General features: G+C 53.8%; 9 protein-coding genes and 2 long non-coding RNA genes across 26 annotated transcripts in view; 3 read left to right on the forward strand and 8 right to left on the reverse strand.

Annotated features, from left to right (window-relative positions):
* LOC140896705 (uncharacterized) overlaps positions 1–9,971 on the forward strand; it is a 15,488-nt gene extending 5,517 nt beyond the window's left edge. The window contains exons 6-8 of the mRNA XM_073308709.2: positions 369–764; positions 1,775–1,893; positions 7,975–9,971. Coding sequence (XP_073164810.2) covers positions 369–764; positions 1,775–1,893; positions 7,975–9,627 — 2,168 coding nt within the window. The 3' untranslated portion in view covers positions 9,628–9,971. The remainder of the gene's footprint in view (positions 1–368; positions 765–1,774; positions 1,894–7,974) is intronic.
* Positions 9,972–24,962: 14,991 nt separating this feature from the next.
* MYLK2 (myosin light chain kinase 2) lies at positions 24,963–40,735 on the reverse strand. Of its 2 annotated transcripts, XM_073308686.2 has the most exons (13): positions 40,055–40,734; positions 39,575–39,661; positions 38,182–38,560; positions 36,885–37,606; positions 35,721–35,826; positions 33,678–33,771; positions 33,252–33,361; positions 32,367–32,508; positions 31,190–31,260; positions 30,612–30,740; positions 29,749–29,901; positions 28,861–28,993; positions 24,963–27,552 (listed from the first exon to the last, which is right to left on the reverse strand). In XM_073308686.2, exons 2-13 carry the CDS (start codon positions 39,624–39,626, stop codon positions 27,472–27,474), a joined length of 2,172 nt encoding a protein of 723 aa, XP_073164787.1. In that variant the 5' UTR covers positions 39,627–39,661; positions 40,055–40,734; the 3' UTR covers positions 24,963–27,471. The 2 variants fall into 2 exon arrangements, with proteins under 2 accessions (XP_073164787.1, XP_073164788.1); XM_073308687.2 differs by lacking the exon at positions 39,575–39,661 and having other exon boundaries at positions 40,055–40,735.
* An 8,487-nt stretch (positions 40,736–49,222) lies between these two features.
* Positions 49,223–83,744, reverse strand: TPX2 (TPX2 microtubule nucleation factor). Of its 7 annotated transcripts, none has more exons than XM_073308762.2 (17): positions 83,722–83,744; positions 69,079–69,215; positions 68,652–68,774; positions 66,997–67,132; positions 66,214–66,348; positions 65,280–65,402; positions 64,230–64,363; positions 57,798–57,955; positions 56,697–56,868; positions 56,372–56,510; positions 55,465–55,681; positions 54,840–54,938; positions 53,537–53,713; positions 52,484–52,630; positions 51,856–51,967; positions 50,466–50,653; positions 49,223–49,635 (listed from the first exon to the last, which is right to left on the reverse strand). In XM_073308762.2, exons 2-17 carry the CDS (start codon positions 69,179–69,181, stop codon positions 49,525–49,527), a joined length of 2,274 nt encoding a protein of 757 aa, XP_073164863.1. In that variant the 5' UTR covers positions 69,182–69,215; positions 83,722–83,744; the 3' UTR covers positions 49,223–49,524. The 7 variants fall into 7 exon arrangements, with proteins under 7 accessions (XP_073164863.1, XP_073164866.1, XP_073164865.1 ...); XM_073308765.2 differs by lacking the exon at positions 83,722–83,744 and adding an exon at positions 83,614–83,714 and having other exon boundaries at positions 66,997–67,057; XM_073308764.2 differs by lacking the exon at positions 83,722–83,744 and adding an exon at positions 83,614–83,714 and having other exon boundaries at positions 50,466–50,632.
* A 3,006-nt stretch (positions 83,745–86,750) lies between these two features.
* On the forward strand, positions 86,751–118,565 carry BCL2L1 (BCL2 like 1). Of its 6 annotated transcripts, none has more exons than XM_073308692.2 (4): positions 86,751–86,895; positions 89,143–89,211; positions 90,876–91,552; positions 115,670–118,565. In XM_073308692.2, the coding sequence occupies exons 3-4, from the start codon at positions 91,001–91,003 to the stop codon at positions 115,805–115,807; spliced, it is 690 nt and encodes a 229-aa protein (XP_073164793.1). In that variant the 5' UTR covers positions 86,751–86,895; positions 89,143–89,211; positions 90,876–91,000; the 3' UTR covers positions 115,808–118,565. The 6 variants fall into 6 exon arrangements, with proteins under 6 accessions (XP_073164793.1, XP_073164798.1, XP_073164794.1 ...); XM_073308693.2 differs by lacking the exon at positions 86,751–86,895 and adding an exon at positions 87,556–87,570; XM_073308695.2 differs by lacking the exon at positions 86,751–86,895 and adding an exon at positions 87,859–87,874.
* Positions 118,566–119,570: 1,005 nt separating this feature from the next.
* Positions 119,571–131,336, reverse strand: COX4I2 (cytochrome c oxidase subunit 4I2). 2 transcript variants are annotated; one of them, XM_073308698.2, is made up of 5 exons: positions 131,159–131,336; positions 128,973–129,069; positions 124,158–124,319; positions 121,343–121,474; positions 119,571–120,016 (listed from the first exon to the last, which is right to left on the reverse strand). In XM_073308698.2, exons 2-5 carry the CDS (start codon positions 129,067–129,069, stop codon positions 119,880–119,882), a joined length of 528 nt encoding a protein of 175 aa, XP_073164799.1. In that variant the 5' UTR covers positions 131,159–131,336; the 3' UTR covers positions 119,571–119,879. The 2 variants fall into 2 exon arrangements, with proteins under 2 accessions (XP_073164799.1, XP_073164801.1); XM_073308700.2 differs by lacking the exon at positions 131,159–131,336 and adding an exon at positions 130,031–130,124.
* On the forward strand, positions 130,438–142,292 carry LOC140896701 (uncharacterized). Its single transcript, XR_012154605.1, has 3 exons — positions 130,438–130,592; positions 139,333–139,526; positions 141,981–142,292. It is a non-coding gene; the product is annotated as an uncharacterized LOC140896701 (long non-coding RNA).
* On the reverse strand, positions 132,365–150,698 carry LOC140896697 (bactericidal permeability-increasing protein). The gene is made up of 16 exons (XM_073308689.2): positions 150,337–150,698; positions 149,923–150,059; positions 149,342–149,456; positions 141,957–142,085; positions 140,396–140,551; positions 140,180–140,243; positions 139,357–139,417; positions 138,910–139,001; positions 137,994–138,170; positions 137,270–137,329; positions 136,718–136,885; positions 136,375–136,442; positions 135,942–135,984; positions 134,356–134,419; positions 134,161–134,237; positions 132,365–132,578 (listed from the first exon to the last, which is right to left on the reverse strand). Exons 2-16 carry the CDS (start codon positions 150,023–150,025, stop codon positions 132,537–132,539), a joined length of 1,419 nt encoding a protein of 472 aa, XP_073164790.1. The 5' UTR covers positions 150,026–150,059; positions 150,337–150,698; the 3' UTR covers positions 132,365–132,536.
* An 18,641-nt stretch (positions 150,699–169,339) lies between these two features.
* Positions 169,340–171,783, reverse strand: ID1 (inhibitor of DNA binding 1). Of its 2 annotated transcripts, none has more exons than XM_073308708.2 (2): positions 170,514–171,783; positions 169,340–169,848 (listed from the first exon to the last, which is right to left on the reverse strand). In XM_073308708.2, exons 1-2 carry the CDS (start codon positions 171,207–171,209, stop codon positions 169,807–169,809), a joined length of 738 nt encoding a protein of 245 aa, XP_073164809.1. In that variant the 5' UTR covers positions 171,210–171,783; the 3' UTR covers positions 169,340–169,806. The 2 variants fall into 2 exon arrangements, with proteins under 2 accessions (XP_073164809.1, XP_073164808.1); XM_073308707.2 differs by having other exon boundaries at positions 169,340–169,851; positions 170,514–171,779.
* An 8,915-nt stretch (positions 171,784–180,698) lies between these two features.
* On the reverse strand, positions 180,699–196,108 carry LOC140896906 (uncharacterized). The gene is made up of 3 exons (XR_012154634.2): positions 195,883–196,108; positions 185,370–185,540; positions 180,699–184,579 (listed from the first exon to the last, which is right to left on the reverse strand). It is a non-coding gene; the product is annotated as an uncharacterized LOC140896906 (long non-coding RNA).
* A 4,993-nt stretch (positions 196,109–201,101) lies between these two features.
* Positions 201,102–234,981, reverse strand: HM13 (histocompatibility minor 13). 2 transcript variants are annotated; one of them, XM_073308729.2, is made up of 13 exons: positions 234,706–234,981; positions 232,093–232,191; positions 226,041–226,123; positions 224,028–224,116; positions 223,159–223,244; positions 222,866–222,991; positions 213,606–213,663; positions 210,229–210,312; positions 208,589–208,625; positions 207,104–207,206; positions 205,667–205,752; positions 202,794–202,989; positions 201,434–201,572 (listed from the first exon to the last, which is right to left on the reverse strand). In XM_073308729.2, the coding sequence occupies exons 1-12, from the start codon at positions 234,898–234,900 to the stop codon at positions 202,839–202,841; spliced, it is 1,197 nt and encodes a 398-aa protein (XP_073164830.1). In that variant the 5' UTR covers positions 234,901–234,981; the 3' UTR covers positions 201,434–201,572; positions 202,794–202,838. The 2 variants fall into 2 exon arrangements, with proteins under 2 accessions (XP_073164831.1, XP_073164830.1); XM_073308730.2 differs by lacking the exon at positions 202,794–202,989 and having other exon boundaries at positions 201,102–201,572; positions 234,706–234,976.
* An 18,578-nt stretch (positions 234,982–253,559) lies between these two features.
* Positions 253,560–264,459, reverse strand: REM1 (RRAD and GEM like GTPase 1). Its single transcript, XM_073309118.2, has 5 exons — positions 264,267–264,459; positions 262,752–263,094; positions 261,780–261,862; positions 254,439–254,649; positions 253,560–253,921 (listed from the first exon to the last, which is right to left on the reverse strand). Exons 2-5 carry the CDS (start codon positions 263,089–263,091, stop codon positions 253,644–253,646), a joined length of 912 nt encoding a protein of 303 aa, XP_073165219.1. The 5' UTR covers positions 263,092–263,094; positions 264,267–264,459; the 3' UTR covers positions 253,560–253,643.
* Positions 264,460–265,341: the final 882 nt, after the last annotated feature.

Raw genomic sequence — 265,341 nt, forward strand, 5'->3', positions numbered from 1 at the left:
TCCTCGCAGCACAGCATACTGACCGCTCCCCTCCAGCGGGCTGGGGCGGTTTGCTGCTGAGGCGGCATGGAGCAGGGGATGTTAACCGGCGCTCTAGAGCCCTGCAGCACTGGGCTGCCTTCCAGCCCCGTCCATGCCTCCAGGTGGTTCCCTGGGATTGCTGCCGGGAGGTCGCTCGGCTCTGTCTGAGCCGGGGAGCTGGGCCCAGGGCCATCAGTGGCCGAGGGGCCTGTTCAGTGCCCTGGCTATGACTGAGTGTCAGTGACCCAGATACTGGGTTCCTGCGACCCACTGGCCCCCAACTTTCATCCATTGTCCCTGGGAGCTTCCCTACTTCCTGACCCCTCTTCCCTCCCCCACTCCCCCAGATTGCTGGCTGCATGTCCGCCTCTACTACCGCGACGTGCTGGTGAAGGAGTTCACCACCCGCACTGCTGAGGGCTGCCGCATCACCTACCGCCTGGTGCCGGCTGACAACGAGCGGCTCTACGGCCCATCCTCCATGGAGCAGATCCAGTTCCCCTCTCCCCGCCCACTGACCGGCGACAGCAGGATGGCGGGCGTGACGGGCGTCTTGGAACGGCTTCTCCCCCACCTGGACCGGGGCGTCCTCTTGTGGGTGGCCCCCGAAGGCGTCTTCATGAAGCGGCAGTGCCAGGGCAGGGTATACTGGAACGGGCCCATGGCGCCTCACAGCAACCGACCCAACAAGCTGGAGCGGGAGAAAACCTACAAGCTCCTGGACACCCAGCAGTTCCTGCAGCGTACGTGCCCGTTCAGCGTGCCCGGGGGCAGCTCAAGGGCATGGCAGTGACGTGCTCGGGGAGGCTGGGAGACCTGGGCAAAGGGCATGGGGAAGAGAGGAGCATACAGCCCACCTCGTCCTGCCCTAGTCACTGGGCACTTGCTCTTTGCCTCAGTGACCAGGGCCTGGGAGGCGCTTGTTCGCTAGTACGTTACAGAACAGGGAATATGGGACTGAACTGGCTGGAATGTCTGTGCCTGGCGAGCCTGTGCTGGGTTGAATCAGAGCCACTCAGCTGTGTCTTATGTGCCCTGCTCTGCCAGCAGCATTTCTCCTTGGGCTCCAGTGCTAAGAGCCCGTGTTTGAGGAGCAGGAGTTCTCGCTCTGTGCTGGGCCGGGGAGATCTGAGTTGCCTTGCGATGCACTGGAGTGACCTAAAAAGGAGGACTTGTGGCACCTTAGAGACGAACCCATTTATTTAAGCATAAGCTTTCGTGAGCTACAGCTCACTTCATCGGATGCATCCGTGAGCTGTAGCTCACGAAAGCTTATGCTTAAATAAGTTGGTTAGTGTCTAAGGTGCCCCAAGTCCTTTTGTTCTTTTTGCGGATACAGACTAACACGGCTGCTACTCTGAAACCTGTAGTGACCTGGGAGGTCAAAGCTTTCGGACAGGATGAACCAGTATGACCCACGGGTTTCTTCCCGCTGAGACCCCCATTTGGGAGTTGTAAGGAGCCCGCTGGCTCTACGGCCCAGGGAGAGGACTAGCATGAGTCCCACCCCTGCTGCTGTCTCCCTCCCTCCCTCGAAGAGATCCATGCCTTCCCCCTGAGGACTGTGCATGACCCAGTGAAATCTCTCTGTGCCCCAAGATCCAGTGACCTTGCAGGGTCCTCCCCCGGTGCAGACCTTTGGACTGTCGTGTCTCCATCAGCCCCCTGGGCAGGGTCTGCCCAGCCCCCGGCTGCGTGTGCCAGGCTATTGAGAGCGCGCCAAGTCATGGCTGGAAATGCTTGTGGGTTTCAGAACTACGGAGCTACCTGAGTCGTGGGGAGCCCATGCCCCAGTATCAGATCCGCCTGTGCTTCGGAGAGGAGTATCCCCCCACCCCGAGCCAGAACTTTCAGAAGCTCATCATGGCCCATGTGAGTATCTGGGGCAGCCGTGGGGGTTCTGCTGGACTTGGCTGGCTGTTTGTCCGGGGTCTGTCACATGGCCCCTGTGACCTCCAGGGTGGGGCACAAGCCCATACTTTCATTTTCTCCTGCTCTGCCCTGAGGCCCCGCCCTTGCTCCGCCTCTTCCTGCCTTGGCTCCACCTCCCAGGTCTCCACCCCGCCCGCCCACCTCTAGCTCCTCTCCACCCCTCTCCCGGGCACCGCCTGCCAGCCGCTCACTGATCAGTGACCAGCCCTGGGGCCACAGAGCCACTGTGGCTGGTGGGTGCTGAGCACCCCCTATGTTTTCCCATGGTGCTTGAGCTCCGGAGTCGGCGCCTCTGTGGGGGAGGAACATGGGCTGCCAGTTCTCTCCTTCGGGCTCCCTCTCGTCAGCTCTTTACTAACCAAGTCTCCACGGCTGTCCCCCATTGCCCTGAGCGGCGGGTTGTAAATCGAAAAGGAGGACTTGTGGCACCTTAGAGACTAACCAATGTAATTGAGCATAAGCTTTCATGAGCTACAGCTCACTTCATCGGATGCATGCCGTGGAAAATACAGTGGGGAGATTTATATACACAGAGAACATGAAACAATGGGTGTTACCGTACACACTGTAAGTGATCAGGTAAGGTGAGCTATTACCAGCAGGAGAGAAAAAAAACCTTTTGTAGTGATAATCAAGGTGGGCCATTTCCAGCTGTTGACAAGAACTGTGAGGAACAGTGGGGGGTGGGAAATAAACATGAGGAAATAGTTTTACTTTGTAAATCATGCTCCTGAGCCCTGGAACAAAGCAGGGTAGAGCGGCACCCGGCAGCTCCGACACAGGCTGCTGCAGGGCATGCTGGCTGGCTGGAGAGGAAGCCTGAGTTCCGGCCGCCCAGAGGTTTCGTAGACCCCAGCACACCGTGCGCTGGGCATGCAGGAGTGCACAGTCAGCTCGCCAGGTCGGTGCGTGCTAGAAGGAGGCAGCCACTGAGTGCCGGGGAGTGAGGGAGGTGACCGGGGTGTGCTGCAGGGCCTGTCTGCCTGCAATGACCCAACTGCGCCCTTGCATTGCAGGTTGAGCCCGTGTTTGCACGGGAGCTCTTCCTTCATGCCCAGCGCATGGGGCCACTGTCACAGCGCGACTCCTCACAGCTGCATGCCACTGATGCTTCCAGCCACATCACCCAGATCCTGAAACAGCTGTGCCAGCCCTGAGCCCCTGGTAGAGGAAGACGTGCCTCGACCCCACTCACACTCGAGCTCGTGTAGCGTGGAAAAGATCGTGCCCACCTCACACCCCCCCCACTAGCCCTGTCTCTAATGGAGGCCCTCTAACCCGGGAGTAGCCTTGCATAACACAGCATGGAGCGACCCAGCCAGCCTCTGCACATAAGGACTAGAGCCTGGGATAGATCGACAGCGGTAACCCTGGAATCGGCCCTGTAGAGCTATTGGCATTAGCCCCTCTCTGGGGGGAGCATGATCTTTATCCGGAGCTCAGGCATGGGGACGTCAGCCCAGACTAATGTGTGGCAGGATAGCTGTGACATTGCTCTGCTGGAATACGACACGGGATTTGGGACATGGCGGGTTACGCTGATACAGAAGAAGTGTTGATTTTTGTACCCTGGCAACTGTGATTTTATGTCTCTGGTTGAAGCAGGGTGATGGTTAGTTCTGTGACCCTAGAAACCTGCCCTTCCGAAATGGCTGTGAATAAAACCGCTCTGGGTCAGTAGCACAGAGCTCAGGGCAGGACAGTGGGTTCAGAGCAGCTGATGACAATAAAGTAAAACAGAGACAGTAAAACTTACTTCTATTCCCCCACCCCGGGCTGGGGAGCAATAGCTCCAAACTGAATCTAGGGCCCAGTAGCCCCTGCTGGTGCCACAGGGAAGGTGCGTTCAGCCCCGAGCAGCTGCACTGAAATTCCCTGCTGAAGGCACTGGCTGATCAGGAGAGGGAGTTCCCCGCAGTGGCTTTGCGGCTGGTAGGTGCCATCTAGCGGAGAGCAGGCAGGAGCAGCTGGGCCACAGCAGCCATTAGCTCAGGGTCTGAGGAGAGGTTAAAGTGAGGGCTCATTCCCCAGGGGATCACAGGCCTGGCTCTCCCAGCTGGGAGATGAGTGCGCTCTCTTGGCCTGCCTCTGCCAGGTTCCTGGGATCAATGCCGGGGTGGCCTAGGGCTCCTCTTCGCCACCTGGGGACATGGCCTGAAGAAACTTTCTGAGGTGCCCTGTGCCCAGTTGGGTGGTTCAGTGCCCAGCTCCTGGGATGGCTCCATCCTCTGTGGTGAGAGGCTGGCGTCGGCGCATGGATTGGGCCTGGAAGCTGTGAATTCCTGATGTCTAACCCCAGCCCTGGTAGTGACTGTGTGCCCTTGAGTGTGTCACATCCCTGCTCCGTGCCTCAGTTTCCCCCTCTGTAACAAGGGGACATTACTGCCTCCCCGATCACTGGGTTGATTGGACGCCCTTTGCAAAGCGCTTTGAAAACGGGCACAGGATCCTTACTGGCTGAGCCTGCTGCAGGGACTCCTCCTCCCAGGCAAGGTCACAGGCATGTCAAAGCCCCAGCTGCAAGCCCAAGGGCAGCACCAGAGGAGCCGGTTCCCCCCCCAGTGTATTTCAGCTTTGCTCTTGGGTTGGCCAAGAGGGGCACAGAGCAGGGGCTAGACAGGGGAGGGGGACGCGCCGGCTCAAGCCTGAGTGTAGCCTAGGCAGCACGCTTGGCTTCACCTCAGCAGACGCCTCTTGGCTTGCAACAGCCAGCATGTGAATTTGAGAGTGGAGGTTTGCAGAGAAGGGTCCTCCCCCTTCCCCCACATGGCCTTGGGGAGACTTTCTGGGGAGGGGGCGGGCAGCGGGGGTGACGAGCAGCTCACAAGGGAGCACCCCTTCCTCCTCCTGCCTTGGGTAAGCAGCACTCACCCCCTCTGCAGTGAGAGCGCCCCCTCCTGTTTTCATCAACTTCAACCCTGAGGGAGCTCTGCGAGCTCCTGGCTCTGCCCTGGATTGCTCGTGTCCTTTCCCAGGGGAGCGAAGGCGCCTTGGCCCCTGGCCCTGCTGTACAACCCGGAGGCAGAGCAGCGGCTTGCTGGGCTCGTTGCATTCCAGGCCAAGTCTTAACACGCTGCCTGTGGGGCAGCCCTCGTCCCTGTCCTGCACGCCTGGCCTCCCTCTCTATCCGGGCTCCCGCTCACCTTCGCTTCAGCTCCCCCGGCCACGCTGTCACGGAGTCCCCGGGCGATGCTCTGGAACTGCTCCCCATGAAGCCAGGCAGGACTCTGGGGAAGTCTCCTCTCTGGGAGCAGCCTGTCTTCAGGACACACAGCTCACCCAGCTTCCACCTTCCTGGGTCTGACCTCGGAGCCTTCAGCCTCCTCTGCCCCTCCGTGTGCTTCCCACAGCAAGTCCGCTCAGGCGGGGTCCTGGGGAAGCCAGAGGGTCCTGCCCCCCAACTCCGCAGTCAGACGTGACTCTCAGCCAGCCAGTAAAACAGAGGTTTATTAGACGACAGGAACATGGTCTAAAACAGAGCTTGTAGGTGCAGAGAACAGGACCCCTCAGCTGGGTCCATTTTGGGGGGCAGTGAGCCAGACAACCACGTCTGCCCTTCACTCCATGTCCCAGCCAACCCCAAACTGAAACTCCCTCCAGCCCCTCCTCCTCTGGGCTTTGTCCCTTTCCCAGGCCAGGAGGTCACTGGATTCCTTTGTTCTCCAACCCTTCAGCTCTCACCTTGCAGCGGGGAAGGGCCCAGGCCATCAGTGGCCAGGAAACAGGGTGTCGGCCATTCTCTGTGTCCAGACCCCTGCACACACCTGCCCTCTAGGGCTCTGCAGTGATCATACACCCTTACCCCACCACCTAGATACTTAAGAACTGCCTAGGGGAAACTGAGGCACCCCACACTATTCAGAGGAAACATTAAGAACAGTCCCACTTCGTCACACACGCGTCACCTGCTGTCCTACTCACATGCCTCCCCTCCAACCTCTCCGTCCTACCACTCGCTCATTCTCCAGCCTACCCACAAGGCACTGCACTCGTTCCCCCGTCCCTTCTCCTTTGACTGCCAGGCACCAGCCGCACAGCGGTGGGGTTAGCTGGGCCCTGGACAGGACCTGGCCCAACACCAGGGAAATGCTAGAAAAGTCAGGAATGTGTGACCGCAAGAGCTTGCCCTGAGATTCACTCCCTGGGAGAGGCTGTCACTGACTCCTTCCACAAGAGTGCCCAGAGATGGGCACAGCTGTGCTTGCAGGGCTGAGCCTGTCAGAGGGTGGGAGGCCCCCAGATGCTACCCCACGGGTAGAGTCTCGTGGTGAGCACAGCGAGGAGACCCTGTGGAGAGTAAATCAGGGAAAACGAGAAGCATAAACCTCAGGAAACAGCTGGGTGAGCAACAGAGAGAGAAAACCCCACTGCACCAGGGTGCCCAGTGCCAGCCGGGCGCATCCCCGGTGCTGACTCCCTGCTGTTAAATCACCAGCGCTCCTTGCAAAGGGGTCTCTGGGCAGTGGGCATGCTCCCCCGAAGGGCTCCAAAGCCAGGGCCTGGGCTACCGGACACGAGAACCAGACTGCCCTGGGGACAGCACCTGGCCCAGAGCGAGGCCGGGACTGGCTGCAGAGAGCAGCCACTTGGGTTAGTGAGGTGGGAGGGAGCCAGGCCTCAGAAACAGGGATTGGGAGGCAGCATGGCCTAGTGGATTGAGCACAACTGAGTCCCAGTCTAGGGTCAAGTCCTGGCTCTGCCACTGGCCTGCTGGGTTCCCTTGGGCAAATCACTGCACTGCCCACTGCGTCATTTCCCCACTCCATCTGTAAAATGGGGATAATGATACTTCAGTAGTTATCCTTTGTAAAGTCTACCCAGGGAAGGGCTCAATGCTACTGTTATTAATATCCCAAGTCTCCGCCAGAGGGAGCCAGGAGCCTAGAGGAGTTTATTCTGCCAGGACAAACTAGCTCCTTCTTACCAAGGGCGCCAGTGACCTCAGCAGCCCGGTGCATGGTGACACTCTGCCTACCCCACACCTGCAGCCTCCCCCTACCCTGCCTTACCTTGATCTCAGGTGCCACCTCCCAGGCACAGAAAAACAGGCCACTGGCCATGCCCCCTCACACCCAACCTGACCTTCCCTCCCCCCACAGCACTGCTCCAGAAGCCTGACCCCACTGTCCACAAGCCCCACCCCTGGGCAATGGGTCTACCTCACCCCAAACCGGTCCCCAGCCCCTGGACCCGGGTGTGCCCACCGCTGCAATGCACGTGGCCAGCTGCCAAGTTACCTCTGTGTGTAACAAAAAACCTGGCACGCCACGTCCCCCGACTGGCAAGCGGCTTGGGCACAGAAAAACCAGCCAGGCTGGTCAAAAACCAGCCAGGTGACTGCCAGCTCTGCACCCCCTTCCTCCTCCCCTTGGGGATCCCCTAAAAAACCCAAAGTCTCCCCACACCATTCTCTTCCCTCCCCAAGTCTCCCTTGCCGGGGGGGGGGGAGCAGGCAGGGGGCACTGGACATTAAACATTCGCTAACAAAGCCAGTTTACGTAGCTGGGGAGAGCAAATGGGTGAGCAGATCCCCAGGAGATCTGAGACCCCCAGAAAAGATGGGGTGAAGGGAGATAAAGAGCCCTAAGATCCCTCGAAAGAGGGAGTGTGAGTGAGGGTCAGAGACTGGGATGAACAGAGAGAACACGGGCACAAAACCCAGGCTGCCTTGCCCCAGGGCTCCCCCGAGAACAGAAAGCCTGGTACTGAGCTACCACCTCCCTCCCTCCCTGTCCCTTCCACACCCCTTGCTTCCCACCCACTCTGTCTGGGAACAGCAGTACTGAGTGCGCCAGATCGGCCAGCAGCCTGGTTGTGTTTCCTCCCAGCCGCCTGGCTCAGGAACCTCGGAGAACGAACAGGAGATGGATTATCAGCTCTCACTGCCCCTCGCTCCGCCCTAGGTGGCCCCCATGCCGCTCTGGGCAAGAGGAGGGACTTTCCGCCCCCTTTCGCCTTTTTCAGAGGCGGGAGGCTGGGCTGCAGTGGAGTTTTAACTGAGTTGGAACCGGGTTTCCACAGGAGTCGGAGCTGGGAGTTCGCAGCGGCCAGCTGCTCTGGACGGGACGGGACGGGAGGGATCCCTGCCCGGGAAGGATGCAATTGGAGTATCCCATCCCTGCCTCCTCTCTGCGCATCCTGCCTTCTGTCTGTGACCAAGGAGGCTGCGGCAACCTGGGGATGGTGCTAGCTCCATGCCCCAGCTCTGAGCCACCCCAGAGCAGTGGGCCGAGTGCGGGCAGCGGGGCCCCCACCCAGATGGGCGAGGCGACCAAGCCCCCCTACAGCTACATTGCACTCATCACCATGGCCATCCAGAGCACCCCGGAGAAGAGGATCACCCTGAACGGCATCTACCGGTACATCATGGGCCGCTTCACCTTCTACCGGGACAACAAGCAGGGCTGGCAGAATAGCATCCGCCACAACCTGTCGCTCAACGAGTGTTTCGTCAAGGTGCCCCGGGACGACAAGAAACCCGGCAAGGGCAACTACTGGACCCTGGACCCCGACTGCTACAACATGTTCGAGAACGGCAGCTTCCTGCGCCGCCGGCGCCGGTTCACCAGGAAGCGCGGCCTGCGGGAGGCGCCGGAGGGCGAGGCGGAGGGGGCGCGGAAGAAACCTCCCAAGTACCGGGCCCGGCAGCACCCCCAGCCCTTGGCCCTCTTGGCCGAGGAGATCAAGACAGAGAGCAACTACTCCTCCCTTGCTCCCGCCAGCCAGGTGCTCAGCTCGTGCGGGGGGCAGACGGGCGTGAGACAGGCGCTGACCTTGGAGGTCCACGTGGGTACCAAGGAGTGTGGCCAGGGCAGCAAGGAGCCCAGCATCCATTGCCCAGAGCAGCCAGGCCAGGCCAGCCTGCTGACCCCTAGGAAATACCTGCAGAAACCCAGGCAGGCGTGTCTGTACCCGCTGGAGGGGCCGGAGCCCAAACCCCAGCTCTTTGAGAAGCAGCCCTGCTACCCAGGCCTCGAGGGGCGCCTGCTGGAGACCCAGGGGCAAGAGAGCCCCCGGCTGAAGGAGACTGTCTTTGGGGGGCTTCAGCCCCCCATCCAGCTAGCTCAGCCCCCATACACTGCCCCGGGGGAGCGAGTGACCCAACAGCTCCCCCAGCTGACCAGGGACATCAAGGAACCGCCTCAAGCCACACCAGCCCTGACTGTGTCTCCCGACAGTGAACAGGAGGGTAAGGAGTCTGGGGCGTGCACCATTGGGCTGTCCCAGCCATTCAGCCAGGTGGCCCCCGTGTTCCCAGCCCTGCTGGGGCCCAGCAAGCCCTCGCTGCCCTGCAGCCGGCAGCCTTCGCCAACCTGCTTCCCCTCCTTCGAAGGCGACAGCTATATCAAGCCGACACTGCCCGTCTTCAGCTCCTTCGGCTGCTCGGGCTCTGACACATTGGGCGGGAACTACCAGTGCCGGGTGCAGGCGCTGAGCTTCTGCATGAACGAGAGGGCGTGCAACTCGGCCCTGGAGCACCTCTTGACATCGTCACCGAGCACAGCTCCCGTGACCCCCATCCAGCCGCCCCCCTTCAGACCCGCCGTCCAGCTGCAGGGGGAGCAGAAGGAGTCGTGGGGTGGGAGCCCGTTCTCCCTGCCAGGAGGGAATGGTTACCAGCTGGGACTCCCCCACTGTCTTTACAGGACACCTGGCATGTTCTTCTTTGAGTGACAGGCCCTGCCCAGGACAGACTGTGCCCTCACAGCCTCTCTTGCCACCCACGGCTGTGCCCAGGACTCCCCTGGCCACTCCACCTGCCCTTTGGAGAGCTGACGCCAAGGAAGGGCCTCTCCATGTAAGTTATTCTCTCCTACTGCTTCCTGCCCAGTGGTGACTGCCTGATGGAGCTAAGAGGGACCCTGGCTCCCAGGAGAAATCACTTTGGGTACCATACCACCTGCTGCCAGTATCCTTTTGCCATGGCTGTTATCCCACGAAACTAGAACCCTGCATGGGAGACAGGGGCTGAATGGAACTGTGTCCTGGCTTGTGGAATAAAACACATCCCCCAACTGCGTCTCGCCTCGGTGTCTCTGCCTCGGCGGCCCGGGAGCATCATGCGAAGGACAGGTGGGACTGAAGAGGTGGAGGTGGGGGGAGAAGGTGCTGCTTGGGGTCAGCTGGTTCTCCCATGCCCTGCACCCTGACTTGTCATTTACACCTCTTGGCACCAGCAGTGTTCTCCACTCACCCCTGCAGGAGCATGGCACGGGGACCCAGCCCCAGGGGCTTTACTGGCCTCTCTAAAGCAGAGTGTTAAAGGGACGCACGTGGTTTGTACTGTAAGAAGGTTTCTGCCGTCGGCTCTCTGTGCTGCAGTGGGGCTTACACACCAGGGTAGACACCTCAGAGTCACATGGGGCCTCGGGCGGTTGTTCCTTAGAGGGAGGAGTGCAGGCTGCTGGGTGAAACCTAGGTCATGAGCTGCTGAATTCAAATCCCCGCTCGCCACTGAGGAGTCTAGGCCCAGCGCTAAGGCCGGTGGCCCAGATTTTCCAGCATGACTAGTGCTGTTGGCCTAAATGGAGACACTGTAAAGATGCCGATGTTGGGAGGGTGGCGGGTGCTCTGCAGCTCCAGGAAACCAGGCACCTGCGAGGTGGCTCAAGCTGGGCACCCAGCGATGATGGGATGTAAAATCAATGGGCACCTTTGGAAAAGTGCCTGCCCATCTCAGCATGGCTGAGACCACCTCTGTAAAACAGGGACACGGACACGTGCGTCTCGGGGACTTGCAAGGCCCAGCGCTGTGGCCGTGCCCACCCCAGACACAGGCAGAGTAGGCTGGTGTTTGTGTTGCACTCGCCGAGGGGCAGAAAGGGCGTCCTAACAATGATTTTGAATCAAATAATGAACTAAGCCATGAAGGGCAAAGCTCGCTGCAGCCACCCACCTGGAAGTGCCCCTTATGGCAATAGCGCTTTCTGGGGCAGCACATGGCTTCCTCTGCACCCGGGGGATAGCGGGGAGGAATCCTACTTCCTTTAGCTGGTTCCACTTTCAGCTGGCAGAAGCCATGTTGCCCCTTCCTCCCGGGCAGGGCTGCTGGGAGGGGCCACAACCACCCCATCCCCTGGGTGGGGCTCGCTCACCTGCCCCCAGAACTGCCCCTAGTGAACGTAGGTCCTGATCTCCATTTGTCAGGACACAGGGATGGGGTGGAGGGAGAGAGATCGCGCCCATCTGCAGTTCCAGCAGGCCAGTGCCCTGAGCCAGCTTGGGGAAGGCTGGCGCAGAGAGGATAGGCTGCAAGTCTGGGCCTTGGGAGACCCTGGTGCAGCTGGCTGCTCTGCTTCAGATTCCCTGTGCTTTAGGCTCATCTGTCCCCCTGCTATACGCTGGCGATAAGAGCCATGCCCCTCCCCACGGGGGGAGATTGTGCGGTGATGGCGGCCAGGTGAGTGCCTGAGGCAGAACGCAACTGAGCCCCATCTCCTGCTTCCGGATCAGTGTGTGTTACCTGCACCCTGCCGCAGGCCTGAGCACAGGTCAGCCCCCTCAATGCCAGCGGGCTCGATGTGTGATGGAGCTGGGTCCGCACACTGGGAATGGGGCGTTTCTGTACCGCAGCCTGAGCCCCAGAGCAACAGCCAGCTGTGGGCGTAAGGGGTCACCCAGCAGGCAGGGTTAATAGCACTCCAAACCCTCCAGGTAGCAGGAAGAGTAGTTCCCTGGGCAGGGGCTGGGGTGGGGTGGGGGTTGTATCATGTTTGTAGCCCCCCCCGGGCAGTGAGAGTGTGCAGAAACCACATCCGAGATCTAGTCTACCTTGCTAAGCTCTTTGCAAACCCTCTCGGAAAGGCCCAGACCTAACCCAGAGAGCTTCCAGGCTAGGCATTCGACAGGATGCAGCGCGGGACAGCCCCGGAGCAGCCCCTGGCACGGCTCAGAGCGGAGAGGAAAGCAGCAGCAGGAGAGGGGAAAGTGAATGTGGGTTTGCAGCATTCTTCCAGCTTTACTCGTGACACACAGGTCTGACTCACTGCGCGCTGTGGGACTCCACAGGAGAGGTGCTGGGTGGACGTGTGGGCAGCAGGACTATATTTGTGCCGGGCTGAAGATTGCAAGTAGCAGGGCAGGAGCTGGGCTGGGATACAACGTCTGAGCGTTTCTGTGGGGAGGCTGAGGCCTAAATCACGAGTTGCCAGCTGAGTCAGAGGAAAAGGAAGATGTTCTGGCTGCAGCTGTAGCTAAACTCTGGGGGGCAAGGGAGCCCCCAGTCCCTTGAGAAGTGTTTGCCAGGCTAATCCCCTCCCTCTCCCCCCACTGAGGGTGTGCAGCACCCCACCCCTCCCCAGATGGTGCCCCCCGGAGCAGCAGGCTGTTCTTAGACATGGTTCCCTGTTGGGGGTGTGAGCAGGTCCCAGCCGAGCTCACTGCCCGGTCACCAATATCTGGGCTGATGTCTCAGCAGCAATGCACACCCTGGGCTGCAGCCTGGCCCCTCGCACCGGCCTCTTCCGAGAGTCTGCCTGGCTTTTCTTCACAGCACTGTCCGGACGCCCCATGTCAGATGGACCCAGAGCAGCTCCCAGCCACACATGGAGGGTAGGAGTCCGGGGGGACAGGCCTGTACTGAGGAAGAGTCCGTGCCAAGTCTGAGCCCGCATCCTCCTCCCCCCCCCCCGCCGCCAATGCCAGGGAGCAGAGATGAGATGCATTCGTGGAGAAGTTTCCAGACTTTCAGGGTGGGATGGGGGTGAACAAGAGAGTGGTTGAACAAGTCACCCCCTCAGCTCAGGGCCCTAGGGAATGGCACACAGGGCGTGAGGTTAGCCAGGGTGCCCCCCTCGTGAGCAGCAGGCAGGAATGGACCTCTCTGTTGCTCGGGCTGAGATGCTGGTCCCTCTCCTCATCTGCCAAACAGGGAAATGCTGAAACTGCCGAGTTCCTGGCCACGAACCAGGAAAGGGAGCTGGAATTACCCAGTGGACAGAGGGGATCATGTTGCCAGAGCCACCACCACCCCACAGGCGTTGGCTGAGAAAGAACAGCCCCAGGGCCTTTCTGGGGCATCCAGGGATGATCTTCTAACACTCCTGGGCCTGAAGGAAAACAGGGGACTAGTTGTTCTGGCCTCTCCCCGGCAGGGCCACATGGCAAAGCCAAGTGCTGGCTGAGCCCCCTTCTGCGCCTCCGAGGCAGATGGCAGGACAATTCCTTCCTCCTTCACCACGGTGTGGAAAGGAAGGCTCCAGAAACCCAGCCTGTTGCTGCGAGAAACACCGTGCCAGGGCCACCCCAGCCTGGTGCCGCCGCCCCCAGGAAATGCCAGGCGAACGCAGCAACACCTGCCAGGCTGCTCGGAGCAGGTGGTCTCACGTTTGCCCCAACCCCTGGCATTCATAACCCAAGAGCCAGGCCCAACAAAATCAGAGATCAGGAGATTTTATACAACAGCACATTGTGGGTCTTTGCCTTCTGGGGTTTGAGACTTGAGGGGCTACATTTTAAAGCTTTTCTCCGCAAGCGTGAGGGCTAGAAATTTACTCTTTTAAAACGAAAGCGGAGAGTCTCTTCTAATAACCTGACCCCAAGAGCTGGGGATTTAAGAAAAACACAAAATATTGCAAGACTGTTAATAAAATGAGCATTGCCACCACCGGCGAGTGTCTCCTGTCCTCCTCAATAGTCACCATATATGTGTTTGAATCAGCGTCTAACCAGACACAAGGCTTGTCCACATGGTGGGTCACTGAGTGGCACACAAGGGCATGACTACAGCGAACAAGCTTGCCGCACAGCTCCGCCATGTGTGGACAGTGCTACAATGCAGTGAAAAGCCCAGCGTGTGTTTTTTTCAGCAGGGGCCACACAGGATGTTACTGTGTGGCATGTTGGTGTGATGCACATTCACACCCTGCCGTGCTGCACAGTAACTTGCCACGTAGACAAGCCCACAGACTCTGCTCAGCACCTGAGAAATTAGCATCTCTGTCCCAGGCCACACCCAGAGCCCATCCAGAGCCTTCCTCAGAGGCCAGCGAACCCCCAGAATCTCCCCTAATAATGCCAGGATGCGAAATGTCAGGCAGTGCCCCCCGATGTCCCAAAGCAAGCTAGCTAAGCCGCCTGTCAGCCTCGTTAGTGTGTCTGCACAGGCCCGCCCCTCAAACTAGCTGGCTGCGCACTTACAAGGAGTAACAAGAACAGGAGGACTTGTGGCACCTTAGAGACGAACAAATTTATTAGACCATGAGCTTTCCTGAGCTACAGCTCTTTTTGCGAACACAGACTAACATGGCTGCTACTCTGAAACTTACAAGGAGTGTGTATCAGCAGCTTTGAAAAACAATCAAAATGTACCTGCCGAGGCAAAGACAGTTCTTCACTGACCTTTCCCATGATCACCGATGATAATTGAACCAGTCAATGTTGTTTCCTCACCCATAAAGTGCGTGAATAGAACCGTGACCAGCTGCTTTATAATCCTGTCTGAACGACATAGCAATGGCCTAAGATAGACATGCAATCTTGGGATTTTTCCCCACACCAAGCATTTGCCTTGACAATATCTTCTAGCAGTGAGTTCCACAGGTTAGATGCTGAGCACAGCATCAGTGCCTCTTCCCCAGTCTATGTTTGGTGCCTTTGGAGAAAGGCAGGACAGGCAGACACAGAGGGCTGGCAAGCCCAAGAAGCCTTATTTTCCAAGCCACAGATTGAGGAGAGAAATGTTTGCTCCCCTTTTTTCCTAAATCCAGAAACGTCAGAGCCTGTGACCTCTCTAAATGCCCCCTAGGCCATACATGGGGCAGGGCAGAGGTTTATGGCACCTGAGACAAGGAACGAGCAGAGAGCAGCACTGGAAAGGACGGAACGGAAAAGTAATCGGAAGAGAAGGGCAAAGAGACAGCGTGGTGAACAGAGGGGTGACAGACGAGGGGGGAGGTCTGAGGAGAGCAAGCGAAGGAGCGTGAGGGTGGGGGAGGAGACCCAACGCTGAACGAACCCAGTGGCAGCTCCAGGCCCAGAGGGCTGGCAGTGTCGGGGCTAGACAGGGAGCTGGGCAGAAAAGGGGAGACAGCCACATATGGGGCTCAATCCTGCAGGCCTGGAGTGCCTGGCACACCTGTTCAGCAGCCAGCCCCACAGACTGCGTGAATAGGGTGAGCAGTCACCTTTCTCTCAGAGGGTTTTCCCACATGGGGTGCCGAACGTCCCATGTCTGTACAGGATGTGCTGGGTCCTATGTCCCAGCGATGCCCGTGGCCGGCACTGCCAGGCTGGGACTCTGTGCGGAGTGGGACTTTGTCCCACAGGTCCAACACTGGGGAAGAGTGTGTGTGTTTGGAGGGAGGTGTGGGGCTCCCTACAAACCGGCTTCACCCTCCATTTGTCCCCATACACCTGCCCTGCCACTCCTCGCCCATTCTGCAAACGAAACGGAACCAGAGGAAACAAACCAAGCTCCAAGGGCCTGCTGGGCCGACTCGAATCATAAATAGTGAGGAGCCTATCGTGGCGTGTCTGCGTTTCACCCTGGCTCCTCCGGAAAGCCACGAGGCAGGGCCCGGCTGGGTGAGGGGCCCAGCCAGGTGATGGGCCCCGGCTGTTCCTCAGTTTCTCACCAAGAAGAGCCGAAGCCAGAGAGAACATGCACTCGGCTTAGTGGGGGAGGGGAGGGGCTGGCGTCACTCAGAGACCAAATGCATTTCCAGCTGCGTCACCCTCTGTGAATAAGCCCAAACACCCCCCAGATCCTGGCTGCGCCCAGGGGGAGAGGCAGCGACGGGGTGCAATTCGTCATCCAAGGAGCAGGATGGGACTTGGGTCCAGGTTTTATTTTCTCCCTTTCATTTTTTTTTCCCAGTGAAAAACAATATTTTGGGCCATAGATCATGTTGGCGTCTGAAAAGCTGTCTGTGAAGGGAACGTCTGACCTCAGCTCCCTCCTTCTCACATTCCCCGGGGGCACTGGAGGAAGCGAGCCCTGCTGAGCCGTGCCCAGGGGCCGTCTGGTTCCCACAGATCCAGGCCAGGCCTTTCACCCGAGCTGAGGGGTTCCAGCATCCTCGCTGGGAATGTGCTTTCCACCCAGCAGCGGCCTCTCTCTCTCCCACCCTCCTCCCCCACAGTTTCCACCAAAGGCTGAAATCTCGAGCAGCACAAGATAAGCGAGAAGCGGGAGCTCCCGGCACTGCAGGCCACAGGCTTGTGGGGGTGGATGAGTGAGTTTTCGGCGGGACCCCAAAAACTGAACCATGGGCTTTGTCTGCATGTGTGTGGTACGGGCTGTGAGTGCTGCTTATCTGATTGGTACGGCGTCCATGGCGGGCTGGGACTTTGCACATCAGCTTGGAGCTGTTCCCGTGTGTGTCTCATTCCTGCTGGGGAACGTCTGACCTCCAGTCCCTGTGAGATCACACAGCAGAGGCAAATGGCTGTGAAACCCAATCAGCACTGTGAGTGGGGCTGGGGCAGACACAGGGCAGGGCCAGGGCGCTCCCGGCCTCCTGCAGTGAATGGGGCAGAGATGATGCCCACCCACCGGCGGGCGAGCCGGGCTGGGGCAGAGATTCAGATCTAGTGTTGCCATGGGCATTGGAATGCATTTTACTGAGAACAGGAACCGAGAGTGAGATACCAGGGTTCACCCCTCGGCCAGACCCTCCTTTCCCCAGCCTGAGAGGACGCTGATAGGTGCTCGGCCTGAAAGACCACACCTCAGAGGAACTATTAATCCTCTGTAGCCAAGGCCTTCACCAGCCCTCACCCCCTTTCTCCGATGGCTGGCCACCTCCTCCTTCTTTGGTCATCAGTTTCCTCTCAGTCCCCTTTCCACGCACGCCATAGTCTCGAATAATGGTGAACACCCACCCTCTCTGCTGAGCCCCAAGATCCAGCTGCCTCCTGGCTCCTTTTCTCTGCTGAGTGACTAAATTCACAAGAGCTGCCCAATAAGTCCGTGCCTGGGAAAGCCAAGGGCTGCTCCGGTCTTGGGGGTTCTTTGCAGTTGGAGCAGCCCTGGGCTTGGAGGAGGCAGAGATCGCGAGGTAGGGGCTGGCCACTATATTCATCTCTAAGGCGGGGCAGGATAGCGCTAGGAAGTGGAATCTCTAGGCGAGGGAGGGTGGCTAGGAGGGAGCAGAAGTTTTCAGGACCAGGCCTGATACCTGGGTCAGTACTTGGAAGCTACTGGCACAGTCCACCCCTCTGCCAAGCTTGTTCCCTCCTGTGTTAGTCTCTGGTGCTTTGGCTAGTCCAGTCTGAGCGAGCATGAATGCGTGCTGCATTCGGCTCCTCAGAGCCTTGCTACTTGCTCAAGTCACCATAAAACCCACAAACGATTCAAACCCTTGAAAGCCCCATCAAGGCCGCGAAGCAAGGAAAACATCCTGCCAGAGCTCCCAGAGCCTCCGTGTCCAGGGGCCAGGGCTGCTCTCCATTCAGCCAGTCCCCTGGGGAGACGGTTCGTCATTACCTCACACAGACAGAATGTCCTCACTTGGGGCTGGGCATAGGTCTTATGCTCATGGTATTACAGCAAAACTCAGGGAATCCTGCACTATTGGCCCGAGCTGCATTCTTGTGACTGCCTCAGTCACCCTCTACAGCATAGGACACGGCAACCTGCCGTGGGCAACCACGCCTATGTCACCTCTGTCTGATTCCACCCCAGCACCAACACCCCCCCGGGCACTGAGTCTGTGCTGCATTGCAGCGTGGCGTCCAGCAACCTCCACCCTGAGTCCCGCCCGCACTACGGCTGCCTTACAGCCAGTCGTGCATCAGGCAAGGTCCTCACTAGAACGTCATGACAGTTGTTCTTAAACCTCCCTAGGGAGACCTTAATTCAAGGGGAATAATGATGGTTTGTTTCGCAGCAGCCTTGGGAGTAGACCCAGACCTTGTCTCGTAACAAAGCCATGCTAGTGGGAAGTGACTTCTGGTGCTACCCTGCCAATGCAGTCCCCTGAAGCTCATGCCTGGGGTGGGGTGGGGTGGGGTGGGAAGTCATTCTCTGTTTAGTTCAGGGCTGTGTTCTCTCACCCTTAGCTTCGCCAGCAGGCCCAGCTTTGAGCAGGAGCTGGGCTGCTCTCTCCTGGGGGGAGGGGGGATTCCTTTTCCACGTTCGTTCATTAGCGAGCATGCGGGCCTCACTTCCCCTTCCCAGGAGCAGCGCTTCCAGGAGCTGAGGCTCGGGAGTTGAACACTTTGATCCTAGCTGTTGTGCTTGGAGCTCCTGGTTCAAACACCTGCCGCTCGCACCCTGCTCTCTTGTCACCCCCGACCAGCCAGCGCTCAGCACAGAGCAATTTCTCCTCCCACCCAGACAGTTCTACCTTCCGGATGAGGCGAGAATCATCCTGGGAGCTAGGGCTGCATAGGAGAATGCAGGCATCTGTCCAGCCCACCCACTGAGCGCAGAGCAGCAGCAAGGAGGAAGGAGAGAAGCGAGGGAGTGGGAGCAGGCAGTGTGTTGGAGAGATGCTGGTCACTGCTGGGGTTTGCATTGCTTGGAGCGGAGCTGGGATTTCTCTATGTGCGTGCACATGTTCCGGTGTCACCGGACAGAGCGAAGGGCAGGTCCTGGGCGCCCTGGCTGAGCCCCTCTCCAGATTGGCCCTGGCACGCGAGCCTGACTCTAGCCCCTCCTGACGTACTGGAGGGGCAAAGCTCTGGGCCAGAGCTCTGGCTGGCGTAAGGTGGCCTAGCCCCATTGGGGTCAAGGGTGGGGTAGCTGAGGAGGCCTCTCCCCCTTGTCTCAACGCTCCAGCTGGCTGAGGTGAGACAGAGGAAGGCGCTGGGCCATGGCCTGCTGGCTAGAGCATGGGCCGTCCCTCACGTTCTTGCTCAGAGCCCAGGATGGGAGGGACAGGTCCTGGCACCATCACTGCCCTCTGGTCCTGCTCTCGGCTCCCTCCCGGCATCACCAGGAGAAAGTGGCAGGGCCACCCGGTCTACAGCTTCCTCTAGGGAAATGACGCCCCTAGCCTCCCAGGCCGCTGCTGCCGAGCGGAGGCTAAGTGGGGGCATGGACCAGGCCAAACCACGGTTAAACCAAGCGTTGTGAGCAAGCCGAGGAGGGGGCTGGGTGGAGAGGTCTCCTCCTGGCTCCAAGGATGTGGAGGAGGAGGAGCCAGGGAGTAACAGGCTTGCACCATAGTGACGGGGGAAAGGTTAAAAACCAACCAAAGTAGGGGAAACAACGAAACCAGCAGCCCAGGGGCCCCTGCCGTACCCTCCCCCCCATACAGGACGGCCTGACGCCGTCACTCGGGGTCCTCAGTACCGTGGCTGGGGCGACCTGACGGGCCTAGGCCAGCCTGGAGCTGAGGCAGATGATCCGTGACGGTCCCTCCGCCACCGCCGAGGCCCTGAGAGTGAGGAGGGCAAAGCTGATGAAGAGACAATGGCACGTTTCTACCACGTGCAGGGCAGGGCAGGGCGGGGCGGGAGAAGCACTCGCACAGCAGCGTGGCCCAAAGGGGCACTAGGGCAGCTGCAGGAGCGACCTAGCCGCCAACACTGACATGGCACGTGCGGCCCGGCTTAGGAACCGGATCAGCCTCCACGGCACCAGCCCCTCCCACTGCCTGCCTTACCCATCCTCCTCCTCCTCCTCGCTGCCTCCCAGGAAGCTGCAAGTCCCCAGCCAGCCATTTCCTGCCCCGCAGGCTCCTCACTAGAGGATTCTTTGCACAAATTCCTCCCATTCCTGTAAAAAGAAAAGGAGGACTTGTGGCACCTTAGAGACTAACCAATTTATTTGAGCATGAGCTTTCGCGAGCTACAGCTCACTTCATCGGATCCGATGTAGCTCACGAAAGCTCATGCTCAAATAAATTGGTTAGTCTGTAAGGTGCCACAAGTCCTCCTGTTCTTTTTGCGAATACAGACTAACACGGCTGTTACTCGAAACCTCCCATTCCTGTGTTGCTCCCCTTGGGGCTGTCAGACCCTGCAGCCGGGCTCAGAGGCCCCACAGCCTTGGGAGCAGTGGGCAAAGGGGGAAAGCAAGCCAGTGGGGCAGAGGTGAGGAATAGGGGTGTTTTCAGCCCTCCCCCAGCTAAGATAGTTTAAGATAATTAGACTCTGATGTAGCTGGATTCCAGGGAGCATGGACTGGCCTCCTTCAAGGGTTTGGAAAGTACCACAGCATGAAACAAAGTAGGGAGGCAGGACTGAATTTCAGCTGGGAGCTGTAGTGATGGGGTCAGGGCTAACCTCACCCTCTGATGGGTTCAGTGTGGGGAGCAGGCAGCCGGCTCAGCTACACAGGGAAATAGCTGAAGTGCAAAGAGAGTGCAAAATAAGAATGCCCAGTGGGGGAGCTAGGAGGGGCTTTTAGCTCAATCCACTTCCCAGCTGGATTCAGCTAAACTGCACAAAGGCACTCTTCAGCCTTGTCTACACTTGCAAGTCAATGTGGATTAAGGTGGGCTGTGAATGTAGTGTGCAATAACTATTCCTGAGTGTCCACACATGGCCAAAGTGAGTTCAGCTAATCAGGAATCACGCTCTCTTGGTCCGGAATAAGCGTGTCCTCATAGGGAGATAACCAGGAACAGCTCCAAGTTTAGACAAGCCCTCAGTGCCCAAGTGGGGCTCTTCCAGAATGGTCCTTGTGCTTGAAGTTCACCCCCTAGCTTATCTCGCACTAGCTGCCCATGTAGACAAGCCCCGATGGGCGAGAAGGGGCCAGCACATTTGCTTGGCTCTTTTGGCCCTGCTGCTGGCGGGGCAGATTTGGCCGCCCGGTGAGACCGTAGGGGGCCCTCAACAGCCAGTTCTGCAGCTCATGCCTCAGGCTGTTCAGAGTGCATTCGAACTCTGTGGAACCACATCGAAGGAGCAGGGCCAGGTTGGCTCAGGGCAGTGGTGATGCGCTAGGGAACCTTTCGTCCAAGGTTGCTGGGTCAAATCCAGCGTCAGGCCCCCATCGCTCAACGTCTTTCCCAGCTGACAGTTTTGGTGAGCTGTAGATTTTGTGGGTCCGGGGGGAAAAGAGAAGAGACTGTTAATCTTGTATCTAGGGGTCCCTGCCACAAATTGGCTGGTGAGAGTCTCCAAGGTGGGAGCGGTGCCTTCTTGCCCCGGCACCATGCAGGCAGGGGCCGTTCTCTGGCTAGAGAAGGCTTGAGTTGCCGGCATCTTTCAGCGGGGCAAAGTCCAAACAGCCACCGCCACCACCTTGTCCCAGGGGTGGGAGAAGCATCCAAGAAACCGCGTACCACAGCATCAACGGGCTTGGAGCGCGCTGGGCCAGCTGCAGCTGGGGGGAGCAGACGCTCATTTTGGAGCCTGCTCACTGGCTCTTGCTTCAGTGCCAAGGCCCACGCTGCTGCAGCAAGCTGCTCCCCAGAGCGTCACCTGACCCTCCACCCCCATCTCTTGGCCTTTCTGGCCTAGCCTTGGGCTTGCTGCGTGAAAACCAACCCCTGCCCCAGGCCGGCAGAAGATAGGGAGTGCTGGAACCACGGCAGCACCCCAGTGATCCGAGCCCTTGGGCTACGCTGCAGGTGCGCCCGTCACGGGGAGTCAGACGTGCCGAGCCCCAGGAGCTGGTCAGGGTGGGGGGCTGCGGGAGCTCAGCTAGGAGCCCAAAGTGGTGACAGCATGAAATTCCCCCTCTGCTGTCACATCTCCTTGGGCTGGGATGGTCCCAGGGCCAGGGGCTCCTGGCAAGTAGGATGAACGCTACCAGCAGACAGCTCAGAAGCCAGAGTCCAGGTTGCTTTCTTAAGGGGCCAGTAATGTTTTGGCCCCTGTGGGGGGGACTGCACTGCACAGCAGCAGCCCCTCAACCCCCCCCCCCATGGCTTCGGGAACAAGACGTCACTGCACATGTGCTTTATACACGGGAGAAGCAGACACCCACCCCACCACCCAGTTCCAGGCACCACGGGGGCTCACCTCCAGTACGTGCTCCCCGCTCTTCCCCTCTTCTCTGGGCCCAGAGACCGCGTCACTGCAAAGGAGCGCGCTGGCTCAGCTCTTGGGGGACAGTGGCTTTGCCTCTCTGCCTGGGCAGGCCCTGGCTCAGGGCCAGGCCATTTTTAGGCTGGAGCCGAGCAGGGTTGGCAATTGGGGTTACTCCGCATCTGAGAGATGGGAATCAATAACCCAAAGCCACTTACTGGGCTGGGAAGGTCCCAGGGGAGGCTCAGGATGGAAAGGCTAACGAAAGCAGCCCCATGCCATGCTGGAAGACAAAGGACACAGGGCAGGCTGCTGGTCTGTCCATCCAGCCATCTGTCTGCATGTTCCCTGCTCTCTGGTGTTTAATGTCTATTTGTCCATCTATCCAGGTCTCTGTCTGCCAGGGTAGGAGCTTTATCACCCTCCCCCCGTCCCTCCAGCCCGGCCCCAAGGTGGCTGATAGAATCCCAAGCAGAGCTCAGCTGCCAGGGACCAGACAGGAAAGAGACGTCACCAGCCCCGAGTGTAACTCAAAGCAGATGGGGCCGTTAAGTTTGCCAGGACCGCAGGGTGGTCACAACAGGAACTGGTCAAAGGCTGTCAGCAGGAAATGGTCTGGGAGGAAACTCCCTAGGCCGGAGGGGAGATGGAATTTAGTTCACAGGCAGCTTTAACCACTTCAGTGCCACTGGTACTTACCACCACTGCTCGCCCCAGCTCTGTTCAAACCGCCCACGCAGGGGCCTCAAACGCTGCCCTCCCTTTTACCAGGCACCCGGGGCCTGGGAAGAAGGGTGTGGAAATACAGCTGGGGCCCCCACAAGGGGCAGAGCTCTGGCCCACCCACGCTGCCTGGCCAGCACTGGCCTCACGCCCTGAGTTAGGGCAGCCGGAGGTTTGGCCACCTGGTGCAGCCAGCCCTCCAGCAGGGCCGGGGTGAAGGTTTGAGACAAACCCTGGCTAAAGAGAACACAGAGACTCCCCTGCGAGAGAGAGAGAGAAGAACTGGACCCAGCCCCCCCACAGGGAAAAGCTCATGTTGGAGGCACAGCTGGGCACTGCTGCAGGGAAGCTCCCAGCGGTGGAGGCTGGAACCCAGTCCATACTGGCTAAAAGGGCAGCAGTGCCTGACCCGGTGCCGCACGGCCCCTCGTCTCCGCCTACAACCCAGGCACCTCTCACGCAGCAGGGCAGTGCAGAGCATGAGGGGGAAAGGGAGGGAGACCCGCATCTGGTCTCGCAGGGGAGCGCTGCCAGGGAGGTGATGCTTGGAAAGGCCAAGCCTCCGGCCTGACTCACTCTCCTTCCTCGGTCTGATTCCAGCTGTGGGAAACAGCCTCTCCCCCTTTCCCGCTCCATTAGCCAGAGGGAGAGATGTGGTGAAAGTGACAGGGAACGTGGCGCTGCCAAGCCCCGAGCGGCCAGCTTCCGGTGCCGTGGTGGCAAGGGGAGAGGCGCATTTTTGTCTCTCACAGAGAGGGGCCTTGCTCCCATCTCTGAGAAAGAGAGACTGCCAGCGAGCGGGGGAAGCGGGTGAGATCAGAGAGCAAAGAGCCAGCCAGGGTGGGGGCAGAGCCCAGGGCAGGCAGGGGCCCCTGACCCAACCGCCATGTTCAAGGGAAACACCTCATCCCGGGCAGCTTTCAGCAGAGTACTGTAACGGAGGCTCAGCGGCCCAGCCCCCTCCCCCCCAGCACTGTAACACCCCCCACCACCACCCCTGAGCCCCAGCCCCCAACTGCACCATCTCCTTTTGTCTCAGCCCCGTTCAAACTGCAGCATCCAACGTCCCCGTCAGACAGCGCCTCAGGGGGCATATTCCCCCGAACCGTGAGGCCAGCCTGCAGCCCCAGTCCTGGCCAGCCGGCCTTGGCACGTTACCGGCTCAGCCCCTGGCTGGAAAGGGACAGCCCACTACTCAGCCCCTGGCGGGCTCCCTGCCCTTCACAGCCTCACCGTGGCATATGGGGACAAGGGACGCTTGGGGAGGAAGCCCCATGGACGGCTAGGTTATTGGTGTGTAAATATAACGGCCGCAAGCATAGGTGAGGGTGGCAGGCCTGGACCCTCAGCCCTCTGCTCCACCACAGAATAGCTACAGCACGGACAGTGGTGCTGGAACATCCCCACCTTGCCCTGCCTCTAGCCTCTGCTCCAACCTGCAGGGAGCCCTGTCCTCGCAGCTGGGGATGCCGGGGAGGTGGTGGGGTTTGGGCTGTGGACACCACCCCACGGGTAGCTGGAGTTGGACCCAAGCTCATTTGACGCAGGCCCCCTACGGGCAGATGGTAACGAGCCTGGCCCTTGCTGTTTCTCCCAAGCCCCCACTCTCCAACTAAGCAGAGAGCAGATTCAGTGCCCGCGTAGTCCCCCATCCCAGCATACAGAGTACCCCACCCCACTCCTAGCAGCTTGGGGACCCAGTTCTATTGGATATAAATTCTTATCCCGCACTCAGCACCGGAGAGGTTGAGCGCCGGCCCCTCGTGCCCTGAGTGTCTGGAGAGGGGAGATGACAGCCAGAAGCCTGAGGGAGCAGGGCAGGGAATGATGGGGGGGAGCTGGGGCCCTGAGAAGGGGGACACAAAGCTGCAGTGGAAGGAAGATCCTGCTCTAAGGGCTAGGGCCTAAGAATAAATGCAAGAGTCACTTCAACACCTAGCTTCTTGCTCACCCAGCACAAAGGCCCAGGGCACCCTGTGGACAGGAGCCAGGGACCTGAGACACTGAATCCTGAGCATCTACAGAGAGCCGGGGTTCAATCCTCAGCTCTCCTAGCATCTGCAGGGAAGGGAAACCCAAAGGTCCAGGCCCCAGGCTGGTACCGTAGCTGGCTGGTAGCCAGGAAGCCGGGTTCAGTCTAAGGCAGTGAGTGGAAAGCGGGGGAGATAGGTCAGGTCACCCCAGAGAAGTTGGGGGAGGCACAACTAATGCAGAAGGGTTCCGTAAAGGCCCAGCATCATTTGCTCGTTTCACATGGGCAGGGAGGAAATGCTGAGGGAGGTGAGAAGATTTAACCCACTCGCTGATCTCAGGGCCTGCTCCTGGCGGGGACATGAAGACCTTAGCATGAGGCAGCCTGGGGCTCAGAGCCAGCCCCTCCCACCTCGTACAACAGAATCCACTGCAAGTGCTTGGAATCGGGCCTGTACATTTATTTACATTAAGCCGAGAGCTCCGGCGCCTCTCAAGAGAACGTACATCTTTCTGCACTACTGGGGGCTGCTGCTAGGGAGGGTACACACACAGGGGCTGGAGTCCAACATCTGGGTTTGTGCTCTGCTGGGCAGAGGAAATCCAGTGGACCCAGGGTGAAAATGGGGCAGAGGGAGAAGGGTTTTAGCGAAGAGATACAGACCTCAGCTGGGGTACACTGGTGCAGATCCTCTGAGGTCAATGGAGTCCCACCAGTGTACCCCAGCTGAGGGTGTGGCTCAGTGCCCATGTTCTGCGTGAGGCACTTTTGGGCTAGGTCAAGTGCTGTCTGGCTATTTCTGTGCCTAACAGATACAGGCTGCCCGTTAGCTAGCACCCTGCTTTTTCATAATGAATCGCCCGTGGACGACACCAAGCCCGGGGTTCACCTGGACAGAAAGGGGCGTGGCCTCAGACTTGTTCTGCAAACCCCTCCCAAGAGAGGCACAGACTCCATGGAGGATCCTCCCATCCCTACCCCTAGCTACTACATCAGTACACTGAGCCACACAGGAGCTCCCGCATCACCAGGGGAGGCAACTCCCATCATTACACCCCACCCTAGAGGGGCCTAGATCCCCTGGGCAGCCCAGACCTTGATGGCGGGTCTGCAGGGGGTTTCCCTCGGACCAAGCCCTGCCAGCTGTTGAGCACAATGGTTCAGGCTCAGGATGGAACAGGAAGGAAAGTCCAGAACCTGAGGGAGCTCCCACACTCTCCTCCCATCGGGGGGTCCCTGGGCCCAGCGAGCAAAGGGTAGTTCCTGTGTGTTGGTGGTCAGTGCTGAAGCAGTCCTTTCATATGTGCGAGGGGGAGCGGCGAGCCCAGCTGGTCTGCATTAGGATGCTCTCTTGCCTTTATCTTCTGGGGGACGTGTGAAGGGAAGGTTGTGTTCTCCCCCCCGCTAGCAGCGCAGAAGGGCAGGGAGGTTAGGAACTAGCACAAAGCCGCCTTCTTTCTTCCCTGGCCTCCATCTGGGGAACGCGCCTGAAATCTGTGCTCTGCACTTCCTCCTTTCCTGTGCGTGGAGCCTCCCGGCACTGACAGGAACTCAGCCCTGCACGCCGGCTTCCAGGACCCTGATCATGGGCAGAGGAGGGTTTCTGCTCAAGTGGCAGCCTCGCATGCTAGTCCAGCGGTGAGCAGATCCAGAGGCTGGCAGTAGGCATCCTACCTGCAGGCCGGGGAGTACACTCTGCACTCCGAGGGCTTGAGTGCAAATCCTGACAGTAGCACGCAGTTACGTTACTCCTCCTGCACTCAGGAGCTGGGAGCACAGATCCAGACAGCAGTGCACAGAGGCTGTGACCAGCAGTCCTGTGACATAGCCATGGTGTGTCTCCTATTGCACTCAGAGGCAGAGAGCAGGAATCTTGGTTCTCAGGTAGAGACTGGTGTGTGGTGCACGGACCCTGCCCCACTCATTAGGCTGGTCTGTGTGTCCCATTGCAAGTCGCAGAACGGAAGTTGAACACAAACAGCAGAACGCAGGGAATTGCAATGTGGAGTCTAAGGATGCTGCAGTCTAGGGTTTGCAAGGTGCTCTCCGCACCTCTGGTCACACCGTGCACTGGGAGTCCAGCTGGCAATTCCACAGCTCGGCGAGTTCAGCGCAGTCGTCTCACGACAGCAAAGGATCCAGGCCGATAGCAGCACAGGGAGGATGGGACTCAGAGTAACAATCCAGGCGCACTAGGGGATACAGAAGAGACCTGGGCTGGTAACTGCACAGTTGGTTAGGAGCAGGAGCCTATGGGATGCAGAGTGGTAGCTGTCACAGCTGTACAGAATCTGTAGCAGGGATACAGGGTGCTAAGATGGCAACACCACGTTTGTGTGAGCTCCAGACCAGTAATCTCAAAGGGGATCAAAGCTGTAGTATGTCCTAGTGGTACAGGATCCAGGCACCTCGTCACAGAGAATGAGAATTCCAGGGTTGTGGTATTGAACCAGAAGGAGATCCACAAAGGCAGCTTTGCAGCAGCATGGGATCCAGGGCAGGAGCCTCACACCAGGCACAGGACCGAGAGGAGTCAGCTCACAGCAGTTCAGGATCCAGAGCAGCATTATCCCAGTGGTCTGGACCCTGGAGCAGTGACAGTGCGGGATAGAATCTTGAGAAGGAATCTCATGGCAGGGACAGAATCTAGAGCAGGACTCTCAGCAGGATGGGATCCAGCAGTAATCTCACCGCAGTGGGAGCAGGAATTACACATCTGTACAGGACTGGGATATCTCAATTCATTGCCCCAGCAGTGAACTCCTTGTGTTTGGGAAGCAGATTGATTCTGAGCCCAAGTGGAGATCCTCCTGCCTCCAGAAGCAGGGACTACATGCCACTTTCCTGTGCAGGCCCCGGGGAGCAGGCCTTCAGAGCACAGCTCAGGTTTCAGGGGATTGCCCTTTGGCCTTGACTCACGCGTTGCTCAAATCCCACCCAGCTCAGCCCCACACTCAGACACCCAGCGCCGTCAGGGATCCCGAGCTGCTGATCTTCTTGAATCGGTTGGCAGCACACACACCAATGAAGTTTTTCTGTTAGGGAAACAAGAAAGAAGTTATTCCCCATTTGGAGGCTGGACAGCGCTCGTTAAAGAGACCTCTTTTGGGGATGGTGTAGGACCCCTGGCGGTGGGGACTTCAGATACTCCAGTCCCTAACTCTCCCAGCACAGGACACCGCAGGCGTGCTAGGAAGTGGTAGACGGCAATGGGTCTCAAAGCCAGAGGATCACTGGGGATCCCTTTATGAGCCACTGGGGATCCATTGATCTCTTTCCACCAGGCCACAGAGATGCTTCTCTTGACCATCTGCCAGTCTTTGAGCAGTGACTCTTCCAGCTGCCTGCCACCCATGCTCAGAAGCCTGGAAGGTTTTCAGAAATTTCTTAGCCCAAATAAGCTGGACACCCACAGACATCCCTGTGTCCCTGCATGGCTTCCCGGCACCCGCTCAGCCAGGATTGAATCAGAGACAGAAGCAAAGTGCAGAGCACCCTGGAGAGAGGAGACTGGTGGGGGCTGCTGGCAGCGAAGCCCAGCCCCCACCGAGAGGGAACCAACAGCACAGATCCAGGCTAGGGGTGCGACTGCAGGCAAAGGGAGTGGCTCCCCCCATTGGAGTCTCTCTATCCTGACATCGATTCCTCCTGTGGCCAAGCCCTGGGGCAGGCAAGGAATCAGGGACAGAGATCCTAGAGGAACCCGTACGTAAGGAGCAGTCCCTGATGTGGGGTGCACGCACAGGGTGCCCCTTACACAGGGCCTGGGGGACGGAAGTAAGGGAAGAACCACATGAGGAATAAGAGACATTTCAGAAAAACTCCACATCCCTTAGCACAGCATGATTCCTCGCTGCAGAGACCATTTCGAGTACACCACACAATTACCACACACGTCAACGTCAGGTTTAAAATGGTCCCCAGCATCCCTTTAACGTCAGGGACGGGGGGGGGGTCACCCTGAGGGACAAATCCATGAAATCAGGGATCGGGGGTGGTGAGAGTCGGGGCAGTGGCTCCCCCAGGCTGTAGGGCACACAGACGCCCTCAAGCTCTCCCTCCTCGCTGCCCCATACTGTTGACAGAGGTAGGGCACAGAGAAACCACCCTGCCCCATCCTCCTCTCCCCCATGGCTTTCTGCTTCCTCTTCTGTGCACTCAAGTGGGGGCAGAGTGCTCTCTCTGGGTGCTCCTGTCCCCCATTCCCTTCAGGGAGCCAGCGCCCCAGCCCGCCCCATGGGCTGGCCCTGCTCGGCGACCCCCTGCTCCCAGCACAGGGAGCTCACCCCCAGCACGGACTGTCCCCACTGCACACAGCGATCAAGGGGGAGCCTCCTTCATACCTTCCAGCGCCGCCGCATGACGTACTTCCGGAGCAGGACCTGGGATTTCAGGCGCCGGTTGCAGCGCTTGGCCTTCTCAGCCAGGTCGTTCAGCCAGGGGTGCTGGAGGCACCTGGCCGCACTCATCCGGCCGCTGCGGGGGAGAGGACTGCAGGTGACGCCTGGCTCCTAGTGGGGTTCAATCGCCCCGAGGAGCCCCGCATTGCTCCTGCTTTCCACCCCCCACCCGAGACCCATGGGTGCTGCCAGCTGCCCTTTGTAGCTGGGCCCGGGCCTGTGTTAATTAACCCCAAGAACACACTGGGGGGAACGAGGGTGCAGTCATATTCCTGCACAGGCCCTGAGGCTGCTGCTGGCCATGTGAGCCTAGCACCCTTGGCTGCCTCCTTGGGGCAGGGTCAGTCTCCTCTGACCCAGAGATCCCCCGTGGAGGCAAGGACCAGGCACCAGAGCCTGGTCTCTCCTCCCTTCCCTGCTTGGAAAGGCCTCCAGTCCCCTCCCTCTTTCCAAGAGCCTTGCTTATGAGAAGCCTTCCCCAGGGCCAGGATCCGGCTGAGCAGTCAATGCTGCCTGGCCCCTGCTGTGACCACGGGGTGCAGCCAGGGGAACGGGCAAGAGGAGGCTGGCCAGGTCGTCAATCAACATGGGGGCAGGGATCCATGTCGTCCTCTTGGGGCTGCCTGTCTCTGCACCCACAGCGAGCTTGGCAAGGCTCAGACAGCAGCATCCAGCCTTGCCCCAGGCCAGGTCCCGGGAGTGCTCCCACTGGCAAGGAGTGGGGGCGCTTGCCCCCAGGTGGGAGGTGATGGACTGCCAGGCCTGTGTGCCTGATGCCAGCTGAGCTGGCCGGACCCAATTGCTCTGGGCCGCCCTCGACTCGACTCAAACCTCTTCTGCTTGATAATCAGATTCGAGACAAAGTCCTTGGCTTCGTCCGAGATGCCCTCAAAGGCTTCCTCGTCAAAGTACCACGTGGCTGCCAGGACATTGTTCAGGGTTTCCGCGTCATCGTCTCCCAGGAAAGGGGAGAGGCCACTTAGCCTGGGAAGAGAGGAGGGAGGGAGCCATCACAAGTCTCAAGCTGTGCTCGGAGTGCCTCAGGAAGGGACAAGACACAGGCCCTGTTTCCTCAGCGGGGTCCCAATTCCTTCTGCACAAAACCACTCGCTCGCTCCCTCCCTCTGCCTGGGATCATGAGGAGAGAGGCAGGGAAGCCAGCGGTCAGCGCTCTTAGAAAGGAACCAGTGTGTTCCCAGCTGGCATCTTGCTGCGTTCCCATCCTGTCTCAGCTGGGAGAGGTGAGCCATTTCCTGTCCACGCGCACAGCCCGCCCCTCCCAGATGTTCCAGCCACCCAGCTCCGAGCAGCCGCTGGACGGCTTTCCACTCCCTTTGAGAAAGGGCAGTCAGTGCTGGGGAGAGGTGCCAAAGGGCACGGTCAGCCCTGAAAGCTGGTGCCCTCTATACACAATGCCTCAGGCACCCGAGGAGGTAGGGCCTGCCTTATTTTACAGATGGGGAAACTGAGGCACAGAGGTTCAGAGACTGGCCCGAGGTCACCTACCGACTCAGTGGCAGAGCTGGGAATGGAACCCAGGAGTTCTCTTGCCAGCCCTTGGCTCGACAGCTGCCTCATACTCCTCTCCCACACAGCTCTGCTGCCAGCCTGGTCCACGTCTACAGTTAAAGCCCAGAATGGTTCTCACCCTACCCCAGCCCTAGTGCCACCCAACCTGTGCCCACCACACGTACAACATGTAGGTGATCACACCCAGACTCCACATGTCTGTCGAATAGGAGACTTGGTCGTAGTTCACCACCTCCGGGGACAGGAACTCGGGGGTCCCAAAGTTCACTTTCAGCTTCTCCCGGGGGTTGTATCTATGGGCAGGAAGAGCCAGGTCAGCGAGAGCTCCTGGCACTGGTCCCGGTGCCAGCACCCCCGTTCACATTCACCACCTCCGCCCACACATCACCCTGGCTCTATGCTGCTCCAGCCCAGGGAAGAAACATCCTGGCCTGGCCCCAGCCTGAGGCAGAACCAAGCCGGTTATTATAACGGCCCCAAACCACTATCCCCTGTGGGGCATGGCTGACTCGGCAGAGCTGCTGCCAAGCCCAGACTGCAGATTCCACCCCACCCCACTGGGATTCCTTCCTGACCTTCCCTAAGGCCCACAGCAGGGTCAGGCGTAAGGCCAGTGCAGCTGGTCCCTGAGCGTGGCCTTTGCCCAGCTCCAGGGGACATGGGAAGGGAGAACAGAGGATGTCGGGCAGGGAGAAAAGCAGGAGCGAAGGAGCGAGCCCAGTCCCGGAGGGAGGGGAGTTACCTTCGTGCCAGCCCAAAGTCGATGATCTTCACCATGTGCCCCGTGGAGGTGACACACAGGATGTTCTCAGGCTGCAGGGATGAAGTTCCTGAAGTTAGAACCCAGCTCGTGGCTACGTGCCTGCCTACCCCAGCCCAGGGTACGGTTACGGGCCACTCGCAGAGGAGTTTGAGACACTTGACGGAGAAAGGCCGGCTGGAGGCTAGGAGAGTTTTCTCCCTCTGTCCCTTAGAAGCATCAGGGATGTAGTCTGCTGGGTTCCCAGACCATGTACAGCGCCAGTCCTTGCATCTCAGTGGAGGCCATTGCACCTTTAACATCCTTGCCCCCGAGCTCCTACTAGGCACTGGAGTGGCTTAGAGCCCCAGAGGAGTTAAAATCCCCGCCCTTCCCAAGCACTGAGTCCCACCAAGGCCATCGCGTCACTAGTTCTGACTGCCAGTGTCTCCCGGGCCATGCTGTGCGGGAGCAAGTCAGAGAGAATCTCCTCTCCCAGCGTGTTCCTTGGGCAGCCCCCTGACATCAGAGTATGTCGGCGGACGCACAGATTGTGGTTTGTAGGCACTGAACGAGAGACAGACGCTGCACGGTCACCCTTGCTAACCCTTCTCCTAGACCCACCCAGATCAGCCGCAGCGACGTGCACACAGACCCGCCAGGCCCCCTAGAGCCACGCTGAGATCTGCCCTTTGAATTGCTTGGGATCTGGACAGACCCCGGGTCTGAACGGAGCCCAAGGCTCTACCTGCATACAACCCACAATGACCTGGCCCAGGCTGGTCTGCAAAGCCAAGACTCCAGCCTCACCAGCCCGCGGGCCGGAGCCCAGGGTGACGGTATCGTGGGCAAGCCAAGGAATCTCCCTCGGAGGCCCAGTGTTGCCCCCGCCACTTAACAGCGGGACTCCTGATGCTCAGGAGTTGGAAGTTTCTGCTTCTGGAGGCTTCGTCCTCTCCCCAGAGATGATCCAGGCCGGGCTTGTCACGCTCTCACGTACTGAGTTCCCCCCAGGCAGCATGTGCCCTCCTCGCACCCAGGCCCCACAGCCAGGGGCTCTCTTCTCACCGAGAGCAGCCCTTCAGCCCAGCTTCAGAACCCTGCGAAGGTTTCCCCTCTAGCCCCCCAGCCCAGGAGCTGCAGCCTTGCTGTACCCCCTCTCTCCCTCCGCTCGTGGCACCTTGAGGTCCAAGTGCAGGACGTGCATCTGATGCATGAAGGTGATCCCGTCGCAGATCTGCCTCACGAACACCATGCAGTCCACTTCTGTCAGGTGGTAATCCTCGTCGATGATGCGCTCAAAGAGCTCCCCGCCCTCCACGCTGCACACAGACCAGCCACAGTGTCACCGGACTGCGCCAAGCAGACCCTAGCCACCGCGGCCCGGGCAAGTTACAGCCGAGCCGCTCTGCCCTGCATAGGAACGCTCCCCTACGTGACTCTAGGATCTCCCCCTGGCCTGGGCACAGGCAGAGCGGGGTGCTGGTTACAGAGGGTTCCCCTCTCCTGAAGCATGGGGGCAGAGGGTGGGTTACTGAGGAGACCCCTGGCCAAGGTTGCGTGGCAGAGGAACTGGGTAGCTCAGGAGGCCACTCGTTCTGGGTACAGGTGGGCAAGAGAAGGGGAATTCTGCAGGGAGACCCCAGACAGGGAATAGTCAGCTCCCCATCCTGGTTCTAGACAGGTTAGTGGAGAGACTATGCTAGCCAAGATCCTGGCAGAGCAACTGGGGGGTTAGCGAGATTGCCTTGATTTCAGGGGTATGGGCTACAGATTATTTCTTCCAGGCGGGGTACCAGGAACTGGGATGCAAGCAGAGATGAGCACTACCTGGGCAGCGAATCTCCTAGCCAGAGCACAGGGGATGCAGGAGCCCTTGCTGGAACCTGTCACTGCACTGTGACTTGCACCAGGGGACGGCAGCTGAGCAAGTCTGCCCAGGAGGAAGGAGGTTCCCCACCCTCGGCGAACAAGCGCGGCACCGTCCGGAAGCTCCTGTGTCAAGCCGCCCAGGAGGCCGGCCAGCCGCAGCCCCGCACCGGCCACGCCAATGGGTGCTACTCACAACTCCATGAAGAGGACGATTTCCCGGGGCGTCTCGAAGGCGTCGTAGAGCTGGATCAGGTTCCTGTGGTTCAGTTGGTTCATCACCTCGATTTCAACCAAGGCCATCTCCTGTGGGACACGCACTGGGTCAACGCACGGAGCGCAGGCAGGGCCAGGGGAGACGGCAGCCACCGCCGCAGCGTCAACACGCCAAGCCACCGGCTCAAGCACAGGCCAGGTGGCACCGCCCTCCGGTGGTTGGCCAACACACACAGCCGCAGGCGTACCTCGTCACATGCATGCAGACTGACGGACGTACACACCCAGTGACGCAGCCCCAGTGCAGAGATGGACGCCTGTCTCTGTCCGGGCTAATGCATGGCTACACAGACAGCCACACAGAGACACATGCACAGGCAGACTCAGGAGAACACTCAGGACACACCTTGTCCTTCGAGCCCTGTTTCCTAATGATTTTGGCCGCGAGTTTGAGCCCTGTCCCTCTCTCGGTGCATGTGCGAACTTCACCAAACTTCCCCCTAGGGCAAAGAAAAGCAGACAGTAGAGGCTGCAATCCCCCCCACCCAAGGGCATGATCTGGCAAGAGGGCAAGCTCAGAGGCTAGCTGCAAAGGGGCCAAACTCAGCGGGGACATAAGTGGTTACAATGCCCATTTGCTGGCATCCCCATAGAAAGGAGTGGGCAGGGGGATGAGTTACCAGTTCTCAGGGTAACTGACCAGTCACATGAACTAAAGCTCAGTCCCAGGGGGGTCACTGGATTCTTGGGGTTTCCAAGCCTGGAGAAGGTGCATTCCTAAGCTGAAAAGCTTGGTTTTAGCCCCAGAAGCCCGGGGCAAGGCTCCCCTCAGAGCTGTTCCATGGATTTCCTTCCTCCAAGAGGGCACTGATGACCAAGAAGCAGCACTTCCGTTCCAGGGAGGAGGACTCCACGGCATGCCCAGCCCTTGCTAACACCGGGCAGGACTCTACAGATCCAGTCCAGCTCTCCCACACAACAGGGCAGGGCACTAGACAGTGGGCTAATAGGCACATAAGAACGGCCCTACTGAGTCAGGCCAAAGGTCCATCTAGCCCAGTATCCTGTCTTCCGACAGAGGCCAGTGCCAGGTGTCCCAGAGGGAATGAACAGAACAGGGAATCATCAGGTGATTCATCCCCTGTCGCTCATTCCCTGCTTCCGGCAAACGGAGGCTAGGAACACCATCCCTGTCCATCCTGGCTAATACCCATTGATGGGCCTATCCTCCATGAACTTATCTAGTTCTTTTTTGAACCCTGTTATGGTCTTGGCCTTCACAATATCCTCTGGCAAGGAGTTCCATAGGTTGATGGTGTGTTGTGTGAAGACATACTTCCTTTAATTAATAGGCACCAGGTTTAAAACAAATAAATTTGGTGACCTCTGGTTCTCCCTCTGTGGTCGGGATGAAAGGGGCATACAAGGTCCTGGACAGGCACTAGAGGGGTTACCCACTATACTGAGCTGGGACGAAACTTCAGCTGAACACCTGGTCTCTCCAGTCTGCCAAGCGAGGGGCACCTTGTCCCTATGAGATGCCAAGTACCAAATGAAGAACATCTGCCCCATCAGCACCTTCTGCTAGCTGGGCTACCCGGCAGCCTGAGCACAAGTCTCCCTCCTGAATGGAGCCAGCAATGCTGCTGCCGAACAGGGCAGGATCATCTCCGCACTGGGACCAGGCCTGGAGGGTGCAGAGATGCTGCCCGGCTGGGAGTGACTGCACCAGCCCATGCCGAATGGAGTAGTGCCACCTGGTTCTCCTGCACCACTAGCGGGCCCCCGGGGGTACCACACACATAACATGCTTGGCACTCGCTGCTGAGCTTCCCTGACTTTATCCCCCTTGTGTTTGGCCCAGACCTTCACCCTGAGTAACATGCATTTGCCCTGTGCATGTCACCTTTCCCGGGGGGTGGGCTCAAAGTGGGCAGAGAGGGAGAGGGGGAGTGGTGGCAAGCCAGGGCCACCACCAGGAGCAGCGCTGGTGGAAAAGTTTCACTGAAATCACCAGGCAAGGTCTGAAGGTTTGGAAAGACACGGCAATGGGGATAAAGTTGGGTTATTTTCAAAAAAGACAAAGGAAACATTTTGAAAGCATCTAAATGTCCCAGAGCGCTGTTTTCTGAGCACAGCGGTTTGATTTGGTCTCTAAATGGCTTTTTGAAATGAAAAAAACCCAACCCCATTGTTTTACAAGCATTTTTTAAGGTTCAAAAAATGACATCAGAACGAACTATTTCAATGGGTCCAAGGGAGAGTTTGGGAAACTTCATTTTGCAGGAAATGTCGACGGTTGGGAGCTTCCCCTCCCTATTTCTAAATGGAACAAAATTTTCAAAATCATGGAGTTTCCCACAAAACAGAAAACACAGCTGGGGCCCGGCTGTGCACCCCGGGCCAGTCTCCCAGCCCCACAGCAGCTCCCTGGGCAGCTGGCTCTTACCCGCCCAGCATCTCCTTGGTGTTGATGTTGAACATGCTGTTCACGGTGCCGGATTTCAGGGAGACAATGCGATGGGCGAAGGGAGCGGGCGGCGGAGGAATATCGTCTGCGGAGACAAGATACATGGGACCACCCAGCTGCTTCCATCTTTCTCAGCTGAGCCTATGGGGCTGGGGAGATCCTCAGGAAGCAGCCCCCCTCTCCCTCCTGGCTGGTGGAACCAGAGCTTCATCCACGCCTGGGGCGATGCCGGCACCTAGTGGCAAAGCCTGGTACAGCCTGCAGCCAGCACCTCCTAGCCTCCCACTCCTGTCCCTTCGCGGCTAAGTCACAGCACGTGGCCCCCTCTTTATAAATAGCAAAGGGTGCCGCAGACCACCCAGGAGCCTGACAATAAATCATGAGGTTACCGAGCCCATCAGCAGCTCCAGTTTCGTTCCATAACCCCGTTAGACCCCTTTGGACCCCACCGGTCTCCTTAACAGCCCCTGAAAGATCCTCACAGCCCCATCTGCAGTCACAGACCCCTGATTCCGCGCTGACCGCCAAGCTCCCCTCAAGCCACGGTCTGCATTCCCACACCCCACATTTCCACCTTGCACTGCCCCTCCTGCTCTGCTGATCCTGGGCCCACTGCCCAGCCCCAGGGCATTGCCATGCTGTGCCATCCACACTTCAGTTCCGGAGAGCTAGCCCTTCGCTCCTGGCCTTCCGATCCCCATGGTCCAACCCTGCATTCCCCACCACACACAGCTCAGGCCCCAGCCTGCCCTCCCTCTGAACATGCCCGCACCGCCTGCACTGTCAATCTGCCCAGCTCCAGGACACGCTGTCCTAGGCGGGCAATGCCGATGGTGCAAAGATCTGAGTGACACGTCCCAGGAGCTCTTGGGACTCCTGCCCTGCTCTTAGATATCACAGGGAGAGGCTCTCTCTGGGTCTCGTGCTATGTGTCAAAGGAGAGCTGCAAGAACATGCCAGATGCAGAGCGGGCTCAAGGCTTCCCATCCCAGCAGCAGGATCCTGGCTCGGGGACAGGTCAGCTTTGTCTGAAGCGAACCCATAGCTGGAGCACCACTGGTGGGCGGTGAATCAGAGATACCGGCACCCCCGTTCTGCTGGACAGAGTCCACCCTACATGCCTAAGAGACAGCACAGCCTTACCCAGTATCTGGAAAGGGTCCTCTTTCCCGAAGTCTGGCGTTAGGTAGGGGCTGGGCGGGGGCTCCACTTCCTCCTCCTCTGGTGAAGGTGGCTGTTCCCCAGCGACAGGGCCTGTTTTCCCCACATTTCCGGCGCTGTCCAAGGCTGGAGGAGGCTGCTCCACTGAGCTGGGCTCTGCAGGGGTCTCGTCTGAAGCCAGCTGGGGTAGTCCCACCGAGCTGGGGGGCTCTGCAGGGGTCTCATCTGAAGCCGGGTGGGGTAGCCCCACCGAGCTGGGGGGCTCTGCAGGGGTCTCGTCTGAAGCCGGGTGGGGTAGCCCTACCGAGCTGGGGGGCTCTGCAGGGGTCTCGTCTGAAGCCGGGTGGGGTAGCCCCTCCGAGCTGGGGGGCTCTGCAGGGGTCTCGTCTGAAGCTGGGTGGGATAGCCCCTCCGAGCTGGGGGGCTCTGCAGGGGTCTCGTCTGAAGCCGGGTGGGATAGCCCCTCCGAGCTGGGGGGCTCTGCAGGGGTCAGGTCCCCACTGCTGCTAGCTGGGCTGGACACCTCACTTGGGGTGGGTTTCTCTGGACAAGTCTGGTCTCTGGGGGCATCCAAAGCAGGGCCAAGCACCTCCGCTAGACTGGGTTCTGCTGGCAAAGCGCTGACTCCTTTGGCAGGAGTTGCTGTACCCTGCGGGCTCTTCCCTTCGGCTCCCATCTTCACAGCCTGGGGCTCCTCCCCTGGTCTGAAAGGGAGACGTAGCAGTGTGGGCCTGGCACACCTGATCCAACCCACCATTAACGTCTCCAAAGAGGGAGCTGAGCTGCTCGCCCTGGTCTGCACCTCATTGCGTGTAAGGAAACACCCCCGTCCCGGAAAGGTCCCATGCCCTGCAGAAGGTCGAGTACGTGAGCGGAAGGGGATCCCAGAGACTGGGTCCCATCAGGGATGTTCTGCACCCAGGAGCGGGCTGACTCCAGTTGCAGGGTGGGGCCCAAGAGGAGACAGTCCCAGGGAGGCCAGGATCTCAGAAGAGCATCCAATGCGGGAGCATAGGCTCCACCTCCCCAGAGAGGAATCTCTGCCCTGCCAGGTGACTTCCCTTTGGCATGTGGTTCTCTAGGGAGCCCATCCTGGTGTGAACGCTGCAAACCAGGCACACGTGGAGGACTGGGGTGCAGAGCAGGGAGGAAGGATGAAGGGAGGGGACCCTGGCATTAGGAGACAAGCTAGGGGCTTCCCACTCCACCAAACCAGCAGGGTCAGCCTCCCAAGCTGCCTGGGGGGATCAGATTCCTAGAGAGAGAAGTGAGATATTACCTCTGGCTGCTGACTGGGCAGCTCAGGCTCCGCTGGGGAGCTGGGGGCTCATGCTTGGAGGCCGTAGGCTGGCTCTGGATTTCTGCCCCCTCCTTGGCCACTGCTTTCTTCCCACTGGCCTTTGTCCCCTTCCCAGCCATGGGGACGCTCTTCTCTCCAGGCTCTGCCTTTTCTCCTCTCTCCGCTGGCTGCGAGGTTGCTGGGGCAGACTGGCCAGCGTGGCTCTCTGCTCCTCCAGGGGCCATGCCCTCCCCCACGCTGGTGCGAGGCCTGGCGTTCTGGCCCACGGGCGCCCCCTCCGAAGGAGCTGTGGCAGCAGCTGGCTGCCCTGAGGGGCCCTCTAAAGCCTGGGGCATCTCTGCAGGCTTTGGTGAGGCTTCTGTACAAGAGAAGAAAGTCAATAGCTCCCCAGAGGGGGCTGATCCACCCCCAGGGAAGAGACCCACAAACCCAGATCCTTGGTCTCAGCTACCCTTCGTTACACAGGCAGGTCCCTCAGCTCAGACCCCATGCTAGACGGCCAGACAGGCCTGCTCTCCCTTCTCGCTCCCGACCCCCTGGCTCCAGAGGGCATCCCACAGGGCTGCCCCTGCGCCGGGCTGCCTTTGTCCTGCAACAAGGGGTCGATGGCACCTTGGCGGGGCGAGGGGGGCGCCCCCCGTCACGCACCCAGAGCGGGGCCCCTGGGGCTCACTGGGAGACAGAGCCCAAGAGGCTGAAGGCCAGAGCCGCTCCCCCCAGGCTCCTGGCCAGATCAGCACAAGAGGAAGCAGCTCTGCAGGAAGGGAGCTGAGCGTCTCCAGGCGGCTGCCTGCAGAGTGGGGATCCCCCGAAGCCCTAGGCTGCTGGGCCGTAGGCTGAGCCCTCCCGCACATGGGGCTCGGGGGGGGCTCACGCCATTGCCTTGGCCACGCTCTGCTCCCCAGGGGTTTTGCTCGCAAGCGCCGCAGCCTGGCCGCTCTCGCGCTGGCACCAGGTGGGGACTCGGCAATTGCGAGGCTGGGGGGGTCCCAGCGGGAGCGTGCAGACCGGGCGGGGCCAGGACAGCCCAAGGGCCAGTCGCGGGGCATGGCCGCCCTCCCTGCAGAGGGGAATCCAACCTCCCGGTACGGGGCAGCCGCTGCTCTGAGGTCTCCGGTGGGGCGGTTTCCCGTGCGCCCTGGGGAGCCCGCAGCGCCGCCTTTGGTGGCCGAGGCTCCCGCGTTAGCCGGGGCCACACGCAGGACTGAGCCCCGGGTGGAGGAAGCAGCAGCCAGAGCCGCACCAGGCAGCATAGCGAGACCCCCCCCCCCCGCAGCACCCTGCCCAGGAAACGCCGCGGTGTAGGCTTCGGGTTGCCCGGTGTCCTGGGGGGACCAGCCGCCCTCCCCGGCCAGCGCGCGGGGCCAGCTACCTGCTTCCACGCTCCGCAGCACGTGCTCGGCGCTTCCTTCTGCTGCGGCCATCAGGAGCGCGAGTCCTAGCACCCCCTCGCCATGCCCTGGAGAGAGGGGCAGGAATGTCAACGGCCACATGCACCGGGGCGCCCCCGGCGACACCCCCCCCCGGCGGACTGTCCGTGCCTGGCCCCGGGGCCAGGAATCCAGACACCCGCGGAGCGGAGCCTCTGGCTGGGAGAGCACGTCCCGCACGCCAGCCAGGGAGCCAGGGCTGCTTAGCGCCGAGAGCAGGGCGAGCCCCGGGGCAGCGGCTGCAGCCCGCCAGCCCTTCCTTGCCCCCGGGGCTGGGCACTGGGTTGCCACGGCGAACTCCCTGGCCAGCCAGAGAGGAGCGGAGAGCGGCGGGCACAGCAGAGCGCAGCCCCTAGCCCCCGCTGAGCCGGACCTGGGCTACCCAAACGCAGTGTCCCTTGGGGGGCGGAGGGCCCGCTTACCTGGGTCCCCGTTGCAGCAGGCAGTCAGAGCAGCATCCGAGCTATGCCAACGCTGGGACGGAGCCGGCCCCTTCTATACTCAGCGGGACGGAGCCGGATTAGTGTGGGGAGAGAAGTATCCTTTACACCAGGGGGAGACCGTTACGCGTCGCCTTTCAGGCCACCTGTCGCTGCTGGAGCGCGTTCAAAGGACACTCCATTCTTCCCCCGGCCTCTCCGGCTTGGGGGAGACGGGAATTCAAACACACAGAGAACAGATGCCAGAGCCGCCCCCTGCCTCTGCCACCCACCGGCCGCTCAGGAAACGATCCTTCCCTAGAGGGGTCGGGGGGCGTGGACAGCTAAAGTGCAGTCCCCCCGCGCCCTGTGGAGCGTGTTACGGGCACACGCAGGAAGGGGGGCTTCGATCCCACGCCTGGACTCGAACTGCCCCGGGCACGGCCGGCGAGGTGCTTCCGAGACGCCCGGGGAGCCCAGCGGGAGCCACGCTCCAGCCCCGCAGAGCCCGTCCGCTGTGCGCTCTGCGGCCGTCACTAGTCCCGGCCCAGCTTGTTCATGACCCGCTCGGCCCAGGGCAGCCCGATTACACGGCAGCCCGTTCACAGCCCAGCTCCAGCCCGAGCCAAGGCGCGGGGCTGCCCAGGGCAGGTCCGGGGAGCGCTCCAGGTACAGGGGCACCACGCTGAAGTCAGGGGCAGGCCCGTCGCAAGAGCCAGGAGAACCCTCCAGCGCTCCCAGCAAACCGGGAGTGAAACCAGCTTCACTTGGGAACCCAACGCATGTCATGTCCCAGCCTAGCGAGCCTTAAAATCTCGGAGCTAGGAGAGAATAAACCCCACTGCGGGTGTGGCCCTGCGGGAGGCAGCCCTACCCCTGCCCATCGTCCCCTTCCCGTTTTGTAAAACGCTCAAGCGCCCTTTCAACAAAGATCCAGAGACTAACCCCCCCCCCCCCCCAACACCTGGAGAGAAGGAGCATCGGGTGGGCGGGTGGAGCTAGACAATCTGCAGTTTAATTAGAGGTTTGTGTCCAGTCTTTGCGTCTAAGCCCTAGAGGGCTATTGGGTTTATTGTGCAGTATTAATAACTGGAGACATGCTGACTGCTCACCCCCTGGCCCCAGGCATGCTAGGGCAGCAAGTGCAGGGTAAAGAAAGGGGCTAAGTCACACCTGCTTCTTCCACTCCTTAAAGCAAAGGGGAGCGCAGAGGCCTGGACTTTTTACCCTTTGGATATAAAGCAAAGAAGAGCTAGTCGTCGGTGCATCAGATGGGGAGCAGGGTCTAGTGGCTGCAGCTCTGTACTGCAAGCGGGAGCCCCATCCTCTAGTGGCAGCTCCGACACACTCGCTGTGTGACCTCAGGCAAGTCACATCGTGCCTCAGTTTTCCTATCTGTAAAATGGAGGGGGCAGCATTCACTTACCTGCCTTGCCGGGGCAGGTTGCACTAGTGCATGGAGACAGTGGATGGGAAGGTGCAGCAACTGCGGTTAGGACAGTGGCTGTGGAGGGGTGGCAGCTCTTTGGGTACCTCAGAAGGCAAGAGGCTAGACTCTCCCAGGACAGAAGCCTTGTTGCTCACTTAGGCAACTAGGAAGGTGCAATTCAAGCTGTTGCAATGCTGGCGAGCTTCCCAGTGGAGGCTGGGCATCAGAGCTCTGCGATTACCTCTGGCTTCTCCACACATTGGCCTTTGCCTGCTGCGGTCTTCCTCCGATGGGGCTCCAGCCTCCTACTGCTTGGAGTTCATAAGCTTTGAGTCATCCCTGTTAACACTCCCTAGCTTCTCCCTCCCTCACCTCCTCACAAGAGCACTGGACACTCAAGACATAACCGTGCTGCCTGCTTCCGAGCCGACGTCAACAACAACTCCTGACTCAGGCTCGTCTAGCACCTCTCACCTAGTGCACTCAACTTCCCTCTTCTATCACTAAGAGGGCAGCTACTTCTGGGGTGGAACGTACCCGCTGTTAAGTAGCACACAACACCGAGGGCAGGAAGAGGTGGATTCAGTAGAAGCTGCAGTAGGCGGTGCAGGCTGGCACTACTCTCAGCTGTTATATGATTAGTTACATACCTCTCCTATCCCAAACAGCCTCCCCTCCCTTCTTAGACCACATCCTTGCCACCAACTCTTTGGTGATCCCCTCGCCAGAGCCAGCCCACAATATGCGGCACGCACCAGACTAGATTGGAGATCCAGAGGTAGGTAGGGCCTGCTGCTAGATTGGAAGCATTGAAGGAGGACCGTGCCTTTCTATTTCAAGGGTAGCAAGCACCCTATCAGCACTCCCACAATGCTCTGTACTTCCAGTGATCGCCAAAGACCGAGACCACCGGACCCCATGGGATAAGGCACAGCCTTTAGAGGTGTTTGGGTCGTGATGCCCCTCAGGAGCCTGCTGTGCCCTACTGCAACCTTCTCTAGGGCTGTTCTCAGAGGAAGAGAGAGAGGATGGTCCAGTAGTTAGGGGCTGGTCTAAAACAAGAGACCTGGATTCAATTCCCTGCTTAGCCATCTAGTCCCAGTGTGATCTAGGGCCAGTCAGTTAGGGGGAAACTGAGGCCCAGGCTACGTACCATGGGTCTTATTGCACTGCCTTACCTCCCAGGGAGTGGGATGAGGCGTATAAATAGCACCCAGGGCTGAATGAAGCGTGATAACACAGCTCAGGCAGCCTGGGCAGCTTCAGCCCCTCAGCCTCCAGCAGGGAAGCAGTTAAAGCCTGCTGAGGAAGATACTCATTTGCACAGTCACTGCTGATCCTGGCATGAAGCTCAACTGCCAGAAGGGGCCTGGAAACATCCCCAACCCTGGGAGGTGGTGACGCTGAGCAGGGTCTTTAAAAGGAACTGGTTAGGAGAGGTGTTGCCCTGGCTTGCCCTCTTCCCTGATCAGCTGCACTGGAAAACTGGAGGCAGTGAAGAATGACCTTTTCAGTTACAGCACAACTAGCCGATGCCCCACTGCCTAATATCGGAGAGGCAGGGTTTGCAGCCAGCCCTCCGCACAGCCACGAGAGCTTCTCTCGCCCCTAGGCTATAGGGTGCCCAACCCAGCAAAGAGCTTCATGGCTCCCACTCCCAAGGGACAGGGCTAGTATTCAGTGCCAGGCACCCTATGCCCTCGCATTCTTAAAGCGAACAATGCAGAGCCCTGAGGCCTGGTAGCAGAGCTCAAGTGATGCTGCTCTGCCATGCTGCAGGCTCTTAAGTAGGCAGCAGGTCCCCTAATTCTTGGGCTGAGAGTCAAGATTTAACTAACAGATGAGCCAGGATTCAGGTTGGACTGTACTGAATGACGAGAGCATTGTTTATGGGGGGCAGTTTACATTGTTCCCTCTCCACTTGTGCTCCACCCTTTCCTTTTAGGTTAGGGATCCAGCAGATCTGGGGGCCTTCACTCTGCCTCAACATTAGGATTTTGAGGGTGGGGGGGAGGGGAGAGGGAATTGCAGCAGAGTGCAAAGTCTCAGGAGGATTGTGCAAGGAAAGCCTGCATGGGTTTGGCTAAGTATCCAACAGGCTGCTGCAGTTGCCCTGCTTCTAGCCAGAGAGAGCAGAGGCAGCTTGCTGCCCGACTAGTTGGGCTACTGGGCAAGGAAAAGTCAGCTCTGCTCAATTCAGAAAGCTGGGATGGAAGGAAGCCAGTTTTGGGATTGTTGGCAAATGATTTTGCACAGCCTTCCTCTGATAAGTAAGGCTTACTCTGCTCAGGAGCGTTCCCTTCAAATGGGACCAAGCAAGTGCCTGCAGGATCAAGCCCGAAGGACTGAGCTACACCCAGACCTGCCCTAGTCAGTTAGGCCTTGGCCAAGTCTGTGCGGGGATGCATATTTCAGACCAAATGTGACTCAAGTGACTTTGCTAAAGTCAAACCATTTTGATGGGTTTTATTCTAAACTAATGGCATTTACACAGACTGGCACCAAAACAGGTAAGTCAGCTTCAGTTCACACCATGGTAGTTTGATGCAAATCTGTCTAGTGACCAGCCGTGTGCATCTACGAATCTTAAGGCAAGTGAAGAAATATGCCACAATCCCTCACTTTGTTCTCTCGACCCTCATTCCCCGTTCCTGTTGCTGTCCTATGTCTTCTGCTCCCAGCCAGCATTCAAACCTAGCATGGGACATGGCCCCATAACAACTAGGTTTCCAGTAAGGCTCATCATGAGAGCAGCTGGGACCAGAACTTCTTTGACAGCAATTTATCATCTTTGTAACCTGTCAGTGAATAAAATATTAGGTTTTAAAAGGAGTCTGCCTGAGGTGGTTTTTCCAAGAGCACATTTTGGTATCCCGGTGACAGGCAGGGCTAGTCCATATCTGAGAGATTCTGTTCCAATCACACCATACACACACACTGCACTTGACCACTAAAGCCATTTAACTCCATGGTGCTCCTTGACTGCCTCAAGGCAACAGTCTATTGTTGGTCACTTGTCACAGCCTAGCTATAGTATTTGGAACAGCTCTGGCAGGAAGGAAGCAAAAGATGTATTTTTTAAAAACTGGTGGCCAACTCACATGACAACACGGCATCATAGGGACTGAAGACCATGAACTGTTCTGTACTAGCATGTTCTTGTATTGTCCACTATTGTGATGCACTGATTCCTTTCAGTGGAAGGGGAGGTGGAAGTAATCTTATGTCCTCACAGTGATGCTGTTAGTTCCCAGCTGGACTCAGCTTCCTAACCTGATTGCTGGTTCTCTGGCCCCTCCCTTGGTAACTCACTTGCAGCCCAGCAGCACATGTAGAATGGGGTGGAAATTAAGGAATGTTTTGGCTAACAGGAGAAGATGGGAATGAGAAAACATTTGCTGGGGGGGAGGCAGGGAGGGAGAGAGAGACTCAGTTGAGATAGTGGTAGCTGTATTGGTGAGGTCATTTAAAAAAATTAATCTGGAGAACTGCCTGCAAGAACAGTCCTGCAATGGCAAGGAAGGGGTCAACGACTCAGCTTTGACATCAATGGTGGGTGGATAAGGAGACTCAGTGAACTTCTCTGCCAAAGTGATTGGAACAAGATTAGTAGTGGTTACAGTTTGATGCATCATTAGGCTTAAAAGCTAACACGACACAGTAGTTTGTGCAGTTAGTTCACATCATCATTATTATTGTTTCAGCATCCCTGGCTGCATTTCCAAGCAGGCAGAGTGCACAGGTTTCGCCTAGCATGGTTAAGGACTAAGGCACAAGTCCTTAAAAGGTATTTATGCTCTTAACTTCTACTGAAATAAGTGGAAACTAGCCACCTCTGTTTGAGGATCTGGACCTAAATCCTTTATTGCAGAAGCAAGGGTACTGCAGAAGAGAACAGAAATCATAGGAGACCTGCAGAGCAGCTTGGTTTAAAGCTCCTGAAGGGCCAGCTCTTGCCACTTGTAGGAGGTTACTCAAGGTGGTAATTCAGTTATACATGAGGCAGAAGCTTAGCTTTCATCAATGGATTCCATTGCACACATGGACTATAGAGTTAAGTTTGTATGAGACTAGGAATGATAGCTATGCTGTCAATTGACCAGAAGACCAGTTCACTCACAGCTCAGAGTACACACCAGAGGCATATTGAGAAAGGTACTACTTTATTGGCTTTGGGCAAGCAAGCAGGAAAACTTGCCAAGGGGACTGGATGGCTATAGGGGACATTTAAGCCAACTATAGCCTCTTACCAATATGCTGTTAAAAATTGTCTCCTTTCCTTAGAGCAGCAGCCAAGATACCTAGAAGCCACCTCTCAAGACTCATTCCAGCCACATACTGCTGCATCTTTTCCCAATTGTCTGCTCTGTCCCTGCACCAAACCCCCTTTGGAAGAGTGAGGTACTTTGCTTTTCATGGAATAGCACACACACCAGTCCAAGGCTATTCCATTCAACTCTTCCTCTCCATTTTGAGCTTGTCTATTTAACAGCCAGTGACAGAGTTGTGAGATTGCCTAATGAAGCTCCAGGAAAACAAACACTATGAGAGCCAGGAGTACAGACAACAGGCGATGCAGTTGTAGTTTTCATCTTTCAGTACCAGACAAAGATGTGCAGGCAGGCAGGATTCGCGTTACAGGATGGAGCCTTTAAACTGTGCTAGAAAGTACGAATGGGTAGCATGGAGTCTGCAGATCGTTTACATAGATAAGACGTGAAAGGCGCTCTCTTTAGGATAGCCCAGGTTTTTGGCACAGTTAGAGGAACATCCCCTCCCTGCTTAGACTTTTTTTTATATAATGTAGTTACTGGAGGGGGAGTAAGGCAAAGTTGAGGGCAGAGTGTTTTTATTCTCCCTACCCCAGCACTCAGGAGCGATGGTGTCAACACCTACGAACGGGAATGCTGACTGGATTCTGTTTAGACACAGATTCCTTAGGCACTTGGGCCAATTGTCACTTTGAGAGTCCAAGGTTAACAACAAAAAGTCGCACCTCAAAATGACTTTTTATAACAGTGCTCCAGGTTGCTCTTGAGAGCAGGAAACGAACAAGAAAATGCCAAGTGTTTTTCCACTTAGGAACTTGAGCCAGCATCCACATTGGCTCTTGTTGGAAAACAGAGTGTCCTGGGATACTTGGCAAGGCATCAAGCACGCCAGTTCCCTAGCTACACAAGCGTCACAGCTCTAAGCACCACACACTTTAACCTTTATGCTCTTTTCATAGGCTTGAGAAACTCCACACAGCCAGACCTTGTCTGTTCCCCAGGAAACTTTATACCTGGTCTAAATTGAGTGTCGCAGCAGGCTGCGAGGCAGTTGGTGTCGATTCAGAATGAGAACAGCGTCCCTACCTGAATCCTAGCCGCTGCATTGAAACTTAAGATAGCCTGCCTGACTTGGCTGAGAAAAAACTCAGCTATGTAGTCAACAGCTTCTTAACTGCTTCTATCAGCACTAAGGATTTCCCCAGACAAGCTATGAACATATTGTGACAGATACCGTTAAGGGAATGGGGAAAAGAAGGAAAAAATCCAGGCATTGTAGAAATGATCATCCAGAGTTGTGCAATGCTACTAGGCAATACCAAGTGTTGATCTGAAGTTATTGGGAAGATTATGAGGAAATGTATCCTAAATGCTCTGAACATTCAATAGCCAAGATTTAAATGGACTGCCAGCAAGAGAGGTACCAAGACTTCTTCCAGAGAGTGACTCATGTCTGACTTCAGCCCAAGTTAGTGCCACAGCATTAGCTAGCCAATATGCAATTCGGAAAGGCTGGGGGGAAGCAAACAGACACTAAACAGCCCAATTATCAGCCAGCTGACAGTCTAGCTCTTTTAGCAACAGAAAGGAGAGGTTCTTACCAAGTTTTAAAACTAAGTAGTTCCCAGCTACTCAGTCACAATATGGACTTGGTCTGTCACTGAAGTAAAAGTAATAGCAAGGTTAAGAGGCTGCAAACCAGAAGGAAGAGACCTACCTTATAATTCTACATCTCTGAAGATGTTGTCGTACAGGATTCACTCTTGCCTTTACTTCTGAGCATGACACCGCCACGACTCTGGTATTCCAGCCCTCTATTTATTCTCCCTTTGCACAGGGAAATGTCTGTTGGGGATTTGTCCAGAGCATCTCTTTTGCTCCTTTGAAGATCACCCAAAACTTGCTGAAATTCTAAAGGAGTTAGGCTCCTCTGAAAAGGTCCCCAGTTATTGGGTTAGTGATTTTACACGTAGACAGAGGACAAAACCTTCCCCATACACATTGTTGGCTGCTTATTGCTACTTGCTGAAGCTGTGCTCTTTTGAGCTTCTTGCTCTCCAGGAGTGAGAATTCTGTATAGCTGGTATCTCCAGAGAAGGGGGAGTTACTTACCTTGGGATTTGGCTCTGAAGTCATCCTGCAGGGCTCCCTTTTCTTCAGACACCACCTGAGATTAGCTTCTCAGAAAAATAAGTTTCAGTCTCTTGAGCCTTTTCATTTGTAATGCACATTTATTTTCTGTTGATGGAATTGGCTTCTCTGAGAACTTTGCCTTCCACTTAGTTGAAGGAACTGTGTAGTATGATTGGAGGGCAGCATTTATGCTTTGCTGGAGTAGGGAGACAGACAGTATGGGACCTGGCTCATGTTTTATCCCACTACCACGGCACTAATGGGTGAGCTGCCCTGCTCCGCCCAAGAGCTAACTCCCGCTCCCAGAACTAGGGGACTTCAGTCAGGCCTGGTCTACTGGGGGGGAGGGGCGGGGGGAATTGATCTAAGTTACGCAACTTCAGCTATGTGAATAATGTAGCTGAAGTCAACGTACTTAGATCGACTTACCATGGTGTCTTCACCGCGGTGAGTCGACTGCTGCCGCTCCCCCGTCGACTCCGGCTGCGCCTCTCATGGCGATGGAGTACAGGAGTCGATGGCAGAGCGCTCAGGGGGTCGATTTACTACATCTAGACTAGACATGATAAATCGACCCCCGCTGGATTGATCGTATAGACATACCCTCAGTCTCCTGCTAGAGAGCGAACACCCAGGATGGAAAATTCTGCACTGATGGCACCATTAGAAATAGTTGTTTCCTTCTTACCACTGCCTTAAGATAAGGTTAGAGAGTTTGCTCTTGCTGGAAAAGTTTGCATGGCTCAACCCCACATCAGTACAGCCTTATCACAGCCAACAGACCACCTAGGAGACTCAGCCCACAGAAATAAATGTATCTCCTACACATGGAGAGGGCCAGGGCCCAGTGACCTGAAGCCCTTACACCCTTGAGAAGGCAGCTGAAACAGAAGTCGAATTGGGGGAAAGGGAGGTGACCATACACACCCACCCCCCGCGGTGAAACACTCCCAAGCCCACTCACAGGGCTAGAGCAGCAAGTATCTCATAGTAGATTGTGTGGATAATCCTGTGATATTCCCACTCATTACTTTGCTAACTATTTTACTGATCATCAATGTTGACTATTAAGTGTCTTGTCCTTTAGCATCTGAATGAGCACCCACTGAAATGAATGGGGCAGTTCATACCTCAGCTATGGTTTCAGAGTCTGCAGACCAGGGCATTATTGAATTACACTATTCATATTGAGACTCACAGCTGGAGATTTGTTTTAAAAACAAACAATCAGATTCTGGAAAACAAGGTGGGAGCTTGAAGGGGTGGCCAACACCTGATTGGTGTGTACCAACTGAATCCAAGACACATCTGAACCCCTTTCACAAAAAGGGAATTGAGCCCAGCAGAACACCTTTTATTTTATTAAAGTACACAAAGTAGTTAATTCATGTACACTATTAAAACCTGGCTCAGTCTTTAAGATTAACATCTCTACATGTTGAGTGAAGCCACATGACTGGTGATCTCCATCAAGGCACAGCACATTTCAGCCACTTGCCTCTGTGAAATTGTTAAAGCTACTCAGTATAAAATAAAATAATGGAGACAGGCATTCATTAAGAGGAGTCCCAAGTTAGATGCAGGTTTTTTCTCTACACCCAAGAGACTGGGAAAGGAGGGCTCCGACACATTGGTGCGTATCAACACTGAAATCGGTCTGAAAAGTTCGGAGACTTTGGCACGGTCAGAGGCTGGTCACTTGGCTTCACCTCCAGACTGCGGTACTTGCGAACTGGGTTTGCCTTGTGTACCTATAAAAACAAAAAGGACCGCTAAGGGTCAGGTACCATGGCTTTAATTACACTCATCCCAATTCTACCACAGTACAGATCAGCAACCACCAAGAGGATGCAGTCAGGGATCTGTGTTTAGGCACTAAAGAGTAATCACTGTGCTTCCAGTGGCCTGGGTACTACAACCTAAGCAGGAGTTTTCAACCAGAGGTCCAGGGGCCCCCTAGGGGGCCTCAAGCAGGTTTCAGGGGGGCCTCCAAACAGGGCCAGCATTAGACTCGCTGGGGCCCAGGGCAGAAAGCTGAACCCCCAACGCATGGAGCTGAAGCCCAGGTCCTTGAGCCCTGCCACCTGGGATGGAGGCTGAAGCCTGAGCAATGTAGCTTTGTGGGGGCCGCAGGGGCACGGGGCCCCGGGCAGCTGCCCTGTTTGCTTCCCCGGAACACCAGCCCTGGCTTTTATATGCAGTGGCGCAGGTGGCTGTAGAGTTTTTATAGAATGTTGGGGGGGCCTCAAAGAAAAAGAGCGAGAACCCTGCCCGAAGCAACAGGACGTGCATTTGTAGGAGCCTGCTTTGGTGTTTTTACTGTTCCATTCAAGCCCTGTACATGTACCCTTAGGGGCCTGAAGTGCTGATGTGCCAGGTTAAAGAAAGCAATCTGGCACAAGTATCAATAATACCCCAGAGGAGCTGGTTTTTAGACCAATTTAGGAGACGGGGCCTTGGCAAGTCATTACAGCAGTGGACTCAGGACTGCACTTGGCTGCTGCATGTCCAAGACAGACAAGTTCATAAGCCCGGGCAGTCTGTGTTCCAGCCCCTGACCAGGAATAGCCTGCTCATTTACCAGTTCTTGTCTCAGCCTGGCGAGATCTTCTTTCTCCCGCTCGGCCTCTAGCTGTCTGGCCGCTTCGTGAAGCTTCTCTTTTTCGGTTTCCAACTCAGCCAGTCGCTTTTCGAACTCTTGACGTTCTTTTGCTCTCTTTTCTGTCGCTAGCTCAAAGCTTTCAGCAACTATGGAACCAGAAAGGTTCTCTAAGTTTAGAAAGAGGGAACAACATTGGCACAACAGTCACCCAAAGCATAGCTACATTAGGGTTAGACGGAAGTCTCCTCCTCTAGAGGACCATGCTTCAAGTGTATAAGGAAGAGCTTTATGCATCTGGGATGCTCTGATACTGTATCAGTTCTCCATAATGGGCCAATGAATGTAGACGCTGGTCAGTCTAGGGCAGAGGTTCCCAAACTTTCCTTATTGCATACCTCCTTCCAGAGCTACCAGCTGCCAGTGTACCCTTACCTTTCTCATCACTGATACGGTGTGTGTGTTCCTCTTAACACACCCGTCTTTAGCCATCTGTCCATATTTCACAGTTACATGCACACACAGTTATAGTGCAATGTATACAGCCAAAACCAAACAAAAAAACCACCACACCCCCGACTAAGTTCTGAGCTCAGCTAGACTGGACAGTTGCTGGGCAACTGAAGCACACTTGATGGTGATTGGAGGTGACAGCTGTGTGTGTCAGCGTCTGTGTTTTCATTGGCACATCTTGAAGTAAATTAATGACTGTATTTTATATAACAAATAGCCAAAGCTTTAAATCTCTATGGGAGAGTTGCCTAGTTTGAAAATGCAATAAATAAATAAATACAATCCACCATTACATAATTTCTCCCATGTACCCCCCCCCCCACCGGAAAGATCTCTCATACCCCCAGGGATATGCACGCCACAGTTTGGGAACCCTTGGTCTAGGGCACTTCTTGGAAGAGTTCTTTACAAACAGGCTTTTAAGGAGAAGGTTGTTGTAGGATAGAGAACAGACAAAAGCTCCCAGTTCCCACAAACCAAGCTTTGCCCCTCTTCATAAAGGGGAAGGGAAGGAAAGACTGGCAGCTGCTACAGAAGTGTCAGCTGTCTCTACAGGGAGCTCCTTGCATGTGCTGTACCTTATGCCAAGCTAGTAACCATTATCTGCCAACTACAAAGCTGTTAAGGCAGCTGCCATGTTAGAACAGAAGATGGGGCAATGAAGAGGAAAGCCCCCCACCCCCCTTTCCCTAGGGACTCAGGCTGTTAAGAGAATTTGTTGATTACGTATTGCACAAGTTCCACTAGCTATGTGGATACTAAAAAGGTATCAGCAGGTTTTCCCAGTGCAATTCAACAGCACTTATGTGTCAGCCCTGGACTGCCAGCAAGCCAGTGCAGTGAGTGCATGCAACTCCACCTGATATTGGCTTGCTATCCTTCTTTGGCACAAAAGGCTCCTGGTGCACAACAGTATTTGGATTAGCTTTGAAACACGCTGCCTCTTTCTGCCGTTTCAGGTCTTCTTTGATCTGCAGGGGAAGAAGGGTCCTGTCAAGAGCTGAGTAACTGAAATGCACCCCACTCACTGCTGCATGGAGAACAAAGATTAGACTTTAGACAATTCAGTAATTGAAAATGGAGCGAATTTAAACCCAGAAGAGATGTAGCCAAGCAGCTCTTGTCTGCTTGGTATTTGTACAGTGAGCTGCCTGGAGAGCAGCTTCAGAAGCTAATGGTCAGTTTTATTGTAGCACTTGGAATTCCAACATCAAACAGACTACAGGAGAGCTCCAGCTGTGCACAGCTGCCCTGGGAAATAGCAAGTGACAGCTGTTCAGGGGTGCTTTTCACAATACCAAAGGTCTGATGAGACTTGAACCCAAGGCAGGATAATTCGCTGCATGAACCACTGTGACTAATGAACTGATTTTAGATGCCAACAAGCATTAATCAGTACTTGATATAGAAGCCAGACTCTTCAGGCCCAGCTTTGAAGAGTTGCTGTGGCCCACAGTGCCACAGAATTGCTGTCCCATTAGTCCTACCTGTTGCTGCCAATTCTGCGACTTGGTAGCTCCCCGTTCATCTGTCTGCAGATGGAAGGGCTCTGGTTGTGTTGCATTCTTCACTTTTTTTTGTGGCAAGTTGATGTGGTCAAACTGAGGCAGGGGTAGTGCTTTGAACTTTGGTACCTACAAGAAACAAATTCAAACCTGAATAATGGTAAGAGATGTGCTGCTTGAATTAAGATCACCCTTACTTTTCAGGTGGCAAATCTGAAACTGATTAAGGGAAACACTATACTCCCCCATCCTCTGGAGCTTACTGGCATAAGAGATGCCAAGGGTAGGGTTTTCAAAGGAAACTAAGGAAGTTAAGTGTCCAACGCCTACTGAATTTAAAATGGGATTTGGGCTCCTAAGTCCCTTAGATACTTTTGAAAACCCTAAGAAATTTAGCTAACTCAAGAGGAATGAGCATTTACATGGATAAGGTTATTCAGCAATGCATTAGTGATTAAAAAAGATAACCAATGGTTTAAAGGAGGAATAAGGTTTTCCTGCTTCAGGAAATGTACCAGACTAATGGGGTTAGGAAGAAGCTTGCTTTGCAGGCCTGCCTTTCCATAACTGACTTTTGAAGGATCTCTTGCACCTTCCTCAGAAGCATTTGTTACTGGCCCCTAGACCACACAGCCCAATGCATCAATCCAGAATGGCAGTTCCCAAGCGTCCTCTGAATGTTGGGCCAACAAGAACAGAGGGAGAGAAAAACAGGAATTCCATTATTTTCCTCCAGGGATTTAAGGACACTAAGATGGACAGTTGGAATAGCTTCCCAGGTAAAGATATTCCCTAGAGATCCATTTACTCTTATCAGGGAAACTGAAACACCAGCCCTCCCGCCCCCAATGATTTTGTAGCACTCTCTTGAGGCCTTGCAAAATAGGTTTCCAAAAAGCTGTCCATTTTGTCAGTCTACATGAGCAGTTTTGCTTGAACATGAAACCCCACAAGCATTTCTGCCAGAAGCAAGAAACGGGATTTTTTTTTTTTTTTTTGGAAACAGAGTAATTAAAGACATTTCCCAGCACTCACCTCCTCTTTCTGCAGCTCTTCTATTTTTTTCTCCTTTTGCACCCACCTCTCTCTGTCACGAGAGTCAAAAGAGAAGGGGCACACTTCTACATGCCTCTGCTCGGGGGCTTTAGGTTTGAAGGGCACTCCATAGTGTGGCATGGGGTTAGCTTTGATCACCGGGACCACCTCCTCTCCCTAAAGAGAGATCAGCATTAGGAGACAGGCTGAGAAACACAAGAGATACACTCATCCTCTGACCAGTGTTCTTTGATGGCAGATTTAGGACTTTTGGTGATGGGAGATTCGTAGTGTTGCTACAAGTGAAGGGCTTAAGACCGGCACGTTGTCCTCTCCTACTAACAGGCACAGTACAGCGTAACAGACTGCTACAGGAATAACAACGCAGATGCGTCCGATGAAGTGAGCTGTAGTTCACAAAAGCTTATGCTCAAATAAATTGGTTAGTCTCTAAGGTGCCACAAGTACTCCTTTTCTTTTAATGCAGCTATCAGTCTTGAGGCTTCTTGGGAAACAAGCAAGATTTTGCATTGTTCATAGTATTACTAAGTTCTACTTTTACTTTTTCAATTTCCAAGTCAAATCCAATAGGCTGTGTGGGCTCTTTCACAGGGGTTTCTTGGGCAGGATTGGCCCACCCTCTATGATCCTTGGATTAAGCTCCTGAGCTTTGAATTTGTATCTGCATGAAGAATGAGGGGACAATAATCTACAGAGAACAAGGCAGAGAACAGTCACAAGGTTGGACTGTAGTTTCTCCATCCACCCTCAAGGGCCCTGGGTCTCCCCAGGTAGACCGTGGTAGCACCAAGGTGTTTCAGCCAAAAAGGCCTTCACCCTGCTTATGAAGAAGCTCCCCTTGCCCTGAGAATAACTGTAGGGAAAAATACAAATCTTGAACACCCACCTCCCTCCCCAGCAGATTAGCATCAGGGCCAGAGTCCTCACTCCTCAAGAAGGCTATAAGCCATGTAGTTTTCCCCAAGAAGACAAAGTTAGTGGCAGCAGCAAGGGGCATACCTTCAGTACCTCAGGAGCCCAAACAATGTCCCTTAAAATAAAAGGTCTACTCAGTTAAATGTATTTTCTAAAGAGGATTTGATTTCTCTGTAGGACAGATAAAAGTGATTCCCTTTGGGAGGTAATGGCCATGGGAAAGAAGGCTAATTGGGGGTCTCTCCATTTAGTCATTTAACCAGAACACCCATTACTGCTTATGAAGTCACTGCTGGTTGGCTATGGGAAGGGTAGGGTCCCAGGTGCCACATGCTATGGAGCCCAGAAACCATCCCAAATTAGTTACCTTTTCTTCCTCTCTAGTAGGCATTCGGACTCTGTTCTTCAGTGCAAAGGCTGGGGATTTAGGAACTGTAACAGGAAGGGGCTTCTTTTCTGGAACACCCTGTCAGGAGGAGATACTAAAGTGAGAATTTAGCCCTGACTAGGCAATACTTCACAGGAGCACGCTGGCATAAATTAACCCACTGTAGTTCTTAGAATCATAGAATATTAGGGTTGGAAGGGACCTCAGGAGGTCATCTAGTCCAACCCCCTGTTCAAAGCAGAACCAATCCCCAATTTTTTTTGCCTCAGATCCCTAAATGGCCCCCTCAAGGATTGAACTCACAACCCTGGGTTTAGCAGGCCAATGCTCAAACCACTGAGCTATCCCTCCCCCCAAAAAATAAGAAAGAAAAAAAAAATTAAAGGGACTGGATAGTCATAGGTAGGGCTCTGTGTCTGTGATGACGATAGTCATAAGTTGGAGCTTTGTGTCTGATGTGAAGTGATATTTGGAGCTCTTTGGTAGACACTAACTGCAGTACAGCACCATAGAGAAATATGGAACTATGCTCTGAAATGGAAGCTTACTTCTACTTCAGATGTTCTCATTTCCTGAGCGGACCTTGTGTTGCTAGAGTTCTTACCACAACATCCTCCAAGATTTTAGCTGGACATGGCCTGGAATGGAATTCAAAATGCTCTTCCTTCTGCTGCTTCTTGCTCTCTCGCTCCTGAATCCTTTTTTCAATTTCCAAGTCAAATCCAATAGGCTGTGTGGGCTCTTTCACAGGGGGTTTCTTGGGCAGGATTGGCCCACCCTCTATGATCCTTGGATTAAGCTCCTGAGCTTTGAATTTGTATCTGCATGAAGAATGAGGGGACAATAATCTACACAGAGAACAGTCACAAGTAGTTTCTCCCTTGCCATAACAGCAGAAATCAGCAACAGTGACCAACAGTTGAGCCTTGCATATTTCACCTTATGCATAGCTCCACTTCCTTACTAGGAGTCAGCAAGGATCAACTAAGCCACTCACCACATTTTGAACGTGGAGTTCCCCAGGCTCAACCTTACCCACTGTATTAAGTGACTACGTGTTTTTACTTTAGAATTCAACTACCAAAAAGAAAAAACCACCAGTCTGGTTGTAGGAGAGTTTATACTGCACGTGGTGATTGTACTTGCTTATTAGGGGAGCGTTACTAAAAGTAACTCTTGACTAAGAGTTAGAGTCCTTTCCATTTTCCATATCTACATTAAATTATCAATCCTATATCCTTTTGCTTTAAATTTAGATACATAAAGCCCATTTATACTATTGTTTATAGCTTTACACAAGACTCTTCCTCAGAAGCGGTAGTTTAGCACCTGGAGACTTTTGGGTTGGTTAAAGGTTGCTCTATGACAATGTTAAGGAAAAGTTAGCACATGTGACTCCATTTTGGTTTGGGGCCCACCATTGTCTAAAAGCAAGCACATCATGCACCAGGAGGAGTGTTCCTTAGATAACACATAGGATATTTCAGTGTCCAAACAATGCTTCTGCTTACTGTCGGAGCTTCTCTATTTCCTCTGCCTCCAACTCAGCTGCACTCTTGCAAGTTACAGGTCTGAAGCGCTGTCTTGTTTGAAGCAGTGGAGTTTTGGGCTGTGTAAGCCTGGCCTTCAGCGGCTTTACTGGAATTGGACCTACAAATCCAAACCACAGAAACTAGCAATTAATAGCTGGAACTGAAACAGACAATTTTAATTAGAGCAGACAGCCAGGCTCAGAGACACTCACACAAAGTAGGCAGATCCTTAACAAATTATTGCTTCCTGCTCCCGTTATCTTGGTACACAAGTTACCAGCTAGCCCACTTTGCTAAAGCTTACTTTCATTGGTCCTCCTGCTCCTCAAATGGTAACGAGAGGGAGTGCATTTCTGGAAGTTTTCAATCTGCTGAGCAAGGGGGACATACTCTGATGTAGTTTCATCAAATTTCCTTTTGTTGCCACAGGAGAGATTGAAAGGTTTGGGGACAGTGGGCCCCTTCACCACTCGTGCCTGGAAAGAGAAGTTGCTGGTCATTGTAACAATCTAAACAAGGCACCCCACAAAAGCTTCACTCTTACACCAGTGTAAGACATCCATCTTCCAGCTAGTAAGGGAAATTGTCAATGCTTAACATGTAACAAGACAGGAGGGAGGCTTTGTACAATTGTTCATTTAATCCTCTATGCCAACTGATTAAAGCATTCTAATCTCCTCCTTCAATATGTTCTAGTCTGCCACCTCAGATACTGTAGTAATATCTTCAGCTTATATTAAATGAACCCCCTGAAGCACTCTCCTCCCAAAACTACTTTAACAGCAAGAAGAGAGAAGAGAATCCATGCAGAGATGAGAGCACTGCTCCCACTGATTTGAACAGATGTGCACGCTCAGCACTGCTGAGGATAGACCCTACTGCATTGATAATCAGATGTAGCTAAACAAACAGACTCCAGGTTGGAAACAGAATCCTTGGTATGTTACTAGGGATGAGGACTTGTAATAGCCTTGCTGATAAGGAATCACCTGTAAGGGAAGAATACTTAGTTCCCACCTCAGAGATCTGAAGAGTAGGTGTACTGGGGAAGGCATACTACTATATTTTCAGAGGATCCTCTTTTTGGAGCCTCATGGGAACTCAACCTGTTGGAGTAATAGATGGGATTCCAGATTCCACTTACACAACTTGTGAGCTGACTGGACATACGACAAGCTCTGGGATGGGCCAGATTGGAAACTCTGCAGAGATGCTGTCAGCCAACATGGTGATGCTCAGTAAGACCACAGCACCTCTATTAGTCTGTCACATCCCACATGACCTCTTACATTCACACCCAGTTAATTACAAACAGAAAATCCCACACTAGCAAACAGTAGAACAGGAAGAGCCACCAATAGATTTAGAACAATCAGGTAGCACCCTTGCTGCCCTATCCTCTCACCGGAGATGCAGGGTGCTTTCTCAGTGCTGCTATGAAATCCAGCTTCTTGTATTCATTCCCAGGTTGGCTTTCTGTGTGCTGTTTAATCCTCTCATCTGTGCAGAAATGGAAGTCAACTGGCTTTGTTACCTGGCCCGTGGTTTTCTTCGCAGGTTGTCCTAAAAAGGAGAAAACCCCATGAGACTGATACCGAGGAGAAGCAGTTTATGTTCGTCCAAACCTGTGCTCTCTAAGCAGTTATGTGCATTATATCAGGCCTGCAAACTCCTCTTCAGCCCCTTATATTTCACAAGATAATTAAGCTTTGTTTCCAGGTAGATTTGTGGCCCAATACACTTTAGACATGCTATTTGATATGGTTCCAGAAACATGCTGTTAAGAATGTGGAAAATCTGTTTTTGTGGATGTGTCTACCTCTGTCCATTCAATTATGGTCATGCCATCTGCTACATGGTGCAGAGATCTGACAGACCCAAGCAGAGTTACATCTGCAAGAAGGCAGACGATGGTTGTAGCCAGCCCAAACCCAACACTTAAATACTAAAGAACCTGGAAATGGTTAAAAGCTTCAGTCCTGAAACTATGGGGAAGAGGAGGGTCTGGAGACTAAGGCCTACAGTGAAATTAATGCAGATTAAGGTAAGGTGTGAATTTAAAGCAGAGTAGCCATTCCTCACTAACTCCCTGTATGAGTGCTCTTATCCTAGATTAACCCAATCCACTTCCAAAGTGGATTACACTAATATGGAATAAAGCCCTTATTCCAGAAATCAGAGTATTCACACAGGGAGCCATAGTTTGGGCTGCGAAACATTCACCAAAGTCACGGTTTCCGTGACTTTCTGCAACCTCTATGAAATTTGCAGCTCTGGAGCAGCTGACCCCAGGACCACCCCAGCATCTGGGGAAGCCCCAGGGCAAAGCCGCCATGGAGGAAACCGTCCAGAGCAGCCAGAGCAGCAGCAGGGATGTGGGCGTGCATGGATTGTTGTGGGGTGGCCCCACCCCCCAACAACTGGATCCTTCCCCAACAAATCATGTTCATCTATATGTCTGATAATTATGTTCTTTACTATAGTTTCAACTAGTTTGCCTGCTACTGAAGTTAGGCTCACCAGCCTGTAATTGCCAGGATTGCATCTAGAGCCTTTTTTAAAAAATTGGTGTCACATTAGCTATCCTCCAGTCATCTCGTACATAAGCAGATTTAAATGATAGGTTACATACCACAATCGGTAGTTCTGCAATGTCACATTTGAGTTCCTTCAGAACCTACCATCTGGGCCTGGTGATTTATTACTGTTTAATTCATCAATTTGTTCCAAAACCTCCTCTAATGACACCTCAATCTGGGACAGCTCCTCAGACTTGTTACCTAAAAAGAATGGCTCAGGTTTGGGAATCTCCCTCACATCCTCAGCTCTGAAGACTGATGCAAAGAATTAATTTAGTTTCTCCACAATGGCCTTATCTTCCTTGAGTGCTCCTTTAGCATCTCGATCATTCCGTGGCCCTACTGGTTGTTTAACAGGCTTTCTGATTTACTTAATTTTTTTGTTAGTACTTTTTGAGTCTCTGACTAGCTGTTCTCCAAATTCTTTTTTGGACTAAATTATATATTGTGACAAAGTTCCTCCTCTGCCTTGGTAGGTCCTGTGCTTATTGGCAGATTTGCTCGCCTCAGAGGTTTACGGCAGCCCTCAGTTTGGCCACTTTCGTGGCTCAAATCTGCCATTCACTCAGTTAGCCTTATCCCTGGCCAGCATGGGGAAGAGGAAGAACAACAATCCCAGCAGTCTCTGTTGATCTACCTAGTGGATCGGGGAACAGGCCAGAGACCTTCCCCTCTGGTGGAACCCACAGTCCAGGTCAACTCCTCTGGTATCAAGTAGGGAGTTGGGGGGATGGGGGGAACCCGGGTCCACTCTCTACTCCGGGTTCCAGCCCAGGGCCCTGTGGATTGCAGCTGTCTACAGTGGCTCCTGTAACAGCTGCGTGACAGCTACAACTCCCTGGGCTACTTCCCCATGGCCTCCTCCAAACACCTTCTTTATTCTCACCACAGGACCTTCCTCCTGATGTCTGGTAATGCTTGTACTTCTCAGTCTTCCAGTAGTACGCCTTCTCACTCTCAGCTTCTTGCACCTCTTGCTCCCAGCTCCTTGCACGCACCACAAACTGAAGTGAGCTCCTTTTTAAACCCAGGTGCCCTAATTAGCCTGCTTGTCTTAATTGATTCTAGCAGCGTCTTGATTGGCTGCAGGTGTTCTAATCAGCGTCTCTGCCTTAATTGTTTCCAGAAAGTTCCAGATTGTTCTAGAACCTTCCCTGTTACCTTACCCAGGGAAAAGGGACCTACTTAACCTGGGGTTAATATGTCTGCCTTCTATCACTCTCCTGGAGACATCTGGCCTGACCATGTCACAATATTTATACTTCACTTTCCAGAGTTTATGCTCCTTTCTAGTTTCCTCAGTAGAATTTAACTTCCACTTTTTAATGAATGCCTTTTTGCCTCCGTTTCTTTTACTTTGTTTAGCCATGGTGGTGCTTTTTTGGTCCTCTTCCTATGTTTTTTAGTTTGCACCTGTAGGGCCCACACACAGGGACTTACAGTGCAGTACTCTGGTGCACGCTGATACACCGCTGTGATCTGAACTGTGGTATAGTGGAGATAAGACAAGAGTCCTCAGAAAGCAGGTATACCAGGGTTAAGTCAGGACTATCTAACAGTTTGTCTACAGATAGACACTCAGGAAAATTAATCCAAATTAAAGGTGTGAATTTAAAAAATGGATTTGTTAAATTGCATTGGATGGAGTATCCCCTCTCTACCATGCGGAGCACCCAGCGGTCCGAAGTGATATGGGACCATACATGGTAGAAAGGGGATAGTCAGGACAAAAAGATAAGGCGGGGTGGATCCAGTTCTTGCTCTGGTGAGCCGTCCTCAACCACCCCTTCAAAAGGCCTGTCTCTGGCCAGAAGGAGGCTTGGGTTGGCCAGAGTCGTGGCCTGAGGTCAGGTGCGGCCTTTTCCTGCTGCTCCTATTCCTCCTCCAGGAACTGTCCTGACAATTCTGTTGGTAGAACCTCAGAGGAGGTTGTGGCCTGAAGTGCTTCCGTTGAGTGGCGGGAGTGTGTGGGCCCAAGGATTTGAGGGCGGCTCTAGAAAGCTTTCAGGCTATGTAGCCTTTTATCTGTCTTCTCGGCAAAAAGTCACACCCTCAAAGGGGAGGTCCTGTATGGTCTGCTGGACCTAGCATGGGAGACCAGAGACCTGGATCCAGGAGCCCCTTCTCATGGCCACCCCTGTAGCCATGACTCTCATGGTAGCATCAGCACCGTCCACCACAGCCTGGAGGGAAACTCAGAAGATTAGCTTGCCCTCTTCAACCAAGGCCGAAGACTCGGCACGGGAGCCTAGGGGGAGTAGCTCCATAAATTATGCCATTGCCACACAGGTATAATAAGAGTACCGCCTGACAACAGCCTGTTGGTTGGAAATATGGAGCTGAAAGCCACCCATACAACAGACCTTTCTCCCGAAAAGGTAGAGTTTTTTTTAGCCTCCCTGTTTTTGGGAGAGGTGCCTTGGAAGCCTTGCCGCTTGCACTGATTGGCAGCGTCCACAACAAGGGAATCAGGCTGTGGGTGGGAATATAGGTGTTTGTAGCCCTTAGAGAGCACAAAGTATTGCCGTTTGTTGTGCTTGGCTGTGGGTGGCAATGAGGCTGGGGTCTGCCACAGGGTCTTGATAGTGCCCGCAATGGTTTTTATGAGCAGCAAGGCAATCTGAGAAGGTCCAGAGGGTGCGAGGATATCCACCATGGGATCAGAATCCTCAACTACCTCCTCTGCCTTGATGTCCAGACCCTGGGCAACCCAACACAGCAACTGCTGCAACCCCCTATTGTCTTCAAGCCCCGGCACTATAACAGTGCCTGCCAGGGCTTTGTCCAGCAACAACAATGAGGCGGCCCCCGAAAAAGGCAGCTGCTCCCTGCCGTAAGCAGCCAAGGGGGCCTGTGACTCCAGGAGGTCCCAGGTAGGTGCCGACGTGGACAGCGCCATGCCCCTCAAAGCTGGGGCTGCAGATGACAGTACTGGTGCTGCTGTCAGTGCAGGAGCCGCTGTTGGTGAAGGAGCCAAAGTCTAAGCCAGTGTCGATGGTGTTGACGCAGGTGATGGCTGCTTAGTGGCTGGTCGATTGACCGGAGGTGGAATAAAGGTGGCTGAAGCTACCAACACTGCTGCTGAGTGAGACCGCTGGCTCCTTCCCTGGCTCTGGTAGAAGGCCCAGAGAGGCCAGAAGGGCCACTGTGATAGGTTCTGCCATTGCGGTGGCCATCATGCCGGGTAAGCCCGTCTGTCCTGCCGCAACCTGGACCTCCTGCTCCTGGACTCTGACTCCAAAGTCTCCGAAAAAGAAGACCACAGAGAAGCTGTACTTTGGGGAACCCATTGTTGGCAGCTCGGGGACCAACTGGGCTCTCTCCCCGGAGGAACTGGCGCCGGAGGGTGCCATGGAGAAGGAGAACATTGGGACATCGTCAGCTTCCCTCTTGATTGCACCTGGTGCTGGGGTGGTGCCAACGATGCCGGTGACTCCTCTGTGCTAGCGGGTGCCGTGAGGCGCAGCAAGTCCTGAGCAGCCTCAAAAGCCTCCTGTGTCGAGGGGAGAGGCAGTTGCTGGCCACTAGGATCCAGCAAGTGCAGCGGGCCCCAACTCAACTGTCTTGCCTGGGCAGGAGTCGACGCGGTCCTGCCCGGGGTCTGGTGCTGTGGCCCAACTGAGGCCTCACAGTCTTCAGCTCCTTGGGTCTGGGCCAGGGAGAACGATCCCTCTCCAGCTTCTTTTTCTTCTGAGGCATCAGCAACTGAGATCGGTGCCTGCCCCAACTGGCCGCAGGAGGAGCCATACCGGTGCTGAGCGTCTCGGGAACAGTCATTTCTTGGCACAAGTTCCCAGGATGACGGTACTGAGGTGCTCTGCGTTGACAATGACATGCTGGGTGAGGGAGTCCCCTGACCCCGGGGCCAAGGTGGGGGCGGAGAGCTGCCTCTATAAGGAGAGCTTTGAGCTGCTGTTCCCTTTCTTTAATAGTTCTGGGGTGGAACTCGTGGCAAATCTTAAACCGGTCCTTTTGGTGACCTTTCCCTAGGCACCTTAAACAAGAGGCATGAGGGTCACTCTTTGGCATACTCTTAGTGCAGACCTCACAGGTTTTAAACCCTGGGGACCGTGGCATACCATGGCTCTGGGGAGTTGGGAGGGTGTGTGTAAAAAACCCCAACTACCTACTATACAAAAAAACTTACTAAAGATGAACTATGGCACTTGACAGGGAGTGATGTGTACCAGTGCTGGTGAGGACAGGCTGGAGCTATCAGCATCACCAAAGCTAGGAAATAGCCTCCTCTTCGGAAAGTCTAGGACGTGAGGCATACCGCTCTCAGTTCTCGGACATTGATGTGGAAAGCGAGTTCCACCTGAGACCAGAGGCCTTGAGTCACCTGATTGGAACTGACATGAACAAGCACTCGAAGAAGAAAGCAGGGATACCAGAGTTAAGTCAGGACTATCTAACAGTTTGTCTACAGACAGACACTCAGGAAAATTAATCCAAATTAATTAAAGGTGTGAATTTAAAAAACAGATTTGTTAAATTGCATTAAGTCTCTGTGTGGATGCTTTTCTTCAGAATTAAAGTGACCTTAATTTGGCACAAAAGTGAATTAAGCTAAACCAAATTAAAGCCACCTTAATTTTGAACAAGAGCATCCACATAGGGTTTTAATGCAATTTAAAGGTGTGAATTTAAAGTTGGTTAGTTAATTTGGATTAATTTTCTTGAGTATCCCTATGTGGACAAGCCCCAAGTCTTCAGGGAAGTGATAAGCGTAAGTAAGAAGATAGGTATGTAAACCTTTTGTTATTTTTACCCTTTTGTTTTGGAGAAGCTGTCTACATTTACTGCTTTCATATGGAGGACATGCCCAAAGGAAAGCATCTGGCAGGTGTCAAACCCTGTTGGGTCCTGCCGCCTGCCAAGGAACCAGTCTAAAACGGGGCTGAATCATGGGATTCTACTCTGAGAAGTGGAAGTGCTGCTCCTGGAACCATGACATGCAACAACCCAAACCCTCCAGACTAGAATTTATACAAGACACAAGATAACCTGTGGATGGGTTAGTGAAATCAGGATAGATCAGATTCCCATGTCAGGATCAGTGCATTTTACTTAGAGTACACCCACCAAAGAAAGGAAGGTGAGAAGCAAACAGCTCAGGGGGCTCCAACTGCATTCCTTGTTCTTAGAAATGGCCATTTGTTGACATTTCCCTGCAGAAGGTACTATCCATAGCCACACCCTCACAGGTCACTAGGAGGGCATGGGATGCTAAGCTTCCATGTTTAGCTAGAGCCTACCTGAACCAGCAATAGCAGCTTTCAGGGACTCTTCATTCTTTTTGCGCAGCTCCATCGTCTCCTGCTGCAATTGCTTCATCTTTTCCAGCTCCTGCTCCTCTGTGCTCTTTAGCTTGCCAGAAAGATACTTCCTCCTGAAAGAGTGAAGTACGTCAGAAAGGTAAAAAGAGGAGTTGTGATGCATGGCCAGAAAGGGTTAAATATCCTGCAAAATAAGTAACCCTCAAATGACATGTGGAGGGATGATGTTTGTGTGTATTTACATATATATGAGTAGGGTCAACGATGTAATCAACGGTCCCTGTCTGTGCTGTATTCTGATAGTCCAGAGATCAAAAGAACATCCTAGCATTTAAATTAATCAAACATGGAATATCCTGGTATTCATCTTTCTTTGAAATGTACTCTGAATGGTGGAGGAACAAGCAAATGGCCTTATGTTAATTTGTATAGCTAAGTACTAGTGATAGACTCCCTTCAAAGTCATCCTAATTACCTTTTGTTCCCAGAGGAAATACCAACTTGTCAAAAAAGGACATTAAATTGTATAAAAGATCTTTGGGTACTGATACTGTCATCTGAGATCTGCTCAGGCTTCACCAGGGGAAGTTTAAGTCGCAAGACTGAGGTCCCACTTATGCTGGTACACCCTGAATATGATATTTGGGCATCGGACTATAACCTATGAACTATTTCCAAAAGAACTCTTTGCAACTACAAAGCTCACCATCTCTGCAATGAATCTGAATCTTACAAATTGAACTCATGTCTATGTATATTGATCTTTTAACTATACTCTTTCTCTACAGTCTTTGATTTTGTATCTCGAGGAGTACAAATACAGCTAGTTGGGCACCTAAAGGCTACCTTCTCATTTGTACTTGAGGATTACTGCATACTTGCTCAGAACACTTGTGGGCACACTGCCTCTCCCACCCCCCAATATAATAGTAAGACTTGAGACCACAAGCTTTCCTTAAATGGTCATATTTTAAAATTACAGCTACTAGCACCAAAGAGGTTGTTTCCATTCACAGGAAAGCTACGTACTTCAGCATTGTTGGTGTGGTAGGCATGGTCAGCTTGCCCTTGGATCTGGCTGGGGAGAGTTCAGTGCTCTGGGAGTGATCTCTGTTCATTGATACTTCAGTCATTCTCTCTCTACTGCTAGAGCTACAGTAACAAAAATAGATAAAGATCAACACAAAACTGAGCAAGCCATTCCTGGATGCTGGTGTTTTCAGTGCAACACTGGTTCTAGCTGTCACTAAGATGCACTGGACATCCCGAACACCTAGTGAATTTACTAGTCATCTGAAGATAACCCAAGGAAGAGCTTACCTGGCCATATACCATGGCACAGGTGGTCTAGTTTTCCCTGGTACTCTGTTAAAGCTGCAAAAGGAAAGACTAATTACTGAAGTTTCAGAATGTAGCCTCTCCTTCTGGAATGGGCTCTGATGTAGGTACTATCCTCTGTTAGGTGGAGAGAGTAATTTCTGAGGCATACATCCCATCCTGTGACAACTGCACTAGTGTATTGTTTTCTTGATCCAAAGTTTCCTAGCATATAGTGGAGTCATATTTAAGCTGAATCTGAGAAACATTCTCTTCTCCTAGTCTAGAATTGTTCGACTCCATCCTCACTAGTAGCATGAATCAAGTTTAAAGACAGTTCACAGAAGCACTGGGCCCAGAGTGATAGGGATTAAGAAACTCAAAGTTATATCACTCACTATATCTCACCCTCCTGCCCAGCATTCCTCCTCAAATTTGTGGGGGGAAAAATAAAACACAAAAAAAATGACTGGATTCATTTGTTATGGAATTAATATCATGAACCAGGTCTCCATCACCTCTACCTAAGCCTGCAAGTCCACCTCATGTAGGCTGAAGCCTATCAGAAGCACGGTCTCTAAGTAATTGGAGAGATAAATAGCAGCACTCCCACCACCCAGCCTCAAGCAGGACTTTGGTGACGTACATTTTCTGTTTCTTGGTGGGTGGATCATCTTCCTTTTTGATGGAGATGACATTGCATCTCTCTGCTTTGACTTTGGCCTGACGTTTGCGTTGCTGGGCATTTTTCTGTTGTGCTGACAGTCTTCTGGATACCCTCCTGCAGGAAAGAACAGTGTCAAGTCTCTCATGCGGTCTTTGGGAAAGACAGTCAGTTCCACATTGTGTATTTCAATATCTGCCGGAAAGAGTCACTGAAATCCAAACAGCACTACATACAGATATGATTCAGAGGAGACTAACAGCAGCTAATTGTTACACTGCTAATTGGAAACCTAAATCACTCCTGTTATTTGTATTATGGTGCAAAGCCACCTTGTGCATCTAGGTTGCAAGTCTGAACTCAGCCTCACTCAGTAGAAACTTCTGAGTATCACCATCAGCAAAGGGACTCTTACAGCCTCAGTCCAATTCCAGATATCTACACATCCTGGAAGTCACCAGCACAGCTGGCTATCTCAACCAACAGGTATGAAACTGAACTACCTTCTTACCCCTACAGATGGGGCCTCCGGGTTAGGAAATCGTCACATTGACAGAATAGCACAGACAAGCTCACACAGTGCTGTATATGGTGGGTTAAGCTGATGTCAGTCTCCAGTTCTACCTATATGGAACCACTCATGAAGAGTTGAGACTGCTATGCCATCGTTGCCCACCTAGCCCAGGACACAGCTTGGACATGCTGCTGCTGAGGGTCATCACGAGGCCTCAAACAGAACTTGGTTAAGCTGACAAGCATTCTTACCGTTGAGAAGCTCCTGAAGGAGCAGGAGGTGAAGCGTCATTTGAGGGGACTCTCCAGGCTGCTAGAGAAACAACAATATTCTGTGGTCTCAACATTGCCTGTGCCATTTCTCCTGCCTCTGTCTCATGGTTTTCACCTAATTGGGTGAAACAGGGAAGTTAGTCTCTGCTTTTGAACAGGTTAAGGCTATGGCTACACTAGACATCTTACAGGGGCACAGCTGCACATGCGCTGTTGTAAGCTCTCTAATGTATCTGCTGTAGCTGACGGGAGAGCTCTCCTGTCGACTTAATCCACCCCCAATGAGCAGCAGTAGCTATATTAGCGGGAGGAGCTCTCCTGCTGACCTAGTGCTGCCCACACCAGCACTCAGGTCAGTGTAATTTACATCACTGGGAGGTGGCTTATTCACACCCAAGTGACAAAAGTTATACCGATATAAGTGGTAATGTAGACATAGGCTAAAAGAGAGTAGAAGAAAATACCACATGAAAGCTTGCTAAATGAGAATAGACTAAGGTGGTCCTGTACAGAACAGACTGAAGGGCCGCCCCTTCCCGCCCCCTCCCAACATTTTTAGAGACTGAGCCTCAGGAGATGTTAGTATGCAACCATAGAGATAGTTTAGAAAGCCAAGGGCTTATGTTTATAGATATTATAGCAGACCATCAGGAAACGCAGAGACACCATACACACCACCCTTGTCCTAGGAAAAAAAAGGACACAGGGATTTCAATGAAAAAAATCAGACCTATGAGTTTGGTCTCTGAAATATGTAAGTTTTTAGTTCTCTTTTCTGCAACTTAAGACAAAGATGCCTTATCTAGTTTAACTTTTGCCAACCGTTAGTTATGATAAGAACTTATTGTTTCAAATCCTTCCCGCTACATTTTAGTAAGCTTTGTTTTACAAAGAATTCTGCTGTTGAGTGGGATTTTCACATAGTTCTCTCTCTCTCTGAGAAAAGCATCCCAGTTTCCTGGGAAGAGACCTAAAGGATAAAGAGTTCTGAAACACGGATACTCCACGCCTGTCTTGGTCCAAAGAGCATGGGTGCTCCCAATAAAATGCGCTGCAAGTGGCTCCAGCAGGTAACTCTTATGGGAGAAACGTAGAGGATACAGAGATGGAGGCGAGTCTATTGGTGGCATTTCCCCATCAGGAGGGGAGTAATATTAACCCAGGAAAGTGTGTTTATAAGGTGACAAATGGGTATGGTGTCTTGTGCAGATGTAAGATCCTTTATAGAAAGTTCACCAGGTTTTGAGTTGACACCATCTCTAGCATTAGAACCCAACTGGAGACTGTGTAAACAAACAAGAGGAAAAAGTTAAACGTAGAACCCCAGAAGCAAGAGTTTTTGAGAGACCTCTCTAAATTGGACAGTAGAGAGGCATGACCGAATACAAAGTCTGGAGAGAAGACAAATCTAAGAAGGCAGGAAGAAATTTCACACATCTCCAGAGTGCACTTCTAAACTTTGCTCGTGAACTAGCAAGTCTGCAAGTGTACTAAGACATGTCTGTCATATCTTTCCAAGAAGGCCATAACAAGCTCACAGAACCATGCTGGACTAAGCCATTATGCCCCTTAGCACCAATGCCTCTCAACTTCTAGTGGATGGAGGTTATTTTTTCAGAATTGTGGCAACTTACTGGATTTCACCATTGGTGAAACAATAGCTTGAGGAAGATTAGCCTTTGAAGAGGCAGGCTTGTGCTGCAAGAAAGTTGCCACATTCTCTGCAGGAGGGACATTCTCTGAACTGGCTTTCAGATCTGTGAAAGAGTAAACACTGTCAACACACTCTATATTAAGCATTTGTAACAATACCACATGGTATACAAGTAATTATGATGTTCATTAAGCCTGTCATCAATTCACTAGTTCTGATCAGGGATAGCATTTTACTGTACTTGGGTTTTAGACATTTCATTTACTGCATAATTCAACATAACCTACTTGCTATAGAAGTCAAGCCTAACGCAAAAGAGTTTCCCAGGGCAGGGACATTTTCTTTTCCCAAAGCCTCACCTCAGCAGAAAGCAGACACCATAGTCTCCCAAACGCTAAGATACTTACCAAACCATGAATCTACACTCTGCACGTCATCATCATTCAAAGTCCTGAAGTTGATGTAGGTAGTTTCTGCATCATAGGAATAGGAAGACTGTGGATGAGACATTTTCACCGCAGTCTTGTCCCCAGCAGTCTGTCACCTGTACAACCACAAATCAGTTTTAGATTAATCACTGGAAAAAAGTTTTAAATTTAGGTTATTTACTCTAAATCACAGTAGGACTTGTTACTGCTCCACACAATGGTGGAAATGTTAAGACCCTGAAAGTCACCAGTATCAAGCATCTCTAGAGATGGAGGACAGAATGCATCAAACAAGACTCCTACTTGGGCTCAGAAGCACTAGGTACTATTGCAACTGCACAGAGCATCTGTATCTACTTTTCATGTCAAATTAGAACAGTGATTTATCTAAAGTTTGTTGCCCTCTTATTATAAAGCTCTAGATTCACATGAAAGAATCATGCCACACCCCTGAATACAGAAACTGCCTCTGAACATTGCTGAATGGCTAACACTTTGGGGACAAGCCCAGCCATGGTTCCATCCACAGAAGTTGGGAAGGAAGATGCTGAGTGTTCTACCAGTGTTGACCCTAGCTCCTGCAGACGGTCTTCCATTTGTTGGATCAATGGTAGTAAGTATCTAAAGCTTAGATTTTAAGATGATACCACACCTAGTCCTCCAACTGTCCTCTTTCATCCACATAGCCTCCTGGCTGCCGTAAAGATGAAGAGAATAGGTCTCTACTACTCTATTCCCTCTCCCAGTTTGTTCGGGAGGAATGTACAGTTTCACAGTTCCACAGAGGATTCTGAACAGCAGTGCAACACTATAGTCTTGTTAATTTAAATCTACTGCTGCTGCTGGGCAAAACCAAGAGCAGCAGCTTTAGCACTGTAGTTGTTTAGAGAGTCAAATAAAAATCATGGCATCAGGTCACATTGAAAATTTGCAGCTGTAATGGCTAGAAGCTTATTTTGAATGGAAAGTTTGAGTTCTGCAAAAAGCGATAGCTTTGCTGTGCACCCGCCTACCCCACCAACCACACTTGGTAGGGAGATCTTCCCATTCATTGCTGGCAAACACATTTTTCAAGTTGTGGTCCTTAGTCTGATCAAGAGAAACCTTCTACGCTTTAGTGTAGCCTTCATAAGCAACTTGGGAGTTCTGCTACCATCTTATTATATTAAGCACTTCCATAAAAAAGGACTCTCAGCAACATTAATCACTCAGTACAACCACGCCTTTGTACAATGAATGTTTAATTGCAATACTACAGAAACAGACAAGTGTACTAAGCAACAATGCTGCAATGTCTCTTTATTTAAGCATACATACAGGACGGCAATGTAAACCCATGGAGAATGCCACATCACTGCCCTCACAAGTTTGTCCATGTATGCAGAATGCCAACAGCAGACCTTATGATTAGTCAAAGAAACACTGACAGACAGAAAAAGTAGTCCTAACTTTAATTACAATAAGAGTTGGAGACACGATACAACACTTCAAGTTTAAGTGCCAATATTAGGACATGTCTACGCTGGCAGAGTTATAGCGCCGCTCAGAGCCCGTTGAAGGAAAACCGCTGTTGTATGTTCACACTGTCAGCTGCCTGCGCAACACTTATGGCACTTGCAGCGATATTCAGAGCGGTGCACTCTGGGGAGCTAGCCCAGAGAGCACCTCTTTCTCTTATGCCGCTAAGACTTGTGGGAAGGTGGAGGAGGGTCGAGGGGCATCCTGGCTCCTGTCCCAGTGATGCATTGCTTTGCATCCCAACAATCCCTGTGCTTCCGTCCACATTTGGTGCCATCTTTCAACGGTTTGTGTACTGGGCGCTCTGCCTCTTTCGGGCTGCAGGAATGGATCCTGAACTGTTGACCAGTACGCTGCTCACTCTGACCAACACATCATGAGTGGCAGTGGAGTTATTCCTTAAACTACAAAAGCAAGAGAATTGTGACTTATGCATAGTACCTAAGACATGAGATGGCTTGTTGCATTCATGGAGGTTCTGACCACAGTGGAACGCTGCTTTTGGGCTCGGGAAACAAGCACTGAGTGGTGGGATCACATCATGATGCACGTCTGGGACGACAAGCAGTGGCTGCAGAACTTTTGGATGAGGAAAACCACATTCATGGGACTGTGTGATGAGCTTGCCCCAGCCCTGCGGCGCAAGGACAGGAGAATGAGAGCTGCCCTGCCATCAGAGAAGTGCGTGGTGATTGCACCGTGGAAGCTGGCTACTCCAGACTACTACCGATTGGTCGCTAACCAGTTCGGAGTGGGAAAGTCTATTCGTGTTGACGGAAGTCTGCAAGGCCGTTAATTGCATCCTGCTCCGAAAGATCGTGACTCTGGGCAACATGCGTGACATTGTATATGGCTTTGCACAAATGAGCTTCCCTAACTGCAGAGGGGCAATAGATGGGACGCATATTCCAATTCTGGCACCAGACCACCTTGCCACCGAGTGCATTAATCACAAGGGGTATTTCTCAGTGGTTCTCTAGGTGCTTAAGGATCACTGTGGGCGTTTCACAGACATTACCGCAGGCTGGTCCAGAAAGGTGCATGACACACGCATCTTCCGGAACACTGGCCTGTTCAGGAAGCTGGAAGCAGGGACTCTCTCCCCAGACCAGAAGATCACTGTAGGGGAAGTCAAAATGCCCACTGTGATCCTGGGAGACCCCACCTACACCTTAATGTCATGGCTTATGAAGCCATACACAGGGCAACTTGACAGCAGCAAGGAGCAGCTCAACAACAGGCTGAGCAAGTGTAGAATGACTGCTGAGCGTGCTTTTGGCCATTTAAAAGCCTGCTGGCGCTGCCTCTATGGGAAGTTGCACCTGGCCAAAGACAATATTCCTATGCTTATAGCCACGTGCTGTACGTTCCATAATATTTGTGAAGGGAAAGGTGAAAGCTTCACTCAGGGCTGGGCTGCAGAGGCTCAGCACCTGAAGGCTGAGTTTGAACAGCCAGAGACCAGGGCTACTTGAGGGGAGCAACATAGGGCCATAAGGATCAGGGATGCCCTGAGGGAGCAATTTGAAGCTGAAAGTCACTAAATATCTGCTGCTCTGCTGGGAGAGCAGTGCTTGTAATGCTAGGAGGTGATTAGTGCAGATGATGCAGTATGTGGGTTTAACAGAGTTGTATGCTGCTTTGCAGGGCTCTTTTTACTTTCAATTAATAGAATAAAGATTGCTTTCAAACCAACACAACCCTTTTATTAAAAACAACAACCAGAGGAGATAGTCAAACAAAACAAAAACAAAACCACATCAGCAGTGAGGGGAATGGGGGAAGGGAAGGTCCCAGGAGAGGTGGGGTCCTGGGACGGCTAAAGATTTGTGTATGTCCAGGGATCACATCCAACCTTCTCCTTTGGACTACAGTGCAACAGGTACTGTACTTCAGCAGGGTCAAACTGCAGAGGGATGGGTGTTGAGTACAGTGAGTAGTGGGAGTGCGCAGTGCTGGACTGGGGGGGCGGGTGCACAGGAGAGGACTGGAATACCACAGGTATAGACCGGAGCCAGGAGGCTGATAAGAGTGTGTTCGTGGTGTCGGGGGGCGGGGAAGGGGTGGGAGCATGGGAAAGAGTTTTGTGACAGCGACTGCAGGGGAGGACAGGCATGGAGTTGCTCAGTTTGCAGAGCTAGTATCGCCTGGAGCGTGTCTGCTTGGCGCTCCATAACCTTTAAGAGCTGCTCTGTGGCTTCATTCTGGCTTGCTGCATTCTCCTTTCGGTCCCTCTTCTCACTGTCCCACCACTCCTTCAAATTCCTGTTTCTTGGCTGTTGAGTGCATCATAACATCACACAGAAAGTCCTCCTTAGTTCTTCTTGGCCGCTTTCTAATTCTGTGCAGCCGTTCAGCCGCTGATAACAAAGAGGGAGGCTGGGCTCCCAAGGTCATCTCTCTGAAGTTTAAATGCAACATTTTACAGAAGCAGTAATGTTTGCAACACACAGAACAGGGATTTAAAACACAGCCAGTACTCACACACCTGTCACTAACTGACTGACCCCAGGCAAGCACACATGAGCCTCAAGACCCCCCAAATGGTGAGTAGCCACAGGGGCAGGGGAAATCAGTCTTCCCGGACCCTGCTGTACACTGGGCACCTGGGGAGAGCCAGCACTGTACGGTGGGCCTGATAATCATTCCTGTCCCCACACTTTCCACAGTGGCGTGGGAAAGTTACCGTTAATGGGGCAAGAAACAAAGCAGCTCTGCCGGAGAACTTGCGGCAGCAGATTGCCCAGTATCGCCACAAGAGTTTCCTGGAGATCTCTGAGGTAGATTTCTGTGAAGTGAGGGAGTCAACCAGCAGCCCATTTCACTGCTCAAACTAAGCATGTGGTAGGAGACAAGCCTGCTTTCTGCAACCCTCCTTCCCCCAACAACTTGCTTCTGAGATTCCCAAAATCAAATCCACTTACCAGGGGCCTCCTCTCCTGTTTGCGCTTCACCAACATCAGACAGCTGAGACTGGCTAGCCTCCTCCAGGGTAGAAAAGAGCTCCTGGCTGCATGCATCTCTGACTTCAGTCATCCTCTGCCTTTGGGTCTCCCTCCAAGATTTCCTCCTCCTGACTCGGTTCACTCTCGACTGGCACGTGAGCCACCGAAGTATCCACAGTGGTCTTCGCAGTGGAGGTGGGGTCGCCACCGAGTATCACATCCAGCTCTTTGTAGAACCAACAGCTCGTAAGCCCAGCACTGGAGCGGCGGTTTGCCTCCCATGCCTTGTGGTAGGCGTTCCGCAGCTCCTTCCCTTTGATCCTGCACTGCAATGTGTGCCGGTCATGGCCCCTTTCTGTCATGCATCGTGAAATCTGTCTGTAGGTATCATAATTCCTACAGCTGGAGCGCAGCTGGGACTGGACAGCCTCTCCCCAAATGCTGATGAGGTCCACCAGCTCAGCATTGCTCCATGCAGGGGATCGCCTAGTGCATGGAGCAGGCATGGCCACCTGGAAAGATGTGCTGAGACCACTGCATGCATCACTGAGCGAACAGGAAGGGGACTTTCAAAATTCCAAAGGAATTTACAGGTGGGGATGACAGTTGACCACCTGAGGGCAGGGCAGTAGAGTTCAAACAGATGACCAGAGAGGCGAGAACAGGCATTGTGGGACACCTCCTGGAGGCCAACTGCAGTGCTGTAATCAACCACGGTGTCTACACTGGCACCGCAGCGCTGTAGGCCTAGCACAGAAGGCTGTACACCTCTTGTTGGGGGTGGTTTTTTGTAGCGCTGCAACTGCGCAGTTTCTGTGCAGTAAGTGGCTTGGTAGTGTGTATACCTCGCAAGTTACTGTGCAGAAACTTGCCAGTGTAGACAGGGTCTTAGAGACTCTCGGATATAAGAGTAATCCAAGAATGAAGTTACAATTACTTACATTGCAACCATTTAACATTTTGCACACAAGATATTTGGTCCTTTCATCAGAGCTCGTAATGAGTAATGCAAACGTTAAGACAGTATGTATGCTGCAAGAGAAATATTTTGGCCGGGGGGGGGGGGGGGGTTGCGCGCAGCGGCGCTGGAAACCATACTGCAAACGGCTGCATAAATGAACACAACCACTTCGGAGGCAGGCAATATTCTTGATCACCAGAAGCTGAACAGAATAGTTCACTGCTTAAACAAGCCAGGCATGTTTCAGTCCAGAGCAGTTTATATATGCCTAAAAATGGTTGGCTCCCTTCAGCAGGAAGGTTTGTCTGGGTATAAATCAGAGTACTATTAGCAGGTGCCATTGTAATTTACAACTCATGGACCCTCCCTTCCAAAATTTGCTGCATACTTGAGAAACCTCCAGTCCCCCTAACATAGAAGTGCTGTAGCTAGGGAGAAAGTTGTCATTAGAGAAGAGTCAGCTACATGATTGTGGAAATGTCAGGGCAAGAGCTTAAAAAACTGATAAGAGGCAAGCAGAGAAGAAAGCCATGGCCAAAACCAACTGTAACTGAGCTCTAGACATGGCTGGAATCGGAGGCCTTCCTGCCCCTCTTAATCAGGATTGGGTTTCTGTCAACACTACTAACTTTTTTTTTTTTTTTTTAAATCAAGTGCGTCATCTGCATTCTTCCCTCTCCAAACAAGCCAATCTGCCATACTGGAGCACCAGGCATCAAATTTCACAAATATTTGTACCCACTGCAAGATTCCAGTGCCAGACTGCTGTAAAGTTAACAGCTCACTGTGAAGACAAGTTACTTCTGTTCTTACTGTGAGAAATCTAGAGAATGTTGCCTGATAATGGGGAGGCAGTTCCCGAATTCGGAGTACGCTTATGTTCTGCAAATTTATGTTGTTGAGGATGGTCAGACAAGTATTAATAAAGTGGGAATGTTACCCCAGTTGTACACAGCACTACACGTTTCTTAGAAAGCTAGCACGGAGCTGGCAATTAGACGGAGATACGGCATTTCCTTATCCAACAGTTTGCTCAGATTGACATTTATAGGTCTCTTCTCCCATTCCTCACACTCTGCATCCATTCTCCAACCAAGTCAGATTTATAGCAGAATAGTAGTTTACTAGAATAGCATCTCAGAGTTGTGCACATCAGTTTGAGCTCTGGACTCTGCATTTGAGTCTAGGCAGATTATGGAATTTAAGATGACTTGACAACCCCTTAGAAACGGTCATTCTAGTATTTATAACCAAGATGAGTTTAGTCAGTTTGTGGCTTATATACTTGTATACTGTGCAAGGTGCTGATATGCATTTTGAAATCCCAGGTACACTGATTAACCAAAACATCTGACCAGAGGAGTAAAGGCTGGCATCCCACCTCAATTTTTCCTGTAATACATTGTTAAATAGCAGAATAGGACAATTTCTTCTCCCATATGATCTGCACTGGGAAAGTGACCTGCTGACACCATTTTCATCAAAGGACAGTTTTTCTATGGTTCCAGGCATGGGGCACATCTACTTTGCCAAGTTCTCACTCTGGCTGTGCTCAGCTAGTTGACCAACATATGCTGCATGTGTGAAGGACAAACATGGTTAGTTACAGAACTGCACTTCATAGAGTACATAAAGGACAAGAGTTTAAGTGGTCAGTTTCTGTTCAGACTAAGGGCTTTTCTATGCATGGAGTTACTCCTGAATAAGTATGTGTTGACACTCTTATTCCAGAATAAGGTTGCCTTGGAGTAAGCTAAACTGGAACAAGGCACTCTTACTCCGGAATAAGAGTGCCACAATTATTTAAGATAGGTTTCAGAGGAACAGCCGTGTTAGTCTGTATTCGCAAAAAGAAAAGGAGTACTTGTGGCACCTTAGAGACTAACCAATTTATTTGAGCATGAGCTTTCGTGAGCTACAGCTCACTTCTCTTGCGCTTTAAAATTTACAACCAAACCTAATCCAAAAGGAGGACTTGTGGCACCTTAGAGACTAACCAATTTATTAGAGCATAAGCTTTCGTGAGCTACAGCTCACTTCTTCAGATGCATATCGTGGAAACTGCAGCAGGCAGTTTCCACGATATGCATCTGAAGAAGTGAGCTGTAGCTCACGAAAGCTTATGCTCTAATAAATTGGTTAGTCTCTAAGGTGCCACAAGTCCTCCTTTTCTTTTTGCGAATACAGACTAACACGGCTGTTACTCTGAAACTAATCCAAAATAGTTTTCAAGCGCAGACGAGCCCTAAAATCAACCAGAGATGTACCCAACTTTCCAAAGAACTAATGAATTACATATAGCACGAGCATGTAGGGACAAAATTAGAAAGGCCAAGGCACAAAACAAGAACAAGAAAACATTCTACAAATACATTAGAAGCAAGAGGAAGAACAAGGACAGGGTAGGCCCATTACTCAATGAGCCGGGGGGAAGGGAGAGAACAGAAAATGGCAGAAGTGCTTGAGGACTTCTTCGTTTTGGTTTTCACCAAGCAGCTTGATGGTGATTGGATGTCTAACATAGTGAATGCCAGTGAAAATGAGGTAGGATCAGAGGCTAAAATAGGAAAAGAACAAGTTAAAAGTTACTCAGACAAGTTAGATGTCTTCAAGTCACCAGGGCCTGATAAAACGCATCCTAGAATACTCAACGAGCTGACTGAGGAGATATCTGAGCCATTAGCAAATATCTTTGAAAAGTCATGGAAGATGCGAGACATTCCAGAAGACTGGAAAAGGGCAAATATAGTGCCCATCTATAAAAAAGGAAATAAGGACAACCCGGGGAATTACAAAGCAGTCAGCTTAACTTCTGTACTGGGAAAGATAATGGAACAAATAATTAAGCAATCAATAAAACTCATGGATTTTTACAAAGTTCAGTGGCCAATGGCCTTAGATATTTTTGAGCATATTTGCCTACTTTAACCAGGGAAGCAAGATCTGGGCTTTGGTTCTCAACCTGCGGCCCAGTCAGCACATAGCTGTGGCCCATGTGACATTCTCAGGGCCATACAGGTAGTATTGGATGTAGCCCACAAAAGGTAAACAGGTTGAGAACCACTGGATTAGAGCATAAGGAACAAAGAATCACTGTGCTCAGTTTTCATAATAAGCAGGTACACAACTCTTCAGATTTTAGAATAGTCTAATATTGGATAGACTTAAGATCGTCAGTAAAGACAAGATTCTCTCTCTTATGGAGAGCCAGAACTGTTCTTTGTTCCAGACTTTGTAACCAGAGTGTTTCTAAATTTCAAGACTCATCAACATCAAACATGCATAGTCTACCGAGGACGACTGTGCCAACCAGAGAGACCACAAATGATGATACAGCAGGAGGCATCGTGCAGTAAATTTCCCAGCTGTGGCTCAATCCTGCAAATGCATGAATCTCTGGGGCTGCCCCTGGGCAATCCCAGGTAAGGTCAGGATATGCACCTCTTTGTGCATCAATGGACAGTTTGAAAGCGGTGTGATGGGGTGTTTTTGTCCATTCTGGCAACATGGCCAAAAAGCATCAAACACTGCTTATGAATGAGAGTGACTGAAGGAAGACCAGATTTTTTTTAAAACTTGTGTCTTGACACGTACCTTGTGTTAGTAACTTGTTACATTGCTGTCACATCACAGTGCCTTTCAATAAATAATGGAATAAGCCTTAAAATCCCTACAAGATCTTATTATTCAATTTTACAGATGGGAAGACCAGGGCAAGGTAAGTAACTTGCCCGACTGAGACACTTTCTCAGGGCACGTAGTATCATAGGTCATCTGGTTACCCCCTGCCTCGAGTGTGAGGGAGTCTATCTTCTGGCAGCTCTTGTACAGCACTACTCTACCACTCAAACCCTCTTCTCAGGACTCTGCCAGTCCTATTTTGCTTTGCAGGTTAACAAGAGATATACCCCTATCCCTGAAGGGCATTCTCCCTATAGCATCCAGCCCCATCACTGGACACTCAAAACTTACCAGTTAAGCTTTTGCGAAGAGACAGTATACATTACCCCTGGGGAAATTCTGCAGGACTGCACACCCGCAGAACCCCCCACCCCGAATGCCTGTGCTTCCCTGCAGAAAACGGCAGGAAAGAAAAGGGAAGACGCAAGGTGGTTGGGGGGGGGGAGAACGGGACTTGACCATGCATGCCCTTTTTGGGGGGGATTGCCTACCCCAAACAGAGGCGAGGCATGGGGGGTCCACACGGGGTTACTTGCTGCTAGCCCCCTGCCCATTTCTGCAAGCGCAGAACTGCCCAGCTGAAGGAGGCTGCGCCTGGACTCCCCTGACTCTGCAGCTGAACTCTGCCTCCTAGTGCCAGTCGTGCACCCCTTCTGCACGCTAGAAACCTTCAGGTTTTCTGTGCAACAGTGAGTGCTCGCAGTGGAGCTGGGTAAGGGGGTGTGAGGAAATGAGGGAAGGGGGATGAAATGGGAATAGGAGAATTGGGGGGGGACCCCGTGGGAGGAGCAAGAGCCCGGCACGTGGCATCCCCTCCGCAGCAGCAGCTGGGGCTTCCCTGTGAACCAGGTCAATCGAACCCTCACCCTGACAATCCCTCCCCTGCATGCATACACACACACCTGAACCCAAACTCTACTGAGCCCCAACCAGCTGCACCTGGACCCCCCCCAGACCCTCCCCACCAATCCCCACCTCCATGCACCCCCCCAAGCCCCATTTCCCCACACCCAGACCCCCCCGCTTAGCCCCAACCACCTTCACCTGGATCCCCTGCCCAGTCCCACTGCTCCTGCACCCAGAAACACCCCCCAAATGAGCCCCATGTGCATCCAGATATCCCACTGAGCTGCCTGCACACAGACTGCCCCATGCAGAAACCTCTCACCCCACATCTGGATCCCCCCCCATGCTAAGCCCCTCCAGACTTGGATCCTGCTGGGCTGAGCCTACCCACTCACACCTGGTGTACCTAGCCAGTGGTGCTGGAACAATTTTTATAGTGGGGGTGCTGAGAGTCATTGAACCAAACTGTAAACCCTGTACATAATGGAAACCCCTTCAAGCCAGGAGTGCTGCAGCACCCACCACATCCCAAGTTCCAGCACCTGTGTGCCTGGCACAGAGGGGCAGGGCCCCAGGGTGTTTATGGGACAGACCCGGCCCTTGCACTGTGTCAGGGTCGGGTGCAGCCTCACTGCCCAGTCCCTGTACCAGCGGAGGTAGGGGCTTCAGGGTGATCTCCTATCTCAGTGCGGCCAGTGACCTGTGCTCCCCAATGCCATGCTGAAGCCACATTTATTTATTGACAATTTTAAAATACTGTACACATTTTTTTTTTTTGGGGAGGAGGGGGGCGCACACAGAATTCCTTCAGGAGTAATATATAGAGCTAGACGCTTACACCTTGAATTTCACACTTTGCTTAGTACCACAGCACTGAGGTGTATTTAACATAAGACAAGAATAAGTTTAAGTGATACAGAGCAAGGATAACGGAAACTGAACTGGATACAAACAAAACAGAAGTATAACATTGTTTCTAGAGACTAAAAAGTAACTTAGGCTACCATCCTTGCCTAAAGCAGTTTCTCTCCGTCATCACCCCTCTCTGCCAGGGAAATGGCCAGTGTTCCTCAGTGAATCAGATCACGGGGTGTTGTCTTTGCACCCCATTACAGTACAGTAAGCCTCTTAAAGGCATTCCCACTGCTTGTTCTCTAGTATGTTGACACCATGTTGCTTTCTCATCCCCATGTTAATTTGTTTTTCCTGTTTACTTTACCTGCAAATGTAGCTCCCATTGTATTTGGCTCAGAATGCTTAATTTATGTATGACTAGGGCCCTACCAAATTCACAGTCCATTTTGGTCAATTTCACAGTCATAGGATTTAAAAAATCCTAAATTTCATTATTTCAGATATTTAAATCTGAATTTTCATGGTGTTGTAACTGTAGTGTTCCTGACCCCAAAAAGGGGTAATGGAGGGGGTTGCAAGGTTATTTTGGGGGTAGGGGGGTCGTACTATTGCCAGCCTTACTTTTGTGTTGCTGCTGGCGGTGGCGGCACCGCCTTAAGAGCTGGGTGGCCAGAGAGCAGCAGCTGCTGACCAAGAGCCCAGCTCTGAAGGCAACACCACCGCCAGCAGCAGTCCAGACGTAAGGGTGGCCTGGTATTTTATTGCTGCCTCTACTTTAGTGCTTCTGCCTTCAGAGCTGGGCCCTTGGCCAGCAGCCGCCACTCTCCGGCCACCCATACTTCTGCGCTGCTGCTGGCAGTGCTACCTTCAGAGCTGGGTGCCTGGCAGCAGCTGCTGCTTTTTGGCCACCCAACTCTGAAGACAGCGCAGAAGTAAGGGTGGCAAGACCACAACCCCCTACAATAACCTTGAAACCCCCACCCAGCCTCCTTTTGGGTCAGGACTCCCAGTTTGAGAAACGCTGGCCTCCCCTGTAAAATCTGTACAGTGTAGAGTAAAAGTACACAAAAGTCCAGATTTCATGGTCTGAGACATGTTTTTCATAGTCATGAATTTTGTAGGGCCCTATGTATGACAGAGAGATAACTACCCTTCCCTCTGGTCTGGAAGAAACTGGTTTCTCCCTTTGACTGGTTACAGACTTTAAAGCATAATATAGTAGGTATACATCATTCCTCATAGTGTTAATACATACACATAACAATGATACTAATGATCAGTGCATTACTAGTTTTTACTGATAAGTCACAACATTCTTTACATATAAATAATAGGACAGCAATGTGTTAGGTATAGTGAGTTTGGCAGGCACCATAGAAGTTGCTGACACTACAGTGAACCCTTTGCCAAGTGGCACTGAGGAGTTCAATGCCATCCAGGAATTCTATGGCAGAGCTGCTACTGCAGTTCCACTCGACCAGTGGTTCTCAAACTTTTTTTTTCCGCAGACCAGTTAAAAATTGCTGAGGGTCTTGGGGGACCTCTTAATGATCTTTCCAAATGTTTGTACCAGTGTAAAGCGCTTTGGATAAAAGTGCTATATAGAAAAAACTTAATACATTTTTTTTTGTTCTACAAGTAAAATCACATAACTCATTTTAATATCAGTAGTCTTACCTCTCTAATTCAATGGATGTGCCCTCTTCCCCCGCGGCAGCAGCCCCTGAGCTGGGACTGGGAATAAGAGGTTGTCTCTCCCTGTCTCCCTCACTGCAGCAGCCACAGGGCAGAGGCTGGGAAGGAGGGCCATCTTTCCCCAGCAGCCGCAGCCCTGGAGCTGGGGAAAGTCGCCTCTTTCTCTGGCCGCCGCAGCCCTGCACGTCCTAAGTTCTCCCAACCCCCTCTTCTCACCCCACTACCCCCTCCCACCTACCCCCTATTCTCCCACCATTCCCGCAAGGCCACCTCCTCACATGACATGTGCATCTTCTCCAGGGTCCAGGCACCTAATGAATGGAACCACACCTGCGTGGCTCCACTAATTAGGTGGGTGGCCCCTTATTCTCTTGTGTGGCCGCCCAGGCAAGCGCATCTTAGAGGGACTATCCGTGGACCACCGGAATGGAGAGTGGTCCACAGACCACAGTTTGAGAACCTCTGCACTAGACCTTCCTTTATGAGTTCTAGCCAAAAGACAATGGCAAGTGCTCTATAACCACCAATTAAACACTATTTTAGAGTCCTGTGGTATCCCAAGAACAATACTGTGTTGACATCAGCATTGATGTTCAGAAGAGACAAGTCTAGCCATCAAGACTAGCTAGAAAACACCAAATACTACACCTAGAAGATTTCTATTAGTGAGTTATAAATAGCTTCTGATACCACACAAGCCCCTGGGTCCCCATGCCATTCCCCCCCACCCAAAATACACATTCCTATTTTCAAAATTTTTTCCTCTCTTGTGTGAAAGCCATAATACATGTGCATGACAGCATTCTGCAAAGTAAGACTGAAAAATAAGAAATATTCCTGTAGTCTTAGGTTTTGCTTGTAAACCACATTTCTGTCTAAAATCTTTGGTTTAAGTTACCCTTCTAAGGGGTTTAAGAATACGATAATCTAACTCATGAGTAGGGCTGGTTGAAAGTTTTCCAAGAAAATATTTTTCCATTGGAAAAATGTCAATTTGTTGATATAGAAATATTCCATTCTACAGGAATGTGTTGATTTTGACAAAATTGTTTCTAAAATGACTTTTGAAATTCTCTTTTTAAATGTGCCTATGTTGTAACAACAAAAATTACACAATAGCACAACAAAAACAGAAAGCGTTTGTCCTTAATAGCTAAAGGAATCTACCTGTCTGATGCCAAATAAGTGTTTGCCTGTATATGTTTTGCTTGCAATGGCACCCGAGTGCCACAGAATATGCTCCAAGAAGAAAGTCTGGGATATACACCTTAATACACTTAAAACTGCCTTCACCAAACAAGGATATTCCACCAAAGAAGTAGATGGCATCATAAGACAGGTTACCATGAGTCCCTGAAAGAACCTGCTCCAATACAGCAAAAACCCACTGATCACAAAACCCCTGCTTGTCAGCTACCACCCCACACTAAAACCCATACAGCATATCAAATAATGACAGGACATTCAGGAAGTGCTCCCCATCAAGACAGACATCTTTCCCCAAACCCTTGTTCTGGCCTTCAAAGAACCCCACCCCCAAACCTCACCAGAAACCAGCGCCCCACGGACCAGGCCACCCCAGACCGGATGCAAAACCTGCAGCCACATCTCCACTCCTCTGACTATTAACCCCCAACCCCCCCAACACACGGCCCCCATTTTGATTTGGTCAAAACTTCAGCAAACGTGCCAGCTGAGTCAGGGCTGAGAGACGGGCCTGGACCCCCCGCCCGCCGCTCCTAGCGGCAGGCACCGAGCTCAGAGCCACGCACGAAGCCCGAGGAGCTGAGCTTCCCCCAGCTGCTCGCCCCTGCGCCCCCAAGACAGACACCCCCAGGGACCCACGAATGCCGCCCCGCCCCACAGGCGGAGACCCCCGCCGGGGAAGGAGCCCGCCGGGCGGAGGCGGCCTAGGGCCTCATCCCCCCTGCAGCCTGGGACGGCGGGAAAAACCTGAGCTCTCGAGGGGCGAAGGGGCCCCGTTGCTCAGGAGCCAACCGGGCCGAAACCCACCTACCACCGCTACCGCCAACCCCAGCCTCGTTCTGCTCGACAGTCTCCACCACACCGCCTAGCTCCGCCGTTAACGAGTTTGAACAACGGTCCCTAGTCCAAACTCACCAATCACCGCGGGCTGTCGTCCCCATCGACCGTGCAGATTGGACAAGTCGCGGGAAGGGGCGGGAAGAAGCCGAGTACCCGGATGAAAACAAGCCCGCCCTGCTCTCCCATGACACCAACTGCCATTACGGAGACTTCTGGAACATGTAGTCTCTAGACTGAGGGTGGTTTGCACGGCGTCCGAGCGGGGAAACCACACCTCCCAGAAGGCATCAGGAGCCAGAGTGCGTGGCCAATCCGAGAAGGAACTTTCAACGTTGAGGTTGAAGTGGCCAATCAGCTTTTAGTAAGTAAGGCGCTGTTTGACTACGTTCCAGGGGGCGGGGCAATTGGTGGCTGGATTATTCCATGGTGAATCCGAGAGGTAACTATGGAGGTAGGGCAGATGACACTGGCACATGGGCTATCCCTATAACCAACCCTTCCCCCAACTCAGTGGGGTGCCATGTCTCCCTTCCCCTCCAGCCCCTATTGCCTCCCACTCAGTGGGTCGAGCCACGTGGTCTCCCCCAGCCTAGGGCCTTATGAAGGCTCAGACAGGGAACAGAGAAGAAGTTCCTAAGAAAAGGGCTTCCTAGGGGAGCAGGTGGGAGAATTCACTAGGAGAGAAAACGGGGGAAGGTTTCAGAGCAGCAGCCGTGTTAGTCTGTATTCGCAAAAAGAAAAGGAGGACTTGTGGCACCTTAGAGACTAACCCATTTATCTGCGCATGCTCGGGGGTCGCATAACTAGTTAGCATGCCAGAGTCTCCTTCGTTATCGGAATTAGTTATGTGACCCCCGAGCATGCTCAAATAAACGGGGGAAGAGTACTCCTAGCAGGAAGAGGATCTGGAAGGAAAGACCTGTAAATACCAAGCCCTAACAAAACCTAGTGCCAGCAAGAGGATTTCACCAGGTAGTAGTGGGAACTCCAGCTCGCAAAGGAATTATATGCTGTTCTGGAGAAGGGTTCCCTTGGCTTGAACTCTGCAGGAACCTTGAACCCAGATGAGAAATGCTTTCGTACTTGATGACAAGAGGCACTGACTCCTGGGTCAAGAGGCCTCAGTGGTAAGGAGCCTGTATGGAGGAGGTGGATGGACTAAAACTAACTCAGTCCCCTTTGGGCGAAGGTTTACATGTGTAACACATTCTGCCATTGGATTAAATAAACTACACACCTGAAGGGGTACAGGGCAATATATATAAGCCTCTTGGGACTTTAGTGAAAGTACACTATGGGACAGTAAGGCTGAGATGCAACTGCAGTTCTGCACAGGATGGGCATGGGACACTCCTCGGGTGACTGCCTACCATTACAGGGGCCAATATGAACATATGTAAGGAACTCACCCAGGAATAAGGACTACTGCAAACCTTCCCATCTTTTGCAGCAAACTCCAAGCAGGGGTGCTGGAACAATTTGTATAGTGGGAGTGCTGAGAGCCATTGATCAAACTGTAAGCCCTGTATATGATGGAAACAAACGTGAAACCAGGGAGTGTGGCAGCACCCTAGTTCCAGCACCTGTGACCCCAGGGTGCCAGCCCCCCTCTTGGCCAATACACTGAGGATTAAACTGGAGATCTCCAGAGCTGAAAAGATCAGCTGTTACAACTTGAGCTACTGCAGCTGGGGACTTTAACAACTCATATCCGCTGTAGACAGGCACAGAGGGGAACTTGAAACACACAGTCATCACTGGATTACACCATGCACACTTTGACCTGCCTGAACTAACAGATGCAGAGTAGCATGTACACAATTAAAAAAACCCCAGCAAGACCTGAGATATAATTCTTCTACTCTATTCCATGCTGATAAGGCCTCAGCTGGAGTATCATGTTGAGTTTTGGGTACCACATTTCAGGAAAGATGTAGACAAATTGGAGAAAGTCCAGAGGAGACTAGAATAAATGATTAAAGGCCTAGAAAACATGACCTATGAGGAAAGATTGAAAACACTGGATTTGTTTAGTCTGAAGAAAAGAAGACAGAGGGGGACATCAGTTTTCAAGTACGTAAAAAGTTGTTACAAGGAAGAGAGTGAAAAATTGTTCTCCTTAACCTCTGAGATAAGAGGCAATGGTCTTAAATTGCAGCAAGGGTGGTTTAGGTTGGACATTAGGACAGATTGCCTACAGGGAGGTTGTAAAATCTCCAGCAGTGCAGGTTTTTAAGAACAGGTTAAACACCTTAGGGATGGTTTCAGAGTAACAGCCGTGTTAGTCTGTATTCGCAAAAAGAACAGGAGGACTTGTGGCACCTTAGAGACCAACCCATTTATTTGAGCATGAGCTCTCGTGAGCTACAGCTCACTTCATCGGATGGTCTCAGTCCTGCTGTGAGCCCAGGAGCTGGGACTAGATGCCCTAATGAGGTCCCTTCTGGGCCTCCCCTAGTGAGTCTATGGAAAGGCTGCACTGCACCCCCACTTCTTTCTGCCTGGGGAGGGAAAGAGCTGGGACAAACCTTACATGTGGGGTGACCAGCTCTGCTGATTTTATAGGGACGGTCCCCTTAGTTGGGGCTTTGTCCAAAATAGGAGTCTACTACACCCCACCCCCCTCCTGATGTTTCGCACTTGCTGCCTGGGGGCCCTGCAGAGCTGACTGAGGCAGCCCGGGGCTTTCCCGCTGGGGTGGAGGCGCCGCAGGCGGGGCTGGCCCACGCAGGACACCCAAGGCCCCAGGGCCCAGCCGCTCCAGCTGGGCGTGGCCCAGCCTGCCAGCCGCATAGTGACCTCACGGGGCGCTCATGGCACAGAGCGGGCCGCGCGACGCCGTCCCTTTAAAGCGCCACTTCCCCACGGCGGGCACGCGGGGTCGCCCGAGCCTGCGCTCCGTCACCGCCGCCCGCTGGGACGCGCGTGCGCACCAGTTCCTGCGTGCGCAGCCGCACGCTCAGCGCAACACATCTCGCGCATGGGTATTAACGCCCAGGCCTGGCCGGAAGTCCCCGCCCCCAGCGTGAGACCCATTCGTGCATGCGCACTCCCCTCTCCGCCCCACCCTGCCCTGCCCAGCCCAGCCCAGCCAAGCCAAGGTGGCCGTTGGGGGAGGGGCGGGGCAAGGCAAGGCAGGAGGCCGCTGAAGCGGCTCCGGCCCCGCGGGCTCCCAGCGATCGCGGCCCCGGCGTCTTCCTCCGCCGGGGGGCGGGGAGCAGGGGGTTGGGCTCTTCGCCGGCCTCCGAGGTGAGAGCGGAGGGGGGCAGGCGAGGCGTGAGTGACAGTTGGGTGCTGCCAATGGTGGGGGATGCCTGTTGGCCCCGCCTCTGAGCCCAGGGGCGGGGCCAAGGGGGGCAGAGGTGGGGGTGGGGGAGGGGAAGGAAGTGGGGGGCTCCCTGTCTCCATCTCCACAGTGTGTCTTTTTTTTTCTTGCTGTTTGTTCCCCTCCCAGTGCTGGGGGCTCTCCCCAGCAGGGCCTTGGGCTAGGGCGGGTCTCAGGTCCTGGGTTCCAGATAGTCCCTCATTCATCCCCTAAGCCTCTGCATGTCCGTGTCCTTTCCCCCCATCGCTCGGGGACAAGGGAACTGGATGGCAGAACTCTTCCGTGACTTTGCCAAAGCCAAGAGATTAGGTGTATGGAAGGCAGGAGTCCTGTGCTTAGACCATCCTGCTACTCGTGGCTCAGAAATCACACTGGCTGCTCAGCAAAGAAGCCAATTCCTCTGTGGGCAGCCAGCTAAGAGGGAGTTTCTGGTAGCATAGAGCCAGCAGCAGCAACTAATTGGTACCTCTCCCACAGCCATGAAAAAAGAGGATCCCCCAAGAGTGGTTTGCCGGGGTCCCAACAGTCAGCCATGGATGCTTGTAGGAGACGATGAATAAGTTATGATCACTAGGACAAACTTCCAGCTCTCAGCATCAGTGAGTTACATCTGTAGGGTTTTCTTCACAATGAAGGGTGCTGGAACTTTAGCCTCCCTCCCGCCTCCAAAAAGTAACAAAGGCTAAGACCAAAAATGTTGCTGATTCACATGCAAGACCTATCAGGAGTTGGTGATATAATACTGAGTGAGCGTCATTAATCTCAACAGATCCTGCAGCAATTAATCATGCTCACTCTCCTTTTCAACATATATGTGGGACCCATTGAAAAGTTTATGAAATGCCGTGTGTTCTAATTCTGCACCCTCTGCTGATGGCGTGTATCCCTCCAAACAACAAAGAAGTATGAACTCTTGGGTTCTCCTAGGTATACAGATTGCAACACTGGCAAGAAAGACCACCTTGCCAGGAGATTGCAGCTGTTTCTTTTGGATGGGTACTTAATCACTGTAATCAACTCTCTCCTAGCTTCTCAGTTAACTACTGTAACTCCACCCGGGTCTGAAAATGAAGAATACATAGAAATTCTAAATTGTGCAGCATGTAGCAGACTTTGTTTAAAGAAAGAAACCCCTAAGAGCTCACCAACTGGAGACTTAAAAGAGACCAGGGGCTCCCAGTTCATTCTAGAATATAAGAACAACCATTGTGGGCAAGACCAATAGTCCATCTAGCCCAATAGCCTGTCTTCTCACAATGGCCACTGCCGGATTCTTCAGAAGAAATTAACAGAGCAGGGCAATTAACAAGCAGTCCATTTTCTGTCATCCAGTCCCAACTTCTAGCAGTCAGAGGTTTTGTGATACCCTGACCACCTTGGTTAATAGCCATTGGTGGACTTATCCTCCAGGAATTTATCTAAATTATTTTTTGAACCCAACTAATAATTCAGACAGGTGAATAGCAATCTTTTCTTTAAAGGAACACTACAGACTAGATTTTGATTATCTTTGAGATCACCTTGACATCTGTGACCCTGTGAAACAAATGGTGCTCCAAGCCAAGGGAATGCTCTGGCTGACAGAGTCCAGATGAAACTTGCAAGAGCAAAGCCATCTCAACAGCTGGAGTTCCTCAGCAGAGGATATAAGAACTAGCCCAAGCCTGTTTGTTTTCAGAGGATGATTTTAAGAGCTTCCAGTGCTGATGAAAGCAGGAGAATGAATTTAAAACAAAACAACAATAAAAACCTAGGACCTCTATGTAAGGTGTCTGAGCAAAGTATCAGAGTAGCAGCCATGTTAGTCTGTATCTGCAAAAAGAAAAGGAGTACTTGTGACACCTTAGAGACTAACAAATAAATGTATTAGTCTCTAAGGTGCCACAAGTACTCCTTTTCTTTTTGAGCAAAGTATATTTGGCACCTAGATGCTGTGTTGAGGGGCTTACTACAAATGCCTGAGAGAGAGGGCAGCAGCAGGAGGGGACTCTTGCTATGTATAGAGTTCCAAAGATCTGGGGGCTGGAAAGGGGGTGGGGCAAGGGAAGGGTTAGAAGACTAGTGGGGGAGGGACATGAGGGATGGGGAGCAGGGCAGCTCAATGCATCTTGTGGGAGGGTCAGGGAGCTGCCTACTGCTGCTGAGTCAGTGGCTGTCTTTCTCCTCTACAGCTGGTCCGACAGGGGTAGTGAACTGAGATTTCCCAGGCCAGAGCTTTCTCCCAGCAGCTACTCTAGAGGGTGAGTAGGAACATGCATGTATGTTCTCTCTCCAACCCGTATTCTGATGGGGAGCCTATGTATCTTGTCTATTGTTACAGATCCTTGTGTAAAGGAGAGGGTTAGGTGAGGCCACTCTATGCTGCTTCCCCTTGTAGGACCTAGGGCAGGGGAGAAATGAGACAAGGAGAAGCTGCTCCTAGTAAAATCATAGAACTGAATAAAATGCTTTTAATAAAGAGTATTGAGATGAAAGTAACTTCATTCAGTGACTGGACTACCTGGTGATTTCTCTGTGAAACAATAAGATTTCTTAATACAATTGGTTACAGAAAGCGCTGAATATTTAGAATAACAGAAAACCCTGACCCCCTTTCCCCTATACATAGTGACTGTGTATTTGTGATGGTAAAACATTGAAAAAGAATGTCTCTGTAGGGTTATTTTTGTCCTTCTATTACTCTCGCGTTCTCTGGTAATATTTCAGGGTTTCCCTCAAAATTCAAGGGTGCCAAGTCTCTCTCACTTGTATATGTGATTGTATGCATTCCTTTTCCATGGAAACCTCCCTCTGCAATGATTAACTACCTCAGAAGTAATACAGCATAGATTTAATGTGCTTCTAGCCTTTACTTGCTTTTCATGGGCACTCTGAAACTATTATGTGACTTCCTCTCCTAACTTTTTCTAACAAAGTAGGGTTGAGGGTGTGACCCTATAACTGGGATCCCAGTAAAACACATAAGGGGTCTGTTATAGGATTTCCCCAAGGTTGTAGTGGCACTCAAATCCAGCAAAGAGGAACTGTGCGCCTTCAATACACCTGGAAGCTGGTGAAACTCAACCCAGGGCTAATCCTCCCTGGAATGGAAAAAGGAAAATGATGCTGTAAAGCTTTAAACAAGTCCCTGTGCAGGCTGGCAGCTGCTATTGTTCTAGACTGAGCCTGTCTAATTGTTGGAAAATGTTACTTGACAGGAGTGAGAGAGGGCTGCATTGTTCTTTTAGTGCAGAAGCAAATATTTCAAGGGACCTCACCCAGTAGTACCGGTCCCTTTAAAAAAAAAAATCAGGGAGAGCTTTGATCTTCTCTGGGAGGCGGGGAGGAAGGGGGCGTGAGGGAGGGAGGGTTCTTTGCGTTCCTGCAGCAGAGCAGAGCTGCATGCACCACTCAATCAAGGTAATGGAGGAACAGGCAGAGGGTGAGCTCTTGGGGCTCCAAAGCCTTTTTCTTTGCTTTCAAATGTCGAGCCTGCAGTGTTGCATGATCACTTCAGCAAGAGCTGCTTTTTCTTCTGAGGCTTAGATTGAGACTAATCGGCAGTGGCTGGCTGGGCACTGAGCCCTTGTTGACCTTATGCAGAGGTGTAGAAACCCCTCAACCTTCTGCACAGCTACATGACAAAAGAGCTTTCAGGCTTTCCTTGGTTCATGTAGAGGTGGCTGAACTGATTGCATTTCATGTGCATGTGACTTGTGGCTGTTTTAGAAGCAAGTCCAAGGGTTTTCAGACTAATTCTCATAGAAATTGATGGTTTTCCAACAGTTTTCTGAGGTTCTGCCTAATGTATAACTGCAAAAACACTTGAGGGTCTCAATTTAGGAAGAAGCTATGGATGTTAATGCCCCAAATGTGAGTATAATGTTGTATTAACAGTTTATTTGCCTCTCTTTTCCCTCTGAAGATTGTCTGCTCAGGGTTCAGATGTTTACCTTGACTCCAGAGGAGAGCAGAGTCTGGACCTGGTAAGCACATTGGTCAGCTTGTGTTCTGGACCATGGACTCCATGAGAATCCCCCTAATGTGAAAATGTCGAACACGAACAGAGAATTAGTGATTGACTTTCTCTCCTACAAGCTATCGCAGAGGGGATACAGCTGGAGTCGGTTTGAGGGGGAGGATGAGATCAGGACTGAGTCTGCAGAAGAGGCTGAGATGGCAAGCGTCCCTAATGGGAGTCCATCCTGGCATCCGGGTGCCAGCCACATAGTGAATGGGGCTGTCGGGCACAGTAACAGCCTTGAAGCCCACGAAAGGGTTCCAGCAACTGGAGTGAGGCAGGCGCTGAGAGAGGCAGGAGATGAGTTTGAATTGAGGTATCGGAGGGCCTTCAGTGACCTCACTTCCCAGCTCCACATCACCCCTGGCACGGCATACCAGAGCTTTGAGCAGGTGGTGAATGAACTCTTCCGGGACGGAGTGAACTGGGGGCGCATTGTGGCTTTTTTCTCCTTTGGAGGAGCCCTGTGTGTGGAGAGCGTTGACAAGGAGATGCAGGTGTTGGTTGGACGCATCGTCTCATGGATGACCACTTACCTGACTGACCACCTAGATCCCTGGATCCAAGAGAATGGCGGTTGGGTAAGAACATGTCTCACTTCCAAGGGGAGCGCGCTCCCCACTCATCTGACCTTATTGGCAGCTATAGTGCAAGTCTGATTAAAATGTAACTGGCTGAACACCTTGTGCATGCTAGTAATTGTCATAGATGTCCATAGTGAAACAAATGCAACTGGAATGGGCCTTTCCCTGCACATTCTTAGCGGTTTGCCACAAGGGGTCACTCCATTGTGGCAGAGCAAAAAGAATTGATACCGTGCCCACCAACCAGGCCTGTCTGAATCACTCTTTCTTCTCTACCTCCTTGGATGTTGGAGAAACTCTTTTGGCAGCCCCATAATCCAGGCTGGCTTTTGAGATGGAATCCCTTGTTCCTTAGCATGTCCGACAGTGGTTGGGAACCCAGCTCAGGACTGAACCTTCCTTCCACCTTTGTTAATGCAATGATCCTAAAATGCTGGGGGTGGGCTTTCCAGCCTAGTGAGATGGATTATATGCTAGCCCTCCACCTCTGGAGACAAGAATTCACCTTCTGATTTGCTCACAAATAAAGTAGGCCTTCTTTCCCTGGGTATCTGTCCTCCATGTAGTCTGAGAATTGAGGTGCATGGCTAGAACTGCGTAAAGAGAGCCAGCCAGAACTCCTACTACTGTATACCTGGCTCCAATCATGGTTGTTTCCCCCCTGCTCTCCTGAGCACCAAACTTGCGTACCCTTTTAATGGATTTGTGTTAACATGAGTAGGTGTTTCCAACTGAAGCTCTCAGTCTATTCTGCTCATCACCAGATGGCTTGCACTGTGGAACTTGGTGCGTCCAGGGGATTTTGCCAATGGGAGATATGTGGCCTGATGCTCTAGTTTATGACTTGTTTTAACTCCTGCATTCTGGTGGCTCTCTGTACTAGTACTGGCTGGACAGGGAGGACAGTTCCAACTACGAAAACAACGAGGAATCCAGTGGCACCTTAAAGACTAACAGATTTATTTGGGCAGAAGCTTTCGTGGGTAAAAAATCACTTCTTCAGCTACTGGCAGTGGAGTATTGTTTCCCTTGCCCATTGATGAGCTGTGGTTTTGAAAATTGTGTTCACCTTCATAGCCCCAAACCCACAACCAGTAGCCCACCCTGAAATCTAGAGGAGACTTGAGGAGGTGCTGGGGAGTATGGAGACAAGGTTCTTTCAGCCTGGCCTTGCTCTGCACCTGCTCCTGGCACAGGTGAATTCGATCTGCCTCTTGGAGCTCAGGGAAGCCCAGCATTGGATCCAGGATAAAGTAAAAGAGTGGAGGCAGAAGGGAGGATGTTGCGCCCAGGAATGCTTGGAATGCAGTTGTCCTGGGGCACTGCCTGGGCTGTGGCTACCCAAACAGACTGAATTTTGTTTCATGTTAATAACCAGGATTCTCACTGACCACCTCAGCAGGCTGTCCCTGGCCCATTAGCTCTCTAGCCTTGTAGATCACCCTAGCAGCAGCTAAATGCTAGGTTTCATCCCTCTCCTCTCCAGCTTTGGCTTTTAAAAACAGAGATTAGTCCTGGAATTGGGTGATCAAATGGAGGTTTCCCAGTCTCTGTGGCTGTTGCTGCTGGTGACGATCCGGTTGTATCCTGGAGACCTAGGCGATAATGCAATCTGATTTTGTAAATGAACTCCCTGGGAGATTTAGATTAAATCGCTGATGGAAAGTCACTGGTCTCTGCTTGTTGGGAATGCAGTACCCCTCCCCCACCCGGACTGAGTATCACAGTGTGCTTCCTTTTTGTCTGAGCACAAATTCATTGTTTGAAACAAATATTTGTTCAGCAGATTGCATGAGGGCAGGATTCCTCTGTGTCTGACACACCCACTGGCTCCTGCTCTTAAGATGGCTATTAGCCGTTTTTGTTTGTTTGTTTGTTTGCCAGACAGAGAAGCAGCTTTGCTCTGTCCTGGTATCCCTGATTGTGATTCTGGCTGGTTTGTATTGTTTGTTGCAAGCTGGCCGAACTATGTGACACAGCCGTTGGTGCAAGGAGGCGGTACAAATGCCCATGATGCCCAAAGAGAAGGTCTGGGCTGTTTCTGTAGGTTCTTCTACGCTGCCAGCTGTAGAAAAGATGCGGGATGCAGGTCCATTACAGGGGCTTTGAACCAGACACCAGACTGGAGCTTTGATAGGGTTAGTGGTGGTGCTTTTGGCTTTGTTAGCACTAGGCCTTCCCCCCCCCCCCCCGATTTCCCAATCTTGTTCCCTTTGTTCAGCTCTGCTGCTGCTAACGTTGGTGCTAATGTTAATATTGCATCACAACTGTTTGTAAAAGTTCAGCCATCCTAATAGGGGTGGAGGGTTATGGTTATCTTCTATTTCACCTTCCCCTGCTTCTAGGTGCAGAGAGGAACCATTGGCCTCTTCCTAGGTAGTTCTGCCATGAGCCTTTAACCAGTGAGTGCTCCTCCTGGCCCAATGATGGAGTAATCTCTCTGTCACTGTCCTGTTTGCGCAGGGTTATTGCTCACCTACAGTGTGTATGGTGCATGCTGAGCAGCTATTGCCTGGCCCATTCACAAAAAGGTGCCATAGCCAAATCTCAAACAGAGGAATGCAAGTTCTGGCTGGCCTGCTCCTGGTATGTATCAAAATAGTTTGTTTTCTAGAAAAAACAAGGAGTAGTCCTTGTGGCACCTTAGAGACTAACACATTTATTTGGGCATAAGCTTTCATGGACTAAAACCCACTTCATCAGATGCATGGAGTGGAACATACAGTACAAGGTGCCACAAGGACTCTTCGTTGTTTTTGCTGATACAGACTAACACAGCTACCTACCACTCTGAAATTTGTTTTCTAGAGAATCACAGCATTTTACTGCCTGCCAATCCCTGAGAGAGGGCAGGAGTAATACCAGACAGTCTTTTCGGGTAAGAGTTCCTGCTTTCCTGGTCCTGGTGAAAAAGAAAGAGCTGCTGTGATGCTTGGGATGGAGGGCCAGGGTGCCATGATCAGAGTGAAATCCTTGCTTTTTTAGAGTGGGCGTTAATAATGCTTTTCTGAGAGCTCCGTAAAGGCTGGGCGTGATTCATGATGAATGACTCATTTACATTTCTAATAGAGATCTGGTCAGAAAGTAAAGGCTGGAATTGAAGGTTCTGGCAACATCTGTGCACTTCCATGAATAAGTGGGAACTGGAGAATATACTTCTGTTTGCTGATGCTGACTGTCCTGTCTCTTGACTGGGGCATTGAGCTTTGTCCCATTGGAGTAACGCAGACAGTTCCCTAAAGTACTGATTTCCTGGATGCTTAACATGTAAACACCAAGGAGGCAAAGAAATTGAGGATGGCTCAGGGGAGTATAATGAGAAGTAATGGGTGAAGATTCACCAAAGGAAAGGTTAGGGTTCAGATTTCTCACTGGAAAGAACTATTAGTTGTATGCAATAGTGGAATATTTTCTCAAGAAAAATAATGCCAATAAAATTATCTGAAGTCTGAAAAACTGGACATCACTGGAAGAGGGATGGACTAGATGAAACCTCTTCCCCCTTCCTCTGACCTGCCCAACCCAGATTTTCCAGATGCTAAATGGTAGCCAGGTTGGACAAAGTCCTGCTGAGTTGCATTGCAGCAGGATGGAGTCTTGTGGTGCTTTGTGGAGAAATCCGTCTAGAAAATATGATTATGGAGAGTCTATTTTCTAATTGTCGGTTTTTTTGAATGATGGGAAATGACACGGACACTTGTCGTATGACAGCAAGTTGTGCTCTGCATACACCCTCTGCTTTCAGAGAGAAAACTTGAGACATTGCATCTCACCCTACAGTCAGACTTTTTGCTCCTCTTCATGTCTACTCCTATGATTAACCAATTTATTTGAGTATAAGCTTTCGTGAGCTACAGCTCACTTCATCGGATGCATACTGTGGAAAGTGTAGAAGATCTTTTTATACACTCAAAGCATGAAAAAATACCTCCCCCCACCCCATTCTCCTGCTGGTAATAGCTTATCTAAAGTGATTACTCTCCTTACAATGTGTATGATAATCAAGTTGGGCCATTTCCAGCACAAATCCAGGTTTTCTTCCCCCCCCCCTTTTCTTTTTGTGAATACAGACTAACACGGCTGTTACTCTGACTCCTATGATTGCTATTCCACTGTGGGGATTGGGAATAACCATGTCGAGGCATTCATCTTGTTCTCTTAGAGACTGCTCGAGTGGACTCAGTGGTAGAGTTTGTGGCTGCTGAATTGGAATTAATTTGCAAACTGGATACAAAAAGAAAAGGAGTACTTGTGGCACCTTAGAGACTAACCAATTTATTTGAGCATAAGATACTTAGGCTTGAATAGAGTCTGGGAGTGGATGGGTCATTACACAAAGTAAAACTATTTCCCTATGTTCATTCCTTCTCTCCCCCCCCCCACCCCCCCACTGTTCCTCAGAAGTGCTCGTCAACTGCTGGAAATGGCCCACCTTGATTATCACTACAAAAGGTGTCCCGTCCCGTCCCCCCCCCTTTGCTGGTAATAGTTCACCTTTAGTGATCACTCTCCTTGCAGTGTGTATGGTGACACCTATTGTTTCATGTTCTCTGTGTATATAAATCTCCCCACTGTATTTTCCACTGCATGCATCCGATGAAGTGAGCTGTAGCTCACGAAAGCTCATGCTCAAATAAATTCGTTAGTCTCTAAGGTGCCCCAGGTCCTCCTTTTCTTTTTGTGTGCAGACGCTAAATCCCTGCTTGGGTTGGATGAGCAAACCAGATGTGATCTCAAGCCCTCCTATCCTGGTATGCCGATCTCTGTTCCTAGCATGTAGGACTCCCATTGCCATCTAATGGAGTTTGTATCTTTAATTATGCCTATTTAGACCTTTCTGCTCGGGCAGTGAGAGGTTCACTGGCTGATCAAACAGCTTGGATAACCAAGATTTGGTGTGTAGTTAACACTGTGAGATTAACTCCTGTTGGAGTAAGCATTGATTCAAATAGGTATATTATATGTTTAAAAGAGCTTTATAGAATCCACTACATTTTTCAAGGAAATGCAGCTATCTCTGGGTGGAATGTAGTCTTTTAACACACAGCAACACTGTAAAACAGCTCAAAGACATGAAATGAAGACTAGGTACTTGGGTACCACAGTGATGAGCACAGTATAAATACCAAAATAGAAGAATACCATATTCTTATTAAGTTACAAGGGAAATCCATGTGGGTCAAATACAATTATGCAAACTGGACTGTGGCTAGGGTACCAGAATTAATATTCAGACTCTTATACAGAAGTGCCATGGGATCTTTAATGGCCATAAGTTGTCAGTATGACATCTTGGACAAAGGATGGTATCTCCAGGTGCACAGACCGCTTTAGGGTCTTCTCTGAGAACGCACGTTTTCCCTCTTCGTGACAGAGAAGTGCTCTCTAACTGTAAGGCTCCTGCATTATCAGGCAACTGGCTTTCCCTATTTTCTTTGCTCCTCCTGTCTTCCAAACAAATATCCCACCCATTCATCTACTCTGCATGCTATCTAGGGCTGGGGAAAGATGTCTCTCTAGGCATCACCTGCCTGGGTTAAATAAATATTTTTCTGAACACCAGATGGTTCTCTTCTCTCCCAGCTGAAGCCCTGAAGATTCTGTCTTCTCTTCCATCAGATTCAGTCACACTTGTGTGGAGCAGGGAGGGTGTATCCAGGCACTCCCTGCAATCATGATGATCAGTTCCCGCAGAAGACTAACTCAGTACCAGGTGGAAAGAGAGGGTGGCTAGTTGCAGATAGGGGCAGTCTGAACAGTGGGCTTGTTTGAGATCTCTGCTCAGTGTGCAGACCTTTGGCATCTTCTCAAACTGATTCAGAGGTGGGAGGCTTTTCTGTACAGCTCTTCAGGAAATGCCATTGGAATGACTTCCATTGCTGCTTCCTGTCCCAGCCCAGCAGCAGAATTCCTGCCTGCTAAAAAGTGAAAGATGGAAAGAAATCTTTGCAGACTTTCACTCTTCACCCCACTTCCTCAGTTTCTGCCTCTCTTCTCTCCCTATCTTTTACCTATGCAGCGTCTCTCTCTGTGTTGTATGATTTGATTACATTTTTGAAGGTCTGTGATCAAAGCAGGAATTTGCATGTCAGAACTCCTGATCTCTCACCCCCTTGTTCTGTCACTGACTTACTTGGTGAGTCAGAGCAAGTCCCTTATCTCCTTTGGACCTCAGTAAAAGGGCATAACACTTCCCTACTTTGCAGGGTGGACTGTGAAAATTCATGTTTGTAAAGTTCTCTGAGATCCTGGGATTCAAAAAACAAAGTACTTTAAAAATACCCCAAGATGCATTTCCAAACTATTTTTCACTGTTACCGATTCTCAGCTGTTTTCGTTAACTTTAGTTCCCCTGGTCTGCTGGTGCTGTTTGAAATTGGAGTTCAGGCCCCGACTGTGAGCTGCCCAGGGTCTTTGCATGTCTGTGTTATTGAGATGCCTTGTCTGACCCAGCCAGAGGGGTTGGGAATGGTGAGCCCTCACTCACACCATGGAAATTGCTGCTTTCTATGCATGTGCCTGACATGCACACACCTTGTTTCTGGATCCCTAACTGGATGTCAGAAACTACATAAGCCTCCCTTTATATAATCCAAATGGGAATGCACCCAGCAGGCCCTTGGGGGGAGTGTGGTGGAGGCTCAGTGTGGTGGTGTGGAGGCTGAGCCGTGATGTGATGTTTCAGGGCCTTTGCAGCTCTTCTTTGCTCTCTTCCCCCCCGCCCCCCAGCCATGTTGTTGAGTGAAAGTAGGAATGCTGTGGGAATAGAGTCCCCTTCTGAGAGAACCAGGGGCGCTGCTCTAGGGCAAATAACTATTTCCCTAGCATCTACTAAGCCTAACCAGTCCTGGGAGAAACTGGATTGGCAGGGTCGGGAGGGGAGGTGGGAATGAGGATGGGCTCATCCGAGAACCTTAACAAAGTCTGATGACAAAAGTGGGAGCCATCCCTGATTGATGCTGGTTGTTTCTGAGATAACAGCAGAATTGCTAGGTAGAGATGTCTCCCCACCTCTGTGATGATCTGTATACTGATGGCAGTAGGAGCTGTAACTGCTGTTGGCATCCTCCAGGGCATGCTTAAGTGGCCGCCTCTCTGCTGGGTGGTGCTTTTCTCTCCTGCTGCCCCTTCTGGCAGGGATGCTGCTCATGGAAAACCCTTTGTTCTGAAGTGGCTAAAGACTAACATTGGTAACAGGGAAGGGAAGCATTTAGTCCCTCACAGACATCGCCTTGGTTTGGATGGGACCTGGGATTGTCTGTTTAGCTTTCCTCTCCAGGGCCAGAGTTTGTCTCTGAACATTCCCAGAACTCCCCTGGTCCTATCTATGCTGTGCCAGTGACAATGACAGTCTATTGGCACAAGACCTTCTTGCCCTGTGGCGTGCACTTAAAGCTGGACCTGCGAGAGCTCTCTCCACTTCACAGCATCAGACCCATTGGTCTGTTTCTAAAGAAGGAAGTGTGGCCTCGTCTGAACGCACAGGGCAGCTTCAGTTGTGTCCTCTGGGGCAGTGTTCGTTGTTGTAGCGTTCAGGTGGGGGGATAAGGTTACAGTTTGCCACACAAGCAAAACAGCCTAAGCTGACTGGAGGGCAGAACCGTTAACAGATGGCTCCAGCTGGGGGTTACTGGGGAGCAGGTGTGGGTTTCGTGACGGGAAAATTTGAAGAGAGACATGTTGATTTTGAATTCAGGAGGCCTGTAAGGTTGTGTGCCTTCTGCCACAACTCGCATGCTGGCAAGCTGGGTGACCTAGTTATGGTGCAGAAAACTGCTTGCTTTGTTTTTTATTTTTAGGCATTTCACTTATTTTTATCCTTGTGTTTATTTTAGATAGAGCGTGAATACAGGAGCGCTCAGTGCTGGGAAGGGCAACCTCCAGGAAGAAACGCCTAGCATAGCTCCTCCATGCAGCCAGCATCTTTACATCCGCACGTGTTTTCTCCCAGGCACGTGCTCACGTGTACTGATCCACTGCTGTCTCTTAGGATCCCTTTAATGGGGACCCAAATGCCCTCAGTGCTGGCACCTGCCTCAAGGGGAGGGAGGGAGGAGTGGATGGAATTCAAAGGCCTCTTCGGAGTTTTAACCAGAGAAGTTCCTGCTGCCTCTGGGATTATTTGAATGCAGTAGTGGTGGTGGTTGTTTTTCCCCCTTTTAAAGGGAGCAGAGAATTGAATGAACCTGGAGTTGAATCTGCTCTCCTGATTGCAGTGGGCTTTATACCCTGTGGACTAACTTGCAGCCTCTTCTCTCTCCCCCGGTATGAGAGTGTCAGTGTCCTTTTTTGGGGGAAGCAGCACCTGACTGGAGAGGGAACAGAATGCACAAAGAAGGGCAGTACGCTGGGTCTAGTTCACGGGACAGCCTGATCATAGAACAAAGAGCAGCCAGTTTCTCTTTACCCCAAGTACTTGGCCTCCAGTTGCCATTCAGACTTGGGAAGCAGAGACTTGGAGGTAACATTTGCATCAGAGGAGCTGAGCTACTCTGTAACTTGGACTTCCGAGGGAGGTCAACATGCAGCCAGAGCTTCTGAAGCAGGATTCTGTCGCTGTTGTAAACTGTGCATGAAGGGATGGATATGTATAGCGTACTGTGAGGTGCCTTGCCTGTGACGAAAGCAGCAGGTGCAGGCTGGGTTGACTTGTTGGTTGGAAATAGAATTGTATGCTTGGGCTGAAGAAGGGGCAATGGACAGAACTGTCTGTTTGACAGCACAGGTGTCTGAGCACCTGGAGGCCCCTTACAGAGTGGGGACAAAGGGGGGAGAAGAATGAAAGATCTCTCCTCCCCCTCTTTCTCCCTCCTCCACTGCTGTTGATACCAGTGCAGTCCTTCACCTGAAGCAAAGAGCTCCACACTAAACAGAGCAAAGGTGAGGGAAGCACAGGGCTCTCAACACCCAGCCACACATGGGAGTGAGCTGCCAGGCTTACCATTGTGTGCACTGGAGTTAGAGGAAGGGCTTGTTTGACTGCTGCATGCTGGGACTGGTCAGTGCAGAGAGGAGGGGAGCATCAGGACAGCTTCCACTCGGATGGTTTCTGCCCCTTCTGGACCATTTCACTGGTGTTTTGGACATGATCTTGGGCCCACTCACAAGTCCATGGGAGTTTTGCCATTGGCTTCAGTGGCGGGAAAGCTGTGGTAACGCTTTTGTCTCAGGCAGTGACTAGCTGTGCTGGCTAGTGATCCCTGGCCAGGAAATGGAGGCTGTGTGCAGATGATCACAAGTGTCCCTCAAGTGAAGCCCCAGCTTTGTGTATTGAGGGCATCTGATTTGAACGCCTGTAAACCTGTGGCCATAAGTGCTTGGTTATGCTTATTCCATCCTGAAATGACGTGGCTCACCAATATCTTCTTGGATTAAACAATTATTTGCTTCCAGTGTGTGACAAGGCCCAGAGCAGAGTGCTGCAAAGGAGCCCTCCTGCTGCAGTAGTTCCTGTTGGTCAGGAGGTTTCTTGCTAAGTGACTTCATGGGCTGAATCACTTGAGACTTCACATGGATTAACAGGAACTAAATGAATGCATCTCCCTCCCCTTCTCCGGCTCCATCCCAGGGCGGTGTGGGAGGAGGAGGTCTGCTCAAAGGGTCCATGGGACTTACCCAAGAGAGAGGAGCTGAGACAGTCTATTTAAAATTGGAGTGGGTCCGTGTGTGGAAGGAGGAGCGGGTCCTGATTTCTTGTCTGTTCCCAAACCTGACCATTTTCCCAAGGCATGTTTTTTGTGGGGGAGCAAGAGGAACGGGAGCATGTTCTTGCATGTAGCCTCTCAGTCTGGGGGGAGATGCTTAAGAAATGACAAGATCGCACTCTGGTTACGGGCTTGAGAGCACTGTAGGGCGTGCCCTAGCTCTGGCTCCAGAGAATGAGGAATGTGGTCATGGTGTCAGGGTCCAGTGAAGCCCAAAGGTTGTGTCTTTGCAAAAGCTGCCTCCTTGCAGAAACTGTTGCCTCATACCCAGTTCTACCAGGACACAGGAACTTTCTTAATGCTTGGGGGCGAAGAGTGTGGCTGGGTGAAAATGCGGATCCGTTCCTCTCTCTGGGCACCACGTGCTGTAGGCATGGTCTCCCCCAAAAGGAGGTGCTTGTGTTACACAGCAGCCTCGCTAGGCACACAGCCTAATATCTTCTAGGCTTCAGATAGCTCTGACACGAGCAAGGAGTCTTCCCACTGCCCCTAACATGTGCCTCTCTCACCAAAGGCCAGCAGACTGGTCTGCCCTGTTGGGGCTCAGACACCATCTGTCCAGTGGGGAGAAGCCGCATAGAGACTGTTTTTCCAAAAGGCATTAAATGGGTTAGTCCACGGAAATGCAATCCCATTCCCAGCAGGTGCTAATCTCCTGCGTGGATCCAGCTCGACCTACATGTTCCTCACTGTGCTTTTGTATTACGGCTTCATGGTTCCCAGCTCTCCCTCGCCGGTGTGTTCCTGGTACTGGTTCTGGTCTATGGCTCAGCCCCGATGATTCTGAGAGAATAACTTTCACTGATGAAAGTTGGATGCAAGTGGATTAGTCATTCATGCCAGCTCTTGTTTTGCTATGCATTAATGTTTCATCTGATGGCTGATTGCCTCACAATAGAGAGAACACTTCTGTCCTCTCCAGTCTCTTCTGCCATGCCCAGAGCAGGCCAGGCTGACTCCTGGGATGCAGAGAGGGGCTGCAGCTCTCTGGATAGCCCCTCTGACACATTTGGGAAATGCTGGAATTGCTGGTGAGCACTTGTCGTCTCGAGTGGTGCAAGCACTGGGATTTAACTGGGGATCGGCCCTGCTTCGAGCAGGGGGTGGGGCTAGATGGCCTCCTGGGGTCCCTTCCGCCCCTGATCGTCTAGGATTCTAAGCACATTGCAGGCTCTGTGAAGCTGGTGATGAAACCAGTTTGACCAGCGTCCCTGGCAGCAGGGTTAGGAATGGAATGTGTTAGTGGCCGTCTCGGCTTTGGCCGTAGTGTGCACTGAACTCTGCAGGTTCCTCGTACTTCCCACTCCAGTACCCAGTCTGGCTGGGGCCCTTACGCAAACTGGGACAGCCTGTGTGCCTTACCTAATGCTAGCTGGTGTCCTGCTGCGTGTGGTGGGGGGGGGGAGGTTTTATCTCTACTCAGCTCTGGGTCACAACATCGCGGAGTTTGACAGTGTTTGCTGGGGACTCAGGGTTCACATCACCCAGAATTCCCTGCTATTGTAATTGAAATTAACCAGCTGCTTCCATGTAGGTCAGTCATTTGCATAACAGTTAAAACGGAGTCCCTGAAACATTTGCACCTGCAGAGTCTGCTTGTGTCTCCCCCCACTCGCCATGGAAGCTGGCAGTGAGTTACTGACAAAGCACTTGAAAGAACACTAGGGGCGGAACAGCAAAGCCTCCTGTATGGAGCAGCTCCGGAGAGGGGTTGAGGCCTGTTCTCTGATGTCAGATTCTCCTGACGGGGGAAGGTGGCATATTTTCTGAAATATTTTGATTGCAAGGGTGGTACTGTGTGCCACTGGCAGTTACAACCGCTTGGACATTGCTGCTGCCTGACACTCAGGTCCAGGCTTTGAGGGGTGTCTGAGCAGCTATACAAAGATGCCGGGGGCTTGTGAGGTTTGCAGCCTGTTGTCCGGTTCCATGGTGGAGAGAGACAGAGCAGGGGACCTCGGGGATCTCTCTTGGGCTCTAGTAGTCACGTGGGGACCCGCTGAGCTGTGTTCACAGGATTCTAGCAGCAGCCTTTGGGAATACTCCTGTTTTCAGTTTTTCTGATAGTGCTTTTCTCCATTGAGCTTCATCTGCAGGTTTGTACATGCCAATCCCACGTGGTGAGTTGGGTAAAGGGCAGCTGCTGTTCCTGGGCTTTGCTGCACCAGGGTGTTTCCTATTCCATACCTTGTCTTGCTCGTCTCTGTATGAAACCATTCCCAAATGCACATTAATCCAAATTCTAATGGCAGCTTCTGCCCGGTGGCTGGGATGCATCATAGGTATTGTAGCTGTAACAGTTACAGTTACGGGTATACTAGAAACATCGAGCGCCTCATTTGAGGGGAACAGTGTCCTGTGGCTAAACACCAGCAGTTGGGTGTCAAGAGCCCTGGATTCTGTTCCCAGCTCTGTCACAGACTGTCATGTGACTCTGGGCTGGTCACTTAAACTGCTTTGTGTGCAGTTTCCCCATCTGGGATAATAGTGATGCGCATCATAGGACGGTTTTGAGAGCTAACTTATATTTAGACAGTGCTTTGAGACTCTTGAAAGAGAAGCCTCGTGTATTTGCTGAACTGTTTGGGGTGTTTTTCTCTAATGGTACACTGCTCTTTTATGACCCTATTTCCCAAGCAGATCTTGTTGGGGTGGCAGAGAGAGCTGTGTGCATGGTGGTCACCCCGCTGTGTGTTTAGTCACTGGGTTGGAACAGTCCCTGCCTTACAGGCATGGGCTGTAAATAAGCAGGTGTGACAATGGCATTGCTAGGTGGAAGGTGTGGCCCTTGGGCTGGTCTGTTGCCTGTTTCCTCCACATGGAATGTTCTGTATGAAAGGCCATTGAGTTTTTTTCTGAACCCTGCCCAGACTAGCTCTGCAAAGATACAGCAGAGGAGTCCCTCCCTGTCATCTGTCACACTTCCTCTGCGACCGGAGGGACTCCTCTGCTGTACAGAGCCAAGTGACCCATTCGCATGCTGGCACACTTCAGCCATGCCACATCAAGGAATCTTTCTTGGTACCCAAACCCCTTTTTCCCCCTATTAACTGCCCTGCTCTCCTCTGTATCCCAGCCATGGCTCAGACAATCTGTTGCTGCCCAAAGACACTAGACAGGGTTTATCCCCCTACATCTGCTTCCCTCACCTGTCCTCATGGATCACTGCTACTCGCTGAATCCTGCTTGTACCTTGAAAAAGGAACTTGGTCCGCTTCACTTGGCCCTGTCCCCAATTTCACTATAGAGAGTGCAACTAATTTCCTTCCCACCTGTCTAGTGTTAGCGTTTCAGATAGTTACCTAGACACAAGAGAATGAAACTAACCCAGCTCACAGGGTCGGTACTACTGGTACATTTCAAGCACTAGTCCCCACCAGTCTCCAGATAGGGATGTGAATGCCAGTGTCCTGGCCGAATTTCAAATCTGATAGAATATGACAGGTTTCAGAGGAACAGCCGTGTTAGTCTGTATTCGCAAAAAGAAAAGGAGTACTTGTGGCACAAGTACTCCTTTTCTTTTTGATAGAATATGGTTATCTACTGAGATACCTCCTTCACACCCAGTTGACATTGTTGGCACTGTTTAAACAGCTGCTGCATCTCACCCCAGAGGTGGCTGCATTTTATGGTGGGTGAAGTGATCGGTAACTGCCTGCTTTACACATTTAAACAGATATGCAAAGTGTTGTGGGACCTTCAGGAGGCCAAGCTCAGTGTAGGTGTAAGATGGGTATCATGCTTTCAGCGCTGTGGAGGGGAATGAGGATCCCTTCTACTTTTGTGCTGGGTCAGGTGGTGAATGGAGCTGATGGAGTGGAGTACGGGCTGTGAATCTGATTCTGTGTATGTACAATGTCTTCTGACCAGCAGGGAGCGTGAAGGTGGCAAAAACAAATACAGAGAGATGCTGAACTGCACTGCTGAACCAGTGAATGGTTCCTGGGTGGCTTGGAGGTGAGGTGATACCTCACTACCTATTGGCATAATTGCTTCTATTATATTTCACTGTCACCTACTGCCCCATCCTTGTTAGTGTATCTGTTGCCTCTTGGGTGGGGGGGAAGAAGGGGGGGTGTGAAATGCAGAGAGATTGTAAAACAATCTACCCTTGGGAGGCTGGGGTAAGCCAGTACTGACTGACTGTGAGCCTCTTTGTAAGTGCTGTTGCTATCGGAGAGTCATCGTTTGAGCAACTCAGGAATTCTAAACATTTCCTCTCAGATAAAGGTGACTGGGGGAGGCTAGAAATATCTGGACGTGTCTGGACTAGTCTGAGATCCAGAACAGGGGACTGAAGAGGTTGAAATTGACACTTGTGGGGGCTAGACCTCAGGTATAAGGGAAGCGAGGCCCTGGGTCAGTGCATGAACTGGAAGGTAACCTGCACTTTGCTAGTCTCCAGTGTGTCCACCAAATCCTGAGCTAAAGCAGCCTTGTCCCTTCTGCCTGCCTGCCCCCGGTCTGGGCTTGCCGAGTCTGGGAACCGAGCGTGGGATGGGGGTAGAGCCCCATGCAGCGTGGCTGGAATGGAGAGCATTAGTGACTTCCATAGAATTCTCTGGCTTCTCCAGACACATCAACATGGAAAGGGACGGGGGCCACTCTGCCGGGTGGCCCTCAGTGCCCTGCCAGCTGCATGTTGTCCAGTTCTGGAGGAAGAGGAGGGGTGCTCCATGCTCCTCCAGTGTTGTCCCTCCCTGCCTGGAGTGCCTGATAGCTCCATGTATTCACCAGATGCCATTTATCTCTTGCTCAGCAAACACTTTCTTTTCTTAGAAATAAGCGTTTCAAAACAAGTCTAGTTCCAAGAAGAATTCTAAGGATTTCCACAAGCTCAGAGGCAGATACTATCAAAACTAGAAACAAAATGCCAGGCCAGCCTGCTTGCCCTGTCGGCACTCTGCCAAGCCAGTCTGCTTCATCTCTCGGGCCCTAGCGAAGGCCCTTCGTTATGCTGGGTGAGCTCTCCCTAGCTCCCTGTAGCAGTTCCGTTTGCTAGGGTGTCTGTGCTGCAGTGTTTCTTGTGGGGGAGGGGCCGTTGGTTTTATTACCAAGTGGAAAGACTTATTTCTTGGTTTCTTTGTGCCAGTTTTTGGTGCTGTGCTTGTGTCTAAATCCCGTAGTGCTGCAAATCTATGCAAATATGGCAGCTTGTCAGTTACCTAGGCATGCTACCACTCTGCCTGATGACAACGCACCCCCTGTGTAGGGGGAACAAGGATTTTTTTCCTTATTGAGCCCAATGCTAAATAAAAGGATCTCCACGGTCTTGATTTCCTCCGCCCCCCAAACATAGCAATATTGGTCACCCTAAAAACAAAGGTCTGGCGCTTTCCTGAGAGGATACGGAGACTGCAGCATCCGGGGTTGCAGCGGGAGGGAGGGAAAGGTCTCTAGTGCACCTGACCAGGGCCAGACAGTGCCTTTGTCTCTTACTTCCCCCTGTCCTCTTGTGAGGCAGCCCCAGCGGAGAACTGGCAGATCAGGGAACTGTTGGGCTGTGAGTCTAGAGAATGACTGCATGGACCCTTCTGAATAAACACTGTGTTACCAGGGACACTTTGGTGGGGAGGGGGGAGAGGCAATATATGCACTCAGAATGGAGGTTGGGGAGTGGCAAGGTCACGCATATCCACACAGAATGGCTGTTTGCGGTGGGAGGAGCTTATGCATTCCTGCCCAGCATCTTGCTGGGGAATCATTAACTAGCCATTCCTGGGGAGCAAAGTGCTTCCTCTGACCCTGTAGCCCAAAGTGCTCTGGACACATCTGTGGGAGTGTGTCCTAGCAAATGACCCCAATAGGAAGAAACTGGGTGTCCGTGGTACAGAAGGGAGCTGAACTGTCACTCGCATGGAGCAAGGCCAAAATTTTGATTGTCTGCTCCTGGGATGCATCTCCCTTTTCAAAACCTTTCTTATGTGACGGTATTTGTGTACCCCCACTGATGCCTGTGTCATGTGAACCCCCAAGCCAGCACGAAGTACACAGAAGCGTGCAGTGTTCTGTCCCACTCCTGCTGCCTTTGAATATCTATCAGTAGAAAGAGACTTTGTTCACAGGGCACTTTATACATTAAAATATCCATTCCTGGGATCTGGAGCCTGCTCCCTGTCATCCAGCTCGAGCTCTCTGCATGAGACAGATTCTTGGAGGCTGCATGCTTTCTCTTTCCCTTCTCTATGTGGAAAGGGACATTGTTAAGGCTGACATGCCCAACCATTTAAACACCAGTCCTGGAGGGGAAAATCTATCCACTTTCAGCACTATTGCTATCATCCCCATGTGTTAGCTGGGCACAACTGCCAACACATTCAGGGCTCGCTTTCTCTATTATCAAAAACACAGCACACTGACCTTCCCGCTCCCACCTGTGAATAGGTAGGACATTGGAAATATACAAGAATCCTGATCTCTTTCTCTCTGGGCAGGATTCTCATATCAGTGTCCTGTCTGCTCCTCACAGCAATGGTGCAGGGGATACAACATAACAGGACTGCAGGGCCCAAAGAAGCTGATAGGTTTCACTTTAGGTCTATCGGCCTTCTGTGTTCCTCTAAATGGATGGGAATTATAGTCACACACATCTGGTTCATCCTTCCCAATAGAACAGTGAAAAATAAGGCTGGCATGGTGGGACACGTGGTATAAGTTAGCAGGAGTCCATGCTGGCCGGGGAATGCTTTGTGCCTAAGGTCCACTAATATTTCATTTCATTAGAGCAGTGTTTTGCAATCAGTAGGTCATGGCCCCCAGGGGGACAAGAAAGGCGAACAGGAGACTCCAGTCGCAAGGTGTTGAAAACTTTATAACAATCTCAGGTTTAAAAAAAAAATCTTGTTCCTCCCCGCACACCCTGAGCCCTCAAGGTCAACTATTCTCTGTGAGCCTCTCAACATACACCATAGGGGCTTATTTTTATCACTGTTACATGTTTTTACTCTGACTTTTATAGTGAATGTAAGGGGGTTGTGAAAAGTTTGACTTGGGAAAAGAGGTCACCAACCTGATCCAGCAGAGAAACAGCAGTAGTGGGTAACTGAAGATGCAGCCACAGAGACCCTCTGACACCTGGATCTGGGCCCTTTCCAGCTGGCCGTAGCGTGAACTACTTATTAGGTGCTCTGAAGTACAATATAAACAGGAATGAATTTGTCCTCATTAACGCGCCTGAGAGGTAAAATGATCCCCATTTTACAGGGGGAAATTGAGGCAGAGAGGGTAAGCGATTTGCTCCAGGCCACAGCAAGAAATTGATGTCGCTTGGGATTTTACATGACCCCCATCTGTTCCAAACAGGCCATTGAAAAACTTGCTTTTGAAATTGCACATTTATCAATCTCTGCAGCAGCCTCGTGTGGCAGCCCACAAAAGGGTGGGTCTGTGACAAATGAGAGAGGCTTCAGGCCAAATTCAGTCCTGGGGCAAGCAGGTGCAAAGCCGCAGGGCCTCTGAAAATCCCCATATCCCTGCTTACTCCAGGCTGGAATTTGGCCATCTGTGAAAACCTTAGCATGTGCACACAGCAAGGTTGGGAAGGCTGGACACTCTGCAAGGAGCTGTGATGGAGCCACACGGTTTGAGGATGTTTCACGTCTTCTAAGTAATGGGGGGAAGTGAGCTGCATTTTCTATGACTTGTGGGGAGGAGCCAATTTAAAAGCGATTGGCTGAGCTACTTGTCGATCACAGCTGTAGCTTAGGAACTGAAACCCACGTAGCTGACCATGGCAACACTCACAGCTTGTCTCTTGCTGTCTTGTCTGGTTGGTAATGGAGACATTACCAGGTGTTCCGTGCAGTTCCTTGGCACAGCTGTGGGAGTCAGGAGAACCCTCTAGAGGCTCAGGCAGCGGGAGGGGATTCAGCAGTGAGCTGCTGCCTGTCTGATTTCTGTGCATTGCACAATAAGGCGTGACACAGACACAGGGTCACTCCAAGCTGATCTGTGCTGTTCCAGACTGGCTGACTTACTGCAGCCTTATTTATTCAAGAGAAAATCCTGCTGGGAAAATGGCAATCTGAATATAATACAAGCCCCGCTCCTGTGGGGGAAGAAAAGGGCCCTCAGCCCTGGTCAGGTTCGTCCAGGACACAGAGCTAGCTTCTCATGCAGTGTTCTGGGAGCAAAGCTGTGTCTGGGGCCCATCAGTTGCTTGTGGGGCGGGGCGGGGAGATGCTCGGCTGCAAGCTCTCATTACCGTTGTTTGTTGTCGTTTCGATTCCCATTTGCTGGCCCTCTTTGGTATTGAGTTCTGTGCAGTGCAGTTTGTGCGTAGCAGGGGAGCAGGCCTGTTTACTTACCCAGTGAGCTAGAAGAAGAACAAAGCTAGCCTCAGATTTGCCCTGCTCTCTGGAATGCTGTGTTGGGAAATGTTTGCCAGGCCGGTTCCTGCTTTAATCTGATGGACAGGTATGCTTGATAAACTTCAGGGCTGCCGGGGGTAAAGTTCTTCTGTATCTGGCTGCATACTGAACTTGGACCCCTCGTTCCAGGAGAGCCAGGACTGCTGTGGCTCTTGGATTAGAGCACCTGCCCTGGCAGATCCCAGGGTCTCTGATGGACAGCTGTGCCGTTTACCTGCAGCAGTATACCTTCCGCAGCAGGAGTTTCTCATCTCCCCGTCCCTCCCCAGGGTCAGACTTGGGCTTAATACTGAGGTATCTAAACAAAAGCCTTGTGAATGCCCATTGCTCCTGTTGACTCCAATGGGAATTCTGCACTTGGCATGGGGTGCCCAAATTTGGCCCACATTGTATTGCTGTATTGGGAAGAACCTCTTGCAGGCTGCATTGCAGCCCTGTACCTGTGGGTGGGGTTGGTGCTCTGCTTGTGGGGCTTATTTTGGAGATTTGGAGTGTCTCGGTAGGTGGGAAGGAGTTAGTGTCCTGGGCGGGTTAGCAGAGCTGCTGATGTTTCCATGTGCTCTGGACCCAGATTATCAGCAAACTCCCCAGCCCTGGAAAGGCATCTTCTCGAGGTCCTGTCCAGCTCTCTGACCCTTCCAGGGAACCAGCTCAGGGGAGGGTGTGGCCTACCTCAGTCATTCTCGGATTGCAGACCAGGCTTTGCTGCTGCAAGGCTCTGCTGGGTGGTTGGGCATGCAGTCAGGGCCTGCTCTCTAGCCAGACTGAACATCTCACTGAGGAGATGCCATGGATGTCTTCAAGCTGCCTTCCTGCAGCGACTACTGGAAATGTCCCTTCAGGCCAGGGCCCCTGCTCTATGCATTGCTCTCAACTCCGTGCAGCCCCAGGGCTAGCCTGCGTTTTCGGGGGGCTCTAAGATGGTGAGGATGTCTGTGCAACTCAGGGAATGAGCCTCCCGGCCCCACTGGGCAGACTTGTACTAGTGCAAAACCCCTTAGCCCTCCATAATCACTGCGCACAGCGCTTTGGCCTCGTGGCTTGGGTGGAGCTCAGGCTGCGTGGCCTAGCAAGGGGAGGGCTTCAGACCCCGCAGAGGGAGGGGCGGGGGCTGTGGGAAGAGGGGGGATCCTGCCATTCGTGGTGCAGGACTGATGCAGTTGGGTGGGTGGGGTTACGGTGAGAGTGCTTGTCCCTTAGGGGGCGAGGGTCTCCCCAAATCCAAGCCAGTGTGGCCTTTTGCCCTCTCCCCTGACTGCCTTCCCAGCTGCTCCCCACACGATCCCTCTGATTCCGTCCTGTCCCTTCTCTGTGTCGTGGGAGGAGAAGTTGGGCTCCAGTGGCCTCCGGTGCTGGCACGCTTTAAATCTACGTGTATTTCAACATTCAGATGGGGGGCAGGAACCTGTCATCTGTTGGCAGGAGGTGCAGGGCTGGGACGAACGGGGCGAGCCCTGAATGGCTGCATTCCTGGTAGATGCCTCAGATTGCCCTGTGCCCTGAAACTCCAAGGATCTTGTTGTCCCAGAACACCCAGCTTCCCAGAAATACTCCTGGAGCTTGATAATGCTGAATGCAGGGCACGGCTGTGGTGGAGCTTGCCGCCAGAAGGGCGGGTGTGTCCCACTGGGCTCTAGCTGTGGGTGGGAGGAGAGGAGTGGGCACAGAGCAGACAGTAACAGACATGTGGAGTTGGTTCTTAGAGTAACTGTAGGAAATGGGGCTCCAGTCATGGAATGGTTTGCCCAGTCCAGCCTCCCCAGCAGACAAAGCTCAGCTGTCTCCTTGCTGCCCACCCCCCACCTTCCTGAGTTCAGTGCGCGTGGTGCGCCTCCTGTCCTGCACTCGTGGTGTTCTCCCCTCCCTGACACACACTTCTCTCATGACTGGTCCTGTGCTTCCCCCTTTGTCCTCTTTACACACAGTTCAGGGTGGGGAGCGCAGGGCTTGTGTGTCCGTTCAGTGCCCCTGCCTGAAGAAGGCTGATGTAAGTAGGGCCTGCTGGGGGAACACAGATGCCAATCTTCCGCCTCTTCTCCTCTCCCCCACACTCGGCTGCTGAGAAACTCCTGATTTCTTTTGGGTACGGACCATGCCAGTGCTGTACCGGGCCCTGGTCAAAGGCAGCCTCTGGCAGGTCCCCAAGATATTGCTGGTGGGGGGGTGTAATGGGTAGTTCACTGATCTCGGGAGGCGCGGTGCGCCTGGTGGAAGGGGTAAATGCCTGCAGGCCTGGCAGCTGGGTGGAGTAGCTGCAATTGGTGCTTGTTCTGTGGAGGAAGCTGAAGTGCCTCGTGCCCCACTAGTGGGGCACAATCTGTGGAGGAGTCACTGAGGCCTGGGGGAGCTGACCCATCCTGCGCCTCGGAAGGGCCGGGGCTCTCTGCCATTAGGCAGCCTCCATGTGCCCACGCTGCAGTCTGGGGACCTGACCCGATGGCTGTTTAGGGCTCCGCCCTTGATCTCTCACTGGGAGTTCTGCCCCACCCTTCCCGGGGAGGGGAGCTCAAACCAGAAATGAGCCAACAGTAAGATGGCAGCTCAGCTGCTGAGCACTGTATTGGTTACACATGCACTGAAGAGAGAGCATTCACAGTGCAGTTACACAGTGCTTCCCTTTCAGAAGCTGTTCTGGCCTCTTTCACCTGGAACATTAAACCATTACATTAAACATTAAACCATTACACATGTTTTATATGGTAAAGATTAAACAGGTTTAACAATCCAGCCAGCCTTTGGCAGAAACGGCAAGTGTGAATGTAAAGTGCACAAGTCCCTCGTGGCGGCAGCCAGAGAGCTGCTGGTGCCAAGATGGGAAAGCAAAGGCTCTGCAGACAATGGGCAAAGTCTGCACCCATAGAATCATAGGACTGGAAGGGACCTCGAGAGGTCATCGAGTCCAGTCCCCTGCACTCATGGCAGGACTAGGTCTTATCTAGACCATCCCTGACAGGTGTTTGTCCGACCTGCTCTTAAAAGCTCCAGTGATGGAGATTCCACAGCCTCCCTAGGTCATGTGTTCCAGTGCTTAACTATCCTTATAGTAAGGAAGTTTTTGCTAACATCTAATGCGAACCTAAATCTCTCTTGCTGTAATTCATGCCCATTATTTCTTGTCCTGTCCCCAGTGGTTAAGGAGAACAATTTATCACCCTTCTCCTCGTAACAACCTTTTATGTACTTGAAAACTGTTATGTCCCCTCTCAGTCTTCTCTTCTCCAGACTAAACAAACCCAGTTTTTTCAATCTTCCCTCATAGGTCATATTTTCTAGACCTTGAATCATTTTTGATGCTCTTCTCTGGATTCTCTCCAATTTGACCACATCCTTCCTGAAATGTGGCACCCAGAACTGGACATGGTACTCCACTTGAGGCCTAATCAGCGCGGAGTAGAGCAGAAGAATTTCTTCTTGTGTCTTGCTTACAATACTCCTGCCAATACATCCCAGAATGATGTTTGCTTTTCTTGCAACAGCGTTATATTGTTGACTCATATTTAGCTTGCGATCCACTATGACCCCCCGATCCCTTTCTGCAGTACTCCTTCCTAGGCAGTCATTTCCCATTTTGTATGTGTGCAACTGGTTGTTCCTTCCTAAGTGGAGTACTTTGCATTTGTCCTTATTGAATTTCATCCTCTTTACTTCAGACCATTTCTCCAGTTTGTCCAGATCATTTTGAATTTTAATCCTATCCTCCAAAGCACTTGCAACCTCTCCCAGCTTGGTATCATCTGCAGACTTTATAAGTGTTCTCTCTATGCCATTATCTAAATCATTGATGAAGATATTGAACTGGACCCAGAATCGATCCCTGCGGGACCCCACTCGTTATGCCCTTCCAGCATGACTGTGAACCACTAATAACTACTCTCTGGGAATGGTTTTCCAACCAGTTATGCACCCACCTTATAGTAGCCCCATCTAGGTTGTATTTCCCTAGTTTGTTTATACAAAGGTCATGTGAGACCATATCAAAAGCCTTACTAAAGTCAAGATATACCACATCTACCACTTCCCCCCATCCACATGGCTTGTTACCCTGTCAAAGAAACCTATCAGGTTGGTATGACATGATTCGTTCTTGACAAATCCAGGCTGACTGTTACTTATCACCTTATTATCTTCTAGATGTTTGCAAATTGATAGCTTAATTATTTGCTCTATTATCATTCCGGGTTCAGAAGTTAAGCTGATTGGTCTGTAATTCCCCTTATTTCCCTTTTTATAGATGGGCACCATATTTGCCCTTTTCCACTCTTCTGGAATGTCTCCCGTCTTCCATGACTTTTCAAAGATATTTGCTAATGGCTCAGATATCTCCTCAGTCAGGTCCTTGAGTATTCTAGGATGCGTTTCATCAGGCCCTGGTGATTTGAAGACATCTAACTTGTCTAAGTAACTTTTAACTTGTTCTTTTCCTATTTTAGCCTCTTCTGATCCTACCTTATTTTCACTGGCATTCACTCTCTTAGACGTCCAATCACCACCAACCTTCTTGGTGAAAACCAAAACAAAGAAGTCATTAAGCACCTCTGCCATTTCCACATTTTCTATTATTGTCTTTCCCCCCTCATTGAGTAACGGGTCTACTCTGTCCTTGGTCTTCCTCTTACTTCTAATGTATTTGTAGCAGGCGCTTTCTTCCTTGTTACGTTGTTGGTGCAGGATCTCTGTTCGTTAGCGTGTCTCTGAAATCGTTTCCTTTTTAAACCTGGGTAGCCCAATTTGTCTAGGCATTAGGGTGATTCTCAAAGGAAACTTCCACATCCGATGCCTTTCAGTGGCTTGCGTTGCTTTGCCCAAGGCTCCTCATTCTCTTTTTCAGCGTTTGAGTTATTTTCGGTGTCTTGGGAAGTGGATGCACACATGCCCTTCCTCTGTGTTTTGCAAGACCCTTCTGCAACAGGAACACACTCATTGTTCTCTTTCCCCAGTGCTGCAAATTGGATCCAATTGTCTTGTCCTTGGTGGGTGTTCTCAGAATCTGTACATTGTCCTCCTGGATTTTCCAGCCGAATCTGACAGAGTTCTTGAGACTCTGGTATTTTAATCCACACAAGTCCCTCATGTTCTGCATTTTTCTGCAGCCTTGTAGGGCAGTGACCAGGGTAGGTGTGGGGGAACTTCAGGAAAAAGGAGCTGAATTTCCTGGGTGTCTTGGCTGCTGCTCAGCTAGCTTCTTCCAGAGCAGGGCAGGAGGCTGTTCTCCTGACTGCTGCCTAGCAAGGCTCAAGGGCATCTGTGTCAGTACCTGCTCTCCTCAACGCAGAGAGAGGTGTGGGGGTGAAGGAGCAGTCACTGGCATGTGGTGAGGCAGCAAATAGGGTGACCAGATGTCCTGATTTTATAGGGACAGTCCCGATACTTGGGGCTTTTTTTTATATGGGCTCCTATTACCCCCCCACCCCTTGTCCCGATTTTTCACACTTGCTATCTGGTCACCCTAGCAGCGAACAAGAAACACAGCATTGCCCAGCCTCCCCCCCCCACCCCTGGGGGGAATCTCCCAGTCCATTTCATGCCCTGCTCAGCGTAGGAGGCTACTTGCAATGGTGCCGTGGTGTGTGCGCCTGGAGGCCCAGTCACTGTGAATGAGGTGTGTGGCGTCATTTGGAAATGACCTTGTGGGTTTCATTCAGGGAACCGGTATAAGCTTTCCTGGCACAGTCTTTTGTTGGTATAAGCTGCGTCTGTACCAGGAGGGTTTGCTGGCACATCAAGGCCAGCAAAGCTTTTCTGGTGCAGACTAGACAGACTAGGCCAGACTTTTCCAGTGCAGAGCCCTCACACTGTTACCAACTCACGCAGGGCCCACCTCGGGCAGTCACCTGACTCGAGAACAGGGCTTGTGACTCCGACCTAGATGAGTGCCCCGGGGAGCAGCAGTTCAGGAATCTCCTCGTCTCCCATCTCTCCTGCTCACAAGATGGAGCATGCATTTGGTCATTGTCTGGCGTTTAAATGTGAGCTCTGCCTCCCCTCTACTCCCCCACGCTTCTGCAGCTCCCTAACCTTTCTCTCTCTCTCTCTCTCCACAGGAGCGCTTTGTGGATCTCTATGGGAATGACGCTGCTGCCAAGAGCAGGAAAGGCCAGGAGCAGTTCAACAGGTGGCTTCTGACCGGGGCGACTCTGGCAGGAGTGCTCCTGCTGGGCTCTCTGCTGAGCCGCAAGTAACCGGACACTGACTCCTCCCCTGGGCCCGCAGCAAATGGCAAAAACCCGTCACGCTATACTCCAGAGCAACGTGATCATTCCAAGGGGCAGCGCCCCTGCCCGCAGCCCGGCTCAAAGGGCGGGGACTCCTGCCCCACAGATCTCTTCTGGCCCATGTGCCGCCATCTCCCTTTTATCCCAATCTTCTCTTACTGTTGGTTTTAAAAGCCCTGAGACCAAGGCAGTTGTTCTGCAGGCTGCTCCCCATAGGCTGCTGAGGACCCCAGCCCGTGCCCCAGGTCACCAAACAGCAGGGATGGATGGGTGGAAACATACTCCCCCTGGGTGGCTAGGGGGGAGACACAAGTGTGTGTGTGTGTGTGTGTGTGGAGGTGTTTAGCGTAAGGCTCTAGGGGCAAGCACCGCCCTTTCTACACAGCCCCACCGTCATTGCAGGCTTTGTACATATCTAGGAAGAGCCCCCAGTGCTTGGAGGGGTGTTCCAGGAATGCCCTGCATGTCCAGCTGTGGGCGTGGCAGGGAGGCAGAGCTGTTAACCATCAATGCAGCTTCCCCACCTGGGCAGTCTGTTCGTGAGGTCAGCTGGTGCTGCGATTGCTTGGCTGTTGTGTGCGGCGCCTGGAGCTGGTAGGAAAAGGTTAGGTGCAGCCAGGTCCCCAGGTTTGCCCTTAGCAGACCTCAGACCATTTCGTCTAGTAAAGGGGTAGAGTTTACAGTAGGTCTCTCCCCAGCCCTGAAGGTCCTAATCCTTCCCTTGTGCTGCAGGAGACTCCTCTGAGCCATGCACTGCTGCATGCGCCCGAATCTGCTCTCCCGCTGTGTCTGGCTCCAGCGCCGAAGGCCCTGTCTCTACGCTGGCTGTGCCCCGCTCAGGGTACTCTGCTGGGACAGGCGTCAGGCCCGGCTCGGTGTTCCCAGGCAAGGGTGCAGCGGGATCCTCATGCTGTTCTCTCCCTATGAATGTAGATTTCTGCAGTGAGTTACACTGTGCTGACTTCTTCCCTTTTGCCCTAGGCTACCACTTTTCCCTACATGCTCCGAGCACCCCACCCCACCGTTCCAAGCAGGTACCCCGCGTTCCTCAGCTCAGCTGCTCCCTTCGGCAGTCGCTAGACGTGGCTGCTCCAAGCATGGGCCTGGGGCTGCAAAGCGCAGGAAATAGCCACTCGGTTTCCCGCTTCTGGGGACCAGGCATGCCTGAGTTTGCTCTTCTTGCTTGGAGTCCCCTAGCTAATGCCAGGTGGGGGAGTCACAGACAGAGAAAACACTGTGTCAGCAGCAGTCCCATGGAAGGTGTTTACGTTTGGCTTCTAATTGCTCCCTGCCTCTACTAGCGTCGCTCTCTGGAGAGCCATGGTGGCTGCTGCCCAAGTAGCTTGCAGCAAGGGCAGAGGTAAACACGGCTCTGCCCAGGGCCTGGCAGGAGTTAAGTGGGGTTGCCCCAGCAGTCATGGAACCGCTTGCCCCGCCCCCTTCCTGTGCACACCCTCTGGGGTAGCCGCAGAGTCCATCTGTCTTTCCTCACCGCTGGGCGGGTTGGCAGGTTGGGGGGAATAAAGCGAGACTGCGGTGGGGGCAAATGCTGCCCCACAGGGAACCAGCAGGAGCAGGGAGCTGTAGCATCCTCTTCCCTGGGCCGGGGGGAAGTAGGAACCTGATCTCTGAGGAGATGGAGGAGCCTGGCTACTGGAATAGAGCCGAAGCTCAGAGCACGGCCAGGGGCAGCCCAGCTGGCAAGGGAGAGAAGGGGCCTCGCCCGCCTTCCTCATGGTTCCACTTCGCTGAGTTCCAAGTCTGGCCACGCTCTAGCAGTGAGCAGGGCAGCTCCCCCCAGAGTATTCCGAGCCAGCTGATGGCCCCCTGCTAGCTCCAGGGTGGCGGGTACTCCCCTGGAGTGCTCCCCACTCACTCAGCGGCGGCACACTCGGCTAGATACCTGCCTGGCTCTAGTCTCGGCCGTGTTTTTCGGGCTTGCTTGAGTAACAGCAGCGTTTGGTCTAATGCTGGTCCTGCCGCCATTCCATCTCCAGTGTGCGTTCACCTCCTCGCAGGGCATGGCATCTCCTGCTCCTAGCACAGGGACGTGCCCTGCCCTCCCTCTGCATGGGGGGATGGGTCTGCGGCAGGGCTGGGCTCTGCGCCGCTTGCAGCCTCGCACCTCCTGTTCTCTCCTGCAAGCTGCTGAGGGGGAGCTGGGCCCTGCTAGTGCCTGTCTGGCATTTCATCTCCCTGAAGCATTAACGTGAAGCTGGCTTTTGAAACGCCCCCCCCTCCTGGGAGTCCAGCGTCCATGCCCGACAGCCTAGCGGGTGCCTGCTCCTTGCACATACTTCCTGTGCTCTGCTGTAAATACCCGAGAGTAGGTTTTACTCACTTGTGAATATTCTAATACTATTTTTGTTAACCGTATGTCTGTATTTATGTGCGTTGACAGTGCTTCCCCATCACCCTGCAGGGCACCTGCTGTGCACTCTGCACGGGGCAGGCCCCAGGACTGAAGAATTGTGGTCTCCACCCCCCCACCCCACCCCCAGGAGAACCAGGGCAAGAGAGCAAGTCCCCATAGACACTAAGAACCCACCTTGCACTCTCAGCTCCTGACTCAGCCTCTCACGGTGGTGCTGGCCGGGCAGTGTGGGGTTAGGCCCACCTGATCCTTTGTGTGCGGAAGTCACTCCCACACAGCTTGTGGCGGGCATTTGAAATGCTTTGATTTGCAGGTGGAGGCTCAATCCTATTAATAAACTCTGTTGTTGGAGCTGTGTAGTCTGTGATTCTTGCTGAGAGGGCCCTGTCCCTGCTGAGAGGCGCACCTGCCAAACGCGGCTACTGCTGCTCCCTCCTCTCTCCCCGGTCTTCAGTTCACCCGCCGGTGCAATGCTACTGTAGACAGGGCGCTGGTTGCTCTTAGTCGCTCCAGCCCTGCTGATGGCAGGTGGAGACAGTGCCGTGTGGAAACACCTGTGTCCTCTCTGCTCTGCCTGCACGGAAACACCTTTCCACGCAGCGTGTCCAAGTGGAGAATGCCTATCCAAGCCCCTCCGGGCCAGGCCGAGGTAGTGGTTAGCGGTGCCCGGGTGGCCCTGCCTCCCTCTGTGAACCAGGAGGTTTGCCAGAGCCCAGCACTGGGAGCTAAAGATGCCTGTGCTCCAATAGCTGCTCTGGCCCTTCGTTGCCTCAGGTGAGTCACTTATTCCCATTGGGCACAGAGGCAGAAGCCCCGTAGGTTTCGCCCTGCTCCAGAGCCACAAGGATTGCTGGCAGGGAGCTCTGAAGATGTGTCCCGTGACGTGCTAAATGAATGATCCGCACTTGCAGAGATTCACCTGGAGCGGCCTGCAAGGGTAAGGCCTGAGCCCGATGCTGCTGCACAGGCTGGGTGCATGGAGACGGAACGGAGCTGTCTGGGCTCCCAGAACTCCATTAAAATGCTCCCATGAGCCCTGGGGTTCTTGCAGTGCCCATGGCTGGGGTCCCACCCTGGCTGGCTCCTCTGTGTACATGTACACAGGCCTAGATCTCTGCCTCCCAGCTGATAAGAACTGGAGATCGGGGAAGGGAGAAGAGCCTTTTAACCCGAGTAACTCAAGAGGACAGTAGGCCTGCTGTGGGCCAGGTGATGCTTTAAGGAACAGCGCAAGTTTGAATGGTTCCTCGCTGTACCCTGGGGGACAGGAGTGGATGGCTCTGAGGGGGCTGAGAACAGTGGGTCTCCCCTCCCCTCCCCTTTGGCAGGTACAAGATGGAAGCTGCACACTGTGGATTTACTGTAGTGTTTTATTCCATGTGAGCAGGGAATGGACAATGCCAACTGCTCCTTCACCAGAGATAGGCCAGGCCACGGGACAGATCCCCCAGTGGGACCAGGAGGAGCGGTGCACAGACTGGAGCCAGCTCACTGCCCAGGACCAGGAGAGGGAGAGCTTCAGACAAGGCACAAGGGGGTCGGGTGGGGCTGGCAGCCCAGCAAAGGATGAGGGTAGGGGAGAGTGGCTTTGCTCCAGCGGCTCTCCCCCAGAGCGCTGGCCCCTTCCTGGGCTGGCGGGGGCCGTGAGGGTGGAGAGGGTCTCCTCTACTTCTTCCACTCGTTCTTGTCGTAATCCCACTTGGCAGAGAAGCCCTGAATGGGGTTCATACGCATGTCCAGCATCCTCTTGACCTGCTGAGCCTTCCACTCCTCCGTCAGGGTGTGCGGCTTCGGGGGGAACACTGGGGACACGGGGAGGGGAGAGCTTAGAGCACCGGTTTGTTGCTTCTCCACCCGACGTACCAGGGCCGTGGCCAGGTTATTCCCCATCTCCCCTCCCACCGGGGCGTGAGGATCATCCTGGCCGAAGCCCTAGGCCGCACTCGGCCAGGCTCCAGCCGCAGGTGGCTCCCATCCATTTCACGGGCAGCTTTGTGCTCCTCCCCCCACGCCCTTTCCCTCCCCATTCACGGCCAGGCTGGGTTGGGGACCGTTGCTGACTCCATGGCATTACGTGGGCGCCAGGCCAGGCCAGCCCAGCACCCGTCCCCTGCTCGCCCCTCTCCCGCCTCTGGCCCCTCCTCAGCAAGAAGCACAAGCTGGCCTGGCTCAGGCTTGTTTACTGCCCGGTGGTCTGAGGGCAGCAGGCGGCCAGAGGCCTCTCCTAGGAGTTGCAAAAAGAAAAGGAGTACTTGTGGCACCTTAGAGACTAACCAATTTATTTGAGCATGAGCTTTCGTGAGCTACAGCTCACTTCATCAGCTCACGAAAGCTCATGCTCAAATAAATTGGTTAGTCTCTAAGGTGCCACAAGTACTCCTTTTCTTTTTGCGAATACAGACTAACACGGCTGTTCCTCTGAATCCTAGGAGTTGCTGGCTCAGGCCCCCTCTGCCGGCTGAATGGTGGCTTACATTGCAGGCTGCTTCCCCAGGGAAGGGTTTGAGGGAGAATATTTGTGGCGGTTTGTTTGGCCCTGGTGCTGTTTTAAAGAAGGTTCTTAGAAAACCTCCAGGCTCTTGCAGCCTGTGTGCACCGGGGGGGTGAGTGCAGAGGGGGTTTTCAGGGGATCTGAGGACCAATGCCCCAGCTGGGTCTAGCTGTCAGTTCTCTAGAGGGCCTGGGCTGAGCAGGGTTAAGAACAGACCCGCTCCAGGGCATGCCCAGCTGGATAGACGTCTCCCACCGCCGAGCTCTGCTTCGCCATCTCCAGCCCCTTTATGCCCAGTGCCAAAAGCCAGGGCCTCAGTCCCCAGCCAGTTCCATGCCCTGCTAGTACTTGCCCCATCCCAGTCCTGAGCACGTGGCCAGTTGCAGGTCCAGGCCTGGTTGGCAGCAGAGCCAGGTTTCGAATGACGTGTCTAACAAATCCCAGCTCAGGCTGGGGCAGGAAGTTCTGGGCAGCAGAACATGGGGACACCCCTAGAACAGAATTATTGGGGGTGGGGGTGGGATTTGAAGGGGGAGCCTCTACATAGGCAGTAGATTAAGTCACTACGGCCTCCCAGCCATGTCCCGTTTGCCTTCCCACAGGTTGTCCTACAAGCATATGGTCCATCCCCCCTTACCATAGACTCGCTGCCACCACACGATTAATCCAGTGAAGCCAAAGAATACGAACATGCCTCCTAGCACCGTCTTCCATTCGTTGGATGGCCTGTTCATCTGTGCGAAGGTCTGGTTGAACTTCAGGTGATAGACTAGAGAGACAGGCGCGAGGCTAGGGTGGCACAGAGAACCCCAGCCCACTCTGACAGCCCTTCCGCTAACCCACCCCGGGGGCTGCTTGAGAGATCATGTTAGCACAGCCATTGCAGCCCAGAGGTTGCCTCCAGATCCCGTCTGTAAAGGGAACTACAGACAGTTCTGGCAAAGGCTTTGTGGTGGCTGCTAACCTCTGAGCCCCCTCTGCCCCCTTCATTCCATCTGCTGCTCCCACAGGCTATTCCTGGGGCCAAGCCCCCGTCCCTTGCATGTCCCATCCTGCCTTTCCTCCTGGGAGCTGTCTATGGATTGTCAGGCCTGCTCCTGCAGAACTTGGACAGCAGTTAACAGGCAGGTTAGAGACATGGTTTAAGCTTTTAGACCATGAATCCAGATGGGAAGAGTGCTGAAATTGCAGGGGCTGTCCCAGGATAACGGCTCCTGCTGCTTGGCAAATGCAGAGATGTCTGCTTTCCAAGGCCGTCTGTCTGTGATGGCCTAAAAATGGGGCAGCTCCTGCTTCCAGCAGGGTAAGCATGAAGCCCCACGCGCAGCAGTCTGTTTTGGGGAGCTCTCCTGTAAGCATTGGGCAGCTCCAATGGTGGAGCCAGGGGTTGGGGGTCTCTTCATCTCGCACTGTTCTGAGCAGGGTTAAGCACCATGGTGGAGAGGTCAGCAGGGCCCATCTACACTAGTGCCACTGCTGAGGGCAGCAAAGGTGAAACTGGCCCAGTGCTTGAAAACAGGATGAGTTTTTGTATGGGAGACGCACCGTGGAGAGTCTATATGATGGTGTTAGAGACAAACCCGTCTGCACCTGGACCAGGGAAACGGTCATGCTGACAAGAGGGAGATGGAGTGGGCTGCAGTGGATGGGTCATGGTCTGGGAGCAGAAGAGCTGGGCTCTGCCACCTACAGGCTATCTGACATCAGGTAAGTAATTTCACCCCTCCCTGCGGCTTCTTTGCAGTGGTGATGATGCTTTCCAGGGCCCATTCATTAGCATTTCTAAGGCACTGACATGCTTGAGAACACCAAGGCCAGGGTTAAGTTCTCCATGGTGTAGGGAACCAGCATACGGGAGGGAAGACCCTGGAAGTTGCTTTGCCCGGCTGTAAACAGCTTTCTCTGTACGTTTAACAGCCATGCTGAGGAGGCAGAGTCTGGTCAGGACAGAGCCCAGTTCATGGTTACCGCTGTTACCCAGCCGACGTATCAGCCCTTTGTGGCTATGTGCATCCATCTATGTGGTTGATTCTCTTTCCACACTTCCAGCCCTTCAGCCACCCCTGGTTCCTATCTAACCGAGGAAGCCTGTGTATTTCACGCAGATTTGGGGTGGGGCTGGGGTTTAGTGTTTCCATGCTCTTGGTTGTAAGTTTTGTCCCGGTGTAAAAGGCCAGTTAAACAGGGGTTGCCAGCAGGTTGTCATGTGCACAGAGCTTCCTTGGGCTAGCTCAGATGCAGGCGGGTGCAATATTTGCTCACTCCCCAGTGACTAGATTAATTGACCTGGAACAGATTTAACTGTTCGGCTGCTGCCTGCTCAGGACAAAGCGCTATCGATAAACTGCTGGCTGGCTTTGTCTTGCTCCTCTTGTGATGAAGAATTCTGGGGTGACACAGCATCCTCCCTGGCAGACACTCCAGCTGGGAGAGCAGCGTATTTAAGGCATTACACCAGCTGGTATACCTGGTATGTCAACTAATGGCTGAGCGGAGAATGCAAGTTACAAGGAGGTTGGTAGTGGAAGGGTAGGGAGCCACTCCCTGGCTCTGACTTTTCAGAGGCTTTTGGGCCTCAGCAATTTAAACACCTGGGTTAAAATTTCCACTGGCACTGGGTTTGATCACCAACTGGAGGCCTGGCATATGTGGGAGCTCTGATGACTGGAGCCTGACCCTGCCAGATGCTGGGCACCCTTTGCTCCAGCTGAAGTCAGCAGGGTTGGGGAGGCTGCAGCTGGCAGGATGGGGCTCAGAGCTAGGGATATCTGGGGGGAATCCAACTCTGCATATGCCAGTGCTGATCTCAGCCAACGCCAGAAGCCCAGGGCTCCAGGTACAGACCATGAGGGAGCCCAGGGATGTTCCTCAGTAATCGCACACTCAAAGACAATGGATGGTGCAAGTTTCCTTCCTTTAAATGAAGCAGACCTACAGTAATGCCGGGCTGGGGAGATCTCTAATACCATGGTCAGGAGAGGTGTGGTTATGATGTCTGTGTGTGCAACGGTTTAGCTGATTGGAACACTCCTGAATAGCCCAGCACCTCCGTCCCTCAGCCAGAATGGGGCATGGGGTATTCACCCTGCACATACTCTGAAAGCGGACCCCAGGCCCCAGTTCCCAGCACATTCACAAAGCCCCTCAGCCAGGCTAGGGCCTGTAGGACTAGGCCAGGCTCTCCCGCCCCTAACCGATCCAGGACACTCACTGGCTTCCGAGGCCCTGGCCCGCCCAGTTCCCTGGGTCCTGCAGCACTTCCTGTCCCTCCACCGCTGTGTCCCAGACGCAGGCGGTCCCCAGGCAGCCCCCCAGCCCACAAGCAGAAGCTGGACGCTGCGCAGAGAGGATGGGGGGAGGTAACTGACCAGACCATCCCCCTACTGGTGCCATGACCTCCCCACTCTCCCGTTCCCACCCCAGCAACAGGGCTTCCGCCCCCTCCTGCTTACGGGCCACTTTCTCCTCGTTGCTTAGCTGCTTCCATGATCCCTTCTCCTTCTCCTTCAGGGCCTTCTGCTCCGCGCCCAGCTCCTTGCAGTAAGGGACGTCGGGGAGCGGGGAGCTGCGCTTGTCGTAGTACCGGGGCACCGACATGTCCTCTTGAGTCGCCACTGGAGAGCGAGATGGCAGAGACTGGCCTCAGAAAAGCCCCAGCACATCCCTACCGCTGCCCCCAGTGCCCTGACCCCTCTTCTTCGAAGGCCCCCCATTCCTCAGTGCCGTAAGAAGGCCAGCCGGGCAGGAGCGTCCATCTGTACAGGGTCTGACCAGCGTGACCTCAGCCCCGGCCCAGGGCTCTACAGGGAACTTGATCAGTCTTATCTCCATGCTCCAGCTGAGCAAGATACACACAGCAACTAGTTAATGGGGCAGGGCCTAAGGGGTTAACAGGGTAAAACAAAAAGAACAGGAGGACTTGTGGCACCTTAGAGACTAACCAATTTATTTGAGCATGAGCTTTCGTGAGCTACAGCTCACTTCATCGGATGCATACCGTGGAAAATACAGTGAGGAGATTTATATACATAGAGAACATGAAACAATGGGTGTTACCATACACACTGTAACGAGAAGAGAACAGGTCTTGTGGCACCTTAGAGACAAACACATTTATCTGAGCATAAGCTTTCGTGAGCTACAGCTCACTTCATCGGATGCATGAAGCTCACGAAAGCTCATGCTCAAATAAATGTGTTTGTCTCTAAGGTGCCACAAGTCCTCCTGTTCTTTTTGCGGATACAGAGTGACACGGCTGCTACTCTGAACCCTGGAACGAGAGTGATCAGTTAAGGTGAGCTATTTCCAGCAGGAGGGGAAAAAAACCCTTTTGTAGTGATAATCAAGGTGGGCCATTTATATTTCCCCTCCACTGTTCCTCACACCTTGTCAACTGCTGGAACAGTCTGTATGGTGACACCCATTGTTTCATGTTCTCTGTGTATATAAATCTCCCCACTGTATTTTCCACGGCATGCATCCGATGAAGTGAGCTGTAGCTCATGAAAGCTTATGCTCAATTACATTGGTTAGTCTCTAAGGTGCCACAAGTCCTCCTTTTCTTTTTGCGGATACAGACTAACGCGGCTGTTACTCTGAAAAGAAAAGGAGTACTTGTGGCACCTTAGAGACTAACCCATTTATTTGAGCATGAGCTTTCGTGAGCTACAGCTCACTTCATCGGATGCATACCGTGGAAACTGCAGCAGACTTTATATACACACAGAGAATATGAACCAATACCTCCTCCCACCCCACTGTCCTGCTGGTAATAGCTTATCTAAAGTGATCATCAGGTGGGCCATTTCCAGCACAAATCCAGGTTTTCTCACCCTCCACCCCCCACACACAAATTCACTCTCCTGCTGGTGATAGCCTGAAAAGGGTAAAACAAGGAGCTGTTTGTGGGAAACGGGCACTGGTGCCATCTTGTGGATAAACTGGGAATAGCACTTGAAAGCTGCTGCAGGTGGCCAGCATGGGACTGAGAATTGGACTTGTGGCTAATTTCCACTTGTTGATGGAGGGAGAACAGGCTGAGAGGCGTGGCTACAAGGCGTTTAACATTTGTTGTCTTTTTTTTTTTTTTTAACCCTGGTGATTTCAGGAGTACCCAAGGATTGGAGGAGTGGGGGGGAGACAATAACAAAACGCAGCATTGGCCGAAGCGTTAAATGCCCTTTTTGTTTCGGTTTTCACCATACAAGTTAGCAGTGATCGGACGACTAACCTAGCAAACATCAGGGTAAGTGGGGTGGGATCTGAAACTAAAATACAAAAAGAACAAGTTAAGAATTACTTAAACACGTTAGATGTCTTCAAGTCAGCAGGACCTGATGAAACGCATCCTAGCATACTCAAGGAATTGGCTGAAGAGATCTCTGAGCCATTAGCAGTTATCTCTGAGAACTTGTGGGGGATGGGAGAGAACCCAGAGGACTGGAAAAGGGCATAAAAAGAGGAACAAGGACAACCCGGGGAATTATAGACCAGTCAGTTTAACTTCAGTGCCAGAAAGATAATGGAGCAATCAATCAATCAATCAATCTGTAAGCACCGAGAAGGAAATACGGTGACAGTCAATATGTTTTTGTCACGAACAAATCATGTCAAATCAACCTAATATCCTTCTTTGACAGGTAACAGTCCTTGTGAATAGGAGGAAAGCAGCAGCTGTGATATAGTTTGACTTTAGTGAGGCTTTTGATACTGTCTCACGTGACCATCTCATAAACTAACTAGAGAAATACAGCCTAGATGGACCTGCTGTAAGGCGGGTGCAAAACTGCTTGGAAAATTGTACTTGGAGAATAGTTATCAATGGTTTGCATTCAGGCTGGAAGGGCAGATCGAGTGGGGTCCCTCGGGGATCTGTCCTGGGTCTGGTTCTGTTCAATATCTTCATCTATGACTTGGATAATGGCATCGAGAGTACACTTATAAAGTTTGTGGATGATACCCAACTGGGAGGGGTTGCGAGCCATTTGTAGAACAGGATTAGAATTCAAACTGATCTGGACAAACTGGAGAAATGGTCTGAAATAAAATAGGATGAAATTCAATAAGGACAAATACAAAGTACTACGCTTAAGGAATAAGCAATTTGCACAAATACAAAATGGGAAATGACTGCCTAGGAAGGAGTACTGCAGAAAAATCTGGGGTCATAGGGATCACAAGGTAAATATGAGTTACCAGTATGATACAGTTGCAAAACCCATTCTGGGATGTGTTGTGTTGTAAGCAAGATACGAGAAGTAATTCTTCCGCTCTGCTCAGCACTGGTAAGGCCTCAACTGGAGTATTGTGTCCAATTCTGGGCACCACACTTCGGGAAAGATGTGGACATATTGAAGACAGTCCAGTGGAGAACAACAAAAACAATTAAAGGAAAACATGGCAGATGAAGGAAGATTGAAAAAATTGGGTTTGCTTAGTCCAGAGAAAGAAGAGCGAAGGAGCACATGATAACAGCAAGTTTCAAGTACATAAAAGCTTGTTACAAGGAGGAGGGTAATAAATTGTTCTCCTTAACCATTGAGGACAGGACAAGAAATAATGGGCTTGAATTACAGCAAGAGAGATTTAGGTTACACATCATGGAAAACTTCCTACCTGTCAGCGTAGTTAAGCACTCAAAACAAATTACCAACAAATTACCAACGGCGGTTGTGGAATCTCCATCACTGGGGATTTTTAAGAGCAGGTTGGACAAACACCTATCAGGGACGGTCTAGATAATACCTAGTCCTGCCTCAGCACAGCGGACTGGAGTAGATGACCTGTGATTTTCCCTGAGTTTGTGGGTAGTGTTAAAGGATGTGTTGGGCAAGTGCTCACACCTTAATTGAATCTTTAACAAAGACTTCCTTTCTCCCAACCGTGAGTTACGCACTGAAGTTAAATGTGTGCTTATCGTTTGATGCAGTCTGACTAAAAAGCCCAATCCTGCAGAGTTGCTCAACTTTCATTCTTGGGGTGGCCTCATTTCTCCACTCAGTCTTCTTGGCCACATAGGACCCTAATTTCTAATGTAAAAAGATGCAGAAAGGAGAAGAAGAGTAAAGCCTACTGTCTTTCCAGGCCCACTTTATACATCCCGTCTCTGCCGGTTACCAGTCAGGGGCCTTCCCCAGCACTACACCCCCGAGTTTGCTCTATTCGCTAGGTCCCACGGGGCTAAACGGAACCAGGACGCTGTGATAGCCAGGAAGTTAGCAAGGAGCCCCATCCCTACGGGAGAAAGAATCACAAGCAGCTGCAATATGAGCACTTTTGAGCAAGCAAATATCTGCCGTAGGAGAACTGACCGAAGAGCTCCAGCCACTGGGCTGAAATTCTGGCCCCATTGATGTCAGAGGCAAAACCCCCAAGGACTTCAATAGGGCCAGGAGTTCCTCCAGGTCTGGTGGGCTGAGCCCTGGGGCACATCGGCCTCAGACCGGAGCAGGCCTTGAGAGAGAATTGAGTCATTTTATGAGCAAAATGTTCAGTTATTCAGGCTACAGTTCACCCATGTAGTCCTTGTGCAGTGCTCTGCGGCCTAGAGAATACTGATGCTGGGTAAGTGCCAGGTTAGAGGCACCAAGTCCCATGCTCCAGGGTGGAAGCAGTTTGCATGCAGGGATCAGGAAGGAATCCACTCCCTGTTCCCCGAAGTGTAGAGTTGGCCCCTCAGGGTATTACTGGGAATAATTGGGTCTGCACCAAACAACACACCTGCATGTGGCCTAGGTCAGCAGACTCCGGGGCGCAGGGCTTGGGCTGCAGGGCTGTACAATTGCAGCGTAGCTGTTCGGGCTCCGGCTGTGCGGGCAACGTTGGGTCGGAGAGCCCAGCCTCCTGCCTGAGCTCCGCAGTTTCACAGTCCTGCAGGCTGAGCCCTGCCAGCTCGAGTTAGCTGATCTGAGCCAGCCGCAGGGGTTTAACTGCAGTGTCGGGACTGAAGCCAGGAGTTTTTGCCTCCAAAGGGCCAGCAGCCCCGGCTGGAGGCAGACTGCAAAGCGGGTCGGCCTGCACTGCGGAGATCCACGGTTCCCCAGGGCGCGTGCAAGGCTGCTTACGCAGCCCTCCGGAGGGAGCTCAGCTGGAGCCGCAGCTCCAGCACCCGTCTCCCTCCTCTGCCTGACATGGAAAACAGAGCCCGTGAGGCTGCCCCTGCCACTGCCCCCAGAGAAAGGCAGGAGGTGACCGTCAGAGTCTCCACTGGCTCCCCTGGGCCCCCAGAGCTGGCTTGCAGGGGCGTTCGGCAAGGGAATGGCTCTTACCATGTCCGCTATGGCCATGTGCTGCTCTGATGCTGGCAGTGCCCAGGACTCCTCTCCTGGCCAGGGTGCCCACGCGCAGGGCCGGCAGCGAGAGCATCTGTGGGATCAAAGCATGGGGACCTCTGTCACGAGGGTGGGCTGTGCTGTGCCATACAAAGGGGGAGACTAGAGCACCACCCAGCTTCACCCCAAGGACCCGCACCGGCAGCCCCCCACCCAGGAGAACCCCGCAGGCTGGCTCGAATCCACGATCTTCTCACCCAGCATCCTGCCGCCACAGCCTTTAGCCGCGCGTGGGCTGTCCCCAGCAGGCCGTACGTAGCGAAGGCCAGCCTTTGCTCCCCGGTGCCGGCCGATTGGCAGCGGTCGGGAGCCTGGGGGAGCCTGGCTGGTCAGTGTCCCCGGCACCCCGTGGACTGACCCCGCGCTCATGTCCCTCCCCTCCCCCATGGCAGCATCAGGCTCATGGTGAAAGGCTGGGGGCTGCAGAGCCCAGCTGGCTCAAATCGCTTGGTGCCCCTGGTGGCAGGGGAGGGAGGGACCGTCCCTGGGGCTGGCTGGCCCTCCCCAGCACAGGTAGCTCCAGAGGCCTGGTCCCCAGAGCGGAGGGGCGGAGGATCCCGTCTCAGGTAACTCTGCTCTGGAAAGAGGCAGGACTGTATCCCGAACCCACTTCCAGGGGGCAAAGGCACGAGCAGCAGCCCTGGGAGCTGGCACAGGTACCTGGGTTCTGTTCCTGGCTCTGCCACTGACTCCTTGGGTGACATGGGGCCAGGCACGCCCCCCCCCCCCCTCTGTGCCTCAGTTTCCCCACCTGCAAGACCTGAGTGGGGGTGTTGGGAGCACTGGCATTTGGGAGGGGCCCGTCGAGGCTTGGAGGAAGGCTGCCGGAGCGTCCCTGCTCCTGGTCCCCGCAGTGCCAGAACAGCACGTCCCAGGCCCAGCCCGCGAGTGCCCTTCCCGGCTGGCTGCACGCGCCAGGCGCGCAAGGCAGGTGTCGCCTTCATTGCAAGCCGCTCCAGCCCGGGCCTGACCAGACTCAGTCTCCTGTTACGTACCAGGCCGCTCTTTCTCCAGCTTTCTCCCCTGCTAGCACCAGCCTCTGCTCCAGCTCCCGGGGCCCAGGAGCGCAGCTGCTGTCCTCGCGACCCCGGCGGGCGGGCAGGAGCACAGGCCTGCCTGCTGTGGGGTCAGCAGCCTTGAGGGGTGCCACCTGGCCAGGTTTCCCCAGGCTCGCCCCTGGGTCGAGGGAGCTGTGCTGGGCAGTGTGCCAGCCGGCTCAGCGCATGCTGCCAGCTGGCCGGTTGCATGGGCACCCGACGATCCCGGGTTCTTTGTAGCTCAGCGGTGGCAGCCCTACCTCTAATGGCAGCCCACCCTGCGATGCCAGCCTGGCACTGGCCATGCCTATGGCCCCCACGCTGCAGAACCTGGGCACTCGCTGCTCAGTGCCCCGCCCCGGGGAGGGCTCTGTGCCCTTCAGCTCGGGGCGTCACAGCTGCCTCGGTCTCCACGGTCTAAATAAGGCAACTGGGACTTGGCAGGGCCCCGTCCTGTCTGACCTCTACTAGCAGGACACAGCTAAATCACATGGGCAAAGGTACAGGGACGGGCCCGCAGGTATGGTACAAAGGCCCCCAGCCCTTGGCCAACATTGGGGGCAGTGGGAACTGGGGCTGCTCCCCCCTGAGGGGGGCGGCCGAGGGTGGGGGGTCACCCAAGTGCACTAGACACTGATGTCAGCGCCGAAGGGATTTCCCCCTCCCCCCCACCCCAAAATGCCAGGCGTGTAGGGGGAGCCTGGGACGCCCCTTCAGTCCTGTGACGTTAGATACTGCCCCGCTCCTGCCTTAGGGACCAGCCCGTCTCCCTCCGCCAGAATCGGCCCCTCGCGTGCATGGGGAGGGGGCCAGGCACTTTTGCAGGCGATTTCCACCCGCGCCAGCGTGGGTGAAAGCTGCCCGTCGCCCTCTGCAGCGGGTGGGGGCCAGGCCGCTCTCCAAGGTGCAGCTAGACCAGAGGCAGCAGCTCGGCGTCCCTGCCCCAAGAACCATCCGGCCCCCTCCGTTCGCGGCCCAGCCCCGAAATCCTGCAGCCCCCGGCCTCACACGTGAGGACAGTGCCGGGTCGCTGGGCCTCCGGCTGCCTCGGTCCGCACCAGAGCACGCAGGGCCGTGTGTACTTACTGCAGGACGAGGCAGGGCGGGCAGCAGCCAGCTGGGAAATGGAGGCAACAGGCGTCCCCGATGTGCAGCTTGTGCAGGGTTCTGGGCATGGGGCCAGCACACACTGCCCAGGCCAGCAGGACTCTTATTCTAGAACAACTCAGCTGCACAGACGTGGGATTGTGGGAGAACATACCACCCTGCAGGGCCCCCCGCCGCCTGCCAGCGCGCAGCCTCCGAGGGGGCACCCAGAAATCCAGCTGCTCAACCCCCATGCTCCCCCTCCCACCCAGAGCCCTCACGGCCGAGTACTTTGGAGGCAGGACTGTGTGGGCTGGAATGGATCCCTCCAGCAAGCTGGCAGGGGGCCAGTTCCCAGACAGACGCCCCCCCAGAGCCGGAGACGCTGTAAGAGTCCCTGACGCAGGCAGGCTCAGGCAGGGGAGGAAGGGTGGGGGCTGGAGCCACTGGTCTGCAGCCCGCTGGCTCCTGAGCCTGATGCAGGCAGCGACGGTGCTGGGGCCGTTGCAGGCTGGTGACCTGTGACCCTGTGTGCGGCTTGGGCCCCAGCCCTGAGCACAGCTGCAGGCCAATGTTCCCTTTGTGTTCCCGTCTTCCCACGGCCCTGCTGTCGCCCCAGGGTGCATGAGAGGGGCCTGGGCCCCGGGCCCCGCGTGAGGGAGTGCTGGGTGCTATGCTGTGGGGGGGGGGGCGTCCCACACTCCCTGGTGGCCGTACCCATTGTACCCCCAGCTCCGGGGGATGTGCGGGGCCCCTGGACAGCATGCCCCAGAAATCCTGCTGCTTAGGTACAGCAGGGGTCTGCGTGTTGCTCACCCACCCACCCCTGGCTCAGTGGCTCTAGGCTCCCTTCCTGCGCAGCCCCTGACAGAAGGGATGTGCGGCAGGCAGGGCTGGGGAGATGGGGGTATGGATGGAGAGGCACAACACTGTAGGCCCCTGGTGACTGTAGCCAGCCTAGCGTGAGTTAGAGCAGCCCAGGGGCTGCCCTGTGTAGGGGCCAGCCCCAGAACAGGGAGGTGCAAAGGGGGCTTAAAGCTGTCTCTCCCCGTCCCCTCCAGACAGCAGGCGGATCAGAGATGCGGGCTCAGGGCTAGGGGGACTGGAACGTCTCTGTGAGGAGGGGAAGATCTGGAGCAAATTGGGGACTGCTGGAGGGGGAGGGTCAGAGGGGAGGCTTTAACATGACAAGACTGAGTGCATCAAAAATTCAGTTTTACTTAAAGTGACACAAAATCCCCCCCTCTGGCCCTGGTCTCCAGGCCAGCTCCAGGGTCGGCAGCAGCAGGATGCAGGGGGCGAGGGGAGCCATGGGGGGTTGCACGTTCTCCTGTTGGGCAGCGGCTCTCTCCAAGGGGGGCTACCCAGCCCCGGCAGCTCAAGCCTTGTACTGCACATCTGTAGCTACCAACACAAACCCCTGGGAAGACAAAATGGCAGGATGAGAGTCCGTCCGTGTTTCATGACAGCGCTGTGGGGTTGTTTCACGGCTGGTGTAGGAGCACTGGCCATATGGGCTCACAGACCCCCCAGCAGGGGTCGCTGCTGGGGTAGGTGTGAGCAAAGCCCCTGCAAGACCCAAGGCCAGGGGCACCATTTGGGGGGGCAGAGGAGCGCTAGTTCCTTCCCCCCGAGTTTTGTACCTGAGGTCTGCTCACAGCACACATTGTAACCCCAGCCGGACCTCGGAACGGCCATGTGATGAGTTCTGTGCTGCCGCCAGCCTCTGCCTTTGGAGCAGGGAGTTTGTTTACAAACAGAGGCAGGGTGATTAAGATTACAAAAGGCTTGTCATTAAATTAAATTAAGGATCATTAGATGATCCTGAAAGCACTGCCAGGCACTCGAGTTAAAACAGGAAACAAAAGATAGGAATAAATGGGGAGAATGGAGAGAGGTACACCCACATCTGGAATACTGCGTGCAGATGTGGTCGCCGCATCTCAAAAAAGATACACTGGATTTGGAAAAGGTACAGAGAAGAGCAACAGAACAGATTAGGGGTATGGTACGCGTATGAGGAGCGATTAGTAAGACGGGGACTTTTCAGCTTGGAAAAGAGACAACTAAGGGGGATATGATAGAGGTCTAACAAAATCATGCCTGGTGTGGAGAAAGTAAATAAGGAAGTGTTATTTACTCCTTCACATAACACAAGAACCAGGGGTCACCCAATGAAAATAACAGGCAGCAGATTTAAAACAAACAAAAGGAAGTATGTCTTCACAGTCAACTGATAGAATTCTTTGCCAGGGGATGTTGTGAAGGCCAAAACTATACCATTGTTTCCCAATAAGACCTAGATACGTTCCTGGAGGACAGGCATCAATGGCTATTAGCCAGGGTGGGCAGGGATCCAACATCATGCTCTGCGTGACCCTTGCCTCTGTCTGCCAGAAGCTGGGAATGGGGGACAGGGGATGGGTCACTTGGTGACTTCCTGTTCCGTTCATTCCCTCTGGGGCACCTGGCACTGGCCACTATCAGAAGACAGGATACTGGGCTAGATGGACCTTTGGTCTGACCCAGTCTGGCCATTCTGATGTTCTTATATAGAACCCAGATGTATCTTCCCCCTGCTGTAACTCACTAGACCCCACTCCCCTCCCAGAGCTGAGGTAGAACCCAGGAGTCCTGATGGGGTCTCTGTCCCTGCAGAGTTAGTAACAAAGTAAGAATATACATTAAAATTTTAAACCTAACCAGTATCCCTTAAGTGACTTGCCACAAGATGTCAGAACATGTTGGTATTAGAGGTGAGTGGGGCTAATATTTATTTATTTTTCTTTCTTTTATATAGGAATTAGAAACAGTGCTCTGCCAGATAATTGCTAAGTTGTCTGCCAAAAAATACTAGAGTTTTCAGGTAGCCCCTGGAATCACGGTCAAAGATGCTCCCCCTCCCCTGTGCAGTCTGAAAAGGTACCCCTGGACAAGGGCTTGGGGGTTCCCAGTGCAGACACTGGGTACGACATGGAGCCAAGGCCATGGCTGATCCCTACCTGGTTGATTTTGACACGGGGATTCACCAGGCTGACATTATAGACGCTGGGCAGGGGGAATCCTTTCTTCAGCTTCTCTGGGGAGACGAAAGGAGCCCTGGTTAGGGGGGAGGACCCAGAGCCCGAGGGTGGCCAGGATGGGGACTGCTACCCCGACAGCAAGGAAACGGGGTGGGGAAATGCGGCAGGACTTACTGTTTGCCATTGGCAATGCAACCATCCGCAGCGCAAGCTTCAGCAGGGTCTCCAGAGTCTTCACCTGCAGAACACAAAGCCAGCTGGTGAGAGCTGGTATGGGGCAGAGCCTGGCTCCCTGGGGCCGGCGGGGCCGTGCGGGGCGCGGGGCAGAGCCTGGCTCCCTGGTGCCGGCGGGGCCGTGCGGGGCGCGGGGCAGAGCCTGGCTCCCTGGTGCCGGCGGGGCCGTGCGGGGCAGAGCCTGGCTCCCTGGGGCCGGCGGGGCCGTGCGGGGCAGAGCCTGGCTCCCTGGGGCCGGCGGGGCCGTGCGGGGCAGAGCCTGGCTCCCTGGGGCCGGCGGGGCCGTGCGGGGCAGAGCCTGGCTCCCTGGGGCCGGCGGGGCCGTGCGGGGCAGAGCCTGGCTCCCTGGGGCCGGCGGGGCCGTGCGGGGCAGAGCCTGGCTCCCTGGGGCCGGCGGGGCCGTGCGGGGCAGAGCCTGGCTCCCTGGGGCCGGCGGGGCCGTGCGGGGCAGAGCCTGGCTCCCTGGGGCCGGCGGGGCCGTGCGGGGCAGAGCCTGGCTCCCTGGGGCCGGCGGGGCCGTGCGGGGCAGAGCCTGGCTCCCTGGGGCCGGCGGGGCCGTGCGGGGCAGAGCCTGGCTCCCTGGGGCCGGCGGGGCCGTGCGGGGCAGAGCCTGGCTCCCTGGGGCCGGCGGGGCCGTGCGGGGCAGAGCCTGGCTCCCTGGGGCCGGCGGGGCCGTGCGGGGCAGAGCCTGGCTCCCTGGGGCCGGCGGGGCCGTGCGGGGCAGAGCCTGGCTCCCTGGGGCCGGCGGGGCCGTGCGGGGCGCGGGGCAGAGCCTGGCTCCCTGGGGCCGGCGGGGCCGTGCCCTCTGCTCCTCAGTCTGTGTGGACCAGGGGGCACAGGAGCTGTCTATGTGCTGGGGGGACACCATGTGACCCAGCTGGGCAGTGCAGGGGAGGAGCTGTGTGTGCAAGGGCCAGGCGTGGGGTGCTGATGGTGCGAGGGTAAGTGTGGGAACAAGGGAAAGGAGAGACTGTATGTGAGTGAAAGCGACTGTAGGAGGGAGGGTGACAGGCTGTGGATGAGTGTATGTGGGAGTGGGTGTCACGCAAATGTGAGTGACAGGCTTCAAGTGTGCATGTGTGTGTATCCTGTGTGCACAAGTGTAACTCACACACTTCCTGGGTGTGGTGTTCGGTCCCATCGAGCGGCACCAAGACCACGTGGAGATTAATCAATCCACGGCAGCCTTAGCTGAGGGCCATAGGGCTCTTAGCTCATGCAGAAGAGGCTCCTGCTTCTAGCTGACGACCAGGGTCTGTTGGTGGTCCACACGCCCAGTGCATCGCACTCTGGCTGCACTGCTGCCTGGGATCTGCTTGGCAGCTGTTATCTGACACTTGCAGTCAGACCTCAGAGCTCAGCGCTCCGCGGTCCTCAGGCCAGTCTCCCCTTGCAGTGCCGGGGCAGCTTTGCCTGAGCAAGGGCTGTGCACAATGTGAGGCGCCCTTGAGGATTTAGGCCCCTGGAAACCTCCTTGTCCTGCCCTTCCCTGCCGCCCTCCCAGCCCTGCCGCTGGCATGGCTCACCTGGACCGAGCCTATGTGGGACCGCACCACAGACATGCTGAAGCTGTTGGAGACACAGAGACAAAGGTCAGAGCTGAGCGGGGTCTCCCCACAGCGGTAGTGGCTCACAGTGTCCCATGGAGCTAGGGCACCGAAGGGGAGGCTGAGCTCAGGAGATGCAGCGCTGCTGGGAGGGCTCTGAGTTGGGTTTCTCGCTGGATGGCTATCAGTCCTGGGAGGAGTGGGGGTAGAGTGGGGCTCCCAGCTGGAAGGGGATCCCCAGGGCTGAGATATAAGCCCCTGGAGGTGGGGTGTCCAGCTGGGATGTAAATCCCAGAGAGGGGCCAGGACTGGGTTATAAACTCCAGGGGATATAACCTCTCATGGGCGTGGGCACCTGGCTGGGACATTTGTGGGAAGGGGAGGGGAGGCTCCAGACAAGCCCCAGACTCACTTAGTTAGAGCCACGGAGCCCCCGACCTTGGCTGAGTCGAGATGCAGCTGCCCCGCCAGGCTGGCATCCTGCCAACAAAGTGAGACGATTCTTGTTATCAGCAACAGCAGCTAAAATGTGGCCCCGGAGGCCCCACAATATCCATGCCCCTCTCCCCCACCCCCCAGAATCCCAGCTCCAGAGCGCGGGACACCAGCCCTCCCCCAACACCCTACAACCCTCAAGCCAGAGAGCTGGGGCCATGCCAGCCCTGCACCAATGCACCTGGGCCCCTAGGAGAGAGGGATCCAGGATGCCAGGTGAGTGGGCACAGCAGCGGCCCAGGGGTGTGCCCAGTGCTTACCAGGTCCAGCAGGAAGGCCGAGGCCAGGGTGGCGTTTGGCAGGACGACAAAGGCCTCGGCTGCACCAAACAGGGCCAGGGCCAGGCTGTCTGGGTGGCAGGTCAGCAGTGGCTGCTTGCGGGCAGACAGGTGCAGCTCCATGGGCATGTCAGGGTAGAGCTTCTTCAGCTGAGCCAGGGAGAGCAACAGAGCGGCCCGTGAGACGGACAGAAACAGCCAGTGCTCAGCCCCGAGCCAGAGAGACATCCCGCCGCCTGGGGCATGGGCTACCATCCTCCCCCCGGCCCCGCAACCTTGCCCCATCCCCCCATATGTACAGAGGGCGACACAAACCCTGTGTGTACATGGCCCTATTCCCTGACCCCTAACCCACACCCTCTGGGACTGCATGACCCCGACCCTCGTCCATGGGCACGTGATCCCCTTCCCGTCTTCCTTCGTGGGCAGGGATCTGAACTTCATGGGCAGGGATCAGATTCAGTTAGTGGGGATGCGTTTGCCCCTGTGCCAGGCGCAGCGGTGAGGGCAAAGTGGCTGCCCCAGCTGACTCACCTCTGGGAAGAACAGCCCCATGCTCCCTGTGTTCAGCCGGATGGGGGAGCGCTTCGGGATCTGCAACACAAACACATGAGACACCGGGTTGCTGGGAGAGCACGTCCCAGTGCCTGAGCAAATGCCACCCGGGACAGGCCAGGGAGGCTGCCAGTGGGCTGGGCGGCCTTCTGCTCGGAGCTGCTCTGCTCTCACTCCCCTAGGGCCGCCACCTCTGAGATGCAAAAACCCAGGACATGCGGGATGATCCTGAGCCCATAAACCTGCCAGCTGACAGCCTGCGCTGAGCACCCATACAGCTCTCGCAGGTCAGCGACCTCAAACGAGGGACGATCCTGGGAAAATCTGGACAGGTGCTGTCCCCTTGTGGGCAGCGCTGGGGCACGTTGGCTTGGTGCCGTACCTGCTCTGTAGATAAACAGCCTCCCCTCCAGACAGCACTGAAATCATATAGCAAAATCCCCTGCAGCAACTGGATGCAGCTATCGGGAAAGGTCAGGTCTCCCGGGGGGCTGCACAGGGCCCACAGGCTCCTGAGCGTCACCCTATTCTGGGGCTGAAAGAGCAGGGGGAGTGTTCACCGCACCAGTCATGGAGGAAGGGGGAGATGTCCTGGGAGCTGCTTAGCCAAATCAGGGAGAGGAGAGAGCTCCCCTCTGCTCCAGCCCAGAAAGCAGAGTGGCCCCTCCCACGTCCTATGTCGCTGGCTGTCCCAGTGCCGTACCATGTCGTCCCTGAAGTTTTTTCGCAAGGCCCCTGCCGTGAAGTAGACGAATGCAGCCGAGTTGGCCGAAAACTCGGAGAGGCCAAGGAGCAGCATGTGGTCACCCTCGTCGGGCAGCAGGAAAGGGGCAGGGGAAAAGGGGCTCTCTGTGTGCTTGCCCACGCCATAGAACTCGCCCTGCGGGGATGGAGAAAGGACATGTTACGCACCACTCCCCGGGGGATGGGGCGACTGCTGGGTCAGGCCCGGGTCTGGGTGGGCTGCACAGGAGAGAATCACAGCAACTGCTGGCCAATAGAGTGGATTTGGGACTCAGCCTCATGTGTCCGGCTCTGCCAGCACGTGCTAGGGCGGTCTGCAGAACAGCAGATCTGCTTTAGCCCAACACAAGTCATTAGGCTCAGTGCAAGGGGGACGGGGGCACTCTCTGGCCTGGCCAGACAGGAGGTGAGAGCCAATGATCTAATGTCCCTCTAGCCTGAGATGTCACAGGGGGCCTGAGAAAAGCAGGAAGCTGCAGGCTCCATCACTCCAGAGACAGGCAATCAGCCCTAATGGTGAGCAACCAAGCCTGACTGGGTTCAGGGGTAGGTGCGGGTCCATGGAGGGGCAAGTCACACTGGCAGCTCTGCTTCCCCCACACCTAGAGAGAGGTGCAGTGCCCAACCACCGGCACTGCACTCTGCGTAGACAGCACATGCCAGCAGAAGAGTCATAGATTTCGATTTTCCCACTTTGCCCCTGAAGAGCAGATTTTCCCTTTACAAATGTCGCGGCTGCTCTCTGCCCAGGCCGTCGTTTTCCTGCTTGGCAGGTGTCCTGCTCCCAGCAGATCCGGGCCAGAAGACACCCACAATGTTCTGGGAAGTCCACCTCCTTCCCGAAGGGGGTCTGGTGCCCTGCCCGGCTGCTTTACCTTCAGGTCCATGTCTCCATGATCCCTGGCAATCACTGGCTTGTTGACCAAGGAGTAGTCAATTACAGCAAAGGGGTCGAGCTGGGCTGAGACTGCAGAGAAGCCACAGACAGAGGAACACTGCAGCACAATCCAAACCAGTGAGTCCCCCCATCCCCTCCCAAGTCGATAACATCCAGACAGCTCGTCTGAGTCAACCCCAATGCCCCCCAGAAAAAGCTGGGGGACCAGCCTGTCTTTTTTCATTTCTTCTTAATCACCAGCTGAGTTGAATTCGCATCCTGGATAAAGTCTAGGTTTCGGCCCAGATTCAGCCGTCCTGCTGCCTCACACCCTGATTCCACACCTAAGTATTCCCTGATATTTGCCCCAATTCTCAGGCTTTCAGATAACTCATCCCATCTGCCCCCCATGTTGCTACAGGTCTCCATGGATCCCAGTTCTTACCTTGCATGGTCTTCAGGACTCGCTCCAGATCACTGATCCCTTTCCCGAGCTCAGGGCAGAGCTGGATGGAAGAAGAGAATGTTACAGGTTCAGAAACCCTTTCCCAGAGGAAAGAACAGGCTGGGAGTTCTTGTGGGGGCATGGAAGAGCTGTTCAGGATCAGCCATAAGGTGAATGGGGAGGGTTTGTGGATACTTTAGTCACCTCCTGTCTAATTTCCTTCCTTCCTTTCCTTGTCACTTCCTCAGGCTTAGAACTCTCCTCTGAACAGAATGGCCTTGGGTTTCTCAGCTGGGTTTCAAATAGAAACACTGATACAATCCCCACCCAGGAGCTGCTCTCCACTGCCCCAGGACGAAGAGGTGTCCAGCATGACACACAGGGGCAGGGATGGTAGTGGGACCATATTTCACCCCATGTACCAGGTACATTAAGCAGGAGACCTGAAGTGACCAGCACTGGTACAATAAGGCTAAGTGTAACACACTGGCCAACATCTCCCTCTAGTGGCCTGATCCACTAGTGGATAACAGCCTACCACTGCTGCCAGTGAGTGGAGTTAGCTCAAGCGAGAAAGGTCTGTGGAGCTGTGCTGAAGATGTAGAAGCAAGCCCTGCTGATAACCCGTGTTTGGAGGGCTCACACCACAAGGACCTTGTACTCAGCAGCTCCCCTAGTGGCAATGAGCGAATGAGTTTAGTGCCTGGTGGGAGAGGCCGGAAGGAAGACTCTTGTTCAGCATTAGCCAAACTCACCCTCCTCCTAACTCCCGAGTCCTGGCAGACAGGGCCAGGGAGCTGCTATCAGCAGGGTAAACACTCACCTGCCTATTTACTTCATACCGCAGGGGTGCCTGGAGAGCCCCCGTGAACAGATTGTAAAGCCAGCTGTGGGGAGAGAGAAGGAGAAGAGTCAGTGCTTAGCGCATAGCTATGGGTGGGAGCTCCCCCCTGTAAGGGGGCTGACAGCATAAGCAGCCTAGCTGAGCCCAGCTCGGGGGATAAGGGATGTAGCAGGGCCTCAGAAAGCCAGAACTCACCTGGCTCCATCATGGAACTTCACATCCAGCCTCCCGATGCTGGAGCGGCAGTTGGTGCTCCACACCTGGGGACGGCCACTGTCATCCCTGCTCACCCCGAGCTCGGCGGAGAGGGACAGGTCCCTCACGCTAAGGTCAAAGGAGCCGCTGTCGGGTCTGGGAAGGGAGGAAAGCACAAGGCAGTTCAGCACCTGCTGGCTAGCGGAGCTCGGTCTGCCCTAGCTACGGGCCCAGAGGCAGGGGTGAGAGCCCCAGGGAGACGGCACTGGAGAGCGGAGTCAGAGCTGTACCTGCAGAGGGACAGAGCAGGGGCAGCGCCAGCTTCCCACACTGCCCTGCACAGGCAGGGAGGGATGGCTCAGTGGTTTGAGCATTGGCCTGCTAAACCCAGGGTTGTGAGTTCAATCCTTGAGGGGGCCATTTAGGGATCTGGGGCAAAAATTGGGGATTGGCCCTGCTTTGAGCAGGGGGTTGGACTAGATGACCTCCTGAGGTCCCTTCCAATCCTGATATTCTATGATTCTATGACTTCCTCCAGGGGTTGGGGGAGCGGTACCCCCACGACCCATCCGGTCCTTGGCTTCTGCTCAAGGCTGCCAGCTGTGCTGGTGGGTCCTATGGGGCACCTGCCCCCCTACGAACCGCACTCAGCACCCCTTGCCCAGAATGTGCCACTACCCCCGCACGGAGTCGTCACCTCCTTTCCCTGCCTTCTGCTCCATCACCCCAGAGCAGTGCCTCCCAATCTGCCCCCCCTTCCCCAGGTATCTGTGCAGCCACGGAGGGGAGCCAGGGCATGGTGGGAGGAGATGAATGAGGGGAGGTTCCCTCTTGCTCCTTTCCCTCCCTTCCAGCTATGCTCCTGCACCAAGGCTCAGGTAGCAGGAACACCCCCCAGGCTGCGTCACCGATGGCCCCTGGGGAGCAATATGTCCGCAAAGGAGACGGCATCTGGGGCTCCCTTCCCTTGGTCCCTTTAGCAAAGGAACTCACACACCCTTTTAGACCCATTGACCGAGCTAGGAAATGAGGGCCCTGCAGGGCTTGGGGCCTGCAACCAATGCAAACCACTGTGGGGGGGCTGAGGAGCTGGTAACCATTGCAGGAGCTGTGCCCCACAGGTGGGGGATCAGTGCTCTCAGCACAGGCAGGAAGGGGGCTCAACGTCACCCTCTTGGGGTTGCACCGCAGGGCGGCACTGGAGACAGCAGCAGCAAAGCGGGGCCCTGTCTGACTGCTCCCCTGAGTAAAACTGGCCCCTGTCCAGACCTTGTGTCAGCATCCATAGTGCCAGCATCAGCCCCACTGCCCTTCCCGCAAGGCCACGGTCAGGCTGGGGAAGTCACCTCTGCAGGTGCGCGCCCCAGAGCCCCCGCTCAGTGGAGCTGACCCCGCTCTGACTGTGGTGGAGAATAGCACATGGCATCTGAACTGGCTCTGGCCCTTGATGGGAGTCTGGGGAGCTGAGGGGAATGTGGGGGTGGGGTCCCCGTTGTGCCTGGGGCTATGGAGGGCTCCCAGTGGCCACACATCACGGCACCAGCGGCAGATTAACCCTTACATGAACAGAACTTTCACTCGCCAGACACCGCTGAGCTGCATGTGGGCATTGCTGACCACGAGCCTCACACCTGTCCCCTCGGAGAAGCTTACGACCGACTCATTCAGCTGCAGCTCTTGAATCTGGATCCTGCGAAGCAGCAGAAAGACACCCATCAGCCTGACTGCCCGAAGGCCATACACTCCCACAAACACCCCAGTAACAGCTTGTCATGGGGACCTCGGGAACTTCCAGGAACCTCGTGGCTGGGAGACGGACTCCTGGGGCTGCTCTCTTCACAGCCTCTCTGGCTGCTGGGTTCTAGAGAAACTGACCAGAACTGCGAGTGTGTGTCTGGGAAGGGGGGGGGGGGGGGGGCGTCTGTGTGTGTCTGCATGCGGGTGGGTGGGTGTTTGGCCACAATTTTCAGGACAACTTGGCATGTTGGGTGCTGAATCCTGGAAAAGCACGCCCTGAGCTTGACTGAATGTCCCCCCGTTCCTCACCAGTGCGAACACTCGGGGAGCAGCACTGGTTTTAGCAACATGGGGAAAGGGACATTTATTGCAGTTGCTCATCCTGGGAGTGTGGGCGAGAGAGAGAAAGCAGGTCAGATCTGTGTGTGTGTGTGTTAGAGCAAGTCGGGGCAGAGCTCTCTGGGTGGGGTGTGAGACAAGGAAGCAGGTCCTTTGGTATCACCTATGCAGTGGAAAGGAGCGTGTGGCTAAGAGGAGATGAGAGGCACTCACAGAGGGAACACGGGGATGGGGAACAGCCTGAGTGGGCGAGGTGCGAGGGGAATGGGGCTTTGAGAGGACTTGTTAGTGGAGGAAGTTCAAGAAAAACACTCAAGGCGCCTAATTTCTAATTGTCACGGAGTCCCTGGGCGATGCTCTGGAACTGCTCCCCATGAAGCCAGTCAGGACTCTGGGGCAGTCGCCTTTCTGTGAGCAGCCTGTCTTCAGGACACACAGCTCACACAGCTTCCACCTTCCTGGGTCTGACCTCGGAGCATTCAGCATCCTCTGCCCCTCCGTGCGCTTCCCACAGCGAGTCCGCTCAGGCGGGGTCCTGGGGAAGCCAGAGGGTCCTGCCCCCCAACTTCGCAGTCAGACGTGACTCTCAGCCAGCCAGTAAAACAGAAGGTTTATTAGACGACAGGAACATGGTCTAAAACAGAGCTTGCAGGTGCAGAGAACGGGACCCCTCAGCTGGGTTCATTTTGGGGGCAGTGAGCCAGACAACCACATCTGCCCTTCACTCCATGTCCCAGCCAGCCCCAAACTGAAACTCCCTCCAGCCCCTCCTCCTCTGGGCTTTGTCCCTTTCCCGGGCCAGGTGGTCACCTGATTCCTTTGTTCTCCAACCCTTTAGCTCTCACCTGGCAGGGGGGAAGGGCCCAGGCCATCAGTTGCCAGGAAACAGGGTGTCGGCCATTCTCTGTGTCCAGACTCCTGCACACACCGGCCCTCTAGGGCTCTGCAATGATCATACACCCTTACCCCACCACCTAGATACTTAAGAACTGCCTAGGGGAAACTGAGGCACCCCCACACTATTCAGAGGAAACATTAAGAAGAGTCCCACTTCGTCACAAGGGGAAACTGAGGCACCCCCACAATATTCGGAGGAAACATTAAGAACAGGACCACTTCGTCACATCTCTCCCCCCTTCGAGATCGAACTGAGCGGGGTCACTTTACCCGGTGACCTGGGGAAGTTCGAAGCCACCAATGTTCCCATGGATGCCCCAGCATCTCTCCCATTCCTTGGTAGGAGTTACACCAGGCCCTTCCAGTTTCACGCCCTCCCTTAGGTCGGGGGTGGTCGATAGCACTAGCAGGCTGCATGTGGGAAGGTTTCTGCAGCCCATGCCCTTTGGCCACCCCAAAACCCCAGGGGGTCAAACTGGGATTGGGTTTTCTCCCAGAGCTCCAGTCTGGAGGGCTGCAATTCGGGCTCTCTTGGTTAAGGGCCCCCATCTTGACCTGGGCCACATACTGTTCACTTACAGAACTAGAATGGAGACATCCCTTTCTCCACAACCTTGTCTCCCCAACAAGCTGGCCAAACACAGCCACTTGGTTATAGGACGGTATACCTTTCTTAACAGCTTTCACTCCATCTGAGACCTTCTCAAAGCTATCCACACTGGATCTTTCAACAGGAAAGTCAGTGGATCCATTCACAACAGAAAATTTCTGGCTGTTAGGAACTGAAACTTTCTTGATTAAATCATTTTCACACCCTTCAGTTGCAGTAAACTGCTTGCAAAGACTCCATGAGGATTCCTTTCCCTAGGGCTTTTCTATGCAACAATTCACCCCTCACAGAAATTCTGCTCTTACCCTCTTTACCTAGGGCTTGCTCTAGGGGAACACTTTCCTGAGCAACAACAGACTCTTTCTGGGTCTCCCTTACATCCAGAATCACCTCTGGCCCATCCAGCGGATTCCTACACAATCCCCTTTCAGGCAAACTTACAGACTTCCTAGATAAAAGGTTAGAAGCATTCTCCTTCCCTTTGCCACACACAAGTTCAGGAATCTTTTCCTCCTTGCTACAGGTTTCCACACCCTCAGTAGGTAACACAATCACACACCTTCATGCTCTCCTTGTGCCCTGGCTAGGATCTCACCCTGATTAGACAGAGTTGCTCCACCCTTTCCAACAACACACTAGCAACAGGCAAAATACAAGCACCAGAATTGTCTGGTCTCGGGGATTTTACATAGACCCTAACTGGATGCGACCTAGTTACAGGGCCATTCTCCCGAGCAGACACAAACTTAGGACCCTTCCCTTCCTGGGCTTTAGCTGAATCCAGAACCAGCTCTGAGACAACTGCACGACCCTCAACCATCACAGGCTGAAAGGCCCCTTCTGTCTGCTCCCCAGACCAAGAAGAGCCGGACACACTTTCTCCTTTACCAGACACACAGGTTGGGATCTCATTCCCTTTGTCCCAGCACACAAGGCTGGTCACAGACAACTGCTTGGAGATCAGGGTAGCTCCCTCCATAGGCAAGTCAATACCCCTGACAGACAGAGACCCATTTCCTTCACTGTCCCAATTCTCCACCCAGCTAACAGGTAAGGTCCAGGGACTCTCATCTTCCACTCTCCTCGCCTTCCCACCCTGCTGATTGGACACAGCCATCAGATCACAAGGCTGCCTAGGCTCATCCAAACTTTCCTTACCAAGCACCTTGCCACTCCCCACAGATCCCGTGCCCTGCCTGTGTCTCCCCCCACTCAGCTGGGGTCTCAGCTCCCACTGTGCTCAGCACTGCCCTTGCTGTCCCAGTGGGAGCAGGCCACTGCTTTCCTCAATGTATCAGAGCCAGCGAGAATCCCCACTCTGGTGTGCAAGGGGGCAGGGAGCATCTCTCTGTCCCACCCAGCCCCAGGGGTCTGGTTACAGGCAGGCAGGTAGCCTGAGCCTAGCGGCTCCTCCCTGCTGCCAGCCAGGTCATCTGCATTTTCACTGACCATTTCCCTCTCCGCCGATTGGTTCCCTGGATTCAAATTCAAACCCTTGGCAGTTACAGGAACAGGGCCTGGATCGTGTCCCAAAGAGACACAGTCACCCCACAACAGGGTCTCGCAGCTGGTGTCCTGGGGCACCCCAACGACCAGCCAGCCCCACTCCTCCTGGGTCTGCACAGGGATCTGGGCCATAGGCAGGGCGAGGGGCTTCGTCCCTGGGACCCTCACCCAGCTCACACAGCCCCTCAGCATCTGAGGCTGCACCACCCAGGGCCTGACACCAGTTCTCTCTGTCCCAGGATCTCGCCACCCCAGGAATGTCTCCCCATTGACCATCACCTTCCGCTCCCACTGGGGGTCCGAGGGGCCTGGCCCCAGGAAACTCCACACAGACATATAGGTTGGGGTCAGGAGTGGGAGCGTGTCCACCTCCCCACCCATCTGGCTGAGGGAGTCTGTGGCCTTGGGACCCAGCAAGGGAGCTAGACACCGGGGCTTTTCCGCAGGGTCCCCTTGGTTCAAATCGCCAGCCTGCTCAAAGGCAGTGAGGTGGGCATCCACCCCCCCCCCTCCTTAACTAGGGGCAGCAATTTAGTCTCGAGGTTCCCTGCGGAACTGGCCCCCCCAGGATCTATCCCCACTCACCCCGGGGAGGTCCCCTAGGCCTCTCCGCTCCCCCACCGCCAGTTCATGCTGCTGCTGCTTCTGCAGCTCTTTCTCGGGCTCTCGCTGTCTCTCACAGTCCTCTTGCTCCCTCGGACTCAGCTCCAATCCCGTCCGTCTCGATCCCCCGATGGGGAACCCGATCGTGAAGAGCCCCGTCTCGTCGGGGACAGGAGTCTTGGCGATGCCTGGCTCCCACTCCAGCTGCTCCCAGATCCTGCGATAGCCCCATTTGGGGTCAGGAATCTGTTCCTTAGAGCGGTCATCCTCCTCCAGCTGCACAATTAACTCTGCTTTGGTGAACTTTCCAACGCTCAACCCTCTCTTTTTGCACAGGGTTACAATGTCCTTCTTAAGGAGACGGGGACAGGCCATCACTCCGCTCCTCCCAAGTTGTTGTGGACTCACAGGCCCTTGTGTTCTCAGCTCCCCACGGTTTCCAGGGAGAACCCCTAGTGTGCCAGCCCTTCTCGAGGTCACCACCTCTTTGCCAGGGTCGAGCTGCAGACTCCTCCGCCCCTTGGACTGCTTGCTGCAATCCCCAGGGGAACCCTGTTACTGCAAAAGTCCTTCTCTCTCCCCGCACCAAGCTGCAGGCTCCTCCGCCCCTGAGACTGCTCACTGCAGTCCCCAGGGGGACCCCATTACTGCACAGTCCTTCTCGCTGGTCACACACTCCCAGGGGTTAACCGCCCCCCGAAACCGCTCCTCTCTAAGCCTTCAGCAGGCCATGTCCTCGGCGATCCCCCTTCGTGTTACTGCTCCCCAGTCACTTACTGCAGGAAGCGCCATCCACGGGGTGCAGTACATCCCACCGCTGCCACCAGTTGTCACGGAGTCCCTGGGCGATGCTCTGGAACTGCTCCCCATGAAGCCAGTCAGGACTCTGGGGCAGTCGCCTTTCTGTGAGCAGCCTGTCTTCAGGACACACAGCTCACACAGCTTCCACCTTCCTGGGTCTGACCTCGGAGCATTCAGCATCCTCTGCCCCTCCGTGCGCTTCCCCGCAGCGAGTCCGCTCAGGCGGGGTCCTGGGGAAGCCAGAGGGTCCGGCACCCCAACTTCGCATTCAGACGTGACTCTCAGCCAGCCAGTAAAACAGAAGGTTTATTAGACGACAGGAACATGGTCTAAAACAGAGCTTGCAGGTGCAGAGAACGGGACCCCTCAGCTGGGTCCATTTTGGGGGCAGTGAGCCAGACAACCCCATCTGCACTTCACTCCATGTCCCAGCCAGCCCCAAACTGAAACTCCCTCCAGCCCCTCCTCCTCTGGGCTTTGTTCCTTTCCCCGGGCCAGGTGGTCACCTGATTCCTTTGTTCTCCAACCCTTTAGCTCTCACCTGGCAGGGGGGAAGGGCCTAGGCCATCAGTTGCCAGGAAACAGGGTGTCGGCCATTCTCTGTGTCCAGACTCCTGCACACACCTGCCCTCTAGGGCTCTGCAATGATCATACACCCTTACCCCACCACCTAGATACTTAAGAACTGCCTAGGGGAAACTGAGGCACCCCCACACTATTCAGAGGAAACATTAAGAAGAGTCCCACTTCGTCACAAGGGGAAACTGAGGCACCCCCACAATATTTGGAGGAAACATTAAGAACAGGCCCACTTCGTCACACTAATGTGCCTACAACAGCTCGGTGCATCGAGCTCCTGCCCTGGCCACTCGGGTGCAGTCTGGAGTCACAGCAGTTGAGTCACAGTGGGCACTATCCAGAGGGCAGAACATCTGCCTGTTCTTGGAGGCCAAGGTTACAGGTCCTATCAAGCAGCTCATGGCTCAGAGCCCCAGCACCTGTCCTGGGGCCAGAGACATTGAGCTGGAGGTGAGATGTGACAGAGATGGCCGGCAGGGAGAGTCTAGCCAGCTAAAATACCCATCACCATAGCATCTGGGCACCTCACCATCTAACTGTAAGAGGGGGAATCGTCCCGCTATTGTGGGGAACTTTCCTGGTTTATACACGACCCCGGTGAAATGGGCTAGCAAAAGATCTGAGTCCTCGCTCCCACTCCCTTTACCCAGCGGCCTGCCTGACCTCAAGGGCCCCCCGTCCACTCTCCTATGTGGCAGAGTCCTCCTAACCCTGACACGGCTGGGCCCAGGATTCCTGGGGGGCTGGGCCCACAGTCTTGTCGTGGGCACGTAGGGCAGGGGCTAGGGTGTCCCCACTCCGGGGCACTGTCTCTGCACTGATTGCTTCCCTGCCCCACTGCTCACCGCAGAGTTCATTTCACCCCGCCCCTGGCCGTCTCGGGAGCGCAGGGACATGGGGGTCACGAGCCCCTCCCAGCCCGGCCTGCAAGGCCTCGGGCCTCCCTGCGCTGGGTCTGGGGCCCAGGGCCCCTGGACTCCCCAGCCGCTCATGTGCCCGGCCCCGGCGCCGAGCCCAGCCCCATTCACACGCTGGCTCCAGCTCAGCTCCTGGGGCTGCTCCTCTGGCCCCGGCCCCGGCCCCGACTCTGGCCCTGCTCCCAGCCCAGACAGGCTCCTGCTCTCCCCTTAGCTCTGCCCCTCTGGCCCCGCCCGCTCCACCTTACATGGGACCCTGGCCTCCTGACTTCCTCATTGGCCTGCCTGCCCTGTCAATCAGCCTGACCTGGATCATTGGCCTCTCCCCATTGGCCCTGCAGACTGCCAGTCTCAGAGTCCTGATTTCCCATTGGCCCTCCCTGTTTCTTTTGGCCCTGGGAGAGGACCAACCAAAAAACCGGCACTGAGTTTCAGTGCGGGCCCAACAGTTCCCTTACATAATGCATGTGGCCCAAGGGAGCCTGGGGTGGAGCAGGGAATTGAACCCGGGTCCCCGGCTGGTGCCTGCACTGCTAGGCCACCCTACCTCAGTACCGTGGTGCTGGCTCAACTCAAGCCGGCTCTGACCCTGCCGCTGAGGAAGCCAGTCCCGATGGGATCCGTGGCACGGAAGGGAGGGAACACCCCGCCACTGAGATCCCCGTCCTCCCTCATGGCTGCACCCCTGTCTCCTGGGGGGTCGGGGCCATGGTGGGAGAGCGTTCTCTCATCCCATACGGATGGGCAGATGTGTGGAGTGGGAGCTCCTGCAGCGCTAAACCAGCTCACGTAGCCCGTGCCCAGCCCCGAGCAACTCTCATCAAAGAACCCAGGAGTCCCAGGGACGAGCCCAAGGTGTCCAGTGCAGAGGGCCTGCGAGCCCCACTGACTCTGTGTGGGGGAGGCAATGAGTGCGTTCCTGGCCCCAGCACCAGGGAGAAGGAGACGCGCTCTTACCTGGACACGGAATAGCCCACGTCCCCAATGAGAGGGATGTTGTATGAACCATTCAGATCCGGGACATGCTCCCTCTTCAGCAGGGACTTCACCAGCTCCAGGCCGAACTGCTGACCTTGAATCAGAGAGCAGGCTGGGGTCACGGCAGGGCCCACGGGGAGCAGGCTGGGGTCACGGCAGGGCCCACGGGGAGCAGGCTGGGGTCACGGCAGGGCCCACGGGGAGCAGGCTGGGGCCATAGCAGAGAGCAGCTAGGGGCTGTGGGAACAGGAAGGAGGTGACAGTCACACATCCTCCCTCCACGCTGCCCCACAGCATGCAGGGGAAGGAGCGCTCTGGGAACATTCCCCAGGCTGGCAGAGTTAGGTCATCCCCCTCGGTTAATACAGCACATGCTGCAGGGAGTGGTGAGGCTGCTCCCAGAGCGTGGATCCCAAGGGACAGATGCCAGGCCCTGTTTCTGGCTCAGAGGGAGAGCAGGGCCCTGGGGATGTCTCTGTACAAGGAAGCCCCAGGCTGGGAGCACAGGGCACAGTTCCGGTGAAAAACAAACAGGGTAATAATTATGCAAAGCCACAGACCGTACTCCAGGCCCTTCTGCGTTACTCTGCCTTTCAGGCCGGCATTGGTTCCCTCCGCCCGAGAGCAAGCGCCCAGCAGAACAAAGACAAATGCCCAAACCATCCTCTAGGCCCGGAGCTGGGATCCTCTTCACCACCTGGAGCAGGGAGACAAAGGTACAGGGCTAGCAGCATGTGATGGTGCAGCGCTCCCAGGACCCATCACAGAGCTTCCCGTGGGCAAGCTACAGGCCTGGCGCTGGGTTCCCGGGGCTGGGTTCCCAGCTCAGCTCTAAAGCCTGACTTTGGGCCGGTCCTTTGCCGCAAGAGCCATGTCACAGGGAAACCGCTTTTCTCTCTCCCCACGGAGCTGCTTGGCAAGCCTGGAACGGTGAAGGCAGCCTGGGGACCCATGAATACAGCCCTAGCCAGTACCTCAGCTCCTGATGAGACCCGTCACTCCAAGTGCGCACCTGGGGATAAACCCAAGGCACGACCCCGCATTTTATATGGTCGCTGGCTGGAGAGGACATGCTGTGATGTAACGGGGCCAGCTGGGCTTGCCCCTCTGATGACTCGGCAGGAAAACTTTTTGTCTTTTGTGCTTCCCACTGTTACTGATACTTGCAACAGAGCCGGTTTTCGCACTGCCCGTGACGCTAAGATGCTGTTCCTGCGGCCTGCCATCGAAACCCCGTCCTTTCCCCACACGGTGACTCAAAGGGGAAACCAAGAGAAAGGCCCGGCTGATTGATTCGCTTATTTCCATCCACGCCCCTGTTTGCAAAGGTTTTTTTTCTCACACAAGCTGCTGGGGAAGCAGCTGCTCTTTGCATGAACACAGACTCCACACAGGCTGGGCGAGGAGTCATGCAGGTGTTGGGGGTTCATTGCTCACTGTTTGCTAGTTCTTAATCACTCTCCTGCCTAAAAACAACCACTCTCTCAGGCAGGCGGCAGAGCTGACATCATGTGACCAGGATGAGGGCTCACACGCCGGGAGCGAACAATCCCATGGCACAATCCCTGGGAATGGCCAGGCTGGATCACCCCCAGGTCCATCTAGCGCAGTGACTCTAATGGGGCAGTACCTGACGCTGCAGAGGAAGGTGGCGGATGGGGGATACTCTGCCCCTACCTATTAGAATGTATTATTATCTGTATTACCATAGCGCCTAGGAGTCCAGGCCTGGACCAGGACCCCCTTGTGCCAGGTGCTGTACAAACCAGTGACGTCCACATGCATGTTACGGGGGTGGCTGGGCAGACCCCTGGTGGGGGAAGCCTGGTACAGGAGCTGGCCCCATAGCAGCGGCGAGGAGAAGCAGCCTTTGCTGCCCCACTGCCCGCTCACATTTGGCCCTGCAGCCCCTCCAGGATGGGGCCATAGCCCAAACCCGAGCAGTGCTGAGCTCTCCATGCACCAGATTGTAATGCCACTCACTCAGTTTGGGCCCTTCCGTCCCCTTGTCATGACGGAGCTGTTGGTGGGTCCACCAAGGCTGCGTCTCCTCACCCCTACTGGGGGGCTGACTCCTGCACCAGGGCTCCCTGCCAGGGGCCTGCCCAGCCTCACTCCACCTACTGCAGCCCCATCCCCTCTGCTCCACCTGCAGGTCTCACTCAGCCACCGCATCAAGACCTGCTTCAAGTATGGGGAGCTGCATTGAGTGCCCATGTGAGGGAGCGGGCTGGGAGAGGGCAGGTGGGGAGCCCTGGGGTGGGGGGCGATGCTCGGGGGTTCAGTTGTGCATGCCGTGTGAAACGTTTCTGGGACACCCCAGGACAAATACAGAACAAAACGACAGTCCCTGCTCCAAAGAATCTACAATTTTGGTGGGTCTCATCCTAGTCTCTAATAGCAGGAGGTTTAATAGCCCTTCCGCTATTCTGTGCTAATCCTGGATATTCTTGTTATCCATGAAATGTCCAATCCCGTTGTGATTCTTGCTAAATTCTTGGCCTCAATGGCTCTCTGTGACAGTGAGTTCCACAATCTCCTCTCACACTGTGTGAAAAGGTGTTTCCTTCTATCAGTTCTGAATTTCCTACCTTTTAACGTCATAGGCTGTCCCCTTGTTCAAGTATTACAGGAGTGGGAGAACAGATGCCTCCGATCTCCCTTCTCTAGGCCATTTATTATTTTATAGACGTTTAAAGGGGACAGTGATCAATTCTTCAGCAAGTTCACCGAGGGCAGGAGAAGAAGGAATCAGTTTAGGTTGCAGGTTAGGTTCAATAGTAGGAAAAACTTCTAACTCTAAGGAGAGGTGCACACTGGACCAGGTTATCCAGGGAGGTCATGGAAGCACCTGGAAGTTTTTTTTGGAATAGGTTAGACAAACCCCTCTCAGAGGTGGTCTAGGTGCACCTAATCCTGCCTCAGCTCAGCATGAGGCAGAGCCGAGATGACCTCTGGAGGTTCCTCCAGCCCTACATTTCTATCATTCTACAATCCTTCCCCTTTCACTCGTCTGCTCTCCAAGGCAGCGACCCCAATTGGTTCCATCTCTCTTCAGAGGAGAGTCTCCAGACCCTTCTCTGGACCCCTCCAGTTCTGCACTCTCCTGTGTGCCATGGGGTGTCATTGTGTGGAAGAGACAATAGAATATTCTCAAAAAGAACAGGAGGGACTTGTGACACTTTAGAGACTAACCAATTTATTTGAGCATGAGCTTTCGTGAGCTACAGCTCACTTCATCAGATGCATAAAGTGGAAAATACAGTGAGGAGATTTATATACACACAGACCATGAAAAAATGGGTGTTTATCATACACATTGTAAGGAGAGTGATCACTTAAGATGAGCTATTACCAGCGGGAGAGTGGGGTGGGGGGAGAGAAAACCTTTTGAAGTTATAATCAAGGTGGGCCATTTCCAGCACATTTCCAGGAGTTAACAAGAACGTCTGAGGAACAGTGTGTGTGGGGGGGAATAAACAAGAGGAAATAGTTTTACTTTGTATAATGACTCAACCACTCCCAGTCTCTATTCAAGCCTAAGTTAATTGTCAAGAAATTCCCTGAAAAAGCATAGGAACAAATCCGCACAGACACACCCCTGGAACCCTGACCTGGGGTATCTATCTGCTACCCAAGATCCATAAACCTGGAAATCCTGGGTGCCCCATCATCTCAGGCATTGGCACCCTGACAGCAGGATTGTCTCGCTATGTAGACTCCCTCCTCAGGCCCTACCCTACCAGCACTCCCAGCTATCTTTGAGACACCACTGACTTCCTGAGGAAACTACAATCCATCGGTGATCTTCCCAAAAACACCATCCTGGCCACTATGGATGTAGAAGCCCTCTACACCAACATTCCACTCAAAGATGGACTACAAGCCGTCAGGAACAGTATCCCTGATAATGTCACGGCTAACCTGGTGGCTGAACTTTGTGACTTTGTCCTCACCTACAACTATTTCACATTTGGGGACAATGTATACCTTCAGATCAGCAGCATTGCTATGGGTACCCGCATGGCCCCACAGTATGCCAACATTTTTATGGCTGACTTAGAACAACGCTTCCCCAGCTCTCGTCCCCTAACGCCCCTTCTCTACTTGCGCTATATTGATGACTTCTTCATCATCTGGACCCATGGAAAAGAAGCCCTTGAGGAATTCCACCATGATTTCAACAATTTCCATCCCACCATCAACCTCAGCCTGGACCAGTCCACATAAGAGATCCACTTCCTGGACACTACGGTGCTAATAAGCGATGGTCACATAAACACCACCCTATACCGGAAACCTACTGACCGCTATTCCTACCTACATGCCTCCAGCTTTCACCCTGACCACACCACACGATCCATCATCTACAGCCAAGCTCTGCGATACAACCGCATTTGCTCCAACCCCTCAGACAGAGACAAACACCTACAAGATCTCTATCAAGCATTCTTACAACTACAATACCCACCTGCTGAAGTGAAGAAACAGATTGACAGAGCCAGAAGAGTACCCAGAAATCACCTACTACAGGACAGGCCCAACAAAGAAAATAACAGAACGCCACTAGCCGTCACCTTCAGCCCCCAACTAAAACCTCTCCAACACATCATCAAGGATCTACAACCTATCCTGAAGGACGACCCATCACTCTCACAAATCTTGGGAGACAGGCCAGTCCTTGCCTACAGACAGCACCCCAACCTGAAGCAAATACTCACCAGCAACCACACACCACACAACAGAACCACTAACCCAGGAACCTATCCTTGCAACAAAGCCCGTTGCCAACTGTGTCCACATATCTATTCAGGGGACACCATCATAGGGCCTAATCACATCAGCCACACCATCAGAGGCTCGTTCACCTGCACATCCACCAATGTGATATATGCCATCATGTGCCAGCAATGCCCCTCTGCCATGTACATTGGTCAAACTGGACAGTCTCTAGACACAAATCAGATGTCAAGAATTATAACATTCATAAACCAGTCGGAGAACACTTCAATCTCTCTGGTCACTTGATTTCTGACCTAAAAGTGACTATTCTTCAACAAAAAAACTTCAAAAACAGACTCCAACGAGAGACTGCTGAATTGGAATTAATTTGCAAATTTGATACAATTAATTTAGGCTTGAATAGAGACTGGGAGTGGTTGAGTCATTATGCAAAGTAAAACTATTTCCCTTTGTTTATTCCTTCCCTTCCCACCCCCACTGTTCCTCAGACGTTCTTTTTAACTCCTGGAAATGGCCCACCTTGATTATCACTTCAAAAGGTTTTTACTCCCCCCACCCCACTCTCCTGCTGGTAATAGCTCATCTTAAGTGATCACTCTCTTTACAAAGTGTATGATAAACACTTATTTTTTCATGGTCTGTGTGTATATAAATCTCCTCACTGTATTTTCCACTTTATGCGTCTGATGAAGCGAGCTGTAGCTCACGAAAGCTTATGCTCAAATAAATTGGTTAGTCTCTAAGGTGCCACAAGTCCTCCTTTTCTTTTTGCGAATACAGACTAACACGGCTGTTACTCTAGAATATTCTCAATATTATTCCCTGTCCTGTTCCTCAGGAACCCTAACACCTCGGCCATGTTTGCAAACGCACTTGTGCTTTGAGCAGAGTCTCCATCACGCTGTCCACAATGTCCCCCAGGTCCCTCTTCCAGCACTTCAAAGGATCATAAGAACATAAGAATGGCCAGACTGGGTCAGACCCAAGGTCCATCCAGCCCAGTCTCCTGTCTGCTGACAGTGGCCAATGCCAGGTGCCCCAGAGGGAATGAACAGAACAGGGAATCGTCAAGTGATCCATCCCCTGTCGCCCATTCCCAGCTTCTGGCAAACAAAGGCTAGTGACACCATCCCTACCCAGCCTGGCTAATAGCCACTGACATGGCCCTAAGGGTACATCTACACAGCAGCTAAACCACCATGGCTGGTTCAGGTCATCTGACTCAGGCTCGGGTTGCAGGACTGTAAAACTGCCATGTAGACGTTCAGGCTTGGGCTGGAGCCCGGGCTTTGGGACCCCATGACATGGGAGGGTCCCAGAGCTCAGTTTTTAGTCCTGTTGCCTAAGTCCCACGAGCCCAAATCAGCTGACCTGGGCCAGGGAGGGCCAAGCTGTGTGTCTTTTTGTTCCAATATAGATGTGGCCTAGGTGACCAGCTTGGGACCAATCGTAGGTTCAGTGGAGTCACATCAGCTGCTCAGCCAACACTTGTGCCCAATAAATGTATCGACACAAATCCGGAGCTGGGGACAAGCAACTCGTAGACAGAGCAAAGGGCTAAACTCAAAGTCAGTTAATTCACACTGAACAATTCCAGCCCCATGAACCCTGGGGCCAAAAGATGTGTAAGCCAAAGGAAAGAGAGGAGACTGGGGAAAATCCTGGGGGCGGCCTTCCCTTTTGCTAACTGTGTCACACACAGAGCAACTTCCCTTCCTGGCTTGCACAGAGCAAACTAGATACCTGCCAAGTGAATGAGAGGGGAAGGGAAGAGCCACTGGACATAGGGGGATCAGGAGCCGTCACCTCTCGGAGCAACTTAATGCCAGCTAGTGACCGTGCAGGTGGCCCACTGGAATCACTGAGAAGACATCCATGGGAGGCAATGGGCTTTGGTCAGATCCTCAAAGGTATTTAGGCTGCTGACTTCCATGGAAATCAGTGCAAGTTAGGTGCTGAGGATCTCTGAGGACCTGGGCCGTGGTGCCTATGTGTCTGGGAAAAGGAACCCCAGAAATACTTCAGCTAGAGAGCACTACAGCAAGAGATACCAGGACTAGGTACCTACTGGTGTGGTCCCCGGCTCTGGCGGGGGACATGCTGCTTGGGAAGGCACCTCGAGTAGGATTTTAAATATTTGAAGGAATAATAACCACTCACATGCGAACCCCAGAGGCTGACGTCCAGGCCCCACTGATGTCAGTGCGAGTTTTGTCATTGACTCATCTCTTGGTTTGATGTCAGTGGGAGCGGTTCCCCAAGATTTGACCCCTAGATTGTGAATGCCCACTTCCCTGTTGGCAGAAAGCAGCACCGGTCGTGCCAAGATTCCTGCAGCCCGCAGCCTTTTCAAATCTCCTGGCAAATCTCACTTGGCAAATCTCACCTCCTGCCCCACACAAGACTTGGCTTAGCTACTGCACACGTCTGATAATACGGACACCAGCATGCACCTGGTCCTGCCTCGCTAGGAAGAGACCAGCTAGAGTGGAGTCAATGGCTGGATTCCTTCTCCAATGACTCTAGCCAAGACTGGAAAAAACCTAAACTGGAAAATCACATCCCCTCTAGAATTACTGCCCCATAAGGAACCCTCTGAAGCAACTGCCCAGTCTTAATAATAATCGTAGCTTGTACTCACGATGCTTTGTTGTGCTTCCAGAGAGAGCGTCTTTCCCACGAGGAGCAGAAAGCCCACCTGCCTTCCAGCAATGTCAGAGGGCTTTGCCTCATACCACGCCCTACCAGCTTGACAAACACACAGGACTTTTCCACACCTTGTTTGCAGGCAGGAAGCAAATCAGGTTAGAGCTGCCTGACTCCCCATGTTTCCTTGCAGAAAGGAAGGAGAGGCGCACAGGCTCTCTGGGACTATCCAGCCATATTGCCCCAGAACATCCCCGTGGTACCCTGACAAAGTTGGAGGCTATCTCCAGAACTCACCCTCCCTGGACCCTCCTGACTCTCAGTCTTGTCTCCAAGCCCAGAGAGGGCTGCCAGTCACCAGACATGGGCCGTTGTCCGCAGAAGGAAAGCCATTCTTTTGGCTTCTACCCTTGGCTCTGCCTGACACACTGGTGACTTGAGCAAGTCACGTGGCCTCGCTGGGCCTCGTTACCCGAGCTGTAAAATGGGGTCAGCATCACCTAGGCACCTGCTGGCCTCTTGCTGGCTAGCGTGTGCCTGTTGAAATGTGCAAACTATTATTATAGCAGTGGTCCCTGCTGCAGCCTGGGCAGTTATTGCAACCCCTGGGAGTCACATGGCTGCTTACTCAATCTTCCTCCCTATGCTGAGATCCCCCCCTGCTCTGGGTCGCCCATGCAGCATGTCTTGACCCAATCATTCCGCACAACTATGGACAGACAATAACCAATAAGACGAGCCCCTAGTCTATCCTTCGGGTCCTGAATGCACTGCACAGGTAGATGAGTGAATTGTCTCTGACCCAGTGATACGAACCCTAAAAGCACAAGTCAGCTGGGCTCCCCAAATCCTGGGGTAAACCTTCACTGAGACCTCACTGCAGAAGGGATGATCTTGATACCTGTTTGCTTCTTGGCTCTGAAGTCCTTGCAGTGTCCAAACTGGTTGATTCCAGTGGGTCTAAGTCCCAGCACCAGGACAGCTCCTGTTCTTATAGCCTGTGTTGACATTCAAAGTTTCCCAAGTCCTTGACGGTCTGGTTGAACCAGAAAGGCACCAGGTTTCCTTGCTCCTAATCTCAACAACACTCGCAGTCCCCACGCCTCCAGCTGAGTCACTGCCAGCCAAACTGGATAAGGAGTGAGCTGAGCTTTAGGAAGAACTGCTGCTGCTCCCCTGGCATTGCGGGCATGGCCTGACTCATGGGTGGTTCACACCTAGTGGGCCATGCGTCCCCAACACGCAAAGAAGTGGCCAGTCCCTGCGATAGGGAAATCCCAGGATGGATTATCCTGTTAGAATCTGCTCTCCAGTGAACTCCGCTGGCTTGACAGAGCGCTGGCCAGAGTGTGCTCCAGGAGTGGGGAGAACGCAAGCACCCTTGCATGGCATCCCTGCGGCTCCCCATCCAGAATGCCGTTCCCAGAGACATCGCTTCCCTTAGGGCTCTTCCCAGGTGCACAACAGCCAAGGAGAACTGTCTCTGTTCCCTCCACGGCTCCTTTGTGTGCACATCGCCACCCTCACCGTGTGCTCTTGCTTTTCCTTCCCTTAGGAACTCAGGGCTTGTCTGACTGATTCTGCTGGAGTCCTGGCGTACTGGGTAGATTAGCAACGTCAGAAGAGACGCAGAGCTGCCTCGGCAGCATGCGGCTGGGGGCGGGGATACTGAGCTAAGGGTGTGCGGACCAGGATACAATGTGGCTATCCCCAAACAGGGGTCTGCCTTGCGATGGAGCCTGGAATGAGCCCAGTACCGACACATCTGAACCTTTAGCTTGGTCTGAGACATGGATTAAACACAGCTAGGGCCTTCTACCTGACCAGGTGGTATCAGGCCTCACTCAGCTGCACTGGGCCAGACTAGTTGCTGTGAAACCCCGAACCCTGTGTGTTTTATTAGACTCACATCCCTCCCCATGCCCAGTGACTGCTGGGCTCAGCTGTGGGCACGAGCCCATGGAACTTCGCCAGCAGAAACAGAGGAGCTGCAGAGCCTGATAACTCGGGCGCAAAATTCCAGCAGGTTTTTCTTTATTTCAAATACAACAAGGCCACCTATGTACAGCCCAAAGGAGCACCAGAGGCCGAAGGAGGGGTTCATCCAAGGGGAAGGCCATCAAGGCATCAAGAGGAGTTGGAGGGGGACGGAGTGGGCAACGGTGACCCCTTTCCTGGTGCAGCGGGACCTTAGCCAAGACGCCACGGGAATGCAGCGGTGCCGTTTACAGACTCCCCAGCTGCACATTCCCTGGGACCAGGGCTCAGCTTGTTGGGGTCCCTTCAAACGCTGCCTCCATCAAAGGGTGCACCTCACTCACAAGCTGAGCAGCGGAGTCTTGAATCCTGAGGCCCGACTGTCCCATCTGAAGCAAATTAAGAGTGAGCCTGTACCAGGGCAGCCGTGCACACTCCTGTCTTCCAGAGCAGCACTAGCTGGGGGGAGCGGGAGGCTTTAGAGAGGCCAGATGAAAAATCCTTTTTTACCTAAATGCATCCAAATGCCCCTGATTCACAGCTCCCGGAGCCCCACTGCCAGCAGCTTGCCCACGTTAGAGCAGTGAAGGCTGTGTCGCAGGTGACGGGGAGCAGGGCAGGAGCAGGAGGCTGGACTGCAGCAGTGTGGAAGCTGCGTGCAGTGTCCGGATGCAGCCCAGTGCCCCCGGGGAGGCTACAGCTCATGTCAAGTGGGGTGAATCGGGAGAGCTGAGGAGACGCTCACCTGACTCGGCGCAATGAGGGGTGCAAAAGCCTCTGCTCTGTAGCATGCCACAGAGAGCTGCACACGCCCAAGTGCCTGGCTGTGCAGAGCATGGGTCCATTCCATCACCAACAGCCCTTAAGGAGCAGGGATCAGACCTGGAAAAGAGTCAAGCAAATCCCAAAGCACACAGGTTCCACTAGAGCCAGTAGGGCAGCAATCCACTGTCCTTCTGCCAGGGGCAGCCAGCTTCCCCCAGTGACCACTGCAGAAGGGCGCATGGCCAAATTGTCCCAGGCAGGTTTAGCTTGTTCCTTGTCTGTGCAGCTGGGGCGGGAGAGTTGAGTTCTGCTCAGACTGCCACAGTAGAGCCACAATCACACACAGGCAGGCAGGCAGGCGTGCTCACGCACACACAGGTGCACATCCCTGCCCCCATGCTTTGTGTGCTCTCATGCACTTTTGTGCTTTCTCCTTTGCTTTGGTTAATCTAAGCTACAAGTCATTCAGCTGAAGGCTTGGGAAAATCTAAACAAGGGGAGTGGCCTGTGGGGAGGGTTTGACTTGGCCACACCTCTTTTTAGGGAGGACACACCCACTTTTTATTACAGAGTCCCAGAGAAGGGAATGAGCCCCACAAATCACCTTTCCCTGTCTGTCTGCAGCAGGTGGGGAGGCCGGGCTGTAACCCACCCTGGCAAGGGCTAGGCATATCTGGTGTCTTTTTTGTTGACTGTGCCTTGTACCCCAGCTGAAGTGAACAGGCCGCGAGTGTCCCAGCAACGAGGCAAAGTGGCCCACGGATCCAGGAATGTCTCTCGAATGCTGAGCACTGATCACATCTCTTACTCTAATGCCAAACAGCGAGGTCAAGGCAAGGTCAGGCCCTGGTCAGCACCTATCAACTCTGCTGCCCCCTTCCCTCCCCATTCGCCTGCCTCCCACCTGCCGTCCCTCCGCAGGGATTTTGCAGAGGCAAGAGTGATGTTGAGCTAGCTAGGGGCCTTTTATCCACCTCATCAGGGACGCTGACATCAGAGGCAGGGAAAGACGAGCTCTTTGCACCTGGCAGAGCAACAAAAGGGCTTAAGGAGCCACAAAGCGGCATCGATTGTGTTGGGTTTCGAAGGGGACGGCTGCACTAACCCTTTCCCTTTCATCAGCCTGCGGGAAAGAAACCAAAACCTTCATGCCCAGCTTCCATATCATCCCAGGAGCCCTGAGGAAAATGGTTTCTGAGCAGCCCCCCGTCTCATCCTTAGCCCTCTCTCTGCGCAGCCCTTGTTGGGGTACAGGGGAGCTGGCTCTGCTATTTCAACCCCCAGCACCCCTCTTGCCCCATCGCAAGGACAGGCCGCCCCAAACACCTCACCCCCCTCGCCTTGTGCCAGAGGAGGAAACCCCCCCACCCCCCCGTACTTTCTCCCCACACTCAGTCCCACCCTGGGATCTCTGGCCATCCCCACCCGTCATGGTATTTCTGGTCTCACTTCCTGGCAGCCTGGGATTCAGAATAAGCAGGTGGGCTGGGTCTGATGGGCAGTTTTGACGCCCAGTGTGAGTTTTCCCCTCCATCTTCTCTATGACCCGCAGGGTGCAAACCGGGACTCCTTGGACCATCTCAAGAGAACGACAGCCTCTCTGGGGATTGGGGCCAAAGGAAACGGACTCGCCCCGCTGCGTTTGCTGCCTCCTTTGCTCTCTTCAGCAGTGCCGGTGCCGGAGGTGAATACGCCCCTGGAATGTAGCACAGGGCAGGCAGCGAAGCCAGGGCAATGCTGTTCAGAGGCCCGATGAGTAAAATAAAGGGAACTGAAGGAAAGGGCTGGAATTGTGCCGTCTCCCAACCCTCCGCAGCCCCATGGCCAGTGGGGAGCTGGAGCCGGCGGTTACATTTGGAAGCCGTTTTAGAACCGGTTGTTAACTCGCTTCCCTGCAGGGGGCGCTGAGGCTTTGCTGGGCTCCGGACCGGGAAGAGTTGTGATTCCTCCTCCGGCCGCCGGGGGCGCTGCGCTGCGGGAGCCACGTGGGCTGCGGCCTGGCCCTGGCCACGAGCCCTGGAGCTGCGGCTGCTCCCCTGGCCCTGGGGCTCCCGCTGCTGCCGGGTGGGTCCCCGGCTGCTCCGAGCTGCTCTGCCCGTGAGCGCCCCCCACCCTGCCCGCAGCCAGCCCTGCACCCCCTGCCTGCAGCCAGCCTCTGCACCCCCTGCCTTGCCCGCAGCCAGCCCCTGCCCTGCCTGCAGCCCTCCAGCCAGCCCCGCACCCCCTGCCTCCAGCCACCCCGCACTCCCTGCCCTGCCTGCAGCCAGTCCCTGCCTCCAGCCACCCCCGCACCCCTTGCCCTGCCCACAGCCAGCCCCGCACCCCCTGCCTCCAGCTAGCCCTGCCCCACGCCCCGTCTGCAGCTGGCCCCATGACCACTGGTGCCCTGCAGTTCCCAGGGCAGTAACCCTGCACACCTGCTTCAATGAGGGGGCAGGGAGCAGCTGGGACCCACACACGTGCACACCCTAGGGTGACCAGACAGCAAGTGTGAAAAATCAGGATGGGGGTGAGGGGTAATAGGAGCCTATATAAGAAAAAGACCCAAAACCAGGACTGTCCCTATAAAATTGGGACATCTGGTCCCCCTAGCACACCCCCAGGGTGTGGCGGGGCCCCACACATGGGAAATGGAGCTCATTTCTAGCTCAGGCCCATCTTTTTAACAAAGAGCTTTTGGCAGGGTTAACACACACCCATATTTTCCCGGACAGGTCAGGCTTTTTGGTTCTTAAATCACCGTCTGGGAGGAATTTTTAAATATTAAAAATTCCTCCCGGGAAAATACGGACGTATGGTAACCCTCTGGGTACAAAAAATACATACTGGGGCACATCCCTTACATCAGAATGTTTTATAGGGAACGGGTTGTTAAGATTTTGGCAGCTCATCACTGCCCATGGCCTGCGTGCAATTCTGGGCATGCACAGAGCCCTTGGCACCAGCAAGGCTCAAAGCTCTTTACAAAGGCGGGGGGGGGGGGGGATGAGGGGGGTCAATATTACAGTCCACAGTTGTCAAATGGGGAAACCAAGGCACAAAGAGGGGCAGTGACTTGCCCAGGCCCAGACACCAGGCCAGTGGCCAAGACAGGCACGGAAGCCAGCTCTCCTGATGTGCCTCTCCATGTCCAATCCTCTGGACCCCAGCACTCCTGAGAAATCAACTGTACTTCCTGGAGGAGGAGAAAAGCCAGTGTATCCACTGAATGGGTGTTGGACTACGTCCAGACTGAGCACCCATTTATGGTCTTCAGCATGTCATAAATAGAGGATCCACCAGAGGGCACCATTGCACAGGATTTGGCACCCCGAAAACTGGCCTGACCCAGGGGCTGGAACCTTTGCTGCTCTGCGCCCTGTCCCCCCACAGCCCCGGTTGCAATGGGGCTCGGGCAGGGTCTTGGTTTCTTACCACTCCCTTGCTCTCATCCACGCGGGATGGACACTCTCACAGAAGCCAGAACCCCAGGGAATCAGGGACTTTGACTTTCCAGGGCATTTTTAACATTTGTGACAAACCTGGGACCTTTCCGCCACTTTTCACTCCCAGCGAGCGCCCTTCCCTGTTGCTTGGCTGCTTGTGAGTGACTCCAGACCTGGCCTCTCCCCTTAGGCCCCACTCTCTCTCGGCAAGGGCTTGCACACACTGCCCTGGGGGCGCTCCCAACCTCCCCCAGCAGGAGTCGCTGCCATGCTCCTCTGAGTGCAGGCTCTGGAGATGCTCACAGCAAGAGGGGGGCTGGCCTCTAGCTTCAGGAGGCACTGGCCGGGTCGGGGGGGCTCACAGCTGCTCCATCTACAAGCACAGGGATCTGGTCCAACATGCTTACCATTCGTTTCTCTTCGCCTCACCTTCCTCCGGGTCCGCAGACCCTGTGATTGCGGCCTGTGGCAGGATGACTCTAGTTGTCTCTCAAGCTCATCTATCCTCATTGCTTCCATTGTTTCCCCTGGTATCTTGTCCCGTGTGTTTGTTACTCCGTGCAAGGAAGAGCCCAGCTCAGATTCCCTCCACTCTAGTGTGGGTGATGGATCTGCTGGGGCTGCTTTCTCAAGGGCCTGGAGAATCCCAGAGGCTCTAGAGTCGGCAGGCCTGGCTTCTCCTTTGCCGCCCAGCACTCACCTTGTACCCCTCCTATGAGAGGGTGACTGGTAGATCGTACGCTGCATTCCAGAGAGACGCGAACTGTGTTCCCGCACAATAGCGGCATCACCTGTCGCACTCCCTATCCCTGAGGTGAAAGCTGCCACACTGGTCACTTGTGATCATTAGGTAGAAGCAGGAGTTAACCCAGCTGAAATAAAACTGATCAAGAGTCTTGTCTGTCCACATTGCCAGTTGGCAGCTTTCTTCACATCCCCAGCTCTGTTGAACAGCTGCCAGGTTCCACCTGAGAGATGGCTCAGTGGCAAATTAAATTAATCCTATACAAAGTTTTCCAAGAACTTTGGGGACCCCTTGGGACAAAAAGTGGGGTATAAATTGAAGTGTTAATTAGGGTTATTATTACTTCCAACAATAAGTCATTTCCAGCGGCCTGTCCCATTTAGCACATAGTCCCTTGCTGGGTTTCTTGCTCCCTGACTAATTATCTCACACTTCTCTTCATTGCCTGCTTGGCACCTGCAGGACCATCAGCCAGAGCCTCACTCTGCCTTGGCTTGTCCCTCATTTATTCAGTCTCCAGGTTTTGTAACACCTGCCCCTGCAGAGAGATAGCGTGAAATCCAGAGCTGTATGCATAGAACAGCTAAGGGCTCAAAACACACACACACACCGGCCCTCCTCCCACACCTACTCTCCCCAACTACCGAGGCATCCCCTGACACCTGCCCTGCCTCTGAGTCCGTGGGCTTGTCTGGAGCAGGGAAATTGGCATGGGGTCAGCACAGATGGAGTGACACTGGGGCCAACCCCTAATGCAGACACACTGCATCAGTACAAAACAGGGCTGGGCCTGGTGTCACTTACCCTGGTAACTTCCCACTCTTACATGCCTGCAGCACACCCACACTTGGCAGTTGCGCTGGGGTCGTTCCGTTGGTGCAAAATGTATCTCCAGCATAGACAGGGCCTTAGCAGACTTGAGACATGGGTGTGTTTGCCTTTTTTTTTTTTTTCCATGTAATTGACCACTCATCCCCCCCTGCAGCTTTCTTAATCAGGAGAGACAAACACCATCCCAACGGCAAATTCTCCCCCTGAATTCCTGGTATGCCAGCTGGGCCATGGAGCAGCAAGGACAGGAGCTAAGAACCATGCAGAGAAAGGGGGGCCAGGAGGATCTCTAAATCCTTAAGACCTACCCCATCGTTTCTCTCACGCACACCCCCTAAAGGAGCTAGGGCTGTTCAATCCATCAGTGCTACAAGAGGCAGTAGCTGGCCAATGAAGTGGCAACCTGCAGGGGATTCCAGTCAAACGACTGTCCCGGCTCCCTGTGGCCAAGGTCCTGAGCCTGCCCTGCGGATGAGGGGTTAACCAGGGCAGGCTCCACCAGGGAAGTGCTGATGATTCATATTCCATGCAGCTAACTTGGGGAGGGGGACACTATGTCCCACCTCATGGCCAGCTGGATTGTGAGTGGCTGAATGGAGAGGTCTTCTGGGGGGTGTGGCTTTGACGGGCCAGGTTAGCAGCCGGTGCTCGGAGTCAGCCCAGGCCCCACTCACAGTCACTAGCATCGCCAACTTCCAGCCACAGGATCCACGCTCCGGGGCACCTGTCTGCGCAGTGTGCCAACCCCCCCCCCCCGAGCAGCACCCGTTGGAATGCCAGGTGAGGCCCCATACGCCATGGGGGTGTAGCTAAGGGGAATGGCACTAATCCTCCTATTCTTCCCTGACTTGTGCAGGAGCTTGGCAGAGCTTCAGGGGCCCCTTGGATTGCGCTTTCCCTCCTGACCAGCCACCCCAGGCACGGCCCTGCAAATCCAGCACAACCCCCGGCTCACACCATGGCACTGAATACCGACACACTGCAGCAGCTAGCTTAGAGCCCAGGAGGCCGCCTGCAAGTCAGGCCGTTCCTGGAAGCTCAGAAGAGACAGTCACACTGCTGGGATGTTCTCCCTTCTGTTTGGCTGAGGAGGGGGGGCGAGGGAGTCCACCCAGCTCTCCAGGGCTCTTGAATTAAGCCAACCCCAGAGTGGAGAAGGGGCTTCCAGGGCAAACTCCCCACAGGAATGAATGAGATGGGTGGGGGGAGCATGCCCTCCTTCACACACACCAGGGAAAAGGACACAGTCCCAGGAGCCACCCCGGACTTGGGAACAGCGACTTGCCTGCACACTGACACCTGGGCACAGGGATCGGTCCATACACGTGCGCCCAGGAATAGGGTCTCCCCCATCCAATGGAGTCAAAGGCTCTCTCCTATACCCCTGTGCACTGAGTACAGTATCCTTGCACATGGAGGTGATGGGCCATGGCTCTCTCCTGCACTGAAGCCACGGGGGTCGGGTTCTCCCTAGACCCAGCTGCCCACGGGGCCTCCTTGGTTACGCCTCCTCGGTTCGGAACGTCACACGGACCCCGAGGAAAGTCCATTCCATGCTAATGCTCAGTGAGTAAATCAACCCTGCTGGGGCCTCTGGTGCCCCGGAAGGCTTGGGTGGGGTGAGTCAGCCCCGCCGGATACAAGAGGCCAGCACCAGTCAGGGCTGCAGTGCCCTTTGCCTGTCTAGTGCCCTTTAAGGCATCCCTGCAGCTGGGGCTGGAATTGCAAAAACCCTTCTGATGCAATTTCCTCCTTCTGAGCCTGTCTATTTACAACTCTGCTTATGAGGTTTTGCAACAACATGCACTGGAAATGCAGGCAGGCCTGGCGTTTCCAAAGAGAGAGCAGCACCCTGCATCCCTCATTCCCTCGCCCCTGCGAGGTCACTGCTGGATTGGCCCTTCACAAGCTCCTCCTGCTTCAGCAAAGAGGCCAAGCAACTCCCCCTTCAGCTCTGCGGTCACAGCAAAGGCGAGGAGCCTGCCTTCCAAACGGGGCTGAACCGCTGACTCAAGGGATGACCTCGAACAAGTCACTTTTAACCGCCTTGTGCTTCAGTCAACCCAGCTGGAAAACTGGGTAAGGCCTCGACCTCATTGCAGACCAGATGCTGCTTCTGAGCTGGGGCGTTTGGATGAAAAGAAAACTCATTGCCCTTTTCTGGGCCCCTGGGAGCCAAGGGTGGGGGCTATTGCGCTTCTGTCCCTGGCCCTTGGCTGCACAGTCCCATTCAGCCACCCACCTTCCTCCCGGGGAGCATGCTATTCTTAGAGCGCTTCAAAGTGGCCGAGAGGGCTCCAGCCTGCAGAGGAAACAACTTGTTTTACACTCGTGCTTCAAGCTGAGATCAGAGCCTCCTTGTGCTAGGTGACAGTCCCTGCCCCAAAGAGCGGACTGTGGAAACAGGCAGCCAGAGGATGGGAGAAAGGAGAATACACAATCAGCAACGGGGGAACTTGGGCACAGAGGGATTAAGTGACTTGCCCAAAATCACACAGGGAGTCTGCACAAGACCCAGACCTCCCCAGGCCAGTGCCACCACACAAGTAGCCTGCAACCTTCTAACCATACACCCACACTTGTCTAGTGACTCCCCTCCAAGGATCTCAAAGCACCTCACAAAGAGCAAGACATTCTGTCTTGTACCACCAGTGGGTGGCTGGTCAGATCATTGTTCCTACTTTCTAGCTAGAGAAACAGAGGAGGTGATGTTACTTCCCCAGTCACACCAGAAATCAGTGACAGAAGTCGCAACAGAACTCAGGTGTCCTGCCTCACAGCCCTATGCCCTCACCTCTTGATCTACCTGCTTCACACTTAGCTGTCACCTCCTTGGTTCTGGCTCTTGGCTAGTTACTGTACCCTATGCCTGAGGGCCCTCCTTTTGTAGTCCCATACATGCCAGTATCACAATTCTCATAGACCTACAGGCCAGATCATACACCCAGGAAGACAAATCACTGTAGAAAAAGAAGTATGAGATCAGATTCTTTCCTGCTGGGACCCCCAATTCAATGGGTCATGGAAGTTTTCTAACTAACATGCTAAAGCAGGTAAGAACCAGCCCAGGCTAAGGGGAGCTGCTCTGTATGTTCTCAGCTCGGTGTGGCTGGTAAGTGGTTAAGCTATTTACTTTCCAAGCAGCAGTTGAAAAGAGGGAGTTTTGTGTGTAACGTCTCTCTGTGTCTCCCTCCCTGGGTCTCTTGTGCAATGTTGCTCTGTTCCCAGGGCTGAGATGCAGCTGTGGGGGTGGGACGTTAGCTCCACAAGGCAGCCGTGTGTGCTAGGGAGGGGGGCTGAGTGTTTGTCTAATAGATCTGTGCCAAAGGCAGGCCGCCTGCCTGGGAAGGGCCTGCAGCCTCAGACAGAGAGGCGCCTGTGTACACCTGGGGAAGTTCAGGTTAAATAACTGCACATTCCTTAGCACACAGCTGATTGAAACATTAACAAACAGGCAGGCTGAGCCAGGCTCCAGATGGGCTGGGAGTGAGCCAAAAGGGAAAGAAGAACAGAGCAACTCAGAAGAGGGAGCAGCACTGAGAACACCGGGCTCCTCTACGAGTGAGTGTGTGTGTGTGGGTCCCTGTTAAATGGCAGAAACCTCAAAGCAAAACTTTTACCCCCCACCCAGAGCCAAGCCAGCACCCCAAGCACAGGGGCTAGCTCCCCTCCCCAGGGCTCCCAGCACCTGCGCTGGGCAGAAGGGTTGGCACCTCTGCTTTCCTTTAAATTGGGGAGGGGGGCACAAAGGTATGGTTTAAAACCCTAAAACCCAATAGAAGCAGGGTGGAAGACGTTTATGACAGTTTTGAGGGAGGGGAGGATTAGCCTCTGCAGAATACAATGGATGTGTGGCTGTTAGGGGATTTAATTTGTGTACATTAGCCCTGGTGTATCCCAGACTCCCATTTAAACCTAGTAGATACTGGAAGGGGGCAGGTTATCAGTTAACACAGACACAAGCTTGGATACAGGAGATTACAAAGCTTCAGCTAAACTGCCAAAGAGGAAGGATAGCGAATAGATGGACTAAAGTGTCCTCTTCCCCCGCCCCGTGATAGGCTGTAACCAGGCTTTGATTTCATTGGTAAATGTCACTGTGCATACACAGGCTATTTCCATTAATAATCAGAATTTATAAGTGTCAAATGTGTGAACTCCTGGTTGATTTAAGGCTGTTTACTTCAGAGAGGGTGATGTGGTTTTAAAGTTATGACCTGTTAGCTTTTTGAATCTCAACAGCTGTCATTATAGTTAACACCTCTGGTGTCCCCTGTCCCATTTCCCAAAATTGTGAAACTTTAAGCTGATCGGTTAAAACACACATGCTTATACCTCTGATAAAGTATAAAGTGAGTTCTGTCCAACCCAGCTGGAACAGTCACCCAAACTGGCTGAGTCACCGCTTTTGCCAGGGAGCCAGGCCACACTCCCACAGGCAATGACCCAGAAGGTTGCTACTGGCCCAACAGGTCATTACAGGACAGACATCAGCACTTTACCTAGGGAGCAACATGTTTGTTCATGGCACTCTAGTCAACCCTCGCCAGCATAATTTCACTCCACCACAGCTGGACTTTCATGACCAGACTAACCCAGGCTGTAGTTGCTCAGGCTTTCGGATTGGACTGTAAGCCAAGGCTAACACGAATGCAGGCATGGCCTTTATGAAGTAATTCATTAACTAACCAGTTTGCACCCCCTGCCCTACAATTTACTAGTTCTGGTCACAGAGCCAAGTCCAGCAAAGCACCATTTAAAGCCATGTTTAGAAGGGCCCCATTGACTGGCAGGGGCAGAGGGGAGCCAGGGCACAGGAACGACAAAAGGAGACAGTTCTCCATAAACAATCAGCATTTGTTTAATAACAAAAACTCCAACTATTGTAGAACAATATTCTCGGTAGCATCATTGTAATATACAATACAGGGAATATTCTCAGCAATCTGAGAAGGATACAGGTTTAGGTTGTTTTTTATAAAGTTAAGAGTCTCCCATACAGAAAAGTCTCAAGAGTCTCTGATGTCGCAGCAGCAGGTGTAGAGCCAGGGCTGTTGCAAAGAGCCCCAGTCCTGGTTCCTGTTCCTCCTTCCAGGATCCCAGAAGGCCCCACTCGCAGGCGAACAGGAAGGCTCAGCGCAGACTCCGCATCCTCATCTCCTTCAAGAGGCTTGCCACAGCTCTCCCTTCAGACTACTCCTGTGGAGCTAGGGAGTGGGGGGGGGACATCGGCCAGACCTCCCCCTTATGGGGGACAGGAGAGAGCTGCCGCTCTTCAGCCCTAGGAGTGCGCCATGCTCCCAGGCAGGCTCTCAGTGGCAGAGGATCCTGTCGCCGGCACTCACACAGGCAGCCTGCTGGAACAGAGAGGAAAGCAAAGGGTAAATCACAAGTGGGGCCATGGTCCTGCTCAGTCTCCAGGTCACAGGGCAGCACCTGATAGCAGGCTTCCCTCCTCTCCATCTCGTGCCTTCGGAAAAAAGCCACATTGGCTAACACCTTAATGCTGCATAGGGACCTAGCCTGACCCACAGGGATGGCAGCTGGGGGTCACTCCAATCCTCCTACAACCAGACCAGGCCAAGCAAGACATTTTACAGTCACAGCCTTCTAGATACAGAGACGCTTCCCAAGCCTTCTCCTCACCCTCATTAGCCTTTCCTGGGTTAGGAGGCTTGAGGGGCTAGCTGCCCAGGGACCCCCCCCCCCGGCCTGGGAGGCTGATCAAGGGAACCCATACCACCGAAGTAGGGCAGCTCCGTGCCCAAGCACGGCTCTGGGGAAGCCCACAGCAGGCTGGTCAGGCCACTCAAACGGGAAAGGAAGGCATGGCCAGACACAGAGAAGCAGGGCACCCGGGGGGGGGGGGAGGCAGGTAGGAGACCCTGGAGCCCAGCACGAGTGGCGGGGCCGGGGGCACGGAAAAGCCCCGGTCAGACGGCAGGAGCGGGCAGAAGGGGCGCGCAGGAAGGGGGAGAGGGGCCCCGCAGCAGGGGGGGGGGTGTCCCAGCCGTCTCACCTCGGCGGCGCCGCCGGGCTCCCCGTCGGGGCCGCCCCCCAGGGGCTGGCCGCGGGCCGGCGGGTGCTGGAGCTCCAGCTGCAGGTCCCAGATGTAGTCGATGACGTGCTGCAGGATCTCCACCTTGGAGACGCGGCGGTGGCGGGGCAGGGTGGGCACCAGCGCCTGCAGCCGCGAGTAGCAGCCCTTCATGTCGTAGAGCAGCGAGGCCGCGGCCGCCGCCTGCTCCGGCAGCGGCAGCCCCCGCGGGGAGCCGCCGGCGGCCCGCGACAGCGACACGCTCTGCTCCGACAGGCAGCGCACGGCCTCGCCCGCGCCCCCGCCCAGCCGCACCCGCTTCAGGGCGCAGCTGGGCCCAGGGGAGGCGGCGGCGGCGCTGGCGACCTTCATGCTGGGCTGAGAGCGGGAGGGGAACCCGGCGGCGGCAGGACCCTGCGAGGAGCACTGGCCCGCAGCGGGCCGCGCCGGCGACTTATAGACGGCAGGGCCCGGGGGGGCGGAGCCAGCTCCCTGCCCAAGCAGCCAATCCGAGAGGCCCTCCTTGAGGGGGCGTGGTTTCCCGCCCCGCCCCCTGCCGCCCGTCTCCGTACAGCGCGCGCGCGCGGGGGCCGCTTTAAAGGGACAGTGACGCGTCGAGACACGTGGGGTTGGGGCGGGAGCGTTTCGCGCGTGCAGGTGGAGGCCGCTCCAGGGCATTTGGCCGGGAAAGGGGGAGGATTAAAGGAATGTGACAGGCACTTGGGGAATAGCTTTTTAATGACTCTTCCGACACCGCCCCCCAACTTGTGGGCAGAGCCCCCTCCCCCGCGCCGACAAGTCCAGCTGCCCAACAGGATCCACCCGGGGGGCAGAGAGCAGAACCCCCCCCCCACCCCGCATGCAACAGGCGGACAGCACTGCGGGGCTGGCGGGGGGCATAGTCTGCAGCCTAAGGAAGGCCGGACCGACTCAGACCAGGGGCCCAGCTGGTGACCCTCCGGCCAGGGAGATGGGGGCAGCTCTGCTGGGGAGCGAGCGGTCGTTAATGAGCGATTCGCTGATTGGGCGCGCAGCGCGTAGCAAACTAGGCCGTGCCCAGGGCTTTGCTGCACCCCCTCAGGTGTGTCGCGGGGCCGCGCGGAGACTCACACCTGGCCCCGGCATTGCGAGCTCGCCTCCTCCCCGCGCTGAGGCGGGGTTCCCGGCCATCGCCCGGCGCCCTGGGGCGGCCGGGGCCGTTTGCTCCTGGCGCCCAAACGCGGGGCCCGCACGACGGGCGCGGCAGCAAACGCGGGGCTTGTGTGAAAGCCGGCGGGAGGGGCAGGCGGAGCGCGGGCCCCGGGGAGCTCGGCAGCTGGCGGGTGCGGGGTCCCCCAGCGCGCCGGAGCTCGCGCAGCGCCCGCCTCCCGCGCTCGCCTTGCGGGGACTGTCTGCAAACCCCCCCCCCGCCCCCGCTTCGTGTCTCCCCCGGCCGCGGCGCTTTGCAGCCCGCCCATCGCCGATCTTCCCGGCGTCTCCCCCGTTCCCACCGCCCCAGCCGCCGCCCGCCCGGGCTCCGCAGCCGCCGCCCCCCTCCGCAGGCTGGGTCTGTGTCTCAACAAGCCGCTCAGACCGTTAGACGCCAGGGCTGTGATGTCACCCATTCATAAAACCCTGAGGGCTGTCAGCCTGGCGCCTCGCGGGCGGGGCCCATGGAGACCACAAGCCGCGAGCCGCCGCCGCCCCCCCCGTCACCTGCCGCCGGGGCAGAGCCTGAGAGCGGCCCCGGCCCGACGGTCATTGATCACCTGGCAGGCCGGGAGGGGAGATTACCGCCCCCTCCCCCTCGCACCGCCTCCCCCCCCCCGCCCCGTGCATCCCCCCCGCTGGTGGAGGGGGGGGGGGCTCCTGCCCTCGCCCTCCCCAGGCCTTCCACCAGCTCATGGCGCTGGCCCCGGCAGCCCCTCCTCCGGCTTGGATGGGGGGCGGCGGGGGGCTTGTTCGCTAATACAAGTAAATCAATATTTCTGTACATATGCAAAATGGAGGAAGGGGTCAGGAGCCCGCCTGGGTTGGTTCCCTGCACTTCGGTCACCCGTGTTCACAGCACTTTCCAGCCACCCCTCTGTTCAGTCTGATGACAGGATAGGAAGCAGAGACCATTAGTCCTGCTTGACCGATGGGGAAACTGAGGCACAGAGCCATTAAGGGACTTGTTCAGAATTGGCAGGGCCAGGAACACAACTCACATCTCCTGACTCCCAGGCTAGTGCATTATTCAAAGACCACCGTCCTTTTTATCCTGTTATTTGTTAGAGCTGTATTTTATTTGCAGCTAAACAATAGTCTAGCTTCTGTAGGTTTTTATATGACATTCATCACCATAGCATCTGAGCACCTGGCAGGAGCACACTAATCTGTCTTGTCATGACTGTCCTGTGGCCAGGGTCAGAAGTGTGTGACGTGGGGCATCGTGTTTTGGATTTATTTCTTCTTTTTTTTAATGTCTACACATATATCTGACCTGGGCCCAGGGTAGGTGCACCTATGTATGTCTGTTTATGTGAGAGAAGGCAGGTCAAAACCACATGCCTTGTACTTGAGGTAGAAGGGGGTGAAATTTGGGATGGGCTCATAGACTTTAAGGTAAGAAGGAACCATCCTGATCACCTAGTCTGACCTCCTGCACATCACAGCACCTCACCCACGCACTCTGGCAACAGGCCCAGAACCTCTGGCTGAGTTTCTGAAGGCCTCAAATCTTGATTTAAAGATTTCCAAGTTACAGAGAATCCCCCATTTACTCTCTTCCCAACCCAAGTATGATGATCAACTAGACCCTGAGCATGCAGTTGAGACCTACCAGCGAGACACGTGGGAAAGGTCCTTAGTTCCTGGGGAGTTCATTCCACTGCGTTGGGCCAGCCCCCAAGGAATCTCTGTCTCCTGCACAGAAGAGTTTTACTCTTAGTGTAATGAGTCCCACTGCACCAGAGGAGAAAAACTGGCCAGCACTGTCTACATCTTTCAGAGTAACAGCCGTGTTAGTCTGTATTCGCAAAAAGAAAAGGAGTACTTGTGGCACCTTAGAGACTAACCCATTTATTTGAGCATGAGCTTTCGTGAGCTACAGCTCACTTCATCGGATGCATGCCGTGGAAACTGCAGCAGACTTTATTTATACACAGAGAATATGAAAAAATACCTCCTCCCACCCCACTGTCCTGCTGGTAATAGCTTATCTAAAGTGATCATCAGGTGGGCCATTTCCAGCACAAATCTACATCTTGACGCTTTAGGCTCTTTTATTGACACTGGCCCCAGGTCATTGAGTGCCTTGACAGAAGGGCTGAGACATGGGTCCCCATGGGGTTCTATTCCTATGGTATCTGGCTACACATTGGGAGAGCAAATATGCCAAACAAAAGCCACTGATGTCAGATTTTCTAGGGCCCCCAGCCCTGTCTCTACCATTACACCCCCCACCTCCCACTTTTTCTCGCATACATTTGGGCTTGCACAAAATCTTGACTGTGCATAAGTTGCATGTATATCCCTACATCAGCTGGTCAGACACCGGGTGCCTGTCCCATCGGCTTGTAAAAACTGCCAAGAGGGGCCGGGGGCTGTGTTGCACGATTGGGTGCTTAGGGTTCACCCTGCAAAAAAGAGGCATTTTGGATTCCCAGTTGTTTAGACTGATAGAAGCTGTTTCTCGCTGCACATGCCTTCCTGGGGTTGTCTTTACTAGACACACACAGCATTGCCAAGGCTGTTCCTCCTACACAAGGCTCTTTCGTGGGTCAAATTTTGATGCTACAAATTTTATCTTTTACATTTTTATGGCCTGACATGGAACATGACTCAGGAGACATTGCTCCTGTTTATTTTTTGTAGGAGGGGGATTTTCATGTTATTTATTTATTTTGCAGTTGTAGATGATTCAGTGTTTTCATCTCCCTCGACTCCCCCAGCGACCTCTGGGCTAACTTCTCTGCAAGATGCGTCAGGATGAGGAGACAAGAGCCTGCGACTGGAGGCAGAGCTAACTTTAGGCATAGGCAGTGCAAACCACTTCATGGGGCCCTGGCTGTGTGGAACCCCTGGCCACTTGCTGGCAGTTAGACTGGAAAGGAGTGGCCTGCTTCCCAGCTGGCTTGATCTCTTCTTTGGACAGCAGAGCCAGAGAAGGCTCAAGACTCACCCCCCACTGCAGTAGTTTGGGGTGCTGGAGGGGGTCACTATCAGGATTACTGCAGCACCTGCTCTGGTTAAGGATCTGCCAACATTTCCATGATTGCTCCTTGTTTTTGGAGGTTTGTAACTTGGCTGGACTTTGCCGGGATTGAGACTTGGCGTCAGTGGAAGGAGCCTTGGACCCAGTTAGGGTGCGAACCCTCCAGGATTGGCCTGGAGTCTCCAGGAATTAAAGATTATGTCATGTGATCAAGTCTCCAGGAATATGTCCAACCAAAATTGGCAACCCTAGACCCCGTACAGCAATGCTAGGAAAGCTCTGATCCTTTTTGTCCATGTCAGGTTCAAAGCCCCTCACCCCACGGAAACCCCGACAGGGTCAGTCTGCTGGAAAATCTGCTCCTTTTCCACGGGGGGCACGCATGGAAACCGTCACAAGAATAGAATTCACAAGAAAGGAAACTGCCCCACCTAAAGACCGGTGAGGCTGAAACTGAAACGCATGCAGAGCCGTGGCTGCTCCTTCAGCCTTGTATCAGGCCCGCCATCGGTTCCTGTCTGTCTGTCCCGGAGAAGCTCTTCTGAGCCATCCAGCAGCGATTCGTGTCCACCCTGCAGAGTCCCGGGATGGCAGACAGTGGAGAGGGCATGGTCCAGCTCACTCTGCCAGGGTGGGACTCTTCATGACTGTGGGTCCGATTCTCCCCACCTGGCACCAGGTCTAGGGGCCGAGAACTGTATGGAACAGCAACGTTTCACCATAACGACTCCACACACCTCAGGGCAGTGGGAAACAGGTCCCATACATAGAGCTGTGAGTGAGGGGCTGCCAATCAGTACGGGGCCAGGGTGGGGGGGGCACCACAGTGGATAGAGCTCAGCCCTAGGAGGCTGTTCCTGACGTAAACCCTCAGTTCTATCTGGCTTGGCCTTGCCTACAGACAAGTCGTGCCTATGGAAATCAGATTAGAAACCAACCTGGGTAAATCAGGGCAACTGCTGTTTATAGACAAGGCCTGCATTTCACTCTGTCACCCCGGTGCTTCCCCAAGCAATTCCTTACTCTTTGAACTCAGCGGGTGCTGCACTTTGCAGGCCCAACAGCAAAGACGATGGTCCCATCTTGCACTGCGTGTCCAGCCCCACTGAAACACTCACATCCCACTTCCCCACAAACAGCCCCACTAGACCCAAGTGCCCTGTAAGGGCCAGTGCAGCATCGCTCTGGGAAGAGCCAAAGCAGGCATGCGAAGCACAGGCTCAGGTGAAGCAGCAGCAAGCAAGAAGTCTGATCAGCACCCAGCGGGGACGTGTCTGCCCCCCAGTCTACGTATCATAAAGATATTCAGCGTCTGTCTCAGCATCTCCTGACAGGACACTGACATGTGACATTGGCCACTCACAGATGTTGCCCACATGTGTGGACGCTGACATGCTGGCACATCTGCCCCGCACCTGCCACCAATACAACCATCCCTGGAGGGGAGAGGGCGTCTGCATCCTGCCTCTAACCTTACCCTGCGGCAGTCAGATCACTGCTGACGGGGCAGGGAACCAGGGTGGCAACAGATGAGGGGTCTCGTTCTGCAGCTCCAGCAGCCAGATGCCTTTTGTCGCACAACCCTGCAAACATCAGGCTGGTTTATGAGGACATCCATCATCCCACGAGAACGGCAATCATGCAGCCTCTTCGCATTCCCCCAGACACACGGCTAGTCTGAGCAGCAAGAACAGAACAGGGCAGCCAGGGCACAGAAGCTGAGGGTAGCAGTTGAGGGTTCTCATGATTCCTGTTCTGGGCTCCGTGGACCATAGGAGCCTCTTGCGGGTTCCCTTGACCCATGAAAGACAATAGACCGGGCTGGAAAGAGGCCAGTGGAAGGCTGCGGCAGAGTGGAGCAGGCAGCATGGCCTGGTGGTCAGAGCAGCTAGCTGGGAGTCAGGATGGCTGCGTGCTCGTTCTGCTGCTGCCACTGATTGGCTGCATGACCACAGGCCAGTCAGTTAATCTCTCTGCATCTCCCTTTCCCCCTCTGTCTAACGGGGAGGATGAGCGAGCAAGTGGGGGAGGGGCAGCGCTTGCCAGGTGCTTTGGGTGTACTGGGCGGAAGGTGCTATAGGCAAGAAAAAACCTGAATCACTGTTTATATTGCAGCAGCCTGGTGTGCACGGCCCTGGACAAACACAGACCAAAAGACAGGCCCTGCCCCAAGAGCTTCCACTCGAAGCATTCATTACTATCCCAGGATCCCAGCCGTGACGGCCTCCTGCCTGCCTACACGCCTGTCCTGCACACACACTGTACAGACCCACGTAAGCAGTGACAACGGGAACGGGAAGGCTCCCATCCATGGTGCAGGACACAGACTACGCAGACGTAGCTAAACCTACACAAGAGCCAAGCAGAGCCCCCATACATGATCCTGCTCCTGCAGGAGTGAAAGCACAGGAGCCCTCTGCAGGAATGGGTGGCAGGGGATGGGTCACTTGTTCTGTTCATTCCCTCTGGGGCAACCGGCACTGGCCACTGTCGGCAGACAGAATACTGGGCTATATGGGCCTTTGGTCTGACCCAGTGTGGCCGTTCTTTGAGACATGGTGATGCCAAGGGGATGGTCAATGAATGCTGGGGACCACCTCAAGGGCGTGGCAAGGGCTTCCTGCCAGCCAGGCCAACACTCCTGGATGCTGCAAGGGTTACAAAGCCTCTGACACATCAGTGGAGACGGTGGTTGCCTTGAAGTAGAAGCATGGCCAGGCACATGGGCTGCCCCTCCAGGAAGCTGTCAGGCCTGGCCTATGCTAACTGCAGAGCTGCCATATCTCACCTTTAGTTAAACCGGAGCAACAATGCATGCGGACAAGCCCCAGGCGGGGTGGTGGAGTAGGTATGGTCCAGGAGTGGGCATCGGAACTCTTAGGTTTGCTACGGACTTGCTGCGTGACCTTAGACAGGTCATTTAACCGTGTTGTGCCTCACTTTCCCCAATTGCAAAATGGGGCTATTGATATATTTACCCACCACGAGGTGCACTGATCAGTAATGTCTGTACAGGGCAGTCAGCGTCTCCCTGCCCCCTGGGAAGGGGCTCCAGAAACGCAGAGTAGGATCAGTATTCTCAACTCCCCAGCCCCGAGCGAGGTTTTCCATTTCCCAGGCAGCTTGAACCCACTGAGCTCGTACAATCCATCCAGGGCTCCTGCAAAAAGCTCCTGGCTCTTTCACGAGTCTCCCTCTTTCACTCTTTTCAAAAGCGGCTTAGATAAGGATCTGTGCCCCATCCTGCCAAAAAGAGACTCAATGAAAACTGGGGGTGGAGGGTGGGGCGTAAAGAAAAAGTCACTCCAATCTGCAGCCTCCGTCCCCCATTGTGCACACACACACACACACGAGTGTGAATATAATATTTCGGCCTCTCCCCCTCCTGCTCCAATTCCCCCTTGAATGTGTGGCCTGTAAACCAGATGAACCAGAGCCCAGCTGTGCAGCGGTATTGTTGGCTCCAGCAGGAAGTATTGATAGCCTCTGCAGGGGAACAAAGCCTGAAGAGGTTAGAATAGGGAGCCCCAGACAGAGCGGCTCCAGCCCAGCTCTCGCCCACAATCCAGCACTGATCTCCCATTGTTCTCCCGCTGCCCTCCGCTGGCTAAGTGGTGACCTGGACTGGACAGGCTGCCAAGACAACAGGATGTGAAAGTTAAAGGTGTTATCGCGGGAAGGCGCCTTCACACCCAAACTCTGGGGCTAGGAAATGGCTCCTTGCCTTGGCAGTGGTCAGCATGGGGCTCCTTCCAGCTGCGGCAGGGGGTGCGATCGCACTGCCTGAGTGGGTCAGTGGCAGTCACCCTGGGGTGGCCCCCAGCCCTGCCATTCCTTCACTAACCCCCATCCTCGGGTCGGGTGGCTGGGGATTAGAAAACACTCTGGCGTGTGTGGGACACTCACTCCCACAAGTCATCCAGCAGGAATCTGCCTTCCTTGCCCCAGGCCTGACAGCGACTCCAGCTGCCAACCCTCCCACAATGCAGCCCCCGGGGTCGATCCGGCCGGCGAGTGCCGCGTGTTGACGGGGGCTGTGGCTGCTTCCACGGCTGTTGGGGTACCAAATTCAATTGTCTTGTGAGATGAGTGACTGCTCAGCTGGAGTGCACCCCCACCGTGATACACCCCGCCGTGTGCCAACCCCCAGGGCGGGTGGGAGCCTCCCCTGAGGGAGCGGCCGGCCACCCTCTCCTTGCAGCAGTTCCGATGGCAGGTCCCATCGAACACAATAACGGTCTGAGCAATGGCCCCAGCAGCCCGGAGTGCTTCCCCCAGCCCTCCGTGAGCAGGTGCCCCGGAGCACAGCTGGGCACTCGCTGGGGCTCTGGTGTCCATATGGGCTGTAATCAGGGGGTGCCCACCTCCCCAGCCCACCATGTACCTGGCCCCCCCAGACACAGCTCAGGATGTGCGTACCTCTGCACCACCTCCCACGCACACGTCACTGTGCCTCAGAACCACACACCCACCTTTGCACCCCCTTGTATTTCACTCGCATGGCTTTGCACACGTCCCCGTGCCTCACACCAGAGACAGCCATTCCTTGGCATGGCTCTCTCATCCTGCCCGGCCCATTTCCTGCACACACCGCTGTGAGCACCAAGCCCCCTGGTCCATACACACAGGGTTTGCTGGTGAGAGGCGCTGACGGGATGCGAGCAGCCTGGCCCAGCCCGCCGCCTCCCTCCAGAAAGGCTCTGCTCACTGAGCCAGAAAATGATCTGGTTTAAAATGACTCAACTCTGCAGAGCTCAGTTTGGGAAGGGACAAAAAGGTACTTAAGGGCTAATTACTGAGCGCACTAAATCCATCTCCCCTTTCTTCTCCCGGCCGCCCCGTGCAGGGACATCTGGACACAGGAGGTTTGGGATTAATCTGGCTGCTCTCACAACTGAAAGGTGCCCTGGCTCCTCTCCCCCGGGCTGCCTCCCCGATGGCTTCCTAGCACAGCCTACAGCCCGTGACAGCTGTGCGTGCCGCGGCCTCCTCTCATCTCCGGCCCACTGGCTGATAGGGATCGGCCGGCCCGGAGCAGGTGTGCAAGTGAAGGGCAGCAGAGCAGGCCGGGGGTGTGTGTGTGTGGTGTTGCGCCCTCCCCACTCCACAGGGCCTGTGGGAAAACCAGCAGCGTGTCTGAGAGCTGGGGGTGGGGGGGGAGAAAGTGTGCAGGCGTTTCCTTTGCAGCCGGGTTTACCCAGCCCTGCAGAAGGGCTGCCTCCAGCCTGGATTCCCTGCAAGGCCGGTCCCAGGCACCTGCTGTAGAGGTGGGGCAGGGCAGGGGGCAGGAGCTGTGGGTCACAGCAGCAGGGCACTGCCCGGCCGATTGCTGCCTGCCAGGTGCCCGCCAGGGTGGGCTGCCTCACTTGGGCGGCAGGTCAAGGACTCAGATGGGGAGAAAAGCAGAAATACATCTGAGCAGGGCAGAGTGTGGGGAGGGGGCAGGGTCCATGGGGGAGGATGGTTGGCAGAGACAGGCTCCCATTTAGCTTTAACTCACCCCCTGGCTCCCAGGGTGTGTGGAAGCCCCTGGTTGGAAGTGGAGACTAAAGTGGATGTAGTTTTCACAGTCTTGCAGTTGGGCCCTGTTGTCTCAGGCCAGCCCTGACCTGGGGCTGGGATGGAGGACACACTCAGGGGCAACGGTGGCAGGGAACAGGCACAATTCCACCCACCCACACAACAGCACCGTCTCGGTCCTGGAGCAGCTGTGCCCAGCCGTCTCTCAGCTTGGCTGCAGCAGTGCGTTCTGCATCTCCCAAGCACCAAGCATGGTCCCTTTGGGCCCCTTCCAAATGCAATGAAGTACCTGGTGCCTGGGCTCCTGCCACTGAGCTGGGCAAGTCCCTCATTCAAGCCTGGGCCGCCCAGTCCAGCCCAGCCCCCTGGAGTGTCTTGATGGCTTGTTAGTGAATCTGGATTAGCCAGCTGGCCAAACTACCTAGGTCCCTATATCCCACCCCACCCTCCCTTCTCAGTCTCTCTTACTGTGCAGAAGCAGCAAAGGAACAGAAAATACCCCCTAGGCCAGAGGTGGGCAAATTACAGCCCGTGGGCCACATCCAGCCCGTGGGACCGTCCTACCCGGCCCCTGAGCTCCCGGCCGGGGAGATTAGCCCCCAGCCCCTCCCATGCTGTTCCTCCTTGCCCGCAGCCTCAGATAGCCACACCCTAGCGCTCTGGCCCTCGCTCCTGCTGGGCAGCGCAGGTGGTGTGGCGGGCTCTGGCTGGGCAGCGGGGCTGTGAGCATGGTAAAGGGGGGGGAGCGGGGGTTGGATAAGGAGTAGGAGATCTTGGGGGGCAGTCAGGGGACAGAGAGCGGGGGGTTGGATGGGGGTGGGGTCCTGGGGAGCCTGTCAAGGGGTGGGGGTGTGGATAGAGGTCATGGGGGGCAGTCAGGGGACAAGGAGCAGGGGGGTTGGATGGGTTGGGGGTTCTGAGGGGGGCGGGAAGTAGGAAGGGCGGATAGGGGGAGGGGGCCAGGCTGTTTGGGGAGGAACAGCCTTCTCTACCCGGCCCTCCGTACAGTTTCGCAACCCCAATGTGGCCCTCGGGCCAAAAAGTTTGCCCACCCCTGCCCTAGGCAGTGCTGCACAGGCTGTTTGCAAGCAGGGCTGGGGAAATCCCCCTACTCCTGGCTGGGTGTGCACAGCTCCTGGGCTGGGCTGGGCTGGCTGGGGAGGATGCAGGGACCCTGGCTATTGTCCTGCTGCAAAGTCTCTTGCTGAACCCTAGCAGCTCCGGCCAGGCCTGCCCCACACGGCACAGCACACCAAACCCATCTGCTGCAGCCTCCAGCCGAGCCCGGCTGTGGCTCCTTTCAGCTGTCTGTCTTCTCTCCCTCGCTCACACCCCCGGATTCCCAGGGCGGGTACTGCCGGCAGGGCGGCCCCTCCATTCACACGGCCCAGATGCACGCCTTGTGGGTGCCCTGTTCCCACACAGGCCCTCAAAGCAGCTAATTAGCCCCCATCTGCCAGCAGCAGCCCCAGCAGCCCACCACCAATGGCAAGTGAGGGGCTATTGAGGAGCAGGGCATTGTGTGCAGGAATGCCTTTCACTGCCTGAGCGCGGCTCGGGGAGCAGGGCGGGCCGTGCAGCCAGGACGGAGGAACAATGCCAAAGGGCCTGACTCCGCACACTGTCCCTCCAGCCCTGCTTAGTTCTGTAGCCAGGCTCATGGCACATATTAGCCTCATGTCAAAGCTCAGGACTCTAGGGCCAAAGGGTTAAGTCGTAGCCAGTTCCCTACTAGGAATAATTGGCCTGGCCCAAACCCAGCTCACCTCCCTGTACTGCCCCCAGAAGCCCACTTGGCTGATGCTCACGAGCTCCCCAAGGGCCTATAGTTTGGTCACAGCACACGAGGGGCTGAAATCCTCCTGGCCAGCTCACACCCCTCCACCCAGTGCTCCATAGACCTGAGAGACACAAGCAGGAGAAGCGAGCCCCAGACGGGGAACCAGGAACAACGCAGCTCTGATGCACATTCGCTTGATGGCCTTGGGGCAAATCACTGCACCACCCTGTGCCTCGGTTTCCCCATCTGTTACAAAGGGATAATAAAACTGGCTTACCTCCTGGGGTCACCGTGGGGTTCCATTCACAAATGCTCGCACAGTGGAGGGCCAACCTCGTCACTGGTGGGAGCCCACTGAAGTCAGTGGCATGACGTGACGATCCATCCGGCTCCCACAGTGCTAGCTCATCGTGGTAACTGGAAGGGGATTGCCAGTGGGAATCCAGCTGCATTTCCCCTGGCATGGACATGTCGCGGGGGGGGGGGGGGGGAATCTGAGCTTGGGAGAAGATGCCAAGCAACAGATTCTACCACAGAGTGAATGGTGGGGCAGGGGGGCTGCCTAGATGCCACATAAGGAACCCATGCATGGATACCCCAGGGAAAAACACCTAGAACTACCCCCCCTCACCCTGACCATGCCTTGATTTGACACATGAGCCACTGTCTCTAGGCACAGAGCTGTGGGAGGGAAGGGAAGAGCAGAAGACTTGGACTGCAGTGCTGGCTGGATGGGAGGGCACTTCCAATCCTAGGGCCAAATTCCCAGCCTACCTGGGCACGTAACCGGTGCACGCAGTCCCGTGATCGTGCATGAAACTTGCAACTGCATGGGCCTTCTGCATTGTGCAGCTCTCCACCCAAACTCTGAACGAGCCAAGGGCCTGGGGGAAAGCAGGGCAGCCTGTGACCTGACCAACCATGAACTGCAGGGAAGTGGCCAGCCCAGAGGTCATGATTGTTCTAAACTTGGAAAGGGTGAACATCTAATGGAAAAAAATGAAAGAGCAGCCTTTGCTGTGCCACCCAGGGGCCTGGCCCCGTGTCCCAGATACGGCGCTGCCCTGACAACCTCAACCTTTTCCAGGCCACCCACTCGACACACAAAGGAACTAATCAGGAGCTTGACTTCCCCCATGTTGGCTGGGGGTTACCCAGTGCTGCTGTAAGGTGCCTTTGGGGGTCTGTGCAGCGAGTGACCCTGCTTCGTTTTTCACATGGGATGAAAACCTGCTGGCTCAGTGGGATCTGTGACATGAGCTGGCTGGGCTCAGCTCTGGGTCCTAGGGGCTGCGGCACAAGCCCCCCCGGCTGGTTCCCTTTGCTGGTAGCCCAGGAGAGAGGTTAAGGGCTCAAGGGGGGGGCCACAGGGCAGAGTCCTGTTGACAGGCCACTGGAAACGTGGCTTCCCTGGCTGCAGCTGCTCTATGGTTGGAGGGTCCCAGCACCCGGGCCAGGGGCTGCAGCCCCTCACCAGAGCCACATTCCCAGGGATCTGCTCTGTCACCAGCCCCCCACTCCTTGGCTGGGCTGGGGCCCAGAGTTCCCCGTGCATCTTCTCCAGCCAGGCCACACCCCATGCGCTCCCCCAGGCAGGCAGGGCAGTTCCTGCTGCCCGGTCTCCCCAGAGACTGAAAGCAGCTCATTAAACAAACACGCACCCAAGGCCCCAAGCTGCCACCTGCCTCCATGTCGGGGAATTAGTATGGGCACCACCGAACTCCCCGGTGAGAGTGACGTAGCCCAGCCCCTCCCCAGGGAGGTGAGTGCAGCAGTGGGGGTGGGGGTACAGCGGACGTGTGTGGGAGGCTGGAGAGGTGAGTGTTGTGAAGCTACTTCCAGGGACAGCCCCAGTCCCAGGTGCACATAAACCTCCTTCCCGGAGCCCATCACCTCTCGGCGTCAGGGGAGGGAAGGAATCAGAGAGGGAGGAAAGGGGAGCTCCAGAGAGCCGCTGAACGGACGAGCCAAAGGGCATTTGCAACAGACAGCCGGGAAGCCCAGAGGCCAGGGAGTGAAAGAATCCAAGGTGGTACGGAGGAAGAGGAGGTTTCATGAACTGCTTTTCTCTCCATTATGCCTTGCGGTGGGAAAATCAAACAGGTGGTTTGAAGGCCATTGACAATGTGCTCCGGCTGCGGCGTGAAAGGCTCCAGGACGGCAGGGTCCCTGCACAGCATCTTGGACAGCCTCGGACTGTGTCAGAGTGCAAGACGAATAGCTTCATTACCATGTGAATTCTGGGAAACAGGAGAGGAGGCCAGTAACACCATCCCTGTCCATATGGCACTCGCTCAGAGCTAAGCTGAGGATTGCTGGCAGATCACAGCTTCTTTGAGCAGAGCAAAGGTTGCCCAGCAGCCGTGGATATCAAAGGCGCTGCAGACTATAGGCTATTCACTTGCGCTCTTCAAAACAAGGTTTCTGATGAGACCACACAAGGCAGGGCTGTTCCTGGAGTTCGGTCCATCCCCAGCCAGCTCCTCCTCTCCACATCAGCACAGGGGAGATGACCCGGGCTGTCACACGTGGCACCGCAGTTAAAGCATTAATGTACTTGCACGTGGCTGCCTTTGAAATGAGAGACTCGCTCAGGTTAAAACCCAGCACATCCTACCCCCTTGGTTCTGGGAGCTCAGAATCTGCTCCAGGATCTAGATCCAAATTCTGCTGCTGGGCCCCTGTCTCTACAATGGGCCAAATCAAATCCCTGGCTGAGAATCCCCTTGGCTTTGCCACGATGGAAATCTGGAGCCCCATTCTGGCAGCTTGTGGTCCCTCACTTATGTTACTGCTTCTGTGGGCAGGCACTTTAGACCCTTTATATCACGGGGTGTGTGTGGGGGGGAGCATGGCAGCCTTCGCTGGGGCGCCAGGTGGGAACAGTCCACACAAACATTTGTTCCTACTGGACTCCGACCTGCAAAGGCCTGGTGCCATGACTGCAGCCAACACAGAACCCCAAGGCCACGCACACAGTGCCGCTGCCCCAACGGATTTACCCCGATCCACTTGCATTTATTGCAGACAGAGTGGAATCTGCACGGTCACTCCCGATTATTCCTCAGCCCCCATTCTCCGCAGGCACTGGAAAATCCCGGAGCCCACCAGCGCTCACCCCACGGCTAGGGCTTGTCTACACTAACAGCGCTGTGCCGGTGCAACAGGACAGCTTCTCCCGCCGGCATGGTTAATCCACCTCCCCCAGAAGCCGTAGCGGTGTCGACAGGAGCAGCTCTCCCACTGTCTACACTGGGAGCTCGGCCTGTACAACTCCGCCACTGCACTCCAGGCTGGCTCCCTGCAGTCCGTGCGGATTAACTGCCCAGGCACGGCAATCCTGCAGACGGGGCACACTTACTGGATGTGGAGGCAAATTTCTGCTGACTGTTCTGTGCAAACAGCAGCCAGGCGGTCGAGGGCCTCTGGGGCTCTGCAGTGAAATTGCTTCCGCCAGTGGCTTCACGCCCATCAGAGCAGTGGCCTGGATTCCGGGTGCTGGATCGGTGGACTCAGAGCTGGGACGGAGTTACTGCAAGATCAAAGCAATCAGAGTGAATCCCTGGGCCCTGGAGGCTCACTGCCTTCCTGGGCGATTCCTGCTGCCTGGCCCGGGGGAGGCATGCGAAGAGGGTGGCCTGTGGTCAGGGCACGTGGTCACGGAGCTGTCCGTGCAGCCAGGGTGTACTCCTGGCAGGGAGAGGGCCAAGCACTGCTCATGTTTATACTGGCCGCTGCCGTCCCTTACACCAGGAACAAACAATTCCCATCCATCGCTGCCAACAGCGAAGGGGGGCAGTGACCTGGGGGCTAGAAGGGTAGGGAGGGTGTGGGCGGTGCTGACAGGATCTCCCTTCTCCTGGCACTCTGCACAGGCCCACCCCGGCCAGGCAGCCCAGGGATCGTTCACAGCCAACAGGGCCTTTCCAGCACCTCGCGTAGGGCACAGGCTCTGGTGGGCATTTAGCTGGGGCTTGGGCCCAGAGTCATCCTGGTGTAACTCCTCCCGCGGTTGGCCCACAACAGGCAGAGTCCAATTTCCTCCAGTCCTTGTTGTTGCTCTTTTCCTCGCCTGCCCTGACCCCCTGCCCTTCATGCCCCTTGCTCAGCCAGGGCTGGGAGAAGGTGGGAGGGGAGGAGGTGCCCGGTAACCAGCTTTGCTCCAGATGGCACTTTATTTTGCTCAGATGTGCAGCTCCTTCACATGCAGATGGCCACGTTTGTCTCTCTCCACTGGCTCTCTTAGCATGACAAAGCTGGGAAAGGGCTGGGGAAGCAGCCCTGCCTTTGTGAGCTCCAGGAGAGGCCAGAGCCTCCACCGCTCCTTTCTCTTGAGGAGATTAGGGCTGGGATACGGGGGAGGGGGAGCCCAGCAGAGGGAAATGCTGTTCCTTGCTCCTCCTTCCCCTGCATGGGGGGCTACTCCTGATTTACCCTGGCACAGAGGAGAGCAGGGCCCGCATGGGCAGGTTTGGTGAGCGTGTGGGCAGATGGGCTCAGGCTCAGCCAAAACCCTGTTTGGCTCAGGGCCTCTGTGCTGAGCGAATGCACAGAGCGTGTCTGTGTCCAGGGCTTCGTGCTGCTTCCATCTGACGCTCTGTGCGGTTCATCTGGAGGAGCCGTGAATCACTGAGCTGGGGGTGGGCGAAGTCGGAAGGCCACATGGCATTGGTTTGGGGGAGAGTTACGCTAACCATTAAAAAATCCCAGGCATGACATATTCCTCCACACACGCACGTGCACACCCCGACTCATGGCAAGACACGCTGTTGTGTGTACTGATGTGCGGTGAGACACCCACACACACACACACCTGTGGATACTGACACGTTGCCAGACACGGTGACACACACCCACACACACGTACAGACATACAGATGCGGTGACACAGCGATATTCACGGCAGACACCTACACAAAAAGAACAAAACTTTGTACTCCTAAAACCCCCTGCAGAGAAGTCCCAGGCCATGGCCCCGTCTACAAAGCAACGCTAATGATGGTTTACATCGCTATACAGTTTTCACCAACACACTCTTCCCCTGTTCTGTATACACAGCCCTGCTAGCATGCACACACCTCTGGGGTGGAGGATGCAGCTGACTGGGGTATCACAGCACAGTGCACAGAAGAGGGGGCGGGGGTGGGCAGCAAGAGACAAAGACAAAACCCTGGTTTCCTGGGACAGGTCACTGGAGATTTAACACCCAAGCGAGCGGGCAGGACCTTTTTTGTAAGTGTTGTCCCAAAGACACCCACTGTGCAAATCACACAGGACTTGCATTATCTGCTCGGCCATGGATTCAAACTGTGGTCTCAGGAACTCAAGGTATTTCCAAGCTGAGACCTCCCCCTCGCAGCCAGTGTTCCACCAATGCAGATAACGTCACCACAGACAATTAAAAGCAGCACCAACAGACAAAGGTTTTATCCATCACCTGAAAATATCTGCCCAATTCAAGCCCAGTCCCTCAGCTCTCACCTTCTCTGAGACACACCCGAAAATGCACAAAACTCTAGCCCTGACTATCACAATATTACATGAAGGACTGACAAAATAGCTGACTACCTACGACAGCAAAGAACAAGTAGGGCTAGAGGCTTCATGAACATCGACTGAATACAATGGAACAAATCTACCCAAAGCATTAAAAGGCACCAAACTTTAGCATCAGTGTGTGTCCTGGACAGGAGCCAATGGGCTGGGATGTAGGCTATTTATCAGGGTCCGTGTCCCTGCCGCTGGCTCCTCTGCACTGGAGTTAGGAGGCAACCAACTGCTTCGGGACATAATGTCAGTAATGAACCGAACTGGAGCACTGGCTCGGCGTCCGAAATCTGCCCTCCAGTGCAATGGCTTCAACTGCCCGGCGTGTACGACTGGCAGGTGGCTGTGCTAGAGGACAGTGACAATCCGTGGGGACAGACACAGGCCGGGGCAGCATCTGAACAAAACAGCTAGGGCCTGATCCTGCTGTCCGAGAGTCTTCAAGGGGAGCAGGATTGGGCCCGTAATCATGAAAGACGGGGTCAGTATTGTATGATCAGATGGAATTGCTCCATTACACCCTGACTCATGCACACCCTTCAGTACTGACCCCCCCTCCCCGAACTCTTGCACCAGGACTCCTGGCTCCGCTCCATGCTCCTGGCAGGCCGGTTTCCCAGCAGCCTTTGCTCACACACCTGCCAAGAGCAGCTGGAGGTGGGAGCTGGGTGGTGGGTGCGTCACACAGCCTGCTTGCCAGCCTGTCAGGTGCTCCCCGGAGAAGGGGGCTTCCCAGGGGCTTCTAAGGTTCTGAGGCCACCTCTGCTGCCAGGTGGGAGAAAATGTAGCCCCATCACAGAGGGTGAAACAAGAGGCGCCAAGGCAGATGTGACCCAGCACTGGCTCCCTTTGCCCATTAGCTCACTAACTGCACAGCTGTAGCAAGGACAAGGCCTGGGAGCTGCCTGAGAAACTCTCTATTCCCTCCCCCTCCTGGTCTCTTCCCCTCCCCTGGCTCCATCCGCTTCAGCCCAGACCAGCTGGAGCCAAGCGCCCCTTCCTGGGATTTATCCCAGCTTCCTGCCCCTCCTCATGCAGGCAGTCAAGTCAGGCTGTGGCTGTTCGCGCCTGTTTCCTTTCTCCGCTGAAATCGGGAGCTGCACCAGGGCGCGGGTAGCCGCCATCCATCACTCCCCAAAGCGGCGCGAGCAGGGCGGGCCCCAGCACCAGTCCCCTGCTGCAGTCAAGCACCCCAGCTTGGCTGGGAATCAGCAACCCCAGGGGAAGCTCCGGAGCCAATGGGATGAGGGACAGCTGGAGAAGAGAGACGGGCCCTGGTGTTATTAACTCTGGGCTCGGACCGCGGCAACCCCCGCAGCAGCTGTTTACTAGAGGGAGGCTCTTCGTGTCACAGAGATCGTCAGGGCCAACTGGGGCTTCGGGGTCATGTTGGTGCGGATGTGTCAGACCGGAGCAATCCCAGGCTGCCAGCTCTGTGGGGCAGGACTGGCTGTTCTGTGTTTGTACAGCACCTAGCACATGGGGTCCTGGGCCATAGCAGGGGCTCCTTGGTGCTCCCACCAGATAACTAATGGATGGAAACTGGTTTGTAATGAACAGCCCTGGAATCCCCTCCCACCCCCGCAAGCAGACATGGAGGTCACTCACTTTCCCCCCAGATCACTGCCACCAGCACGTCTGCTCCTGAGCCAGCCCAGCCGCCCTCCCCAGGAGACAAACGCCGGGTCTGTTCTCGCCTTCCCATGGAAGTTCTCCTCCCATTGCATTCCCACTTGGGGTACCAGCAGCGGGGATGCTAGTGCAGACGCGGGCCGGGGGCAGCAGGCAGCTTATGCCCAGCGTGGTACAGGCCTGCACTGGGCCAATGCTAGGTGACAGCAGAACACCCTCCAAAGTACCTCTCTGAGGTACTCAGGCCAGCTGGTGCTGGGGGGTTGTGAAACAGCCCTTCTCAAAGACCAATTCTCACAACCCTGCAGGCTCCAAGCACTAGGTCACACACCCGCCCCCCATCTGATTTGTCACAATCTTATAACTTGATGGGCCTGAGGCAACAGCCCCGATTGATCCAGTGACAGGATGCGGAAGGTGGTTCCTCTAGAGATGCAGCTGCCCTGGAGAGGAAACCAGAGGATGTGCTGTCTAATAGCTACAGCAGGGCCTGGGAATCAGGATCCCTGGGTTCTGTTCCTGCTCCAGTTACTGGCTCCCTGTGAAACCCTGGCCAGGTCCCTTCAGCTGCCCATGCTCTGTGGTGCTCGTGGGAACCAGGCAGGTGTTAACACTCTGCTGAGAGGCAGGACTGGGGGACCTTCCGTTAATATGGGTAAAGCACTTGGAGAGGCTTGGATGGTAGGCACTACAGTCATGCAAAGTGGGGGCAGGAGCTACCAGCTCTAATGCAGGGCCCTGCTTCTCACAGGGTCTAAGGACGCTGGCTGCTCCCAGCTCAACCACGTAATTTAAGTCCAAAGTTATAACTCCAAGGAGCATAGGCAGGCGGGAGCGCGTGAGTTCCCGCCGGGACCCTGAGCAGGGCTGCAACACAACCACCCGGGCAAAACATCCCAGCTGCAGACACTGGGCAACGTGGCAGCTTTGAGCTCAGGGTCCTTCCCCCTCTCCAGTCCCCAGGGCTGCTTGGGGTCGTGCCGTTGGTTTAGTCCATTGGAGAGATGGGACCTGCTGTGAAACTCACGTTCTGGTCCCGAGCCCACCCTGGGTGAGAGTTCTGCGGGGGTCTGGCTCTGGGGAGTCCAAGCCACAGAGAGGCCAGAGCGAGGGCAAAGGAGCTGAGCTGAAAAAGCCTCATTAGGTCCTATGTACACGGAGATTTTTGCACCACTGTAGCCACACCGGCGCAGATGCCCGCGGTTGCTGTAAGGTGTGGGTGTGGGGGGGTAATTCACACCAATGCAAGGCCCACTTTGCACTGGTGCAGGGAGTTTTCATTAGAGGGAGCAGGGCTGGCACCCGCAGAATTACATTGTGGTACGGCCCCCTGGGCCAGCGTCCCCTACGTGGACCAACTCACGGTTCCAGTCCAGCCCAGAGGAATTGCAGAGAGTTACTGACCATGCCTTGAAAGGCTCCTTGCAGAGCATGAGGGTGGAGGGAGCTGGGGGTGGGATGCGTGCAGCCCCGGTGCAGGAGATGGACTAAGGGGCCATGTATTCCTGTCCACCATGCCCTGCTCCAAACACGGCCCTGGAAACATTCCTGCAGATTCTGAAAGACAAACGGAGATTTCCTGCAGGAGTGGCGCACATTTCCTCCGCTGGAAGACGGCTTTCCCATCTGGAGGGACCCCACGGAGAGAAGGAAGGTGGTCTCAGCAGCTGCCCAGACAGAGTGGAGCCGGCTTGGGGGGAAGAGCGACCCAGCCTGGGAAGCTGTGTTATTGTAACAACTAACAAGCCCAGGTGCAGAGCTGTTTTGCTGGTGAGCACACCAGGGGCAGGCAGAGAGAAGCGCGCACACAGCGCCTCGGGCTGCAGCTCATGCTGGCACACGCAGCAAGAGCACGGGGATCTTCCCGCGACCTTTCTGCTTCCTTCTTAAATGCCCTGCCCCTCCCCCGGTCTGCATCCCCATCTCTTATCTGTTCCAGGCCAGGGCCTCGCTCTGCTCCAAGGGCGAAGGCAAGTCCCCCCGGCCAATCCTTCCGCTCCTAATTCCAGGGCCAAGACACCTCGAACTCACTCGTCAGGCTAGCTGCCCGGAGGGGGGGGGGAGGTTGGCTAGCACGCAGGCCTCGCTCCAAGGAGCTGGCGTGGGTATCTGCTGAGCAGGGAACATAAGGCTGGCTTTGTTCCGGCTCTGTGTGCAGACAGCATCCAGGAAAGGGACAGGAAAACGAGGACAAGGGAGGTAACAGTGCGACAGCATCCCCAAGAACAGGGAAAGGCTCCACCTCAGTGCTCCCAGCCTCCAACAGGCCAGAGCACGGGATCAGTACAAACCTGCCTGTGTTACCTGCTGTAATGAGGGGTCTGGTGGGAGACACCGTGTCCACATTCATTCACACTAGAAAGAGTCTCCACTGACTCCCACGCCCTATGCTGGAGCCACTTGATTACAGTGCCTCGCTCTTCCCCTGCATCCCGGGCTGGCAGAGCCCCGCAGCCTGGAACAGCTCGGCCGTGCATGGCCGCTCAGTGCCCAACTTTCTGTGCTGGCTCCCAGCTGAACAAATTCAACTCAAGCCATCCGGCCCCCCTTGGAATCCCTCTGCCAGCCTGGCCCTGGCAAACTGAGACCTCTCCCTCCACCCCAGGGGGCTCCACCACGACTGAAACTGGTGCCCAGGCCAGAACTGTCAAGCCAATGCCCCATGCAGGAGACCTGTCCGCAGCCCCCCTGCAAGGGAAACAGGCAGCAGCAGAAGCAGGGCAGTGGGCAAGTAAAGGAGCCTTCAGGCACAGCTGTGCAGGTGTCCGTCTTCACGCCCCAGACACCCCACCAGCCGGAGAAGGTTGTGGGATTTTACACACACAGAAGCAACATGTGGTAGCATCTCCCCCTGGCCCCCCACCCCCAAGGACAGAGCGGCTTTGATCCCGGAGGTGGAGAGAGGGGAAAGGCTCGGGGCTCAAGGAACAGAGAACCCTGGAATCCAGGACTTCTGCAAGTGCCTGGTGGAATGATGTTCTTACAGGCTTCCCAGCCTACTGGGCCCTGCTATGGTGCAGGCTCCTCTGTGAGCTTCCCTGCTCCTGCAGATCATCCCTCGTGCCAAGAGCGAGATTTGTCAGCATCGTGATTTAAAGTCTAGGGCCCAGGCTCACTGTATACAATGCATTTGCAGAATGTACAGGACTTACAGTTCCTGCAAACTTCCTGCACTCTGCAGCAAGCCCAGAGGTCTGGGAATTGATTTCTGGAGCTTGGGGGAGCAAAAGGAGGCGACGCAGATGGAGATCCTAAGCTCCCAGGAGACCTGCTGGTTCCTCGTTCTTGGAGCCCTGCAGAGCACGCCTCGCCCTGGCTTGTCTGGAGTTCAGGCTGAAGTACATCTTAGTCACATGTTTACGCCAAACAAAAAGAAAACTTACACTGCCAGCATAGGGGGCAGAAAACTTGGAGAAAGCAGGAATATCAGAGTGAAGGTTAAATTGAAAATAAATCCCACCATTTGACAGTCTGGAAGTACACAGTTAAAATCACCCAAACAACCTTAACTCTGCCCCTTAGTGACACCAGCTTCCTATCTTCCTTGGACATTCACTTCCATGTTACTGATCCAAACTCTCAAGCACAGTGCCAGCTGCTCATGTGGGAATTAGAGCGGGCTGGAGAGCAGATGATTGACTGGAGAATGCAGAGGGAGTTCTAATTCCCTTCTACCTCCACTTCTAATGAAGTGCCCTGACCCTTCTACTCAGAGAACATTTCTAACGACTGGGGAAAGGTCCAAATTAAAGCCTTAACCTCTCTGGGCTGTTCACCATAAGGGATTAATGTGCAGATGGAACCCGTGCCCAGAGCAGCTGAGTGGAAAGGCGCTAGGGTTAACCTCAAAAAGAAAAGGGGGACTTGTGGCACCTTAGAGACTAACCCATTTATTTGAGCATGAGCTTTTGTGAGCTACAGCTCACTTCATCGGATACATTCAGAGGGTTAACCTCGTGAGCTCCAAAGGAAATTGGGGTGGGGGCAGGGATAGGGATGAGAAAACTGATGGGAGCAAAGTCTGAATTGGCAGGTTTTTTTTCGTCTCTTTTTCCTCCCCACGTTTAGTTGTTTCCGCACTTCCTAGCGCTGGTTGGGACCAGCAATGTGGAAACACTGAAAGAAGTTCACCTCTGTGTCCTGGGGACAAGACGGGAGTGGGGATCCGATCAAAAAGCCTATTCAGAGGGCTCCAGTTGGGCCTGGGGAAGCAGGGTTCCACCCAGCGCCATAAGGCATGTTGGGATCTAGCTCCGGCACCCCAGAGGAGCCAGTATTTAGCAGCATGCCTGGAGGCACTCTGGCATTTAATGCAACACACAGAGGGGTGAGACATGACAAAATCCAGAACCACATACGCCCTGTCTGACGTTTGGGCCCCACTAGGCTGCTGGAGGCAGAAATCAGGCCATGTTTTGGCAGGGCAGCAGGCAGTACAAAAATGCAGGAGGATCCAAACACTGACTGACTTGGCACCAGGATTCACACTCCTGGCTCCTGAGTACCATAGGTTACATACCCTAGTGCACAAGTGCCAGCCTTTCACCACTGAACCTCACACAGTAGGAGCCACACCCCAGAAACACACGAGGGCCAGGCTTCACCCTCACACTTGGGAGGCCTCTACTGGCTCCCATCCTGGTGCTGCCAGTGAGTCTGCAGCCTGGGCATCTGGGTGCAGTAGGGTTGGCCTGCCAGGGCATTAGTGCCAGGGTTCATCCTCCCAGCTGCCTCCACAGGCTGTGCGATCCGTGCCTGACAGTCAACGCTTCTCTCCCATCTCCTGGGCTGTTTATGACTGCTCCTATGCTCGCTGAGTGTCATTTTTCCATGGGACACTGGAGGCTGGTGAAATCACATCTGGAGTCTAGACTCAGTGACTCTGTGGGCTGGGCTCGCAGGCTGGGCTCTGCCCATTCCCTGCTGCACACTGTTTGCTTAGCTGGAGGTATTTAATTGGAATTAAAGTGGCCTCTCTTGTTTTTGCGGACAAGGCTGTTGGAAAAGTAGCTGTAAGTCATAGAAAACATCTGTAGGAGACGGCGAAGGGTCATTAGATGGCAGAATGCGAGGCGCCACTTTTAGTGCTCGCAGCCGATGGAGGGAATAATAGTTCAATACGGCTTTTGTGGAGGAGCTGCCAAGCCAGCAAACGCTTCTATTTATTCTGGCACTGGGCATGGGGAGAGACGTGGGGATACTCCAAGAGCTCCTGCACTGAAGGGCAGTCTCTACGCCAGCAGGGGAGATGCTGTGCGTGCCATCGATCCAGCGCGCTGGCTCTTGCTCTTAGCTAGCCCTGTACAATGAGGCTTCTCTGTCTCCACTCGGAGTGGGGTGTCCATCGGAAAACCCTCTCGTGCTCCTTTCTTTTGCCCCTGGGCAGCAGAAGACCCCATGCTAGAGAGGCTAGTGCTGGCTGACTGAGCTTTTCCCCGAGGAAGGGAATCTGAAACCAGCGAGAAATTAATGGCTGGATGGGCGACTTCACAGAGGATATGGGTCAATCAGTGTCCCACCTACACAGGCCTCGGGCACACAGGGGCTCGCCCATTCCAGTCTTGGGCCTTGCTGCAATCCCCCAGGCAAAGCCGCTGTCAGCCCTGGTTTACATGAGAGCAGCTTGCCCATTCCCACCACTGGCACAAATCCCGGCCTTTCTTGTCTATAGGAGGGGGTTGCACTGCTGCAGCCATCCCAGCGCCTGGTCTCCAAGAGCAGGAATCCCTAGTGCAGGCCAGGTCTGACTCTCATCCCTGCTCAGGCAATAGGGCTGCTTGGGGTCTTTCAGCAGGCTTAGGAACATCAGAACGGCCAGCCTGGGTCAGACCCAAGGTCCATCCAGCCCAGTCTCCTGTCTCCCGACAATGACCAATGCCAGGTACCCCAGAGGGAAGGAACAGAACAGGGAATCATCAAGTGATCCATCCCCTGTTGCTCATTCCCAGCCTCTGGCAAACAGAGGCTAGGGACACGATCCATCCCTGTCCATCCTGGCTAATAGCTATTGATGGACTTATCCTCCATGAACTTAACTAGTTCTTTTTTGAAGCCTGTTATAATCTTAATGGGCTTCCCCCATTACTGCTCTCACTGCCCCCAGGATCCAGACCAGACCTATTCCATCCTAAGCTAACTGATCCCTCCTCTAACCCATTTCAAGGCTCAGCACAATCCCAACCCAGACCTCAGCTTGACCTAACCCACCGCGCTGCTGCTTGAAAGCATCACAACTTCCCTGCTTGGTGCTGTATTACCCAGGAGCCCTGATTCCAGAGCTCTTGTGGGTGGGTTACTTCAAGCTTCTCAGGGGAGCCCAGGGCAAAGCAGGTCAGGGCCTGGGGTTTTTTAATCAGGGCTCCGTGGCCACCCAGCCAGGCAGATCATTAGAGTTCAGAGTGGCGGATGTCCCTTTGGAGCTTTACTGCCAGGAGCGGAGCAGCTGCCAGTGTCCTGGAAGATGAGCAGTTACTGACACCCCCGAAGCCGGCAGCTGCACTCCTTCCTCTGCTCTGGGCACTTCTGATGGTATCAGCCGGCGAAGGAGAAAACAAAACCTGGAATTCAGGTCTCAGGGCCTACAAGCGTTTCTCCATTCACCTTTTGGGATTGGAAGGACACAGCTGCAGTCAGAGGACTGCCAGAAGTTAGGGCTTCTAGGTCCTACAGGTCCAGCCTGGGAAGCTTCTACTCACCTTTAGAACAAGGAGAAAACATCCGTTCCTCTAGGGGATTTAACGCTGGATCACTTCAACACATCATGGAAATGGGCAGGATCTGCAGAAGGGGATTGCAGAGGTGGGATCCCTTGTGATGCATAAAGGAATGTCTTCCCATGTGCCAGGGCTCCAGCCAGCCCTCTAACAAGCATGTGGATCCTGCAGCTCGGTGCAATAAGCGTGCTGACTGGGAAATGAGTTTTAAATGGTTGTCTCCTCATGACTGAAACAGCTTTCCTGCCTCAGAAACTAGAATAACCTCCCAGAAAACAGCAGCAGGGAACCCAGACCACTCACTCCTGGCACAGGGAGATGAGACAGGTGACTGCTCAGTTGGAGACATCCTCAGTAGCAACAAATGGCATGGATGGATGCAGAGCTGCTGTAGCTAGGTCAGTCCCAGGATACTGGAGAGACAAGATGGGCGAGGGAATGTCTTTTATTGGATCAATGTCTGTTGGTGAGAGACGCAAGCTTTTGAGCTTATACGTGACCCGAAGAAGAGCTCTGTGTAAACTCCAAAGCTTGTCTCTCTCACCACCAGAAGTTGGTCCAATAAAAGATATTCCCTCCCCCACCTTTCTAAAGTGTGCTGAGAAATCCCGGCACGTGGGGTGGAATATTACCGGGCTCTGTGAGCTAGGCCAGTCTCAGAGTATGGGCCAAGACCAAAGGCTCAAGTCTAGGTGTCCATGTCCTTTCAGATAAAGGGGAGCCCAGGCTGCCTCCCTGGGGAGCACCCAGCACACCACAATGCTGACAAGCTACTGCACAGTGAATACACAGATACCATGGACTGCAGGGTGGCCCCGAGGGTGTGAGCACAGCACTCTGCCTCAGCTTCCCCAGCTACAAAGGGCAGGGGGGTTGTGTTCCCCTCACCCACAGGACAGAGCCTGGAGAATGAAACGTGCTCTGAATGCAAAGGACTATCCAGAAATCCAGCAGCAGTGGGAGAAAGAGACTTGTCTGTAAAAGGTGCGGGAGAGACAGGTGAGGAAGTTACAAGGGAGGGGTGCAGATTGGGAGCTGGGTCCAGCACTGGAGGGAATGGCAAGATGACAGGTCACTTTATAACCTGAGAACAGTCAGGGTGGAATGAGGAAGAGCCATTTTCCTCCAGGGCAACTCTGGTTCAGCCCTTGAATTCTATCGCAGGGTGCGAGCCGCAAGCTCTGCGGCTAGGGCCTCCGCCCTCAATCTGCTACAGCCAGGCCTGGCCTGGCGCCCTCCGGCCCTTTCCTCTCCAGCCTGAGGATGGACGAGGGGAGGTGTAGCCATAGGAGCCTAAGGGCGCTGGCCTGCAGCGTGGCTTGGATCCCTCAGGTCTGTGCGTCTTAAGACGGACCGTAGGCATTTCCCAATCAATCTGAAGACAAACGACCCATCCACTGTATTTCTGCATTTTGGCTTCTTCTCACGCTTTGTGCTTCAGCCCAGGCTGAGCGCGGGGGCTCCCTGATCACAGCTCTCGCTCCTGAAGCTGTGCTCCCTGGCCACAGGGCCCAGGTCAGCAGGCCAGCCCCGTAAATCTCGCCTGCTGCTGCGAGAGGCTGAGCAAGGCCTGTCACAAAACCATGAGCTGATGGCCCAGCTGTCCCTTTGCCCTAGCTGGAGAGAGGCGGGCTGCGTGGGGGGAGGAGATGGTCACTTAGAAACTGCCGAGCAACGGAAGGCCGCATTGATCCGGCCAGGCCAGGCCTTGTCCAGAGGGCAGGGCAGTTCAATAAAGGGGCCAGGCTCCCACCTGCATGGGGGGACACAAGGGCCAGTGTGAAGGAATCAGGCAGCCAGCGGAATCCCACTGACAATGGGAGGCAGGACGAGGGCTGCAGATGTCTAGGCTTGGGAGCGGTGCCCCTCCTCCCGGCCCTCGGCTGGAGCTTTGAAACTGCCTTTCCCAGAGGGGCTGGCTCAGGCCCCTTACCGCTGCGGCCAGCCCCTTCCTCGGGGCCCAGCCTGCTCCCTGTTAGCCAGGCCATATTCCGAGGCTCTCGAGCGCGGAGGGAGGCTCGTGGGGCCCAGAGCCAAAGCATGTTAGGGCTCATGACTGCACTCACGGCAGAGGGAGCTGCTGCAGGGGGAACAAGCCAGGCAGGCAACCCGAGGACAGCTCTCTACAGGACTCCACTGTGGCCTGCACAGGGGCAGGACAGCGCAGGGCTGGAGAGCAGGACACCATGCCTGAGATGTCGGCCCAGCCCTAGGTGTGAGGCAGCCCCATGCGTGTGTGAGAGGGAGCTGATCCCAGGAGCCATACGGTGCCCACAGACGGGGAGCAAGGGCTATTCACTATGAGGCAGGGCGCACTGATACAGCTGCCAGGAGCCAGAGCACATTGTGAGAGGGCATCCAGAGTTAGCAAGGGTCAGATTAAGGGAAGCAGAGGGCTTAGACATAATGTAACATCCCCCAGCCCCCAAGGCTGCTCCCCAGCTCTCCCTCCCCTTGCAGTGACAGTGGCAGAGCGACCCCCTCCCTGAGTGGCAGGGACCATACCTCTCTCTCTCCCCCCCCACCCCAGGAATGGCAAAGGGACCCCAGCAACTCCCAAGAGACAGAAAGGGGACACCCCCGCAGTACTCGCATCACAGTTGCTGCCAGATCTTGGGGAGGTGGGCTGGGCCGGCTGCACTTTTCCCCACCTGCCACACAGGTCTCTGCTGGTACGATGTGTGGTTGGGCATGGGGAGCTAGACGGGCAGGTCGCACCCCCTGTAGCTGAACAGGGCAGGTCCCCACTCTGCACTAGCAGGTCAGGCTCCTGCACACTCAGTTCCCATGGTCAGTGTTTCTTGCACAACCAGGACTAAGTCTCTCCCCCCCTCCCCCGCCCCCTTTTAAAAATGCCAGCCTGGGCTTTGAGTCCCATCCCTGCCACAGCCCATAGTGCGTCTCTTCAATCTAATTTTAGGGTTAGTGGACAGGCACTCGTTGCCAAGGCTAGCGCAGGTGCTGGGCAAAAGCACCAGTTCTAGTTAAGGCAGCCTGCGGCTGGCAGTCAGGGGCCCTAAACCTGCAGCAGTGCAGAACATCCCTTCCCAAGGGAGGGCATGGGACAGGACAGGCCTCTCCCAGACACCACTGCTCTCGCTGATCAGCTTCCCTGCATGCAGGATGCTACGTGGGTCCCAGGGAGGTGCCCCGCACGCACTCCTGCAATGAATCACTGACTCTGCCCTGCTTCCTTTAGCTAAGGGAGGGAATCTAACAGCTGCTCCACTGAGTCCTGCAGGGAAAGATCATGACAGGTAACAGCTCCATGCTGCACCAGGCAGCACATCCAAGGCCAAACACAGAGGTGCCCTAAGAAGCGGCAGAGACTTGACAGCTCCAGCCGGTAACCGCTTACAATCAGAAGCATCTGACCTTTGCTCCTAACATGTTGCGATCCCTGCAGTTTCCTCTATCCTGGGGCAGGACTCTCACTCAGCAACAGCGCAGGAGCCGGGGAAGGAGGTTAGCTGGGTCTCCCTACTGGCTAGACGGGAAGAGTGTGCGTCAATTCCTAGAGCACTCTGCTGCGAGCGTTCCCCTTCCAGAACCATAGCCGGGGAGACTGGGAAGAGAAGCCCGAGGTCACAGATGCGTGCGGCCCAGTCCCAGACAGAAGCTTCTCCAGCCCAGAAAGTGATAGGGCCCAGCAGGTTTTAATGGGACCCTAAGCCACAGCAGTGCCCAAAGGCACAGACTGCCCAGGGGCAGGGATTGTTTCTACCTCTGGGTTTGTAGGACAATGGGACCCCGATGCTGATCGGGGTCTCTGGGCACAACCGACAGATGGCAGTCGGAGGCGGGGATTGTCAGCCTCAGTCCACTTAGCTGAACATAGGCCTGAACACTGCCTAGTTCCTTCGCTCCATTTCAGGATCCTGGCTCTCAGACTGGGGCTCTAGGCCCCAGGAGTTAAAGAGGAGAAGCCTCAGGATTTAGGGCAGGGAACGGATCTGACATTTATCTGGTCTCCTCCTTCCGCCCCCCCCCCCCCACCTATGGGGCATATTTTCTTGCTCCTTTATACTTGGCATAGGACAGGCAACACACATCAGGATAGGCTTGATCACCTTCCTTTCTCCCTGCCCAGCCCCTATGCCCCTTCTTTCACCTGCTCTGAGCAGTGGCAGGTCCCCAGAAGACTCTCTGTCCTATTCCCCACCCACCTTGCGATGGCAGCTCTAGGCTTCTCTTCCATCAGCAGCTGTTTGGTTCGGTTCTTCATGGAGGCAACAAGCCTTCTGCCCCTTGTCCTGCCAGGCAGGTGGATCTCCTCCACAGAGGTCACAGCAGGTGGTGTTCCCAACATGCAGCTCCCCCGGCATTGTGGGACGGCCAGCGCCCTGCACTGGAAGAGGCCAGTGTTGCTCTACCCAGAAACGCTTCCAAGGGGCATGGGACAAAGCGCAAACAATGCACTGATGTCAAACAGCCACTTCCACTAGTGCCACTGCAGCTTTGCTACTGGCCAAGGAGGGGTCACATGATCTAAGCCAAGCCGATCAAGTGGAATTCTCAAAGCCACCTCAGCTGTAGCTCCCCAACTCCCATGAGAAGTTAACTGGAGAGGAAGGATGTTAGGGCCTAGCCTGAGATCGGCGAGACCCGGGGCCAATTCTCTGCTCTGCCACAGACCCCGTGTGACCTCGGGCAGGTCTGTGTGCCTCAGTTTCCCATCTGTACAATGGGGATAAAAGCTCAACTCTGCCCCACAGGGCTTTGTGCGGATGAGGACAATAAAGGTGGACCAGCACTCTGATACTAGGGTACTCATCTGGCCCCCACTACCCAAGACAGAAATTAATGGGAATCAGGCATCCAACTCCTCCAGGCAGCCAGCCTCACCCTTCCTCTCCATCAGGGGCCAAGTGAATCACGTGAGTGTGTAAGTAAACTGAGGGAGTGATTGGACAGGAGTTTTCAGAGAAAAGGACCTTCCTAGGCTAAGAGAAGGAGTTCCCCCTCCCTCCCCCCCAACTAGGCAGTGATGCTGGAGGTCACTTTTTAGCTTGGAAGTAACAGGTTTCTACTCTGAACCTCATCTCCACTCACACTCCAGGCAGGATTTCACCCAGGGCGGGGACCAGGCAACACCAGATCCGCTGCTCTGGGGTAATGAGCGTTCTCCCCGCTGGGGCCCAAAGGGAGAGACAAGCTCCTCCACCCATTTACCACCAAGGAACAGACTGAGACAGCTCCTCCATCCTTCGAGATGGTTTAATATGAGAGAAAGCGAATCCACAATACAAAATTTAAAAACCAGCCCCTTGGTTTTCCCCCTCCCCTTTTTTCTACCCATTTAGGAGATGACAAAAAAATGAAATAAAATAAGGAAGCATGGCTGCCCAAAGCACTGTGTGGCAGTGGACAGGCCCCAGGTGGAACATTGGGATGGCAGAAGGACTTCAGACAGAGAGATGTGGCTTCCAGAGACTTCTCCCATCCCGACAGTTTCTCCGGACGCACGCGCACACACACACACCACGATGCTGATACACAATTGGTCTTTTTATCTTTATCCCTTGCGATGGGGCCTGGATCCCAGCCTGGCCTGGTCCCGACACGCCCATCCTGGCCCAGGCGTGCAAGGTCACTTCTCTTTTTTATCCGTTTCCATCCTTGTGTCTTTGGAGTCCCCAGACTCCTCCTTTGGCATGGAATTCTCCTCATAGCTGAGGGCAAGAGAAGGAGAGGATGCTGGGAGTTAAGCAGCTGCAGTTCTTAGGAAAGTCAACCCCTCTGCTTTGGATGAAAGTGGGTGGGGAACGTGTGGATCAGGACCAAGGGCATGAGCACTGTCAGCCAGCTGCACAGAGAGCGGGGCTTTCCAGCCCGCCCCTAGCAGTGCAGATCTCTGGGCTACAGTTCCACACAGAGCAGGACTCCATGCAGGTGGGGAGAACAGCTCCCACCATTATTGTTACAGCACCAGACACAGGATTCAAGTGAAGTCAGTGGGAGAGGGGAGGCTGACAATGTATGATGCCCTGTTGTACCTACCTCCCCCACCACGGGCAGCCCTCCCTCCCTCAATATACCTTCCAAACTGAGAAGAGAGGGTTTCACTACGGCAGCAAGGTGCACACGCAGATACACTCAGACACGTGCCAGTCAGCTCACTGAGCACGCACGCTGATGGACACCTCCTCCCGGTCAAGGGACTGAGAATTTAAGCCCTGGCTTGTGTTGGTGGCAGGTGGATCTGAGAACGCTGGCTCCCAGTGCCATGCAGAATATTCGGCCATCCTGAATAAAACCACTGCCCCTCGTACAGTGCGGCACTGGCATTTTCACAAGGCCAGACAGGCCAGGCTGCGAAGAACACGTGTGCCTGGGACAAGTGACCTCAGTTAAGCCAGGAGCCAGGGAGGGGGTCGGGCTATTCAGTAAGGCAGATTTAGGTTTCTTCTTCTTTCGGGTGGCTGGCTCTGGCTGCATGAAGGGAAGAGCGTATGCAGAGGCTAGTCACTCAGCAGACTTGGCCGTGCAGGGACTGGTTCCCTGGGGCAGGGAGAAGCCCCACAATAGCGACATTAGAAGCTGCAGGGGAGATCAGAGGAGAAAGCCTAGCAGCCAGGCCTTCAGGCAGACAGTAGAGAGCTAAACAGCTGAGCTAACGACACCTGCTCCAGCCCCATCAGGCACTTGATCCTTGGGGGGGTTATTCTGCAGCTGTGCAGATGGGCTCAGGAGCTGGGTTCAGACTGGGCAAGCGGGTGGCCTGAAGGTGCTCTGGCACTTAGCGCTGTGACCAGGACACCGTTAGAGGGGAGGGGCACCAGTTCAAAGGCAGAAAGAGTGAGACCAGCCCATCGCAGTGAGGCAGATAGCCACAGCACAAGCCAGACACCGAGGAGCTGGGAAGGAATTTGACAGAACTGGAGAGACCCTACCTGGCCAGACAGAGACAGACAAAGAAAGGGCATCGGGTGCGATTGCTACATGGCACTGGGGCTTTGTTGCCGGCGTCGGCGGGGACAGGACAGTTTCTGCTGCATGGAATCGGCAAGGCTGGCCGGAGAACCCGACACGGTTGGGAAGTGGGTAAGTCTTGGTGTGTGTGGCAAGATTTCAGCAGAGGACTCATAGCTGCAGGAAAGACAGGAAGGGGACAGGGAGGAATGGGATAGAACAGAAAGAAAGGAATAAGAATCGCTTTGAGTGATATGTCTGCAAACACTCCGCCCTGCAAAGCCTGCTTGTTGTCTCTTAACCCGCCCTTTCGTCCCCAGCATTGGGATGAGCTGGGAGGCTGGGTTGGCCACACGGGGGCCCCCAGGAAGCTCACACTGCGGTGTACTCTGTGTAAGCCTTTGGGGCGTGAACCTACATGAGTGTAGCTGTATGAGGCATGAGGGGCCGAGGTTTATGGTATGGCAGTACCTGCAGCGTGACCACGGAGAGCAAATGGACAGGGCCCAGCAGGAGAATAAAATTGGGCACCAATGCACAGAAGTGCACACATGGTAGGGCCAGGTGCAGAGGCCTTTGAGAGGCAGCAGACCAATACATGCAAAAGCTCTTCCATATAGGTCTAGGCCAGGCTGCTCTGCGGTAGCTCCCTCTGGGTGTGCTAGCTATCGGATTTCCTGTGATTAATTCAAAGCACAAAAGGAGATGGGACGTTAGGGACCTGCCTAAGGGAGCTCTGCAGGGACATGAACCCCAGAGAGTTAGCTCCAAGCAGGTGCTGCCTAGCTCAACTCCAGCCTGCATTTCCTCCACCCCCACAGACCCTAGATATCTAACTGGTCCCCCTGGCTTCTTCTCCCACGTCTTCCTGGCGGCCCAAACAACCCCCTCCATAGTCAGGTACACCAGGTATCCCCCCCTCTTCTTAGGACACTTGTTCTGGGAAGCCCAGCAGTGTGTTTTCAACCGCCAGACTACTGAAAATACCACTGGGCAGCAATTCTACTGTTTGGTCACCTGGTCCTCTGTGTCCAACCTGTAAGCTCCTCAGGGCAGAGCCATGTCTCCGTGTGCAAACTGCAAGGGGCTGCAGGCCGAGAGCTCACGTGGAATTTAGCTGGGGACCATCCTCAAATTAAGATGTGCTGCCAGAAGCACAGGTGGCTGATGGAGACACATGGAGTAGGTCCCCATCTCAAATCACAGACTTTCAGCGCTCACAGAAACACAAGCTGCATCAAAGCAGCCTAGGATCCCACACCTGGTGGAATTCCTAGGGTGGGGAGGCTTCCGTCCCTCCAGGCACATGAGCTCTATCAAGTTCCATTTCCTCCTCCAAATACTGGAGCAGTTTCAAGAGATGCTGGACCCCAGAAACTTTCCTAAGACATCCAACCCCTGCACTCCCTACAAGACAGCCGACTCCTGGAGATGCAGAATCCTGCATCCACCTCTAAGATGCTAGGAGGGGATCGCTCTTTCCGATCAGGTTAGTTCTAAGGGGGACTTGCTAACAGTCAGAACCACACTGGGGTCAGAGCTATGCGTGGCGTCCATGCCGGCCCAGCGCTCCGAACATTAACCCTTCTTGCTCTGCCACAAGAGTCCACAAGCTCCTTGTTCAAAGACCGTGTGTCCAAGCAGCTTGTCTCTCACCAAAGCCGTCTCTAGCATGGGAGGTGATGCTGCAGCAGGCTGGTGAGTCACAGGCGTGTGTGAAAAGTGACTGCAGGATACCAGGTGCACAGGAAGGATGAAGCCAGAACACACAGTGCCTGCAGCAGCGATTGTCAGAAGCAAAAACATCAAAGACCAGGCAGGTGCTGAAGGGACTGGGAAGAGGGGAGAAGTCCCAGCGAAGAGCCACCGTGGGGAAGGTGCACAGTAGCGTTCCCTGGACTAGGAGATGGGGAGGGAAAGGCTGGTTCCACTGGCATCCAGAGGTGAATGGCAACTCGACCCTTTACTTTACCACACTTTTGCCTCCATTAGTTTCTGATCAACTCTGTGTCAGCCCAGCTGCCAGACCCAGAGCCGCAGGCCCCCTCTGAGCAGACGGAGACCACAATGCAAGGAGCTTGCATTTCCATGTGCCGTGGACCGTCCAAGTTCTCCCGTGACATGTGAGAAGGATGCCAGCTTTGGGGAGGAACTTACAGGGCTCCATTGTGGCTGGGAGGGTGCAGGACTCCCATGTCTGGGACAGGCCAGCCAGAAGGTGCTGGAGCCAGACTGAAGCGTGCCTCCAGTTGCTGGCCAGCAGTACTAGGCTAGGCAGCTGTGTGGAGAGCACTGGAGGAACGGGCTAGAAGTGGCCCCTCTGCAGAGCCGGGGGCGGGAGTAGCACAGAGAAGATGCACATAGCTAGGACCTAGTTCCCCTGCTCCGGGAGAGGGGAAGGATGATTAAACTGGCCTGGTGGCACCCGTGATGATGAAGCACGCCATTACCTCTCCAGGCTCCATGGCCGGGCTGGCTCTGCTCCCTTCCCCCAGCATGCACTGCAAAAGCGACCGGGTGCTGACGACCCGGGTGTGCAGGCCCACCCTCTGACTTCACCCCAGCTCATCGGAAGAGTGAGTCAGAGTTCACAGTGCAGAGCGATACCAGAGGCGTCACCTGTGTTCCAGCCCCGGCGCTCCCACACACTTGCCCAGGAGGAGGGTAGGGACCGGGCTAGAGGAGGAACGCTCCAGAGAGACGTGTATAAACACAGATTCGCTCCCTCCACCCGTGCACACGCCCACGCACCCACAGCATGCCCAGATGAACTTGTCCGTGTGCCTGCGCCCCAGCACGGGAACACCTGCACATCTCAGGCGCTCCATGCACTGCCGGCTAGAGGCTGACTTACCTGAACATTTCGGTTACTTCTCCCTTCACCAAGGCCACGAGGAGAGGGAACCCAATGCAGGCAGGGACCAGGTACAGCAGGGCTGGCTGGGGGGGAGGGTGGGGAGGAGAACAGAGGTAATTACTGCATCAAACAGCCGGAAAAGCCAACACAGCCTGCAGCAAGGGCCACTCAGTCCCCAGATTAAGGAGTAAGTCACACATGAGGGAACGCTGGGCACAGCTCAGGGCTAGGGCTCAGTGTCAGATCTTTCCTTTATGCTCCAGAAATCCGTAAGCGTCGAGTCCCAACATATCATAGCACCAGAGTAAGAACGTGACTAGAAGTCCCACTCTCTGGCCCAGCACTCTCAATGCAGAGCTGTTCCAGGAAGGGGCAGATGACACTCTACAGGTCCTGACTTTCTGATAATCAAGGTCCTGTCTCTCGTCTAGCACCCACCTGGATGGGGACTAAAGATCTGGGGATACTGCCCCAGAGGAGGAGCGGAGAACCCCCAAGTACTGACCAGCCCCCCTCGGAAGAGCCCACGGCTAGCAGACTTATGTGCTGCGGGCACAGTGGCTGCCACGCTCGCCCAACGTTTTCACATCTTGTTCATTCCTTCCTCCCATGCAGGGGGCAGCTGGGCAGCATTAAAACTAGCCGGGCATTTCTGCTGTGCTTGCACCTGCTCTTGAGATCTAGAGACAAGCCCAGGAAAACACGCCGATGCTCCCCGTTACTAAAGGGCAGGCTGTTCTCAGTGCATGAGCAGAACTTCCCACTGACGTGAGGGAGCTGCAAGGCCAGGGAGAACCACCCCCCTCCTCCCGAAGATAGTAAAGTGCAGTTATATGCAGAGATGCCCGAAGCAGGCTCCACCTTTAGTGCCTAGGACTCCCAGAGCCAGTTTGCCCAATTTACAATCGAGACAATTCTTCAAGGCACACTTCACCCGGGAACTGAAAACCCTGTTGGTCTGGCTGCCTCCTGCATCAGACCAGCAGGACACACCCTGCAAGAGGATCTTAGACAGTTTTGCAGATGCATGAGGCAGAGAATCTCGCTCTGCTGTGCTAGAAGCAGTAAACAGATAGTTCTCCGAGGGGCAGTCCCCAGTAACCTTTGCATTTAATGCACTCTCCCCTCAGCCAGGTGCTCCACTCTGTTACGAAAGTCACACCCCCCAGTTAGAAAAGGCAAAATGGAGTGGCTGTGTCTAGCATCGCTTGCTGTGATGGCATCTCAGGGTGGGCACCACACAATCTCAGCTCAGAGATACAGAGTTGATTCTCTGTCACCCTGATTGTAACGTAAGTTCTGACCAACCTTCCCCAGCTTCCTGCTGCACTTGGCTGCCTGCGGCTCAGGAGTTAGCAGAGCAGTAATGGGCAGGGCACAGAAGACAGGGGATTCGCTGGCCCTTGATGGCCGGGGACTGCAAACTCCGCTTACCTGGGCATGTTTGAAGATGTGCATGATGAAGATGGTCAGGCCCAGTCCAAAGATGTACGCCACAAAGCTGGTATAGAAGTACGTGTGTGTGTTCTTCTTTAAACTACAGGGGAGGGAAGAGAGCAGGATTAACATGGGCCCTGAGAGAGGCAATACCAAAACCACTCCAGCTTATGGAATTTGCGAGCTTTATCAGGACTGATCTTCAGCTGGCCTAGCAATCTAGTGGCAACACATCCACACAGAAGACTGACAACCAGGCTGGCAGAGGCCGTCGGCACCATTGCTCCTGAGCAGCCCCTCCTGCCCGTGCTCGGAGTGGTGCAGAGAGGATCTGGTGAGAGCACAGTCCAGTCCTGGAGGGGAGGCTGCCATGACACAAGGTCTCTAGAAGGATCCTGGAACCCCCAGTCCTTACCCAATAAGCACAAAAAGTGCTCTGCAGCTATACCCCCTTAACATGAGCGAGGAAGCTGCAGTGAGAAGCCCTCCACCAAGGGAGCAGCTCTTCACCCGTATCTATCTCCCTGTACCCATTCCCCAGCTGGGCAGCTGTTTTACTGCAGGTCAGGCCGGGGCAGCAGCTGCCGACAGATGTGGGCAGAAGCACCCGTAGCACTTCCAGCCCTGCACGGAGAAGCCAGCACGGATGCATGATACATGTGGCAAGTGGAGCTTTTGAGGAGGAGGAGTGGGAACCTGAGGGGGGCATGTTCAGTAGCCCATCTTCCAAGTGATGCAAGGTGACCACTGAGAACTCAAGTCCAGACACAGGCTGAACGCCATGTGGGAAGGGCCTGCTTTCCCTACACATGGGAAAGCACAGCACTGACAACAGATGCACACAGACAATGGGTCACGTGTCCGGAGAAGTGCTTCTTCTGTGTGACAGGACCACTCCCAGCAGCTTCCTGCTGGCCTACACCATCGGCAGTGACCCTGAGCGCTCCCCTTCCCCTGTCTCCATGTGCCCAACCACCCCAGTCCTGCTCACAAACACTGCTGCCTTGCTTCCACTTCTCCCAGCTCCACCACAGCTATGTTGTCTTCGCTCTTCCTCCAGCCCCAGCTCTCCAGCATGTGCGGGCTGCTGCTCGCACACACACAAATGCAGCAGTTTCCAGGGTCAAACAACTTGACAGGGCCCCAGTCATTTCAGGGTCCAGATCACAAGTGACCACCCCCTGACCATGGACTTTCCCCAGACTAGCTCCAAGACAAGCCCAGAAAGATCAGGTCTAGCACCAGGCTCTTTTCAATCGCAACGGTTGTTGCCTTCTCCTTTGTTCTTCTGCTTTCTAGACTAGGCCCTGTTTTCTAGGCCCTGTGGCCTCCAGTCAATGCTTCCCCATCTCAAGGCTCAGCAAAAGATGTCTGGCCACCCTGGTCTTCCTCATCTAGTTCAGCAAAGCACTCTGGGGCAACTTACACAAACAGTGCAAAACAAAGCTGTCCTGTAGACATGCTCCTAGAGGCACAGCTCACCTGATGTCAAAACGCAGCAGCAGGGCAATGAAGATCCCTGAGGGGCAGAAATACAGAGTTAGAGAAAGGGATGGAGAGATCATCTATCTGACATCTGGTGCCAAATGCAGAGTGACAAGATGATCTTGTACTTGGCCACGGCCGTAAGCACATTTGGGACCACAGCACCCCCTTGTGACTGAATTCAATATTGGTCCAGTTCTAGAGAAGCAATTCCTGACTCCCTTGGTATTGTAAAGCAGTGGTTCTCAGCCAGGGCACACGTACCCTGGAGGTACACAGAGGTCTTCCAGGGGGTATGTCAACACATCTTTGCTACATAAAAAGCCCTAGTGAAGTCCGTACAAACTAAAATTTCATACAAAGACGTTGTTTATACTGCTCTCTATACGGAAATGTAAGTACAGTATTTATATTCCTGTTGATTTTATAATTCTATGGTAACAATGAGAAAGTCAGCCATTTTCCAGTAATAGCGGCTGTGACACTTTTGTATTTTTATATCTGATTTCGTAAGCAGGTAGTTTAAGTGAGGTGTAACTTGGGGGTACGCAAGACAAATCCCTGAAATCCTGAAAGGGGTTCAGTAGTCTGGAAAGGTTGAGAGCCACTGCTGTAGAGCACCCAACACCTCGCTGCAAAGGGAAACTGCAGGAGGGAGAGACACTGAAGAAGATCAGGGGAGTAAAATACCGGGGCGCTACGCTGGGGCACAGGCAGAGCAAGCCAAGAGAGGGAACGCACCTGAACCCACATGCTCACCCCACTTCCTTTCAGACAACTGGTCCCTAGCCTGGAATTCCAACTGGTGACCCCTCACCAGTGCCAGCCAAGTGCTGCTTTCTCCATCACCTTAAGGGACGCTTCCCTGGTCCTATCCCGGAAGGGAGGCCTGACGCACCATGCGGCACGCTAGAGCTCAATTACGTGACAAGGCCCAGCACATCTGTGAGCACCACGAGCTGTGCTGCCAGAAGCCCTCCCCTTCAGAGGATGCTTTGCCGTCTAAAATGCTTCTAAGCTCATCTTCCCCCACCAGTTCCTTCTCTAGGGGCCTATGGTAGCAGTTGGGAGGGAAAGGTATCTCTTGATAGTCCAAACCCTGAGAGGGGGGGCAGCAGCAAATCCCTGCATCAGCGCTCCTAATGAGCACAGCTCAGGCCAGCCAGCCCCAGCTCCCGGAAGAGCCGATTTGAGAAGGTCTCTGGCAGCCTGACACTGCAAGCCTGCAGCAGGCTCGACATGAATGCATGTAACAGACCCATCTGGTTCTAGGACTGGCAGTGGACGTGCTGCAGATCAGCATGGCAAACAAAGTCCACAGCTATCATGACAGCACCAATGCCAACACCTGACTTCCCTCTGTAACCTTTCCCATGTGCTTCCCCCTCTCTTTGCTCCCTTCCCTACTCCCAGCTTCAGGCTCCCCAAGCTCCCTTTGACAGCCTCCCTCCACTTCAGAACCACGAGACCTCGTCCCCATCCAGCTCTTAAGCAGAGGAGTCTCTGGTTGACCTGCAGCCATTCAGCTGGATTTGTAGTGTACACTCCACACCCAGGTCCCAGCAGGCCAGAGTCCAGGCCCCAAAATTGTATCCTTGGTTAACACACTTTCTAACACACCATCCATTCAGCTTTACCTGGAATTACAACATCTCCAAGACCCAACATGGCAAAGTTGTCAGCCTCCAGCCCCTTCTCCAGCAGATCCTGGGGGAAAACCACTGGAAAAGCAAAGAGGGAGTATTAAAAAGGGGAAGAGCTCAGGGTTAAAAGCACAAAGCCAAGCTGATGCTTTGGTGGGAGGTTAACAGCGGGTGTGCGTGAGTACAGGAATGGAAAGACCTACACATGAGAGTTTCCTCTCCAAACTCAATCTATTCTTATTGCCACAAAGGTGGATCAACTTACTGCATATCCCCCCACTGCAGGCCCTGGAAAGCAAGGGAACATGGAGACAAATCATTCAACATCCCATTCACATGCCACGCTTGCCAGCCATCACCCACAGCAGGTGAATGGGGAGACATGCCCCATCTACATGCAATTCTTCCATGCACAAAGGCTGGGCTCCTCCTGGTGAGCTGGGGAAGCAGAGGCATTAGGACATTCAGAGCTTCCTTTGGTGAGATTGTCTTGATTGTCCCCATCTCGCAGGCAGCAGTGCTGTGTGGTGCCAACTTGGGGGAAGACCACATTGAGGGGGCAAAGAAAGAGGGAGGTGGGAAGCTTCCAGGCATCCTGCCCTGGGTCCCCCAGCTGGAGATGAATCCAACAGGGCTGCTCAGGGGGTTTGCAGAAGCTGCCGTCCCTGGAGAGGAGCTGATAGCTCAGCTTGTGAAGCGTCTTGAACTGCAACTGTCCCATCTCTCTACTCGGTATCAGAGGGAGGGGGCAGGGAGACGGGAAAGAAGGCAGCTGATGGAGCATTATGAGCAGACTGTAGATGTCCAGGCCCCAGGGGGCCAACACTTCAGAGTGACCTGTGCCCAAGATGCCCGATAGGAATGCATGGTGGGGTCGTCTGGAGCAGGTGGGCAGTTTAGCTAAAGGAACCCAAAGAAACAGGTGACTCAGGGAAAAGGTGCAGTATGGTTCTTTCACTATATGTGAAAGCAGAGTCTCAAATATGGTAAAAATCTGATAGGAATCCAACAGCCCCACAGACTCACTAGACTAATAAGAGCATAGCAGTAGGACTACAGTACTGACCGCCTGACCAGGATGGTGATGGTGACTCCTGGAGATTCGAGAGGCTACAAAAAAAGAAACCCCAATAACAACGGGGATTTTAGCTAACCCCATATTGACTGGGAACATGTCACCTCAGGACAGAATGCAGACACAAAATTTCTAGACACCATTCATGGGTGCTTCTTGGAGCAGCTAGTCCTGGAACCCACCAGGGGAGAGGTAATTCTTGATTTAGTCCTAAGCAGCGCACACGATCTGGTCCAAGAGGTGAACAAACCTGAACTGCTCAGTAACAGCAACCATAACAGCCATTCTTTTTAGGTGACAAATCTGAGGAACTGTCCCAGATGGAGGTGTCAATACAGGTGGTTTTGGAACAAATTGATAAATTGAAGAGTAATAAGTCACCAGGACCAGATGGTATCACTCAAGAGTTCTGCAGTTTCACCTTTGAATTACTTCAGAACTATTAACTGTAGTATGCAATCTATTGCTTACATCAGCCTCTGTACCAGATCACTGGAGGACAGCTAATGTCATGCCAATTTTTTAAAAAGGGCTCCAGCAGCAATCCTGGCAGTTACAGACCAGTGAGCCTAACATAACACAAGAACCTGTGGTCACCCAGTGAAATTAATAGGCATTAGGTTTAAAACATACATAAGGAAGTACTTCTTCATAAAACACAAAGTCAATCTGTGGAACTCCTTGCCAGGGGATACAGCAAAGGCCAAAGTATTCAAATGGTTCAAAGAGGAATTAGATACATTCATGGAGGATAGATCCATCAATGACTATTAGCCAAGATAGTCAGGGATACAACCCATGCTCTGAGTGTCTCTAAACCTCAGACTGCTAGAAGCTGGGGCTGGACAACAGGAGATGATCACTCAATAATGATCACTGCCCTGTTCTGGTCACTCCCTCTGAAGCACCTGGCATTGGCCACGGTCGAAAGATGGGATACTGGGCTAGATGGACCATTGGTCTGAGCCAGTCTGGCCATTATGATGTTCAAAAGTGTTTCCTTTACTTTCTAAAAGTATTAGCTGGGAGATTCCATTGTGCCCTGGAGAGTTACTAAGCTAAATCTGGCAATTAAAAGGGATTCTATGAGCCAACAGTGTGCCCTTGTTGCCAAGGCGGCTAATGGCATATTGGGCTGCATTAGTAGAAGTATTGCCAGCAGATCGAGGGCAGTGATTATTCCCCTCTATTTGGCACTGGTGAGGCCACACCTGGAGTACTGCATCCAGTTTTGGGCCCCCCACTACAGAAAGGATGTGGACAAATTGGAGAGAGTTCAGTGCAGGGCAATGAAAATGATCAGGGGGCTGGGGCACATGTCTTACGAGGAGAGGCTGAGGAAACTGGGTTTATTTAGTCTGCAGAAGAGAAGAGTGAAGGGGGATTTGATAGCAGCTTTCAACTACCTGAAGAGGGGTTCCAGAGAGGATGGCTCTAGACTGTTCTCAATGGTAGCAGATGACAGAACGAGGAGTAATGGTCTCAAGTTGCAGTGGGGGAGGTCTAAGTTGGATATTTCACTAGCAGGGTGGTGAAGCACCGGAATGGGTTACCTAGGGAGGTGGTGGAATCTCCACCCTTAGAGGTTTTTAAGGCCTGGCTTGACAAAGCCCTGGCTGGGATGATTTAGTTAGTGTTGGTCCTGCTTTGAGCAGGGGGTTGGACTAGATGACCTCCTGAAGTCTCTTCCAACCCTAATCTTCTATGATTCTATTCCAGCTTTACATGCAAATCCCCACATAGCCTGAACTGGGGAGCGGCTACCAACACCCCAGAATACTGCAGACACTATGGCTTCAGGTGCCTTTCAGATCACGTGTCTGATGCGCCTACCATGTTCAGTGGCTGTAGAAACTCACTTCCCACTTCTGAGGTGACCCTGAGTCCCCATGATTCTCACCTTAAAGGCTTTGTACTGACCCCCTTCACTGGGTTGGGCCAGATCTCTGCAGATGTTCCTGCCCCATCATCAGAGACCTGAATGCCCACATACCATGCTACCCTGCCTGGCAGGTGTATTGCACTTTCCAGCGTGTCCTGTCACTGGCACACTGTGAAGACCAATACAGATCTAGAGCAAATAGCTGCAAGAGGATCCAAATTCCTCATGGGCAGAGTGCGAGCAGGAGTTGGATTCCAACTCCAAGGGAGGGAACTCATGACAAAATCTACTCATGAACAGTGGCACGCATAACAGAATGTAAAACTAGCCAGGTGGAGCCCAGAGCCCAGGCAGTGAGGATGATGGGCAGGAGACAGGACAGGTCTTCTCAGAAAGCAGGAAAGATCTACTCACGTTTTATTGGTGCCTCAAACGATTTGGCAACAGTCACCATCACGTTGGTGCCAAAAACCTAGGAGCCAACAACAGTCCGAAGTGAAAACAAAGGCCCAGGTAATAACGAGAGAAGCCATTCCACTACAGCTGCCTAGCTGCAGCTAACACTACCAGGGCCAGTTGTGGTCACAGCAGAGAGAGCGCCCACCAGGCACAGAATCACAGTATTCATTTTCTACTCTGATTCCCATTAGGTCAGTGTGAAGCCAGAGTAATAGGAGTGCAGCAATTCTCCCAAAAGGGCCATATTTCTGGAGTTTAAAGTACTTGCTCTCCACATGCCCACATCATATCTTGTTTGAAAGATTTTAGGTACGTTTAGATGAAGTAGTATGTGGAACTGTCAAGTGGTGCCATAAGCTTGTACACAAGGTGAAACAATAGTACACAAAATGAGAGTCTTTTTTTGAACTGTTCCAGAAACACTAACGTGACTATGAGTTGAGGTTTTTACCGTTTAAATTAATTTCAATACCTTATTGTTGTGTTTATTGGTGAAAACTACCAAACAACAATGTAGTAAAAGATTTGTATTGGTTTTGCGTGGGTATTTCCCCCCAGAAATTATGCTGTTTAGCATGTGGCAAAAGTCGTGAATATCAACATTTTGCAATACAACAATATGAACTGTTTTCACAACATGTGAGATACTTTAACAATTAAGAATACAAGTGATTAGAATAGTTTTCTTATATTTTTAATTGAAATTTGCTGACCAGATCAGTTTCACACTGAAGGTTGTGAACCAGTAGCAGTAGATTGCATGCCCACAGTTTGCCCTGCATGGTGGGTAGGTATAAACGTACATGAATTCCTAATGTAATGCTTCTTCCTTTGTAAATACAATGTCGCATGTAGTCTGCCTGGTAGAAGGTTTTTAATTTGCAATTGCCTACGCATGCAGTACTAGCTTTTGAAATATTCTAGAAACTAGCTTTTTAATTCAGTGACATTTGATACACAGGTCAGTATTGGTGTTAAAGATGACAACACACAGCTTCATATTATGAATATGCAAAAGCTTTGAGAAAAAGAAGTGGTCTAACAAGTTGTAGTGAGGACAAACCCCACAAACAAGTCCTTTTATCTGCAATGAAGGGAGAGAAAGCGCATGTTACAGATCTTACCAACTATATAGAATCATAGAATATCAGGGTTGGAAGGGACCCCAGAAGGTCATCTAGTCCAACCCCCTGCTTGAAGCAGGACCAATTCCCAGTTAAATCATCCCAGCCAGGGCTTTGTCAAGCCTGACCTTAAAAACCTCTAAGGAAGGAGATTCTACCACCTCCCTAGGTAACGCATTCCAGTGTTTCACCACCCTCTTAGTGAAAAAGTTTTTCCTAATATCCAATCTAAACCTCCCCCACTGCAACTTGAGACCATTACTCCTCGTTCTGTCATCTGCTACCATTGAGAACAGTCTAGAGCCATCCTCTTTGGAACCCCCTTTCAGGTAGTTGAAAGCAGCTATCAAATCCCCCCTCATTCTTCTCTTCTGCAGGCTAAACAATCCCAGCTCCCTCAGCCTCTCCTCAGAAGTCATGTGTTCTAGACCCCTAATCATTTTTGTTGCCCTTCGCTGGACTCTCTCCAATTTATCCACATCCTTCTTGTAGTGTGGGGCCCAAAACTGGACACAGTACTCCAGATGAGGCCTCACCAATGTCGAATAGAGGGGAACGATCACGTCCCTCGATCTGCTCGCTATGCCCCTACTTATACATCCCAAAATGCCATTGGCCTTCTTGGCAACAAGGGCACACTGCTGACTCATATCCAGCTTCTCGTCCACTGTCACCCCTAGGTCCTTTTCTGCAGAACTGCTGCCTAGCCATTCGGTCCCTAGTCTGTAGCGGTGCATTGGATTCTTCCATCCTAAGTGCAGGACCTGCACTTATCCTTATTGAACCTCATCAGATTTCTTTTGGCCCAATCCTCCAATTTGTCTAGGTCCTTCTGTATCCTATCCCTCCCCTCCAGCGTATCTACCACTCCTCCCAGTTTAGTATCATCCGCAAATTTGCTGAGTGTGCAATCCACACCATCCTCCAGATCATTTATGAAGATATTGAACAAAACCGGCCCCAGGACCGACCCTTGGGGTACTCCACTTGATACCGGCTGCCAACTAGACATGGAGCCATTGATCACTACCCGTTGAGCCTGACAATCTAGCCAGCTTTCTACCCACCTTGTAGTGCATTCATCCAGCCCATACTTCCTTAACTTGCTGACAAGAATACTGTGGGAGACCGTGTCAAAAGCTTTGCTAAAGTCAAGAAACAATACATCCACTGCTTTCCCTTCATCCACAGAACCAGTAATCATAAAAGGCGATTAGATTAGTCAGGCATGACCTTCCCTTGGTGAATCCATGCTGGCTGTTCCTGATCACTTTCCTCTCATGCAAGTGCTTCAGGATTGATTCTTTGAGGACCTGCTCCATGATTTTTCCAGGGACTGAGGTGAGGCTGACTGGCCTGTAGTTCCCAGGATCCTCCTTCTTCCCTTTTTTAAAGATTGGCACTACATTAGCCTTTTTCCAGTCATCCGGGACTTCCCCCGTTCGCCACGAGTTTTCAAAGATAATGGCCAATGGCTCTGCAATCACAGCCGCCAATTCCTTCAGCACTCTCAGATGCAACTCGTCCGGCCCCATGGACTTGTGCATGTCCAGCTTTTCTAAATAGTCTCTAACCACCTCTATCTCCACAGAGGGCTGGCCATCTCTTCCCCATTTTGTGATGCCCAGCACAGCAGTCTGGAAGCTGACCTTGTTAGTGAAAACAGAGGCAAAAAAAGCATTGAGTACATTAGCTTTTTCCACATCCTCTGTCACTAGGTTGCCTCCCTCATTCAGTAAGGGGCCCACACTTTCCTTGGCTTTCTTCTTGTTGCCAACATACCTGAAGAAACCCTTCTTGTTACTCTTAACATCTCTCGCTAGCTCCAGCTCCAGGTGCTATTTGGCCCTCTTGATATCATTCCTACATGCCCGAGCAATATTTTTATACTCTTCCCTGGTCATATGTCCAACCTTCCACTTCTTGTAAGCTTCTTTTTTATGTTTAAGATCCGCTAGGATTTCACCATTAAGCCAAGCTGGTCGCCTGCCATATTTACTATTCTTTCGACTCATCGGGATGGTTTGTCCCTGTAACCTCAACAGGGATTCCTTGAAATACAGCCAGCTCTCCTGGACTCCTTTCCCTTCAAGTTAGTCCCCCAGGGGATCCTCGCCATCCGTTCCCTGAGGGAGTCGAAGTCTGCTTTCCTGAAGTCCAGGGTCCGTATCCTGCTGCTTACCTTTCTTCCCTGCGTCAGGATCCTGAACTCAACTCATGGTCACTGCCTCCCAGATTCCCATCCACTTTTGCTTCCCCCACTAATTCTACCTGGTTTGTGAGCAGCAGGTCAAGAAAAGCGCCCCCCCTAGTTGGCTCCTCTAGCACTTGCGCCAGGAAATTGTCCCCTACGCTTTCCAAAAACTTCCTGGATTGTCTATGCACCGCTGTATTGCTCTCCCAGCAGATATCAGGAAAATTAAAGTCACCCATGAGAATCAGGGCATGCGATCTAGTAGCTTCCGTGAGCTGCCGGAAGAAAGCCTCATCTACCTCATCCCCCTGGTCCGGTGGTCTATAGCAGACTCCCACCACTACATCACTCTTGTTGCACACACTTCTAAACTTAATCCAGAGACACTCAGGTTTTTCTACAGTTTCGTACCGGAGCTCTGAGCAGTCATACTGCTCCCTTACATACAGTGCTACTCCCCCACCTTTTCTGCCCTGCCTGTCCTTCCTGAACAGTTTATAACCATCCATGACAGTACTCCAGTCATGTGAGTTATCCCACCAATAAATATCAGCAATAATATGACAAACCCACTTGACCCTCTATCACATCTAGAGCAGTGTTTTTCAAATGTGGCCATCGTGGCTCCATGCGGCCACCAAGGGCTTTTCTTGCAGTCACAGTCTCCTGGGTGGTGATGGGGGGGGGGGGGGGTTGGAGGGGAGAGGAAGGCAGCAGCCCCTCCTCTGGGGCTGCCAGGAGGGATTGGGCCTTCCCCCGTTTGGAGCCACAAACACCGGAGGAGCAGCCAGCCAGTGTGAGTTTCCCATCTTCCCAGGATAGTGGGGCTCAGGCTTCTGGCTTCAGCCCTGGTGTGGCAGGCAGCAGGCTCCTGCCACGGGCTCTGATTGTGGGGCTTTGGACTCTGGCTACTCAGTGGTAGGCTCCATCCCTCGGCTGCAGGACTCCACCCCTGGGCTCACCAGCCCCATCTCGCCCCTGGTGCCTCCCTATCCACCTCCCCATCCAAGTCTTAATTTGTTCCCTGGCTTGCCAGGGCTGAATAAGTCTGCTGTGAAAAGCGATATTTGTATAATTTGTTAATATCAGTTTTCACTGCCTCTCAGCCAGCTAACCAGTCTGTTAATATCACTTTTCACAGCAGCAAACGTACAAATATCAGTTTTCACAGAAGCATTTTTTAGACTTGCTAGCTAGTAAATTTGCAGCAAAAAAGCAAAACAATAAAAGACAAGAACATGCAAAGCACCTTATTTGTGTTTCTATTCGGTTTAGCTCCAGTAAAGAAAAGAGACAAACATAAGCTATTTTTATTATTAAGTCTGCAAAAAAACCCTGCATAAATAAATTACTATGATTTGGCCATATACATGTGCATATTTGTTTTTCCTAAAGTTAATTAAGTATTTTAGGTAAAACTGTTGAGTGGCCACCAGCAAGAGTTGGTGACCACACTCTGAAGCGCTGAAAAAATTATTGCAAGTACCCCTGATCTAGAGGTGCTTACTCACAGAGCTACCGGCCTACATGCAACACCACATGTACGCGAGTCTGCTGAAAACAGCAGCTGTCGGCGAAGAGCCAACAGATTCATGAACGGTGACTTGATTCTAATGAGACCCAGAGCTTCTTCAGCCCAGGCAAGAAATCTGGCACCAAAACATTTGCTGACATGGCCAAGACTATCACATTTACGTCTGGCCAGGAAGGGATAATCACAGCAGCTACCAGTCCGGAAAATGTTTTCCGCAGAGCCCTGTCCTTAGCAAGGTGCAGAGAGGATATTTCAATGGCAACTGTTCTTAGTCACCCAACAGGACCTGTGCCTATGTCCCTCTTCCATGCTGATACAACAATGAGAAGAACAGACAAAGATGAATTAGGACATCAACTGGAAGCTCAAGATGGAAGACTCAATAAGCTAAGAGCATGCAAAAGAGAAACCAGTGTACATCAGAGGTGCCATGGCTGCCATAGAAATGATGGCACATTCCAATTCCACACCTTCAATGAATTGGCTGCTGATACAACTGTAACTCCGTGAAAACTGCAGAAAGACAACACTGGACAGGATCTGAGGAAGGATGCAAGAAAGTGCAGATGATTGGTGGATGCCCTGTGCCTCCATGGAAGAAGTTTCAAAGGCCTTGTCTACACTACAAAGTTTTGTCAGCAAAAGTTAAGCCACTTTAATTAAAATCAAAGTTGCATGCCCTCACTAGCTCCTTGTGTTGGCAGAGTGCATCCACACTAACAGCGCTCGCATGGACACAGACCAGTGCACTATGGGTAGCTATCCCACTGTGCAAGAGATCGCAGGGTGCTTTGGGAAGGGTTTGCAATGTTTCAGTATATTGTCGGATGCTTTTTCAACTGAAGTGGGGGGGGGGGGGGAAGGAGAGTAGTGTGTCTGGGGCAGGGGGACAGGAGGCTGACTGACCTATCCTGAGGCAGGGGGAGAGGGACACCCCCCACATCAGCCCCTGGCTCTGCTTGGAGTCTGCATAGCAGTCTTTCCCGTAGCAGCCCGCTCTGCTGGCCTGCCTATGGCTCTGTGATTCCCTGAGTTCTCCCAAACCCTCCTCAGCTGCTGGGAGCCATCCTGAGCAGCTCTGTAGCTCTCCGTGCTGAGAAATGTCACGGCAGCCCCCCCCCCCCCCCCCCGCCGCCCCCAAACAGCAGTCTGCCTGCTGCGGTGTTTCTAGTGCAGGGCAGAACAGGAGCATTCCACATTAAGGATTTGCCCTTTGTTCCCCAAACAGAGCATGCTGAGCTGTCAGATACTTCCTGGAGCTTTGAAAGAGGAGGGGTACCTGCCTACAGGGCAGGAGAGATCAAAACAGTGAGCTGAACTGTCACAGGGGGCATTGTGGGATACAGATGGAAGCCAGTTATGTTGACAAAACAAACAGCAGCGTCTACACTGACGCTTTGTCACTTTAACTTTGAGGCAAAAAGCTTTACACCTCTTGCTGAGGTGGTTTTATACGGTCGGCAAAACAGCAGAGTTTTGCCACCCCTCTCCTGTTTTGTCGGCAAAAGGCAGCTTTTGCGGACAAAACTTTGTAGTGTAGACAAGGCCTAAACGTGGCATCCAGCAAGCAGTCACTTGTAAAATCCCTCTGACCACATGGTTCAAAATATATCCGAGTGTGCGTGAAAACACTCAGCACAAACACCCCTCCTGGCTGGAGATTTTTCCAGTAGCACTTGCTATTCACTACTTTCCGAAAATGGAACAGAGATAAACATGGGGATTGAAACACGCTCCATTACCAGCACAACTGACAAGTGTTACCCTTCATACTTGTGCGTGCAATTTGTGATGCACTCATTCCTGACTTCCGCAGCATACCTCCTGCTGTACCTGCATTAACAGGATGTGACTCTGTCATTCCTATTTGGTGTTGGGAGAAAAAAAATCTATGCTTAATGTTCTTAAAACAAAGACAGCTTACTGCTTCTGGGAGAGAGGACAGACAAGCTAGGATTTCTACAGCAAGGAAGTTGGTAGCAGTGCTGTCTGACCAGAGTGAGAAAGAAAAGAAGACCCACAGATCTGAATTGCTTGTGCCTCAATCTAGCCATCAAAAAGGACAACTCACTAGTCAAACGTCCACCATGTGAGGACAGTTTTGAAGAGCATGTCAAAAGAGCATCTTGGCAAATAAAGATTTGGATGTCCTCGCACACAGGTACACCAGATAGTGGATCACCTTTGCAACATGGGTGGAAAAATGTGGATGATGAATTATTTCCTGTAATTCTTCAAGGGCCTGTTGGCATCTGAGCTTCTACAAGAACTTATTTGTGCCTGTACCAATAGGGGTTGCTGCATAATCAACTGCATCTGTGGTCAGACCAATCTTCCCTGCTCAGAACTGGGTACATGCCCAGGCAACCAAGACTGTGTCAGCCCACACACTCAGAGATTGTAACGATGATAAAGAGGTTGACTAGAAACGTCACCAGCACTATTGCATTTCAATGATACCTATGCAAGGGTAAAACAAAATCTAACAATAGATTGGTTTCAGAGTAGCAGCCGTGTTAGTCTGTATCCGCAAAAAGAACAGGAGGACTTGTGGCACCTTAGAGACTAACCCATTTATCTGAGCATAAGCTTTCGTGAGCTACAGCTCACTTCATCGGATGCATACCGTGGAAAGTGTAGAAGATATTATATACACACAAAGCATGAAAAAATACCTCCTCCCACCCCACTCTCCTGCTGGTAATAGCTTATCTAAAGTGACCACTCTCCTTACAATGTGTATGATAATCAAGTTGGGCCATTTCCATCATACACATTGTAAGGAGAGTGGTCACTTTAGATAAGCTATTACCAGCAGGAGAGTGGGGTGGGAGGAGGTATTTTTTCATGCTTTGTGTGTATATAATATCTTCTACACTTTCCACGGTATGCATCCGATGAAGTGAGCTGTAGCTCACGAAAGCTCATGCTCAAATAAATGGGTTAGTCTCTAAGGTGCCACAAGTCCTCCTTTTCTTTTAACAATAGATTATGACCTCAAAGCATCACAACAACAATATAGAGAGACATTAAACTAAGAGAAGTGAATGCAAATATTGCGATGTGGTCACTTTAACATGTGATGGTGTCATTGTTTATCCCTGTTTCTATGGAAACAGCACCACTTGACAGCTCCATATCATACCTCATCCTAAAGTAGACATCATAAGCTTCCAAACGACGTATGATGTGCGTGTGTAGAGAGACTACATTAAGTCGACCAAATTGAGGGTGCCTGCCATTGGCTTAAATTTACATGAAGGCATTCAATAAAAGTACAAACAGCTGACTCGGCCTCAATTAGCAGACAATGCAGAGTGTGTGTCTGGAAGCTTGAAACAGGACTGAATTCAACAGGAAGTGTGACGACTGCTTCTGACAACTGTATTTTGCTCTTTGGGCATCTATTTTTATTGTACTATCTGGAGGAATGTGTCCATTTTAAATATTGGCACCTTTTTGTTGGACTGACTAAACACGAGTTTGTCAGGCCTCTTCAATTCCTGGTCATTTCATGGCATCCAGTTTAGATTAAGCCAACTGTGGACCTATAAATCAGAGGCCAGCTCGTTCCTGGCCAGTGAGATCCAAGAGTTAGCATACAGAGAGACAAGAGCATGACAGAATGGTGCAATCACTATTAGAATGTCTATTATAACCAAGGAGTGAGGCCAGAAACTCTAGCCAGGGCCAAAGAGAAGACAGTATCCAGAGGGACTTTCCAGCAGCCTGGGCCTTGAAGCAGCCACAAGGACCAAGGAAAATCTTTAAACATTCTAGCAAAACTTCATACCAACATTACAAGAGGGACCTGTAGCATGTTCAGTAACGTATTTATCTTCCCCTTATTGTAAAATCACCACCTGGGATCCCAAATTGTGAACGATTCTCACTGAGCTACAACGAGACACATGAAATCAAGCAGCAAGGACAAGTCCTTTGTACAGAGCCAGGAAGGCTGGCTGGAGATTGCTTGTAGGCACAGCATGATAATCAGCTGAGAAAACCAGCTATACTAGAGCAATCAGATAGCAGTGCTGGTGCCAGATGCATTATGCAATGCAGCCGGTTTTTCTCACTGGAGAGATGCATGCTCCGGGAGCCACCCTATGGAATTAAGTGAATAATTTGGAAGAGTATTTGCTGGGCTAAGTTTTGGCCAAACACCCTGTCATTTCCCCCTCCCACCACACCTTGCTTTCGGGCAGAGGAGAAAGCATACACCCCGTTTCCAGTATTCCCTCCTTTCCCAAAATTAGCAGGACATCCTATATGGACACCTCTGCCAGAAAACCTACAGAACAGGGGTGGTGTGTCACTGCTCCTCCTCCTCCGCCAAGGCCCACGAGCCGTGCCTGCTTACCCAGAACACATCGTAGATGAAGAGGCCCCCGAGCAGGATGCAGCCAGTGCTGACGTTGTTCAAATGCAGGAGCTCCACGCCATTGAGAGAGAACGCCAGTCCAAAGAGATTGTTTGCAATCCAGTGCTAAGGGCCAAACACAACAGGAAAATAATCTGGCTCAGCACAGCCAGCGGCACAAACTGCCTATTCCTCGCAGGCAGATTACCAAGAGACTCCCAAGTTTGATCTAGCGGCTGTTCCTCCCCCTTCCTAGTTTGAATATCCCACCGCTGCTTTGTTCCCTTGCTTACCTTCCTCAGCAGGTACCAGACTCCAACGACGCTGCTCATGGCCAAGCACACAAGGTCCTTGGAATCAAACTCATAATTCACTATTTCTGTAACAAACATAACAGCATGATTCCATCTGGCCTGCACAAGACGTGTGTGTGTGTGTGCGCGTGTGTGTGCGTGTGTGCGTGTGCGGCAGGTGAGCAACACAGGACCACCGTGGCAACTTTCCCAAACGAGTGTCGGAGTGACACTGCACATGCAAGTGACCAATTCTGCAGTAACCACATGCATTCAGAGCTGAACTTGGAAAATCCGGACCTTTCCCTTCAACCAGGCCACTCTTCCTCGGCAGATTGTCTTGCTGCCAGGAAGGAACCTGAACTCAGGTTCGCTGGGATTGTATACACACAGCTGTCTCAGGAGGATGCCACCTTTTCGCCTTTCACATTCACACAGTTAATTAGCAGGAAGTACTTTTTCAGCTAGGTGAAGCATATTCTACTTGTTCATAGACCATCAGCGGGTGGAGATCAGGAGCAGTGGAGACAGCACTAGATTACTTAAAAGCCTTAGATAAAGAGAATTCATTTTTCATATTTTTATCAGTTTGATTTCTGCAGCACCCTGATACTGGGATCTTCCATCTGACCAAAAGGCAGCAGGCAGGGAGGACCTCGGCTTTGGTGTCTAACAGCACATGCACAGTATCTAAAGAGCACTGGGTACATCCAAGCAGGCCATAGCAGCGTGGCGTGGGAAATGAGAGGCAGAGTCCAAAATATTCTGATTCAATGAAGGGTTGAAAATTGACAAGCTGAGAGAGTGAGAGCACATGAAGCAGGAAACAAACAAAAAGTCCCAAGGGAAAGCAGGCAAAATGGACATACCTTCCTTGTTTTCCCCTGAGCCCTGGGTGAAGAGAAGCTGGTACTGTTTGCTGGGGAAGTTAGCTGGGAAGAATTTGTTCATGACAGGGCTGAAATAGAGATGGAGAGGAGGTCAATCCTGCAGAAGAACCTGTGAATTCAATGCCCTTCCCTATTACCTCCAGGATGACTGTAAATCACATTACAAACATTAAGTCCCAACACCTCTATCCTATCCCCACTGTACAGATGGGGAAACTCAAGTACAGAAAAATGAAGTGACTTGCTGAATGTTCCTGAAATAGTGGCACAGCCAGGGCTGTGACTCCATCACTAGGCTCTAACCGGCAGAAGACCGTCTTAGTAGGGTTATAGGCAGTATTCAAACCAATTTGGGCAGGGGGATTGGAGGCAGCCTGCAGGGGAACCACTGCTGGGTATATTTTGGAAGCATGCCAATTTGGTGCAATTGGCTGCATTCCAATGCTTTTCAGAGTCACCCATGGCAGGGCTGGCTTAGCATTAGCCAGAGAGAAAGGACAGCTCCACTGGAGGGAGAGAAGCCCCATCCCAATTCTGCTCGTGCTCAGGAGTGACTGTTCTCATTTCCCATCCATCAAACCTCCTAAAGCCGTGAGGCTGCGGCTCACCCTGGATTGCCCTCTGCATGCCCCAGCCCACCTAACAGTTTCTAGTGTAACTTGTTGCAGCATCCCACAAGTCTCCTTGGTCAGAGACTTGCAGTGGAGAGACCCCCATTCGAAGCCTGACACCAGCACCACCATCTCAGGGAGTAGCTAATGAGTTTGAGTCAGCACAACTAAAGAGAAAAAGGCAAAACACCATAATCCAAAAGCCTGGGGAAGTTATCCCTGTCCCTAAAGCCCACAACCTCCTGGGTTTGCAGAGGCTAGTGGAACCAATATCAGAAGTCAGAGGGATCTCGATAGGGTTCAAAATCTTGTAATCTAAAGGAAGGCATCTTTCCCCTCCCCACACCACTCCCAAAAAGCTCAGGAAACAGGAAGCTGATTCCCCACCCCCACAATAACTTGACTTTTCTAGAAAAAGCTCAGATGAGACTGCAACATCCAAGGCCAGATCCTACCCTACTCTAAGGTGCAAAGGGACCGGAAATACTGCTTTCAGTGGGCGACCAGTTCCCCCTGGAAAGGGGGAATCCTCAGCTGGTGCAAAGCTCGCAGAGCTGCCCCCTCTGGTGTGTGGGGCAAGAGGGGGTGGGCTGGAGTACACCATACTCTAGTGAACCTTGCTGGTGTAATGCGCTGAGACTGCTCTAACTCGCACTGGGACATGTGACTAGCCGCAGGCATGAGGGATGGAGCAGAACGGTGGCCCAATTCCACCTGTTTCCCCGACCGTATCACATTGTGTCCCAGTGCAGATGAGAATTTAGCCTGCAGTTTTCACTGAGGTTTGTGCTTTGTAAACCAATTTCCCAACTGGTTTTGCTGAGGCACAAGCTTTGTCAATAAAAGTCCACTGAGGACTTCAGAACCATCTCTTACGGTTGCTGTTCAAAGCAAAACGTGCTCTCTGTGCTGTTTAAATACAACATACACTGTTAGCTCCTCAGGAGAGGGACAGTGCCTTGCTGGCCAGGCACACCTATGGTGCAGTAAGAGCATAAATCCAAACTCCTTTGCAGGCTGCATAGCCCAGTGCTTTGTCCACGAGCCTGGGGCTTGGGAGAGCCGGGGTCTACACCTGGCTCACCCATTGGTCTGCTGTATGACCTTGGGCAAGTCACTTCTCCACTCTATACCTCAGCTTCCCTGTCTGTAAGTCAGAGATAATGATGCTGCCCTCCTTTGTAAACTGCTTAGAGTTCTACTGATGAAAAGCGCTAGGTCGTATACTACTGCTGTAAGGTAACAACACTCTGGGAATAAACAAGTCCAATCTGCCCCCTTCTAGGTGCACGTACACCATAGGGAACTTCCCTATACACTCCCCTAGTTACCAGGACAGAGTTTACCATACAATATTGAGGTACCCTCCCCCATTTTTTACCTGATGGTGTGAGACAGGGCTAGGATCCCCAAGACAAAGAAATACATAGACAGCAACAGGTTGATATATTCTTGAGAGAAGATCTGGAAGGCAAAAAACCGAGATTCGGTTATAATAGCAATTCCCACCTTGCAGATGGCGGAAAAGGCAAGAACCCCTTTGCATGTGAAGCAGCTGTGATGTAACTAGCACGTTACTGGTCACTGCTTTCTGGTCACAGTTGTGACAAGTGACTAAGAATGACTAAGGGAACTCAACATATTTACTGGTTTCAGAGTAGCAGCCGTGTTAGTCTGTATTTGCAATAAGAAAAGGAGGACTTGTGGTTAGTCTCTAAGGTGCCACAAGTTCTCCTTTCCTTTTAACATATTTATTATATTTCATACCGCGGGGTTAAAACAAAAAAGGAATTAAAATCAATGACTAGTCCCCCGATCCCATAATAAGGGTCATGTGGGATAGGTGGCCACCTCCGGGGTCTATGCTACCACCTGCAACAGCGAGCCATTCAAAATGGCTTAATCAAAAAATTGCAGGAAAGGGCACTCGTTTTTTCCCCCACACAATTCTCCTTTGGAGAAAAATTCAGCATGTGATTGGAGCATGAAATTGTTAAATTCATGCAACAGCCTGAATACAAAAAATGACAAAGAGGTTGACCGAGTCTGGACTAGATAACCTCTTGAGGTCTCTTCCAGCCCTACATTTCTATGAAAACTGAATTAAGGCAGCATTCCCCCTACCCCTTCAGTTCCAAAGGCATCCTAAACTCATGCTCCACCCTAGTTTATCTGAGGATATTATTAGAACCCCTACCCCTCTGAAATGCATGTGCAGCCTTATAGCCTGCATTCATTTTCTCTCACACACACACACTTGTAACCTAGCTAAATTTGCCAAGAAGCACTTCAGGCAGCCTTTGATCTTCTCTTGTAGTCTCTTAAAATAGAGAGAAATTAAAATACAAATGCTTAATGCAGAGTAACATCATGGTAACTATTTTAAACCTGTCCAAGTGAAGGCTCACGTAGCAACATTAATTTGTTCACATTGCACACGTTTAGTGCTTTCCCTCGAGACACTTCACAGCCACCCCTGGCATGACCAAAAGATAAGGGACAGTAAAGGTACCCGAGGAGTCCTGCTAGCATCCTGACACCACAGGAGATTGGATTTCTTAGGGGGAACACCTTCTCTGACCACAGTCAAGAAGGAACTGACCAGAATGCTTCATGGGCAGCATTTGTAAAGATGATGGGGGGATGCCATAAATAGTAGGGATCCTGGCTTGTGGTCTCCCCTATTCCAGGAGTGAGAACCCTGTCCAGATGGTATTTTTAGAGAAGTATTCCCCCTGCCCCAGTGCTCATATAACTCAAATATATCTGAACCAATTTCATTCAAGTATTCTAAAAATAAATTCCCCCTTGGCTAATGACCAAGAATGGAAGATTACAGCGCAGAGAAGTATGAGAAAGTTGTAAATGCTGAAGGATTAGAATTGCAGTTGAAATTAATTCTTAACTAAGGCCTCCTCAATAAAAGAAAGGCTGTACCACTTTAACTAAGCTGATTTTAAATTGTAAACTATTTAGACCTTTACATCCCACCCCCACCACGTAGACACGCTTAAGCCAGTTTAAACTTCAGTCGAAATTGGTAATTTACTACCTTAAGTGCAGCTACATAAGGGATTTGTACAGGTATAACTACATAATTTAAAGTCAACTTTAGTACAAACATTCTCATAGAGCCTTGGTCTACACTAGGAGTTGAGGTCGAATTTAGCAGCGTTAAATCAATTTAACCCTGCACCCATCCACACAACGAAGCCCTTTTTTCGACTTAAAGGGTTCTTAAAATCGGTTTCCTTACTCCACCCCCAACAAGGGGATTAGCACTGAAATCGGCCTTGCCGGGTCGAATTTGGGGTACTATGGACACAATTAGACAGTATTGGCCTCTGGGAGCTGTCCCAGAGTGCTCCATTGTGACCGCTCTGGACAGCACTCTCAACTCAGATGCACTGGCCAGGTAGACAGGAAAAGCCCCGCAAACTTTTGAATTTCAATTTCCTGTTTGGCCAGCGTGCCAAGCTGCAGGTGACCATGCAGAGCTCATCAGCAGAGGTGACCATGATGGAGTCCTAGAATCGCAAAAGAGCTCCAGCATGGACTGAATAGAAGGTACGGGATCTGATCGCTCTATGGGGAGAGGAATCCATGCTATCAGAACTACGTTCCAGTTTTCGAAATGCCAAAACATTTGTCAAAATCTCCCAGGGCACAAAGGACAGAGGCCGTAACAGGGACCCGAAGCAGTGCCGCGTGAAACTTAAGGAGCTGAGGCAAGCCTACCAGAAAACCAGAGAGCCAAACGGCTGCTCCGGGTCAGAGCCCAAAACATGCCGCTTCTATGATGAGCTGCATGCCATTTTAGGGGGTTCAGCCACCACTACCCCAGCTGTGTTGTTTGACTCCTTCAATGGAGATGGAGGCAACACGGAAGCAGGTTTTGGGGATGAGGAAGATGATGATGAAGTTGTAGATAGCTCACAGCAAGCAAGCGGAGAAACCGGTTTTTCCGACAGCCAGGAACTGTTTCTCACCCTGAACCTGGGGCCAGTACCCCCCAAACCCACCCAAGGCTGTCTCCTGGACCCGCCAGGCAGAGAAGGGACCTCTGGTGAGTGTACCTTTTAAAATACTATACATGGTTTAAAAGCAAGCATGTTTAATGATTAATTTGCCCTGGCATTCTCGGCTCTCCTGGACGTACTCCCAAAGCCTTTGCAAAAGGTTTCTGGGGACGGCAGCCTTATTCTGTCCACCATGGTAGGACACTACCGCTCCAGGCCAGTAGCACATACTCGGGAATCATTGTAGAACAAAGCATTGCAGTGTATATTTGCTGGGGTTCAAACAACATCCGTTCTTTATCTCTCTGTGTTAACCTCAGGAGAGTGATATCATTCATGGTCACCTGGTTGAAATAGGGTGCTTTTCTTAAGGGGACATTCAGAGGTGCCCGTTCCTGCTGGGCTGTTTGCCTGTAGCTGAACAGAAATGTTCCCCGCTGTTAGCCACGGGGAGGGTGGAAGGGCTAGCCATGCGGTGGGGGGAGGCAAAATGCGACCTTGGAACGAAAGCACAGGTGCTATGTATGTAATGTTAACAGCAAGGTTTACCGTGAAAGAGTGTACCCATTGTTCTATAAAATGTGGGTTTTTCAGTATCACTGTCCCTTTTTTCCCCCCTCCACCAGCTGCATGTGTTTCAAAGGTCACAGGATCTTCTCCCTCCCAGAGGCTAGTGAAGATTAGAAGGCGAAAAAAACACACTGGCGATGAAGTGTTCGGAGTTCATGCTGTCCTCCCACACTGACAGAGCACAGACGATGCGTGGAGGCAGACAATGTCAGAGTGCAGGAAAGCACAAAATGACCGGGAGGAGAGGTGGCGGGCTGAAGACAGTAAATGGCGGGCTGAAGAGAGGGCTGAAGCTGAAAGGTGGCAGCAGCGTGATGAGAGGAGGCAGGACTCAATGCTGAGGCTGCTGGAGGATCAAACTAACATGCTCCAGCGTATGGTTGAGCTGCAGGAAAGGCAGCAGGAGCACAGACCACTGCTACAGCCCCTGTGTAACCAACCACCCTCCTCCTCAAGTTCCATAGCCTCCTCACCCAGACGCCCAAGAACGCGGTGGGGGGGCCTCCTGCCACCCAGCCACTCCACTCCAGAGGATTGCCCAAGCAACAGAAGGTTGGCGTTCAATAAGTTTTAAACTTTTAAAGTGCTGTGTGGCCTTGTCCTTCCCTCCTCCACCACCACTCTCCTGGTGCTTCTCTCTGCCACCACCCCTCCTGGGCTACCTTGGTAGTTATCCCCCTATTTGTGTGATGAATGAATAAAGAATGCATGAATGTGAAGCAACGACTTTATTACCTCTGCAAGCAGTGATTGAAGGGAGGAGAGGAGGGTGGTTAGCTTACAGGGAAGTAGAGTGAACCAAGGGGCGGGGGGTTTCATCAAGGAGAAACAAACAGAACTTTCACACCGTAGCCTGGCCAGTCATGAAACTGGTTTTCAAAGCTTCTCTGATGCACACCGCGCCCTCCTGTGCTCTTCTAACCACCTTGGTGTCTGGCTGTGTGTAACCAGCAGCCAGGAGATTTGCCTCAACCTCCCAACCCACCATAAACGTCTCCCCCTTACTCTCACAGATATTGTGGAGCGCACAGCAAGCAGTAATTACAGTGGGAATATTGGTTATGCTGAAGTCTGAGTCAGTAAACTGCGCCAGCGCGCTTTTAAACGTCCAAATGCACATTCTACCACCATCCTGACTACTTCTGTCCAGGCTGCCTGTGTATGGCTTCATGAGCCACGGCATTAAGGGGTAGGCTCGGTCCCCAAGGATAACTATAGGCATTTCAACATCCCCAACGGTTATTTTCTGGTCTGGGAATAAAGTCCCTTCCTGCAGCTTTTGAAACAGACCAGAGTTCCTGAAGATGCGAGCGTCATGTACTTTCCTGGCCATCCCACGTTGATGTTGGTGAAACGTCCCTTGTGATTCACCAGTGCTTGCAGCACGATTGAAAAGTACCCTTTGAGGTTTATGTACTCACCGGCTTGGTGGTCCGGTGCCAAGACAGGGATATGGGTTCCGTCTATGGCCCCACCACAGTTAGGGAATCCCATTGCAGCAAAGCCATCACTATGACCTGCACATTTCCCAGGGTCACTACCCTTGATATCAGCAGATCTTTGATTGCATTGGCTACTTGCATCACATCAGCCCCCCAGCAGATTTGCCCACTCCAAATTGATTCCCGACTGACTGGTAGCTGTTCGGCGTTGCAAGCTTCCACAGAGCTATTGCCACTCGCTTCTCAACTGTGAGAGCTGCTCTCATTTTGGTATTCTTGTGCCTCAGGGCAGGGGAAAGCAAGTCACGAAGTGCCCTTACGCATGCAAAAGTTTCACAGCCACTAAGAATCATCCCAGACCTGCAACACTATGCGGTCCCACCAGTCTGTGCTTGTTTCCTGAGCCCAGAATCGGCGTTCCACCGCATAAACCTGCCCCATTAACACCATGATCCCCAAGTTGCCAGGTCCCGTGCTTTGAGAGAAGTCTGTGTCCACGTCCTCACCACCCTTGTCACCGTGCTGACGTCGCCTACTCGCCCGGTTTCGCTTTCCCAGGTTCTGGAGCTGCATATACTGCTGGATAATGCATGTGGTGTTTAATGTGCTCCTAATTGCCAAAGTGATCTGAGCAGGCAATGGGAAAGCCGGTCCGCCATTTGTTCAGGGAAAGCCCCTGGTGGGCCGGACCGGTTTGTTTACCTGCCGCATCTGCGGGTTCGGCCGATCGCAAATGGGGGCTGCAGGAAGAGGTGCGGGCCAAGGGACGTGCTGGCCGCCCTTCCTGCAGCCCCCATTGGCCTGGAGTGGTGAACCGCAGCCACTGGGAGCCGCGATCGGCCGAACCCGCAGATGTGGCAGGTAAACTAACTGGTTCGGCCCGTCAGGGGCTTTCCCTGAACAAGCAGCGGACCGGCTTTGAGAACTACTGAGTTAGTACATCTCAGACTTCAGAGCCAGCACCACAATGTGTCAAGGAAGGACACATGTGCTTAGTAGTCTGAGAAGCGACTCAAAATTGTCACTGGCTCTTTGGTCTTATTTTATAAGCACTTACTTGTACACAGACTCAGACTTGCCATAAAAGTCAGATAATTCAGAATATAGGCTGACACGCCATCCCTCATGTCTCTCACTGCCTAGCAACGTTGCAAGGATCTTTAAAACCTCCGCAATTTCAACATAGTGTGCACCCAGATTCTATAGATCACAATACAGCAAGCCAAAAAGAGTCTTTCAGACTCCTCTTTGAGACGTCTGCACTGCAGGCTGTGATCAGTCTTGATGTGATTTAAACATGAATGCAGTAAGGTAGAGAGGTTAAAAACAAACAACGAGCAAAGAAGGGAATTTACACATTTCTATGGCCCCCAACATCACAGGATGCAAGTGGCTTACTTACTTTAAAGAAGAGGTAGAGTCCAAAGAGGGTGCAACTGGCAACAATGGGAAAGCGAGCAGCGTCCCGACTGGTAATAGTCTCTGGCATATCTGAGGCATTCTAGAGAGAGAAGAAGAGCACATCTGTGGATTAACCTGCTCTCCATATCAACACATTGGGGAGAAGAGGTCCAGAAGCACCAGCAGTGCTATCAGCTTGCTGGACCATGCAGAACTAATCAACACTGGGCTCACACGGAAATAAGTTTCTTGCTGGCTTCCAGTCATCCTTGCCGAGCCTTTATTAAAAGCAGAAACTGATATGGCAACATACCTGCCCACCTTTGTCCTAGCAGGACTTGCCAGAGTTTACTACTTTTTCCCTTGGGGAGAAAGCAGCAAGCCTTCTGAGCTGACCTCCCTCCCCATTTCTTTCTTCCTACTCCCCCAGCAGAGGCCAGTGTTGGACACTGCTGGCTCTGCATTCCCTGTGCTATTCTTGCAATGGAACTGTTTCAACATTATTCATATTTTTGGCTTCATTTAGCTTTCCCATCCGTGTATGCCATATGTTTATTACCCACTGAATGACAGTTCTGTCCAGCCACCTTTTACTCATCACATTCTTAGGATGCGCCCTTGTACTGAGCCCCTTACGAGTGTGAAAGATGTATTCATTTTGTAAATTCCTTTAAATAATTTTGGAAGCTTCTGTTAGGTAACTTGAAGTCTCTTGTTTTGACCCAAAAAAGTCTGGTTCTCTCAATGTAGGTCCTCAATTCCTGATATGACCTTTTATTCCCTTACACTGCATCCTCTCCATGAGATCAAGAGCTTTGCTGTGGTACTGAGACCACACAGCAGAGCATGATGGCTAGCAGTCTACTGTCTAGTGATGCAAAAAGAAAAGGAGGACTTGTGGCACCTTAGAGACTAACCAATTTATTTGAGCATAAGCTTTCGTGAGCTACAGCTCACTTCATCGGATGCATCCGATGAAGTGAGCTGTAGCTCACGAAAGCTTATGCTCAAATAAATTGGTTAGTCTCTAAGGTGCCACAAGTCCTCCTTTTCTTTTTGCGAATACAGACTAACACAGCTGCTACTCTGAAACCTGTCTAGTGATGGTTACCAAACAGCTGACTGCACTCCACACTTGGCATTAGCTGTTTGGCTAATCAAGACACAGGAACTTTCACAACACACCTGCAATCTTGCCTGAGAGATATGCACCCTAGTGCTACCACTTATGCAAAACAACATATGAAGTAGTGACGACTCATATAGAGCATACAGCTGGCTGCTGCACAACAGTCCCCAGATCAAGACAGCATCTAAGTACCCAAAGAATCACTCATTTTCTGCAGCAAGGTCTGTTGTTAACCCCGCAGCTTTATTTCCATCTAGCGCACACTGTACAACATAGCTATGATAAACTCCCCAAACTAGCCATTAGGGAAGAAAATGTGATATAACTGTGAAAACCAAGGTGAGCTATCATTACTAGACGCCCCCCCAAGAAGGGGACAGGATAATGCGCAGAATCATAGAAATGCAGGGTTGGAACAGACCTTGGGAGGTTATCCAATGCAGTCTCCTGGAGTGAGGCAGACACTCTGAGAGGTGTTTATTTAACCTAAAGCTGAAGGGGAGCAGAATTCTCTCAGACAGGGAAAGCATCTCTGTGGAGGATAGTGAAAGGAAGCAGGAGTTTTTCTGGGGAGAAGGCCAGAGAGGTAGAAACAGAACCCAGGATCAACGCTCTCTGGTGGACACATTACTCAAAAAGGGATGATGGGGCTTAGAAGCTTTCCAAGGATACAGGAACTCCTCCTGAACCAGCAGGGGCACTACCCAGGGGGCAATAACCAAGAAGGCAGAGATACCCTATGGGTACCTCTCTCATGAAGGGGAGAACGAAGGCAGGACTAGAGGATGAAAGCAAAACCCTGTGGGTCACAAACAGGGGTGAAGGACCAGTAGCTAGAGAGCATATTTTGCCAGGAAGGGAGCAGTAATACCCGGGGGGGGGGGGTAATGAAAACACTGTGGGCCCCCCCTCCATGTGTGCACATGTGGGTCCCAGTCCCTGGAGGCGGCTCAGGACTTTTCTCTCCACGGCACGAGAAGGGAACGTCCGCGATCAGAACAAGCCTGGGTGCCTCAGGGGAGCAGTGGGGACCACAGCAAAAGGCTGATCTGTCACTGGGGGCTCCCAGGCCCCTTGTGGCGGGGTGGGGGTGGGGGTCCAACCAGTGCAGCAATACGCGGAATCAGGGCCCCGCAGGGCGGGAGGTACCTGGGGGCTGCCCCAGACGCGCAAAGGGGGTGCTGCAGAGGATGAGTCCCACAAGGGGGGGCCCGGTCCGGGGGGGGGGGGAAGGGGGGTGTCCGGTCCGGTCCGGTCCGGGGGGGGGGGGAAGGGGGGTGTCCGGTCCGGTCCGGTCCGGGGGGGGGGGGAAGGGGGGTGTCCGGTCCGGTCCGGGGGGGGGGGGAAGGGGGGTGTCCGGTCCGGTCCGGGGGGGGGGGGAAGGGGGGTGTCCGGTCCGGTCCGGGGGGGGGGAAGGGGGGTGTCCGGTCCGGGGGGGGGGGAAGGGGGGTGTCCGGTCCGGTCCGGGGGCCCCCCGCAGGTTACCTTGCTCTTGGCGCAGGTGACGGAGCGCAGCGCCCCGAAGAAGATGGGCAGCAGCGCCATGAACACCAGGCTGCCGTAGGCCAGGGCCATGCCCTCGGGGGTGGCGGGCGGGCGCGCCGGGCCGGCGGCGGGGGCCTCCCCGGGCCCGCTCACGTTGTGCGCTTCGCTCATGGGAGCCGTAGCCTGCTCCGCCATCGCCGCCTGCCCCCAACGCGGTCCGCACTTCCGGCCCGGCCGCCCCGCCGCCACAGGGACACGTTCCCTTAAGAGCCGGAAGTGAGACGCGCGCGTGCGCCGGCCTGGCCCCGCCCCCTAGCAACCGAGCCGGCTCCGTTACCAAGGGGACCCGCAGCTGCGGCTGCACCAACCAGGGATGAGCCAGGGACAGGCCCAGGCCTAGACCAGCGCCCCGCCCTAGGCCCATCCTCCCCCCAGGCCGGGACCCCCACCCCCGGCCCTGCCCCTGCCTAGATCCCCAGCCCCCGTCCTCCCTGCTCCTGGCCTGGGCCCCCAGCCTGGGCCCCCCCTCCAGGCCCACATCCTCCCCCCAGGCCGGGACCCCCACCCCCGGCCCTGCCCCTGCCTAGATCCCCAGCCCCCGTCCTCCCTGCTCCTGGCCTGGGCCCCCAGCCTGGGCCCCCCCTCCAGGCCCACATCCTCCCCCCAGGCCGGGACCCCCACCCCCGGCCCTGCCCCTGCCTAGATCCCCAGCCCCCGTCCTCCCTGCTCCTGGCCTGGGCCCCCCCTCCAGCCTGGGCCCCCCCTCCAGGCCCACATCCTCCCCCCAGGCCGGGACCCCCACCCCCGGCCCTGCCCCTGCCTAGATCCCCAGCCCCCGTCCTCCCTGATCCTGGCCTGGGCCCCCAGCCTGGGCCCCCCCTCCAGGCCCACATCCTCCCCCCAGGCCGGGACCCCCACCCCCGACCCTGCCTAGATCCCCAGCCCCCGTCCTCCCTGCTCCTGGCCTGGGCCCCCCCTCCAGCCTGGGCCCCCCCTCCAGGCCCACATCCTCCCCCCAGGCCGGAACCCCCACCCCTGGCCCTGCCCCTCCCTAGATCCCCAGCCCCCGTCCTCCCTGCTCCTGGCCTGGGCCCCCTCCAGCCTGGGCCCCCCCTCCAGGCCCACGACCTCCCCCCTGGCCAGGACCCCCACCCCCAGCCCTGCCCCTCCCTAGATCCCCAGCCCCCGTCCTCCCTGCTCCTGGCCTGGCCCCCCTCCAGCCTGGGCCCCACCTCCAGGCCCACATCCTCCCCCCTGGCCAGGACCCCCACCCCTGGCCCTGCCCCTCCCTAGATCCCCAGCCCCCGTCCTCCCTGATCCTGGCCTTGGCCCCCCCTCCAGCCTGGGCCCCACCTCCAGGCCCACGTCCTCCCCCCTGGCCGGGACCCCCACCCCTGGCCCTGCCCCTCCCTAGATCCCCAGACCCCGTCCTCCCTGCTCCTGGCCTGGGCCCCAAGCCTGGGCCCCACCTCCAGGCCCACGTCCTCCCCCCTGGCCGGGACCCCCACCCCTGGCCCTGCCCCTCCCTAGATCCCCAGACCCCGTCCTCCCTGCTCCTGGCCTGGGCCCCACCTCCAGGCCCATGTCCTCCCCCCAGGCCACGACCCCCTACTCGAGAGTGGCAAATTTTAGCTGGACATATTCCTGGAGGTTTCCTCACAAGACATAATCTTCAATTCCTGGAGACTCCAGGACAATCCTGGAGGGTTGGCAACCCTACCCACCCATGGGCCAGGCCTGTCCCACCCTTAAGCCCTATCCCCAGGCCCCATCCTCTCTCCTATGGCCTGCTCCATCCCTGGCCTGGGCCCCCATTCCCAGGCCCCTCTCTTCTCCCCCAAGCTGGGACCCGCCCTCCATCCTTGAGCCTGTGACCTTTGTCCCCTGCAGGGTAGAGTAGGGGATCCCTTGCCACAGGGCCACAAAGACGTTCTTGCCAGGAGGGAAGAAGCAGAGCCCCATTCTCCCATCCAACAGCTTTTAACTAATCAACCTCCTGCTAACCCCAGGCTGACAGAGCCCCCAAGCAGCACCAAGAGGATCTTGGCAGAACTCCTAGCAGGGGAGATGGTTTCACCCTGAGCCTCAGCAGTGTAGCCCCTTTTCCCGTCTTTTGTACTTACCCCGGGCTAGTTGTCTTAGCCCCTTGACTAGTAGGTATTGTGATGGGGCAAGGCCAGATGGCTATAGAAAAGTAGTGGGAGATATATTAGCTCCAGGCTAAACAAATCCCTGGTACTGGGATAAGTGAAATGGCAGCTACTCCAGGTCAATTAAGACACCTGGAGCCAATTAAGAACTTTCCAGAAGGCAGGGAGAAGGCTATGTTGACTGGGACACCTGAAGCCAATCAGGGGCTGGCTGACTAAAAGCCTCCCAGCCAGTCAGGTGGGAGTGCATATCAGGAGCTGTAGGAGGAAGTTGTGCTGTTGGAGAGGCTGAGTAGTACACACCATATCAGGCACAAGGAAGGAGGCCCTGAGGTAAGGGTGAAGTGGAGCTTGAGGAAGTGAGGGCTGCTGTGGGGGAAGTAGCCCAGGGAATTGTACATGTCATGTTTGTAAAAGGTCAGCTACCATAGCTGATACTATTAGGGTCCCTGGGCTGGAGCCTGGAGTAGATGGTGGGCCTGGGCTCTTCTCCCCCCCCCCCCTTTTGCCCCCTGATTAATCACTGAGACTGGGAGACAACAGAGACTGTGCAAGGAAGGATAACTTCTCTTCACCTCCCTTGCTGGCTTATGATGAAAATGGCTCAGTAGATTGTGGAGAGAGAGAAGGGTTACGTGGAGGGTCACAGTGAGCCTCTGAGGCTAGTGAAATCCGCCAGGAAACGTGGGACCCACGGAGGCAAGGACAGAGCTTTGTCACAGTATCTAATGAGTTTTGGAAGCCCTGTGCACTATACTGGTTCACCAGCCAGGATGAGCTGCATTCCCAGTCATTCCCCCAACCTGCTAGTGCAACACACACACACTAGTCTGTGCAACACCCCATTTAGCAGGCCTCCATGGGTACTAGATAGACTTGACTGTGGATTAGGACTTGTGTGCTTTTATTACCGGGCTGGCTTGTGAGGCAGGTCTCTTGTATTAATTTAGATGAACATATGGGCTGAAGGTGTTAACATAATCTGGTCATTGTCCAACACTAAACAGTGTTTAGCAAGGTCCAGGTTTTCATATACAGAGACCTCGGGTTGCTTAGTGCCATGGCAAACACACCAGTAAAAATCCTTTTAACCTTTTCTTAAAGATAAAAAAGGAGAACACAACAGTCAAAGCATTTAAAATATAAAGTATGAAACAAGGCTTTCATTTTACCAACATCCTTTGTTCCCTTTCCCTGTAGCTAGAGAGGGTGTTTAGAAGGAAAAAACCCTTTGTCCGACAGTCTCTTAGATGGAATCAAAGATGGTAAGAACTGTCCTTTGGGGGAAAGAGAAGATAATTGCTGCTGCTGTTAATATCTGTTCCCACTTCATCCCAGGGTGTGTTTGGGATTCAGCTGGAGCCGGTGGAGGTGGCAATGTCATTCGAACATTAAAATGGCCACACTGGGTCAGACCAAGGCTCCATCTAGTCCAGAAGCCTGTCTCCCAACTGTGGCCAATGCCAGGTGCTTCAGAGGGAAGGAACAGAACAGGGAATCATCAAGTGATCCATCCCCTGTCGCCCATCCCCAGCTTCTGGCAAACAGAGGTTAGGGACACCATCCCTGCCCATCCTGGCTAATACCCACTGATGGACCTATGCTCAATGAATTTGTCTAGTTCTTTTTTTGAACCCTGTTCTAGTCCTGGCCTTCGCAACCTCCTCTGGCAACAAGTTCCACAGGTTGACTGTGCGCTGTGTGAAGAAATACTTCCTTTTGTTCATTTTAAACCTGCTGCCTATTAATTTCATTTGGTGACCCCTAGTTCTTGTGTTCTGTGAAGGGATAAATAACACTTCCTTATTTACTTTCTCCACACGGTTCATGATTTTATAGATCTCTATCATACCCTCCCAGTTGCCTCTTTTCCAAGCTGAAAAGTCCCAATCTTATTAATCTCTCCTCATACAGAAGCTGTTCCATACCCCTAATTTTTGTTGCCCTTTTCTGAACCTTTTTCAATTCCAGTATATCTTTTTTGAGATGTGGGGAAACCAAATCTACACACAGTATTCAAGATGTGGGCATATCATAGATTTGTATAGAGGCAATATGATATTTTCTGTCTTCGTATCTATCCCTTTGCTGATGATTCTCAACGTTCAGTTAGGTTTTTTTTTTTTTGACTGCCACTGCATATTGAGTGGATGTTTTCAGAGAACTATCCACAATGATCCCAAGATCTTTCTTCAGTGGTAACAGCTAATTTAGACCCCATCATTTTATAAGTATAGTTGGGATTATGTTTTCAAATGTGCATTACTTGCATTTATCAGCATTTGGGTCCCTCTTTCTGCTCAGTCTGGTCAGGATCTCTCTCAGAATCAGGATGATGAAGGCCTGGGGTCCCAAGAGACAGTGGGCATGGCAGCCATGATGTTGGAACTCACTTCAGTAGTCAATTTTTCTCCTCAAAGTCTCTTTCTTTAAGGATTCACAAAGGAATGATGGTTGGAATAGCCCATCTCATTATTTTGTCCACTAATTAGACCTACTTTCCAACCCATCAGTTTTGGTTCACTGATTTCTGGTTCCACTTTTCTTGTTTACCAAGCATGATCTTCACACAGTCCATGAGTTATTTCAGGAGGTCTTTTTGTTTGGACTAATTCAGTCTGTCTCACTTTCATATTTTTTTCCCATCAACTTTTGTTGTTATAGGTTATTGTGACATCTTATGACCTTTCAAGTACTTCTTACAGTTGAGCTCACAATTAGGATAAATTTGTAAGCCCAGTTATTATAACGGGTAATAATTGTGATCACACAGCTGGCACAGGCCTAAGGCCATCACAGCTGAGGTGTTATAAATATTTTCTTTGACAAAGTGAGTACAAGCTGTTATATAACTACACATTTCACACAGCATAGCTCTGCGTCCCCCATGGAACAAAATAAACCTGGCCTTTTAGAGCATTCAAGTCAGGTCTTTTGTCTAAATGCCACAACTGTTGCTACGTATTCAACTGTATTCAATTACAGCTATAGCAATGCCAGCGTGTTATTGATTAGCTAATCAACCAGATCTCGTTGCCAGCTAAGTGGCATTTACCAGGCAGTTGCTAACAGCAGCAGATTCCCAGATGAGAGACCCCCAGATTAGAAATGAGATCTCTCATTCCTTTTGGTGTCTGGAGATTGACCCACATTCCGATCACTCAAGCTGAAAGAGATGGAGAATACACCCACTGACAGAGAAAGGATATTTGATCCAGACATGCTTCACCATCAGCAATTCAGACAGTGAAAAAAACACTTCTATGTGGAGGGCTTGCACAGACCTGGCCCCACGTCTTTGTGAGATTTCTGTTGGAACAGAGCCACACCCCCAGGCTAGTGGAAAAATAGTGCACTACCATGCAGAGGATCCAGTGTTGGGACTTGTGCTGTAGTCTTTCACTCCTGGGTTGGCACTGGAGAGTAACGCTGCAGAGGTAGCCACAGTAAGAGGGAGTCCCCATCAGATCACACGCCAGTGAACCGTTTGGCTGATTCACAAGTATTCATGGCGGGGGGAGGAGCACCATTTCCAGCTCTGCTCATCCAGAATGATGGTGGGGTTGATACAGGATTCATACTGTGAATGGGAAATAATAGAGGGGGAAAAGATAGAGGATTGCCTGGGTCACCAGGAAGAGCTTGGAGGAACATGATAGAACAAATAAATCTGCACCAGAAAACTCTTACCTGAGCTAACTGCTTGGAGTGAGCTGCTGTTTAACCTGAGAGCCGCCAGAGGTCAGCAGAATCCAGCTGATAGTGGCCTGGATTTGATGCTGCCTGTGTGGAAGAGAAGACTTTGCAGCCCCTATCTCCTCTCTGTATAATCTGCAGCCGATACCATTGAGCGATTGCGTGTGTCTGGTTATATTCAGAGAGCTGCAATGTCTGAACTGGGCTAGCTTGGGACAGCAGTTGTTTTTCGAGTTACTGAAAAGTCTATGATGCTAGTTTACTCCCTTGGGAGGAGTGCAGTAACTGCTGTCTCAACCAGGATATCTCACTCACAGTGGACTGGGAACAACAGAAGACAAAATGGAGCCACAGCATCTAAAAGATCATCCCTTAGCATAAGAGTGCTAGCCAGCATGTATGGGTCTGGCTCCCTTCAGGGCAAGTATAGCATCAGTTCAGTAGTCACTACCTGGGGAACAAAATATTGGTAAGAGGGTGCTTCAATCTTGCAGACAAAGGTACAACAAGGGCTGTGTGCTGGAAGTTGTAGCTAGGCAAATTCAGACTAGAAATAAAGTGCAAATTCTCAACAGTGAGAGCAATTAACAATTTACCAAGGGTTGTGGTAGATTCTCCATCCTTGGAAACTTTTAAATCCAGATTAGATGTTTTTCTAAAAGATCTGCTCTAGTTCAAACCAGCATTAATTCCGGGAAATCCTATGTCTTGTGTTATCCTGGAGGTCAGAGTAGATGATCACAATGGTCCCTTCTAGCTTTATAATCTATGACTCTGATCCTTAAATCTGTATTTCAGGACTAGATACCATGTGAATAGGTGGTTGATAGACAGACAACTGGTGTACTCCCTGGCCTCCCTGCAGCTTTGTGTAAAAGGATACATGGGGGATGTTTCCCTCTTTTTTTTCTTTATTTGTAGCTGTTTCATGGAGCATCGAATGCTGGGTATGAGCAAAGCAGTGTAACTGGAGCTGTGGTTTGTGTTGTGGAGTCAGGGTACCAAAAACCTCCTTGCTGAAGATGTGGTGCCAAGAACTTCTATCCTTTGCAGATGAAGTCATGGTCCAACCCTTAAAGTAAAATCTCTGTCCATAGCCAACATAGGGTACGAAAGGCTCAGCCACTTACTGGTTGGGGACATGGTAGGAAAGGCCTCCTGACCTGTGCCTGGAGATGTGGCCCAGGGGCCTTCTACACTGGTTGTACAAATGAAAGAGATCCTAAGGATGCCCGGCCTGTCTCCAGGAGCAGTGTATGTGTGTTGCTAGCTTCTTTGCTCACAATGCTTCTAATACTGAGAGTGTTGCATATTTAACTTTCCTTGCAGCTGCTTCTGCCTTCTCATCTCCACCCTCACCACCACTACGGACTTCCAGAAAAAGGCAATAAAAGAGAAGGTGATAGATATACAGCCAGTAGAGGAATCTGAATACATTACTAAGTCTGGAGCTATAATTGTTAACAAATGTCCCTGTTTTATGCTGGGCTTCCCTGTTCTGGGGATGGCTGGTTCAGAGTGAAAGTTAACCACTCTGAATCTTCCCTTTTGCCTCATTGGATCCTTCTCATCCCTATTCTTCCTTGGATCCCACCTGCTGCAGGACGCAGCAGACAACGTCAGTAAAAATGCCTTGTAAATGAAAGCAAACTTTCCATGCAGCTGGACAGGAGCCAGGGCTCCACTGGAAAATTGGCTGAAATGTGTGTTTTCCTTGTAAATATTTCCTTCCCTCCTGGGCTGCAGGCAGCTTGGCTGTGTTATTAAGCATCCTCCTTAGCTTATACACCGAGGCTGCTAGAGTGGTGTCCCCACTTCCGCATCCACCGGAGAAGGCGGGGGTGTGCATTTGGGATGCTCTGTCCTCTTCCCAACTCATCCCTGCAATTAAGCTCTTTTGAAATCCGTTCCTCTGCTTCCTGTGGATCCTTCTTCTGATGTCTAAGCCTGTCTGTGTAGGCGTCTATCTCAGAGAGTTTAGGCTCAGGGTCTTCCTATTAAAATTCAAACCTGGTAAAGGCTTCCCTTCTGCAGTGGCACAAGGTAAGTGATCCCTTTCTATCCACCAGAGAAGGACACGGTAAGCAATCGTGTCCTTCAGTTGTAGCAATGAGGGGTACAGCAGCTCTATTTCCAGCAAATGAAACATTACCATCCTAAAACTAAGGGAAATTGGGATTTACTCATCATAAAACATGACGACTCTAGCTGGGGCTTTGCTGGTGCAATGAGATTCACAGGTTTCCTATGGCTCTGAGTAGGAGAGTTTAGGTAGTCTCAAGTTGTTCAGGCTACTTTGTAAAATTTAATCGGTCACAAACTACCAGTCACTGAACCCGAAGAGTCATCTGCTTCACTCATGACAAATTACCTCGTGGGCTGTGCATCTTGGGAATGTGTTGCAAGGAGACTGCAACCCTGCTGGGGCTTCAGAATGATATTTGCTGATGACACAAAACTGGGAAGCATCATCAATACAGAGGAAGAGCAGACTATTAGCCAGGAAGAACTGGATCATGCACTTAGGGACTATTAACGAGAACTTCTGTTTAACACACTCAAAACTGCCTTCACCAAACAAGGACGCTGCACCAGAGAAGTAGACCGCATCACGGAATGGGCCACCCAAATACCCCAAGAGAATCTGTTTCAATACAGAAATGCCCCCCCTACCCCTAACCAAACATCCCTAGTTTTCACCTACCGCCCCACACTGGAACCTGTATGGAGCATCTTCAAACACCTACAACCCATACTCCGTGGGAAGTCCAGCCTGAGGGAAAAGGCCAAGCTTGGCAGGGGCTTTGTTTGTAATGAGGATGATGGTCTTTGGCACGATTGAAGAAACTGGCTTTAGAAACAAAGTTGTAGCACTATGAAGCCAGCTCACAGACCATTATTTTCTGCGGGCAGTAGCAGGAAGCACCAACAGGCTTGACTCAGAAGCTCACCAGCGTCATGTATTTGGGCATGCACAGCCTCATCAGAGCTCTGGCTTTGCAATCAAACCCTGGCTAGCCATTCCTCCTGCTGGTGAGAGTCTGATACTGGGGACAGCAGCTTCCATGCACTGCAATGGTAGATTTCAGGTCAAGAGCCCTTAGTCCTAAAGGGGCAGATTATAGAATGACAGTTTCAAAAAGCAGGACTGGTGGATTTCAGGATCTCTAGCTATCTTCTAGCATTTATAATGCACCCATCACCATGGCATTTAGGCAGGCACCTTGGACCAAGATAGGATGACCCCAGGATAGTGGCTTCAGGGTTCCAGGAAGAGTTAAATTGCAGGGATATTAGTCATCTGCTAGAGAGTCCAACAATGGGGTAGCAGTGAGCAGAGTGGAGAGGTCAGCAGAATAACAGGAATTTTCTGCAAGAACATGTGTTGGGAAAGCAGGAGGGACTTTCCACTATCCTTGTACTAGAGGGATTTGGAACATGACCTGCCTGCAGCCCATAGTGAGGAGCAAGAGAGGGGCCAGACCATCCTTCCCAAAAGCTTTTCTTAGAGCCTCTCCATGAGAAGATGAACTGAGCCACATTTTATACATGCGTAACCATTTCCATCCCAGGCTGCTGGTATGGCCCACGTCTATTTGAGATGCCTTCTCCGCATGCACACATGCCCACACCCACATTAAGACTTCACAGATTCAATGTTGGCAATCTTAATTCAAAGCAACAAAAATGTCATGGTCAAATCCCCAGGTTGGACCCTTTTTCCCTGCTGAGAATCTTGTTCCTTTGGTGCATCTTCCCAGCACCAAGCTCTGGAGATGACCTTTGTGGAAGTGTGAAAGGGAAAAGAGAATTTGTGTGCAGTTATTTTAGTTTGGTTAAGAAACAGAGCAATAACAGGCCAACCTTAACCCTAATAACGCAAGATTTGTAAAAGTGGGATTTCTGCAAGGCGAATGGGAAAACTACAAGCGACCTTGCTTTAAGATAAGAATAAAATGCAACGTTAACTAAGATAATGGGGAAAAAAAGTATAAACAGTACACAGTTATATGTAACTAAAGGGTATAAATATTGCTTTATATTGTTTGTACTTTGAACATTTGCCTAAGAACAGACACTCTGTCCAATTGCGGTCTTCCCTGCAATTGCATAAACAAATTGTCTCTGACTTGTTGCTGACAAACTCAGCGTAAAGACTCTGTTTTCTTCCACACCTTGGTCTGATGCTCCTCGAGTGGGGAGGGGGAACCCCACACTGAATTTGAGAGGATGAGAGAGAGACACTACCTCACTTCGTCTCTCACCACCACCAGAAAGAAATGGTGAGTGCAGGAGAAACAAGGCTATGTAGCGAGAGAGGCAAAGGAAGTGATGAAGAGAGATTGGAAAGGGGGGAATGTGGAGAGAGAAAAGAACAGAAAAGAAGGGATGGCTTTGCTACTGCCCTGCTTCTCCTCTTTAATCACTTGCGTCTCCTCTTTTCTTGCCCTGTAAACAGCTGAAATGAACCTTTTGTTTGCAGAGCAGAGGGGCCGTGGACTGAAAAGTGGCCCAGAATGCTGCCCAAAAAGCCTGCAAATGGCATTATTGGTCAATTGAGAGATCCCAGCTCATGCCAGTAAGCAGGGGAGGAGGGAAATCCTCCATCAGATGAGAGACAAGCATGCCTGTTCTGCAAGGGGGGGAAGGTACCAGTGCTGAGACAGGGTGGGGCCAGGGTCAGCCTTGGACATGCTTTCAGTAGAGGGGCCCATGTGGCAAACACAGTCTAGAGTGACCGTTACGGTGTCACTTTCTCTCCAATGCAGACCGGGCCCTGGTCATGCATTTGCCACATTCTGGCTGGATTACTGAGATGTGCTTCTGCTTCTCTTTAAACAGTACCAGAAGCTTCAACGCTCACAAACTAGGGTTGCCTGCCCGATTCTTGGGATCGGAGCAAGACAATTGGGTCCTCTGCAATCTCCTGACCCCCAAAGGAGACAATGCAAAGTCCTGGCAATGGCAGAACCTTCATCACCTTCTGTAAGTCCTAAGTATTAGGGAAAGATGTGATTGCTGTATCTCCCTCTCCAGCAGTAGCAGTCAGAAGGCATTTGTCTGCTCTGGGCCCCTCGCATCCGTCAGGAGCAGGGATGGCTCAGGTGAAGATCGTTGGCTCATGTACAGCAAGTCTGCCAAAGTCCTACACTATCTGCCCTCAAAGCATAACACAAATCTCGTTTATTTCGGTTGGCCTGTTTTCAGTTGGGGAAGGGCCCCTCCGCTCCCCATCCCTCCCCTTGCATGCATATTTGCTACCCTTCCTTGTTACTCTCGCTAGATGGGAATTGATCCCGGTGCAGGCAGAGTGGTTTGCCCGATGGCTATTAGGCTTGTCCCAGTGCCAGATGTTTTTTTACCCTGTCCGGCTGTGTATTTTATTTGGCTGGTTGATTCTTTGGCATTTGGTTTTTATTGTACGTTTCTTAGATGCCTCACAATAGTTGCCTTATAAAAGGACTAAATAAATAAAGTAAAAATAGTTCTGTCCCCATGGCCCATTCAAACACTGGCCTCGCTACGGAACCCTGGGCCAATCAGTGCCAGCTGGGAGGTGTTTTTTGCGATGTGGACACTTGTCTGGTGGAAGCTGGATGAAAACCCAACAAACTCATTCCACCGAGGCCACCAAACAGCCATTGAATGGCAACAACTTTTGGTCCCCATCGACCCAGTCTGGATACCAATGCGTGACTTGGAAGTGAAAAGACTCAAGATCCTATTAGCAACTGGCTGAATAAAGTTTAGGCCCAGATCCTCATCTGGAATAAATAGGCATAGATCTGCTGACTTCAAGGGAGCTGCACGAGTTTACGTCAGCGGGGGCTCTGGCCCCTTCTTTCCCGCTAGAACATTGCTGGCTGCTCCTGGCCACTTTAAACACTATTTTCATTTTCTTTCCTGTCCTCTAGATTTTCTCGCCTGTCCATTTCCTGTAGTGCCTCCCAGGCAGCAGATGCTACTTCCCAAAAGTTGCACCATTGATTGTCTAAAACCCCTTGAGCTCACTCCTGCTCTCATTTACAGCTGGGACACCTAGGCCAGTTCCCAGGGGTGCCCAGGTGTAACGGAGAGAAGAATTGGCCCATCACCTTCTGCCCTGTCTGGGATGCTTTTCTCTGAGAACCTGCTTCCACTGAAACATTGGCAAAAACCCCACTGGCCTCCTTAGGAGCAGCATCAGCACCTAAAAGCTTCAGTTCACATCACACTGAGTCAGCCAGTGGCTGGAGACAAATACTGTGACACCAGCAGCTATCGACCAAGTGAGACGGCAGCAGCCTTAGAGAGGGAATTCCAGCCGAAAGCTGGCAGCTGGCTCCTACTGGTTCCAGTTAGCTAGGGGACAGAGCAATGGGCCGATTGGTCCGCTGGATAGTGGAGGTCCTTGTTCTCGTGCAGGGACCGGAGGCCAGTAGCAATCAGCGGGCACCAAGCATTTTGACAGGGTGCAGAGACTTACTTCAAAGCAGGCAGCAGATTGGTCTCGGTGACCTAAGAGGGTATTAAAATTCACACAGGCACACACACAGATTGCTTGGTTAGAGGTTGTACAGCAAGAGGTGCCTTTGGGGGAGGATGCGGAGCTCAACCCCCCAAGCAGTGGGAGGGGGGGGCAGAGTGCCTGGACCTGATCCTTCGCTGCTTTTCACGCTGTGTCAACACTTACAGCTGGGCCAAAGACGTGCAATTCAGCATGGCAGCGTTTTGCACCTGCTCGGTGGGGTGTGCGCGGCCGCGCAGGAGGCTGGAGCCTGCGGGCACAGCAGAAGCAGGCAGGGGATACTGGGAGGAGCAAGCCCAGAAGTAGCAGGTACTACTAGATCCTTAAAACAGGTACATGGCATGCTGCCCGCAGGGCCAGCCTCCAGCCACTCCCAGCCTCACCCAGTGACCGGGGCAAGGCCACCTCCAAGCCGCGCGGTCACGCTCCCTGTGCACTCAGGGCCCCTGCGTAGTGTGCCGTGGCAGCACTCAAGGCAGGCTAGCTCCGGCAGCCTGGCTGTGCACACTGGGGGCACATTCAGAGGTTCCTGGGCCAGAAGGGACCATGGTGACCACCTAGTCTGAGCTCCTGTGTGACAGAACTACGAACGTCCCCCAAGGAATCCCTAGAGCAGAGCTATTAGAAAAACCTCCCACCTTGCTTTAAGAGCTGCCAGCGATGGGGGAGCCACGACGTCCCTCTGAAGGGCTCCCCCTTCCCCTCTCACCGGGCTGCCCTGCGCTGCAGCGGCCCACGCTGTGACGGACAGGTGGTGCCACTCAGGAGGGGTGGGAAGCAAGCACGCAGCTGAGGCCTGGCTTTCCATACCTGCGTCAGGTGCCTCAGCCCAGCCAGCTGCTGTGTCCAGACCCACTGGCCAGAAGCCCCCCTCCCACTCCCATCCTTTCCCAGCGTGTCAATGCATCACCCCCTTGGCCTCTCCTCCCAGGCCCTCCATCAGGGTTGCATTTTTCTGGGTTTGATCTCATTCTTTCCACTCTCCTCCCGGCCTGCAGCCTCTTGCCAACTTTCCATAATGACAGCCCCGCCCCCGCCTTTCTGCTGGATGTAAACCCGGAGCGACTGCAACCCTCTTTCAGCTGTTTGCACACAGGAGGCATCTGGATGCTCCCGGCCGGGGCCAGGGTGAGCGAAGGAGGGGAGGGCAGCAGGACTAGAGTTGATCTTCAACAACAACACAGAGCTTTACAGATGAACGGCTGACACTTTGCCGAGAACTGTTTCCACCGCCCGGCAAGGCATCGCCCAGCTAACTCCACCCCAGGGCAGCACAGGGAATGCTGGGCTTAAAGAACAGTGGAGATCAAAGGGCATTTCCTGCGTCCAGCTGCAGCTAGGCTTCAAGGACTGTGAGCTTCCTCCCAACAGTGCTTTGCCCATGGCCAGTGAGACTCCAGTGCTGTGAGCTTCCTCCCAGCAGTGTTTTGCCCGTGGCCAGTGAGACTCCAGTGCTGCGAGCTTCCTCCCAGCAGTGCGCTGCCCGTGGCCAGTGAGAGTCCTCCAGCGTGAGTTTCCTGGTAGCGATGCCTTGAGGAAACCAGTGGATCCCAAGCAGGAACAAGGATTTTGCCGAAGGGGCAGTTGGCTGCATGCCATGTAATAGTGCAGCAGCCCAGGGGCAGATTCTGAGCTCACTGACAGCTGGGTAAATCTGGAGTAAGTGGAATCACTCTGGATTTGCCCTGGTGAAAAGAGCAGCAGAATTCAGTCTCTAGTTTCCTCAGGAGCAGGAAAGAGGCTTTTACACCTCCCCCCCAATTCCTCCCCCACCTCCTTTCAGCTGCCTAGATTAATGATTGCAATTCACCAGAGCATTGCATCTCCCCCACTCTCCCCTTAAACAATTCTTCCCGCGCCTGATGCTAAAGATGCAAGGCAAGTGGAAACTCCTGACCTGACCTAGGGTGGGGGCGGCTAGCCAAGTCATCTCTGGCCTGGGGCCCAAGGCTTCTGAGCAAGCTACCACCACGAACCACTTGAAGGTTCTTCCAGCAGCCACAGCTAAATAGAAGACAAGCCGAGAGGGGATTTTGCTCCTTATCGGAGTCATAGAATCCTCCGGTCAGGCTCTACAGGTGTGGGGCTGCGCTCCCGGTGGAGAATCACTCACTGTTGTCCCTGGCATACCAGTCCCGTCAGCCTAGGGATCCTGACAGTCTAGCTGGGTGAGGTGTGCTGCTCGCAGCTGACTAGTGAGGACAAAGGGAGCGCTGGTCATTTGAAGAGTGGATTTCTGTGGCCTCACCCCCACCCCATCAGTGCTAGCCTTTCGCACCCAGCTGGGCCCATGAAACCACTCCTAGCTGCTGCAGTCCAGCCCCATTCTCCTGCAGCGCCATCCCACCCAAGGCTCTCGCTGCCTGGTACATCTACCAGGGAATTAAACCTCCCAGCGCCCTGCAAGTGGGCAAGTTAGAGGGCTACAGCTCCAAGTGCCCAAAGCAGGTCCCCTAACATTGCTGTACATGTAGCAGAGAGGGGCCCTTAATGGATTCCCGGGGACCAGCAGCAAGTCAGGCTGGGAAGCTCCAGGCGACAGCCCTGGGCTTTAACTGTCTCCTCCTCACTGGGCTCCTGCCCAGGGGATACGAGGTCAGAAGCGACCAGTCCTTCGTCCTGGTCTGGTGGAGACGGGGCCAGGCTAACAGCTGCAGGCCTGGGAGGGGAGATGCAGCAGGCACCTGGTGCCAAGGAGGAGCCTCGGGAAGGCCCTCCCCTCCCCTCCCCGCGAAGGGGAAACATGCCCTAGACTGGCGTGCGCCTTCGACAAAGCCACGCTGTGAGCAGGAGGCTGGTGGCATGATGCAGCCCACGGCAGCGAGGCAAAATGCAGAGCCTCACACGGCGTGACAGACAGAGCTAGCCAGGGGGGAAGGAAAGAGCTGCAGGTTTCCAGCAGTCTGGGGGCGGGGGGAGTTCTCCGGAGCATAAACATTGACCACGTCAGCGGCATCGCTAACGCAGGTCACCCCCCAAGACAGGAAGTCCCTGTCCCCACCTGAGCGGAGGGGCAGCCAAGGCCCCAACAGGGTCAAAGGGCCCCAGGCAAGTGACCTCAGGTGCTGGACAGACTTGGGCAAATCCCTTCCCCTCCCTCTCCCTCTCTGTGAAAAGGGCCCCAGTTAGCTGCCTTGCAGGGCTGCCAGGGAGGAGCTCTGGGCACGGACAGGGTCAGTGTTGGCAGCATCCCAGCTGGGCGCGCTCCGGGACTGGCATGGATGGAAGTGGCTTGGAGCACAAGCCTCCTCTCTGGGCTGGTCCCTCCGGGCCATGCGAGCCAGACAAGGCAGGTCAACAGCCCTGGGACTCACCGGCTAACCACCTCCCTTCGCTGGCTGGGAAGGCCACAAGCAAACCCTCCTCTTCCCCGGGCAGCTGAGCAGGGCAGTCTGTGGCCCAGCAAGGCCGAGCACCCTGGCCCGCCGGCGACAGTGGCCAGCTTGGAATTTCACTCCCCGGGGAGCCGGGGAGGGAGCCCCCGTTAGGTTTCTCACGCTGGGAGTCACTTGCCCGCACAAGCCGCTCTTGCTCCCTGATCACAGGTCCCTGCTCGGCTCCTTGCCAAATGCTCCAGACCCAGCAGGGTCCCCCCCCCTTCTCTGGGCAGGGCTCACCTTTCAAAGTGGAGTCAGGCGAGTTTGTACAAGATCAGAGGGATTGTCACCCACAGGCTAGCCCCATTAGCCCAGCCCCAGTGCTGGGTCCCAGCCTCCCCAACTCACCTCCTTGCCTGGGCACCCCAGAAACCTCCCGTTGTCACTCTTCTGCACGCCCCAGCCACCCGCCATGCTGTGTAGTTAGCAAACTTCAATGAGCTGCAGCAAGCCCACCATCAGCCCCCCTCACGGGACCCCCTGACCGTCAGACACCCTTCCCCCCCATACACCATCCTCCCCCTGCAGCTCACCTCTTCTCACGGGACCCCCTGACAGACACCTTCCCCCCCCATACACCATTCTTACCCCCTCCCCCTGAACCTCACCTTTTCTCACGGGACCCCCTGACAGTCAGACACCTTCCCCTCCCATACACAGTTCTTACCCCCTCTCCCTGCACCTCACCTCTTCTCATGGGACCCCCCCAACTCAGGTTCCTGCTGTCTCTAATGCTGCCCCATAGACCTGGGACCTCCCCCAGACCCTGCTGGCCAAGCGTCTTTCCCTCTCTCTTTCCAAACTCTTCTAGGAACTAGAGCTGGGAGTGGGCTCCGTTGTGGCTCCACCCCTGGGTCCTCCGTAGCTTGAAGCTTCATTGCTGATGTTCAGAGGTATCGCCATAGCACTCAAATTCCCCAGGTCCCTCCCAGCATGCACTGCGCTCAGCATAAACTGGGACAGATCCTGACACTGAGCTGCTCTCTTCGTTGGTTGTTTCAGAATCCTGCTTAGAGGAGAAGGGCCCAAGTCACTGCTGGCCTCCACTCAGTCCTGGCTTCTGATCACATGTCCACTTGGAGCCTGGATCCAAACATCCCAGCTCACCCTCTCTGTGTAGCAGACTGATCACAAACTCCATCTCCACCTCCTTTGCCCTGGACATCAAACTGGGCTTCCGATGTCAAAGTTTGACCCCTTCTCCACTGGAAACCATGTTGTAAGGGATATAGGGCTGGACTGGCCTCTGCCTGGCTCCCTGCACCAACTGAGCTCACACCCACTTTGCACAGCCCTGGGTGCACATGGTGCGGGGCACACAATCAGCAGGTAGGGTGATTAACAGAAATGAAACCACCCCATCTGTGCATGGGCGACAAAGACCCCGCTCCTCCAACTACAGCCATTCTGTGCTCAGTGGCCGCTGCAGGGAGCTGACTGCATCTTGTTGATTCCTGACCGCTTGGCTCCAGCGCCGGAAGATACTTGGCTCCCTGCTGCTCCAACTCCTGCTGCTGGTGACAGCTGTGTAACTTGGGGGAGCTGTGCTCCCACACACCTGCTCCTGCCCTCAACACCCCCCCCATTCAGATCTTGGGAGGCGGGTAGCTATGCTGTGCACTGCCCAGATTCCTCCTACACCCAGGGGAATTTCCAGCCAGTTTTAGCACAAAGTGAAGTTGGCAGACTGGAGAATCCAGCCCAAATTCCTCAAGGATATTCCATGGGATTTCCTAGCCACCTGGAAACATTGTGTGTGAACCAAGTCCCTCTAGTGGGAACAACAGCGCCCCCACCCCATGTGCTTCTGTGCTGCCATTCAGGGCATCTACAGAAAAATCAAAACATACCAGGTGCTTGTGGAATCACAGGAAGTTCCCGCAGCAGCCAAATGGATCCAGCCCATTTGCCCCCATTAAAGGTGCATTTCAGAGTCTGGATCTGAAGCCCAGCTCCCCCAGGGTTCAGACTTGGGGTTCTGGTTTGGGCTTTGCCCATCTCTGATTTGGAAGCAGGTACAAACGAGCAGTGGGCCCAGCTCCCTGCCTCTCCGGGGGGCACAGGGAAATCCAAGAGGGGAGCACCTTGCGGGGGGGGGGTTAAGCGGCAAGAGGCGCAGTGCAGTCACTGGTGACAGGTGCCTTTCCAGATTGGGTTTTATTCTGCAAGTCTAGGTGGGTTGTCACTGCGGTCATACAGAGACAACAGAAAAACCTCAATCTTAAAAACACTGTACAAAAGAGAGAGATGTGGTACAAAAGCCCCGCCCGCCATGCCCGTTCCCCACCAAACCTGCCGTCCGGCACTAAGGAACTCTATCCTGCACCGTCCCCACCCATAGGCCAGGAGACAGGCAGGGTCTGGCCTCCCCACACTCCTATCCAAGGAAGATGCTTCTCCATTGCCCTCTTCTCCCCTGCCCATGCTGATGTTAATATGCCCAGAGGTGGCAGCAAAATGCTGCCAGCCCCCACCCCGACATACCACTGTACCCCAGTTCAGGGCCTTCCTGTCTCAGGGATTTCTAGAGTGCCTGTCCGCATGGTATCACGGGCCAGCTATGCTCCTGGCTCCCAGTAGCCTTCAGAGGCAGCTTCCAACCTTGGTGATGGCTTCGTGGACTCCTGTAGAGCCGGTGGCCTTTCTGCCCCTGCCGCATGAGCCAAGTGTCCTGCTCAAACCCATCCCTGGCATTGGCAAAGTCAGACTTGCATTACCCTTAGGCACCCGGGAACCCCCCACCTTCTCTCCCTGAGTCCCCATCCCTCCCTCTGGGGCAGCTTCCTTCCCCTCTCCCTTCCTGGGCAAACACTAGACCATTTCCTGGTGCCTGCTGGCACCCTGGAGACCTGCCCTAGTTTCTCCCTGCCCACCTCCTCTTGCAGGGCTCCAGGCAAGTGGCAGGGCTGGCAGGAGGCACTATCAGGGAGCAGGACATTCAGTCCATGCAAGGAGTCCTTCCCCATGGGTGTTCTCTGGTTGCTAGTGTCACCTTGGTTCTGAGGCTCTGGTTAGGAAGTCTGTTCCCTCTCCTGGGTTATTGCTCCAGACGAGTCTTGTCTCTCCCCTGAAAGGTCCTGTCCACACGCCACGAACAGAGAAGAAAGTTTACAAACCCCTATGTACATGGCAGAAAGCCTCTTGGGAGGTACAAGAGGCCACATCCCTTTATGCATGAGAAGGAAACTTCCTGTTTTGTGACAGGTCTCAGAGCACAGACAGGTCATGGCAAGACTTGGAGCGAACTTTCAGAGCCACCTTCTTGTTGTTCCTGGCGACCAGTCTGTCCAGGAAGCGCCGGGCCTTCTTGGTGAGGCTCTCCTTGCGCTTGTAGATGGACATGCGCCTCTCGTTGGCCTCCTTGCTGTCCCGGCGCAGGCGGATCTGGCGCACCACCCCCTCAAAGAGCTCCGTCACGTTGTGCTGGAGGGTGGCAGACGTCTCGATGAACTTGCAGTCGAAGACCACGGCGCAGGCCCGGCCCTCTGGAAAGAGAATGGGTTCCAGCCCCACCTGAGTCGGCCGCCAGGACAAAGAGCGCTCTCCAGGCAGAGCCAGGCGGCACTTTCCGCACACAGGGCATGGGACAGGGGAAGTGGCGAAGAGTGGGTCACACCAGGGGAGACGGATGCTCAGGGCAGGAGCTAATGGCTGCAGGGAGAGATGCCTTGGAAAGGCTGGATTGATGGCAGAGTACAGGGGAGGGCAGAGAAGGAGGTGACAGGATGGCCTGCTAAAAGAAAGCAGGACGGGCGGGTTGATGGCTGGACAGATGGCTGGTGGAGGACTAAACAGATGGACAGAGAGTGGCACTCCTGGATGGACGCTCAGCAGCTGAGTGGGTACCATAGCAATCTCTCGCTGGCCATCTCAGCTAGGTCTGAGGAGCAGCAGCAGGAGAAGCCAGGCAAGAAGCCTCCCCCCCCTGCAGTTCCCAGCCCCCGAACAACTGGCTGGGAACTGTCTCCCACAGGGTGGGGACGATAGGCCCTGCTCACTCACCTTCCACCGAGACCTCCCGGCACCGCACCAGGTCCGTCTTGTTCCCCACCAGGATGATGGGGATGTTCTCTGCTTGCCGGGTCCGGCGCAGCTGGATTCTCAGCTCAGAGGCGCTCTCAAAACTCACCCTGTCGGTGATGGAGTAGACAATGACATAGGCATTCCCCACCTGCAGGCAGTAATTGTGGAACCAGTTCTCCTCATCCTGGGGCTGCACAGGGAAAGACGGTGTTACTGAGGTGTTGAGGCACACAGCCACTGTCCACACGCTCTCCGACGGTGGGCCAGACGCAGCAGTGCTGCGGCCAGCAGGCTAAGTCACACTCCCCATGCTCAGCCCCCCCCGTGCTTCCCAGCGCTGGGGTAACCTACGCGCGGAGGAGCTGGGAGGAGTGTCAGGTGAAGTCGAGGACTGGGCTACTTTAACTTGCACCTTCCGCCTGGCTGGCGGCCTCCCTTACTAAACTCTGCTCTTCAGGCCCTGGGCTGGGGATCCTGCAGGTCGATGTCTGGGATCGCAGCCCGAGGGGTCAGACCTGTGCCGGCATTGCTGAAAAGAGCCGTGTAGGCACAGTGGCACAGGCTTCAGCGTGGGCCGTACGTGCACACCGGGGAGCCAAGCTATGGCCGCTCAAGGTCCCTTCCGGTCCTCCCCTTCTCGGAGCGCGAGTCTGCATTTACACCTGGGCTGCTATTTTTAACCGCACTCACGATGCTAATTCATGAGCTGCTCTCGCTCTACGGACTGCAGCGTGGACACCCCCCTAGATTCAGAGGCAGTAAGTCCGGGGTGGTTGTGAGGGCGGCAAGCCCACGTGCCTGACGGAGCCCAAGCTGGCGGGGCCTGCGAGGGGGCGGAAGGGGTGGTATGTCCCACAAGCTTCGACTCAGCTCTTGGCCCAGGGCGTGGGGCCTGCGAGCGCGGCTCCCTGTGCCCTTTCTGCACTCAGCAATACGGGGGCTGGGTGTTGGTCCTGGCATGCCGGTTCCTGCATTCATGGCAGGTATTGGAGGACCAGGATCAGTTCATTCCTGGTGAACTGAAACTGAAAAGAAACCTGGGAACTGAGCACCTGGCCTCCCAGCCACGGGCTCTTCCAGACACCCGGCGTGGCGGGGGCTCCGAGAGCGATTCTACGCGAACTCCTGAGACCGAGGCTTCCCTGCCTGGCGCCGTGGGTAGGCGTCTCCTCCGGTGCCTGGGAAACACTGCCGCTCACCTTTGCTAGCATCTTACGCAGGCGTAGTGACTCTCACGGGTTGGCCCCGTGTCTGATCAGGCCCTAGGGGCCTGCTCCCACAGAACAATGCCGGAGGCCCCACCTTCCCTTGCCCACAGTGCGCTGCTGCCAGACATTTACTCTGCCTCTCCAGGCCGTTTTACCAGTTGCTCCCTTCCTCACTGGACTTGGAATCGCTTCGCTCATGTTCAGACGCGACTGGGACGGCCAAGACAACACTCCTTGCTTGTGTCTCTCCAGGCCTGTGTGTCAGCCCTGGCTGGATCCTGTGGGACCATTCCCTTCCCCCCAGGGCTCTTGAAGATTTTGGTTTGGTTTCCACAAACCACAGCCCTTGGCTCTAGAGACCTACCTGTCCACAGGCCGCTGGGAGCAAACTGCCAGCCCGTTGCCTCATGCATCTGCCTCTGGCAGGATGGCGTCAGGGCTGGTTTTTAATTCACGCCCTCACGCCCCTGGCACGGGAGACCAGCAAGGCTCTCCTGCCGTTCCCACAAGCCTGACATGGCACCCTTCATTCTCTCGTTCGCCTTGGTAAGCCCTCCACACCTGTGCTTGGGCAGCACGCCTCCTGCTTCGCGGCCACTGCATCTTACCCCACTGAGTCCCCTCCCGCTCAGGACCAGTGAGCTGTAAATCTATAACCTGCCCTGACATTCAGGGGTTTTCTCAGCCTGTGAAAACCTTCCCATCTTCACTGATCTGGGCACATATAGACAGACGTCCTGGGACCTCAGGGGCACTGGGGTGATTTACACGAGCTGAGGATCTGGCCCTAGAAAAACATGTCCCCCCATGTGCCCCAGGGGGATAGTTACAGGGATTTGATCATTACCCGTTTCTGCAGGTGTCTGACATTCAGGAGGAGGCCAAGGCTGGTGCCAACTCCTAGGATTCCTTTACAAGCGTTAATTCAGGTGGTGAGAGTAAGTTAGTACCAGCCAGCACTGCTGGACCCCAGCTGTCCCTCCCGCCTCAACCTGACGTCTGACCAACGAGAGATTAGCCAGCGACAAGATTCTGGCCTTCCCCGCGCCGGACTTTCTGCTCATCGGCAATTGGGCAAATCTCGCTGGTGGGACCCTGCTTTCTGCAATGGCTTCTTAGCTTCGCTGAGCTCTGCCCTCTCCCCTGGCCTGCACTGGACCCACACCAGGGCATTTCCCCATCCATCCCCCAGGCTTTCAAATAGCCACGGCCAGCTAGTGGTTAGGGGCTCCTGGCAAAGATCTGAAGACGGGGACTCTATGGAGTCAGTGGGCTAGTGACTTGGCAGGGGAAGAACTGGGAATGCCCCACTCCTCTGTATCCTTGCCACTGTTGGCAGCACTGGGTGCAAATAAGCATTTCCATCTTGCCCTTCATGGGAAAGGAGGTGGGAACTTGTATAATAAGCATCCTCCCCAGCTTCCAGGTGGTCTTGACGTTTACCAAGGATGCCAGCCACCGGGGTCGTTGGGTACAAGACAAGGCACCCCAGTGTCTGCACTATAAGGGCCTATTCTCAGCAGCAATGCTGTCTACCGTACAAACCAGTACGAGTCTTTGCAGCTCCCTGCAGGGGTGGGGCTGAGCCAGCCGCCCGACGTACCCACTAGTCCGTGGGCTGGGGCCAAGAGTGGGGGAGAGGAGACAAACCAGCAGGCAGGGTACCGGCTCAGCTGAACAGCCCCATCAATCAGTGGGGAACAGGTGGCGCGCTCAAGGTTTACCTAAGGATGAGGCCTGCCCCCAGGCTGCTCCCTGCCGGCCAGAACTAGTCTGAGTCCTTGGAAGGAATGGGCCCCCAGAGCGGGTGCAAATCTCCGGGCTGTGGACAGGGCAGGGAGGGGGAAGGGGAAGCCATTCAGCATCCCAGCCCCAGTGCAGGAGGAGCCATCAGCCTGTCCCCATCAGACAGCAGCCCAGGCTCCCGCAGCCTCTGGCCGCTCAGACGACATGTGGCTCAGTCAAGAACGCGCAGATTAAAAGATTCTGGCTTTGGGAGGGTGTTTGACACAGTCTCCTCCTCAATCTGCGTCAGCTGCAAATTACAGCCCCAGGGCTCCGCTCCCTAACGCGCAGGCTGCCCAGCCATGCATCTGTGGCAGCCCAGTGCCTGCAAACACCAACAGGGCTCTTGGGGCCCAGAGAGACCCGCCATCCCACGCCGGGGAAGGAAGAGGCCTTTAAAGGGTTCACAACAAAACCACTGGCTGCAGCACCCTCTGGGGAACAAACCCAGCCAGAGACACCCTTGTAAACCACCCCACAGCCAATAATTTATCAGCAGGGTATTCAGACAACCCCAAGCCCCGGCCACAGTGCTCAGGGGTCTGGGCCTCAGGCTGAAATATGATCCCCTTTCCAATTGCAAACAGCCAGCAAGAGCAGGGGAGCCCATTTACAAGGGAATGGGGGCCTGGAAGGGAAGGAACTGAAGGATGGTCCAGTGGTTAGGCCTGGCTTCAATTCCTTGCTGTGCCACAGACTTCCTGTGTGACCATGCGCAAGTCACTTCCCACCTCTGCATCCCATCTGTCCACTGGGGTTAAGAGCACCTCACCGGGGGGTTGTGAGGATAAATACATTAACAACTGTGATGTGGTTTGAGATCTACTGATGAAAAATGCCACCTAAGAGTTAGATAATCTTATCATTAGGCCAGGGCCCCTGGGAGAAAACACAAGCTTCTAATGCGGGTTTTTTAAATGGGAAGGACGAGGTGGGGGGAGGGGGGATTTCAGGGGCATTGGGTTCCAGGCCTTAGGCGGCCACAGCGTTGATGTTCACTATGTCCCTAAACAAATTAGCTTGACAATCGGTATCGTCTCACAAGGGGAAAGAGCACTTGGTAGAAAAATGCAATTCAGGGAGAGTGGAAATAAATTAAAGTCTTTAAAACTTTAGGACCAGATTTTCAGACTGTTTAGACGCACAACTGCTTGTGCAAAAGGCGCATCCAATTTGCACGCACAGTGACCATTGCTGGATGCACAGACTGGGCATGCTAATCCACACACATTCTGCATGCAGTTGTGGTCCTAAATTCTATGACGAACCAGCCTGCTATTTCTAGTGCCGGGAACAGAAGCCAGCTTCACACACAAGGGAGCAAACCTCAACCTGAAGAGATACTGGTCAGCAATTGTCACCAAGACCAACAGGCTGAGGGCCCTGAGAACCAGTAACGCCACTTTACAGTCAATCTGCTGCTTTAGAGGCAGGGCAGAAGACGCAGGTGTTTCTGACAGGACACTAAGCTCTTCCAGTGAGTGGTCATGCCATTGCTTCTGGACAAGCTGCACATGCCAGACCCCTGCCGAGAGAGGACCCCCTCCCAACTGCGCAACTCTTCTCAGGTTCGCTTCTCAGGTTCTCCCGGGGTGGAGCAAACAAGAGACCCCAGCCAAAGCAAGGCAGATGTAGGGCTTGGGTGGGAGCCCTGGAAAGCTTTGGCAAGATTTGGACCCCGAGACTTAGCACCTTGGGGAGAGTTTGCCTTTGAGTTTAGGAAGCTTCATTCAGCAGGAGGCCAAGCCCGTGTGAACCAGAAGCAAAAAGGGCTGGCCCAACCCCCGCATGACCCACCACCCAGGCCTGGCACAGCTTGGATGCGGAGAGAGCTAACGCATGGCCTAGAACTGCAGGAGGCAGCTGGCCAGAGGCGCACAGCGGGGTTCACAGGAATAACATGGAATTAACTCTTTGTTTGTCCACTAAAACCAAAGTGATAAAGAACTGCATTTCTCATCGTATCCCGAGTAAAACACTGACCCACTACGGAAAGCCTGGCCATAGTCACTGCAGGTAGGCCCAACTGGGCCAGGCTAGTGGGGGGTCTCACCAGAATCCCTGCCCCTTCCCCTCCCCCACCTCACACATCCTTGTCTGGGTCAGGCTCTCATTCCCCCTTTCCCTTAGTCTCCACTCCCTGCAGCTCATTCAGGGCTCAGTGGGTCCCACTGATGCACACTCCATGCCAATGCTCTCGTCCCCACTAAGTTAGGTGCTGTGTTTCTCCTAGCAACCATTCCCTGAGCCCCGTCTGTTCCTCTCGGCCCCCTCCAGGATTTTAAGGGCAGGACGCTAAGGGGTATCCGCGCCCAGTGCTCTGGACAGAGCGGACAATGGAAAAGAGGAGAGGGTGTTCCCTGCTCGTACCACGTCAGGTGGGGAGCGTGGCCACTAGCCCAGCGAGTCCATCCCTTCCCAGATACCATCGGCGTCCTTGGCCACAGGGAGCAGGGGCTGCATGAGATGCTGGGGGCCAGATGGCCCCCATGGATTTTCTTGAAGATGCAGCTGGTGAGGGGGGAGTGTGCAGGTGGGTCCCAGACCGGCAGGCGGAGAGGCCATTTCAGTGAAGCTCAGGACCCTCTTGCTGTTGGTGGCGAGCATCGCCCCCAGCTGTTCATCGAAAGCAAAGAGCAGAGTGGGGCTGGAAGAGGGGAATCTTGCTCCTGCCAGTCTCCAGTCACCCACAAGCAGGGGCGGAGGGGCAGAGATGCCACCGGGCACCACGACTACTGCCTACTAATGCATTCCCCTTAAAGGCTGCATTTCCTAACCCGTTGTTCGCCCAGTCGGCTCCTGCACGTTTCCCAGCTCTTGCACGGCAAGGAGACAAACGAACCCCGGCACCACCAGCACCCCCCAGCACACCCAGCCCTAAGGATCTGGCACGTTTCCCTCCTTCTCTCCACCTTCCCCGGTGACATCTCGGGCCCACCTCGCGTCCGCTCTTACGCCAGCACAGCCGTTCTGACCTGGCAGCAGCCTGCACCCGCTTTGCAGGCGCATCAGCAGCTATGCCAGAGGGAAGGTGGGAGAATCAGCCCCCAAGTGCCTAGCTTGGAGCATACACTCTGTGGGGAGTTGGGGGGACAGGGAGTTGTGTCTGGCTGGAATCATTCCAACAGAGTTTAAAGTTGCCACATTTTGGAAAGAGAAGTGAACTCAAGCCCTTGCTTCCTCCCACAGCAGTTAACCCCCCAGCTGGGGGGAGGGGGAATCCCCTCCAGCTCCCGGGGGTGTTAAGATCCTCCCTTGGACACCTGATGAGCCAGTCAGCTGTTCACTGGGGAAGTCACCCTCATCCCCTTACTAGCTGCTGACCCTGACCCAGCTGCAGCCTCCCATCTCAGTCTGCTGGGGATGTCTCACAATGGCAAGAGCAGCTCCCTAGAAAGCTAAAGAGGGGTCTGGTAGATGTAGGGTCCAACGGGAGGGTCTGTCCCTGCAGCTCTGTCTCATGAGCAGGTGGGCATGGAAACCACAGCCAGCCATAGATAATAGGACAGAAAATATCATGTTGCCTCTATATAAATCCATGGTACGCCCACATCTTGAATACTGCGTGCAGATGCGGTCACCCCATCTCAAAAAAGACATATTGGAATTGGAAAAGGTTCAGAAAAAGGCAACAAAAAATTAGGGGTACGGAACAGCTTCTGTATGAGGAGAGATGAATAAGACTGGGACTTTTCAGCTTGGAAAAGAGATGGCTAAGGGGAGATATGATTGAGGTCTGTAAAATCATGCCTGGTGTGGAGAAAGTAAATAAGGAAGTGTTGTTTACTCCTTCTCATAACACAAGAACTAGGGGCTACCCAATGAAATTAATAGGCAGCAGGTTTAAAACAAATAAAAGGAAGTATTTCTTCATAAGCGCACAGTCAACCTGTGGAACTCCTTGCCAGAGGATGTTGTGAAGGCCAAGACTATAACAAGGTACAAAAAAGAACTAGATAAATTCATGGAGGATAGGCCCATCAATGGCTATTAGCCAGGATGGACAGGGATGGTGCCCTAGCCTCGGTTTGCCAGAAGCTGGGAGTGAGCGACAGGGGATGGATCACTTTATGATTCCCTGTTCTGTTCATTCCCTCTGGGGCACCTGGCATTGACCGCTGTCAGAAGACAGGATACTGGGCTAGATGGACTTCTGGTCTGATCCAGTAGGGACATTCTTATGTTCATACAAGTTCATTGTGGTATTTACAACAGCAACAGACCCAATAATAAATAGCTCCAGTCTGGCAATAGAACCGACTTCATTGAAAAGGTGACCCCCATGGCCAGCCCCTGTGATTGACACGCCCCATGCATGCTCCCTTACCTGCCTCTCTGTTTCCCAGGTGTCCATCACCAGCAGCGTCATCTCCTCCCCATCCACCGATAGGGTGCGTTCGTAGGTGTCCTCTGAAACAAGCCAGATGCATCCTGGTCAGCCGGACTCCGTGTGCCCAGCAATGCCTGCCGCCGAGGCCCAGTGCTGCTGAGCTCCACAGGAGTGTCTGCTGGCTGCCCAGGCTGGGAGGAGACAGCACCCCAAGGTGGTGGGGTTCAACGCAGGCCATGGAAAATGCAACTGATCCTCTCAGCAAGGAACTAAAGCTACAAACCAGCCAGCACCATGGAAGGATGTGGGAAAGTGGTGAGGTCAGGGCGATGCCCTGGCAGAAGCCTGGCTACTCTCCTGCTTTAGTGATTGGAAGGAGGGGGAAGGTGCTGGGGTATCTCATGGCTCTTCCCAGGTTCAGGACTCAGCCACCCCCCTTGCCAGGTTATTTTTTGGCTTGTGGGGAGGCTAAAAGGCACCTAGGCTCCAGCAGGCAGCTGGACAACTGGCATTAAATGTATCCAGGTGGCTGACCCTGATGCGTGTCAGTACAATGTCCCTCCGATGTTTCCATCTCAAACCCACTGAAATCCACAGCTAAGGCCCCCGCCCCAGTTTTCAAGGGGGTGCCCAGCGATACTTACAGTAGGTACATCAGAACTGAGCCACCAGTGGCTCTCAGCTGGCTTTTGGGAACCACTGTGCCCCGCTAACTTCCCCCTGCCCAGCCACAGAGATAGGTAATGGCACTGGAGGCAAGTCCCCACATTCGGCAGTGCGCTCCTCACTGCTAAGAAGGGGCTGTGCCCTGCCCCCAAGCAGTCAGTGCAGCGTCTCCACTGTGCCCCTTGGCCTGGGTTTACACAGGGCTTCTTCACGCTGTGACCCACTGCCCACTCCCCAACCTGCACACCGCATGGCCCTCGAGAGCAGCTGGTTTGACAGCCCAGGGCAGGGACCTCTCCCTACCTCCCGGCTGTTCCGGCAGGTCCCGCTCTTGGATCCCAGCAAAGAGGTTCACCAAGCTGGTCTTGCCCACACCAGGGTCACCCAGCAGCATCACTCGATACAAGGATTCCCAGGAGCTGTCGGAGTTGGCCGAGTCCGATGACCAGCTGCTGTGTGGCACGGCTAGAGCTTTGTCTCCAGGCTCGAAGGAGGAGGAGGAGCCAAGCGGAGGGTGATGGGACTCAATGGGGTTAGGCCTCGGCCCACGCACCCCTGGCTGGGACTGGTGGGAGAGGGGGACCGGGGTGCTGGCCCGTCTGCGCACAGGGCCCTTGCCCCCTTGCTGCGTGTTCAGAGTCATCTTCTGCAAAACAGAAAAGGCCGAGCAACTGGCTTGTGGAAGGAAGTCTGGAGGCAAGTGCTGGGCTGGGGAGCTGGAGGCCCCTGTCTGCTTTTCCTCGCCCTGCTCCGGCTGGGATTCTCCGGGATCCACCCCACCCCGGCTGCCCTCTCAGTTCGATTACTTCACCTTAGTTACAGAGGGGATTTTTTTAAGTTCCACTTCATTTGTCTCCCGGCTGGAGGCAGGCCCAGAAGAAACAATCATAAATCATCCCGGTCTCCTAATGCACTCCCCAGCCGCCCTGCAGTGTCTCAGCCAAACAACTTTTAAACTGGAAAAAAAAAGTCTGGAGCCAAAGACTCTTCAAAGCCCGGTGGATCCTGGGTGTTAGCCCATCTCTGCTTCAGCTCCAGAGCAAGGAGGGCAAAAGTGGGTGTGTGGGGGGGTCTGATTGCTGCCCCCATCCAGCGCCCTTTCACCCAGCCCAGGACAGGTCCCAGCAGCCTGGGGAGGGTTGTGTTTGGGCCAGAGCAAAGGTATAAAGGAGAGGCTGAAGGCCAAGGGGGCTGATCCACCTAGGAGAGGGAAGAGGGGCTGGACATGTTCCCCTCTCTGATCTCACCTGCTGTGAAGGGGCTGGGTGTAGGGTGGTACCCAGAGCTGCTAGCTTGGCGCTGGCCCATTTAAAGACCCTCGCCCCTCTGTGTCGGGTAAGGACATGTAGGAAGCGCTGTCCCATGCCCTGCCCCAGCCTGGTTTCCCCACCCTATGAATTTCAGCCTGGCACCAAAACCCCGAGAGTCCCGACGCCATGGGGACAGCGGTGCCAACCTCCACAACATGCTTAAAAAATGCAGGGGGCCGCATTGTACCAGCCTGGGGCAGGGGCGGGCTGCAGAGGGGCAAGGAGGCGATCCCGACACACCCAGCGCCCTCCCACCGGGCCAGGGCGCAGCCCGGGACCCCAGAGCCCGACCCTGCCGGGGAAAGGGCAGCGCGCCGGAGGGCGCCGGAGCAGGGCAGCCGGGGGAGCGGGGAACGGCGCGCCCGGGGCGGAGAGTCTCCGGCCGAGGCTGAATGCCGGGAGGGGGCTAGGACAGCGGGCTCCCGGGGCTTCGCAGCCCCCCAGCCCGTGCGCCCCAGCTCTCGGCCCCCGCAGCGGAAAGTTTCTTCGCAGAACTCAGCCCGCTCACCTCGGCGCCGGCCCCGTCCTGCTCCGCGTCCCCGGCTCACCGGCGCCGCTGTCCGGGCCCCCCCGGCCGCCCGCAGCCCGCGGAACCCAACGCCCGGCCGCTGGCGCTCCCCTGCCTCATCGCGTAGCGCCGCGGCCGCCGAGCGCAGGGCTTTAAACCCTGGGAGGTGGAGCCCCCTTCGGCCGGTCCCGGGACCCACCCCCTGGCGGGGACCCTCCCCAGCCCGTCCGGGGCCGCTCAGAGCGGGCGGACTTGGTGCCCAGCCCTCGGGAATCCACTCCCGCAGCCCGGGCCAGCTCCGCGGGATCCACGCCTGCCCAAACCCAGGGCCCGCAGAGTCCGCCCCGAAATCCGCTCCACCGAACGCCCAGGGAGTCACTGGCTCAGCCCAAGCTATTGCCCTGGTGCCAGGGGTCTGAGCACTGTGCCCCACACCTCTCAGCCAAAGGCCAACTCTGGGGGATCAACTTCTCCAGCACCTAAACGCGCTGCCCCAGGCTTCAGAGCCCCGTTCCTCTGTATCCACAAAACCAAGCAGGAGGCCGGTGGCACCTTAAAGACGAACAGATTTATTTGGGCATAAGCTTTCCTGGGTAAAAAATCCACTTCCTCAGATGCACCTTGCATCTTGCATCTGAAGAAGTGGGTTTTTTACCCGCAAAAGCTTATGCCCAAATAAATCTGTTCGTTTTTTAGGTGCCACTGGACTCCTCCTTGTTTCTGCTCCAGGGCTGAATCCAACACTCATTCCCTCCCCCAGCACCCGCTGGTATGTGCCCCCCCCCAGCCTGAGCCCCCTGACCTCCATGCCCCTGGCTGCAGCTGGATCTCATCACCAGGGCATCCACCTCCACAGCCCCTGCCTCAGGGACCTGCCCCTTCATGCCTAACCCTCACTGTAAAATCACTTTGGTGCTGTCGCCAAGTGGACAATCTCAGGGCATCACTGTAGACACCCCACCCCATGACACGATCTAAGAGTCTACCTCCCGCACACACCATAGCCCTGGAGGCTCCCTCCTCTAGAACCTGTTGCCCCAGGCAATTAATACCATCCATAGGAGTGGGGTAACTT

Source organism: Lepidochelys kempii, chromosome 13, assembly GCF_965140285.1.
Source record: "Lepidochelys kempii isolate rLepKem1 chromosome 13, rLepKem1.hap1, whole genome shotgun sequence".
NCBI classification, from domain to species: Eukaryota; Metazoa; Chordata; order Testudines; family Cheloniidae; genus Lepidochelys; species Lepidochelys kempii.

Bases quoted from the DNA above. Each gene is read 5' to 3' on its own strand.
- COX4I2 (XM_073308698.2), bottom strand. From the start codon at position 129,069: ATGCTCTCGCTGCCGGCCCTGCGCGTGGGCACCCTGGCCAGGAGAGGA. The intron at 121,475-124,157 runs GTAAGCAGGAGG...CTGTCTCTCTAG, and splicing joins CAACGAGGAGAAAGTGGCCC to TCTATCACCTGAAGTTCAAC. The intron at 120,017-121,342 runs GTAAGGGGGGAT...CCGTGTCCCCAG, and splicing joins GTGGTGGCAGCGAGTCTATG to TGTTCCCCCCGAAGCCGCAC.
- REM1 (XM_073309118.2), bottom strand. From the start codon at position 263,091: ATGACTCTGAACACGCAGCAAGGGGGCAAGGGCCCTGTGCGCAGACGG. The intron at 261,863-262,751 runs GTAGGGAGAGGT...GGCTTGTTTCAG, and splicing joins CCTGCCGGAACAGCCGGGAG to AGGACACCTACGAACGCACC. The intron at 253,922-254,438 runs GTGAGTGAGCAG...TTCTCTTTCCAG, and splicing joins CCGGGAGGTCTCGGTGGAAG to AGGGCCGGGCCTGCGCCGTG.
- BCL2L1 (XM_073308692.2), top strand. From the start codon at position 91,001: ATGTCGAACACGAACAGAGAATTAGTGATTGACTTTCTCTCCTACAAG. The intron at 91,553-115,669 runs GTAAGAACATGT...CTCTCTCCACAG, and splicing joins TCCAAGAGAATGGCGGTTGG to GAGCGCTTTGTGGATCTCTA.
- HM13 (XM_073308729.2), bottom strand. From the start codon at position 234,900: ATGGCGGAGCAGGCTACGGCTCCCATGAGCGAAGCGCACAACGTGAGC. The intron at 232,192-234,705 runs GTAACCTGCGGG...TTCTCTCTCTAG, and splicing joins TCACCTGCGCCAAGAGCAAG to AATGCCTCAGATATGCCAGA. The intron at 205,753-207,103 runs GTAAGCGGAGTT...CCTCCCCCCCAG, and splicing joins ACATCTTCAAACATGCCCAG to CCAGCCCTGCTGTACCTGGT.
- MYLK2 (XM_073308686.2), bottom strand. From the start codon at position 39,626: ATGGCCGCAGCAGAAGGAAGCGCCGAGCACGTGCTGCGGAGCGTGGAA. The intron at 32,509-33,251 runs GTGAGTAGCACC...GTCTGTGTGCAG, and splicing joins ATCGTCCTCTTCATGGAGTT to CGTGGAGGGCGGGGAGCTCT. The intron at 30,741-31,189 runs GTAACTCCCCTC...TCCTGCCCATAG, and splicing joins GACTTTGGGCTGGCACGAAG to ATACAACCCCCGGGAGAAGC.
- ID1 (XM_073308707.2), bottom strand. From the start codon at position 171,209: ATGCCCTGGAGCGGCCTCCACCTGCACGCGCGAAACGCTCCCGCCCCA. The intron at 169,852-170,513 runs GTGAGACGGCTG...TCTCTGTTCCAG, and splicing joins AGCCCGGCGGCGCCGCCGAG to CAGGCTGCCTGTGTGAGTGC.
- TPX2 (XM_073308762.2), bottom strand. From the start codon at position 69,181: ATGTCTCATCCACAGTCTTCCTATTCCTATGATGCAGAAACTACCTAC. The intron at 55,682-56,371 runs GTAAGCAGAAGC...TTCTTCATGCAG, and splicing joins GAAATAGAGAAGCTCCGACA to ATACAAATTCAAAGCTCAGG. The intron at 50,654-51,855 runs GTGGAGTTGCAT...TTCTAAACTTAG, and splicing joins GGATAGCAAGCCAATATCAG to AGAACCTTTCTGGTTCCATA.
- LOC140896697 (XM_073308689.2), bottom strand. From the start codon at position 150,025: ATGGTTTGGGCATTTGTCTTTGTTCTGCTGGGCGCTTGCTCTCGGGCG. The intron at 149,457-149,922 runs GTCTGTGGCTTT...CTCTGATTCAAG, and splicing joins GCAGAAGGGCCTGGAGTACG to GTCAGCAGTTCGGCCTGGAG. The intron at 135,985-136,374 runs GTGAGTCTGGGG...TGTCTCCAACAG, and splicing joins GGCTCCGTGGCTCTAACTAA to CTTCAGCATGTCTGTGGTGC.